The sequence below is a fragment of the Ahaetulla prasina genome, chromosome 2 (genome assembly GCF_028640845.1).
Source record: "Ahaetulla prasina isolate Xishuangbanna chromosome 2, ASM2864084v1, whole genome shotgun sequence".
NCBI classification, from domain to species: Eukaryota; Metazoa; Chordata; class Lepidosauria; order Squamata; family Colubridae; genus Ahaetulla; species Ahaetulla prasina.
Genome location: NC_080540.1, coordinates 278,537,210 through 278,773,181, shown reverse-complemented (window position 1 = coordinate 278,773,181; position 235,972 = coordinate 278,537,210). Strand labels below are relative to the sequence as shown.

The 235,972-nt window shown below is 41.0% G+C and overlaps 1 protein-coding gene across 2 annotated transcripts; it reads left to right on the top strand.

Annotated features, from left to right (window-relative positions):
• The first annotated feature begins 75,133 nt into the window (after nucleotides 1-75,133).
• Nucleotides 75,134-223,996, top strand: EGFLAM (EGF like, fibronectin type III and laminin G domains). Of its 2 annotated transcripts, XM_058170037.1 has the most exons (23): nucleotides 75,134-75,788; nucleotides 126,850-126,959; nucleotides 133,510-133,593; nucleotides 136,942-136,968; nucleotides 146,681-146,798; nucleotides 147,643-147,778; nucleotides 157,264-157,430; nucleotides 162,302-162,417; nucleotides 166,185-166,527; nucleotides 168,204-168,304; nucleotides 172,323-172,423; nucleotides 178,936-179,080; nucleotides 182,678-182,867; nucleotides 189,352-189,477; nucleotides 193,807-194,050; nucleotides 197,250-197,361; nucleotides 200,074-200,190; nucleotides 201,641-201,821; nucleotides 209,647-209,725; nucleotides 210,730-210,873; nucleotides 213,284-213,367; nucleotides 214,881-214,984; nucleotides 222,204-223,996. In XM_058170037.1, the coding sequence occupies exons 1-23, from the start codon at nucleotides 75,674-75,676 to the stop codon at nucleotides 222,356-222,358; spliced, it is 3,099 nt and encodes a 1,032-aa protein (XP_058026020.1). In that variant the 5' UTR covers nucleotides 75,134-75,673; the 3' UTR covers nucleotides 222,359-223,996. The 2 variants fall into 2 exon arrangements, with proteins under 2 accessions (XP_058026020.1, XP_058026018.1); XM_058170035.1 differs by lacking the exons at nucleotides 75,134-75,788; nucleotides 126,850-126,959; nucleotides 133,510-133,593; ... (6 more) ...; nucleotides 168,204-168,304; nucleotides 172,323-172,423 and adding an exon at nucleotides 177,599-177,694.
• Nucleotides 223,997-235,972: the final 11,976 nt, after the last annotated feature.

Here is a 235,972-nt window from a genome sequence, read left to right as displayed (position 1 = left end):
GGTTTCTTTGTTGTTGTTTTTTCTAAGAAATTGCTTTGCTCATCCACTTTGAAATTCCATTGTATGGATGGACCCATTTGCCCTCTTCTCACCTTTCTGACACACTGGTCTCTCCTCTCCCCACTTTCTCTCCCCACCCCCACCCCCACCCCCCAAGAGAGACATGTTTGGGATGCCAGTCCTGCAATGCGATTCATCCTGGGATAATCTAAAGTCAGATGCAAGGGGATATGGTCCCGCCGCTGGGGGCTATGTTATCATGGCCCAGGCCTATAACCCTATCCCTTACACCCATCTCAATTTGATCTGGACATCCGGATTTTGTAACCTCATTTTATATCTGTTCCTCTGTCCCTAATTCCATCCTGTAAAATTCTGAGGACATGTAACAAGAAGCCAGCAAGCTACTTCTCTCTCCTCTCACCAGTCTGAGCCAGTGTCACCTGCTGTTTTGGCATCACTGGGCGGGCAAGCGCTCTTGCATTCCACCCTGGAATGTCAGCTCAATGTTTGAGATTCACACCCACGTTTGGAGGGCAGAGAGAGTTGGCATCTGATGGCAAGACCGGTGTTTGCGAGCACATAAAAGTGCCGGAATCCCCTCGCATTTTGGCAGTACTTCAAGGGCTTTCTCAACAGAGAGGATCTTGACAGCATACTTGTAAACTCCACAGGTCTCAGGGGGTTCAAACGCCATGATATTTATGCTGGGGGGAGGTTGGGATCATCCAAATGCTTGGCCTGTTAGGCAGACATGGGTCTCCTCGTAAGGATCAGCATTTCTGTCACCTGTTAATTGGCATTTAAAAAGTATAAAACCATTTCAGAAGTCAACAAGGGGGACAAAACATCTACTTCCTCTACTCAAACAACAATAAAATAAGTTTCAGTTTTTTTCAAATAATTATGGTATTGAACAGAAACAACAAAGCAGACCTTCCAACATCTTTTTCCCCAGAGGAATAAAATATATTCAGTTGCACTGAATAAGAATTGGATTCGGTTGTATGTCAAGCTCTGTATAATTGAGGCAGAACATTTATTTTCTTAGTGTTGGTCAATAAAAGGCATCAAATATTTTCATCTGAAATGAATGCTTAATAAAGGGCGGGAAGTTTTGTTTTTGAGTCTTTGTTTTCATGAGCATCCTGTGAATGAATCCATTTTTCTTCACGTGGCCAGAATGGAATTAGTCACTGCTAAGTTTATAATCAATTTTTCCAAACGAGGTTTGTAACTGGCTCTTCCAACTAGGATAGGCACTGAGAAAAACCCGCATGGTTATGGATAACCATAAGCTTTGGCTCCAACTCCTCACTTAAAAAAAGAAAACAAGATTAAAAACTTCAAGAACTCTCTTGCTATTTGGAAGAAATACTATATCTTAGTTATATTATGTGTTATGTTATGTTATGTTATGTTATGTTATGTTATGTTATGTTATGTTATGTTATGTTATGTTATGTTATGTTATGTTATGTTATGTTATGTTATGTTACGTTGTTCTGTTTCTGTTTCTGTTTCTGTTTCTGTTAGGTTAGGTTAGGTTAGGTTGTCATGAGATTTATATCCCACTTATACTTTGTTCAACTCAAGGTGGTGTATATAATATTCCTTCTTTTTTCCCTACCACAATCTTGTGAGATGGGTTGGGTGCAGTGGCAGGTTTCAAATTTTTTTACTACTGGTTCTGTGGGTATGGCTTGGTGGGTGTGGCATGACTTGGTGGGCATGGAAGGGGAAGGATACTATAAAATCTCCATTCCCTCCCCACTCCAGGGGAAGGATATTGTAAAATCTCCATTCCCACCCATCTCCAGGGGAAGGTTACTGCAAAAATCCCCATTTTCTCCCGATCACCTCGACTTGGGAGGCAGAGAATAGATGGGGGCGGGGCCAGTCAGAATTTTTACTATTGGTTCTCCGAACTACTCAAAATTTCCGCTACTGGTTCTCCAGAACTGGTCAGAACCTGCTGAAACCCACCTCTGGTTGGGTGAGATTTAATTACCTGTCCAAAGTCACAGAGTCAGCTTCTCTGTCTGAGGGAGGTCTGGAAGTCGTGGTCTTGATTTCCTATTGATGGATCACAGTGATTCAAAAATCCAATAAACCAGCTGCCTCTTGTATCTTAAAATGTCACCAGCATGTTGAAGAGGGTTCATGGCTCACTTGCTGAGATAGTTGCTGATGACCCAGCATGAAAGAGTTTAATTTATATTGGTAACTATCAAGAAGATACCATGCCCTCTAAGCAAACCTTGATAGGATTCCCTCTTCTATAAAGCATTTAAGTCTGCAATGGCCAACAGAAAGAATACATGTTGAGCTGTCCCATGAAAAGGAAAATGTCCTAGAACAGTATTTTAATATAGAATAGAATAGAATAGAATAGAATAGAATAGAATAGAATAGAATAGAATAGAATAGAATAGAATAGAATTTATTGGCCAAGTGTGATTGGACACACAAGGAATTTGTTTTGGTGCATATGCTCTCAGTGTACATAAAAGAAAAAAAATACCTTCATCAAGGTACAACATTTACAACACAAATGATGGTCATAGGGTACAATTTAATCCTTAATGATAGCAACAAAAGGTTACAGTCATACAGTCATAAGTGGAAAGAGATTGGTGATGGAAACGATGAGAAGATTAATAGTAGTGCAGATTTAGTAAATAGTTTAGTAAATAGAATTATTTGTTTAGCAGAGTGATGGCCTTCCGGAAAAAACTGTTCTTGTGTCTAGTTGTTCTGGTGTGCAGTGCTCTATAGCGTCGTTTTGATAGTAGGAGTTGAAACAGTTTATGTCCAGGATGTGAGGGATCTGTATGTATATTGAATGAGGACCAACTCATTCAATCTGTTTGATTGTTGCACACAGACACCCCAAAGATAATAAACCTCTCCTGATTAGATGGGACTGGTTTAAAACAAAAACAAATCTCTTATTTATTGAGACATCTTGATAGTCCAGCATCCTAGATTACAGATATTTATTTATTTAGTGCATGGCATATCATGCATGGACTTGAGTGGTGTATGTGACCCCTGCATGTGCCTCTCTCCATGCACGTGTGCCTCCCTGCATGTGCCCCCATGCGCACACAGCCCCCCCAGCATGCAACCTGCCCGCACGCTTGCACACATGCCCCACCGCATGCTCAGCAGAGACCTGAAGACCAGCTGTCTGGCAGGAGGCACGCGCATATGCACAGCGGAACTAAGCTGGGGCGACGGCTCACGTGCCCACAGAGAGGGTGCTGCATGTCACGTCTGGCATGTGTGCCATAGGATTGCCATTATGGGTCTAGGGCATCTATCCATTGAAGCACAGCATTGCTTATATGAAAAAAATTCAGATACCTGACCAGTGTATGTCCCCAATTTACTGCCAGTCATGATGTAGTCTGCAATTTGTTGTGGGAACTTGCAGTCACACTGAGGGGAGGCTACTATGCCTCCTTTAGACAGCAAGCAGATGCTATTTGAGGAGCGACTCTTATTCAGGATTGTCCATTGCTGTGTGTGTTGTGACCCAGGCCCAAGTAGGTAGTGATAAACTTAGTCCGTGGAAAAAAACAAACTTTATTTGAACAGCTGGGAATTACTTCATTCCCACCATCGTTCAACTCAAAGTAAAACAAATGCCTCCCAACACAAATTCCTCAGTTATCTCAAAAACTTTAGTACAATTAGCCAAACTGCCAAAGGCCCTTCCTGGCAAACATCCAGAAGCCACAAAAACAAAGATGCATACGAAGCAGAGGACGAAGCAGAAGACGCAGCTACAACGTTGTTTTCCGGCAAAGCTGAAACACCGGTGCTGGTCTGTTTTAAGCCTTATGGGAGGGGCCAATCATCTCTTGGCCCTACTCCTGAGTTGTCCTCTCTGCTTGAGATGCTCTTGCCTTCTGGCAGCCCTTCTCATGTGTGCATTAGGAACAGGCTCCTCCTGTTCCTCTGCCTCACTACTATCAGTCTCTGGAGGCTCTGGAGTCCGCACCTCACTTCCCATGGCCCTGGCCTCCCCTCAGCCTCATCGCTGTCCGACTCCGTTGCCAGCTCTGTAGGCTGTTGACGGACCACAACAGTGAGGTAGTTCAAAACCCGGCAACTTTTGTGTGGGATCATTTATATGTCTTCCTTTGTCAGGACATTCAACAATCCATTTGGCTTTCCATTAGCAATCGATGTCAATGTTTTTGAGCAGATGTTGTGCCAGTGCCAGTGGGGGCTTCCTAGATTTGAGCTTTTCGCCAACAAATGAGCATGAACCAGTAGGAGTGAGTTGCTCATAATTTTTCTGCATTCTTTCACCAGCGCATTTTGGTTTAGCCTCCAGATATTCTGTGGCTGTTCAAAACAGAAAGTTAATTTTGTGAAGTTTTAATTATCGTCTACTCCACTCTTCTCCAACCTGATGTTCTCCAGGGATGCTGATGCTGCTCAAGGATTATGGGAGCCACGGTAAAACTCACCAGCAGAGCAACAAGGAGAGCACGTAGGATCTTTCCCACCTCAGCAATGCTATTTGAGATGCTTTTATCCAGATCCAGAAATGCTGGGAATTGAAACTTCAGCATGCAAAACATGTGTTTTGCCATTTTGCTTTGGCTCCTCGTTAAAGTCTTGTGAAATTCCACTAGCAGCAAGAGTGGGCATAAGGCCATCCCCTGAAAAGCTTGCGGAGGGCCGTTTGCTTTGCATCGACTATTTAAAATTAGACTTGACTGAAGAGGGTAATAAAGATACTACGAAGGAGAAAAGATGGATTAGAAAAGCAAGCAAAAACAGCATCTGGGCAACCAGTGAAATTAATCTCCAAATGGCAAACAAGACAACTTGACAAATTAATTAGTGCGTAGGAAAGAATTGTGGGAAATCTTGAACGCAATTCTCCTTTTAATAGGGATTTTCCATTCTGCTGTTTGCAGACTTTGGAAAGCATTATTGCATTGGCTTCACATCAGCTCAAATAGTCTTGTTATTCAAAGGTGTATATACATATACACACACACATACACACATATATGAATTAAAGCAGAGAAGCTTAGAATAAGAATACAGAATCAGGATTCTTCAGCCATATTATGGTTGGTCACATAGCCAGATTTTTAGGCTGGATTTGGTATTTTTATATGTCTACTGAGTCCTTCCCAGGTCCTGGGATAGGCAAAAGTTGCTGTTTCATGGTGTTAAAAATATCTAAGTGCCAAAGCCCACTGTAATTACATTGCCAAAAAGGCATTAAGAGTTGTTAACCTAATCTTGCACAGTTTTTTCCCTGGTAATATTGTATTACTAACTAGAGCATACAAAACATTTGCTAGATCAATTCTCGAATACAGTTCATCTGTCTGGAACCTGCACTGCATATCGGACATTAATACAATTGAAAAAGTCCAGAGATCTTTCACGAGAAGAGTCCTCCACTCCTTTGCTCACAACAGAATACCTTATGCCACCAAACTTGAAATTTTGGGTTTATATAACTTAGAACTACGTCACCTTCGGTCCGACCTAAGTGTAGTACATAAAATTATCTGCTACAATGTCCTATCTGTTAATGACTACTTCAGCTTCAACCACAACAACACACAAGCACACAATAGATACAAACTTAAGGTAAACCGCTCCAAACTCGATTGCAGAAAATACGACTTCAGCAACAGAGTGGTCAAGGCCTGGAATGCACTACCTGACTGTGGTTTCTTCCCAACCTCTCAACTTCATCAGAGCATCATAAGTCCTTCATCATATATACAGGGTGTATACATGGAGTGGGTACACATGGAGGGGATGATTATTATTGTGGTTGGTCAGATAGTGAGATAGATGTTTAGACTGACTTTGGCATTTTTATCCATCTATCAAGTCCTTTCCAGGACCTGGAATAGGCAGATATTGTTTTTTATTCATGTTAAAGATACCAACGTAGGATGTAAGCAATTCCAAGTAAAGCTACCATTCGAAATTGACTGATGGTGATTTTGTCAATGCCAATGTCATTTTCTAAACTCTATTAGGTTAGGTCAACTTTTTTTCCTCATTTAATGATGGTCCCCAATCAACAGGCTCATCTTAGTCTTTATAGCTCTTTGCAATTTGCGACCACCGTATCTGAGGGAATGTTGCTCCCCATTTTTTCTTAGTTGCAGTCTAAAAATATTTTGTGAAGCTTTATTCTAAATGTATTTCTACCCTAAGATGAGGAAAAAGGGTACCCAGAGTGCTGCAATCTGAGCTTTTAAATCATCTGTTACAGCTGAGCAGTTCTCAGCAGATGGCAGGCAGCACCTAACTCACCTTGGCTGATCTCAAAAGCACTTAACTAAGTCATATTTGCAGACTTATGAAGGTGAATATATGTGTCCCAGGGTAATGTTGTAGGATCCAATCTGGGTCAATCACTGGGACCTGAGGTTTAGTCTTTCAAGCTTTCAGACTCATGCTGGAGCCCATCCTCAGGGAACTTCTCTCTTACCAGAATGTTCCAAGAAAGCTTGGAAGGTTCCTGGTGGCTGACCCAGATTGGGATCCTGCAGGATAGGACGTGGACTGAAAAGTACACCAGTCCCCAGAAAACATTGCGGGGAGGGAGCAGATCCCAGAGGAAAAGACAAAGGCAAACCATCTCTAGGTTGTTCCTTAGAAATATACATGGATCTGCCTGTGTACCAGTCATCAGATGCTGAGATGAACTCTAGTGTTCAAGTCATAAAAACTTCAGTGGAATGCCTTGACCAATCCTTGAATACAGCTCATCTGTCTGTCAACCCGCACTGCATATCGGACATAAACACAATCGAGAGAGTCCAGAGATATTTCACAAGAAGAGTCCTCTACTCCACTGCTCGCAATAAAATACCTTATGCCACCAGACTCCAAATTTTGGGCTTAGACAATTTAGAACTACGCAAACTTCAGTCTGACCTAAGTATAGTACATAAAATTATCTACCACAATGTCCTCCCTGTCAATGACTACTTCAGCTTCAACCACAACAATACAAGAGCAAATAATAGATACAAACTCAAGGTAAACCGCTCCAAACTTGATTGCAGAAAATATGACTTCAGCAACAGAATGGTCAATGCCTGGAATGCACTACCTGACTCTGTAGTTTCTTCCCCAAACCCCCAAAACTTTAAGCTTAAACTGTCTACTGTTGACCTCATCCCATTCCTAAGAGGCCTGTAAGGGGCGTGCATAAATGCACCCGTGTGCCTACCGTCCCTGTCTTAATATTCCTCTTTTACTTACTCTTCTCATGTATCCAAATTATGTTTACACTTTTACCTGTTATCTTATATATGATTGACAAAATAAATAAAAATAAAAAATAAAAAATAAAATAAAATTTGATGCTAGTTCAGCTGAACCATTTCGCTGAAACTAAGTGACACCGCTCAAAAGGAAGCAAAGTTGGTAGGTTATTTCACTTCACTTTGCTTTTGAGGCTGGGGTTAGTAGAGTTGCACTCACGAAGTCTGTTCAAGTGATACAAGATGCCAAGCCTAAGTATAGTTGGGCATGAAGCCATCTTCTCAGTTAGCTAATCTTAAAGATGTATTTAAGCTATCTCTTACTATGAAAACCATCTTGTAACTTTGATCACTGAATAACAGCTACGCGGAAATCCATGAGACTCCTGAAAAGCAACTATCATGTTCCATTTTTATTTTATTTTATATTTTATTTATTGATTGTTATTTTATTCCTTTCACTGAGGACATTTCATGAATAAAGTAAGCCCTATTTCTTAAAGTAACCTGAAAAATATTTTTTTTCTTATACACTACCCAGAGTCACTTGCTTTGGAGATGGGCGACTATATCAATTAGATAAGTATGTGAAGTTTCTGAAAGATGCCCTAATTAATTCATGAGCTTGACAAAATAAATAAATAAAGTCTGCTCACAATATTAAGAAGCTTTATCAATATTTTGATTTGATTAGCTTTACTTATAAAAACATTATTCTTGATCAAAGATAGCTGCGGTACTTGATTTTAAACCCAAAAATGAGGGGGAAAAGTTAAACTCATACACCACACAATACAGAAGGAGATTTTCAACATTATGGTTCTTAAGTCATGTCAATTATTTTATTTAAATAAAATATCAGATCCCCACCCAGACTGAAACACAATAATCTTAGGAAAGTATGTAAAAGATTTAAAAGAATCTTAGTGTGGGAAAAATATCCATCTGGTTCAGTTCCAACCTGGGAGAAAGACACTGGAAACATGGAGGCTGATTGGAAAGATGGTTTAATGATGAACAGAATCAGCAGCATTTATGGTTCTGGTGTGCAGCTGATAAAATGGAGGTGGGGAGGGTATTTATACTTTCTTTGAGTTTGGCACTTGAGCTTCCTGTTCCTGTGCAAGAACATGTATTCTACTGACTGTTGTCAGATTCCTATCGGGTCATGTAGGGGTCATAGCTGGCTCTATAGGCAAAAGGAAGGAATGCAAATCCTAGGTGTTTGTTTGAGCTAAGGTTGGTTGAAGTTTGGACTGCTTTGAAAGGTGTTGGGCAGGGGCGGGTTTCAAAACCCATCGTATCGGTTTGGTTGTGGGTGCGCGTTTGCATGCATCATTTCTGCATATGCGCAGAAGTATCTGGGCTGGTGGACAGAGCCTCCTGCCACCGCTACCAGTTCACCCGACTGGGGCAAACCGGTAGCAGCCCAGGCAATTCCTATTGTGGCTTAATGGCTTTTGTCCTCTGTTGGCTCTTGAGTGAGGGTTAATCCTACCATTCTGCCTTTGTTTCAAAATATCTTGTCTTAATGTATTACCAAATCTGCATTTCTGAAAAGGAGGCCTCCTCAGTTTGGTTTCTGAAAAGGCTGGCCCAATCTTTCTTAATGGGCACAAAATATCTGCTGGGGCTATTAAGAAAGTGGGGTTGCTTTCTGCCTCTAAAAAAACATGCTTCTCCATTTCTCCTTTAGGAGAAATATAATATTCTGCCTTTTTCATATTTCCCAAAATATTTAATTCTTCTAAGAGAGAGGTGAGTGCTAACTTTCTACATTAGAAAACAGCTGACTTCATGGGAGGGCTCTGTAGTAACCCCCAGGTTAGGGGAAAGAGGTAGATGAAACGTGGATAGCTGGTTCCTTACTGCCCAGATCTCCAATGTCATGGGATCTATGGGGTCAGAGACTTGGCAGGAAAACCATTGGGGTCCTCATTTTCCTGCCACCTTCTCCAGATCTGGAAATCAGCTACCAATAGCTTATGAATAATTTGATTTTGATTAATGGCTAAGGCTATTGTTCTAACCATGTGCTGAAACTTGCTTCCATTCCCTATCCCCATCTTGGTTAGAATTGTTTATATGTTATCTTGCCAGCTGGTGATATTTGACAAGATAGGAGAAAAACAAAGCCACTCAGAGTACACCCCTCCTAGAAGAATGAAATATTTTAGGAAATATTAAAAAGGCAGGATAAAATATTTCCCCTAAAAGAGAAATACAAATATTAAAGGAAGCAGAAACTCAGCTCCTTGCCCCCAGCAGATATTTTGGTGCACATTAAGAAAGACTGGGACAGCCTATCTACAAGACAAAAGACCTCCAGCTCCAGGGGGATGGGATTAAGACATGACCCCTCAGGACGTAATAGGGTTAGCCCTCTACCCATCTACCAGCAGGGCGAACTGCATTTCAGAATTTCCTAATCACCCAGCAAGGTTCAACCAAACTTTATCTCAGACAACCTCAACCCCCTGCATAGCCCCGTGGGAGTCTGACAGCAGCCAATAGAATACATATTCTTGCACAGGAACAGGAAGCTCAAATTCAAAGCCCAAGCAAGTGTATAAATACCTTTCACTCTCCACTCCAGGACCTCAAATCCATGTGGTTCTGTTCATCAAAAAACCATCTTTCCAATTAGACTCCATGTTTCCAGTATCTTTCTCCCCACTTGGAACTGAACCAGATGGTTATTTTTCCCAACGGTAGAATCCCAATTGACCTTATTCTTCCTTTCCTATTGTCCTTTTGCCTTTATGCTTATTCCCAGGTCTCTTAATCTCTAAAGCAGATTTTGAGGGTGAAACTATGCTGAAACTATAGGGTGTGTATTGCAGGAGATGAAGAAGCAACAATCCAAGAGAGGATTGGATAAAAAGGGGCCAATGATCATAATATTCGGACTAGGCCGAAGGCTTCCATACTACCAATTAACATATTTCATTTTTCTAGGAAGGAGGTTGGTAACTATATAGGCAACTCCATGGCGCTCTTCTTTCTATTGGTCTATGCATACAAAGCACGATAACCTGATGCCCACATAGATGCAACTCTGTTCTCCTTGTTGTTGTTGTTAGTTGCCAAGTCTTGTCCGACCCATGGCGACCCCATGGACAACATTCCTCCACGCCTTCCTATCCTCTACCATCCTCTGGAGTCCATTTAAGCCCACGCCTACTGCTTCAGTGACTCCATCCAGCCACCTCGTTCTCTGTCGTCCCCTTCTTCTTTTGCCCTCAATCTTTCCCAGCATTAGGCTCTTCTCCAGTGAGTTCTTCCTTCTCATTAGGTGGCCAAAATATTTGAGTTTCATCTTCAGGATCTGGCCTTCTAAAGAACAGTCAGGGTTAATCTCCTCTAGGACTGACTTGTTTGTTTGCCTTGCAGTCCAAGGGACTCGCAGTTCAATAATTAATAATAGTTTACATTCAATCAATCACAAGTCTGATATCAGAGGGGCCCAATCCGAGCCCCAGGATGGTGTAAGTCCCCCAAAGATTTGCCTGCAGCACTGGAGACCTATTACTAATGGCCATTTTTAATGCAACCCAATTGTCAGATGTTACATTTTTTTCTATCCTGCTCTACGGAGTAGAGAGTTGGTCTCGGAGATCATTAAAGCTCACGCCTACTGCTTCAGTGACTCCATCCAGCCACCTCATTCTCTGTTGTCCCATTCTTCTTTTGCCCTCAATCTTTCCCAGCATTAGGCTCTTCTCCAGTGAGTCCTTCCCAGTGATGGGATTCAAATAATTTAACAACCGGTTCTCTGCCCTAATGATTTCTTCCAACAACCAGTTCACCAAACTGCTCAGAAAGTTAACAACCGGTTCTTCCGAAGTGGTGCGAACTGGCTGAATCCCACCACTGGTCCTTCCTTCTCATTAGGTGGCCAAAGTATTTCAGTTTCGTCTTCAGGATCTGTTCTCCTTAACAAGCATTAATTCTCAAGATTCATTCAAATGTGGGGGACACATTGGCTTTTTATGTGGCAGTTACTGAATTTATTATGTGTTGGATTCACAGGTCTATTTCATGTGAACCCTGTTACTAAATGACACCAAGAGCAAAGCCCAAAGATATTGTGGATAACTAGCGCCCTCTAGTGTACTTCAGTGGGACAGCAGTGTTAGTTTCAATGATCTCTCTTTTTTGCACACTTCAGATCGCCTTCAGAGTTTTTGTCTCTGGCTAGGATATGGATTGTGTTTTGGCAGTTTGCATATTTATTTTGCCCTTCACTGTCCTCTCCACCAGCTCCTCTTTCTCCAATCCTATTAGGCTTCCTAACCATACCTCTAGTTACTTTTCTGAAAGAGATAAAAATTGCTCAAAAGTCCTCCAAAAGAAATGCAAATTTCAAATTTATTGTTGCTTCGGATCCAATTTCCCATCTAGGTTGGCCTTTTACTTTTGCCTGGAAGGTGTCCTTGTATCATGTTCTCAACATTCGAAGAAGCAAATTTATACAGTCCGATGGCAGGTCTTCTTTGGGTTCGTAGAAAGTTAGCACCCACCCCTCTCCTAGAAGAATGGAATATTTTGAGAAACACCATGTTTCCCCGAAAATAAGACCCTGTCTTATATTTTTTGGAACCCTGAAATAAGCACTTGGCCTTATTACCATGCGCTCAAAAGCCCAGTTGGGCTTATTATCAGGGGATGACTTATTTTGGGGTAAACAGGGTACCGTATTTTTTGGAGTATAGGATGCACCTTAATTTTTGGAGAGGAAAATAAGAAAAAAGTTGATTGGCAGGTGGATTGGCCTCCCGGAATACCCCCAATCAGCTGTTCCCAGAGGTGAATTTTAGCTGCAGGTTCCTTGGCTGTGAGCTCTGTGCCTTGCTTTTTTTGGCTTTTTTTCCCCTGCCTTTGAAACTCCGTTTCAGAAAAAAACTTTTTTCTGCCTCTGAAAGCCTCCAAAACAGAACTTCAGAAAAAAAAGCCTCTGAAGCTCTGTTTGGGATCTTCTTTTCTGAAGCTCTGCTTGGGGGCTTTTTTTCTGAAGCTCCGTTTCTGATGCTTTTTTCAGCCTCTGAAACCTCCATTTGAGAAGCTGGGTGGAGCTACATTCGGAAAATAAGATGCACCCAGATTTTCACCCTCATTTTTTGGGGAAAAAGGTGTGTCTTATACTCCGAAAAATACGTTATTTAAAAAGGCAGGATAAAATATTCCCCCTAAACGAGAAATAAAAATCTTAAGGGAGACAGAAATTCAGAGCCTCAGCTCCCTGTCCCCTCCCTCCCCAAGTTGATACTGAGCTGGGGCAGCTTTTAGAAATGCAGATTTGGTAATCCATTACTGCCTGTAGCAAGGTCTGGCTCTGAACAAAGGTAGGGTTAGCTTTCAGCCACAATAGGAATTGCATCAGCCAAACTTCAACCAAACTTAAGCTCAGACAAACTCCCAGGGTTTGTACATGGCACCATGGGAGTCAGTCAACAGCCAATAGAATACATGTTCTTGCACAGGAACAGAAAGTTCAAGTGCAAAGCCCAAGAAGAGGTATAAATACCCCTCACTCTGAACTCCCTGTGGTCAGCTGCCCAGAACACCCATGTGGTTCTGCTTCATCAATAAATGGACTGTCTTTCCAATCTGCCTCCAGCCTCCATTTTGTCTCCAGTGCCCTTTCTCCCAGCTTGGAACTGGACCTGGATATTTCTCTCTACAGGTTCACCTTTCTAGACATCCACAAGTGGTGGAACGGGGTTACAAATAGCCTAGGTATTATCAAAAATGGCCTTTGGTTCTTATTCTTCTGTTAAACTCATTTGGGAATAACTTTTTTGGGATTCAGTCTTTTTAGTTATTGCCTTCTGGGAATTAACTAAATTCTTCTCACTGAAAAGAAAGCAGAGCAACAATTTTGGCCAACCTAGTTGTCAAACCCTATCATGGTCTGTACCCATATCATTTTGCCTTTTACTGTGCGCTCAGATTGTCCCCTTCCAAATCCCCCCTTCTGCCCTGAATCCTATCTCCCCAGGCTTCTTGGTGTGATTCCTCTCTGTGCATCTATTTTGCATTTTCTTGATCCTCATCCGGTCCAAATTTTCATCTCCGGCTCCTGGTCCAGCTATTCCACTTATGTCTCTGTGAGCCCCTGGCACATGCATGTGCTTCCGCAGGATGACGATGGATGGCAAATTTAATCAGCCCGATTTAGCCTATCATTAAGTTTCTTTGTTGCTTTCCTCTGCTGATCCCTGTTTGAATCATCATACTCGATGCATTCAGTGCCCTATCTACTTTTAAACTTTCTGACTTCAGCTAGCCATCATCAGAGATCAAAAGCTGTAATTCTTAAGCGTGGATGTGCAGACAGCTTCTTCAATAGAGTTCTGACCGGGTATATATAATAGACCTTCTCACATTATTTTTCCCCATCTCCAGAAAACATTCAGCATCTTCCTAGGGTCTTTTATTGTAGGAGAGGAAATTTTAGATTAACAGCCACTTGGAATATGTGTGAAGTAAGTAGCTGTAGAAATGTAGTCAGATAATTTTTGTTTATTGTGCTGTTATGATAAATACGTGCAGTATCACCATAGAATAAAATAACAATTGATTGACACATTGCAGTTAGTTATGCCATAATATAAAACAAGTAGCTTTTAAAGTAAAGATCTGTGACCTGTAATAATATTAACGTCTATATGTTCAAAGTAACAGATAAGAATTATACAGCAGCAATGAATTCCAAATGGATAGAATGTTTACATAGCTATAAAAGAATGACAGTTTTAGATCATATGAAACAAAACTTACAATGGACATTTAGAGCCCATACATGGCTCAAGTAGTAATGAAAATGAACAGATGCTATGACTGATACTCAAATCTGGCCCTAGTCTAGAGGTTTTCTAAAGGAATGCCTTTCCAGCATTTAATCCACAAAACACTTCTCAGAATCATATATTTATTAACTGGAACCTAGGTTTTACAATCAGTACTGAAGAAAATAACACTTCTTTGTATCTGTTGATTAATTTATACTCAAAGGTTTCTCTCTCCTTCGAGTGCCTCAATTAAATCCATTCACTGGCTTCCACACCCACCCTCCAAATGTGCATGCTCTCCATTCAGTTTCACACACACCCTGCTAATAGATGTGTATTAGATTTTTCTTTTCTTCTACCAATTATTTTATTTATCAATCAATCGTATTCATATGGCTGCCCATCTCACAGAAGAATACAGGTTCTGTATTTGCTGTATATTCTATACTGGGTTGTAATGATATTCTGAAAAACAAGCTAGATTCCAGGCACATACAAAGAAACAACCGTAAAGGACATGATCTGTAATTCTAAATGACTGTCCACAAGATCAGAATTAAATGACAGCCTCAAACTGTGTGTTGCCTTATGCTAATACAGTTACAGGAATGTTACAACCCCCCCACCAACAATATTCAGGCAGCAGAAAGGGAGGAAAATTTTCCCCAGACTACCCCTCTCCTTCCAGGACAAGACGGAGCCCTTTGGTAAAAATTAACCATCATGGTCTAGAATGCAGGCAGAGATCATGAAAAATCAAAAGTATTTTGGTAACAGCCTGGCAAGAAATGCACCTGGTCCTTTGTATAACTGAAACAATTTTCAGTCTATAGCAGAAGGCAAAATCAATTATTCAATAATCCACAGTCATTAACCAGTTTGATCTAGTCAGAGATGCATGCCCAATGCTACTTATGGCAAACACACCAGAATATGAACTGGTTAAGGTAGGAGGAAGAGAGGAGGAGGAGGAGGAGGAGGAGGAGGAGGAGGAGGAGGAGGAGGAGGAGGAGGAGGAGGAGGAGGAGGAGGAGAGGAAGAAGAAGAAGAAGAAGAAGAAGAAGAAGAAGAAGAAGAAGAAGAAGAAGAAGAAGAAGAAGAAGAAGAAGAAGAAGAAGAAGAAGAAGAAGAAAATTTCCCTGAGTGTTATTAATGGAAACACAAATTCAAATCAAGTTACATAATTTAATTGTTATGGCTTTTTGGGAAGCTCCAGGGGAAGGGGAGCAAGCATCCGTACATGACAGATCATGAACACCTATATTGCGAGGCCAATGATAATATGCATGGGAACGAATGACAATGGCATTGCTGTAACTCAGGAAGTTCAGGATTATGCCCCGCTGGCATTTCAGGAACCCTGGGCATGCATTCCTGATTCCAGTTGCCGCATACGTGAGATAGTCCCAGCAGCTGGCCCTCATAACTTCATAGGATCGGATTTATCGTTCCTTGCATGGAGTGTAGAATGAAAGTCCGGTCTAGGATTTAACTGTACCTGGTGGGTTTCCAGTCTGCAAACCATAACGCATGTGTGAGGATCAGCCAGTCTTGCCCGAGCTTGTCAGATTTGGTCTTGCTTGCCACTTCCACAAGCTGTACACATGGCAGATTGCTCTGGTCTCAAGTTGCACCCCTTAAATAACATTGATGGTGAGGAGGAGGGGAAGGAGGAGGAGGAAGAGGAGGAGGAGGAGGGAAGCTGAGATCTAGTGGCTACTCTAAATGCTACTTTACGGGAAAGATTATCTTATCAGAATACAATTTCTTTCTTTTTCTCCCTGCATCCTACTTGGGGCCGATTTAAGTGCCTAGACAAATCACTCAACTAGGCCATTAGTTCCTGGTGGGAAGAAGACTGCTATCATGTGCTTAGCTGTCAGTCTAGAGGTGAGGACACTGGACAACTGTGCAAGCACAACATCCTCATCTAAGGACCTTACACTGGAGATCACTTCCTCTGGCAGGAGATCAAAGGGAGATTTTTTTTTTATCCCTCAGCGCATGGCACAGGGTTTATCTTTGGGGCCAAGTCTTTGAATTATTTTAATGCGTCGTTGCAGGCCCTCCAAATGTTTCAGACACATTTAACATGCCGGGATTACAGCGGAGCTGAGATAGAAGTTAGGATTTCGCTGAGATAATTTTTGAAAAGATTCCCAGAATGCTGGAGATTGGAAAGGAAGATGAAGGGGAGGGGAGGGGGGGTATTGGGTGCATCATAATGAGAGGGATACTTCATGCCAATTTGTAAGCGGAAGGAAGTAAGGGATTGAGAAAGACATTAAATAAATACATACAGTATAACTACTTCCACTGGCCATCTCACCTTCACCGGTTTCTTCATCAAAGAACAGTTTTGTACACTGTAAGTTTGTACTGTTCTCATTTAGAAATAATTTGCAGGAACATGTCATTTCATTAGAAGATGGCTTATGATTTTACAAGCTCAACGAGGAGTCAGATGGTCAATTTGCTGTAGTGCCTAAAGCACTAGTCTAGAAACTGGGACACTGTGATGTTCTAGTTGTACTTAGACCAGGGGTCTCCAACCTTGGCAACTTTAAGGCTTTAAGACTTGTGGACTTGAATTCCCAGAATTCTGGAAGTTGAAGTCCACAAGTCTTAAAGTTGCCAAGATTGGAGACCCCCTGGTCTAAGTACAACTAGAACATCACAGTGTCCCATCCTCAACTTAGTCCTTCAGCTTCCAATGTTGCACTCATCGCCATTGTAACTGAATCTATCCAACTTGCTACTTGTCATCCTTTTCATCTTTCCCTCCCTCCCCCTTTCCCAGCATTAGAGCTTTTTCCAGAGAATTGGGTCTTCTCATAATGTATTCAAAATAGGATAATTTGAACCTGATCATTTGTGCCTCAAGTGAGAACTTTGGGATGAGATTTGTTTAATGACCCATTCTTTTCATTTCTTTGGTTGCCCACAGTATTTTCTGCTCTGCAACACCATCAGTTCAAAGGCATCAATATTATTTCTGACATCTTTTTTATATTCTTTGGCTTTCTCAATGATCCTGCATACATCAGCAATGTCTTGCATTCTTCCCTCCCCCACAAAGATAGCCAGAACATTTGGCATCTATTTCTATGTAGGCCTCTAATGTGTTGAATGATCTTAAGGATTATTTTTCTAGCAGGTGAAATCAAAAGTATTGTATGATGACTTGTACATTGTTTTTTATTTGGAACCACCCAGACTTGGTATATACATGTCTTAAATCAATAAATAAAAAGAAATTTTATTAAGTCTCCTTTTTTTTTTAATGTTGGAATTTAGATCGATCACTTCCAGTCAATTGGCTACTGTGTCATTCTCCAGAATTGCTGGAATAGAATAGAATAGAATAGAATAGAATAGAATAGAATAGAATAGAATAGAATAGAATAGAATAGAATTCTTTATTGGCCAAGTGTGATTGGACACACAAGGAATTTGCCTTGGTGCATATGCTCTCAGTGTACATAAAAGAAAAGATATCTTCATCAGGGTACAACACTTACAACACTTATTATTATTATTATTATTATTTAAATTTTTATACCGCCCTTCTCCCGAAGGACTCAGGGCGGTTTACAGCCAGATAAAATAAACATTCCTATTACAAAATAAATACTATTAAAATACCACTAAAAAACTTATTCAATTTGGCCGCAATTAAAATTTAGCAAATAATAAAACCCATTAAAAACCCATTAAAAACCCATCGATAAAACCCAATTAAAAACCCATAAAAAGCTAACCCAGTCCAGCGCAAATAAATAAGTGAGTTTTGAGCTCACGAAAGGTCTGGAGGTCCGGAAGTTGACGAAGTCCTGGGGAGTTCGCTCCAGAGGGCGGAGCCCCCACAGAGAAGGCCCTTCCTGGGTGTCGCCAGACGACACTGTCGCTACCGACGGCACCCTGAGGAGTCCCTCTGTGAGAGCGCACGGGTCGGTGAGAGGTATTCGGTAGCAGCAGGCGGTCCCGTAAGTAACCCGCCCTATGCCATGGAGCGCTTTAAAGACGCTCACCAACACCTTGAAGCGCACCCGAAGGCCACAGGTAGCCAGTGCAGCCTGCGCAGGATAGGTGTCACCGGGAGCCACGAGGCTCCTCTATCACCCGCGCAGCTGCATTCTGACCAACTGCAGCCTCCGGATGCCCTTCAAGGGGAGCCCCATGTAGAGAGCATTGCAGTAGTCCAGACGAGACGTCACAAGGGCGTGAGTGACTGTGCACAAGGCATCCCGGTTCAGAAAGGGCGAACTGGCGCACCAGGCGAACCTGGTGGAAAGCTCTCCTGAGACGGCCAAATGATCTTCAAAAGACAGCCGCATCCAGGAGAACGCCCAAATTGCGCACCCTCCATCGGGGCCAATGACTCGCCCCGACAGTCAGCCGCGGACTCAGCTGACTGTACCGGGATGCCGCATCCACAGCCACTCCGCCTTGGAGGGATTGAGCTTGAGCCTGTTTCTCCCCATCCAGACCCGACGGCTTCCAAACACCGGGACAGCACTGATAGCTTCATTGGGGTGGCCCGTGGAAAAGTACAGCTGGGTGTCATCAGCGACAGCTGGTACTCACACCAAGCCACTGATGATCTCACCCAGCGGTTTCATATAGATGTTGAACAGAAGGGCGAGAGATCGACCCCGCGGCACCCCACAAGTGAGGCGCCGGGTCGACCTCTGCCCCCGTCAACATCGTCTGCATCGTCGGAGAGATAGGAGGAGAACCACCGATAAACGGTGCCTCCCACTCCCAATCCTCCAACCGCGCAGCAGGATACCATGGTCGATGGTATCAAAAGCCGCTGAGAGGTCTAATAGGACCAGGGCAGAGGAATAACCTCATCCCTGGCCCTCCAGAGATCATCCACCAACGCGACCAAAGCCGCCTCAGTGCTGTAACCGGTCGGAAGCCGGACTGAACGGGTCCAGATAGACAGTTTCCTCCAGGTGCAGGGGAAACTGATATGCCACCATATTTCTACAACCTTCGCCGCGAAGGTTGGAGACCGGACGATAATTACCCAAAACAGCCGGGTCCAGGAAGGCTTCTTGAGGAGGGGTCACCACCGCCTCTTTCAAGGCGGCCGGAAAGACTCCTCCAACAAGGAAGCACTCAGAAGCCCCTGAGCCAGCCTCGTGTCACCTCCTGAGTGGCCAGCACCAGCCAGGAGGGGCACGGGTCCAGTAAACACGTGGTGGCATTCAATCTACCCAGCAACCTGTCCATGTCCTCGGAGTCACAGGGTCAAACTCATCCCAAACAACATCACCAAGACCGCCTCAGATACCCCGCCTGAATCGCCACAATTTTGGTCCAGACCGTCCCTAAGCTGAACGATTTTATCGTATAGATAACCGTTAAACTCCTCAGCACGCCCCTGCATCATAATGAGAGGGATACTTCATGCCAATTTGTAAGCGGAAGGAAGTAAGGGATTGAGAAAGACATTAAATAAATACATACAGTATAACTACTTCCACTGGCCATCTCACCTTCACCGGTTTCTTCATCAAAGAACAGTTTTGTACACTGTAAGTTTGTACTGTTCTCATTTAGAAATAATTTGCAGGAACATGTCATTTCATTAGAAGATGGCTTATGATTTTACAAGCTCAATGAGGAGTCAGACAGTCAATTTGCTGTAGTGCCTAAAGCACTAGTCTAGAAACTGGGACACTGTGATGTTCTAGTTGTACTTAGACCAGGGGTCTCCAACCATGGCAACTTTAAGGCTTTAAGACTTGTGGACTTGAATTCCCAGAATTCTGGAAGTTGAAGTCCACATGTCTTAAAGTTGCCAAGATTGGAGACCCCTGCTTTAGACATAAAACCAGTTGTGTTACTTTGGGCCATTCATTCTCTCTCAGCCGTAGGAAGAAGACAAGGGTGAACTACTTTTGAAAACGTTCCCCAGAAAACAGCTTGGACATGTCTAGGCAGTTGCCAAGGATCCCAAACTAACTTGAAGGCACAAACACACTCTGGGAATCAAGGATACTGAACAGACTTTGGAATGAATCGTCTGCATTGAATGGAGAAAGATGCAGAATGTTTTAAGTTTTCCAGGGAAATGCTTATGTTACCTCTTTACTACACAACCAAATCCAGCACAACAACCATCAAGACTTACTTCACTAAGGTGTTATGATCATGAATGATCAACTGATTATGTATCATCAAGTTGTTTTAGATTGGTAGCGACCATATAGATAGTTTTTCTCCATCCTCAACTTAGTCCTTCAGCTTCCAATGTTGCACTCATCGCCATTGTAACTGAATCTATCCAACTTGCTACTTGTCATCCTTTTCATCTTTCCCTCCCTCCCCCTTTCCCAGCATTAGAGCTTTTTCCAGAGAATTGGGTCTTCTCATAATGTATTCAAAATAGGATAATTTGAACCTGATCATTTGTGCCTCAAGTGAGAACTTTGGGATGAGATTTGTTTAATGACCCATCTGTTCATTTCTTTGGTTGCCCACAATATTTTCTGCTCTGCAACACCATCAGTTCAAAGGCATCAATATTATTTCTGACATCTTTTTTATATTCTTTGGCTTTCTCAATGATCCTGCATACATCAGCAATGTCTTGCATTCTTCCCTCCCCCACAAAGATAGCCAGAACATTTGGCATCTATTTCTATGTAGGCCTCTAATGTGTTGAATGATCTTAAGGATTATTTTTCTAGCAGGTGAAATCAAAAGTATTGTATGATGACTTGTACATTGTTTTTTATTTGGAACCACCCAGACTTGGTATATACATGTCTTAAATCAATAAATAAAAAGAAATTAAGTCTCCTTTTTTTTTTAATGTTGGAATTTAGATCGATCACTTCCAGTCAATTGGCTACTGTGTCATTCTCCAGAATTGCTGGAATAGAATAGAATAGAATAGAATAGAATAGAATAGAATAGAATAGAATTCTTTATTGGCCAAGTGTGATTGGACACACAAGGAATTTGCCTTGGTGCATATGCTCTCAGTGTACATAAAAGAAAAGATATCTTCATCAGGGTACAACACTTACAACACTTAATGATAGTCATAGGGTACAAATTTTACACTTAATGCTACAACACTTATAGTCATAGGCTACAATTAAGCATTCAGGAACCAATAGCTTGGTTAAAACCTTTACAGGGCATCCTCAACTTACAACAGTTCATTTAGTGACTGAAGTTACAATGGCACTGGGAAAAGTGACTGATGATCATTTTTCACACTTACAACAGTGTGAAACATTGCTTGCAGCTTCCCCCGGTCCTGTGATCAAAGTTCAGACACTTGGCAACTGACTCAAATTTATGACGATTGCAGAATCCAAGGGTCATGTGATCAGCTTTTGCAACCTTGTGACAAGTAAAGTCAATGGGGAAGCCAGATTCACTTAACAAACTTGCTACTAACTTAATACCTGCAGCGATTTACTTAACAACAGTGGCAAGAAATGTCATAAAATGGGGCAAAATTCACTTAACAAAAGTCTCACTTAGCAACAGAAATTTTGGGCTACATTGTGGTTGTAAATTGAGGACTGTTGAGGAGTATTGATCTTCTTGCCCTGTTCACTAGCAAGTCCTAGAGCTCTTCAACTTGTTAATGATCTAACTTCATCTTCTAGTACTAGAGATTCTTGTAAGTAGGGAATACCTTCCGAAGCATCTTGGATGTTGACATCTCTGTTGTAAAGTATTTCGGTTTACCCCTTCCACCTTCCTTTAATCTTCTTTGAATCGGTTACTATATGTCCTTTAGTATCCTGTAATATATCAAACTGCTCTTTAGAAGGTCAGATCCCGAAGATGCAACTGAAATACTTTGGCCACTTAATGAGAAGGAGGGACTCACTGGAGAAGAACCTAATGCTGGGAAAGACTGAAGGCAAAAGAAGAAGGGGATGACAGAGAACGAGATGGCTGGATGGAGTCACTGAAGCAGAAGGCGTGAGCTTAAATGATCTCCAGGGGATGCTAGAGGACAGGAAGGCCTAGAGGAACATTGTCCATGGGGTCGCAATGGGTCGGAGACAACTTCGCAACTAACAACAACAACAAATACATCAAATCGAGGGTAAAATCTCTTATTGAGTTCAGGGATCTTTTGAAAGACTTTCCTTGTCTTTCTATGTCTGTTTCCATCTTCTATGTCATTACACATATTGTTGTAATAATGCTTCCTCTCTCTTATAACAATTCTATAAAACTTTTTAAAAAATTTTTTATATAGATTACTGTCTTTCTTCACTTTGGCTTCACTGTGGCAACCTTTCTTACCACAATTGTTAGCTGAATCACTGCAGTTGTAAGTTTTTAATAGAGTTGTTAAATGAATCTGGCTTTCCCATGACTTGACTTTGTGTTGTGGTCCACCAGCAGCCTGTGGAGCTAGCAACAGAGTCGGACAGTGATGAGGCTGAGGAGAACCATGGGCCAGTCCTGGAGTCAGGGGAAGGCCTGGACGAGGGATCTGCATCAGAGGCAGAGATGGGACCAGGGCCATCTGGGAGCGATGCACGGACTCTGGAGCCTCCAGAGGCAGCAGCAGAGAGGCAGAGGAACAGGAGGAGCCTGTTCCTACTTCACGCATGCAAAGAGCTGCCAGAAGGCAAGAGCAGCTAAAGCAAAAAGGATGACTCAGGAGTAAGGCCAGGAGATGATTGGCCTTTCCCATAAGGCTTAAAAGAGCAGCAAAAGCTCTTGAGCTCTTTGTAGGAAAGCAACGTTGCTACATCTGTTTCTATTCAGCATCTCTTGTTTCTGAACTTCATGGGGCTTTGCCAAGAAAAGCCTTTGGCAGAAGAAGATAAAGGTTTGTGATAAGGCCGAAGGACTTTTTCTGAAGGACTTGTTTTGGAATTAATTTGGACTAAGCTGGGAATGAAATAATTCCCAGCTGTTATAATAAAATAGGATTGTTTAAGACTAAGTATGTCTTTTATGCCTAAGTGAGCATAGGTCACAATACTTTGCTTGTCAGGAGGTTGCAAAAGGTGAGCACCTGACCATTGGGACACCGCAGCCATTATAAATACAGGCCAGTTGCCAAGCATCCGATTTTTGATCATTTGACTATGGAGAAGCTGCAATGGTCGTAACTGTGAAAAATGCTCATAGGTCACTTTTTCAGTGCCGTTGTAACTTCAAACAGTCACTAACAAATCATTGTAAGTTAAGAACTACCAGTAATCAATTGGTTTTCTATATACACTATCCAATGATATCCAGGTATAGTGGTACTGTTTTGATTGTTTCACTGGGTTAAGGATTTCCGTGTTCCGTGTTCCTGCATCTTACATTCCATGTCCTACTGTAATTCTATCTTGGTAACTTCAGATCTTCTTTTCCTGTACGGCAACATCAGCAACGAGATATTTTGAAGGCTTTAATTTAGCCATATCACAAATACCATTTGTGATATTAAATGTACTCTTTCTAAGTAGCTTGATGGGCTAATGTTAGTGAGACTTCATTCTTCCTAGTTCCTGCTTTCTTCATTCTTTAATTCATCCTTCATTCTTCCTGCTTTCATAGATCTTTTGGGAACAAAAATGTAAGCCTGCTCTCAGCAAGACCCACGGTAAAATTTATTTACCGTATTTTTTGCAGTATAAGACACACCTTAGTTTTTGGGGAGGAAAACAAGAAAAAAGTTGATTGGCAGGTGGATCAGCCTCCCAGAATACCCCCCAATCAGCTGTTCCCAGAGGTGAATTTTAGCAACAGGTTCCTTGGTTGTGACCTCTGGGCCTTGCTTTTATTTTTTTGCTTTTTTTTCTGCCTCTGAAACTTCTGAAACTCTGTTTCAGAAAAACACTTTTTTTCCTGCCTCTGAAAGCCTCCGAAACAGCTTCAGAAAAAAAGCCTCTGAAGCTCTGTTTGGAGGCTTCTTTTCTGAAGCTTCGTTTCTGATTCTTTTTTCAGCCTCTGAAACCTCCGTTTGAGAAGCTGGGCAGGGCTACATTCGGAGTATAAGACACACCCAGATTTTCACCCTCTTTTTTTGGAGAAAAAAGGTGCATCTTATACTTCGAAAAATATGGTACATTCCTTAATCATATCAGATTGTGTTATTACATTTTATATATTCAGATTATGGAGAAAAACGTTGACTTGCCAAATCATATTTTACTTTCTTTTTCTTGAAAAACAATTGCTGGTGAACATTTGACCGAACCCAAATGTTCTATCATGGTTAATTATCAAATCGACAAGAAGAAGAAAATAAATAAATAAAGCCAAATATACTGTGATTCAAAGTTACTCAGTTTCTACTAAAACAAATAATCAACACCACTAACATAGACCCAGTTTTTCCCACCCTGGTCTCTAAATCTTGTTGTTCTGAATTACTACTACTTTCAACAGCTTGATTGCTGGCCAATGATTGGTTTAGTGCCATGTTCTCTCTGTGGGATTGCCCCTGAAGAACATTCAGAAGCTGCAGAGGGTTCAAAAAGAGGCAGCGTGAGCAATTATGGGTGTGCCTTAGTATGCCCATGTTATTTCTTGGTGACACTGGTTCTTAATAGACTTCTGAGTGCAATTCAAGTTGCTTGTTATTGCCTGCATAGCTCTGGATGACGTAGGGCTCAGATATCGAAGGACTGTGTCTCTCCAATTGTGTCTATATGCCTCAAGAGGTCTAGAGAAGGTCCCATGACTCCAGTGGCGGGATTCAGCACCCCTTCGGGAGAACCGGTTGTTCACTTTCTGAGCAGTTTGGCAAAGTGGTTGTTGGAAGAAATCATTAGGGCAGAGAACCAGTTATTAAATTACTTGAATCCCACCACTGCATGACTTCCAGCTATTATAGAATGCCAACGACATCAGGGGCCCCCAACCTGTGGCTTATGGGGTTGGCCTTGATGAACACCATATCTCTGACATCAATACAATTGAACGTGTCCAGAAATATTTTACAAGAAGAGTTCTCCATTCCTCTGTAAACAACAAAATACCTTATCCCACTAGACTTGAAATCCTGGGCTTGGAAAACTTGGAACTCCGTCGCCTTCGACAAGACCTAAGTTTAACTCATAGAATCATCTATTGTAATGTCCTTCCTGTCAAAGACTACTTCAGCTTTAATTGCAATAATACAAGAGCAACCAATAGATTTAAACTTAATGTCAATCGCTTTAATCTAGATTGCAGAAAATATGACTTCTGTAACAGAATCATCAGTGCTTGGAATACTTTACCTGACTCTGTGGTCTCTTCTCATAATCCTAAAAGCTTTAACCAAAAACTGTCTACTATTGACCTCACCCCATTCCTAAGAGGACCATAAGGGGCGTGCATAAGCGCACAAACGTGCCTACCGTTCCTGTCCTATTGTTTTTCTTTTCTTCTATACCTTTATATACTATATAACCTTTCTGTATGGTAGTTACATATATTGTTGTGACAAAATAAATAAATAAATAAAAAATAAACATTCAGAAGCTGCAGAGGGTTCAAAATGAGGCAGTGTGAGCAATTATGGGCTTGCCTTAGCATGCCCATGTTATTCCTTGGTTACACTGGTTCTTAATATACTTCTGAGTGCAATTCAAGGTGCTCATGACATCGGGCTGGGATATTTGAAGGGCTGCCTCTCTCCAACCTGCCCCAAGAAATCTAGAGAAGGTCCCATCTATTACAGAATGTCATCTACATCAGGGGTCCCCAACCTGTGGGCCGCGGCCTACTACTGGGCCATGGCCTCTTGGCCACTGGGCTGCATGAGTGGCTGGCCAGTGTGTGTGCCTGTGCGTGCGCACACCCACCCACCCACCAGAGGTGGTATTCAGCAGGTTTCTGAAAAGTATTGTTAATTTATTATGATGGATTTTTCCTCAGTTGCCATTCTTATTTTACTTTTCTGTTACTGTAATGGTATCTGGGAATGATCTTGAGGGAGAGGCGGTGAGGCGGTTGCAGGGTAGATGCTGCCTAGGGAATAATCCGATAACGGGGGGGGGGGGGTGCATAGACCACAACTGCATAATGGGCAGAGAAAGAAACTCAGAAAGAATAGAATAGAATAGAATTGAATTGAATTGAATTGAATTGAATTTTTATTGGCCAAGTGTGATTGGACACACAAGGAACTTGTCTTGGTGCAGATGCTCTCAGTGTACATAAAAGAAAAGATACCTTCATCAAGGTACATCAAAGTACATCAAGGTACAACATTTACAACACAAATGATTGTCAATGTATCAATATAAATCATAAGGATTACCAGCAACAAAGTTGTTATTATTATTATTATTATTATTATTATTTATTCAATTTTTACAGTTACAGTTACAGTTACAGTAACTGTAACAGTTAGAGTTACAGTTCTCCCTGAATTCTCAGGCTGTTAAAAAGGGGGAATTTTAATGTAAGATATCAAAAATTCCATTAATATAGCTATATAATATGGGTAGTTCTTGACTTACAACAGTTCATTTATAACAGTGCAGAACAGAATAACAGAGTTGGAAGGGACCTCCAACCCCCTGCTTAGGCAGGAAACCCTACCCCACTTCAGACAAAGGCTTATCCAACATCTTCTTAAAAATTTCCATTTAGGGATGATTTGAAGCTATAAGAACACTGAAAAAAAGTGATTTATAACTGCTTTTCACATTTATGACCATTGGCTAACCCTAAAGACTTTAATAGGCTGGAAAGGGGGAAAAATACCTTATGTTCTCAAGGAGGCAGATGATTTACAACATAAAACTACCAATAGCCTTATTTGGGTTCTTACACAATCACAGCCATTAAAGTAACTTGAGAGGATGCAATTGTAGGATGGATCTGATCTGAAGTGATCTCTATTTTTAAAAGTACATTTTAATCCATTATATCCTGAGGTGAATCATTTAGAATTCTGTCCACTAGATGGCAAACAAAGACAGCAACGTCTTATTGGTTTCTAGCTGACTTTAGTTTTTAGATTCCAATTTCTGAATTCCTCCTTTTACCTGCCAATAACCTTGCAGATGGTGGCAGGTTTGTGGGGTAATTTAACATTTGGAATAAAAGAAATTTTGCTTGTACAATCTATTCCTCCTGCTCTTTATATTTTATTTGTTTATTAAATAAATTTTAATAATGATATGATTAAAAATATGATTAAAAATATGATTAAATAAATAAACTTTCCAAGATGGGTAAAATGAGGACCAAGATTGTTGGGGACAATATGCTGACTCTGTAAAGTGCTTAGAGAGGGCTGGAAAGCACTGTGAAGCAGTATATACCATCTGAGTGCTATTGCTATTCTTTCCTTCCCCCAGCCAGCAATGACCATGACTATAGGCTATAGCCCAGGGGTGTCCAAACTTGGCAACTTTAAGACTTGCTAGGACTTCAACTCCTAGCAAGCTGGCTGAGGAATTCTAGGAGTTGAAGTCCACAAGTCTTAAAGTTGCCAAGTTTGGACACCCCTGGGCTATAGTAACAGAATCTCAGAAGCCTGGCTGAATTGGTTCTCTTCAATAAATGAGGGAAGAGGAAATCTGAACTTTTTCTTCATGCTTTCACTGCTGCCTGGACCTAAAATACATTTTTTGTTTTTATAACCATCACGGTCTTCGCCTAGCTTCTCAAAGTCATCTCTGTGGGTTTCTACATTCAGTATCCATTCGTGACTGATGATAGACTAGAATCTGGATATTCCTGGTGTCAATCTAAATAGTTTAACTAGTACTTAATTAGGTTCTGATGATCAACGTTCTAAACTTGTGGAATGTTTGGAATCTCAGATAGTGTCCTAGGTTACTGTTGTTATTTTTGTTGTTATTGTTTTATACTATTACTCTTACCTGAAGATAAACCAGGACCTGCATCGGGGTGAAATCTACTTACCTTCCTTACCAGTTCAGAAGTGCATGCCCCGCGCATGCATCACATGTGTGCGCAGACCCTTTGCGCATGCGCAAAACCTTTCTGCACTTGTGCAGTGAGTACAAAACACATTACCTGGTGGGTAGGTGGAGCCTCGCACCATGATTGCTACCGGTTCTCTGAACCACTTGCCACAATCGCTATCAGATCAGGTGATCTGGTCCGAACCGGGAGCATTTCACCCCTGAACTGCATCCATAAATGAAAACAGTGGCATTAGTTCTTCAGAGCCTAATGTTGAGTACTTTTGGTGAAGACCCTTTCCCTTTAAGACAACAACAGAATAAGTTGGAAGGGACCTTGGCGGTTTTTTAGTCTAACTGCCTGCCCTATATCATGTCCGATAAATGGCTAATGTCTTCTCTCTTAAAAACCTCCAGCAATGGAGCACCCACAACTTCTGAAAACAAGCTGTTCCACCTGATCGATTGTTATATCTTTGTTACTCTTCTCTGCACTGTTTCTAGAATCTCAACATCGTTTTTAAATCATGTCGATCAAAACTGAATACAATATTCCAAGCATGGTCTTCCCAAGGTATTATAAAGCAGTAAGAAGTAAGACTTCATGTCATCTTGATTCTATCCCTCTGTTAATGCAGCCTAGGACTACATTGGCTTTTGGGTGGTACAGCTCACTGCTGGTTCATGTTTAAGTGGTTGTTCACCAGAACCCCCAGCTCTCTCCCAGTTACTGGTATAGGTACCACCTAATCTATATCTGCATTTTTCTTGCCTAAGTATATAAATATAAAGCCTTACTTTTCTCACCACTGAATTACATCTTATCGTTCAAGTCTGCCAAGATCCTTCTGAATCTTAAGTCTAACTTCCAGAGCAGGGGTATCAACCGTCAGGGCCCGTGAGTTGAATCTGGCCTGTGACGTGATCGGATCCTGGAAATTTTAAGAGCATTGCTTTGGCCCTGCCCATGCTACCCCAGCAGGCGTGTATGCCCGCAGGAGGCAGTGGGCACATGCTCACACAGGCCTGGCCCAACCCATCTGGCATGCATTCTTGCACACAGGAGATGGCGGATCAGCGTTGCATCGTGCATCGCTCGCCCCCTCAGCTACCACTGTTGCCTTCTCCTCCACTTCCTCACAAATCAGGGGGACACAGCTGCTGCCACTGCCGTCGGCAGCCCTCTTCCCCCAGCCCCCAAAGGACCATCACAATGCTGATGTGGCCCTCAATGAAATCAAGTTTGACACCCCTGTTCTAGAGCTTTGCCTATTCCTGCCAGCTTGATGCTATCTGCAAATTTGATGAGTTCCCCTTCTAACTCCTTACTTAAATCATTTATTAAAACATTGAAGAGTACTGGACCTAAGACAGAACTTTCAGGTACTGCACTGCATATTTCCCTCCATAAGCTAGTTTGAATATTTTGAGGATGTGTTGGACATGCACCGACATTTTGATGTGAACAAACATGATCAGAGATTGGTATTTGGGCATGCAATACATTCAGTATTGCACACACATTCAGTGTGCCTGCCAAAGCCATGATCCAATTGCGTAGTCAATTGGCTCCTTCCGATCATTTGTTAGACAGCAGTGAAATTAGTCTTAAGCACATTTTCTCCCAGCTCATCGAAAGAAGGTCCATGGCCAAGAATTTGGTCTTGTTTGGCAGACAAAGTCCTTTCCTATAATAGCTGCTTGTGCAGTGGATGGATTTCAAACAATTTCTAATGAAAATTGCCAACACCGAAGCGAGAAAATGAAAAGCAGCTGCTACAATCTCAAATATAATAACATGCATATTAGTGCATTTTATTTGAAATTATTTTGCGTGGATGCACTGTATAGCATTGCTTCATCTGTGATATTGCCAGACTACTTACTATTCAGTCATCAACTAGTAACTGAAAGATGTATATTTTTTATAGAAGAGGCTACGAGCCGCGTGGGACACCAGAGAAACAATGAGAGGAACAAGCTATTCCTGATGCTTCCTGTTTGGGAGTTTTCTAGGGAGCATCTTTTTCATTGCTTGTTAAGATTCTCAACGCCTTGATCTACTACGATACAACAGCAAAATAAAAAAAAATCAACAATTCTGGATTAAAAAATAACCATGCAGAAACATAGGGAAGGAAATCCATGAGTTTCTCCTTTGCCTACAGATAGTCCATGATTTATGAACACAATTGGGATCAGAGTTTCTCTTATTAAGCAAGGCAGAGGTTAAGTGAGTTGTACCCAATTTTACAACCTTTTTTTTTTGTCATGGTTGTTAAGTGCATCACTGCAATTCTTGAGTGAATCATGCAGTGGTCAAGCAAAGCCAGCTTCCCCCATTGATTTTACCTGTCGAAAACTGGCTGGGAAATTCACAAAGGGAAATCATGTGAATCTGGGATGCTACAACCTTTATAAATACATGCCTGTTGCCAAGCAGCTGAATTTTGATCATGTGAAGTGCAAGGACTGATCATAAATCATATTTTTCAGTGCCCTTGTAATTTCGAATGGTCATAAGTCAAGGACTGTCTGTACCATATAGCTACTCCTCCTTGGAATCTTCCAATGGGAACATGTGTTTTGCAGGCAATCAGTGTTGGAGAGGGGAAAGTTAAGCTGGAGACTGATGACGTGCCATGAAGCCACTGTCTCCAGTTGCAAAGCTCCTGCGTGGAGACGTGTTGTTCTATTATGATAATGGAATAGAATAGAATAGAATAGAATAGAATAGAATAGAATAGAATAGAATGTAACAGAGTTGGAAGAGACCTTGGAGGTCCTCTAGTTCAACCCCTGCTTAGGCAGGAAACCCTATACCATTTCAGACAAATGGTTACCCAAGCTCTTCTTAGAAACCTCCAGTGTTGGAGCATTCACAACTTCTGCAGGCAAGTTGTTCCACTGATTAATTGTTCTAACTGTCAGGAAATTTCTCCTTAGTTCTAGGTTGCTTCTCTCCTTGATTAGTTTCCACCCATTGCTTCTTGTTCTGCCCTCAGGTGCTTTGGAGAATAGCTTGACTCCCTCTTCTTTGTGGCAGCCCCTGAGATATCGGAACCCTGCTATCATGTCACCCTAGTCCTTCTTTTCATCAAACTAGACATACCCAGTTCCAGCAACCATTCTCTATATGTTTTAGCCTCCAGTCCCCTGTTGCTGTTCTCTGCACTCTTTCTAGAGTCTCAACATCTTTTTTACATTGTGGAGACCAAAACTGGATGCAGTATATTCCAAGTGTGGCCTTACCAAGGCATTATAAAGTGGTATTAACACTTCACGTGATCTTGATTCTATCCCCCTGTTTATGCAGCCTAGAACTGTGTTGGCTTTTTTGGCATCTGCTACACACTGGTGGCTCATAATTAAATGGTTGTCCACTAGGACTCCAAGATCCCTCTCACAGTTACTACTATTGAGCAAGGTACTACATATACTGTACCTGTGAATTTGGTTTTTCTTGCCTACGTGTAGAACCTTACTTTTTTCACCACTGAATTTTATTTTGTTAGATAGTGCCCACTGTTCAAATCTATCACACATTTGTCTATCATACATTTGTCTGTCCACAAATGTGGATAGTGCAGTCCTCATGATGCTGAGGTCTGCAGAACAGGGGTGGGTGGGGATACCTTTTCTTAGTGTCTTTGGGCTGTAGATATCAGCAGCTGGAGTAAGCACGGGCTTTTCTTCATAAGAGGAAGAAAACTCTTGAACAATGTAGGTCAGTGTTTCTCAACTTGACAATATGAAGATATGTGGACTTTCATTGAAGTCCCCTGACCTTCAAGTTGCCAAAGTTGAGAAACACTGATTTAGATTGTTGCATGTCGCAAGGAAGGGAGCACCTAAGAAACAAAAGAATATCAGCATATTCAGGATCCTTGAAGCCTGAAAAAATACGATCAAAATATACTAAGAAGTTAGTGGAAATATGCAGACACTATCTCCAAAACCCAGTTTTGCTGAACATGCAGTGCTACATTAATTGGGGAAATGCAATGTAAAACCAATAATACTGAAGCAATGGATGTACCTTTTCCCATGAACAGTAGCTGTAAACATCATTTGGGGTGGATGCCAAAAAATGTAAAGTTGGTGGGAACTGCTTCCACTTTTTATTATTATTATTATTACAGGAGCCTCTTGAGCTACATTAAAAAGTTGTTTGGCTGGCTGGAGTCCTGAAATCAAGAGTTCCTGCTTAAATGCTTCTCATCCTTCCTATTCCTATGAGATTCTTCTATATTTCCTATTATCTATCTCCCTTTCCACTTATGACTATAACCTTGTTGCTTGTATCTTTACAATTTATATTGTTTTTATTTAGTTTCCTAGTATGGTTTTGATTGCTTATTTAGTATCTTATGTCTATCTCTAAGTGTTGTATCTTATAATTCACGATGAACGTATTTATGATACGTTTATGATGACTACGATCAAGATTTCTCACTTATATCTTTAATGTACACTGAGAGTTCATGCACCGAAGATAAATTCCATGTGTGTCCAATCACGCTTAGCCAATAAAGAATTCTATTCTAAATAGAATAGAATAGAATAGAATTTTTTATTGGCCAAGTGTGATTGGACACACAAGGAATTTGTCTTGGTGCGTATGCTCTCAGTGTACATAAAAGAAAAGATACGTTCATCAAGGCACAACATTTACAACACAATTGATGGTCAATATATCAATATAAATCATAAGGATTGCTTTGATGGATGATGATGGATGAGCTTAAATCTTTTTATACTGATCCCATTCAAGATCATTAGTTCCCTGTGAGATCTTCCCTGCAAAACCCAGTGCTAAAGATGTACCCTTTGCACATCCTTCAACTTCAGAAATAGCAAAATGTTGTGGGTGAGTAAGGATGAAAGGGCAGGTACATTTACTCTGGATTCTACAAAAACCAACAGCAAGAAATGCATAGATTTTTCATTGTTCTTTTCAGTGCCAAGCGATGGATTTTATTTTATTTTAGAAAACCATTAAAAAATATATGAATATTACTTCTGCTGGTAGTTCTATTGTGACTCTATTTACTGAATAATAGTGACATCACAACTACTACTGTAGTTGTTTTTATTTCTGTTATGCTGTTGTATTTAATACATTTGTACCCTGTCTAGGGACTGGAAGTTCATCAACAATATGGAACACATTGAAAAAAACTTATACAAAAAATATTTTTAAATGTTTATATATATAAAAACAAGAAACCTACAGGAAAGGAATTATTAAACCGTAATGGCTGTATTATCAGTAGAAAGATGTGGAATGTTTAATATATTTTATGTTTATTAATTGTTGGAGGAGACTGCCAACCTATAATAATCAAACCCGTTTTAATACAATCATTTAATATAGGACTGCTAGCCAGTGTTTTTGCTATTTTTTCTTAATTTCTCTTTCCCTTTATTTATCAGTACTTACATTTTTGCCTCTGTATGTTATGCTTCTATGTACTTTGTTCAGTGATCATTGAGATTCAGCTCACGTGAGAAATGCCATAAGAAAAACATGTTTTTTTATCAAGTAAAAAGTGCTGTTTCTAAATGTTAGTCATATTGTTTACTGATTTGATTTTTATTGCTCTGCAAATTCAAAAGCCACTTTCATAGCAAATTCTGATGCCCTAAACACCAAGTAAACAAGAAAGGAATGAATAATATATTTTATTTATGCTGCTTTCCACAAGTTCAGTCTGAGCCCAACAGACACTGATTTCATTTTTATTGCAATGTGTAATGCTAGCAGTTATATAGCCATAATCTCCTACACATTAAACAAGACATTTGTACTGAAAGTGGATTTTTCCTATTGTTCTATCTGTTTAATTGATGCCGAGTTTAACAAGCTCCTTATAATAAATTCAGCACAGTAATATTGACAATTAGCCACTAAAATATGATTTATGTATTTTATGGGAAAGCATTTACACGGGGCTAAGGACTATTGACTGGATCTATAATAATTTGTGGGTATTCAAAAGAGAAAACGCGTAAAAATATTTAAGAAGTGTCTTCCTGGATTTGAACCCTAGCAGCTAATCACATATCATTTATAAATTTATAAATGCACAATGCAAATATTTATTTTTCATAATTTGACTTTGCTATGAGATTATCCTACACTGGTTTATGGACTTGTAAATATATAACCGCACACATACATTTGCAAGAATTTCCTCTAGAGTATATTTCCTATAAGTTTAACTCATAGAATACCTAAGTTTAACTCATAGAATCATCTATTGTAATGTCCTTCCTGTTAAAGACTACTTCAGCTTTAATTACAATAATACAAGAGCAACCAATAGATTTAAACTTAATGTTAACCCCTTTAATCTAGATTGCAGAAAATATGACTTCTGTAACAGAATCATCAGTGCTCGGAATACTTTACCTGACTCTGTGGTCTCTTCCCATAATCCCAAAAGCTTTAACCAAAAACTGTCTACCATTGACCTCACCCCATTCCTAAGAGGACCATAAGGGGCGTGCATAAGAGCACAAACGTGCCTACCGTTCCTGTCCTATTGTTTTTCTTTTCTTCCTCCTATATATATATATATGCTTATACCTCCTAATATTTACTCATATATATGTTTATATACTATATAATCTTTTTGTATGATACTTACATATATTGTTGTGACAAAATAAATAAATAAAATAAAAAATAAAAATATATAGTTTTCCTTCCGTGTTTTCAGGCAGTGATTGGCAGCAATGTGCTTTGGCAATCCCCACAGCCTTGAAGGGCTCTCAAACCCTTCAATGTAAGCCGCCCTGAGTCTTCGGAGAAGGGCGGGATATAAATGTAAATAAATAAATAAAAAAACCCGGACCGTTTGGAGGTTGAAAACGCGACACATGAAGCCCAAAACACAAGCCATTGTCAATGGCAATTTCTGCAGGCATGAAGAGGATGGAGGCCAAAGGGTGGGGGCCAGTGGTGGGCAGGGTTACATTCAGAGTATAAGATGCACCCAAATTTTCAGCCTCTTTTAGGAGAGAAAAAAGTGTGTCTTATAGTCCGAAAAATACAATAATACAGCCATAATTTTTCTCCTTTTTCTGATATTCCACCTATTGTGGTCCCAAGCTGGTGTCCTTCAGAAAGCTGGACCTACACATTCCTCTACTGGAATACTAATTCAACTTGTTCAAAGACCATATTGACTGTATACATTGGGATCTCCCACACTCCTACATGAAGAGTTTTACTTGGGTGTTTAGAATTGCTTTGCATGTGTGTGCTTTAATATACAGAAATAAAGAACAAAAGCACAAATTAAAACAGGAAAATACAGAGGGGGAAAAAGAAGAAGAAAAACATTGAACTATATCCAGAAAATAGTCTGCTTTTAAACGCAGCATTAAACCTTGACTGCAGAAAATAATACTAAGTTGTTTTCTCTTAAGGCAATAGACAATTTATAAGCATACAGCAAACACATGTTACCAGATTGTAAATCCGGAACGCCAATGTTTTCATCATAAAAGAGTGATCTTTTTTGTTAAACCACATGCTGGATAAATCCACAGTTCTTCATACATTCTAAGTTTTGGGTGTATAGTTCAGAATCACATTCATATCTTTATGCGTCACTTTTCCCAAAACCATATTAAAAGACTTAAAGATATTGAATTGCTCAGTGAGTGAGATGGTGATCCCTGAATTAGATGATAGACAGACATACAAGTATGGTAAATTGAATTAGGAAGATAATGAGATAATAGATCTCCCTGTTATATGTATAGATATTCCCCCATACATCAGTTTGTTGTATTTTCAGTCTTGAGTCGAAACTGCTCAATGGAATTAATGCAGGTTGCAGTCAAATAACATCTTCCAAATAGCCTTCATATACATATTTGGTGCAAATACAAAGCATCAGAAATAGAGTTTCAAACATGCTTAGTGCTCTATAGTGAGTTGATATACACAGCATCTAAATTTAATCTAAAGTGTAATTTCAATTGTTCTGATCATATTTTATCAAGTTATTGCTCTCTGGATGATTATGTTGGCTATGACACTGAGGACACTCTCTAGTGTATCTATGTAGAAATAATGGGTGGAAGATCATTAAAGAGACCTAGATTCAAACTTGGAACTAAAGGGAAATTTCCTGACAGTGGGAAGAATTAAGAATTAAGCCAGAGGACTGGCTTGCTAACAGAAGTTGTGGCTGCTCCATCATTGGAGGTTTTCAAGATGACATTGGACTGCTATTTGTCTGGAGCAGGTGGTTGGGCTAGAAGTCTCTTTCAACCCTATTATTCTATGTTCTATGACAGTGACATTTTTGCCATCACATGCCAAAAGTAGGAAGAGCGCAGGGAGTTGCGCCCGCGTGTGCCCTCACCCATAATTTTATGCGCCCCCCCGCTCATGCGCGTGCGAAACTTCCCCCCCCCCGTGCTCCCCTTGCTTTTGGAACATGATGGGACGGTGAGCCCAGTAGGCCCATTTTTCACTCTCCCCAGGCTCCAGAGGCTTTCTAGGAGCCTATGGAGGGCAAAAATGACCTTCCCTATCCCCTCTCCGGAGGCCAGAAATGGCCCGTTTGCCGACTTCCGGTGGGGCCAGAAGTCCCGTTTTTCACTCTCCCCAGGCTCCAGAGGTTTTCTAGTATCCTGGGGAGGGCGAAAACGACCTTCCCCACCCCCTTGGAGGTCTTCCAGAAGTCAGAAACAGCTTGTTTCCTAACTTCTGGTGGGCCCAGAAGGCCTGAAAATAAGCTGGCCACGTGCCCACCATATGACTCCATGTGCCACCTGTGGCACGCGTGCCATAGGTTCACCATCATGGTTCTATGATATCAAAGTGATGAAAGGACAGTCAGCTTTCTTTGAATTTCAGCTGTGGCAGAAGCTGATATAGATGAAACAAGGGAAAAGTCTTCCCTAAACTTTAGGACTTCCTATTCTGGTAGACTAAGCTGGTAACCCCTCTGTTTACGTTAATATACCAACAGTATTTTAATGCCATTCTCTTCATAGGTCATACATATTTTAAAGAAACGGATTCATTCTTATTGTGATTTTATTATTCCTTTTAGCTACTTTTCTGATTTTACAACTTTCTTCTGTTTTTCCTTTAAAAACATAGTTTTCTTTGGATTTTAAAAGTTGTGAATCATTCTGAGTGAGGCTTGGTTGGGAAGGTTGTGGTGCACAAACACATTCCCTCTTTTCAATTCATCATTAAAAGGTAAAGGTTCCCCTCGCACATATGTGCTAGTCGTTCCTGACTCTAGGGGGCAATGCTCACCTCTGTTTCAAAGCCAAAGAGCCAGCACTGTCCAAAAGATGTCTCCGTGCACATGTGGCCGGCATGACTCAATGCCAGAGGTGCACAGAACGCTGTTACCTTCCCACCAAAGGTGGTCCCTATTTTTCTACTTGCATTTTTTACGTGCTTTCAAACTGCTAGGTTGGCAGAAGCTGGGACAAATCACGGGAGCTCATCCCATTACGTGGCACTAGGGATTCGAACCGCTGAACTGCCGACCTTTCGATCGACAAGCTCATAGTCTTAGCCACTAAGCCACCACATAATTCATCATTACTTGAATATAAAATCCCATTATCTTTGTTAATACTTTTATTGCTTGTTAACTTACTGTGTAGTGTAATTAGGCTAACAAATGAGACATTAGAAAGAGATGGAGCTTTGGGCAGCCCCAGATAACATCCATCAGTTATACATTAAATTATTCAAAGAAGCTTTTGTCAAACAATATCCCTTCTCATGGCAAACTTATAGATACATGATGCACAATGTAGGATTGTACTCAGATATGATTGTTCTACGTATCTTACCAGCTAAAGGCAGAAAAGGGGGAGGGAAACATGCTATAGAATTTCTGCAATGAACAAGATATGCTTCTTAGATTATGAAGCAGAACATTATTATTAAAGAAGGAACGGGAAACAAAAACATGTTTCGTACAAAGTCAAAAAGTTACATAAAATGCAACACAACAAGCAGATCAAGATGGGCACCTGCTACCCAAATCCTTAAACTTTTATCTGGACACAGTTTTCTCGAGGCCTCCTGTCCACCATAGTTTCACCATTATTTTCATCTGCTACAGATAAAGCATGCAATCAGAGCAGGGGTGAAATCTACTTATCTTCCCTACACATCACATGCATGTGCGGACCCTCTGAGCATGCACAAACCCTTCTGCACATGCGCAGAGGGTAAAAAACAGGTTACTTCCTGGTTAAAAACAGGAAATAACGATGACTGGGTGAGTGGGTGGAGCCTCACGCTGCCATCGCTACTGGTTCTCTGAACCACCCACCCCCATCGCTACTGGTTCAGCTGAACCGGTCTGAACCGGTAACACTTCACCCCTGAATCAGAGAATATAATCCATAATCCATGTAGCAGAGCAAGGTTTTGGCAGCTGTTATCTCTGCTTCTTCTCCATCAACATTTTCTTGAAAAATTCCATTTTATCCCCCCAATAGCCTGTAAAGTAAAGCCAGTGGTTGGATATACACCCCATGCTCAGCAAAAATGTGGCTTGTTTATTTTTGTCTTAGCAAACGTGGTGAAGATTAGTTATCTCAATGTTCATGAGCATAGAAGTTGTTCCTGTAAAGATACTGTTGAGATGGAGAGCAAATCCAGAAGAGCCAAACTTGTTGCGTCCCCAGGACCAGAGGTTTAGTCTTCTGAATCATGCTGGAGCCCATCCTCAGAAAAACTTCTTTCTCAGAATGTGAGAGAAGTTCCCTGAGGATGGGGTCCAACACGAGTCCAAAAGCTCGGAAGACTAAACCTCTGGTCTTGGTGACCAATCCAAATTGGATCCTTCAACATTTTTCTGAGACACATATATTTGACTTCATTCGTGAAATCCAGAAGAAGTTGATATAGCAAAAGCACAGAGAATTTTAGCTTGGACAGCTGTTAGCTAACAATATTGACATGAATGAACTTTACGAACAGAGGGCAGAGTTGACCCTTCCAGGACCTGGACAGGACAATATATTCTTCTGTTTTCCAATAACAATGACATCTGGTAGAAACCACAATTATGCCATTCACTGTACAAGTAATTCAAAGTATGTAATTGATGTGAGTCACTTAACTCCAATTATTGTACATAACCAGGTCACTTATCTCCTTGCTCAGTAATTTACCATGGTCAGGATCTGAAAGAGGAAGTTAGAAATTACCAGACAATCAAGAGTGATGTGGCTCTAATATATTGCTAGGAAAGCTGACTCAGGCAATATGATTATACACACCAGTATTGCAGCAATTTTCATTTTTCACTGTATTGTGTGATATGACTGCTGTTGAAAACTATAAATACAGGACATGGACTTCCCGGCCTTACCCAGTTGGTATTGCTAAATTTTCATTTCCATTGACTGAGAATATTAGTCCAGTGCATCTGGAAAGCATCACAGTCAGTCTATCCAGAAAATCTGGGTAAGATATTGGTGACACCAAGAGAATCAGCCAAAAATTGAGATGGGATAGAGCTAAGAAGAAATTGAGGCCAATACAAAAGTCAATTTTATTTAAATGTAAACTTAATTCAAATTAGATGACTTAAAGGATTGATAATGTCAAACACCTAGGAAAACAGGAGATTCAGGCAATTCAAGTAAGTATAAAGATTTATTACAAGTTTAATCTCTCTACACGAATCTGGCCAAGTGACCGTTAAGGGAAATGCATGGAAGTTAAGAATAGAAAGGAATTCAAGGTGGGCTGGACTTAGATCTGTTGCAGGTGAGAAGGGACTCATGACTTATGAAGTGTTTGACCCCTTCTTCAGGCTCAGCCTGGTTATTTCCTACAGATAAGCGGGCCAAGCATGTTACTGAAAGGCAAAAAAATAGACAATATTTTGTCTATTTCTGCTTCAAAACACGTTTTCCAGTCTATTCATCTGGGGCACAGAGCTGGAAGAATGATATTGTCCCTTTTATCCATTTCTAGCTTGAACAGATATACTTTCACCATCATAGCTTGGACTGTGCACAAGCCACTCTGCATTATGTTCATAAGGAGGAATTTATAAATGGTGATTATTGCCAAGGTATACGCAAGATGTTGTAAAGAACACTGGTGAAGACTGTAAGATGGCCACAACCGCAAGTCTTTGAGCACATGGTTTTGGCTATCTTAAATTCTACCCTAATAGCCATACTTAGCATTTTAACGTTATACTGGGAATAACATATTCCAAATAGTATTAAATGGGCCAGAACAAAACTTTCATTGAATTAAACTTTGGTATAGCAATAGAACTTAGACTTATATATAAAAGCTTCATAGTGCTTTTACAGCCCTCTCTAAACGGTTTACAGAGTCAGCATCTGCCCCCCAACAATCTGGGTCCTCATTTTACCAGCCTCGGAAGGATGGAAGGCTGAGTCAACCTTGAGCCTGGTGAGACTCGATCTGCTGAACTGCAGCTAGCAGTCAGCTGAAGTACTCTGCAGTGCTGCACTCTAACCACTGCGCCAACTCAGCTCTTTTATATAATGAGTATTTTTCAATATGATGTCTCCTGTAACATAACAAATGACAATTTTGTAACCATGTTTGGAAGGTCTTGGGGACAATGCTGAAGGTTCTTGGAGATGGAATATGATATCTGAGTACAAAATACGACTTTATACCTCTGGCTTGGCTTTGTCTATCACCATGTATCAGCTCTGAATGAGGGAACATCGTAGTTTATAAATGCTTGTTCCTGATTTAGTTGATTTAACTCCTGCATATAGAATAGATTTTTTTTTTATTGGCCAAGTGTGATTGGACACACAAGGAATTTGTCTTGGTGCATATGCTCTCAGTGTACATAAAAGAAAAGATACGTTCATCAAGGTACAACATTTACAACACAATTGAATTAAATCATAAGGATTGCCAGCAACAAAGTTACAGTCATAAGTGGAAAGAGATTGGTGATGGGAACGATGAGAAGATTAATAGTAGTGCAGATTTAGTAACTAGTTTGACACTGTTGAGGGAATTATTTGTTTAGCAGAGTGATCGTGTTCAGGAAGAAACTGTTCTTGTGTCTAGTTGTTCTGGTGTGCAGTGCTCTATAGCGTCGTTTTGAGGGTAGGAGTTGAAACAGTTTATGTCCTGGATGTGAGGGATCTGTAAATATTTTCACAGCCCTCTTCTTGATTCGTGCAGTATACAGGTCCTCAATGGAAGGCAGGTTGGTAGCAATTATAGAATTATGTGATTCCCGTTACCTATAGCTTGTTTTTGGCAGATATTTTGCTTCAAAGTTTAATCACAGTTTAAAGCTTACAGCAATGCTTTACTGGTTATTATATTCTCTCTCTCTCTCTCTCTCCAAGTCCTACAATGGGAAAACTTTAGTTTCAAAAGGCAACGCATAAATCCATACATATTAAATAAATGATTGCTATTACCCGAGAAACCCACCAAATGCAATAAAAGAAAATGAGTAGAGGTTTCTTTGTTTTATATGACAATAATACTTATGGCCCACTCTGGAACATCTGTCCCTTGTATTCCTGAGAGACATTTGTAACATGCATTATAAGCACAAGGGACTTTTACAATATGTGTGTTCAATTCATGCTTTATTGTGCTGGGAAGAGGAAGAAGAAATCGAATTCTAAAGCATTTATGTGACTGGGGTGGATGTAGCACCTAAAGGAGGGGATTTTCTTTGTTTTTTTAAAACACATTCCCCTTTAATATTATTTAAAAACAGGGTTCTGAAGTTAATGTGGGTTCTACTTATCTTTGCTACCGGTTCACAGTGCATTAGCATGCGCAGAAGCTTCCTGATGACATCCAGGTCGGTGGGCGGAGCCTCCCACTGGTTTTACTACCGGTTCTTGCGAACCGGTACAAACCGGGGGCAACCCACCACTGCACCTAATGATACTGTGAGATTTGCTTAATGATGGCACTTGGAAATGCCAGAACTACCATTGCTAAGAGGTGCAGTCATGTGATATTGAGCTTTACTACAATGTCACTTAGTGATAGAAGTTCCAGTCTCAATTGCTGTCCTTAACTGAGGACCTGAAGCAGAGGTGGTATTCAGCAGGTTCTGACCAGTTCTGGAGAACCGGTAGCAGAAATTTTGAGTAGTAGTAAACACCACCTCTGACTGGCCCAACCCCCATCTATTCTCTGCCTCCCGAGTTCCAGCTGATTGGGAAGAAATGGGGATTTTGCAGTAAACTTCCCCTGGAGTGGGGAGGGAATGGAGATTATACAGTATCCTTCCTCTGCCACACCCACCAAGCCACGCCCCCATGCCACACCCACCAAGCCATGCCAACAGAAGCGGTAGTAAAAATTTTTGAATCTCCCTACTGACCTGAAGACTACCTAGAGTTACCATCTTATTCTTTCTCTCTTTTTCCTCTTAATTTGTAATTTCCTTCCTCTAATCTTTAAACATTTTAGCCCCTAAATCCATAAATCATCATTTCAGTCTTTTTTTTCCTTCATCACATTCCCTTCAGCTTTGGGATTTCCACAAGCTCTGTCAATTTTATAATCCAATCTTCCACTGTGGATATGTTCATACTTTCTTTTCTAGGAAACCCCAAGGTTGTAGTCTAAATTGAAAAGTTGAAGAAACAATTCAGAAAATAGCCATGATAAAGTATTTCCATATTGTTGCCACAACCTGAAGATTCTAAGGTGACTTTACTTTGAAGCACTAGATGGCAACATCTATTCAGTCTTCACTGATCTTGCACAGTTAGAATAGAATAGAATAGAATAGAATAGAATAGAATAGAATAGAATAGAATAGAATAGAATAGAATAGAATAGAATAGAATAGAATAGAATAGAATAGAATAACAGAGTTGGAAGGGACCTTGGAGGTCTTCTAGTTCAACTCCCTGCTTAGGCAAGAAACCCTATACCACTTCAGACAAATGGTTGCCCAATCTTTTCTTTAAAACTTCAGTCTTGGAGCATTCACAACTTCTGGAGGAAAGTTGTTCCACTGATCAATTGTTCTAACTGTCAGGAAATTTATCCTTAGTTCTAAGTTGCTTCTCTCTTTAATTAGTTTCCACCCATTGTTTCTTGTCCTGCCCTCAGGTGCTTTGGAGAATAGCTTGACTCCCTCTTCTTTGAAGCCTTTGAGATATTGGAACACTACTATCATGTCTCCCCTACTCCTTTTTTTCATTAAACTAGACATATCCAGTTCCAGCAACCGTTCTCTATATGTTTTAGCCTCCAGTCTCCTAATCATCTTTGTTGCTCTTCTCTGCACTCTTTCTAGAGTCTCAACATCTTTTTTACATTGTGGCGACCAAAACTGGATGCAGTATTCCAAGTGTGGCCTTACCAAGGCATTATAAAGTGGTATTAACACTTCACGTGATCTTGATTGTATCCCTCTGTTTATGCAGCCTAGAACTGTGTTAGCTTTTTTGGCAGCTGCTGCACACTGCTGGCTCATATTTAAGTGATTGTCCACAAGGACTCCAAGATCCCTCTCACAGTTACTACTATTGAGCGAGATACCACATATACACACATTACGACCAGACCTGTTTTGTTCTTGGATAGGAGACAACATGGCAACCATGATTCTCAAGGATGTTGACTGGGAAAGTGGAAGAAAGTTCCTGGGAGAAGGCCATAGAAAATCATTTCAAAAATCATTTACATATTGGAGAAATAGAGTTTGGTAGTTATCAAAAACTGTGAGGAGATTGTTACCACAGCATGTGAATAATCTGGTCTGTAATTCAGGGCTGACTGCTAGCCAAGGGTGAAATGCTCCCAGTTTGGACTGGATCGGCTGATCCAGTAGTGATGGCGGTGGGTGGTTTGGAGAACCGGTAGCAAAAATCCCAGGCTCCTCCACCCTTGCCCACCTAATCGCCCGGTCATCTGCTTGCCCGCTTGCCGCTTCTTTTAAAAAATGCTTTTAAAAGGTTAAAAAAAGGCTCTGACAATCACAGCTCAGCCACACGATCCTCAGAGCCTTTTTGTTTACTTTTAAAAGCATTTTTTACAACCTATTTGGCCGAACAGATTGTAAAAAAATGCTTTTAAAAGTAAAAAAAAAAGATTGCGTGCCACAGCTGATCAGCTCCCCACTGTTCTACTTACCTCATGCCTCCTTTTGGCATTCACTGCGTGCGCGCACCTTGCATTTGGTGGATGGTGCACACTGGGCATGTGCAGACGCAGCGCGCATGTGCAGCCAGCGAACCAGTAGTAAACCGGTCCTGTTTTCACCACTGCTGTTAGCTCCATTCACTAGAAGGGTGGCATCTCATATCAGTCATTATACATCTGATTCTGATTCCATAGAATCAACTGCCTTTGACTTTTTAATCAAACCCTCATTTAATACATTTTAAAGGGAGATTTTAAAAAAGTATGTTACTTATAGCCTTACTCTCATGAAATGACTGTCACTATCCAGTGGAGATGTTATACCATTAAAATGTATTTTTACTATTTTACGGAAGCTAGGAGGTTTGGAAAAGTTTGAAATTGATAGTGTGTATTATGTTGCTTGTTAATTTTTACTAGCATATGTATGATGTGGTATCTCGCTAAGTTTATTGCACCAATTACATTTCAGCTAAGGAACTAGGCATGCCGCTACATTATTGTGTTGAGGAACAATTTCATTGCATCTCTGTTTTATTTTGCGTACGATAGGGGGTAGTTGGTAAAATAACTTTTATTGCTACTACTAACCCTATTTGGACATTCTAATTTTCTCCTTCTTCAAAGAAGAACCTTGTGCTCAAGCACGGAAGCTTAGTTTATCACAAAAAGACATCTTTCTCAAACTTTGGAGAGCACTTGCTTACCTGAAATGAAGAAAAAAAATTAGACAGACAAATAGAGGATAATTGAATGCCATTTGACAATACATTGTTATGGTATGAAGAGGCAGCATTTCATCCTGGATAATGAGCTGCAGGGCTCTGCCCATATTCTTTGAAAATCAAAGTGAAGCAGTTTCATTGCCTTGGCTACCGTTCTTATATCTCAACTGCATCTCCTGATAAGCATCTATTGCCTGGCTCTGAGCACCTGCTGCCTGGAAATGCTAAAACATTTGTCAGGGGAAAACGCTGCTGGTGAAGTCATGCATCTTCAAACAGGAAAGTGGGTGCATGTTTTCATTCCTCCCAATAAAATTAACCATTTCAAGATCACTGCAGGATAGTACGTTCCGCTGTATCTTGTCCACCATGGATTAAACAAAGACATCAGTTAATGTCACCATTGCTTTATGTTTAATCATAGTTGCCTTGAAGTAATCATTAGGTATAATATATCTGCTAAACCCGTGATGGCGAACCTATGGCACAGTGGGCACGTGAGCTCAGCTCCACCAGCTGATTTTTGGGCCTTCTAAGCCCACCGGAAGTAGGGAAACAGGCTATTTCCTGCCTCTGAAGGGCCTGAGGAGTGGATGGGGAAGGCCTGTTTTTTGCTGTCCCCAGGCTCCAGAGCCTTTCTAGGAGCCTGGGCAGGGTGAAAACGGCCTTCCCCACCCCTCCCATGTTTGCCATTTGCTGGGAGAGCAAAAAACGGGCCTACTGTGCCCACCATGCCAAAAAACGGGCCTACTGTGTCCACGGCAAAAGCAGGGGGAGCATGGGGGGTTCACGTGTGCATGCGCGGGGGGCAGGGTGCTTAGAATTATGGGTGTGGGTATGCACGTGTGAAACTCCCCCCGCGCGACCCCCACTTTTGGCACGCAATGGCAAAAAGGTTATCCATCACTGTGCTATACACATATTCCCAATATTTTTTTCATTCTTCCAATGCAAGATTAATTTTCATTTTTTAAAAATAATACTGCATCCAATTTTGGTCATCCTGATATATAAAAGGTATTGAGCTTCTAGGAAGAGTGCAAAGAGGATTAGAGGATTGGAGGCTAAAACATATGATGAACAGTTGCAGGAACTGAGTATGTCTAGAGTAGCCAAAGAAGGATTAGGGGTGACATGATAGCAGTGTTCCAATATTTGAGGAGCTGTCACAAAGAAGAGGAAGGCAACCTATGGCGCAAAGCACCTGAGGACAAGATAAGAAGTAACAGATGGAAACTGACAAACTCACATCTCTTTGATGAGATCCAGTCTACAACTAAGAAGAAATGTGCTGACAGTGAGAACAATTAACAGCAGAATGGCTTGCCTTCAGAAGTTGTGGGTGTTCCATCGCTGAAGGTTTTTAAGCAGAGATTGGGCAGCCATTTGTCCGAAATGGTATAGCATGTCCTGCTGGAGCACTAGATTGGACTAGAAGACCTCTAAAGTCCCTTCCAACTCTGTTAGAATGGTGAGGTGGAGTTACGGTTAGGATAGAGTCAGAGCCAAGGTGGCACAGTGGTGTTGGTTACTTCAGCTGACTGCTAGCTGCAGTTCAGCAGATCGAATCTCACCAGGCTGAAGGTTGACTCAGCCTTCCATCCTTCCGAGGTGAGTAAAATGAAGACTCAGATTGTTGGGGGCAATATGCTAACTCTGTAAACTGGTTAGAGAGGGCTGTAAAAAGCACTATGAAGTGGTATATAAGTCTAAATGCTATTGCTAATATGCTTTTATTTCAAAACAGAAAATGAATACAGTAGAGTTAATTCTGAACACCTCTGGAATTCAATAAAGCCTCCAAGAAGCTTTTGAAATATCATAAGATCAAGAAAGGGATTTTAGGAAAAAAACATCGTTTTTCATTATTTGCCTGGAAAGAGTAATAATGCAAGAAAAAGTTGGCTGCAAGTTCTAATCAATACACCATTAAGTTACAGACAGTTTTCTGAGATAAGATTATATAGGTAAGAAATTATGAAACCACTTACTTTTCCTGTTTTCGGGAAGAAAAAAATATTTTTGGAAACTTTTAGTTGTGTTTATTTTTCAACTTTAGATCTATCACTCAAAGTAATCGAAGTTCTTAAAAGCACCCACCTGAAATCTGCCCATCCTATTTTGCAAAATAACTTGGATTGTTAGAGTCATATAAAGAGATACTGGTTTTTGATGTATAGAAAAAATGTATTTGTTCAGTTGGCTGTTTTGTTTTTTAAAATGGGATTTCTGTGTGTGTTTTTAAAAAATTGTATGAAACTACTCAAAATTGTTTGCAATTGGGCAGTCTAGAAGTTAAATACCCCCCCCCCCGCACATGCATGTGTGACCCTCCCACATATGCGCGCGAGACCCCATCACCACCCACGCATGCGCATGCGTCTCCCGGCAGAGACCCGAAAATCAGCTGGCCCCCGGGAGGTGCACGGGCATGTGCGACGTAGCTGACCTGGGTGTCGGCTTGCATGCCCACAGAGATGGCTCCGCATGCTACCTGTGGCATGTGGGCCGTAGATTCGCCATCACGGTACTATAGCTTGAGATGGAATGATGTCAAGCCCTTTTTAGTATGGTGATTCTTGATATAAATCTTATTACAACTTGTTTTGGGTTAATGGCCCTAGTGGTTTGGAAAGAACCAGAGAACTGGCTTGGTCTAGTGTAGGGATCTCCAAACCTAGCAACTTTAAGACTTGTAGACTTCAACTCCCAGAATTCCTCAGCCAGCCATGTCTTGTCAAGTCTGGATACCCCTGATTTAGTGGTCTAAACTAGAAACCAGGTGACTGTGAATTCTAGTTCTGGCTTAGGCATGAAAGCCAGTTGGGTGCCTTTGGGCTAGTCAGTTTTTCTCAGCCCATGACATCAGGTTTCATTAACAAGCTGGTCAATCAATTCCTGTCACAATTAGTGGATCAATACTCAGGTGGTCTGAAAAAGTGAGCCCTGTATTTGTGGGGGGAAATGTTGGGGAGAAAAAAGAATCTCACTCTATAGTAGGGGGTCTCCAACCTTGGTCCCTTTAAGACTTGTGGACTTCAACTCCCACAGTTTGCTGGCTGAGGGACTCTGGGAGTTGAAGTCCACAAGTCTTAAAGGGACCAAGGTTGGAGACCCCTGCTCTATAGGATTATCATTCATCAAGTCATTGTGCATGGTCCATGTACATATAGTATATAACTAGGGTTTCCCTTGTTTGCATTTTGTAAAGTGGGACACCATAATCATAATGGTTTGTAGCTTTGCAGCTTCAAAGATTTAGAGCAGGTGTTGTAGAAATCTAATGAGAAACAGTGAATTTAACAGTGGATGTTAAGCATGTGATTTTCCTTTTTATTATTATTATTATTATTATTATTATTATTATTATTATTATTATTATTATTAATCATTATTATTATTATTTATTGGATTTCTAGACCGCCCTTCTCCCAAAGGACTCAGGGCGGTGTACAGCCAGGATAAAACATAAACAATGTACAATTAAAAACTAAATTAAGAAACTTATTATACAATTGGCCGAAAAATTAAAATATTTAAAATCTAAAAACCCCAATTTAAAACATAAATAGAATTTAGAATTTAAAAAATTTAAGCAGTTTAAGAAAAACTTAAGCCAGCCCCGCGCGAATAAACAAATGTGTTTTCAATTCGCGGCGAAAGGTCCGAAGGTCAGGCATTTGGCGTAAACCAGGGGGAAGTTCATTCCAGAGAGTAGGAGCCCCCACAGAGAAGGATCTTCCCCTGGGGGCCGCCAGCCGACATTGTTTGGCGGACGGCACCCTGAGAAGTCCCTCTCTGTGTGAGCATACGGGTTGGCTGCTGTTACCTCATGGAGGCGGTCCCGTAAGTACCCAGGCCCCAAGCCAAAACCTTGAAATGCACCCGAAAGGCAACAGGTAGCCAGTGCAGTCTGCGCAGGAGAGGTGTTACATGGGAGCTACGTGGAACTCCCTCTATCACCCGCGCAGCTGCATTCTGGACCAACTGAAGCCTCCGAGTGCACCTCAAGGGGAGCCACATGTAGAGAGCATTGCAATAATCCAGGCGAGAGGTAACGAGAGCATGAGTGACTGTGCATAAGGCATCCCGATCGAGGAAGGGGCGCAACTGGCGAACCAGGCGAACCTGGTGAAAGGCTCTCCTGGAGACGGCCATCAAATGATCTTCAAACGACAGCCGTGCATCCAGGAGAACACCCAAGTTGCGCACCCTTTCCCTTGGGGCCAATAACTCTCCCCCGAAGTCTGGGGGTCTGGGGGTCTCAACCGCCACCCCGGCGAGCACCTCCAACAACTCGGGTAGGGCTGTAGTCACGCAGCAAGGAGCCAGGTACGTGATCAACAAACCCAACTGATTCCTATGGCCCCACTTCACAAAGAGGGATTCACAACCGGCAATCTGAGGTACAGTGGCCTCCCTCAGCTCTAGACTTTCCCTAATAACAACCGCTACCCCCCCACCCCTACCTTGGGCTCTCGGTTGATGAAATGCTCGGAAACCCGGAGGGCACAACTCCACAAGGGGAACCCCCCCCTCTGGGCCCAACCAGGTCTCCGTAATGCCCATTATCTGTGGACTCCCCCTGAATAAGATCACAAATCAGGGGGGCCTTATTTACCACGGACTGAGCATTACATAACATCAACCGAAGACCCTATTTGCAAATAGATGAAATAACATCTATTTGCAAATAGATGGGAAAATTGCAAAATGCTATTAAGTCTCTTCACTGACTTTATTCAAAGGAAATTAACCAGAGGCTGATCTTTATATGCTAGAAATAAACTTTCGACTTCAATCCAGGTACAGACCTGGAAAGGAGAGGTAAAAGTGGAAATGCCTAAACTGCCATTGTCTTAAGAAAATAGGCAAGGAGAAGATAAAATGGCCATAATAAAGCTGATATTTTTCATGAGAAAATATTGAGATTCTCTCACCAGAGTTTTCTTCAATCACCCAAGGAAGGAAGGAACAAGGGAAGATAAATTTTTGCTGGCTTATTACATTCAGTTGGATGAGAAACAGTCTAACAATGGGTAGGGTCTGTTGAATGCTAATTATCACCATAATCATACATTCAAAACAACGTATTGAATGTCTTCCAAGGAATTTCTTGTACAGCACCTGGACATTACCTAGATGTAAGGAGGAAAAAAAGATAACAGCACCAACAATAGAAAACAGCACCAACAGAAAACAAGTTCCTTAGATGTTTTCAAATCCGTGTTGAAAAGAAATAACAGAGAAGCTTTTCTGAGTCTTACATCCCTGAGATGTCACACTGTGCTTTGGATGAAACTAATTTGAAACTTATTGAAACTTTTATTTCCATTGCTGTTGGCACATCTAAGCACAGGCCCTATAGACGCAATATTCTATCTCTTCCGAGGAGTCGTCATTCTTTTTGTGTTATTTCTCCTCATGCAGTTCCCAAAAGTACTGACAGCTCCTCTTTTCTTTTCTTTTTCTTTTAATCCAACCAGTTTTGTACTTTTGTTATAAATGGCAGTTGAATTTTACAGCATCTGAAGACATCTACAAATATTAGGGGTTTCAACTGCATTTTTTATTCTCAGTCCCTCTTCTCACATTCATCTGGTGATTTGGGAATTTCCCCAACACTGATTTTTCCTGTTACATGGCTAATGTGAGGAAGCCAAGAATGCTTAAGATATAAATTTTTGCATTTGGGAATGGGGAAAATAATGTTGATAGCCGTTTTGAGCAAGCGTTTGTCTCCTTAAGAGTACTTTATTCAGTTAAACGATGGAGCATTTAATGTTTTAATATTGAATATACTAATTTTGGAGATGAACCAAGAACTTGTAAGCTGCCCAGAATCATGTACAGGAGATGCGTGGCCACATGAATTTTAATAATTAAAGAAACTCATTTTGATAATTGTAATCCAATTAATTTTGTGCTGGAATCTGTCTTGTAGTTTCTCAGATATTTTCTTTCCTTGCTCTATCTTCTGCTCAGAATGCTTGACAAGTTATTTATAATTGATTTGGGAGGCATCATTGAGCGGATTTTATTTTTTTTTAGGTGGCACGGGACACAGGTGTCACAGGTATTTCTGGTGTTATTGTGTTCTGCTCTGCATATCTGCGTCATTCAGCAACCTCTGGACTGCCCTTACCTGCCTTCCTGAAAAAATCCATAGGAGCAATATCCTCCTGATATTGTCTCTTGAGATTTAATCGATGCAGGAGAAAACCAGGGAGGGTGCAGAGTTTAAGATGGAAGATTCACAAACATTCCTCAGCCAGCTTGTAATTAAGTAAGTACAAGAACATCATATTCTATCTCTGAACATTTTCCCAAAGTTATCTTCTCCTTCAAAAGCTCTTTCTAAAGCCAATTCTACTCATCAGAGGGAGAGAGAAATACATTAGCAGAATACTTCTGCCCAGCATGCATGCCCATACTAACATTATCTTAAATTTGTAAAATTCTCCAGTCTGCTGTTATTTTAATGCTGTTTCATGCTCCATGGGGGTTGACTTTTAAGCAAACAGAATCAAAACAAATGATTTGCAGGAGAATGGATGTGATGTCTGGGAGATCATTCTAACTGCTATCGGCATCACTACCGCCTTTATCTGAATTTGAAGTTTAAAAGGAAATATCTCATTTTACATGCCTATTTTGCAGCAGTGATCCAGATTGTTTAAAACTGAAGATCTGGTGTTAATGAAAAATATATAGAAAAAAATATATATACAGTCCCTTCATAAGTCAAATTTTATTTTAAAGATATTTCAGGGTGCTTACAGAGCTTAGAAGAATTCACATATTGTGCAAGTGTCACAATAGATTCTACAGAAAATAGAATTCTTTATTGGCCAAGTGCGATTGGATACACAAGGACTGGGAACAGAGAAAAGTGGAATCTAGAGCAAAATGATAGTGAAAAATTATTGGTTCGGCCAGGCGTACCCATTTCCAGGATTCTCCATCTTATGTACCCACCTGACTTAGTTTTTCAACCCCTACAGTCATTATTCCATAGCTATGGAGTTCACCCATTCAGTTGTTTTGTTTCCCTTAGATTTCCTGCCTATTAGTATATCTGTGGTATTTTTATTCCAAACATTCATGCTTTGCAAATTTCTAATTTCTCTGTCTTAGATGTGAATGCTGCCATTTTGACCACATTTTGACTAGGCAGCTAAATCATAAGGCCTGGGTCCAAGAAGGGCACATTTATTTGGTTACTGGTTTTGCATTTTTCCTCCAAGGTAATCTCTGTGGCCCTCTATAGATGGGAAGGGCCTGGTCATTCTTCAATGAGCAGAACATTGCTGCTCATCGAAGAATTAACAGCCAGAAACCTTTCTTTGTTCTCTATTGCAGTAAGATGTATAGAGAAAGTGGAGAAAGGCAGCTTGTGGAAGGAATGGTATGTCAAAAATAATCCTTGTCAAAAATAATTCTTGTCCCCAAAGAACTACTGATCTCAAAGGAGATAAATAATCCTTTTTTTTCTTCCTGAGCCAAAGGTGCTTTTTCAAAAGGCAACTGGACTCCCCGCCCAACCCCCGCTTGAAAATGATTAGCTTCTCATCCAAGAAGCTTCTTCGGTTCTGAATGATGGTGGAGTATGGAAGGATTTATATTCCTTGCAGTCATCTGGCCGTCAGCATTCTTTTATTATTCCTTTTATTAAGGTATATAAATCTTTCCATTCTCCACCATCATTCAGAACCGGAGAAGCTTTTCTGGATGAGAAGCAAAAGGTCTTCAAGGAAAAATAAAGTCCAGTTGCCTTTTGAAAAAGCACCTTTGGGACAACCATGACCTGGATGACTGAGAATCTCATAGACATTTTCTTCCTGATGAACAGGGGATTATTATTTACTTACTTACTTACTTATTTACTTATTTATTTAGTGTATTGCATACACCATCAGGGAGGCTACAAAGTTATGCCCGCAGTAGAAGTCCTGGCAGCTGACAGTCGCCAGTTTGTTTGTTGCACCAATACATCACTAGAGGGAGAACTAGCTTCATCTCAGCTGGTCTGTAATGTCCTCAAGAGGAAAGCAGCTCATCCAAGACTTTCCTCTACTGCTCCTCTGCCAATCAAATCTGAACAGATCTGGCGCCGGTTCCAGCTTCCCATGCGGAATGCAGCCAGCCGTTTCCAACCACAGAAATGACGGTACCTCTCTATCTACTCACAAACAATACCTTTGAACTGCTAGGTGGGCAGGAGCTAGGACAAGACACAGGAGCTCACCAGATGGTGTTTTGGGTTGTGCCTGTATTTTGACACACACTCACACTCACACACACACTATTGATGTAAAAAAAAAAACAATGGTAAAAAAAACAGTCTTAGAAAGAGCATCCAGGGTCCATCAAACTCTTTCACACCAAAGATTCTATAAAGCTGTTGAAATTTATATTTCCTGCTGGTAGGAGACGTATGGGAGGAAGATGTAATGGAATGTGTGGCTGACCTTGGGGGACAAAAGAAAAAGATGCCGCCTAGGAAAAGATCAGATAAGAGAGAGGAAGGAGCCTGTAGTCACTTAATGGTCAGAGAAAGAAACTTAGGAAGAACCTGCCCTAATTGATCAGATGGTTAAACATGGCGGCAGGAAGTTTGTATTTCAGACTTGCAAGATTCCATCAATGTAGCCTTACAATAAAGTAGATTTAGTCCACCTAGTTGTGTTACCTGGGAGGCCTGACCAAAGAATGACAGAGAATTCACCAGCTGCTGCATGAAACACTGGAAAGAGAGCAACTCTGCTTGGCTTTGCTCCTGAGACACAGTAGAGCTTAGCTAGCGGGGCAGCACAATTTATATTGACATATTTTTCTGCCCACTCAAGGATGACAGGAAAGTACATTACTGTGGCAGCCTGGATTAACCCATTGTCTTTCTTGGGGCAAGGTTGAATTTGGAGGTCTCTCTGGGTTTGGCTATAATGCTCAGCTTTATACTTCAGAAAAGAAAAAGTATAAGGAACAGGGATCAAAATATATCCACTTTTTTTTTTTTTAAGATGGGGTAAGTACAGACAGGGCATGGTTCTTTGAAGAGCTCCAGTAGTTGCACCAGACTTCTCCAGAGATTGGATGTGACCCACAGGTTACCCACCAATGATAGATTCATTACGAAGCTCAGCAGGCCTGTTCAATGTTTGGGAACCTTATTCTATAATATTACGCCCAATTATTTGCAAAATGTAAAGAATCTATTCTGTATGTCCTGAGGCTAGTAAATCTAAAGACCATTTCTCAGTTTTGCATTTTAGTTCGGTTATGACAACAGAAAATCACTTAGGTTAGTTTCCTTACTCCCCATATTTTATGAATAACATAAAAGGAATTAAATCTTGTCTTTATAGCACTGACTCAAATATCTCTTTCATCAAGTCCATTCTCAAGACAGAGATGTTCCTGTTTTTCCATCCATCATGAAGTAAAAATTCTCTTAAGCCCACAGGACCAATTGCTGTTCCTTTTAAACTACAGGCTGCTTACTTATCCACCCACTTCCTGATACTCATCAGACAAATATCCTGTTGTGTGGGATTAACAGCAAGCCCTTTCCAGAACAAATAGTTTTTGGAATGGTGAGGAATAAGACCAGGTGTACAGAAATTTAAATAAAACAATTAACTGGCAACCAGATTATAACTCAACCATCCCAACTTTATGGAAGGCACTATGTTTATATAGACTGAAGGAGAAATTAGGGGTGCTTGGCACTTCTTGCCTTCTGTTGAAGAACTCAGCTCTGGAAACTTCCACATTTTTGTAAAAGTTTTTTTTTCCCCTCTTATTTTTCAGTGGCACTGTGGAGACTACACTGCATTGATATTGTTGAATGGCGCAATATCTTCTTGCACAATAGTTATTGTGCTCCTAATGCAACTGGATTTACTTCAGAGGGCATGAGGAACCTCTATAAGACATTGATCCTAGAGCAGGAGTGCTTAGAAATCTACCAACATATACTGAATGCTCCTGTGTTTTCTTCCTACTTACTACTACTACTACTACTACTACTACTACTACTACTACTACTACTATAATATTATCTTTATTGATTAAACATGAAACTCAGTCAACTGAACATTCAAAAAGGCATCACAAATACCATTGACTGGTGCTAATGGTTGATACGGGCTGCTGCCAGCATCCTAAGTACCTTCTTAAAATGTATGATGTTCCAAGTAGCGCAGTTTTTTGTAATTCCGTTGGTGTTATTGTAGGAAGCTGCCATTTGTTGATTTATCTTATAAAATTCTTGGACTTGGTACCAAGTGCCCCGATGACTATGGATATCAATCACTGTTACATGTTTCATCCATAGCCGTGTAGTTTCAATGGCCAGGTTGCGATATTTCATGATTTTTTCCAGTTCTTTTTCTTTGACTCTAGCATCCGTGATGACAATACATTGTATTTTTCGGTTTTCAACAACTGCAATATCTGGCATATTGTGTTCCAAATGACGATCAGTCTGTATTCGAAAGTCCCACAAGATCTTCACCTTCTCATTTTCTATAACTTTTTCCACTTTATGTTCCTGTCGTGTCCCACTCCTCCTCTGACGGCTGGGTCGGGGAAGTCCATATCAAGCATGCCTCTGCAGCTCTGCCAAAGTCCTATCAGAGTCCTCAGGGCAGGCAGGAATCCAAGATGTGACTTCAGCAATCCAGATTAGACTTTGCCTGACTCAGAGAATGCCAGAAAGCAGATCCTTTATATAGGCCATGGGGTGTGGCTCCATGACCCAGCACTTATCCAGGCCTGCCCCTCCCTTCCTTTTGGTGACGTCGCCTCTCCATTCTCTGGAAGCTTGGATCTATCCACTGCATCGTTTCGTCTCCAGCTGTTGGTAATCCCAGCTCGTGGCTGGCTTCAGGCGCACATGCTATTGGAGGGAGGTTTGTTTGTTCGGTTTGTCTGGGCATGGTGCCAGGGCTGGGGGCTGGAGGCATGCCAGGACATTCTTCAGCACTATCAGCGTCTGGCAGGAGATAAGAGGGGCCCGGCTGTGGCGGGGGGAGCGAGCGAGGCACAACAGTTCCCATGACTTTTTGGATACAGGTAAGTCGTATTTGTTTACATAATGACCAGTGGATTAATTTATCAACTCGGTCGTGTCTAGCTTTATAATCAGTTTGTGCGATTTTGCTGCATTCACATATTAAATGTGAAACAGTTTCAACTTTTTTGTTGCAGCAGTTTGGATTGTTGGTGGATTTTTGTATCTTCACTTTCATGGCATTAGTTTGTTGTTGTTGTTGTTGTTGTTATATTTATTGATTAGTCCTTGTGCCATATCAAAGTGCAGAGTTCCAGAAATAAATTATTACTAAAAAATAAAAGCAATTTAAAATGGAATTGGATAAAATGTGATTTAAAATGAAATTGGAATAAAATACAGTCTAAAATGAAATTGGAATAAAATGCAATAATTTAAGATGTAGATAAAATATGATAAAAATTTATTTCGGTGTCACCCCTACAATCTACCCCTATCAGTCCCACATATGCAGATCTCAGCCGAACCATTTTGATTAAGTACTGTACTGTGTTAAATGTTATTTTCAGATTCTGGCCACACGTAAGGTAAGTTGTTTTGATATGGGGATCCCAAGTCATTTGGTATATGGACCAAGGTACCTGTCTCTCACCCTCTTATACAGGCAACAGTCAAATAGGATTTGAGCCAGGTCTTCTACCTCTGCCGCTGCGCAAATGCAGAGACATCCATTGTAAGGTATAGAATGGAATCTCCCATATCTGACCTGTTGCGACCAAGGCCCAAGTAGTGATTACTAAATACAATAAAGTCCTCAACAAACTTATTTTATTAAAACAGCTGAGAATTAATTCATTATCAGCTTAGTCCAAAACAAAATTCTTAACCAGTCCCTCGGCCATATCACCAACATTTGAAGTCTTTGGCAACCTGCCAGAGGCTTTTCTTGGCAAACCCCCCACAAAGTTCAAGAGACGCTGACAAGAAGCATGGAAATCAACGTTGCTTTTCTAGAAAGAATCCAACGGCTCGTTGCTGTTCTTTTAAGCCTTATGGGAGGGGCCAATCATCTCCTGGCATTACTCCCGAGTTGTCCTTTTTTCTTCAGCTCGTCTTGCCTTCTGGCAGCTCTTCGCATGCGTGTTCTAGGAACAAGCTCCTCTGCCTCTCTGCTGTCTGCCTCTGGAGGCTCCAGAGTCTGCACATCCCTCCCAGATGGCCCTAACCCCATCTTTGCCTCTGATGCAGAGCCCTCGTCTGGGCCTTCCCTTGACTCCAAGACTGGCCCATTGTCCTCCCCAGCCTCCTCACTGTCCAATTCCACTGCCAGGTCTCAGGCTGCTGGCGGACCACAACATTGTGTCAAGCTGTTTGAATCTCACTCACATAAATATCTCCCTAAGATGTTTTGGCAGTTGTAACTTTAAATAGTAACATTCAATTCGTGAAAGAGACCGTTAGATTTTGGTTTTCAACAACTGCAATATCTGGCATATTGTGTTCCAAATGACGATCAGTCTGTATTCGAAAGTCCCACAAGATCTTCACCTTCTCATTTTCTATAACTTTTTCCACTTTATGTTCCTGTCGTGTCCCACTCCTCCTCTGACGGCTGGGTCAGGGAAGTCCATATCAAGCATGCCTCTGCAGCTCTGCCAAAGTCCTATCAGAGTCCTCAGGGCAGGCAGGAATCCAAGATGTGACTTCAGCAATCCAGATTAGACTTTGCCTGACTCAGAGAATGCCAGAAAGCAGATCCTTTATATAGGCCATGGGGTGTGGCTCCATGACCCAGCACTTATCCAGGCCTGCCCCTCCCTTCCTTTTGGTGACGTCGCCTCTCCATTCTCCGGAAGCTTGGATCTATCCATTGCATCGTTTCGTCTCCAGTTGTTGATAATCCCAGCTCGTGGCTGGCTTCAGGCGCACATGCTATCGGAGGGAGGTTTGTTTGTTCGGTTTGTCTGGGCATGGTGCCAGGGCTGGGGGCTGGAGGCATGCCAGGACATTCTTCAGCACTATCAGCGTCTGGCAGGAGATAAGAGGGGCCCGGCTGTGGCGGGGGGAGCGAGCGAGGCACAACAGTTCCCATGACTTTTTGGATACAGGTAAGTCGTATTTGTTTACATAATGACCAGTGGATTAATTTATCAACTCGGTTGTGTCTAGCTTTATAATCAGTTTGTGCGATTTTGCTGCATTCACATATTAAATGTGAAACAGTTTCAACTTTTTTGTTGCAGCAGTTTGGATTGTTGGTGGATTTTTGTATCTTCACTTTCATGGCATTAGTTTGTTGTTGTTGTTGTTGTTGTTGTTGTTGTTGTTGTTATATTTATTGATTAGTCCTTGTGCCATATCAAAGTGCAGAGTTCCAGAAATAAATTATTACTAAAAAATAATAGCAATTTAAAATGGAATTGGATAAAATGTGATTTAAAATGAAATTGGAATAAAATACAGTCTAAAATGAAATTGGAATAAAATGCAATAATTTAAGATGTAGATAAAATATGATAAAAATTTATTTCGGTGTCACCCCTACAATCTACCCCTATCAGTCCCACATATGCAGATCTCAGCCGAACCATTTTGATTAAGTACTGTACTGTGTTAAATGTTACTTTCAGATTCTGGCCACACGTAAGGTAAGTTGTTTTGATATGGGGATCCCAATGGATCAGTCATTTGGTATATGGACCAAGGTACCTGTCTCTCACCCTCTTATACAGGCAACAGTCAAATAGGATTTGAGCCAGGTCTTCTACCTCTGCCGTTGCGCAAATGCAGAGACGTCCATTGTAAGGTATAGAATGGAATCTCCCATATCTGACCTGTTGCGACCAAGGCCCAAGTAGTGATTACTAAATACAATAAAGTCCTCAACAAACTTATTTTATTAAAACGGCTGAGAATTAATTCATTATCAGCTTAGTCCAAAACAAAATTCTTAACCAGTCCCTCGGCCATATCACCAACATTTGAAGTCTTTGGCAACCTGCCAGAGGCTTTTCTTGGCAAACCCCCCACAAAGTTCAAGAGACGCTGACAAGAAGCATGGAAATCAACGTTGCTTTTCTACAAAGAATCCAACGGCTCGTTGCTGTTCTTTTAAGCCTTATGGGAGGGGCCAATCATCTCCTGGCATTACTCCCGAGTTGTCCTTTTTTCTTCAGCTCGTCTTGCCTTCTGGCAGCTCTTCGCATGCGTGTTCTAGGAACAAGCTCCTCTGCCTCTCTGCTGTCCGCCTCTGGAGGCTCCAGAGTCTGCACATCCCTCCCAGATGGCCCTAACCCCATCTTTGCCTCTGATGCAGAGCCCTCGTCTGGGCCTTCCCTTGACTCCAAGACTGGCCCATTGTCCTCCCCAGCCTCCTCACTGTCCAATTCCACTGCCAGGTCTCAGGCTGCTGGCGGACCACAACATTGTGTCAAGCTGTTTGAATCTCACTCACGTAAATATCTCCCTAAGATGTTTTGGCAGTTGTAACTTTAAATAGTAACATTCAATTCGTGAAAGAGACCGTTAGATTTTGGTTTTCAAAGTGTGGTTTATTTATACTACCCAACTGCCACATCATCAGAACAAGCAGGCAACTATTTTTTGGGAGGGCAGAACTGAATGTCCATCATCCTCTATTAATCCATCCCTCACTATCAAAATGATCTCAGGTGTGCTTTTCTACTCTATATCCAAAATGGTTTTTTGTGTTTTGTTTCCTGAAGGCTATAATTTCAGATAGCGCAATTCAGCATATGGCAAGCTAACCAAAGTTATCGACAGACTTAACCATAGTTTCAGTTGGGAAAATGTGACCATCTTAGACCAAGCCAAGGCCAAAAACCATCAGGGAATTTCTAGAAGCCTGGCACTCTGACAAGTTAGCCATCAATAGACACCTAACAACATCTATAGACTATGCAAAAGAAAGGATCAACCAGCCAAAACAGTATCGAAAACACCCAACCATCTCTCCACCAGCAATCAGTACCCAGATTAGCATAGATTAACTCCAGGATTAACATCAGACAATCAACCATGTAAACAAGAAAGGAACTGCAAAGAGGCCAACAGTAATCAGTCCAAACAAAGAATCTCTAAGACAGGGGTGTCCAAACTTGGCAACTTTAAGACTTGTGGACTTCAACTCCCAGAATTCCTCAGCCAGTTTTGCTTTGCTGGCTGAGGAATTCTGGGAGTTGAAGTCCACAAGTCTTAACGTTGCCAAGGTTGGAGACCCCTGCTCTAAGATCAACCCCACCAACACTGAGAGGGCAAGCCACCAGAATGGGTAATGAAACATCTGCAAGAAAACAAGCAAGCTTAGAGAGCACCAAGCACCCCCCCAACCCTAACCAAAGCTATTTATTGGCTATTTTGCAGAGGAAGAAGCACCTCTTCAATCACTAATACTTAACATGCATTCTAATAGTTTCTCTACTTCTTCCCATTGATGCAGAAATAGCATAGTGATTGTGAACCTTGCATAACATATACAAGACTGTGATTCAAAACCAGGCAGGATTTCTATTTCATTATATTTTTCTTTGCCCGGACTAGCTTTTTTTTCTGCCTGTATTTGTTTGTTTGTTTGTTTGTTTGTTTGCCTGAAATACCCAGGGATGCGCCAACTTATCATTTTTCCATTCACCCTCCGATCTCAATGGAAATCACCCATCCAGCTTCTCGGATCTATATATTTCATAGAAATAAATGTTGAAAGTGAAACGGATGTCCTGTCTCATACAGTTAAGAGCTTGACTGTACCTCCTGCAATATTGGTTAGGCACAATGATTGAATTCAAGCAAGGTAGCTGTGGATGGAGCATATTTGACAGCACCTTCTATCCATGGGAAATTGATGGTGTTTCAAGTGTTGCTGTGCAAAACTTTCAAAATTCCAACCAATATGACCAATGTAACAATCAAAATCTGGTATAGCAATACCACTTAGACCAGTGTTGAAATTCAATTTTTTTTACTACCAGTTCTGTGGGCGTGGCTTGGTGGGTGTGGCAGGGGAAGGATACTGCAAAATCTCCATTCCCACCCCACTTTGGGACCAGCTAGAACTACTCAAAAATTTTCGCTACTGGTTCTCCAGAACTTGTCAGAACCTGCTGGATTTCACCCCTGACTTAGACTTACTGGTATATACCACTTCACAGTGCTTTACAACCCTCTCTAAATGGTTTACAGAGTCAGCATATTCCCCCCAACAATCTGGGTCCTCATTTTACCGACCTCAGAAGGGTGGAAGGCTGAGTCAGCTTTGAGCCTGGTGAGATTCGAGCTGCCAAACTGCTGGCAACCGGTGATCAGCAGAAGTTATGTGTGAGTGTACACACACATATCTATACACATACACTTTCGAATCCCTAGTGCCGCCTAACAGGGTGAGCTCCCGTTATTTGTCCCAGCTTTTGCCAACCTAGCAGTTCAAAAGCATGTAAAAATGCAAGTAGAAAAATAGGGACCACCTTTGGTAGGAAGGTAACAGTGTTCCGTGCGCCATTGGTGTTTTGTCATGCCGGCCACATGACCACGGAGAGACCTACACACACACACAGAGAGAGAGAGAGAGAGAGAGAGAGATCAAGGGGTTGTGGTGAGGGTTGTTGTTACCAGCCAACATAAGATATCTTTAAAGTTTTTCCCTGGTACCATTTGAAGGACACTTCTTGAACAAGAAAATGGAGATCCATTTCCATGTCCTCCATCACAGTTTTACATCTGCCTTTATTAAAGTAAGAAGAGCCTTTAGAATGCTCCCACTGGAAAAATATGGGGCAGAGGAAGCCTCCATTACAACAAAATTCAGCTTTCTGTGCACAATAATTATTACAAAGTTTACATCTGGCCAACAGCTGGCTCTCCTGCTCAGCAATGCTGTGTACATTGATTCTTTAGGCTGTTGCTCTGCAGTTCTCCACAGGAAACAAGGCTTTTCAAGCTCCAGGAGTTTATTCCCATGTTATCTTCGGTGCCGAAATACTCTACTTCTTCTTTGCTGTTTACAAATGGCCATTTCCTTGGAGGATAAAAGAACTGCTGTTATTGTCAGCATGTAGCAAATACCTGCTGAGAAGAAATCTAGTCTATCTTTTTTTTCCTTCTTGTTAAATAAAAATATACAGGAAGCAAACTTAGTTCCTACTTGGTCCATCAGTTCATGCTTGGAAGGATATAAGGCAGAGATTTTTTTCCCCTTTTTGATCATGTCTGATTCTCGGATATGGCCCTGCACTTTTCTTGACAAGGTTTTTCCAGAAGTGGTTTGCCATTGCTTCTTTCCTAGGGCTGAGAGAAAGTGACTGGCTCAAGGTCACCCAGCGGTCTTTTTGCTAAGGTAGGACTAGAAATCACGGCTTTCCAGTTTGCAGCCTGATACCTTAAGCATTATACCAAACTGGCTTTCATGCAGAAGTAGAAGAGGGTCAATTAAAGACTGACAGCTCATTCAACATGCAGGCAGATCATGTGCCGAGCTGGCGCAGTGGTTAGAGTGCAGCACTGCAGGCTACTTCAGTTCAAATCTCACCAGTTCAAGGTTGACTCAGCCTTCTATCCTTCTGAGGTGGGTAAAATGAGGACCCAGATTATTGAGGGCAATATGCTGATTCTGTAAACTGCTTAGAGAGGGCTGTAAAATCACTACGAAGCAGTATATAAGTCTAAGTGTTATTCCTATTGCTATGTGATGGCTGATATTTTATAGCTTACATCTTAATAATATATTTCATTTCAAAAGATCTCTATTTACAGAGCTCCAGTCATAGAATCTTGTCTCCAGCAGAACGGGGACAATTTTGATGCATTTGTTCCTGCCATTATCCTATTCAGAGAACCAGCTTGAACAGTCTGTGACTAGAGTCCATATATGCCAAGTGTGGGTACCACTGTGACCACACTTATAGGTTCCATGCACCATTTGATTTTTTTTTAATAAACACAATTTTAATTAAAACAAAAACTTAATAGAATGATGCCACATTGCACAGCAACATGCCACGTGAGTATTTGACCCAGGAGGCATCCTTAGAAAATAAAAGGATTGGGTGTCGCTTCCTACACCTTTATTTTGAATTATTCCTACTTCTCCAGGAAAAAGGAAAAGGCAATCCCAGATGATAGAGAACATCAGAGAGAGGGCAGGTAGAGGGTGGGAGGGAGAGAGAGGGGAGAGGAAAGGAGGGGGAGGGAGAGAGAGAGGGAGAGGGAGGGAGGGAGGGAGAGGGAGAGGAAGGGAGAGGGAGGGAGGGAGAGGGAGGGCGGAAGGAAGGAAGAGGAAGGAAGAGGAAGGAAGGGAGGGAGAGAGAGGAAGAGGGAGGGAGGGAGAGGAAGAGAGAGAGGGAGGAAGGGAGGGAGAGGGAGAGGGAAGGAGGAAGGGAGAGAGATGGAGTGGTAGAGAACATATTCTATCTCTTCTCTTGGGATCATATGAACAGATACAAACATTCTAGTCAAGTTGTGAGCGTTCACATTAAAATAATATTACTTGAGGATTCATTCATAAGAACCAGTCTACTTATGAATGACTCAGAATTAATACTATTACAACTTATGTTATCTCAGAAAGTATGGTCAACAGTAGGAAATTCTGATTATAACCCTGAAATATTTGTAGGTGTCAAGTTGGGGAAAGTTGGGTAATATTGTAGCCAATGTAACTCCAGTAACTTTTGAATATTGACCTAGGAAGGGAAAGAACACTAGAACATTATCTTACAAATGGATTAAAAAATGTTTTTAAAAACAAATGTTAAATGTTGAAAATATCGATATTAAACCACAAGTTATTAGATTTACAGATTTTGCATCTTGATTTTTTTAAACTGCCAAGGCTAACACATATATTGCAGGTCAACCCATTTAATAACAACAACAACAACAACAACAACAACAACAACAACAACAACAACAACAATTATTATTATTATTATTATTATTATTATTATTATTATTATTATTATTATTATTATTATTATTATTATTATTATTATTATTATTTAATTTTTATACCGCCCTTCTCCTGAAGGACTCAGGGCGGTTCACAGCCAAGTAAAAACCAACAATAAATAAATACAATACAGATAAAACCAATGATTAAAAAACTTATTCAATTTGGCCCCAGTTAAAAATACATAAAACCATAAGACCCCATTAAAATTTAAAAAATCAATAATAAAAATTCTAAAAAATTCTATGCCAGTCCTGCGCGGAAGAATAGATACATCTTCAGCTCGCGGCGAAAGGTCCGAAGGTCAGGAAGTTGTCAAAGTCCTGGGGGAAGTTCGTTCCAGAGGGTAGGAGCCCCCACAGAGAAGGCCCTTCCCCTGGGGGCCGCCAGCCGACATTGTTTGGCTGACGGCACCCTGAGGAGTCCCTCCCCATGAGAGCACACAGGTCGGCGGGAGGCAAACGGTAGCAGTAGGCAGTCCTGTAAGTAACCCGGTCCTAAGCCATGGAGCGCTTCAAAGGTGGTAACCAACACCTTGAAGTACACCCGGAAGACCACAGGCAGCCAGTGCAGCTTGCGCAGGAGAGGTGTTATATGGGAGCCATGGGCGGCTCCCTCTATCACCCGCGCAGCCACATTCTGAACCAACTGGAACCTCCGGGTGCTCTTCAAGGGGAGCCCCATGTAGAGAGCATTGCAGTAGTCCAGGCGAGAGGTAACAAGAGCATGAGTGACTGTGCATAAGGAATCCCGGTCAAGAAAGGGGCGCAACTGGCGGATCAGGCGTACCTGATAAAAAGCTCTCCTGGAGACGGTCGTCAAATGTTCTTCAAAAGACAACCGCCCATCCAGGAGAACGCCTAAGTTGCACACCCTCTCCATTGGGGCCAATAACTCGCCCCAACAGTCAGCCGCGGTTGCAGCTAACTGTACCGGGATGCCGGCATCCACAGCCATTCCGTCTTGGAGGGGTTGAGCTTGAGCCTGTTTCTCCCCATCCAGACCTGCACGGCTTCCAGACACCGGGACAGCACTTCAACAGCTTCATTGGGATGGTTTGGGGTGGAAATGTATAGCTGCTTATCATCAGTATACAGTTGGTAACTCACCCCAAAACCACTGATGATCTCACCCAGCGGCTTCATATAGATGTTGAACAGGAGAGGCGAGAGAACCGACCCCTGTGGCACCCCACACATGAGGCGCCTTTGTGCTTAAAAGGTAAAGGTAAAGGTTCCCTTCGCACATATGTGCTAGTCGTTCCTGACTCTAGGGGGCAGTGCTCATCTCCATTTCAAAACCGAAGAGCCAGCGCTATCCGAAGACGTCTGCATGGTCATGTGGCCGGCATGACTAAATGCAAAGGCACATGGAAGACTGTTACCTTCCCACCAAAGGTGGCCCCTATTTTTCTACTTGCAATTTTTACCTGCTTTAGAACTGCTAGGTTGGCAGAAGCTGGGTGTTGTGACCCAGGTTCCTGGACCTGGACTCCTGGACTCGGATGATTCAGAAAGTGAGGGAGAAGACCTGGCCAGCCCTGCTTCTCTTGAGCCCTTTCCCTCCCTGGCACCCACTCAAAGGGAGGAGGAGGGGCCGGCAAAGCCTGATTCCCTGGAGCCTCCTTCTGATTTGGCAACGCCCCAAGAACAGTTTTGGAGTGATGCAAGGTTACGCAGATGTGACCGGCGTGTGCAGTAGCGGAAGAGTTGGGACAAAGCCAAGTCATAATTGTCATGCAGTGACATCTGCAGAGACTATAAATAGGAGGCGGGACTTCCTGGTTTTTTGTCTTGGACAAAGCAATGAATTGGCGCGATCTAACTGTCTCAATGGAGGGAAGAATATATTCGTGAGTAATTCTGGCCTTATCTATAATTTCCTCGTTATCTCCAGAAACTTGGCAGGCCCGTGGGTAGACGTGGCCAGGACATGTATCTATGTAAATAAAAGGAGAAAGAAGGCCTCTGACTGACTCTTTGCTGGGAGTATTGGGGGGAGGGAAACAGAACACTGGGACAAGTAGCGGGAGCTCACCCCATTACGCAGCACTAGGGATTCGAATCACTTCAGCATCCCATACCACGTCCCATTCATTTGTGCTTATTAGTTGTTTAAGATACAGAGGGAAGAGCTGTGACTAGACTAAAAAAAAATAAATTCTGTTCCTCACTGAAAATAAGGCAGTTTGCTTGGGTCTACTTGGAGTTGCACTTGTTCTACTGTTCTTCTTTCAGAGCTCGGCAACCAATAGATAAACCATCTTCTCATAAGGAAAGCTGTTTTCAAGTTACAGGATAAGCATTTGTTTTACTCTGCTTATCTTAATACCTTTCAACAGCACACCTAAATCATGCCGAACTGAACATTTATTTGAGCAATATAGAACTTCATTATCCAGGTACCTTTTATCATTCAAGGAAAAATTTCAGGCTTAAAAAAGTCTCCCTGGAGCCAAATTTTGTTTTCAGAGACATCTTGCTCTGAAATTGTTTAAGCATTTCAACTCCTCCAGGTAATGTGTAATGAAATGTTTCTCTGCTTTATCCACTTAAAACAGAGAATTTCTATATCAGCATCAAGTTATAACGAGTTATTTAATATTGTGTTAGTGATGTTGGGATAAGCTCCCATGCTTGCTTGCTTGGATTCCAGCCTGCTCTTTTAATCCATTGACTTTTTCCCCCAAAGCGAACAAGAAGTGTATGAAATTCAGTGATTAAAGAATGGAAATTTCTTGAAAACAATTAAGAATTGAAAAAAAAAATGCTGGAAAATTTAGGTTCCCTTCTGGACTGTGCTGAATCCCCTTCAGATAAGGTCAGTCTAGTGATGTCACCTAGAACAGCAGTCACCAACTGATGGTCCATGGACCACTGGTGGTCCCCAGAAAAATGATTTGCATTTTTTATATTGCACTAAATCAGGGGTCCTGAAACTACGGCCCCTGGGACAGACACATGCAATGAATGTTTGTGTTGCTGCAGAGAGTCTCCCCCTTCGGTGTCTTCTTGTGTGGGTTGGAGGGGGGCAGAAATTCTGACTTGGGGTCTGCTTCAGCTTCCTGGTGTGGGGCTTTGGACGACGGCTGTGGGGAAAGAGCTGCTGGTGGCGAAGAGCCAGAGGGCCTCGTTCCAGTGGGACTGCATCATGGACTGGAATTGGCTGACCATCTCAGCCCACTGAGCCTCCAGGCGCTGGTACCTGGCCTTGCACTCCTGCAGGTCTTCCCTCTGCTTGGAAAGCCTATGCTCATAGTCCTGAGTGAGGTGTTTCTGCTGAGCCTCCTTCTCAGTCAGATCCAATTTGAACTGAGCTGTTTTGCCAACTCTTTCTCATGGTGGCTGCTTAGCTCCAGCAACTGCTTCCCGTTGAGGCCCTAAAGAGCCCGGGCGGGCAGGCGAAGAGTAGCGAGTAGAGGCTGGCAAGGTGCCCCTTGACCTGAGTGACATGGAGTTGGTCACACCCACCCAGTCACATGACCACCTTGCCACGCCCACCCAGCCAGTCATTAGGCAGATCATATTAGTGGTCCACAAGGTTTGAAAGGTTGGTGACCCCTGATCTAGAAAGTATCCTAAATCGGAAACATTTTGAGATGTCCTTGAATTGTCAGATTTTGCACCTAGCTAGAATGATCAAGATTCGTTCATTCGGCATTTATCAACAAGAAAATTTACTGACAATTCCCAGTTCCACAAGATTTTTTCCCCCAATTTTCTTCACTGTATCATTCAGTTGTGGCTTGATAGGTCTTGAATCACAAGACCTGTGATCACATAGATCACATAGATCACAAGAAAGGGATGCTAATACACAAGGTATTGTATGGAGATGTTTACAGTGCTGCTGTATCTATCCAGCTTCATACCTAGGCTTGGCAGTAAATTACTAATATCCAGACACTTAATCCTTGGTTCAACTTCTCATCTTGATTTGATATAAGATTTAGGCACAACTCTGCTAGATTAGAATCTTTGTTGTAGACAGGGAGACATCCTCATACACAACAAGGGGTTGTAGTGCGGCTTTGAGAGTAGAGATATAATTACAATAACTGCCAAAGCTACCCTGGGACCTATTTCTTCCTGGCCTGCCACTCTCAACCTAGGGTCTGACAACTTGTCGCAGCCAGCTTGCCATGATCAACCTAATAGGGCCAACTAGCCATGGCCAACTCACTGCAGGACAACTCACCACGACCATCTCGCCACAGGACAAGTGGCTGCAGGACAAGAGTTACACTAATATCAAAGTTATGGTGGAATGGAATAATTAAAGAATGGATGGAAAAGGAAGGACAAAATGAAATGTGAATTGCAAAAATTAAAATGTTTATTTATTTTAAATAATGAAATAGAATTGTTTAAATTGTCCTGCAATGAGTTGTCTTGTGGCAAGTTGGCCATAGTGAGTTTGCCGCAACAAGCTGGCTGTGGCAAGTTGTCCCATTCCCCTCAACCTGTACCGTATACTGAAAGTTTTATAGATTAAATTTTAATTTCAGTAAACTCTTAAACTGAGTGAAGTTGCAGTAATCCAGCTACTACTGCATGACAGCAGAGTGACAGGTTTCTCTTAGGTCTTTGCTGACATCTAGTGATGGTCCAACTGTGATCTACTTGCCATTATGTCATTCTCATGTTAAAGGGCGATCTTCCTTTTTTCATCTTTCAAAGTGGCAGACTGCTCCAAAGGAGGCAGGAGGGAAGTTTGTGATTGAATTCTCTTGTTGGAAGAAATTCAGTTCAGTTACAAGTAGGGAGAAAGCCACTGGAAACATGGAAGCTGTTTGGAAAGATGGTTTAACGGAGCAAAACCATTAAGCACATGGTCCTGGTACAGCTGAACACATGGAGTAGAGAGTGTTATTTATACCCTCTCTTGGGCTTTGAACTTGAGTTTCCTGTTCCTGTGGCAAGGGCGTATATCCTATTGGCTTCTGTAGGGGTCAATCCTAGGAGTTTGTCTGAGATAAACTTGGTTGAATTGTGCTGGGTGATGTAATGAAGAGGCTTGAGTTCTGAAAGGCTGTTGGGCAATTCCTATTATGGCTTAATGGCTTTGTTTTCATTTGGATCTTGAGTGAGGGCTAATCCTATCACCCTGAAGCTGAAGGCCTTTTATTTTGTAGATAGGATGGCCCAGTCTTTCTGGGCTATTAACAAGGTGGACTCTGCTTTCCAAGAGCATGTTTCTCCTTTTCTCATCCAGGGAGGTATAATATTTTGCCTTTTTAATATTTCTGAGAATATTTCATTCTTCTAAGAGAGGGGAGGGTGCTAACTTTCTACAATCTCTATGTACAAAAGTCATGGCATGTAAAAAAATTAAATGTCAGGGGGAAAAAACAGTTCTTTTGGGGTGATAATTTCTGTTGATTTTCCCTCCACCCCCTTTTGGTTTATATCCATGGATGTGAGTATTCTATATGTATATGTCTCTACCTTGTTTTTATTCTGTATTAGTGTAGCAGTCCAGTTAATCCATTTCTACAAAATCAGCTGTGTTACCCCTGTTTTTGTTTGCAACTTTCTATCAGAAAGCTTTTGTTGCCAACTTTGTTATTTTATCAAATTTAATGAAAATTCTCTGATGAACCTTTTGTTCTATATCAAAATTTGCCTAATAGCATTCTTTTCCTGATAGATTTTCCTGATTGCAAGGTATTTTCCAAATAGCTTTTCCAAAAACACATGTTCTTTTTAAACACCTCCCTCACAAAGACATAAAAGGCATTTTTTAAAGAAACTTTATTTAATGCTATTGTTTGTTATAACTGACTCTATTTTGGAGAAAGCTATAAATCTGGTCCTAATTAATCTGATTCATTTTACGTTCATATCTATAAGATAACTGCATTCTGTATATCTGGTCAATGGTGCAATAGGAATGGCAAACAAATTAGCTTAATGTTAATTAAAGCATTATTTTTATTTATTAAAATTATAATATCAACTATTTAGATTTCTTAGGGATTTTTAATAAATGTATGATAGGAAAGTGAATGCAAATATGAACCATTTTACATTTTTGAATCAATATACGAGCCGAAACATATTCAAAATTCATTTCTCTAAAATTACAATTCATCTATATTTACATAAATTCATTAACATTTACTTTAAATAAAATTCAGTTTAAATTGTGAAAATATATAAAATGAATTGCATTTGATAAATTCTTTCTTGTTTCCCCTTTTATTTAAAGGTACTATTAATCAATAATACAGGGGAATATGGAAGAAAAATGCATAGAACTTTCATCGAATTATTTAGGAATCTGAAATTCTGTAGTAGGCAATCATTATGCCTTTTTTAAAAAAAATGTATAATTAAATTCTTTGCAAAAGCTGGGCAGAATCACACCCACAAAACCCCCCTGCATTGAGAAATGTGCACCCAAATGCATATAAATCTTAATGCAAACTCTACAAAATCAAAGTCAAGCTTGAGAAATTGAATGTGAGAGCCTGAAATGGACTTTACTCATGTGTTTACTCCATATGAGCTCATAGAGTTAACACATTGACTCATTATTCTCCTTTATGAATTCACTCTTGATGTTCCCCTCCTTTTTTTTCAATGGTATTGCCTACACTCATGTGTAAGAGAAGCACTCTCTGTTGTGACCCAAGTAGGTAGTAGGAAACTCAGTCAGTGAAAAAACAAACTTTATTCGAACAGCTGAGAATTACTTCATTCTCAGCGTAGTTCAACTAAATTAAAGCAAATTCCTCCCAATACAAATTCCTCAGCCCTATCACAAACCTTGGTCCAATTAGGCAAACTGCCAAAGGCCTTTCTTGGCAAACGTTCAGAAGACATCAATATAAAAATAAATGCAAGAAGACGAAACTACCAACATTTTCTGGCAAAGCCCAAATGCTGTTGCTGGTCTTTTTTAAGCCTTATGAGGGGGGCCAATCATCTCTTGGCCCTTCTCCCGACCTCTCCTCTTTGCTTGAGCTGCTCTTGCCTTCTGGCAGCACTTCTCATGTGTGCATTAGGAACAGGCTCCTCCTGTTCCTCTGCCCCACCACTGTCAGTCTCTGGAGGCTCTGGAGTCCGCACCTCACTCCCCGATGGCCCTGGCCCCACCTCAGCCTCCGATGCAGAGCCCTCATCCGTGCCTTCCCCAGCCTCCAGGACTGGCCACGCTCTTCCTCAGCCTCATCGCTGTCCGACTCTGTTGCCAGCTCCGCAAGCTGCTGGTGGACCACAACACCCTCTTCTTCCTTCTCAATGGATGGCTATTCCCTTCCCCCATTCTCCAGCTCATCCTGTCCTCTTCACCACTAATCCTTCGAAAGGTTACTATAAAGGTCAACCATCTGGGAAGATTAAACCACATTTATCTGCTTAACTTAGTATCCTCTAGGACACTTACGTTCAGTTCTGTAACCATATTTACGTGGACATAAAGACACATACACAACACATCCATTTTCAACAAGACTTATATTTCGGGAGCATGTGCATCCCGAAATATAAGTGGCATCTGTGGTTTTTGTCTGCTCCTGGTCTTTCTCAGAAAGAGACTGCTAGATTAGTTACCAGAACTTCCAAACCATAATGAATCTGGATGGATAAATGTGTTGCTATTTTTTCTCCCCTTCAATTATTTTTGTTCAGACTTCTTGTATATTTTACTAGGGTGGGAAGAAGCTGTTCAGTCCAATCAAAAGAACACTATCCCATTATAGGATCTTAAAGACAGAATATCTGTTAATCCATTTCAAGCTTTCTTACTCTTGTCTTCAATCCTAAAAGTATTGATTTAGGAAAATCAATATGTGCAGAAGGTTTCTTTTTTGTGGATGGGCCTGCGATTTGTGTAACAGTATTTTGTGCGTTTAATTTATATACCAGTTCTTTTGTAAAAAATTGTACATGCTTGCCAAAATACAGGAAGTCAAAAATTCAAAATGAAAACAAAAACATTGGAAAGACAAATACTCCTACACAAAAAGAGACTATTTTAAAGTGTGCCTAAAACACACCAACACTGTGATCTGGGTTGTCACCCATTGGCAAAGCACATGCTTCTGTCTTCTAGTCTAAAAAATATTTTATACAGAAAAGAAACATAATGGAGTCATTGGCTTCATCGATTAGAAGCCTTTGCATTCCAAACATAGCTGTTTGTTTGAATTTATTTTACAGCTAGGGAGAAATGGCTTTTCAAAAGAATATACACTTGCAAATTTATTTATCTAACTATCGTCTATCAAATTTGGGGGCAGAGAAATAAGCTGGATGATTTCTTCAAATTTCTTGAGAAGACAAAAGGTAGGTACTTTTCCTCCATCATATGGTCAATACTTCAAAGCCATATAGGGGAAAGGTACAACACTGTACACTAACTCCCTCTATTGCAAGGAGACATTATAAGTGAATCTTGCAAGCCTGAAGTATCTACCTCTCTTCCCCCTTTTCTCTCTGGAAAACTAGGGAGGGTCCCTTCTAAAATGCTTGCTGTGCCCCATCTCCTTCTGTGGGCTGAGAAACCTATTCTCCAAAGCATCTGAAGGCAGAACAAGAAGGAATGGATGGAAACTAACCAAGGAAAGAAGCAACCTAGAACTAAAGAGAAACTACCTGACAGTTAGAATAATTAATCAGTGGAACAACTTGCCTCCAGAAAGTGTGGGTGCTCCATCACTGGAGGTTTTTAGGAAGATTGGCCAACCGTTGGTTTGAAATGGTATAAGGCAGGGGTGTCCAAACTTGGCAACTTTTAAGACTTCTGAACTTCAACACCCAGAATTCCTCGGCCAGCTTGGGTGCGGTTCCCTCCGAGCTTTGTTTTCACTGGCAGAGGGCCGCAGGAGGCCGTCGTGGCTGAAAATGGGGCCCAGGAGCCCATTTTCACAGGCAGAGCGCTCAGGCTACCACAGGCGCTTCCCGACATGGCCATGCCCACCCCCGCCATGCCCATCCCGGCTACCCAAGGTCAAGCACAACACTGAATGCAGCCCTCAATGAAATCGAGTTTGACACCCGTCATAGATGATACCATCACTGAGTAGAGAAGTAGATGGTGCAAACAGGATGTTTGTGCAACATTTGCAGTCAACTGGGACTTAAATTAGTGCAAGACTACAAAACAGCATGTGAGAATTTCTCCAAAATTTTCCTCTAGAAAAAGAAAAATCTAAAGCACATTTTTCTTTAACCCAATTAAATAAGAAGCTGGTAGCTGGCCGGTCTGCTGTTTGCTGACTGGTTTTTGTTTCTTAATCTTTTATTTCTTTTGTGATCTGCTCATGAAGTCCAAGGTGGATCCGGCTCTTTATCCTTTGGACTAAGGGTGGTCCATCCAATACTACCAGTGAGTCTGTACAGATATAAGAGGAAGTTGTTTACAGGATGATAGAGAGCTACTTAGTGGCCAGCAACAGAATGAATGAATTTACTGGTAAAGAAGACAAAGCAGCTTAAAAAAAAACCAAAATCAGAATCTATAAAAATACTAGAGTAGAGCTTTTGTGACATATAAGTCTGTGAGAAGTTTCCTTTCCAAGGAAAAATGATAAACCAAGTACAATACAGTCAGTCCTCAACTTACGACCACAATGGAGTCCAAAATTTATGCTGATAAGTGAGACAGCCGTTACGTGAATTTTGCCTCATTTTATAACCTTGCCACAGTTGTTAAGTGAATCACTGCAGCTGTTAAGACAGTAACACAGTTGTTAAGTGAATCTGGCTTCCTCACTGACTGTCAGAAGGTCGCAAAAGGGGATCACATCATCCTGGGGCACTGCAACCGTCATAAATATGAACCAGTTGCCAAGCATCCGAATTTTGGTCAGATGACCACGGTTGTAAGTGTAAAAAGCAGTCACAAGTCACTTTTTTTCAGTGACGCAACTCCAAACGGTCACTAAATGAACTGTTGTAAGTCGAGGACTACCAGTAGTCATTTATTACAGTCTGGAATAACACTTTTCATTTATTGTTATTTCCTGACTAAGCTTTATTTCCTTCAGTACTAGAATACAAGTCCTTATTAGCTGCTTAGGAGTTGTTTTCAAGGAAGAACGATTTAGCATCAAACTAATAAATGTTCCTTGGCTGGCTGGGAATTAAAGTCACGCACTAATTCTAGGATATAAACTTGGGCCTCGGCTATTCATTCAGCAAAAAGATGGGCTGGAATCATGTCATTTCATGAGCTACAACTTTTAAAGATCTTCTCCTAGAGAAGAATAGAAATCCTTTCTATTAGGGAGAAAAGATTTTGCCTGGTTTGCATTTTTGCCATGTTAAGGTATCTATCTGCAGATCCTTTTCAGAAAAGTAAAATGTGCTTAGGTCTCATGGGGGACATGGAGAAATCTCTCCCCTTGTAGACCTTTCTGCTGCTTACATAGACCAGGCCTCAAATTAAGCCCAGGGGAGATGGGGGGACTGATGGTGCATTTTTTGTTGGAAATATGTTATATCAGATCTTCTGTAAAGATATAAACAAAGTTGCAAACTTATGTCTCTAATAGTGTCCTCTGGGAAGTGAACTGGTTTTGTCACACAAGTTTGGAAGTTCTTGACAAAAATTATACGATTTCCTTTCCATACACAGAAGGATAGCTACAGTACTTTCAGGCAAGGTTGTTTGGCACCACTTACTTTAAATAAACTATTTAGTTGGAAAATAGGTCTTCTCCATAAAGCATCTATATTATGCAGCCTGATTCATTGGTAAACTAAAATTAAGGATTTTTTTCACTGGGGAAAAAAAAAAGATTGGTCTTTGGAATTTCTGAATGCATAAATCCTTATCTGAGCTACTGTTTTACTTTGTTTCTGCTTTTTACATAAATAATGCACATAATAAGCACATTTTTGGAAAAAGTATGTGAAAAAACTATTATTTTCGTCGGGGAAACAAAAAAGAACGTGATGACAATCAATACAGGATACTGATAAAAAAAATCTATTTGGCACCGGTTCCAGGTTGAGAGTTATTCCTTCCTAAGGTAAACCTCACCAGGTCCCTTATAGAAGAACGAAAAAAAGTTGGCCAAAAAAAAAAAAAAAAGGATTTAGGAAAGACTAGCGTGAAAAAGGCATCTTTGAATTGCAATCCGTCACCGGGAAAGTTTCAAGTGAAACATCCAAAGGGGCGATTGCACGTCCTAGAGATAAAAATCGGGTAATCTGCGATTTACGCGAAAGGAGAGAAAACCGGACGAAGGGGCCGAGAACCGGGTGGAAGGAGCAGAAGAAAACAAAACAAACAAACCCGCGGGATCGGAGAGCGGGTTTCCCTTTCAAAGGATTCCTTCGTCCACCTTGGGAGTTCCCGCGCTCAGCCCGCCCCGCGCCTTTGCGCTTTTGCGCTCCGGAGCGCGGATCCTGCTGGCTTTGCCACGACGCGCAGCCCCAGCTTTTCCACAGGGGGGCGTCCGTCGATCGCACCGCAGGGAAGACGGGGCGTCCTACCGGGTCTTTTTCCCTTCTCGGTTTAAAAGAAGGCGCGCCGGTTTTTCTCCTTAATCGCCGTGCGCGCCATTTCATTACGGGGAGCTTCGCCTACAATCCCATCCGAAGGCAGTCTCCGCCCCGTTGCGTGTGTTGGAAACCTTCTTGCTTAGCCCGTGTCAGCAGCTCTTCTTAGCGCCGTCTGGCTTCTGCACGCTCACCAGGACTTGCGCGGCGGGACTCGCTTCTCCCTTCTCTCCCCCCCTTTTTTTTCCTCACTTAGAAGCTCCTCCCAGATCATCCCAACATTTTTAATTTTTTTTAAAAAAAAAATATTTAGTGGCGTCGTTGCCTCGGATTGCAAATCCAACCTTTACCGCGCTCCAAATCAACTTGCCCAAAGTTTTGATTCAAAACAGTATCTGGAGGGGAGGGAGGGCTCGACGAGGCTGAGCCGAGAGAAAGAACATGGGTTTCAACGACCGAGGTGGTCGCAGCAGCTGCCCCCGCCTGGCGCTCCTCGTCTTGCTTTGTTGCGTCGGATCTCTCGCTGCCAACCGGAGAAATATCCCGCGGCGACAAGGTAAGAACCGGAGGATCGGGGTGGTTTAATCAATCCCGGCCGTGCGTATCCTCCAGCCAGCAAAATTGCCAAATCCCCCAAAAGTGCCCGGTGCGAGACCAGGGGGATGGCGGAAGGGCAAAGGAGCCGCCAAAAAAAGGGAAGGGCAAAATAAAAGCTTCCCTCCAAGCAGGGAGGGGTATGTGTGTGTATGTACACGCGCAAATACACACGCGCTCGCGCGCGCGTGGAAGAGCGCCCTGGCGTTTACCCGAGGCTCGCTCTTCAATCCGTAATCCTTGCACACCTCCAGCTCAGTTGCTCCGCTACTATCTCTCACTCCTGCTGGGGAAAATCTCAGCGGCTACTGAAATCCGCTGGAGCTAGATTCCATGTGATCTCAATTACTGGACGCTAGAAAAAGAAAAGGGGGAAAAAAAAGAAAAAAACGGGGGCGGAGTTGGGGGGGGAAGAGAAGGAGAGACTGCTTAAAAAGGAGAGAGAAGCCGGGGGGGGGGGGTGTTTTGCAAAAAACAAAACCAAACCAAAAACAACCAAGATTTATTTAATCCATATTGACAGAATGACTGCTAGTTTCCTGTTGTGTCCAGGAGTTTTTGTTTTGCTTTCTTCTCCCAGACCAGCCGCGGTTCATTATGTACCAAGCCAATTAAAGCGTCCAGACACATTGCTTGGAGAGATGACACTTTTAAGGAGGACTTCTGACATTTGCCTCCAGACTACATCTAGGTGTTTTGTTTTGTTTTTTTTAAAAAAACTCTAATGACTTTTTTTTAAACAACAACAACAACCCAAAAGGCATCAGTGTGAACATATGTGTTTTATGGTATTTTAGGATTGAACTAAAGCAGGGGTCTCCAACCTTGGCAACTTTAAGCCTGGTGGACTTTAACTCCCAGAATTCCCCAGCCAGCAAAGCTATTCTGGGTTATTCTGGGAGTTGAAGTCCTCCAGGCTTAAAGTTGCCAAGGTTGGGGACCCCTGATCTAAAGAACTGGGGAAAAACGTCCCTCGGTTCTTTGAAAGTAAAGAGGGGGGATCAGGCTGCCTCCAAAGTAGTTTGACTATTTTTTTTAGGAGGTGGGGTGTAAAAGACAGGTGTCTCTCTCTCCCTGGGCTTTGAAAGCAGAAATTCAACAAGTGTTAATATACCCCGTCACTGTTCAGAAAGGCCAGTCTTTCTGAATTACCACAAAATACCTATTTGTAGAAGTCTAGATTGGAAAAGACGGTTTCCACAGGGAAGTTATTGCAATGTGAAATCTAAAATAGTAGGCTAGAATCGCTCACCTCTGTAACCCCATTAATTCTGGTGGAAGACTTTCTTGACAGAAGCTGATCTTTGCGTTCAAGCAGTGTGCGGTGTGCAGTGTGAGCAAAATTATTAGGCAATGCTTTTTAGCAAAAAAATAAAATTAAATTAAAAGGAAGCAAATAACTTGCTATATAGTCTTTGAAACATATCTTGTAGCTTCTAAATAGGCTCTTAATATAGCTGAAACAAACTTTTCTTCCTGTTCTCTCATTAGAAGCTGGTTTAATTATACGACTTTATCATTTGTGCTAGGGTTCAGTGTAACAAACTGCTGGGAGAGACGTCCCATATTCTCATCATCTACTTAAAGTTCATGGGATAACAGAATTTGCATGCAGATCCTTGACCCTTTTACTGCAAAAAAAGGGAGCATGGTACTTGGCTAAGGCCTTCTGGCTTTATTTATTTTGTTTAATTGGTATATTTTTATCCAATTATTTTATAAATAACTCAAGATGGCATACACAGTACTCCTTCCTCCTCCTTTTTTTCTCCCACAACTACAACTCTGGGAGGTGGACTGCAACTGGCCCAAAGTTACCCAATGAAGCTTTCCTGCCTAAGGTGGAACAAATGCAGTCTCTAGACCAGTAGCTTAACTACCACATAAAATTGGCTACAGAAATTGGCCAATGTAGGTGTCCTCCTGGAGATTCTAATCTCTGTTTTTTTTAAATGAGATGATAAGGCAAGTGTAAATATAAAAGTAAGGTACTGTAGAAATATGGAACTGTTCATTTGGAAGGATGTTAGTTAACTCAATTTTTGAGTAATGTTTCCTCTTTAGATGATATTATATGCTGAAAGATAGACCAAAGATGGTGTATGCAGAAGACCTACATTTCAAAATCAGTATCTACAGATCAAGTGGGAAAGATAACTTCCCAAAATCTTGGAGAGCTGTGCTAAGGTGCCTTATTGACTCAGCCCAATTTAATTGAAGACTTGTAGAATGGTTCTAGACAACCTGCATATATTTAAAGAAATGTGCAAAATCCCTCAATGTGCATCTAGCATGAGTGAGAAAGGGACCTTTTTGTGTGCTGTTCCAGTGCCCCTAAATAAATTTGGGAAAATCCTGATTTCCCCTGCACTAAATCTGGTGGCCAGACAGGTCGATGCTGGAGAATCAGGTCATCTAGCTCAAATCTGCATTTCCTCATATTCATTCCATGCAAAGCAAGAGTTGGGAACCAGTGCATATCAGCCACCATGATCATTAGTGAAGAGTTATGAGAGTTGTGTCCAGTGATATTTGGAAGGCTACAAGTTCTGCATCCCTGTTTTGGAATTAGCTTCATTCAGAGTGGATCATCTTGACCATATTTTTTTAACCATACTCTATGGATACATCTAGCATCAGGTTCTTCTATCTATAATAGCTTATTAATACTTAGGAATGGCTTTGTAATATAAACAGGAATTGTGCTTGGTTATCATGGGAGCCAGTTTGGTATAGTAGTTAAGGCATCAGGCTAGAAAACGAGACTGAGCATAATCCTGCTTTAGACATAAAGCCAGTGGGTCACCTTGGATCAGTCACTTTTTCTCAGCCCTAGAAAGGACACAGTGGCAAACCACTTCAGAAAAATCTTGCCAATTGCTACCAATCTGCCTTTCCATTCAGGACCTGTATACTGCTCGAGTCAAAAAGAGGGCTATGAAAATATTTAGAGACCCCTTGCATCCTGGACATAAACTGTTTATTTATTTATTTATTTTTATTTTATTAAATTTTTATACCGCCCTTCTCCCGAAGGACTCAGGGCGGTCGGTGTACAGCCGGAATAAAATACAGAATATATACAATTAAAAGAAATTAAAATAAACTATTACTAAACGGCCGGTAATTTAAAAGATTTAAAAATTTAAAATATTACTAAAACCCCAATTTAAAATCAACTATTTATGCCAGTCCTGCTTGAATGAATAAATATGTTTTTAGCTCACGACGAAAGGTCCGAAGATCAGGCACTTGACGTAAGCCAGGGGGGAGTTCGTTCCAGAGCGTCGGTGCTCCCACAGAGAAGGCCCTACTTCTGGGGGCCGCCAGCCGACATTGTTTGGCGGACGGCACCCTGAGAAGGCCCTCTCTGTGAGAGCGTACGGGTTGATGGGAGGCATAAGGTAACAGCAGGCGGTCTTGTAAGCACCCGGGTCCTAAGCCATGGAGCGCTTTAAAGGTGGTAACCAAGATCTTGAAGCGCACCCGAAAGACTACAGGAAGCCAGTGCAGACTACGGAGCAGTGGTGTTACGTGGGAGCCACGAGCGGCTCCCATTACCACTCGCGCAGCTGCATTCTGGACTAACTGCAGCCTCTGGGTGCTCCTCAAGGGCAGCCCCATGTAGAGAGCATTGCAATAATCCAGCCGAGACGTAACCAGAGCGTGAGTGACTGTGCATAAGGCCTCCCGGTCAAGGAAGGGACGCAACTGGCGAACCAAGCGAACTTGGTAAAAGGCCCTCCTGGTGACGGCCGCCAGATGTTCATCAAAGGACAGCTGACCATCCAGGAGGACGCCCAAGTTGCGAACCACCTCCTTTGGGGCCACTAACTCGCCCCCAACAGTCAGCTGCGGGAGCAGCTGACTGTACCGGGGTGCCGGCATCCACAGCCACTCCGTCTTGGAGGGATTAAGCTTGAGTCTGTTTCTCCCCATCCAGACCCGTACGGCTTCCAGGCACCGGGACAGCACTTCGACCGCTTTGTTGGGGTAGGCGAGAGAATCGACCCCTGAGGTACCCCACAAGTGAGGCCCCTCGAGGACGACCTCTGCCCCCCTGTCAACACCGTCTGCGACCGGTCGGAGAGATAGGAGAACCACCGATAAACGGTGCCTCCCACTCCCAATCCCTCCAACCGGCGCAGCAGGATACCATGGTCGATGGTATCAAAAGCCGCTGAGAGATCTAATAGGACCAAGGCAGAGGAACAACCCCTGTCCCTGGCCCTCCAGAGGTCATCCACCAACGCGACCAAAGCCGTCTCCGTGCTGTAACTGGGTCGGAAGCCGGACTGGAACGGGTCTAGATAGACAGCTTCCTCCAGGTGCCGGGGAAGCTGCCATGCAACCACACTCTCTACAACCTTCGCTAAGAAGCGAAGGTTGGAGACTGGATGATAATTTCCCAAAATAGCTGGGTCCAGGGAAGGCTTCTTCAGGAGAGGTCTCACCACCGCCTCCTTCAAGGCGGCGGGGAAAACCCCTTCAACCAAAGAAGCATTTATAATCCCCTGGAGCCAGCCTCGTGTCACTTCCTGAGCAGCCAGTACTAACCAGGAAGGACACGGGTCCAGTAAACACGTAGTTGCATGCAACCTCCCCAGCAACCTGTCCACGTCCTCGAGAGCCACAGAATCAAACTCATCCCAAATAACCTCAACAAGACGAGTCTCTGCCACCTCGGCTGAATCATCGCAATCATGGTCCAAGCCATCACGAAGCTGAACGATTTTATCGTATTGATAACCGTTAAACTCCTCGGCTGGTCCCTGCAAGGGGTCATCCCGTCCCTCCTGTTGAAGGAGAGAACGGGTCACCCGAAACAGAGCGGCCGGGTGGTTATCTGCCGATGCAATGAGGGTGGAAATGTAGGAACGCTTCGCCTCCCTCATTGCCACTAGGTAGGTCCTAGTAAAGGACCTCACTAGTGTCCGATCAGCCTCGGAACGGCTGGACCTCCAAACACTCTCTAGGCGTCTTCTCCGGCGTTTCATCTCTCTCAGTTCCCCGGAGAACCAGGGAGCCAATTGAGATCTACGCCGGGTTAGAGGCCGCAAAGGCACGACACGGTCTAAAGCCCCAGCCGCGGCCCGTTCCCAAGCTGCAACCAGTTCTTCAGTCGTGCCGTGGGTAAGATCCTCAGGAAACGGCCCAAGCTCCGTCAGGAACCTCTCCGGGTCCATCAGGCGCCTGGGACTGAACCAACGCATCGGCTCCGTCTCCCTGCGGTGGTGAGCAGCGGTTCGAAAGTCTAGGCGAAGGAGAAAATGATCCGAAGGAGTTTCAACTCCTACCCTCAAAACGACGCTATAGAGCACGGCAGTTTTTCCCCGAACGCCATCATTCTGTAAAACAAATAATTCCCTCAACACTGTCAAAATATTTACTAAATCTGCACTACTATTAATCTTCTCATCGTTCCCATCACCCTTCTCCTTCCACTTATGGTTGTATGGCTGTAACTTTGTTGCTTGTATCCTTACGATTATATTGATACTGTTTCCTGATTGCTTATTTGTACCCTATGACTATCATTAAGTACCTTATGATTCTTGATGAACATATTTTTCTTTTATGTACACTGAGAGACAAATTCCTTGTGTGTCCAATCAGATTTGGCCAATAAAAAATTCTATTCTATTCTATTCTATTCTATTCTATTCTATTCTATTCTATTCTATTCTATTCTATTCTTAAAACTGCAGGGATTTGTCCAGGCAGTTGACAGGAGTCAACACAAACTGGAAACCAGCCCCTACCTTGTGTGAGTCTTTTGCCTTTTGCCTTTCATTGAGCCAAGGTGGTGCAGTGGTTTGAGTGCAGTAGTGCAGGCTACTTCTGCTGCCTGCTGCCTACAATTTGGCAGTTCGAATCTTACCAGGCTCAAGGTTGACTCAGCCTTCTATCCTTCCGAGGTCGGTAAAATGAGGACCTAGCTAATTGGGAGCAACATGCTGACTCTATGTAAACTGCTTAGAGAGGGGCTGTAAAGCACTGTGAAGTAGTATATAAGTCTAAGTGCTATTGCTATTCACTTTTTCCCTTTTATTTAGGTCAGTCTGACATATGAAAAATACTTTACATACCGATAAGCAATTCTTAAGGGAGGGATATGTGAAAGCTAATGAAGGTCTTCCAAAAGGAAGGAAGCCAGGAAGGCCAGACAGCAGACTGTTCCTTCAAGAAAGCCATTAATAAAACTGGATACATCTTTGTAAGAGCTGCTTACCCTTCTTCAGTATGGTCTCGCTTTCTATGTTCTAGATTTTTAAAATATTGAATAATACTTTCCATCAATTCCCCCAAAATAGGTATCATCTAATTGCCCAAATCACAATACATTTTTTTAAAACTTACATTCTACTTTCTAGAAACTGCTAAAATCATCAAAATCTTTTCCCCATAATTTAATTGTACTATTCCTAGTGAAATGCAAACTAAGTCATGTTTGGAAATGCTAAAAACCACTGACCAATAATTTTCTTTTATGTTTAAACCCTGCAGTAGCATTCAAGCTTTTTGGAAATACTTGGAGGTTAATTGATGTTTGATATGCTCCAGCACCGAATATACATTTGATTTTGTCTTCTAGTGGTGTTCAGTATGGCAAGCTTTCATTTGTTTTTTCGCAAAGTGAAGTGGATTTGTTGTTTGACATGGAAATAGGTATGAGAGGAGAGGGGAGAAGTAATATTTGTGAAATCCAAGAGAGTAGCTACGTTTTCTTAAAAGTAGTTGCAAGCAATGATATTCTCCTTTGTAGTTCCTAAAAGGAAGGTTCATATGATTTGAGTATGATTTGAGATCTAAGTCTGGTTATGACCATGCTGTAAATGTGGAAGACCTATTTTTTCCACTACTTTAGAGTTTTGGAGTCTTGATGCTTCTATCAAACAAATGACTGGCAAGGGTGTGTATGTGTTGAATTTCAGGATATACATCAGTTAAATGCAATCCTATTTTACTCTTCACTCATTGATTCAACCTCCTGAAATCCCACAAAGGGAGGGAGTCTTTAAGAACTGTACAGTAAAACTGAGATTACAGGCTCAGATTGAGAAAACAGAAGGGAGTTTTAAATGAACCTTGTGCTGAAAGAAGATACTTACAATAGGGACGCTGGAGGACACTGTCAACTATGGGCCAATTCTAGGGGTTGCCCACAGAATTGGTACTACATATAACACCCAGAATTTGTTGGAAAGATCTCTCTGTTCATCTATGGACATTATTATGCAGAAAAATTCTGCAATCATTTATTTCAAAAAAATCATTTTGCATTCCAGTCCACCAAACACACAAGGCTTCATAGCTCCCCTTGTGTGGTCACTCTCTCTAAATCAGGAGTGTCAAACTCAATTTCATTGAGGACCGCATCAGGGTTGTGTTTGGCCTCCAGGGGCCGGGATGGACGTGGCCAGCTTGACATCATTCATGTTGGGGATGCCTGTGGTGGCCCAAGCAGGGCTGGGGTGGGGGATCCATTGTCTCAAGCAGAGGAAGGTGAGACTAGGGAGACTGCCAAACCCTGGTACTCCAGAGAAGCCTTGCTCTCCCTCTCAGAGGCACCAGGGGCGGTCCTTTGCTGTTTCCAAGGTGGCCCCATGGGCCAGATCTAAGCGCCCGTGGGCCAGTTTGACACCCCTGCCCTATATGGAAGCAATTGGGTGGAATGTTGCTTTATACATACATTGAGCGTCAACTCAGAAAGCTCAAACTGCCCAAGAAGCTGCTGATCCAGTTCTGCAGAGCAATTATTAGGTCTGTCATCTGCACCTCTATAAACTGTCTGGTTTGGTTCTGAAACCCAGCAAGACAGACACAGACTTCAGAGGATTATTAGACCTGCAGAAAAAACAATTGCTACTAACGTGCCTTCCATTGAGGATCTGTATACTGCACAAGTCAAAAAGAGGACTGTGAAAATATTTATAGACCTCCTTGCATCCTGGACATAAACTGTTTCAACTCCTACCCTCAAAACAATGCTATAGAGCACTGCACACCAGAACAACTAGACACAAGAACAGTTTCTTCCCGAAGGCCATCACAGTGCTAAACAAATAATTCCCTCAACACTGTCAAACTATTTACTAAATCTGTACTACTATTAATCTTCTCATCGTTCCCATCACCCATCTCCTTCCACTTATGATTGTAACTTTGTTGCTTGTATCCTTACAATTTATACTGATATTGATTGTTTCCTGATTGCTTAATTGTAGCCTATGACTATCATTAAGTGTTGTAAGTGTTGTACCTTGATAAAGGTATCTTTTCTTTTATGTACACTGAGAGCGTATGCACCAAGACAAATTCCTTGTGTGTCCAATCACTCTTGACCAATAAAAAATCTATTCTATTCTATTCTATTCTATTCTATTCTATTCAGTTCTATGCTTAATTATCTGATCACAACAAGAAATCTCATGCATCCTAATTCCCACAGGAAAATCAGTCTGGGGTTTGTTATAGTGGTAAAAGACCTGGGAATAGAACCCAGGAGATTATGAGTTCTAGTCCTGCCTTAAACACAGAAACAGCTTGGTGACTTTGGGCCAGCTATTCCATTTCAGTCCTAGAAGATAATGGCAGATCTGTTTTGAAAAAGATTGCCAAGTAAATTTTGTGGACTGTTTCTGTGTAGTGGCCAAGAATCAAGACACGATGGAAGGAATCAATAAATAATATACGCAGCTTGTAGACGGATGGGGACTCCATTTGGACTGATGATTGCAATCCGTTGTATAGGTTTAATATGTTTGTTTTGTCTGCTTATTTTTAAGGACTGCTGTTTTGCTTGACTCAGAAGCTTGGGTCTTAATCTGGGTTGAGTCTAGTTTATGTAGTTAAGGAAGCAAGTAAGCAAGCATTCTTATTCAGAAACATAGCTTCTCATGTTATTTCACAGGCATCTTCCTGTGGCTGAGGCAGTGTGAGTCAGATTAAATTCATCTTTTAGAATTTTGAATTGGAAAAGGCTTTATAACCTTTTTTTTTTTAAAAAAGGTAATATGTGTCCCAGAATTCTCTTAAAGCTAATAGCAATAGCACTTAGACTTATAGACTGCTTCACAGTGCTTTACAGCCCTCTCTAAGCGGTTTACAGAGTCAGCCTATTGCCCCTAACAACCTGGGTCCTCATTTTACCCACCTCGGAAGGATGGAAGGCTGAGTCACCCTTGAACCTAATACTCAAGATACTTTTCCACCCTGGAAAAATAGAACCGTTATGAAATGTTAGCATAAATTATGAACACTGATATTAATATTAAAACAAATTAACAATTGAAAGCACAGTGAAAGGAATGTACCTTCGTTTTTCTTTTTCTTTTTTAAATCCTGAGAGATGGGAGACTAAACACTGAATTCCTCTCTAACTGAGAAAAGGACCCTAACATCCATGCCAGAAAAATAGCTCTGAGCATCTTCTCAAAGAATTCTTCTGTGCATCACAATAGCTGTACAAGGGTGGTGTCTTTAGATAGGCAGGTCTTAAGCAGTTTTTTAAGCCTCAGAACTTGTATCTATTTCCACAAGCCCTTCCTCGTAGTGGTAGCTACTCCTGGGAGAGATGACTGAAAAATGTTGAGAGTGTACTGTATTCCAAAAGTATTTATCCCCAAGGTGTGGCAGTCATCCCAAATGCCCAGGTAAAGAAAGCAGGCACCTATATTGGAAAACAAATATAGGAAGATGCAGTGGCAGATAGATGACTTTAGTGATAGAATAGAATAGAATAGAATAGAATAGAATAGAATAGAATAGAATAGAATAGAATTTTTTATTGGCCAAGTGTGATTGGACACACAAGGAATTTGTCTTGGTGCATATGCTCTCAGTGTACATAAAAGAAAAGATACGTTCATCAAGGTACAACATTTACAACACAATTGATGATCAATATATCAATATAAATCATAAGGATTGCCAGCAACAAGTTATAGTCATACAGTCATAAGTGGAAAGAGATTGGTGATGGGAACTATGAAACGATTAATAATAGTGCAGATTCAGTAAATAGTCTGACAGTGTTGAGGGAATTATTTGTTTAGCAGAGTGATGGCCTTCGGGAAAAAACTGTTCTTGTGTCTAGTTGTTCTGGTGTGCAGTGCTCTATAGCGTCGTTTTGAGGGTAGGAGTTGAAACAGTTTATGTCCAGGATGCGAGGGATCTGCAAATATTTTCACGGCCCTCTTCTTGATTCGTGCAGTATACAGGTCCTCAATGGAAGGCAGGTTGGTAGCAATTATTTTTTCTGCAGTTCTAATTATCCTCTGAAGTCTGTGTTTTTCTTGTTGGGTTGCAGAACCGAACCAGACAGTTATAGAGGTGCAAATGACAGACTCAATAATTCCTCTGTAGAATTGGATCAGCAGCTCCTTGGGCAGTTTGAGCTTACTGAGTTGGCAGAAAGAACATTCTTTGTTGTCCTTTTTTAATGATGTTTTTGATGTTAGCTGTCCATTTGAGATCTTGCGATATGATAGAACCCAGAAATTTGAAGGTTTCTACTGTTGATACTGTGTTGTCAAGTATTGTGAGAGGTGGAAGTATGGAAGGGTTTTTCCTAAAGTCTACCACCATTTCTATGGTTTTGAGTGTGTTCAGTTCCAGATTGTTTTGGTTGCACCACAAGGCTAGTCGTTCGACCTCTCGTCTATATGCGGATTCGTCATTGTCTCGAATGAGACCAATCACTGTTGTGTCATCTGCGAACTTCAGTAGCTTAACAGATGGATCATTGGAGATGCAGTCATTGGTATACAGAGAGAAGAGAAGTGGAGAGAGCACACAGCCTTGGGGGGGCCCTGTGCTAATTATACAGGTATTTGATGTGATCTTGCTTAGCTTCACCTGCTGCTTCCTGTTTGTTAGGAAGCTTGTGATCCACTTATAAGTCTGTTCCGGTACCTGTAGCTGGTTTAGCTTTGTTAGAAGAATGTCTGGAATGATGGTATTGAATGCTGAACTAAAGTCTACAAAAAGGACCCTTGCATAGGTCTTTGGAGACTCAAGATGTTGTAGGATGTAGTGCAGAGCCATATTAACAGCATCATCTGTTGATCTATTTGCTCGGTATGCAAATTGCAAGGGGTCTAACAGCGGATCTGTGATGGTTTTCAGGTAGGAAAGCACTAGCCTTTCAAAGGTTTTCATGACTACAGATGTTAAAGCAACTGGTCTGTAGTCATTCAGTTCCTTGATGGTGGGCTTCTTCGGCACTGGGATGATGGTAGAGCGTTTGAAGCAAGAAGGAACATAACACATCTCTAGTGATTTATTGAAAATATGGGTGAAGATAGTGGCAAAGGCATCCGTTCATACTACTCAGAAGAAAGCAATGGTAAACCACTTCTATATATTTATCAAGAAAATCACATGTATAGAAATGCTCAGATGATGGACGATGTAGTACCAAATATGGGCCCCAGGCTGGAGGCCATTCAACACACTACTGGGGAAGAGCTACAGATCTTTTGGAGTACTAATGGTGTTTGGGATGTACCTAGATTAAAGCAGGAGTGTTAAACTCGATTTCATTGAGGGCCGCATCAAGGTTGTGTTTGACCTCAGGGGGTCAGGGGGGCGTGGCCAGCTCATCACTCAGTGAGGCTCCATTTTTGGCTGCGACGGCCTCCTGTAGCTCTGTTTTTGCTGGCAGAGGGCTGGAGGCTGTTGCAACCAAAAACGGAGCCTTCGAGGCCCGCATGTGGCCCTCCCAAGCTCCATTTTCACTGGTAGAGGAATCGCAGGCCGGTCCTTCACTGTTTCTAGGATGGCCCCACGGGCCAGATCTAACCACCCTGCGGGCCAGATCCAACCTGCGGGCCTTGAGTTTGACACCCCTGGATTAAAGCCTTCAGGATGTCTATTTGCTGATGTTGACATATAGGAAAACAACAGAAGCTGCAAAGATGGAATTAGTAGGAACATGGAATGTAAGACACATGAACACAAGAAAGCTGAACACAATTTTATTTTTCACGGACAAAAATCTATCCATGTGGTCACTAAGGAGTCGAAAGTGACTTGATGGCGCATCATCAATCAATCGCTTGTATATAAGCCAGCGTTATCATTATGAACCTTCCGTTTGGAAGGCATGCAGACACTTTGGTCTAAGTGCCCAGTGGCACATGTTTTGACGACTGCAGGATTGGGAGCAGCTGGGATTTTAAACAATGGAGATTTTCATGCTCATGAATGGTAGCAGACGGAAGGAGTCAGGCAGCAATTCTATTGAAAAGTAATGATAGTCCTTTCATGAAGTGGCGGTTTTGTGAAGGCCATGGGTTCTGAAAGAGGGCACTTAAAAGTGCATAAAAGCCCCTCAGAGTCTTTTGCTATGGTTGATCTGAAGCGGAATTCCCCCTGATGTCACTGAGGTTTTTGCATAAGTATCAAGGGCAAGTATTAAGAGCCTTGATGTTGAAATGTTTGAGGAACCAATTAAAACGATCTTTGTAGTCCGTATAGTTTTCCCCCTCTCCCAACCCCCCTCCCCGCCCCCAGCTGCTTTTCCAGAATAAATCTGTGTAGAGAGAAAATGAGGAGTCCAAAATGGCAGTGGGACCACTTACTGTTTTAAGTCATAATGCAAGGGGCAAAATTACTGGCAAACTTTTGCAAGCTTAAAATGTATGGGGGCTGCCTAAAATGTTCCTTAAAATGCATATTAATTATATTCCAACTGAGAAGTCATCAAAATCTCTTTTTGTATCTGTTCTAAAACTTATAAGCATCTCTACCAGCAGGGAGTACATTTAAAGTTTCTGAATGCATTTCATTCAGCCATTGTGGTTTGCAATGAACAAGGCATGAACAAGACAACTGTGGCATGTTCGACAAGCTATAGTAAAATGTACAAACCCAGTGACTGTGCAGACACAACAGTGGTCCTCATTAATGTGTCATGTTAATGAAGAAGAATGAATCATTCTCTAAATTGGGTGAATGGTATTTTTTTAGATATAAGGTACATTGTTCCCTCTTCACTGGCTACATAAGGAATGGTGGTAGGCAAGATGAAATGTAAGGGTAATGCATAGACATGCACCTTTTAAAAACTCCTGGTTGCCCAATTATTGCCCAATCCTAATTTATGCATTATGCATACATATAAACAAAATTCATATCTGCAAATAGAATTTTCTGTTGGCAGGCAGCAGTACTGGTTGAAATTTTGTCGTAGCAAACCCTTATCCTAAGAACTCAGCTGAAATATCCCTATTGAGAAAAGAAATCAGAATGAATGTTGGTCTCACACATTCTCCCTTGTCTTCTTAGCTTTTATAACGTATTAAGAACAGTTACAGGAACTGGGTATGTCTAGTGAAAAGAAGGACTAGAGTAGACATGATAGCAATGGACGGAAACTAATCAAGGAGAGAAGTAATCTAGAACTAATGAGAAATTTCCTAATGATCATAATCAACCAGTGGCATGGCTTGCCTTCAGAAGTTGTGGGTGCCCCATCGCTATAGGCTTTTAAGAAGAGAATGGACAGCCATTTGTCTGAAATGGTATAGGGTCTCCTGCTTGAGCTGGGGGTTGGACTAGAAGACCTCCAAGGTCCCTTTCAACTGTTATTCTATGTATTATTCTATGTTAAGTATCCAATTACCGTTAGTTCACTGTACTGTGTGAGCATATTCATAATATCTGAAGTCAGGAAACTGGTTCCAGTGAAAGGCTATGGAATTATTCCAGAGGAAATATTTTACAGAGGAATAAGTTTAGATCTTCTGTTCATTGGGAGTATTTATTAATTGAACTCATCATAATTTAGATGACCTAGTATATCAAAACTTGTCCCTAATGTAGTAAATTCTGCTTATAGCCTTGCAAATGTCAGATTAGTTCATTTGGTCAGAATGCACTTTTCAGAGTAACACCTGGATTTTATTTTTGATAATGTTTACTGTCGCTACAGACTGCACAGTTGGGGATATAATGCTTAAGAATGGGCAGAGCTTAAAGCTTTTATTAGACAGATGGCTAATTTTGTTGGCCTGACCTCAAGGATCTATCTAAGTGATCCCTGTTTAGCTCAGTAGCTGCCAATAAATTCTAAGATAATTGTGATGGACAAGTGTATTTGAATTAAATGACCACCAGCTGTTTCAAGTCAGGAAGGCAAATAAATAAATGACAAAGTGTGCCTTTTATCAGCTGTGGCTGATTCTGTGGGTCAGTTTCTGTCTTGAGAGACATATCTTACCATAACTGGCCATCTGACAGCAAAAAGTTAAGTGTTTCCTTCTGCCATCTAATGGTCATTCTGATTTTTGCAGCAGGGTCCGGTGGCCGTAGTTATAGATTGGAAGATACTGTGTAAGGTTACATTTGAAATTGATTTGGAATTTTCCACTGGGCTGGAATTGCCTTATTACTTGTATGTACAGAGAAATTAGAACATGGACTACTGATTCTGTATCATCAGCAATGGCTGCCTTGTGCTTCTGAAGCTAATTCAAAAGGTTGTGTGAAGCAGGGGTGGGCTGCTGGGGGTTCGCAGGGGTTCGGGAGAACCTCTAGCTAAGATTCTGTTAGCCCCAAATCCCACTCCTGGCTGGCCTCGCCCAACCCACCCCTCCCAGGAGTCCCCACGTAGCCCGTTTTGGATGCAGGTAAATGCAGGGCGTGCATGGAGGCTTGGGGAGGGTGAAAAACAAGCCTACTGAAAATTCAAGAAGGCCAGAAATGGGCCCATTTCTGGCCTCCAGAGAGCCTCCAGAGTCTGGGGAAGCCATTTTCGCCCTTCCGGTGACTCAAGGAAAGCCTCCAGAGTCTACGGAGGGCAAAAATGCCACCCCCCGCCGTGGTGCAGGAGGCCGACTAGGCCATGCCCACCCAGCAACCGGGCAGAGAACCCCTTGCTAAAATTTTTGAAGCCCCACACCTGGTGTGAAGAACAAGAAGTTTAGAGACCACCTTATGATCATCTACGTCTGTGTTCCTGATAGGTTCTCAAGACAGGTCTCTGAGAGTCTCAAGAGTGTCTCTTAGTAAGGTTTATTGAACTGGCAATTGTAAGAAGCAGGGCTGCTTACAGGTTTCCCCCACTCTTTAAAATTTTATCTCATAGGAAATCTAAATAGAAATAGAAATAGAAATAGAAATAGAATAGAATAGAATAGAATAGAATAGAATAGAATAGAATAACAGAGTTGGAAGGGACCTTGGAGATCTTCTAATCCAACCCCCTGCTTAGGCAGGAGACCCTACACCACTAATACTTAGTGTTAGCTTTCTTATTGTTAAATTTAAAATGGATTCTCCAGGCCTCCACACTTATCACCTGTTTTCCTCTTTAAGTGGAAGGAGATCGAGATCTTCAAGTACTTTTTATTCCAAATATATTATAAAAATAGTAGCTGTGAACATGACATGTTTTTTATTCATGGATTGGTTGCTTTAACATGCAATTAATATGTCAATCTTACAGAATTTTACACGGTTCTGAAAGATAGTGTACAACTTTTAAAAATAAGTAACATGCATATTTTTATGGATCATTAATGTATCCTACTAAACAGTTTAGGAACAAATGTGCATACTAGAAACTTACAGATGGCCCCTGGCCATCTACCATTTTCATTTTATGGCCAGATAGATCAGTTGAGCTTTACTGCAGAATCATAGAGCTGAAAGGGGCCATTTACATTAGTAGGGCTGTGTACAATTCAAAACTGATTTGCAAAAGGAAAAAAAAAAAGGACCTTGCATGAACTCAACGCCAGTTTGCTATTCATTAAGGTATCCCAGCATTTTTCAGGCTTCTAGGTGTTCTTTAAGTAAGCCACTCATTAAAATGAACGTGCTATGCAACACTGTGGATGTGAAAGGAAAAGGGTATTTCAGAGTGCATATGGGTGTCAGCAACTCATTAAACAAACACCTATTTTCTGGCATTGTGACACAACCGCAGAGGGCAACTGCACAATGCTGCCCAAAAAATATCAGCTCTTTTAAAGAGCTGCTGCTGAGTATGCATTATAAGAACGCTGCTGAATATTCCTACACATCTTTTCCCCTTTGAAATCAAAGGGCTACATAGCCCTGCTAGTTAATAGACTTAGTGTTATGGCCTGTCGGCCGCTGGACCCTCCAACAGCTGAATCAGAGGAGGCGTCGTCGTGGGAGTCAGGGTCAGCATCAGGGCAACCTGGGTGGGGAGAGGGAATGGCGCTGTCAGAAAGAGAGAGAGAGACAGAGGCGCAGCCTGAGCCATCCATCAGCCCTCAGATGGAGAGTTAACAGCCCTGAGGTCTGGAGGTGGTTGATGAAGAGGAGGAACAGCTGGGTCCAGTGCCTGATGGGCGGATGCGCAGAAGGCAGAGAAGAGGAGAGCAGTGGAAATCCGTGGGTCGATCCTGGGGAAGGAAGAGCCACCGCTGCTATCGAGGCCCCACCCTAGCTCTGGGAATAAAAGGGGGCGGAGATGAATACGTGTGGCAGGCAACTATTCATCTTCTGGCTGGATGGATTTGTTAGCTTGCAAAACTTTTTGCCATGGCTGCCGGCATTCCTAATAAAGGAATCTTTTGAGCTCACAGGTTTGTTGTGTTTGGGGAGCTGAGTCAGGACACTTAGTTTCAATTTCTCTGATCATCCTTGTTGACCTTCAATACACTTGTTTCTGTTGATCTGAATCTTCAAAATGTGTTACCTGCAAGTAGATAACCAAGCCCAAGGTAAGGTTTGGCCAATGCAGAATAACGAGGAATCTCTATTTCCTATGATTTAGAAATTAACTCTTCTCTTGATGTAGCCTAAAATTACATTTACCTTTTTTGTGTGCAGAGATGGCTGAAAGACAATCTGCAATCAACTGCTATTCACAAGTATTATTGCCAAGCCAAATATCCCTCATTCTATACCTGCATCTTTAATTTCTGTTTTCCAAGTCAAGAACTTTCCATTTGCCTCTATTAAATGTTCATTTCTGACATTTTTCAGAGCGTGTCACTGAATCATTCATATCATTTTGATGTTATTGTATCTTCTAGGGTAGTCGCTCTTCCACTCAACGTTGTGTCTTCTGTCAGTTTGATGAACTCTGAGAAGTATTCCCTTTATTTCCTCCTCCATCTCCTGGTAATAAAACAATTGAAGAATACAAAATCCAGGACTCAACCTTGTGGCACCCCAATTCAGGGTCAATCTTATGAAGAACTAATGATGATCTCTCTTTAAATACGAGTTTGGTGGTAGCTCTATGTTGATTTTATTGTCACGCCATCCAGCAGATACTTAACTAGCTTGCTAATCAGAATGTTATGGATACTTTTAAAAATGCTTTGCTGAAAATTGAGATATGTCTACATCTGCAGCATTTGCATAATCTAAGGAAGTAATCTGATTTTAGAGATTATGGACAAAACTATTTTTTTATAATTTCATGGTAACTTCTGGCAATTAGTTTTCTGGCACTCAAGATAAATCTTTTTCTGCTCTGCTGAAGAATCTGTCAATCCTGCCTTCACTCTTTGAAGGCGGAACTTCAAATACTCCAGTCTTCTAAAACTATCCATTTTATACGGTAATGCATAGACGTTCTTGGAATTCCTTCCATAGCCAAGGTTACAATTTTTCTAGCACTAGAACTTTAGAGAAACTTAATTCAGAGGAATGGATTTTCTCTGACTAAGTTTCTATCAGTCTTCGGGTTCACAATTCCCTGGTAGAGCCTTTATTTCATGTTGGAGAATACTGAAGCAAAATTGCTTTGCATACTTACGACATCTTTATTAATTGTCATCTTCTGGTTCATTTGAATTAATCTGAAAAAGACCTTTCTACTATTGGTACCATTACTGGTCAATCTCAGCTCATCCTGAACATGTGTAATTCTGGGCAAATGGTATACAAGGTCCTTATATCGACTGGGCCAACTTACCATATATGATTCCATCAGCATTATTTAATCATTTGTGGATAGAGTCCTTGCCTTTAATTTGATTAAAACAGCACAGTATTTCCCAATTCTGGTCCTCTATAAATCTCAGAAAGCATATATTTTTTGCATAATATCTCCATATAAAGAATAGGCCATATTCCATTTCCTGATAACATGGATGGATAAACATGGAATTTTGCAAATAAAAGCTGACCTCTTTCTTAGTAACTAAGTTTTACCCATCACATAAACTAAGGTTTCTTTCAGCTGTGGTTCTTCTAAGGAACAAACCATGGTTTACAACCTTAATAGCTGGGTTTATTTTTATTTTATTTTTATTTATTTATTTATTTTGTCATAACAGTATATATAAGCATTAACATGAAATAACTATATAATATATAAGCATATATATGAGCATAAGTATGTAATATCTATATTAATTGGATATAATTTTTTTTTAATTTACATTTATATCCCGCCCTTCTCCGAAGACTCAGGGCAGCTTACATTGTGTAAGGCAATAGTCTCATTCTATTTGTATATTTATATACAAAGTCAACTTATTGCCCCCCCCAACAATCTGGGTCCTCATTTTACCTACCTTATAAAGGATGGAAGGCTGAGTCAACCTTGGGCCTGGAGGGACTCGAGCCTGCAGTAATTGCAAGCAGCTGTGTTTAATAACAGGGTATCTTACAGCCTGAGCCACCACGGCCCTTGAACAATGAATGAAGAGGAACAATAGGACAGGGAACGGTATGCACATTTGTGCTTTTATGCACGCCCCTTATAGACCTCTTAGGAATGGGATGAGGGCAATAGTAGATAGTTTTTGGTTAAAGATTTGGGATTTTGAGAAGAGACCACAGAGTCAGGTAATGTGTTCCAAGCATTAATAACTCTGTTACAGAAGTCATATTTTCTGCAATCAAGATTGAAGCGGTTAACATTAAGTTTAAATCTATTGTTTGCTCTTGTATTGTTGTGATTGAAGCTGAAGAAGTTTTCAATAGGAAGAACATTGCAATAGATGATTCTATGAGTTAAACACAGGTCCTGTCGAAGGCGGCGGAGTTCTAAATTTTCTAAACCCAGGATTTCAAGTCTGGTGGCATAAGGTATTTTGTTGTATTCGGAGGAGTGGAGAATTCTTCTTTTAATATATTTCTGGACACGTTCAATTGTGTTGATATCAGAAATGTGGTATGGGTTCCAAACAGGTGAGCTGTATTCAAGAATTGGTCTAGCAAATGTTTTATATGCTCTGGTTAGTAGTTTAGTGTTTTTGGAAAAGAAGCTGCATAAGATTAGGTTACAAGTCTTAGAGCCTTTTTTGTGATATAGTTGCAGTGGGCTTTGGCACTTAGATCATTCGATATTAAAACTCCAAGGTCTTTAACAGGGTGGGGGTCATCTGTAAGGTAATGTCCATCAAGCTTGTATTTAGTGTTTTGGTTCTTTTTTCCAATATGTAAGACTGAACATTTGCTGGTTGAGATTTGGAGTTGCCAAGTTTTAGAACATTTGGATACAAAGTCAAGGTCTTTTTGAAGGGTAGTTTTGTTGTTGGTGTTAAATAGTTTGACATCTTCAGCAAAGAGAACACAATTACTTGTGATATGATCGCAGAGATCGTTGATGTATAATATGACGAGCATTGGTCCAAGAACACTGCCTTGGGGAACGCCACTTTTGACAGGAACAGGATTTGATAGAGCATTGCCATTATCCTAAGATAAAAACATGGTATAGTCATGAGGGACCACCTGTTTCCCATAGTATCTCCTCTAGTGATCCAATCTGCTAGGGTTGGCATGCTCTGACTTCCTTCAATTAAACAATGACATCTATTTGGACCAGGCTCTGCAGATACCTCTGCAAGGAGTTAAGCCTGAGATAAGGAAGTCCTTTCTCTTTAAACAGGCAGCAGTTAATCTGACCTTTTTATTCATGTTGTAATTATAATATAGTTGAATTCATAGAGAAGAATAGTTTCTATAGGATCTGCAGCTGGGGAAAAACCTCAAAATTCTGCAGTAATCTCCCCACTAGCTTTTGGGATGAACTACAGAAATATTGTTGACCTCCTAAGCAAATTGTTTGTCTCCAGCTTGTGCCCAGTTCTGTTCCTGACAATAAACATCCAAAAGAGATAACTAGGCACATTTCAGGTGCTGGAATCCCAAACCCATGATGGCACTGAAGTGTGCTGAATCAAATTTCAAATTTCAAAATAGGAAGAATATGTGATTTTCTGCCGGAGGTATTTTCTTTTATACTATGCATTTAACTTTGAAGCGCTCCACGTATTGATTAATGTTTATAGCACATGGGTTTTTCCAAAATCAGCATTTGATAGACTTGCTCTTTTGCAACTGGGCTGTATCTTGGCTGAAGCCCATTCAAGAGACAGCCAGTAGAAAGGAAACAGCTCCCAGTTGCAGCAAAATTTAGAGAAGGCAAATATGGGCCGCGAGTCAGTTTGCAATTTAAACCTCCAGTACCCTGTGCAATCTAGGGATGCGGTGGCTTCAGGGGCTAGGACGTTGAGCTTGTCGATCGAAAGGTCGGCAGCTTGGCGGTGCAAATCCCTAGTGCTGCCGTGTAACGGGGTGAGCTCCCGTTACTTGTCCCAGCTTCTGCCAACCTAGCAGTTTCAAAAGCACGTTAAAATGCAAGTAGAAAAAATAGGGACCACCTTTGGTGGGAAGGTAACAGCGTTCCGTGCGCCTTTGGCGTTGAGTCATGCCGGCCAAATGACCATGGAGACGTCTTCGGACAGTGCTGGCTCTTCGGCTTTGAAACGGAGATGAGCACTACCCCCTAGAGTCGGCAACGACTTGCACGTATGTGCGAGGGGAACCTTTACCTTTTTACCCTGTGCCAAAGGCCATTGCAATTGTAGTGTTGTAGGGAAGACTTTTTGCTGAAAAACGTACTATGAAATATTTTTTTTAAAAAAAAGATGCTGTAGACTGGCATTGTTCTAGGTAGAATATATCTCTGTTTTGGTCCTGCTGTTCATTAGAGCTTGAACAGTTAAAGATTAAAGACCAGTGTGATCTTCTGCAACAAAAGAACAGGAAAGGCAAAGCTTGAAAGCTGAAAATGAGTGAAGAAACACTTTCTCACAGGCCCTGTAAATAAACACTGCATTTGAAAAGGGGAAAAATTAGGCACTTATCTTTTTTTAAAAAAATCTTTACTCTTAAACCTATTGAAAACAGGGGTGGGCTGCTGGGGGTTGGCAGAGGTTCCAGAGAACCTCTAGCTAAGATTCTGTGCAATTCGGAGAACCTCCAAATCCCACTCCTGGCTGGCCCTGCCCACCCCACCCTGCCCCTCCCAGGAGTCCCCATGTGGCCCATTTTGGATGCAGGTAAGTGCAGGGCACGCATGGAAGCTCAGGGCGGGCGAAAAATGGGTGTACCGGAAGTTCGGGGAGGCCAGAAACGGGAAGGCCAGAGAGGGCCTCTGGTGCCTGAGGAGGCCATTTTCGCCCTCCCAGAGACTCTAGGAAAGCTTCCAGAGCCCGGGGAGGGCAAAAACGCCCCAGCCACGGTGCAGGAGGCCAACTAGGCCATACCCACCATGGTCACGCCCACCCAGCAAGAGAGAACTCCTTGCTAAAATTTTTGAAGCCCACCCCTGATTGAGAACCACTTTGGTCTAGTTCAGGGTTGGGGAACCATGGCTCTTTGATGAATTGTGGACTTCAACTCCCAGAGCCTCCCAATTCTGGGAGTCTACAAGTCATAAAAGAACCATGGTTCCCCACTTCTGGTCTAGTGGTTAAGGTACCAGGCTAGAAACCAGGAGACTGAGAGTTCTAGTTCCACCTTAGTCATGAAAGCTGGCTAGGTTACTTTGTGCTGGTCATTCTATCTCAGTCCAACTTGCCTCACAAGTTTGTTGTTGTGGGGAAAATAGGTGGAGGAAGGTGTGCTGGATATGTTCACCACCTTCAGTTATTTGTAAAAATATTTCTCCTTCTCCTCCTCCTCCTCCTCCTCTTCTCTTCCCCTCCCTCCTCCCTCCTCCTCCATGATCAAATTAGATCAAACTTTTTTTTTAAAAAATCATTTTTATTAACAATTTTTTCATAACAATTGTACATATTCAATAGAGCCGTGACATTATTGTATATTTCGGATCTACCTTCCATATAATTTCTATATACATTATATACATCTAATCATCAATAGCCTTATATATATTTTGTTTTCTATTTCTATTGATTGTCCATGTGTATTAATTTTCCCAGACCGCATAGTATTCTGAATCTTCTTTTTCTTGTAATTTTATGGTAAGCCTATCCATTTCTGCGCAATCATATATACTTTTTGGATAATCAGACTCTCTGGTGGTATGTTACTGAGTTTCCAATATTGCATGAACGCAATCCTTGCCGCTGTTAGAATGTGCAAAATCAAATATCTTGTTTTTTTTATCAAGTTTTATCTTAAATATTCCCAAGAGAAATGTTTCTGGATCCAGTTCAATTTGGCATTTTGTTATATCCTGTAACCATCCCTGTATCTTAACCCAGTACTTTTTCGCTTCAGGGCACATCCACCAGGCATGAAAGAAGGTTACCTTGATGTTGCTTACATTTCCAGCACTTTGGACTCAATTAGATCAAACTTTAAACTGCCAGAATGAACCCACCTTCTTGGCTTTTTCATTGGCCAAAAATAAGTCATTATCGGTACATGTTTCTGGTAGTAGCTGATATACCAGTAGATGGGTAGGGTTCTATGTCTCCCCATATTCACATAGTGTGTTGTTATCCACCTAGCACCTCCACTTGAGCATATTGGTTTTACATTTAGGTCCTCCAACTCTCAATCTTAAAAAAAAATTTCCAGTGTTGGAGCATTCACAACTTCTGCAGGCAAGTTGTTCCACTTATTAATTGTTCTAACTGTCAGGAAATTTCTCCTTAGTTCTAAGTTGCTTCTTTCTTTGATCAGTTTCCACCCATTGCTTCTTGTTCTACCCTCAGGTGCTTTGGAGAACAGCCCGACTCCCTCTTCTTTGTGGTAACCCCTGAGATATTGGAACACTGCTATCAAGTCTCCCCTAGTCCTTCTTTTTATTAAACTAGACATACCCAATTCCTGCAACCGTTCTTCATATGTTTTAGCCTCCAGTCCCCTAATCATCTTTGTTGCTCTTCTCTGCACTCTTTCTAGAATCTCAACTCTAGAAATCTATTCAAATCTATTCAGGATTCTCCATGAACGAGCTCAGATCCTTCAGTCATATCCTCGATTAATGTTACTCCTTTCTCAATGGCCTCCTTTAATTCGATTTCATTCTTGTGTACTGTAAGAATAATAAAGGTGGGATATGAAATAAATAAAAATAAAACAAATATTGTGAATAGTTTTTGGACAGAAGCTGTTGCTTTTTTAGCCCCTCCCCTCCTTTTTATCATTTTTTCAGGCATTGAAAAGAGAGCTGTAGAGAACACAAGAACACAATAAACGGGGTTTCTCCCTCCCTCTTTTAATACCAATAGTGAGCATAATGCAAGAATTGGAGCTGGTCATCATGAGAGTCCATCTTACCTTTTTTCCATGATGAAAAGGATCTGGAAGGGATCAAGAATGAAATGATGGCCAAACTCACCTTATTTTTCTTGCTCTCAAATCTATTTCTTTTGCTGAGAATCTTCCCAGCCTAAACAGATCAATTTTGCTTCTATGAAAGATGTAACTGAGGGAGAAATCTATTTCTGAAGCTGGGCTGGTGGTGGAATCAACTGTAAAATGAAATGCCACAAATGCAGTTTGCTATAATTAAACACCATGATCAAAGCCCCTTGTGGGTCCGATTTGAAACCTCTTGATGACCGTCGGACTCATTTAGAACATTTATTTATAGTCGCCTTTGAAATGCATTATGGATGAGAAAAAGGAAAGTCAAGCCCAATTTTGAAAAGGGCAGAATTAAACGGTAGCTGTCAAGAATCTGGCTATATCAATAAATGGTTCCTTAGAGACTTGACTATTTCTATCTTATTTCTGCCATTTCTTTCTATAATTGCTGGGAGGATTCGTTGCTTTAACTTTCATGCTGCTTCTTCGCTCTGGCTTTGTACCACAGTGAAAGTTATTTCCTTCCAAGGCAGGTTGAATTGGTTGCTGAAATGGCTTAGCAACACAGCATTCACCATGTACAAAATAATCATAATAATCATAATATTGAGGCTAATTGTGCCATAATGGCAAGCAGGCAGCCGAGAGAGTAGAGTTCCTTTTGGATGACTTTACCTGAATGCTAGCTTTACCTTGCAGCTCATTGACACTTCTTCCCTACTAGACATAGACATAGACATAGAATTTTTATTGGCCAAGTGTGATTGGACACACAAGGAATTTTTCTTGGTGCATATGCTCTCAGTGTACATAAAAGAAAAGATACGTTCATCAAGGTACAACATTTACAACACAATTGATGATCAATATATCAATATAAATCATAAGGATTGCCAGCAACAAGTTATAGTCATACAGTCATAAGTGGAAAGAGATTGGTGATGGGAATTATGAAACGATTAATAATAGTGCAGATTCAGTAAATAGTCTGACAGTGTTGATGGAATTATTTGTTTAGCAGAGTGATGGCCTTCGGGAAAAAACTGTTCTTGTGTCTAGTTGTTCTGATGTGCAGTGCTCTATAGCGTCGTTTTGAGGGTAGGAGTTGAAACAGTTTATGTCCAGGATGCGAGGGATCTGCAAATATTTTCACGGCCCTCTTCTTGATTCGTGCAGTATACAGGTCCTCAATGGAAGGCAGGTTGGTAGCAATTATTTTTTCTGCAGTTCTAATTATCCTCTGAAGTCTGTGTTTTTCTTGTTGGGTTGCAGAACCGAACCAGACAGTTATAGAGGTGCAAATGACAGACTCAATAATTCCTCTGTAGAATTGGATCAGCAGCTCCTTGGGCAGTTTGAGCTTACTGAGTTGGCGCAGAAAGAACATTCTTTGTTGTCCTTTTTAATGATGTTTTGATGTTAGCTGTCCATTTGAGATCTTGCGATATGATAGAACCCAGAAATTTGAAGGTTTCTACTGTTGATACTGTGTTGTCAAGTATTGTGAGAGGTGGAAGTATGGAAGGGTTTTCCTAAAGTCTACCACCATTTCTACGGTTTTGAGTGTGTTCAGTTCCAGATTGTTTTGGTTGCACCACAAGGCTAGTCGTTCGACCTCTCGTCTATATGCGGATTCGTCATTGTCTCGAATGAGACCAATCACTGTTGTGTCATCTGCGAACTTCAGTAGCTTAACAGATGGATCATTGGAGATGCAGTCATTGGTATACAGAGAGAAGAGAAGTGGGGAGAGCACACAGCCTTGGGAGGCCCCTGTGCTAATTGTACAGGTATTTGATGTGATCTTGCTTAGCTTCACCTGCTGCTTCCTGTTTGTTAGGAAGCTTGTGATCCACTTACAAGTCTGTTCCGGTACCTGTAGCTGGTTTAGCTTAGTTAGAAGAATGTCTGGAATGATGGTATTGAATGCTGAACTAAAGTCTACAAAAAGGACCCTTGCATAGGTCTTTGGAGACTCAAGATGTTGTAGGATGTAGTGCAGAGCCATATTAACAGCATCATCTGTTGATCTATTTGCTCGGTATGCAAATTGCAAGGGGTCTAACAGAGGATCCGTGATGGTTTTCAGGTAGGAAAGCACTAGCCTTTCAAAGGTTTTCATGACTACAGATGTTAAAGCAACTGGTCTGTAGTCATTCAGTTCCTTGATGGTGGGCTTCTTCGGCACTGGGATGATGGTAGAGCATTTGAAGCAAGAAGGAACATAACACATCTCTAGTGATTTATTGAAAATATGGGTGAAGATGGGGGCCAATTGGTCAGCACAGACTTTTAAGCAAGAAGGAGTTATCTTGTCTGGGCCTGGAGCTTTTCCTGGCTTTTGTCTGTGAAATAGGTCCTGCACTTCCTTTTCTGTGATCACTAGGGGTTGTGAACCCAATGAAATGGGGTCAGTTGTAGGAGGCTTGGCTGTTGTTGGTGTGTCTGAGATGGGGGTTATGGAGATAGGAGATAAATAAAATGCTGTATTTTAAAAAACATATCAGGATAGAATAAAATCTATCTTAAGTATGTTAGAAATAAGAGGACAGACATCTCTGGAATGGGGTCTTCCAATAACTACTGAAAGAAAGAACTGTAAAATTCAAAAGGCCCACAATCTGGCTTTGTCCAAATTGTACCTGCAAAATGGAGGAAGGGTTTCCTTGTTGTTCTGGTGCTTTATTTATTTTTATATGTAGGACCATTCAAAATCACAGACAAAAGTGATAGTCTTTTTTTCTAGTAGATTCTTTCCAGTCTTGAATTTTTTGCTGTGCAGCTCTAAGCGTCCCCATTAAGGCAGTGAGTTAAAAGTTAGAGAACACACATTCTCTAACATTGTTCATGCCTCCCGATTTCCTTGACCTTGAATTGTTTTGCTTCATTAAGATTTCTAACTACGTAGTTGCTACTCAGATCAGTTTAATTATTCTGTGGTTTATTTGGAGAATTTAATATGTATATTATTTGGCAGGCCCCAAGGATTACTTAGACTATGATGCTGATATATTACTACTGCTAATTATGGTGGAAACTGCACCAAAGGTATCTCTTAACAATAGCATAAATGGGAATTATTGGGGATTATTGGAGTTGAGGAAGAATGCTATTAAACTTTTTGATTCACAAGGAAATTTCTTTCTCTCTCTTTTCTGAATGTTTTCCCCTAACTTTCTTTATCCCTCAGTGCAATCTAATGTCATTTTTGTTCCTCATAGGAACTGAGATGGATGTTTGTAGTCTACCATATACTCCACCTAGGCTTGTGACATGGTAGCCCCCCTCACCCATTGTTCCATATATTAAATTTCTTACCAGGAAACTCAAAGGTTTGCACATTGATTTCTGAAACTGTCATTATCCCAGTTTTTCCCAATGTAGGAAATTTCTTGTGGATTTAATCTTCTAGAATTACCCAGCCAGCATGGCCACTGTTGAGGATTATGACTGTTGAAGTCTACATATTGAAAAGTAGACCTGGATTCAAAACTGCTTTAATCCAATTTTGTCCAAATGTGCTCCTCCATGGATAATTTGAATTTTTTTTTTTGCTCCTTAGCAAAGCTTGGGCATGTTGCTTCTTAGTTTTCATCCTGCCCTTATTGTCTCTGTTGGTATGGGGAGAGGCACTGAATGTATGACTGGAGTGATTATTTAATTCATCCATTTAGATTAATTAATACTTTAGAGCAGATGCTTCTCATGTTTTCAACTGGTATTGTGATTGATACTGCATTCCAGCATCCATGGATATTGAGCAGATGGAAAAGGAAGCCACTGAGATACCTTTGTGGAAGTTGCAATAATGGATGGCATTTCGTGTAGCCTGCATGCAGGAAAGTACAGTGAAAAATTCTACTTATTGATAACATTGAAGTTCAGCTGCAAATTTAGTTGACCTATTGCTGGAATAGATGATCCAGGAAGCCAATGGGGGGTTGCCTGGTTCTATTGTTTATTGCTCCAAGTTTTGTTTCTCTCAGCAACTCAGCAGTATCTACAGCTAACCATGATTATGTCAAAATGACGTAATTACATACTTGTGTTCCTTGTTCTACTTGCAGATTCCCATGGATTACCTAACTCCATGGCTTCCCCATCTTTATTTTCCCTTGACCTATTTGCCTGCTTAATTTCACCATATACTCTTTCCAACCTTTGGGCTGTAACCTGTATCAAACCCTAGCCTGGCAGTGATTATGCTGTGATTAAGTATGGAAAACCACACTAAAGTAGACCACAAAACCACCTCTGCATGCTACAGAGTCTATCTTTCAGATTATAGCAACCTAAATTCATAGTTCCCATGGTCAGTAGTCAGGTCTTATGGGAGCTATAATTCAGAGGATACAAGGCTGTCTATTCCTGCTCTAGAAGAGTCTGAAGGAGGAAAAAATCCCTAAAAAGTAGATAATGGCAGTGGATTCAGTCCTGAATTAGATGCAATGACTCACCCAGAAGCTTCCCCAAATGCTTCTCTGTATGTCAGTTCAGAGGAAGATGAATGAGTATCAGGTACATCAGGAGAAGAGTTGGTCAATGGCTCCAAGGCAGGGGCTGCAAGTGCAAGTGAGTGGGAGTGGTTGATGGGAGAGAAAGTGGGTGAGCAACTGGCTGAGAGTAATTTGGCTAAAGCACATCTGTAGCAGTTCCTTTCAGGTGGGAAAGCACACAGCTGCAGCCTGTCAGTGATGAAGAGGAACACCCTTCTGCACCTCATCCTTGAACAAGTGGGGCAGAGAAAAGGCCAGCCCAACTACTCATGAGGAGGCAGCCTTCATCCCTCTTGATGGCTATTTAGCACAGCAGTCAGATGGAGCCAATGCTGGGAAGAACGTGTTCATTTCCCAGATGTATGTTTCTTGGTCATTGTGACTTCTGCCTTGCTTTGGATTGTGCCTCATAAACCCCTCTTGGGTTGTGGATTTAATTTTGCCTGGTGGATTTATCTTCTTTGGGAAACGTTCAAGTGCATTTCAAGTTTCATTGGCCATTGTTCTGTGGACATAACATTGTTCTGATTTTGGCTGGACTTAATTGGGACAGTTTGGGGGAGGTTTGGTGAAAGGAATTGCTGGAGAATATTAATAAACCCACTGAACCATTATGTGTGTGTGTGTGTGTGTGTGTGTATGTGTGTATGGGACAGCACACCAGGAGACCCAGCGTCTAAATTATCAAGAGCTGTCCTGAGCTTTAGATGACATATTGGAAATCATAAGGATGCTTGACTTTCCCAATGCATTCTCTCCAGAAAAGATTTGTAATAAATTCTCCACCTCTGGCAAAGAGGGCTTTGCTGTGGTGGAACCAAAGCCTTTTATACAAAACCCAGAGAAAGAGATGTTGCATTCATAATGTAGGCTCTCCATGTTTCTCAACAGTTTAGAAGGTAGTTTTCTTTTCCCTACAGTAATTCCACAGGCAACATTCTTTTATGATGACTTAATTAGAGTTGTCAGGCTGCTGGGGTTAGGTAAAATTGCTTTGTAGGCTGGGGTTTGAACAGTTTTACTGTAAAGAAAGGAAGAAAAGAAGGAAAACATGTCCCAAGTCTTTAATTTTATCCAATTCATTATCTGACACTTTAGTTACGTTTTTATTAAGGCAACATTTTTCTACCCATTTCCTTAATACTATTGTATACCCTGTTCCATCCCTATTTTTTCCATTTTCTCAACTGTGTTATTTCTATCAAAACCACCCTGCATTTTCCTGATTCCTTTATGTCTTTTATTACATACATTGCTGGGCTTTTTTACATATTACTTCTTACATGTCTTCATCTTATCTTCCTTTTTTGCAGCAATCATGTTTTATGTTATGATAAATATCTTTAGGATTAAACCATAATATTTGTAAGTTTTTTTTTCTAAGATATACTCAACAAGCAACTATTCACGTTTATTCTTGGATCTCCAAATACCCAATAATTTTTTCTGTACTTTCTCCTTTCCTTCCCACTCACTTATTCATTACATAATTTTCTCCAAAACTCATTCCTGGTTTCTCTGTTACATCCATTCACTAAAAAAAAGTATGTAATGATCACCAATCTATGACTTACTACTTTCATCCACAACTTTTAGGATCTCTCGGCTAGAATCTACTTGTTAGCCAACATATTGCACACCAATTAGTGCAAGCGTACTAACACAGTCAAAATACTTGGTTAAAAAAAAATCAGAAATAGAAATTATCTGAAATGGATAGAGTATCCATAGGCCAATATCATACAAACTAGAACATAGTAAATGTTTGACAGAATTGTTTAATAATAAGTAAAGCAAGGAAAACATCTAAACATTGCTAAAAAATGTCTATATGCACCATGGGAAGACATTTTGTAAAATGAAGTTCAAGTTATAAAAAAAAACATTTTTAAAACTTGAAAATCCTAGTGGCTGTTTGAAAAATCTCCTGCTATATGTTGTGTTTCAGGAACACTAAGAATTCTTACGGATTAAATTTATTGCCTCAACACACAATGGATGTTCAGGGTCTTGTTTTCATATTCAATACAAACAATGATAGACCAAAGATATGTAGCCAAGACTCTAATAGTAAAACATTCAGTTATCTTTTTTACCCAAAACTTACCAGCAATATTGTTGGATAAATATGCATTTATAAACACAAAATACTGATGGGGAAAACTCTAGGAATTTAGTAATGCAACAGACAATACAGCAATGGCAAATCATAGAATTCAGATCTTTGAGTAAATACTCTGATTTGTATGTTTGATTGTGTTCAGGTTCTCAAGAGACTTACATAGAGATACTTCCTGGGTTTAAAATGGAAGCTGGATTGTTCTCCCAAACTTTATGAAATTTGAAGACTTCTGCTATAGAACCTTTTCAAGGATAGCAATATAATTAAAGGACTTCAAGTTGTATGAAAGGTTAAAGCATTTGCTGCTTATTTCGTGTTGCACACTTTCTAGCTGCACACAAAATAAAACCATCCAATCATCTTTTCAAGTTAACAATTTCACCCTGGCTGGTCACCATCATCTTTAAAATAGCTGGCTCTGAGACACTTGGCAGGGAGAAGGAGATTGCCTTACTGGGTTGAGACAGCATAGACTTCACAAATAAGAGGAAAATGCTATCTTTCCCGCTCATTTTGGCCTCTTTTTCTTTTTTGAATCCCACTTGTGATCTTTGTCTCACCTGGCTGTTCCTTTCAACCAGCTCTCTCTGAGACTATCACATGAGCATTTGGGGTTAGAAATATGAAAAGCATTTCAGAGCCTAGAGCAGAGGTGTCAAACTCACATTGTCATGGCACCGTCATGTGACATATCGGGACTTTCCCCCCTTCGCTAAACCGGGCGTGGCCAGCGCGTGATGCATCCGGCCCGAGGCTGTGAGTTTGACAGCCCTGGCCTAGAGGAGTCAGTGGCTGGGTCCACGTATGATATTAAGCACAATCATGGTTTAATAAATCATGGTAGGCTACATTCAGAAAGCATACTACACTATAAGCCACTGTTTCTCAACCTTTACGACTTTAAAATGTGTGGTCTTCAACTCCCAGAATTCCCCAGCTGGTATTTTGGCCAGATGAATTCTGGAAGTTGACGTCCACACATCTTAAAAGTTGTCAGGGTTGAGAAACACATCTATAAATCATGGTTTGTGAACTACAATGCATACTTGCAACAATGTTTTGTTGTTGTTGTTTACAAGTGTTGCGTAAGCCAAGCAGTCTGCCTGCATGCTTTCCTTCTCTCTTCCATATTTCCAAAGGCTTTCCCATGAATTAATGGATTTTTCTTCAGTTTTAAGAATGAAAACTATCTTTTTTCTTTTACTTTTAAGGAATGCATTTGAAACATAGGTATAATGATCTGACTTGCTTGAATTTTAGGCTCTAAAATGTGGCATTTTTTTAAAAAGTAAATCATGTAGATTGAGTCCTCCTATTTCTTCATTGAATAATTAGGAAATTTGTCATTGATAAAGATTGCAATTTTATAACTATTTCTGGGAATAGAATCCTTTGATCTTCCAATTAGGCAGTTACACTTTTAGGTATTGAGCAATCAAAGTTTTCAAGATAGCTCTAAGAAAGGTAAAGGTTCTCCTGCACAGTCGTTCCCGACTCTCGGAGGCAATGCTCATCTCCGTTTCAAAGCCAAAGAGCCAGCACTGTACGAAAATGTCTCTGTGGTCATGTGGCTGGCATGACTAAATGCCAAAGGCGCCCAAAACGCTGTAACCTTCCCACCAAAGGTGGTCCCTATTTTTCTACTTGCATTTTTACGTGCTTTCGAACTGCTAGGTTGGCAGAAGCTGGGACAAGTAATGGGAGCTCATTCCGTTATGTGGCACTAGGGGATTCGAACTGCTGAACTGCCGACCTTTCAATCGACAAGCTGAGCATCATAGCCACAGTTATTAAGTGAATCACCGCAGTTGTTAAGTGAATTGTGTCTTCGTTAAGCCACTCTGGCTTTCCCCATTGACTTTGCTTATTGGAAGTTGACTGGGAAGGTTACAAATGGTGATGACATGAGCCTGGGACAGTGCGACTTCGTGCTGGTTGCCAAATTTTGATGACGTGACCATGGGGATGCTGCAATGGTCATAAGTGTGAAAAGTAGCTTTTTCACACTTTTTATAAACTAGCTTTTTCAGTGCTGTGGTAACTTTGAACGTCACTAAATGAATGGTTGCAAATTAAGGTCTACCTGTACCTCCTTTCAGCTATCAGATTCTATGGTTCATTTATTCTTCTCCAAAACATCTGGAGAGACCCTCACTGAAGTAGGCTGCTCTAGAGTTACGTGTCAACTCGCGAAGCATTCCTGACCTGCTCTCGAGTTGCCATAAGCAGGGGGAAGCGAAATCGAACATTGTATCTGCATTGAGGAACTTGCACTTAAGTCAAATCAAAGTACATTCCAGCCAGCTACGTCAAGGTCATATCCATGCAGACCCACAGTGGCCAGGGGGAGGTATCTCTACAACCCACGAAATTGCTTCATTGGAGAATGATGACATACCTCGGAGGGAGAGGGAAACAGGGTCAGAGCTGGGATGTGAATTAAGTGAGGTCAGAGTTGGCGTCACTTGGTCCGTGCCGACATGAAGCTCCTAATAAATAAACTGGATTTCTTTTGAATCCCACTTGTGATCTTTGTCTCACCTGGCTGTTCCTTTCAACCAGCTCTCTCTGAGACTATCACATGAGCATTTGGGGTTAGAAATATGAAAAGCATTTCAGAGCCTAGAGCAGAGGTGTCAAACTCACATTGTCATGGCACCGTCATGTGACATATCGGGACTTTCCCCCCTTCGCTAAACCGGGCGTGGCCAGCGCGTGATGCATCCGGCCCGAGGCTGTGAGTTTGACAGCCCTGGCCTAGAGGAGTCAGTGGCTGGGTCCACGTATGATATTAAGCACAATCATGGTTTAATAAATCATGGTAGGCTACATTCAGAAAGCATACTACACTATAAGCCACTGTTTCTCAATCTTTACGACTTTAAAATGTGTGGTCTTCAACTCCCAGAATTCCCCAGCTGGTATTTTGGCCAGATGAATTCTGGAAGTTGACGTCCGCACATCTTAAAAGTTGTCAGGGTTGAGAAGCTGGGACAAGTAATGGGAGCTCATTCCGTTATGTGGCACTAGATTCGAACTGCTAGGTTGGCAGAAGCTGGGACAAGTAATGGGAGCTCATTCCGTTATGTGGCACTAGATTCGAACTGCTAGGTTGGCAGAAGCTGGGACAAGTAATGGGAGCTCATTCCGTTATGTGGCACTAGATTCGAACTGCTAGGTTGGCAGAAGCTGGGACAAGTAATGGGAGCTCATTCCGTTATGTGGCACTAGATTCGAACTGCTAGGTTGGCAGAAGCTGGGACAAGTAATGGGAGCTCATTCCGTTATGTGGCACTAGATTCGAACTGCTAGGTTGGCAGAAGCTGGGACAAGTAATGGGAGCTCATTCCGTTATGTGGCACTAGATTCGAACTGCTAGGTTGGCAGAAGCTGGGACAAGTAATGGGAGCTCATTCCGTTATGTGGCACTAGATTCGAACTGCTAGGTTGGCAGAAGCTGGGACAAGTAATGGGAGCTCATTCCGTTATGTGGCACTAGATTCGAACTGCTAGGTTGGCAGAAGCTGGGACAAGTAATGGGAGCTCATTCCGTTATGTGGCACTAGATTCGAACTGCTAGGTTGGCAGAAGCTGGGACAAGTAATGGGAGCTCATTCCGTTATGTGGCACTAGATTCGAACTGCTAGGTTGGCAGAAGCTGGGACAAGTAATGGGAGCTCATTCCGTTATGTGGCACTAGATTCGAACTGCTAGGTTGGCAGAAGCTGGGACAAGTAATGGGAGCTCATTCCGTTATGTGGCACTAGATTCGAACTGCTAGGTTGGCAGAAGCTGGGACAAGTAATGGGAGCTCATTCCGTTATGTGGCACTAGATTCGAACTGCTAGGTTGGCAGAAGCTGGGACAAGTAATGGGAGCTCATTCCGTTATGTGGCACTAGATTCGAACTGCTAGGTTGGCAGAAGCTGGGACAAGTAATGGGAGCTCATTCCGTTATGTGGCACTAGATTCGAACTGCTAGGTTGGCAGAAGCTGGGACAAGTAATGGGAGCTCATTCCGTTATGTGGCACTAGATTCGAACTGCTAGGTTGGCAGAAGCTGGGACAAGTAATGGGAGCTCATTCCGTTATGTGGCACTAGATTCGAACTGCTAGGTTGGCAGAAGCTGGGACAAGTAATGGGAGCTCATTCCGTTATGTGGCACTAGATTCGAACTGCTAGGTTGGCAGAAGCTGGGACAAGTAATGGGAGCTCATTCCGTTATGTGGCACTAGATTCGAACTGCTAGGTTGGCAGAAGCTGGGACAAGTAATGGGAGCTCATTCCGTTATGTGGCACTAGATTCGAACTGCTAGGTTGGCAGAAGCTGGGACAAGTAATGGGAGCTCATTCCGTTATGTGGCACTAGATTCGAACTGCTAGGTTGGCAGAAGCTGGGACAAGTAATGGGAGCTCATTCCGTTATGTGGCACTAGATTCGAACTGCTAGGTTGGCAGAAGCTGGGACAAGTAATGGGAGCTCATTCCGTTATGTGGCACTAGATTCGAACTGCTAGGTTGGCAGAAGCTGGGACAAGTAATGGGAGCTCATTCCGTTATGTGGCACTAGATTCGAACTGCTAGGTTGGCAGAAGCTGGGACAAGTAATGGGAGCTCATTCCGTTATGTGGCACTAGATTCGAACTGCTAGGTTGGCAGAAGCTGGGACAAGTAATGGGAGCTCATTCCGTTATGTGGCACTAGATTCGAACTGCTAGGTTGGCAGAAGCTGGGACAAGTAATGGGAGCTCATTCCGTTATGTGGCACTAGATTCGAACTGCTAGGTTGGCAGAAGCTGGGACAAGTAATGGGAGCTCATTCCGTTATGTGGCACTAGATTCGAACTGCTAGGTTGGCAGAAGCTGGGACAAGTAATGGGAGCTCATTCCGTTATGTGGCACTAGATTCGAACTGCTAGGTTGGCAGAAGCTGGGACAAGTAATGGGAGCTCATTCCGTTATGTGGCACTAGATTCGAACTGCTAGGTTGGCAGAAGCTGGGACAAGTAATGGGAGCTCATTCCGTTATGTGGCACTAGATTCGAACTGCTAGGTTGGCAGAAGCTGGGACAAGTAATGGGAGCTCATTCCGTTATGTGGCACTAGATTCGAACTGCTAGGTTGGCAGAAGCTGGGACAAGTAATGGGAGCTCATTCCGTTATGTGGCACTAGATTCGAACTGCTAGGTTGGCAGAAGCTGGGACAAGTAATGGGAGCTCATTCCGTTATGTGGCACTAGATTCGAACTGCTAGGTTGGCAGAAGCTGGGACAAGTAATGGGAGCTCATTCCGTTATGTGGCACTAGATTCGAACTGCTAGGTTGGCAGAAGCTGGGACAAGTAATGGGAGCTCATTCCGTTATGTGGCACTAGATTCGAACTGCTAGGTTGGCAGAAGCTGGGACAAGTAATGGGAGCTCATTCCGTTATGTGGCACTAGATTCGAACTGCTAGGTTGGCAGAAGCTGGGACAAGTAATGGGAGCTCATTCCGTTATGTGGCACTAGATTCGAACTGCTAGGTTGGCAGAAGCTGGGACAAGTAATGGGAGCTCATTCCGTTATGTGGCACTAGATTCGAACTGCTAGGTTGGCAGAAGCTGGGACAAGTAATGGGAGCTCATTCCGTTATGTGGCACTAGATTCGAACTGCTAGGTTGGCAGAAGCTGGGACAAGTAATGGGAGCTCATTCCGTTATGTGGCACTAGATTCGAACTGCTAGGTTGGCAGAAGCTGGGACAAGTAATGGGAGCTCATTCCGTTATGTGGCACTAGATTCGAACTGCTAGGTTGGCAGAAGCTGGGACAAGTAATGGGAGCTCATTCCGTTATGTGGCACTAGATTCGAACTGCTAGGTTGGCAGAAGCTGGGACAAGTAATGGGAGCTCATTCCGTTATGTGGCACTAGATTCGAACTGCTAGGTTGGCAGAAGCTGGGACAAGTAATGGGAGCTCATTCCGTTATGTGGCACTAGATTCGAACTGCTAGGTTGGCAGAAGCTGGGACAAGTAATGGGAGCTCATTCCGTTATGTGGCACTAGATTCGAACTGCTAGGTTGGCAGAAGCTGGGACAAGTAATGGGAGCTCATTCCGTTATGTGGCACTAGATTCGAACTGCTGAACTGCCGACCTTTCAATCGACAAGCTGAGCATCATAGCCACAGTTATTAAGTGAATCACCGCAGTTGTTAAGTGAATTGTGTCTTCGTTAAGCCACCTGGCTTTCCCATGAATTAATGGATTTTTCTTCAGTTTTAAGAATGAAAACTATCTTTTTTCTTTTACTTTTAAGGAATGCATTTGAAACATAGGTATAATGATCTGACTTGCTTGAATTTTAGGCTCTAAAATGTGGCATTTTTTAAAAAAGTAAATCATGTAGATTGAGTCCTCCTATTTCTTCATTGAATAATTAGGAAATTTGTCATTGATAAAGATTGCAATTTTATAACTATTTCTGGGAATAGAATCCTTTGATCTTCCAATTAGGCAGTTACACTTTTAGGTATTGAGCAATCAAAGTTTTCAAGATAGCTCTAAGAAAGGTAAAGGTTCTCCTGCACAGTCGTTCCCGACTCTCGGAGGCAGTGCTCATCTCCGTTTCAAAGCCAAAGAGCCAGCACTGTCCGAAAATGTCTCTGTGGTCATGTGGCTGGCATGACTAAATGCCAAAGGCGCCCAAAACGCTGTTACCTTCCCACCAAAGGTGGTCCCTATTTTTCTACTTGCATTTTTACGTGCTTTCGAACTGCTAGGTTGGCAGAAGCTGGGACAAGTAATGGGAGCTCATTCCGTTATGTGGCACTAGGGGATTCGAACTGCTGAACTGCCGACCTTTCAATCGACAAGCTGAGCATCATAGCCACAGTTATTAAGTGAATCACCGCAGTTGTTAAGTGAATTGTGTCTTCGTTAAGCCACTCTGGCTTTCCCCATTGACTTTGCTTATTGGAAGTTGACTGGGAAGGTTACAAATGGTGATGACATGAGCCTGGGACAGTGCGACTTCGTGCTGGTTGCCAAATTTTGATGACGTGACCATGGGGATGCTGCAATGGTCATAAGTGTGAAAAGTAGCTTTTTCACACTTTTTATAAACTAGCTTTTTCAGTGCTGTGGTAACTTTGAACGTCACTAAATGAATGGTTGCAAATTAAGGTCTACCTGTACCTCCTTTCAGCTATCAGATTCTATGGTTCATTTATTCTTCTCCAAAACATCTGGAGAGACCCTCACTGAAGTAGGCTGCTCTAGAGTTACGTGTCAACTCGCGAAGCATTCCTGACCTGCTCTCGAGTTGCCATAAGCAGGGGGAAGCGAAATCGAACATTGCATCTGCATTGAGGAACTTGCACTTAAGTCAAATCAAAGTACATTCCAGCCAGCTACGTCAAGGTCATATCCATGCAGACCCACAGTGGCCAGGGGGAGGTACCTCTACAACCCATGAAATTGCTTCATTGGAGAATGATGACATACCTCGGAGGGAGAGGGAAACAGGGTCAGAGCTGGGATGTGAATTAAGTGAGGTCAGAGTTAGCGTCACTTGGTCCGTGCCGACATGAAGCTCCTAATAAATAAACTGGATTTCTTTTGAAGCTTGGCTTAATGCTCATGATTTAATTAGGACATCAGTTGGAAGAATTAATAGGCAGATTAATAGAGAACAGAATAACATGCAGTGGTTAGAATGCAATAATGGAGGCTACTTCTGACTGCCGTTGCCTGCAGTTTGGCAGTTCAAATCTCACCAGCCCGAGATCTGGAACATGATGCAGATTGTTGGGGGCAATATGCTGACTCTCTAAACTGCTTAGAGAGGGCTGTAAATCACTGTGAAGCAGTATATAAGTCTAAGTGCTGCTGCTGCTATTACTATTGTCTGGAAAAGCAAGATGCATAGTTGTCCTCTTTAGCAGGAATGTATAAATCTTTCTATATGAAGGACCTTTTCTGGGTTTTGTATAGAGGTGCAGTTCAGTTGTTTTGGCTCTCAGGGCTGTAGCTCCGTCATGCCAGATGAGTGCTGGGGACTGGGATATATGCATTTATGTATATTTTATTACGCATGAACCATTCATATATCCTTATTCATGACAGGCTTATTTGAACAGGGAGACTCTCATTTTCTCCATAGCAGCCGTCCTGCTTCAAATCACCACTTTTTCACGGGGCTGCTGTGCTTCATTCCTCAGTATTGAAAGCAGTGATGGCAGTTTGTTATTCAGATGATTGGCAGATTGCAGGGGTGTGTGCGTGTGTGAGTACATTGGGTTGCGGTTCGCACAATGGATTGTACAGAAGGCCATTATGGCTTGTGGGGCTGCCCACACTGCTTTAGATGGATGCTTCCCCCCACCCTCATTGTGAATTGATTTGGTAACATTTGCATAAAATTTTGTGAAGTTTGAATCCAACCAAGCAATTGCATTTTCTTTGTCCTTCTCCCAATTTTTCCATCGAGAGAAAACAGTCAAATGAATTGTTTGGAAATCCTGAATGACATTTCCCTGTTTGCTTTTTTTCTAACCTCCTAACATCTTGTTCCTGATCAATACTGGCAAGTATTTTATGCTGTTAAGTTTTGTACTTCGCTGCAGATCAAATGTTTGTGGAAATGACAAGAGCAAACTTGATGGAAGCTTGTCTCACATTTTCTGAAATGACCTTTAAGATAACTTCCTCTCACCTGGCATTTTTGTCAGAATTGGTTGAAAAGCCCTTTTTTACAGCTTTCCACCTCCATCACAACAACTAAGGTCAGCAATATCATTTGCTTGCACAACATAAAAGTCAGTGTGCATATATATCAACATCAATGCATGCACAAATCTGTTTATTTGGCAAATTGTTGTCACACTATGATTACATATTATATATCTTTGGTTTAAACTCTTTTAGAGAAAATATACATCTTTCACTTCTTTTTTTATCTAGGAAGAAATGATACAAAGTCTTCCAATTTAATAGAATTCTTTATTGTCCAAGTATGATTGGACACACAAGGAATTTGTCTTTGATGCATATGCTCTCAGTGTACATAAAAAGAAAAGATACATTCGTTAAGAATCATAAGGTACAACACTTAATGATAGTCATAGGGTACAAATAAGCAATTGAATCATACTAGGAAACAAAATAAATTGTAAGGATACAGCAATAAGTTACAGTCATACAGTCATAAGTGGGAGGAGATGGGCAATAGAAACAATGAGAAGATTAATAGTAAGTTCTGCTCTTGATTCTTTAATTACAGGATATACCAAGGAACAAGAAAGTCCTGCAATAGCTAATAAAAGTTTTAGAGATAGTCCCAAAGGTCAAATTTTGTAATAAGATTTTCTACAGAAATCTTTATGCTAAATTTGGAGGAGAACTGGACCCTTTATACTGGAAAACACACTTAGAGAGAAGATGTTTGTTTCTTAATTTGAAGAGAGAAATAAGTTCGTACGCACAGTCTCTGCTTGAATAGGCTACCTAAATAGCCTACCTATCCAAGCAAAATTCAGTCCATGTAGGCCAATACTGTGCAGTGGATATCTCTGGTAAATCAACCCCATAATTTTGTAGTAAGCATATTAGATTTAGAGTTGAGACAAAGCTCTCTGGGTGACTGAGCCCATGGCAATCTCTCTACTCAGTCTACCATACAGGATTTTAGGGATAAAGTTAAGGAAATACTGTATCATCTTAATTTCAGCAGGAAATGCAACTACGCTTCCAAAAGACCTTGACTATGTGTCAGATTGGTCTAACATGTGGCAACTTCAAATCTCAACCAACAAATTCTCTGTCTTGCACATTGGCAAAAAACATACATCAAAACATAAAACACAAATTAGATGGACATGACCTTGCAGATGACCCTCACTCTCTCAAGGACCTTGGAGTACTCATTTCTAAAGATCTAAGTGCCAGAGCCCACAGTAACAACATTGCCAAAAAGGCGTTAAGAGTTGTTAACCTAATCTTGCGTAGCTTCTTCTCTGGTAATATTGAACTACTAACTAGAGCATACAAAATTTGCTAGACCAATTCTTGAATACAGCTTATCTGTCTGGAACCTGCACTGCATATCGGACATAAATTCAATCGAGAGTCCAGAGATATTTTACGAGAAGAGTCCTCCATTCCTCTACACGCAATAAAATACCTTATGCCACCAGACTCCAAATTTTGGGCTTAGACATCTTAGAACTATGCTGACTTCAGTCTGACCTAAGCATAGTACATAAAATTATCTGCCACAATGTCCTACCTGTCAATGACTACTTCAGCTTCAAGCACAACAATTCACGAGCAAACAATAGGTGCAAACTCAAGGTAAACCACTCCAAACTCGATTGCAGAAAATATGACTTCAGTAACAGAGTGGACAATGCCTGGAATATACTACCTGACTCTGTAGCTTCTTCCCCAAACCAGGGGTGAAATGCTCCTGGTTCGCACCGGCTCGCCCGATTAGGTAGTGATGGCAGCGATTAGGTAGCGATGGCAGAGGACTGGTAGCAAAAATCCCTGGCCCCACCCCACCTGCCTCTGCTGAGCCGCACCATCAGCAGAGGTTTTTTTTTTTTACTTTTAAAAGTTTTTCTTCAGCCGAAACATGCCTTTAAAAGTAAAAAAAAAAACCCTCTGATGATCGCGGGGCTGAGCAGAGATCATCAAAACCCTTTAAAAGTTTTTTTACAAAAACCTTCTTCAGCCGAAGGGGAAAAAAAGCAAGAAAAAAAACGAGGTTTTAAAAGCCTCCTGTGGCGATCCCAGAGGAGTTTCCTGATCCTCACAGGCTTTTAAACTCACTTTTTAACAGCCCCCACTTACAAGAGCCCCCACCCATGCCCAGCCAATTCCCTCTCCTCACTTACCTATAATTACTGCTCTTTCGGCTGGCAACGGCATGCTTTTCTTCAGCTACTGAAGAAAAAAAAAAGCTTGCTTTGACTTCCTGCTTTGCTGGCTGCGGAACTCTGGGATTTGAAGTCCACAATAAAATAAAATAAAATAATAAAATAAAATATTTGTGCAGCTTTCTGAGATTTGGTGTGTTTCTGTAGTGTTTCACTCTAACTACACAAACACACAAAACCTCAGAAAGCTGTATGCGGCATTTTGTGTGTGTGTGTGTGTGTGTGTGTGTGTGTGTATGTGTGTGAGGTGTGTGTGTGTAAAGTGTGAAAGTTGGTTTTTGATACCTCTTATTGTTTTTTATACTTTGTTTATTATTTTTATTATTTATTGTTATTGGCCACGCCCACCCAGTCATCTGACCACCAAGCCATGCCCACCAATTAAGCCACGCCCACAGAACCAGTAGGGAAAATTTGTAGATTTCACCTTTGCCCCAAACCCCCAAAACTTTAACCTTAGACTGTGTACTGTTGATCTCACTCCATTCCTAAAAGGTCTGTAAGGGGTTTAGTTTGTACCCTTCTGTTCACTATGATGATAACAGAAAACAAGCATTTCTCTCATTCTGCATGATTGGTGGATCTGCTGAGGGATGTCACTGAATCTCTATGTTTATGAATATCTCCATTCATATATATGAATCTCAGATATCACTGAGACTCTAGAAAGAATACAGAGAATAGTCATCTTTGTTGCTTTTTTCTGTATTCTTTCTAGAGTCTCAATGAAGAGACTGGAGGCTAAACTGTGAGATGAACAATTGGGGGAACTGGAAATGTCTAGTCTAATGAAGAGAAGGACTAGACGTGACATGATAAAAAGTAAAGGTAAAGGTTTCCTTCACACATATGTGCTAGTCATTCCCGACTCTAGGGGGTGGTGCTCATCTCCGTTTCAAAGCTGAAGAGCCAGTGCTGTCCGAAGACGTCTCCATGTCATGTGGCCGGCATGACTAAACGCCAAAGGCTCATGGAACGCTGTTACCTTCCCACCAAAGATGGTCCCTATTTTTCTACTTGCATTTTTATGTGCTTTCGAACTGCTAGGTTGGCAGAAGCTGGGACAAGTAACGGGAGCTCACCCCGTTACGTGGCACTAGGGATTCGAACCGCTGAACTGCCGACCTTTCGATCAACAAGCTCAGAGTCTTAGCCAACTGAGCCACCACACCCCAGGGGTGACATGATAGTAGTCCAATAATTGAGGAGCTGTCATAGAGAGGGAGTCAACTTATTCTCCAAAGCACCTGAAGGCAAGATAAGAAGTAATGAATGGAAGCTTAACAAAGATCCAACCTAGAATGAAGAACAATTTTTTTTTATTTGCATTTATATCCCGCCCTTCTCTGAAGACTCAGGGCGGCTTACACTATGTTAGCAATAGTCTTCATCCTATTTGTATATTTATATACAAAGTCAACTTATTGCCCTCAACAATCTGGGTCCTCATTTTATCTACCTTATAAAGGATGGAAGGCTGAGTCAACCTTGGGCCTGGTGAGACTAGAACCTGCAGTAATTGCAAGCAGCTGTGTTAATAACAGACTATCTTAGCAGTCTGAGCCACAGACGCCCCTTAATTAATCTGTGGAATGACTTGCCTCAAGAAGTTGTGAGTGCTCCATCAATGGAGGTTTTCTAGGAAGAGATTAAAAAGCCATTTGTGCTGGTGGGGTTTTTTTGTTTTTGTTTTGCATGGAGTAAGTCAGTAGACATTGGGGGCATTTAAAAAAAAATCAGTCACTGACAGTTATTGAAGAAGCTGACCTGTCTAGCCACAAATTCTTGGAAGCCCTGTGGAATCGATAACATTTCAGGGAAATGGCCTGGAACAATTATGTTGTCTCATAAGACATGTTGAGAAGGCTTAAACAAGGATGGCGGGATAGTCCTTATCATACTGATGTTTTGGGGCATGGCAAGCAATGAAGAACCCATTTCATTTCTGTGCACATACAGAGGCAGATGAATGATAAAGTAGAATAGAATAGAATAGAATTCTTCATTGGCCAAGTGTAATTGGACACACAAGGAATTTGTCTTTGGTGCGTATGCTTCCAGTGTACCTAAAAAGAAAAGATACATTCGTCAAGAATCATAAGGTACAACATTTAATGATAGTCATAGGTTACAAATAAGCAATCGAATCATACTAGGAAACAATCAGTATAAATCATAAGGATGAAAGCAGTAAAGTTACATATAGTCATAAGTGGGAGGAGATGGGTGATAGGAACAATGAGAAGATTAATAGTGATAGTAATGCAGACTTAGTAAATAGTTTGACAATGTTGAAGGAATTATTTGCTTAGCAGAGTGATGGCATTTGGGAAAAAACTGTTCTTGTGTCTAGTTGTTCTGGTGTGCAGTGCTCTATAGCATCATTTTGAGGGTAGGAGTCGAAACAATTTATGTCCAGGATGTGAGGGGATATAGAATAGAACAGAATAGAACAGAACAGAACAGAGTTGGAAGGGACCTTGGAGATCTTCTAGTCCAACCCCCTGCTTAGGCAGGAAACCCTATACCACTTCAGACAAATGGTTATCCAATCTCTTCTTAAAAACTTCTAGTGTTGGAGAATTCAAACTTATATTTTATTTTTTTATTTATTTGATTTGTCACAACAGTATATACAATCAACATAAACAATAACTCATCATGAGAGAAAAATTATATATAAGTAAAAGTATGCAACAACTATGTTAATTTGATATAATGAAGGGAACAATAGGACAGGAACGGTAGGCACTTTTGTGCTCTTATGCACGCCCCTTATAGTCCTCTTAGGAATGGGGTGAGGTCAATAGTAGACAGTTTTTGGTTGAAGATTTTGGGGTTTTGAGTAGAGACTATAGAGTCAGGTAGTGAGTTCCAAGCGTTAACAACTCTGTTACAGAAGTCGTATTTTCTGCAATCAAGTTTGAAGCGGTTGACATTAAGTTTGAATCTATTGTTTGCTCTTGTATTATTGCGATTGAAGCTGAAGTAGTCTTTTACAGGAAGGATATTACAATAGATGATTCTGTGTGTTAAACACAGATCATGTCGGAGTCGGCGGAGTTCTAAGTTTTCTAATCCCAGGATTTCAAGCCTGGTGGCATAAGGTATTTTGTTGTTTTCGGAGGAGCGAAGAACTCTTCTAGTAAAATATTTCTGGACGTGTTCGATAGTATTAATGTCAGAGATGTGGTATGGGTTCCAGACAGATGAGCTGTATTCAAGAATAGATCTGGCAAATGTTTTGTATGCTCTGGTTAGTAGTGTAGAGTTTTTGGAAAAGAAGCAACGTAAAATTAGGTTTACAACTCTTAGAGCTTTTTTTGCTATGTAGTTGCAGTGGGCTTTGGCATTTAGATCATTTGATATGAAAACTCCAAGGTCTTTGACAGGGTGGGGGTCGTCAGTAAGGAAATGTCCATCAAGCTTGTACTTATTGTTAGGGTTCTTTTTACCAATATATAAGACTGAGCATTTGCTGGTTGAGAATTGGAGTTGCCAAGTTTTAGACCAATCGGAAACAAAGTCAAGGTCTTTTTGAAGGGTAGTTTTGTTGTTGGTGTTAAATAGTTTGACATCTTCAGCAAAGAGAACACAATTACTTGAGATAAGGTCACAGAGATCATTTATGTATAGTATGAAGAGCGTTGGTCCAAGTACGCTACCTTGGGGAACGCCACTTTTGACAGGAACAGGATTTGATAAAGCATTGCCAATTTTGACCACTTGTTGTCTGTTTGATAGGAAGGCATTTATCCAATTGTGAAGAGGTCCTGAAATGCCGTTGGATTTTAGTTTTAAGAGAAGTTTATCATGTACTACTGAGTCAAAAGCTTTGCAGAAGTCTATGTAGATTGCATCTATTGTTTTCCCTTGATCAAGGTTGGTAGTCCATATGTTTTTGCAGTGGAGAAGTTGTAAGTTACAAGACAATTTTTTTCTGAAACCAAATTGTTTATTAGAGAGTAGGTTATTAGTTTCAAGGTGGAGTGTAATGGTTTGGTTTATGATAGAGTCCATTACTTTGCATGAGACGCAACATAGAGAGATAGGTCTGTAATTTTCAACTAGGCTGGGATCTCCTTTTTTGAAGATAGGGATGACTGTGGCTAAAGACCAGAATTTTGGAAGGGAACTAGTCGTGAAAGCTTTATTAAAGATTATGCTTAGGGGTTCTGCTATATTTATTGAAAGTTTTTTTAAGAAGTATGCGCATAGCCCATCAGGACCAATAGATAATGATGGTTTCAGGTTGCGAAGAGCTTTTTCAACATTATCTTCTGTGAAGTCTATATGAGTTAAGTCGATGTTATCATTTTTGGTACGATTGAGGAATGTCGGATATGAGCCATCGCTGTTAACAAAGACTGAGCCGAAGAATGTGTTAAAGAGGTTTGCTTTAACTGTTTCGTCAGTGCATTCTTTGCCGTTAGGTTCCTTTAGTGGTGGGATGGATCTTGTTTCTTTAAGTTTATTGTTCACAAAATTATAGAAAGCACGATTGGAATTTGTGCGTAGAAGGTCTTCTTCTTGCTTGGTGTGGTAAATGTTACATTCAGTTTTAATTTGGTTGCAAATATTTCTGTAGCGGTTTCTGTAACTTTCTGTAATAATAATAATAATAATAATAATAATAATAATAATAATAATATTTTAATTTGTATATCGCCCTTCTCCTGAAGGACTCAGGGCGGTTTACAGCCAAAATAAAATACAGCAACAACACATACAATACTAAAAACAAACATTAAAAAACTTATTCAATTTGGCCCAATATTAAAATACAATCAACCCTATAAAATTAATAAAATTACAAACCCATAAAATAAGCTAAAAATTTAAAAAATTCAAGCCAGTCCAGCAAGACTGTAACTTCTGTAACTTCTTTCTGTAACTTTCTGTAAACTTTCTGTAAACTTTCTGTAACTTCTAGAGGCAAGTTGTTCCACGGATTCATTGTTTTACGGATTCATTGTTCTAACTGTGAGGAAATTTCTCCTTAGTTCTAAGTTGCTTCTCTCCTTGATTAGTTTCCACCCATTGCTTCTTGTCCTGCCCTCAGGTGCTTTGGAGAATAGCTTGACTCCCTCTTCTTTGTGGCAACCCTGAGATATCGGAACACTGCTATCATGTCACCCCTAGTCCTTCTTTTCATGAAACTAGACATACCCAGTTCCAGAAACCATTCTTTATACATTTTAGCCTCCAGTCCCCTAACCATTTTTGTTGATTTGTTGAACATGTGTTGGAATATGTGGTTGTACTCATTCCTGACCCATCTGCCCACTTCCCCATTTATGTATAAAGATAAAGCAGATGTATAGATTGAGGAACTTTAAAAGCCAGTCCAGAGAGTGTATTAGAATAGAATAGAATAGAATAGAATAGAATAGAAAAGAATAGAATTTTTTATTGGCCAAGTGTGATTGGACACACAAGGAATTTGTCTTGGTGCATATGCTCTCAGTGTACATAAAAGAAAAGATACATTCATCAAGGTACAACATTTACAACACGAATGATGGTCAATATATCAATATAAATCATAAGGATTACCAGCAACAAAGTTACAGTCATACAGTCATAAGTGGAAAGAGATTGGTGGTGGGAACGATGAGAAGATTAATAGTAGTGCAGATTTAGTAAATAGTTTGACAGTGTTGAGGGAATTATTTGTTTAGCATATACCAATTCACTTGGAAAGCTTTCGATATGGTGCTCAAAGAGGTCCATTTCTCCTAGGGATCCTGACCTATCTCACATCATTGGTTTCCTACAAGAGGGCCTGACGTCAGGTCTCTCTCCTAACACCCTTCGACGCCAAGTCGCAGCTCTTTCCTCGGTGCTTACCTTCAACTCATCAGAGTCCCTGGCAAAGGATCCAGTCATCAGATTGTTTTTGAGGGGAGCCTCTAACCTGCATCCTCCTACTATTCACAGGTACCCATCCTGGAACCTTAATAAAGTTCTTAATACATTAATGAGAGCGCCATTTGAACCACTCCGAGAGGCTTCTTTACGACTCTTGACTTTCAAGGTGACTTTCCTTATTGCCATAACTTCAGCTCGCCGCATTTCAGAATTGGCAGCGCTCTCAACACGCAAAGACCTTTGCATTTTTCACCTCGATAGGGTAGTTCTGCGTCTCGACCCAACCTTTGTTCCAAAAGTTAATTCACTATTTCATCGTTCTCAGGAACTGATTCTCCCAAATTTCTGTCCCGCACCCAGACATCAAAGGGAACATGAATGGCATACGTTGGATGTCCGAAGAGCCTTAAAGATATACTTACATCGTACTTCTCCATTTCGTAAAACGGAAGCTCTCCTTGTTTCCTTCCAACCTTCTTCGTTAGGCTCCAAAGTTTCAGGACCTACCATTGGCAGATGGATACGGGCCACCATAGCCATGACATACGATTTGCAATCTCTTCCTCGGCCAAAGAACATCACAGCACACTCCACGAGGAGTGCCTCCACTTCGGCAGCTTGGGCGACCCAGGCGCCCTTAGAGGAAGTATGCAGGGCGGCAACTTGGTCATCACCGTCGCCTTTCATCAGACACTATAAACTCGATACCTATGCATCGGCAGAAGCCTCCTTCGGTAGACGAGTTTTGCAAAGTGTACACGACAACCCATGACTCATCGGCCTATCTTCACCCTCCCGGACAATCACCTAGCTTTGGTATGTCCCATGCCTGACTGCCGTTTTCCCACCTGTCTGGAGAATGGACGTTGGTCTTACCTGAGACGCCCTTTCTCAGCAAGGAGGAAAACGGCAGTCAGCCCCACCCCTGGGGCGATGTTTATCCATGGGGCGACATTAATTGTTTGTCATTTCAGGAAGACACGTAGAGTCTGAGCAGCTTCCTCGCCAAAAACTGGAGAGACAACAGGATAAGGCGGGGCTTGAAACAGATTAAAGACTCGGTCCTACAAGCTTGACACAAGAGTTAACCCATGCCTGACTGCCGTTTTCCTCCTTGCTGAGAAAGGACGTCTCAGGTAAGACCAACGTCCATTTTCTTGTTGGGTTGCAGAACCGAACCAGGCAGTTATAGAGGTGCAAATGACAGACTCAATAATTCCTCTGTAGAACTGAATCAGCAGCTCCTTGGGCAGTTTGAGCTTACTGAGTTGGCGCAGAAAGAACATTCTTCGTTGTCCTTTTTAATGATGTTTTTGATGTTAGCTGTCCATTTTAGATCTTGCGATATGATAGAACCTAGAAATTTAAAGGTTTCTACTGTTGATACTGTGTTGTCTAGTATTGTGAGAGGTGGAAGTATGGAAGGGTTTCTCCTAAAGTCTACCACCATTTCTACGGTTTTGAGTGTGTTCAGTTCCAGATTGTTTTGGTTGCACCACAAGGCTAGTCGTTCGACCTCTCGTCTATATGCGGATTCGTCATTGTCTCGAATGAGACCAATCACTGTTGTGTCATCTGCAAACTTCAGTAGCTTGACAGATGGATCATTGGAGATGCAGTCATTGGTATACAGAGAGAAGAGAAGTGGGGAGAGCACCCAGCCCTGGGGGGCCCCTGTGCTAATTGTACAGGTATTTGATGTGATCTTGCTTAGCTTCACCTGCTGCTTCCTCTTTGTTAGGAAGCTTGTGATCCACTTACAAGTCTGTTCCGGTACCCGTAGCTGGTTTTGCTTAGTTAGAAGAATGTCTGGAATGATGGTATTGAATACTGAACTAAAGTCTACAAAGAGGACCCTTGCTTTGGAGACTCAAGATGTTGTAGGATGTAGTGCAGAGCCATATTAACAGCATCATCTGTTGATCTATTTGCTCGGTATGCAAATTGCAAGGGGTCTAACAGCGGATCCGTGATGGTTTTCAAGTAGAAAAGCACTAGCCTTTCAAAGGTTTTCATGACTTATTAACAATAGCACTTAAACTTATATACTGCTTCACAGTGCTTAACAGCCCCTCTCTAAGCAGTTTAAATAGAGTCAACATATTGCCCCCAATAATCTAGGTCCTCATTTTACCAACCTCGGAAGGATGGAAGACTGAGTCAAACTTGAAACTCCAAACTGCAGTCAGCCAGCAGTCAGCATTCTACCACAGCTCTTCTGTATTAACAGAATGAACAAGATTTCCCACAGTTCTTAGCTTTGCACAGTGGTCTTACACTGTAGCATTCGTAGAGAGGGAAGACTAGTTTTAGTATAAATCCCAACCAAAAGTTTGCTTCTTAGAAAGCAGAACATTTTGCGTTTCCACCGGGTCCCATTGATTTTCTCAACAGGGAGTATGGTTTCAATTAAGAGTCAAGTAAGTTTATTACATACATGATCAGATCTATTTTCCAGTCATTGCAAATATGGTCATTACATTTCTGGGCCCAATTCAAAGCGCTGGTTTGACATTACATAACTCGAGCCTAGGATTACTTTAGGTATTGTCTTCTCCTGGGGGAATCTTTCTGGTCTGTTCAGAGAGACATGGAAGGGATACTTTTCTCTTCAAGAATTCAGGGGACATGAGCTCACAGGTGATAGCTCCATTCTTTATAAGACCAAGCCCCCAGAGGATTGTTTGGTACCCTCCCTCCTATCTTTCTGTCTTGTCTGAACAGACATCTGGGATTTTGTTGTTGTTAGTTGCGAAATTGTGTCCGACCCATCACAACCCCATGGACAACTCTCCTCCAGGCCTTCCTGTCATCTACCATCCTCTGGAGTCTATTTAAGCTCACTCTGACTGCTTCAGTGACTCCATCCAGCCACCTCATTCTCTGCTGTACCATTCTTCTTTTGCCCTCAATCATTCCTAGCATTAGGCTCTTCCCTAATGAGTCCTTCCTCATCAGGTGGCCAAAGTATTTGAGTTTCAGCTTCAGGATCTGGCCTTCTAAAGAGCAGTCAGGATTGATCTCCTCTAGGACTGACTGGTTTGATCACCTTGCAGTCCAAGGGATTCACAGGAGTCTTCTCCAGCACCATAGTTGAAAGGCCTCAATTCTTCGATGCTCAGCCTGTCCAACTTTCACAGCCATACATTGCAACTGGGAACACCATAGCCTTGGCTATATGCACTTTTGTTGGCAGGGTGATGTATTTGCTTTTTAGTATGCTGTCTAACTTTGCCATAGCTTTCCTCCCCAGGAACAACTGTCTTTTAATTTCTTGGCTGTAGTCCCCATGTGCAGTGATCTTGGAGCCCAGGAAAATAAAATCTGTCACCAGGTTGCCCAATTTTTATTCTGCATCTCTTGTGCTTTTTGTTGTTGTTTGAACAATTGAACTGGGTGATATAAAAATACAATAAATAAAGTATATTTCAATTTTTTATTGCTTTTTGCTGAAGAAAAGAATGGCAATTCTGCGCTCCAACACTGGAAAATTTTAAGAAAATGTTGGATAACCATTTGTCTGAAATGGTGTAGAGTTTCCTGCCTGGGCAGGGAGTTGGACTAGAAGGCCTCCAAGGTCCCTTCCAACTCTGTTGTTGTTGTTGTTGTTGTTGTTGTTATTAATTCTAATTGGGTTAATACAACAATCAACGAAAAACAAAGATTTAATATTTCTTTCTCTGGTCATGAACTTTTTCAAAATCATAACTTCTTTGCCATGACTCCTAAACCGCATACTGTCATCTATAGCCAACACCCATCCCACTTCTCACTGGTTCTCACAACCTTTTCCCTGTTTTATAGGTTGCAATTAGCTATTTTTTTGGGTAAGGAGGACATGGGGAGGAGCAATTCAGCTTCCTTCCCCTATATACTGCAGTCCCAATCCAGGTGGGATATGCCTTTATTTTTAAATAAAAGAGAGAAGAAAATAGAACAGCACAGTGTGGTTTTAATACCCTAAAAAGCTTGACTGTTTGAAGTCATTCATAGAAAAAAAAAAGCCATGCATGCATCTGTAGTCACTTTATATTACTGAAGATGTTTTTGTTTCTTGCAACTTCTTAATGCTTTGTCTTTTATTTATTTATTTTGGAAACAGATAGGTTGGGCCCTCCTGTGGACATAACACTGGATTCTTTGAACTGCACCGCACTTAGTATTCAATGGAGAATGCCTCAGCAGCATGCGAATACCATCACAGGGTACACTGTAAGTATGTGTTGATTTTATTTTTCTGCTAGACAGATGCAGGTAATTAAATGCACCTTTAATCAGGTGGGCAAAATAAGGAGCATCCACTGGGAGGAGTGGGAGTGTTTCAAAAGCTCAAGATGGCACTTTGACCATGCAATTGAAACCCCAATGGTCCGTGTCACTTTCTTCATCTTTTTGACCATCGCTGGTAGATACTAAAGTAGTAACTGTGAGAGGGATTTTGGAGTCCTAGTGGACAACCATTTAAATATGAGCCAGCAGTGTGCAGCAGCTGCCAAAAAAAAAAAGTAAATGTAAATGTTCAAACACTGGAAGTTTTTAAGAAGATGTTGGATAACCATTTGTCTGAAGTGGTATAGGGTTTCCTGCCTAAGCAGGGGGTTGGACTAGAAGACCTCCAAGGTCCCTTCCAATTCTTTTATTCTATTGTCTAAAGTGCATGTCTTAGATTGCTTTAGATCAGACATATAAAGTTCTAAATTGAATTTTGCTCAAGAGAGGTGAACAACTTTTCCTCTTTCCAGGAGAAGCTGGTTGTGCTTCCCTTGTGAAGAAGATGAATACTTTCCTCTGGATTTTGTTATAAATTATGAAACCAATTTCTGCTTCCTAGTCTACCTGTCCACAGGGCTGATTGGTTTACTCATATGGGAAACAAAGCAATGTATTCCCTCTTTAAGAATAGATCTCTTTATAAAACCAGTTAACAAGATACTTTCCAGGGCTGTCACCTGAGATTTATTATTTATTTATTTTATTTGTCAAGCAAGTATTTTATGACAGATGCAAGTGTAAACATAATTATAAACACATGTAAAGGATATGAATAAAAGAAAACATTAGGACAGGGACGGTAGGCGCACTGGTGGGTTTATGCACGCCACTTACAGACCTCTTAGGAATGGGGTGAGGTCCACAGTAGACAGTCTAAGGTTAAAGTTTTGGAGATTTGGGGAAGAAATCACACAATCAGTCATTCATCCTAGTTATTTTAAATAATAGAATAAATGTTTAAATAAACATTATAGAAGCAAGGCATATGAGAAAGGTACCAATATCAGAGTTGCTGTATTGGTAGCACTGTTCCCTCTAAGCTGCGCGCGTGCGCAAATGCGCACTGCTGACACGGTCTCCGCGCACAGAAAATCTGTGCTGCGCAGCTAATCAACGCCTGTCAAATTACGTTGATTAGCTGCGCTAGCACTGATTACTAAAACTTTAGCTAGCCGAATCTGTGCTGCGCAGCTAATCAACGTAATTTGACAGGCGTTGATTAGCTGCTGATTCGCTAGCTAAAACTTTAGCTAGCCGATTCTATAAAGTTTTAGCTAGCCGAATCTGTGCTGCGCAGCTAATCAACGCCTGTCAAATTACGTTGATTACCGGCCCAGCACAGATGCGGCTGGCTAAACCTTTTAGGTAGCTGAATCTAGCTAAAAGTTTTAGCTAGCCGAATCTGTTTGATTCTTTTAATAAATCATGTGACTTGAATGGATGGATTTAATAAATGAATAATAAATAATAATAATAATAAATAAATAAAATAAAATAAAATAAAATAATAATAATAAATAAATAAAATAAATGAATGGATTTAATAAATCATGTGACTTGAATGGATGCAATGCTGGCATGACCCGCACGTCTGATGTTGCTCACAGTGGTCCAAGGGACCGCTCAGGGAGTTAGTGTGCTTGCTCAGACTCGTGAAAAATTAGAGGGAACATTGATTGGTAGTAAAGAAGGAAATATACTCAGTTTTGGGAATTGTTGCCAACCCCTGGATAACCTTGCCTGGACTTTGAAATTAAATGGATTCAGGCCTAGTTAGTATTTGGATGGGAGATCATTTAAAAATACCAAAGCCATAAGGATGATAGGAAGTTGAAAAAATTTCCGGAAAGATAGCAGCAACAACCCATATCTGTACTGTTGCCAAGACAACAATATGCAGGTCCACGGGAGCTTCAGGTGTTGAAGTTGACCTGAAGGAAGCTTTATTTTTCATTTGTTATAGCTTTAGCAGGTCTCCAAAAAAAAAAAGGTATAATTTAGTGTAAAATACCTTCAGTAAAGCTATTGCTGTTGGAGAAGACTCTTGAGAATCCCTTGGACTGCAAGGAGATCAAATCAGTTAGTCCTGAAGGAAATAAATCCTGACGGTCCTTTGGAAGGTCAGATACTGAAGCTGAAGTTCAAATACTTTGGCCATTGAACGAGAAAGAGGACTCATTGGGAAAGACCCTGCTGTTGGGGAGGATTAAAGGAGAAACGGATGGCAAGGATGACATGATTATAGAGTGTCATCTATGCAATTAACATGAATTTGGGCAAACCACAGGACACAGTGGAAGACAGAGGGTCCTGGCATGCTATGGTCTATAGCAGGGGTGTCAAACTTGATTTCATTGAAGGCCACGTCAGGGTTGTGTTGACTTTGGGAGCTGGAGGTGGAATGGCCAAGGGGCATGGCCAGAGGCACCGCGGGCCGGTTCTTGGCTGTTTCCAGGGTGGCCCCATGGACCACATCTAAACACCCCGTGGGCTGGATTTGACCCATGGGACTTGAGTTTGACACCTCTGGTCTATAAGATTTGGACGCGACTTAGTAACTGAACAACAACAGAGACATTGCTAAATACATGCTCCACTAAACCTTCTCTATCGTATAAAAGAGAAGAAGATATATACTGCAATGGGTGGCTTTCAATGGATGTATGCAACTGCTCAGACTGGATAAGACCAACTGGTGCCCTAAGCAGTAATCCAACAATGGTGCCCCTGAATGACAATGAAACTCTCATGCCATGAGACCGAAATCAATGTGGTATCTGATGATACCTTCAAACCAAACTTTTAAACTTTAGTCATTCACCTTGACAAAGAGAACGTTTTTTTTTAAACAATGGAAATTAAAATCAAACACAGCAGATGAGGACAATTGCAAAAAAAAAAAAAATCAACTAAAGACCAATGTGACAATGAAAGAATTATGGGTGTGATAGCTGGGGGGGGGGGGAAACAATCCAATGCCTCCCTTCCCTTGGGCCATAATAATAACATACTTACTTTGCTGAATGATTAATCCAGGGCTGCAACCTCTACAAATGTGGCAGTAAAAGTCCACAAAGTATTTTATATGTAATATCAAGGAGACATATTTGCACCTGAAAGCACGATGCAGTGGCATGTGCAGCTTTGGATGCCTCATGGTTCACCTGAGTAACACCACTGCTGTGTCAGCTGTATTGACTTCCACTTGTTTTCTGGGTACAATTCAAGGTATCACCTTTAAAGGCCCTATATGTCACAGGTTACTTGCAGGACCACCTTTCCCTGAGAGTACCTGCCTAGATAAAGTTGCTACTTGAGGAGATCCCAGATGCATGTCTTCTCAATAGCTGCCCCAGCACCTTGGGACAACTGAAACCAGTGGTATCCCTACATTTTTAGCCCTCTACAGCTGAAAGGGAAAGAGTGGCAGAACCTGGGGGTGGAGATAAAAGAGGGTTGAGCTTAGAATTTCAACATAGCCACAAGTGAATCAAATCCAAGTCATCTTGTTTACTCCTAGTAGTTGCTAACCATCAGTTGTGAATATTCCTGTGCATAGGTGTGACTAGCAATAAATCAGTTTAATTGGACTTTCACCTATGGACCTGGTCTTTTCCGTCTGACAGGAGGGCTGTGAAGACCTGGCTCTTTCCAGTAGTGGGATTTGACCCTGGGCGAACTGGTTGTTAAATTACCCCCCCCCCCACCACTATCAAAGTGGATCCTGGGTGCTGCGCTGCAATGGAGAAACGGGAAACAGGATGGCTGGCACGAGGGAAGGAGGTGAAGCAGGGAGAACGGTGGCTGCTCTGTTGCCCGTTTCTCCATTGCAGCGCAGCACAGCGCTCGGATCCACTTTGATAGTGGGGGGCTGGAATTTAACGACTAGTTCGCCCAGTGTGAACCATTTGAATCCCATCACTGGCTCTTTCCCCAAGCACTGGCATGGGTAGGCTGGGATTGACTGGGAAGAGGTTTAGTCTGTTGCTGGGAGAAAGGGTACTTTTGCTTTTAGACATGTTTTTCTGGATTGTTGTAAACCATATAAAATCAAATCCTGAAATAGACCATGAATTATTGGTATCAAATTTATGAGTTAGAATTGTAAAATTAAAAAGACTACCTGTGTCATCAAAATTTGACTTGAAGCATCTAAAAAAATTTATGAAAGGAATTTGCTTACCTTGCATGGAAAAAGTTCACAGGGACAATGAGGCAATATATTGGATAGTATAAATCTAAAGCAGGAAAAAAAAATATTCCCAGAATTTCAAAGACAAATTTATTTATCTAGTTGATAGAGAAGCACCAGGTGTTGATTATTTAAAATTGTAGATAAAGTGCCATCAGTTCTTGATCAACAAATATGGAACAAGATGGTCTAGACCAGGGGTTGGCAACCTTAAACACTCAAAGAGCCACAAAGGTCCTAATCAGAAGCCCCCATTCAATTCTGGAGCTAACCGGAAGTTCGGTTCCCCCATCATAGTCTCCTCCTAGCGTGGCGTCATTTTTCCTCTGCTGACCGGAAGTCGGTTCCCCCACCAAAGAGTCTCCCCCTAGCGCTGCATCCTTTTTCCTGTACCTATCCTAACTGAAAACCCTATCAATTGTGGAGCCGACTAGCAACAGGGAGCCGCAGCAGAGGGATGAAAGAGCCACATGTGGCTCCAGAGCCCCGAGTTGCTGACCCCTGGTCTAGACCTCAGTTATATCTACAAATATCTGAAACTGAAGAAGGAAAGTGTGAAAAAAATTTTCTTACAAGTTTTTAAGATTGTTAAAAAGAAAAAAAAACTCCGATACATGGGAAAAGAAATGGTAAATTAACCATTTCTTTTGTAGGATTCACAAAAGGCAGAAGGCCACAGGATCTGATAGCTGTCACATAAAGAATAATGGAGAGAGCAAGAGAATATAAGAAGGAGATATACCTTTTTCTTTATTAACCACAACTAGGCCTTTGATTGTAGATCATGCCAGAGTGTGGAATACATTAAGGGTAATTGGCATGCCAGAACATCAGATTATTCTTCAGAGGGACTTTACAATGAGCTGCTGTAAGAAATGAAATTTGGAAAAAAATGAAGTGGTTCAGAATAAGAAAGGGAGTGAGATAAGAATGCATATAGTCCCCATATGTTTAATTTATATAGTGAATATATTATAAGAATGGTAGGAGTAGATGAAAATGACAGCTGGACTCAAATTTAGAGGCTGAAATGCTAATCCTTTGAGATATGCCGATGATATCCCTTTATTAGCCAAAAATAAAGGAGATTTAGCAAATTATTAAAGTAAAACTAGAAAAAAAATCCTATCAGTTGATCTCGTAACAAATAGAAACTCCCTTGAATAAAGATCAACAAATAGAAACTTAGATATTTTGGGCACGAGCAGTTGATGGACTAGGAAAAATTGACTCTGCATGACAAGTTTGAGGGGAGTAGAAGGATGAGATAACTATGGATAAGGCAGGTGGATACTAGTATCAAAGTGTGATATAGGGCTATTCTTGAGAGACCATAAGATGTTATTGGTGACAGGATGGGAGGAGGACTATTTTTCCATGCAGTAACTTGGAATCAAACATGATTTGATAGCATCTACATGATTTGATAGCATCTACAGTGAGTAGAGCCTTTGGGGTAGATCTCAAAGAAAGAAACAACTATTTGCTTGTTTGAGGGTAGAAACTTAACTATACTTCTTGCGTTTGAAGGATAATTATTCACAACTTAGTAAAGGATTACTAAACTTCATTGTTATGTTATATTTTAATTTTTATTAATTTTGTAGCTTCATCATCTAGCCATTTTGATAGAGTCAAACACAGAACGTATCACTATGGGTTTTGGTTGCCATTCTAAGTGATGTGATAAATTTAATATTGGCTTTAACTTTATACAACTTATTGACTTCATGAAAATATTTCAGTAATTTGAGGTTTGGTAACTGATTATGTGCTATCAAGTTGGGGTTGATAGATACATAAAAAGGTAAAGGTTCTCCTCGCACATATGTGCTAGTCATTTCTGACTCTAGGGGGCGGTGCTCATCTCTGTTTCAAAGCCGAAGAGCCATCACTGTCTGAAGACATCTCTGTGGTCATGTGGCCAGCATGACTAAACGCCAAAGGCGCACGGAACGCTGTTACCTTCCCACCAAAGGTGGTCCCTATTTTTCTACTTGCATTTTTTACATGCTTTCAAACTACTAGGTTGGCAGAAGCTGGGACAAGTAATGGGAGCTCACCCCATTACGCAGCAGTAGGGATTTGAACCGCTGAACTGCCAACCTTTTGATCGACAATCTCAGTGTTTTAGCCACTGAGCCACCTTATACACTCACCATAATATCCCCTGACCACAGTGAGACAACATAGCATGACTTGAGTTTTTTTGGTTGGGTATTAGTACTATTAGCAAATATAATATACCCTTGTTGTATTGATTTATTTGCATTTTTATTTCTTTGACATCGACTTAAGGTGTTCTACACTGAGGTCAAGACTGATCAACCATCTAGGCAAAAGTCTCATGATGTACCTCTCAGTTTGGATATGCTTGGCATGGTGAGTGAATATATTAAATATATAGCAATATATTTAATCTCTGGGTTTCTCTAAATCTGGGGTCCCCAAATTTGGTAGCTTTAAGACTTGTGGACTTCGACCCCCAGCATAGCTGGCTGGAGAATTCTGGGAGTTGAAGTCCACTAGTCTTAAAGCTGCCAAGTTTGAAGACCTCTGCTCTAAATCTTTCCTATCCCATTGCCAGCAGATGCAAGATGGAGTTGCTATTTTTTCTCTCTTGGCAGTTTACTTATATATTACTTCTGCCTAGGGAGAAATTCAGCAGGTGTAATATTTCCTATCACGGCCTTCCTTTCTGTATTGGGAAAAGCCGCACCTGTTGCAATTCTAGGTACCATCCAGCTGTTAACCGAACCTCTCAGAACAAAAGGGGATGCACAGCAGAAATTTTGTCTTCCTTTTTGGATTTGAGAAATGGAAATTCAGGGTATATTGCCTGCCTGCCTGCCTAAAAACACATGTGTCTGTTTTCATACTGCCTGTAAGCATGGTGTTTCAATTAAGGAGAAGTTTGGATGTAGGAGGAAGAACGTCTAACAGTGACAGCTTTCATTGAGCTGTGACATGTGGAACCAATCTGAGCCATTCCATGTGCAAGATCTTATTTAAACTGCAGACATGCTATTTTTTTATACAAGAGAACAGCTCTGTGTGCTTAAAAAGCAGGCACCAAATTTCCTTTTGCAATAGAATAATTTGTGTTGGTATGTTTTTAAATCTCAAGAAAGGACTAAAAGTGAATTTGCAGCTAGGCTTGGATTAGGAGTTGCAATTCTTTTCCCCCTCTTTTGGTCCTCTTTTGATCTGTTTTTCTACTTTGTGTGGGTGTTCTGTTCCGTTCTCCTCAAACCAAAAGGAGGAGGTATTTGCTTTATTCTCAAACTCAATGTCCTCCTGCTCAGATTTAGATTTGAAGGAGGGGAAAAGGAAAAAGAAAAAAAAGATGGAGGAAGATGGAATAATACCATCTTTAATGTGAAAACAGAAAAGGGTTAGTAATGGGTAGTCCTCACTTAAGGACCAGTCACTTAGCCACCATTTAAGTTACAATGGACCTTCTCAAGAGTTACAGACAACCTGGTTTTGAAGTTACAATGGCAATGGTTGCTATCCATGGTCAAGTGATTGCATTCTGGGTGATTGGGAACCATTTATGGCTGTTTGCAGTGTCCTGCAGTCATGTGACTACAATTTTCCATGGGCTTTTTTGCTATTTCCAGGGTTTACTTCCGATTTCCAGCAAAAAAATTGCCCATTGGGGAAAATGAACCCATTTAACAACTGAAGCTGTTTGCTTAACAACTGTGGCATTGGCTTAACAACCACCACAAAAAAAGGTCGTAAAGTCAGGTGGAGTCATGTGACAATCTGCACAACACCATGACTTACAGTTACCGTTCCAGTCTCAATTACAATCATAAGTCGAGGACTACCTGTATTTCAAATTATTGCATAGTTCTGTATTTCAGATGCAAATTCTTCCTCAGTGGTTCCAAAATCTCATACATGGAATACACATGGAAGCAGGATCAATAGAAGATCTATTGTGAAACTGTTTCAAAAATCAATGTAAAATCCAATACCAGTACTAATAGCAAAATGCAGTTGTGCAAATAATGCAGTAACAAACTGCATGCACTCCATATACCAGGGGTGTCAAACTCAAGGCCCATGTGGGGGTGCTTAGATCTGACCTGTGGGCCTACCCTGGAAACAGCAAAGGACCAGCTGTGGTGCCTCTACCACTGAAAACGGAGCGTCCCCAAGCTCCGTTTTCACTGGCAGAGGGCTGCAGGAGGCCGTCATGGCTGAAAACAGCCCGAGTAGACTGTGTGTGACCTCCTGAGTTCCATTTTCGCTGGCAGAGGACTGCAGGAGGCCGTCGTGGCCAAAACAGAGCCTTGATGAGTGACATCAAGCTGGCTATCCCCCCAGGCCCCTCTGGAGGTCAAACACATGATGCGGCCTTTAATGAAATTGGAGTTTGACACGCCTACCATATACCAATAAAATCAAACGACTTCAAAAATATATTGAATAAAACAATCTTTTTATATTAGATATATCTCTTATTTTATATGTCATGTGAGATTATATGTTTCTTTTATGATTTTTTTAAAAATGTAATTTCAAACTTCTGAGGTTTTGAAAGAGGAAGAATTTGGAGCAAAGTATTGTACATGTGGTTATATTAAAATGACTTGTTAATGATTCTTTTTTAGTTGACAGCTGTATGGGGGCATCAAAAAAAAGTTTGCCATGTAGAAATCTGCATGTGAAATTTTAATAGGATGGAATTAAATGTAAAATTTGTTATGGTGTAAGCTGAAGAAAAGTTTATTTTTTTCATGTACTCTGTATCTTGACAGAGAAATCATGTTGAGTGCCTGCTAATAAATTTAACAGCTATGATTAGATAAACAGGAAAGGTTTGAATCTGTTGTGACCCAGACCCAAGTAGTTAGTAGGAAGCTCAGTGAAAAAACAAACTTTATTCGAACAGCTGAGAATTACTTCATTCCCAGCGTCGTTCAACTCAAATTAAAACAAATTCCTCTCAATACAAATTCCTCAGTCTTATCACAAACCTTGGACCAATTAGGCAAACTGCCAAAGGCCTTTCTTGGCAAACGTTCAGAAGTCACAAAAATAAATGCAAGACGTAGACGAAGCAGAAGATGAAGCTACCAATGTTGTTTTCCAGCAAAGCCCAAATACCGTTGCTGGTCTGTTTTAAGCCTTATGGGAGGGGCCAATCATCTCTTGGCCCTGCTCCCGAGTTGTCCTTTTTGCTTGAGCTGCTCTTGCCTTCTGGCAGCTCTTCTCATGCGTGCATTAGGAACAGGCTCCTCCTGTTCCTCTGCCTCACTATTATCAGTTTCTGGAGGCTCCGCACCTCACTCCCCGATGGCCCTGGCCTCACCTCAGCCTCATCACTGTCTGATTCCTTTGCCAGCTCTGGAGGCTGCTGGCAGGCCACAACAGAATCTTAAACTGCCTCATCTTCACATAATCATTCTGTATGGATTTTATAGGGGGGCTTAAAATAGCATAAGTGAGCATGTATGTTTTCTTTTGAAAGGATATATTTATGAGTAAAGAAAATTAATGGTGTATATTCTAGTGTAAAATCTATTGGATGCTTAAGTCATCTACCTAATGTATTTTGGTTTTATTCATTTGAGTGGGAATGTTGGTTTATATTTTGAATAAATATAAAAAGATGGTTTCTATTTTGAATAAATAAATAAAGTAGTTCTTACTTTATTACTAAATCAGCATGTTTTTAATAACCCTGTTTCTTAAGAATCTTTTTTTCCCTGCTAGGGTCAGATGGATGGGCAAGCAATTTTTGTAAGTACTACAGTTCACGTATGTATTGTTTGTTTAAATGTTAAACAAGGTTTGTTTAAATCTAAATTCATTATTGTGAGAATTTGCCAATTACAAAACTTTACATGGGTAACAAGGAATGGATGTGCTTGATTTTAATTGCAAAGCTAGATGATGATGAAGAACTGAAAAGTAACTTAACTCAAGACAAAATCCCAACAAAATAAAAAAAAGATTTCTGTGGAATACTGATTGAGAGATCATAGAGAAACACAACTTAAACATTCATGTTCAGTATTTTCATTCAAAGTGAAATTTGTATGACACAGATCTGTATGAAAATATTAGAGATAAAGTCAATAACTGATGATCAAATTGTACTGAATTTGTTCATTGCAGAGATTTTTAATCTTTTATTACTATGTTTGGCTTCAGTTGTGACACATCCAGTCATAGTCCTGTGCATTTAAAGAGTTGTGATCTTCCCAGTTTTTTTATTTTTACAAAACAGGTTATCAAATCATAGACATCCAGATTCCAATATACATTTTTTAACAGATCTGGAAGAAGGTTTACATATATGCATTGGAGGCTTCAGATTCAACAGCTGGTACCTCTAAACATTTTCTAATTTTTGTTCCTGCCTTTATGGTTGGAAGTTTAGAAAAGATATTTACCCAAAACTGCAAAAAATTGTTAGTTGGAAGAGATCATTTACAGGATATATCCCCAAGCTGACACACCAAAATTTTGCAGCAAACAACAATTTTCAGCCATTTAGAGATAAAGCAACAGCAAGAAGGAATAGCATGTTTCCTTACTAACAACATTTTTAAAACACACCAGCTTTTGTGAGCTACAACTTCATCAGATGCAGAAAGTAACTGCAATTTATAGTAAGTTGATGAGGGAAAAGGTTTGTTCTCCGAGCTTGTGGGTTGGTTTCCAAGCATTTCATTACCAGGTAACTTCAGTAGAGTTTAGGGCAGGGGTTTGCAACCTTAAACACTCAAAGAGCCACAAAGTTCCTAACCGGAAGCTCCCGTTCAATTCTGGAGCCGACCGGAAGTCCAGTTCCCCCATCATAGTTTCCTCCTAGCATGGCATCCTTTTTCCTCTGCTGACCGGAAGTCCGGTTCCCTCACCAGAGAGTCTCCTGCTAGCATGGCATCCTTTTTCCTCTACCTGTCCTAACCGAAAGCCCTAGCAGCTGTGGAGCCGATCAGCAACAGGGAGCCACAGCTCATTCACTTTATTGGTGAATGATGTTAAATTCATGTCTTAAAAAACATGACTTTCTTGATAAATTAAGGAAAACCCCTGTTAAACCTGCTTATCTGTACCTGGAGATAAAATAATTTCAAATCAAATTTTAAAATTTTAATAAATTGTATTAATGTTCGGGTGCCTGCTAGCTTAGTTTTGAAGTAAATTGAGTATTTTATAAATGTTTGGTTATTGTTTTAATGTTTATCTGTGAGTGGGTTTTTATGAACAGTATTCATAAGATGTTTATTAAAATCAATAAAACTGTTCTGAACTTCGGATTTATTTTGGTCATAATATTAGCATAAAGTGGCCTTTCCCAAGCTGGTACTCATCAAATGTGTTGGCGCTAGTCAGGGTGACTGGGATTTCTGGTACAGGTAGTCCTTGACTTACAGAAGTTTGTTTAGTGACCATTTGAAACTACAACGGCACTGAAAAAATGGCTTATGACCATTTTTCACACTTAGGACTGTTGCAAGATCCCAAATGTCATGTGATCAAAATTCAGACACTTGGCAACTGGTTCATATTTATGATGGTTGCAATGTCCCATAGTCATATGTTGGCTAGCTCAGTCGTTCAGCAGCAAGACACTGCTGAAGCTTGCACAGCAGCACCCACATTTTCTGCATCACAAGAGAAAAGTACATCTTCCTTCCACCGTCCTTACCACTTTCTATAGAGGGACGATCGAGAGCATCCTGTCATATTGCATTACTGTCAGCTTTGGAAGCATTACTGTTTCAGACAGGAAGGTGGTGCAGAGAGTGGTGAGGATGGCAGAAAAAATTATTGGTAGTTCACTCCTTTCTATACAGGACATAGCATATAAGTGAATACTTGACCAGGGTCTGCAGCAGAGGTGGGTTTCAGCAGATTCTGACCAGTTCTGGAGAACCGGTAGAGGAAATTTTGAGGAGTTCAGAGAACCAGTAGCAGAAATTTTGAGGAGTTTGGAGAACCAGTAAATACCACCTCTGACTGGCCCCGCTCCCATCTATTCTCTGCCACCCGAGTCCCAGCTGATCAGGAGAAAATGTGGATTTTGCAGTAACCTTCCCCTGGAGTGGGGAGGAATTGGAGATTTTACAGTATCTTTCCCCTGGAGTGGGTGGGAATGGAGATTTTACAGTATCCTTCCCCTGCCATGCCGACCAAGCCACACCCACCAAGCCCAACCACACCCACAAAACCAAGAGTAAAAAAAATTGAAACCTACCACTGGTCCGTAGGATTGTCAGGGAAACTACACATCCTGTTTTCCTTGTTACCTTCTGGGAGGAGGCTTCGTGGTATCTGAAGAACATCTAGTTTCAGTCACAGTTTTGTTCCGTATAGCAGGGGTCTCCAACCTTGGCAACTTTAAGCCTGGCGGACATCCACTCCCAGAATTCCCCAGCCAGCAGCTGGCTGGGGAATTCTGGAAGTGGATGTCCGCCAGGCTTAAAGTTGCCAAGGTTGGAGACCCCTGCTGTATAGCATCAACCTTGTTGAACTCTCAAGCTTCCTATTTCTGCTATGTATTCAAAATAGACAATGATTAATATTTATATGCATATATATGTATGGGGTGTGTGTATGTATGTATCTATGTATGTATGTATTTAGCATATGCATATGTGTGATAGGTATGTATATGGGTACATATCAGGGGTGAAATGCTCTTGGTTTGGATCGGATCAACCGATCCGGTAGCAATGGCGGCAGGTGGTTCGGAGAACCGGTAGCAAAAATCCCTGCCCCCCCCCCCATGCCCAGCTGAGCCATATGATCATCAGAGGTTGTTTTTTTTTTTTTACTTTTAAAAGCATTTTTTTCTTTGGCTGAAAAAATGCTTTTAAAAGTAAAACAAAAAAGTTGGCCACGCCCACCCAGTCACATTAACCCCCCTCACCAAGCCACGCCCACAGAACCGGTAGTAACAAATGTTACATTTCACCCCTGGTACATATATACTTTTTTGGGGAGTAGGCCACAGAATTTCATTTTTAATGTGGACCAGTGTGCTCACAGTAAAAAATGACAATAAAGCGTACCTTACCTTAACTTACGTGATCCCCGTTTAAGACTTTATCACTACCACAGTCAATGGGGAAGCCAGATTCACTTAACAACCATGTCACTAACAACTGCTGTGATTCATTTAACAAATCTGGCAAGAAAAGTCGTAAAATGGAGCAAAACTCACTTAGCAATTGTCTCACTTAGCAACAGAAATTTTGGGCTAAGTTGTAGTCATAAGCTGAGGACTACCTGTACTTATAGCTCCAGTGTGAGGGGACATTCTGTTGAGTAAATCTGAGAGATAATTTAGAAATAAATGGCACCCTTATAATACAATGCATATTAGTGCTTTATGCATTTGGATTTACTCTCTCTCATTAAATGTAAGTGGAGTTTCAGTCTAAAGTAGATTAAGTTTTCCTACATGTTGGGCAGTTTAATCACATCTGTCTCCACCAATCATAATAATATATGCAGTTTAATATTTTTTTTTAAGACTAGCCTATAAAACTGTGCAAAAAAATAAATCTGAAAACAGTCTAAATAAAAATGCATAAGCAAAATTATGGGGGAAAACATATCAGTGATTCTTTATTCAGTAAGGAAAAGTATATTTTATGACTGATTGAACCTTCAGAGTTAGTCATGGCTTTCATACACAGCTTTCCCAGTTTCCTTGTAAACATTTAATTTTTGAACCAAAGAACCTGTGAAGAGAAATGATTAGACTTCCCCCTAAACCATTTATGTCATATGAGCCTTTAATATGAAATGCACTGTTGCTGAGAAAAACTAATCAACTCTAACCAAGATATTAATACTGCATTGGTTATTTAATAACACCTAGCAAAGATGTTTGGTTTCTGACCCTACAGGGAAAGTGACAGTGGTAGATTATTTTATTTTATTGCACTCAGGATCCACTAAGAAACATTCTTTTCCAGTTTTGTCTCTGTGGGGTTATATGGCCAAAAAAATAAAAATAAAAAAGTTTTAGTTTAACTTATTGCAAGGCCTTAGAATCTGGCAGGGTATAATTCATATAAAAATCTATGCACAAGGGAGTGAAGCCCATTTGTGAAAATGTGGAAACTTTCCCCGCATTCTTCATCCCTTCTAATCCTATGCACAACATTTACGCCTCACAGCTATCTCTATCTCTAGTGAATGCCTAGCAGGACAAAATGTTTGTTGTTTTCCTGTTTTCCCCCTCATGAGAGATCATTTTATCTTAAAGTACTTCAGCAATAGCATGTGGAATAGCAGACTTGAACTTGGGAGTGCAAATCCTGGCCTTAGTGAAGAATGACAAGTGTCTTTTATTTTTTCCTATTATTTGTCTTGGAAGCATAAATAAAAAAGCAGCGGTTAGGGCTAGGGCTGTATTCGTAAGATTTTGTCAAGGGAGTTAAAGGGAGGGGGGGAAAACACCAGCATAGTGAGATTTGGCAGACAACTCACCAACTTTCTGCACCTGGAGATTCTATTTCAAGTTGTTCTAAATTTTGTATAATTTTCCATGTACTATGACTAAGATTATAAATATCTGTAAATGGGAAGGGAAGGGAAGAAGATTTAGGGGGGAAAAGGGTTTGTAGAAGGAGCTGTCGTAACTGAAATTTCCACACATATTATTTTTAAGATGGGCTAGTTAGTACTCTAGAAGAGAGAGACAAAATTCAAAATAATCTTGATAGATTAATGAAATGACATGTCCTCGTTAAAGTAGAGGAAGAATGGATTGCCACAATTTTCAGTCTTTGACCTGGCATTCTTCAACATTTTTATTATTACTTGGAAGAGGACATGGAGGAAGAGAATGCTTATTTTTCTTTATGAGATTGGCAGAGACACAAAATTTGATAGGAGAGTTAATAACCTAGAAGGCAGAAATAAAATTTAAAAAATGATATTTTAGTTGGAGAAGTGGACTGAGAACACAATTGAATAAAGATAAAGTTTTGAACTTAGGACATAGAAATATAATGCCTAGATATAGGACAGTGAATCCATGGTATTTGTGAAAAAGAAATCATGGAATGGTAATTGATTGTTAGCAAAAAGATACAGGAGTTAACATGGTTCCTAAAAAGACAAATTTTGAGTTGCATCAGGGGAAGGGACAGCATAATCTGTCAGGCCTGGAAGCCATCCTTTTCATTGGATCTTCAGACCTGCCACATTGGGAAATTGGGAGGGGGGATTGTACAGAGCATGGGTGATATATAGTCATAATAACATTCCTTTCTAAGAAAGTCAAGGACATTTTGCTCTGTACCTGGATGGATGACACTGGGAGGCATCTCCAGTTGAAACGGTGCTTTGATTGGACCAAGTGATGGACATGTGGGTGCTGGGCAGGGACTTGAACTTCCGTTTGGGTGGGGAAAACCTGAACGCTTTCAGATTCAGGTTTTCTCAGATGTGCCAATATGACATCTCTAATAAAATGGAACTTTGAGGAAATTTAAGTCTTGGCATTTCTTGCGTTGGGGTTGTTACTTGAAACCCTGACATAGTCTGCATCTGCATAGTGGGCATTGCATGAGGCTCAGAAGAAACCCTGCCTAGCTTCTTGAACTGTAAAGGAGACGGCAGGAGAATTGTACATTCAAAGTTGCAAGTTTTTGTATCAGCCTTTCCAGGTAAACCAGACAGGAAATATGACCAGATAAGATAATTCTACTTTATTAGAGAAATACATCGATAAAATATTGAAAGTCTGAAATGTCAATCCTACCTCCAGCTCCTTTACAGCTTGAGAAACTAGGAAAAATCCATTCTGAGCAGATTGCCCCACTCACTGTTCAGCTGTGGGTTAGGCTATCTCTTATCTGCTGATACCCTAGGCCAGGGGTGTCACACTCAAGGCCTGGGGGCCAGATCTGGCCCACAGGGTGCTTAGATCTGGCCCACGGCCACCCTGAAAACAGTGAAGAACAGCCCGCGGTGCCTCCGCCAGTGAAAATGGAGCTTGCAAGGGCTCTGTTTTCGCTGGCAGAGGGTTACAGGAGGCCGTCGCAGCTGAAATCAGCTTGAGAGGACTGCGGACGGCCCTTCTGAGCTCTGTTTTGGCTGGCAGAGAGTTGTAGGAGGCTGTTGTGACCGAGGCCCAAGTAGTAATTACCAAACACAATTAGTCCTGAACAAACTTATTTTATTAAAACAGCTGAAAATTAATTCATTCTCAGCTTAATCCAAGACAAATTCTTCATAAACAGTCCTACGGCCTTAACACCAACCTTTGTTGTCTTTGGCAACCTGCCAAAGGCTTTTCTTGGCAAAACCCACATAAAGTTCAAGAGAGCTGACAAGAAGCACTGGAATCAATGTTGCTTTTCTACAAAGAACCCAATGGCTCATTGCTGCTCTTTTAAGCCTTATGGGAATGGCCAATCATCTTCTAGCCTTACTCCCGAATTGTCCTTTTTTCTTCAGCTGTTCTTGCCTTCTGGCAGTTCTTCCCATGCATGCACTAGGAACAGACTCCTCTTGTTCCTCTGCCTCTCTGCTGTCTGCCTCTGGAGGCTCCGGAGTCCATGCATCACTCCCAGATGGCCTTGGCCCCATCTCTGCCTCCAACGCAGAGTCCTCATCTGGGCCTTCCCCTGACTCCAGGATTGACCCATTGTCCTCCCTCACTGTCCGATTCCGCTGCCAGGTCCGCAGGCTGCTGGCGGACCACAACAGAGGCTGTCACAGGCAAAAACGGAGCTCAGGAGTCCATTTTCACTGGCATAGCACTCGGGCCACCACAGGCACCCCTGACATGAATGATGTTGAGCTGGCCATACCTACCCTGGCCATGCCCACCCCCGCCCCCCGAGGTCAAACACAACACTGATGCAGCCATCAATGAAATCAAGTTTGACACCCCTGTCCTAGGCTGAAAAACTAACTTTACAACTGGTCCTTGCACTTAATGATTGTCACATGACTGAGTTGGTGGTTCTGAACTAATGAGTATTTATATCCAGCAGTCACATAATTGCCCTGCAGTCATATGATTGCCATTTGTGCGCATCAAAACCAGCTAGTGACAAGTAGAGTCAATAGAGAAGCCAACAGTAAAATAGCACGTTGCAGCCATGCGATACCTTGCTTAATGCTTGTGAATGGTTTGCTTAACAACCATGGTGAAATTGAAGTCATAAGTCCATCATAGTCATGTGATGCTGTCTTGCTTAATGACCACATCACTTAGTGATGGAGTTGCCAGTCCCAACTGTGGCCATTAAATGAGCCCTGCCTGCAAGTGTAAATTAATAACATTACATTTTTAAAAACACTTTTGGGGCAACATGGAACTGTCTGTGTTTTGTACAAAAGTCCCAGAGAATTGGAAAACCGCTGTTGTTTATATCTTCTTTTCTCTGAAATATCCTTGTCTTTTTCATTTTCTCTTCATACGACTTGTTTATTTTTTCCTCCATTCTGTGGAAGTTTTTTTTTTTTTAAAAATGCAGAGGCCAGAACTAGAAAGAATGTTTTAGATGCATTCTAATGCAGAGCAGAGCAACATAGGTACTTCTAATAAGCTTAAAACAATATTTCTTCTTCTCTATTTTCTTCTGTTTGCAAGTTTGAGAAACATAATAAATCCACACAAGATATCCCTCTCATGCTAGTTAAAAGTAATTTCAGACATATATTCAAGTCTTGTCATAAATTATTCATATGTAAGTTTACAGTATTTACTTAACAATAATGATGAAATGGGAACTCAGAGTACAGAAGTACAGTATATCCACCCCAGACTTCTCAGTTGTTCTTCCAGCTGTGACATTCAATGATAAAATATTTTTCATATATCGAAAAAGTGACGCTCCTCAGACCATTGCATTGTTGCTTTGTTTGCTCTAGTTGTTTGTTTGTTAGGCTCTTGGCAACCAATTCATTGAAAGTAATTCTCCCGAGCAAGATTCTCAGAATCTTCTTCAGCAGAATAGAATTGAGATGAAAGGATGGAATTACAAGAATTTCAGCAATGGAATTGTTTCTAGTTTAGAACCTATTTATCCCTCAATAATTAGATTAGGGATTTTTTCCCCCAATATCTAATCAATTTCTAAAGAGTGTTTTTTTTCCTCATAAAGGAGAACTTTGCAGATGGTTGATTACAAAACCCTTATTAGAATATGAGCCAAGCATTACAGTCACTCATTCCATTGGCCTCCAGTTAATTTTCAAAACATTAGTATGTAATTCAAAAGAACATGATCAACTACAAATTCTGTAAACTTTTCTAGAACAAAATTAATATATAAAACAACTTCTTTTCAGAAGGGAGAATAGTATATCATACTTCTAGATCATATGAACCAGAATTGAACTTTGGACATTTCCTATTCAGCAGTTTATTTGAACTTTGTAATTTTCTCCTTATAAGGTGTTTCAACAAATACGCAATAATATTTTGGTCAACTAGTTGCAATTTTAGATTTACAGAAATATATTTTACTTATTTATATAATTATATTGATAATCGGGAGTGTGATGGTTCAGTGGTTAAAGGCACAGAGTTTATTAGCTGGAAAGCTGGCAGCCGGGGCTCGAGATTCGAATGCTACACAACTGAGCTCTCATTACTTGCCCCAGCAAGTAACCTAGCATTCAAAATCATGCAAATGTGAGTAGATAAATAGGTACCACTTCAGTGAGAAGGTAACAGTATTTCATGTGCCTCAATGTATAGTCATGCTGGCCACATGACCAAAGAAATATCTTCAGACAATGCTGGCTCCCTACAGTATAAGTACTACCCTCTAGAGTCGGATATAACTGGACAGGGGAAACTTTTACCTTTATATTGATGATCATATTTTAATCTCCAAATTGCTCCAATCCTGACTAACTCTCTGTGTGGAGGCAACAAGACAAGACATACAATATAAAGAAAGATAAATCTTAATTTTTAAGACTTAGCCCACCCATATCAGAGTACCAAACGCAATTAAGGGATGAAGTCATGTTTGAATAAATTAAACTGGATTGCAAAGAATAGGCAAGATTGTGGCCCTCTATACCTTTAAGTGAGAAGATCCCTCCATCCATCCCTCCCTCCATCCATCAATCCATCTCACTCTTACAGTATTCTCAGCTATTACTGTGAAGGTTTGTTGCCTGACTCGTAGACCTTGTGAGGAAAAGATATTCTCAACAGGCACTTTTCTAGATATCCAGACTAGATGGCCAGATTCGATTCTGGAAAGGTATTGCCTAATACACTCTAATGTTGCACCATTTTGTAGTAACTAAAATGGAATTCCATTGACAGTTGTATGGTAGATACTACAATTACTTATTCCATTCCTTGTGAACATCTAATTTAGTGTATTGGACATCTTAGTGTGCTCTAACATATGTTACAAATTGTTATGATTAGCTAAAATATAATTTTAGCTTTTCATTTAAAAAAAAAAAAGCTCTTCGTTCCTTTCTATATTTTTATGCCAAACAGGAAGTTGTTATTGGAGATCTGAAGCCAGGGACCCTCCATAGGGTCAGCATAGGAGCTTATGGCTGGGCAGGAAGAGGCAAAGCCAGCATGCCTAGAAATGTGACAACTCTATCACAAGGTAAATATCATTTTAATAGCTTTCTATTAAGTATGCTGGTTGAGACAGAATTAACTGTAGACACTGTAAGGGTATTTCAGAAAGCTACAGGAAAACTTCAGTACAGTGTACAGTGTACAGTACAGTACAGTGCAGAAATAGAAATAGCACTTAGACTATATACCACTTCATAGTGCTTTTATAGCCCTCTCTAAGCGGTTTACAGAGTCAGCCTCTTGCCCCCAACAATCTGGGTCCTCATTTTACCCACCTTGGAAGGATGGAAGGCTGAGTCAGCCTTGAGCCAGTGAGATTTGAACTGCCGAACTGCAGCTAGCAGTCAGCTGAAGTAGCCTGTGGTGCTATACTCTAACCACTGCGCCACCTCCACTCTATAGGAAGGAGTTATGGGAATTTCAAAGGAGTCTCTGGTCAGGAGACAGGATGCGGTTACAATTGCAGAAAGAATGGTGAAGATTATTAAGGAGTCAAAGGAATAAATTTATTATGATATAATTTAGAATGCTTTATTGGTGCTTGTATGGATCTTTTCAAAACTCTTCACAAGGTCATTTGGAAATTAATTTATTTTAAAACATGGCTTCTTCTGGGCCATAACTATATCAATTTATTCAGAGCAACACTTTCATCTTTTAAGTGTTTCCCCCTATAAAAGGGAAAAAGATGGTGGGATTTTCTATATCGAATAACAGCAATTCTCCTGAGATTGAAACAAGGATGGGTACAAAGTCCAGTTTTTGATTATCTTTAGCATTACAATTTTACCAAAGGTTTTGCTCCTGCAAGCAGTTCTGAGTTTCCCAAAGTGTCCAATAATGTATATATTTTCTTTCTTTTCTCTTAGATAAATGTATGCCGCCAGCTCCACCTAGTCAGCCTCAAGTCATTGTTGTTTCAGATTCAGAAGTTGCTTTATCATGGAAACCAGGACCAAGGGAAGGAAGTTCTCCAATTGAGTACTACACAGTGGAATTTATCAGGTGAGCTTGACTATGGTATTTGTATGTAAGCAGTTTTTCCATATATGTGGGTTCACATTTGTTTCAATCTGATGTCATTAATGTAATGAAACTGGTTCTTATTTATTTATTAGTTTAAATGACTTTGATTCAGTACAGCTTCAGAGGTTTATTTATTTTATTTATTTTATTTTGTCATAACAATATACACAAGCATCACACAAAAAGATTATATAATATGTAAACATATATATGATGAGAAACAAGGAAGTATAAGCATATATATATATGTGTGTGCTCTTATGCACGCCCCTTAAAGTCCTCTTAGGAATGGGATGAGGTCAACAGTGGATAGATTTTGGTTAAAGCTTTTGGGGTTATGAGAAGAGACCACGGAGTCGGGTAATGCTTTCCAAGCACAGACAATTCTGTTACAGAAATCATATTTTCTGCAATCGAAATTGGAGCAGTTGACATTAAGTTTAAATCTATTGGTAGCTCTTGTATTATTGCAGTTGAAACTGAAGTAGTCATTAACAGGAAGGACATTACAGTGATGATTCTATGAGCTAAACCCAGGTCCTGTAGAAGGCAACAGAGTTCCAAGTTTTCTAAACCCAGGATTTCAAGTCTGGTGGGATAAGGTATTTTGTTGGTTACAGAGGAGTGGAGAACTCTTCTCGTAAAATACCTCTGGACACGTTCAACTGTACTGATGTCTGGTTCGTTTGGGTTTTGGACTAACTCAGTCTTGCTTCTTCTTTGCAGTTTATGAAACACACATATGATACACACTGGACCTCCACAGTAGCTCCAAAACTCCACCCTTACTATTACAATGCAATATGGAAAGTGGGCTTCTATTTAATCCAAACTCATTTCTGAACCATCTCTTGACTGTTACTGTACTATAGAATTTACACCCCCGCTTCTACTTTATTTATTTGTTTAAATTTGTTGACAGCCCAACTCTAATGAGCTCTAAATCCACCCACTTAAGGATGGATCAGTTGGGTATTTAGAAAATTTTCATGTAAACTCATATTTGTATTTTATGTTAAATTGGCTTGTTCCACTGATGGGATGTTCTCTGAAACACTGGTGGATGAGATCTTTTGTCTTGAGCAAATTTCAGCTTTCTGATCATTGTAAGAATGCCTGTTTTAATACCAGTGTCAGCCATTCAGTCCCATTCCTTCTTTAAAATGTAAAGGTAAAGGTTCCCCTCGCATATATGTGCTAGTTGTTCCCAACTCTAGGGAGTGGTGCTCATCTCCGTTTCAAAGCCGAAGAACCAGCGCTGTCTGAAGACGTCTCTGTGGTCATGTGGCCAGCATGACTAAATGCCAAAAGCACATGGAACACTGCTACCTTCCCACCAAAGGTGGTCCCTGTTTTTCTACTTGCATTTTTTACGTGCTTTCGAACTGCTAGGTTGGCAGAAGCTGGGACAAGTAACTGGAGCTCACCCTATTACGCGCCACTAAGGTTTCGAACCACTGAACTGCCGACCTTTCGATCAACAAGTTCAGCGTCTTTGCCACTGCGCCACTGCGTCCCTTTTTCATTTTTCATTTCATTTTATTATTTTATTATATTATTTTTTAAAAAATATATAAAATATTTTTAATTTATATTTTATTCCTTCTTTAGTGGCAATTAAAATATTTTTATAGTATAAAAAGTAGGCAGATTTTTAAAATTTTAATTAAGAATGCCTGGTTTCCTCCAATTGTTTTAATTAAATGTGTTTATGTATAGATTTGTTAAACAAAAATATTAGTGACATAAGTTACTTCATTATGTTTGTTAGGGAAAGTTGGTGTGGTTTATGGTCTTCTTCAGTTCTGTGCTCTTCAGATGGCTATATATTCTGCAGCTGAATTTAGCAGAGTGGTTTTCAGATTTGTTTGTTTTTTGTTCGTGTAGTTCCATTCTGAAACTTGCCTTTTCATATAACACATGAAGGTAGTATGATTTGGTTCTGAGTTTTCTGTAGACCGCAATCATTATGCACTGTGATTATTAGGCAAATCCGTGGTTCACTTTGGGCATGGTTTTGCTGAAAACCCAAAGTGCCAGTTTTTAGCAAACCCATCGTAAAACATGGTCATGCGACTGTAGGGTGTTGCAAAAGGCCATAAATGTGGCCATGTTGTCAAGCTCCTGAAGCTCGAGAGCCTACCATTGGAACTTCAAATCCCCATGTTGTAAGTAGCCCCAAGGTAGGTCTGTCATAGCTTCAAAGAGTCACTCAGTGACCCAATTGTACATCAAGGGATACTTTGTATTGCTATCCTTTGCATATCACTCAAAGTCCGGTGTGGCCATTGGACTGGAGAAAGTTGGGCGATCCTGCCCAAGAGCATACTGGAACTTTCAATATTTCCATGGGAGGTCTTCCTTATATCTCGGTAAGGATCAACTATGAGGAGGGAGAATACAGAATTCTTGCCTACTGTATGTTATCCTTCTCTTTTTCATGTTTTGCTGTAGCAGGGAAATTCAAATGAATGCCAAAGTATTGTAACTGAGCTGTATTGTGCAATTGCCATTGTAGGTTCCTTTTGCCAGAAAGGAATTTTTGTAGCTTGTGTGGTGTCATGTCTAAACTGGAATCCTCTAGGATTGTTGCAGTGGTGGAATTCAATTTTTTTTTACTACCGGTTCTGTGGGCGTGGCTTGGTGGGCGTGGTGTGGCTTGGTGGGTGTAGCTTGGTGGGTGTGGCAGGGGAAGAATACTGCAAAATGTCCATTCCCACACCACTCTGGGGCCAGCCAGAGGTGGTATTTGCCGGTTCTCCAACCTGCTCAAAATTTCTGCTACCAGTTCTCCATAACCTGTTATAACCTGCTGAATAGCAACCCTGGATTGTTGGTTCCTTGGGAGTCAAGCAAGGATTCAGAATTGAAAGCCTATCTATGTTTGCTTATTCTTCCCCAGCTCGGCAGGGTTCTTCACATGCTCAATATCACTTTAAGAAGTAGAGGTTTTCAGTAACGAGAGGAAATAAATCACAGTCATCTATAAAATGAAGAGGACTATTAAAGAAAGGGGAACAGACATTCTTAATTACGAGAAACAGAGGAGTCCATTGGGGTTTAGAGCCACATGAAAAGCCGAGTAGTCAAATAGTTAAGTGGCCCTTAGTGGATCAAAGGGATTTGTTAGGAGAAATTTCTTTAAGAAAAAGAAGACAATACTTTACAGTTGAGTCACTTTTGTAAGTCTGTTTTACAGAGATTTAGGGATATATATATATATATATATATAACTTTTTGTTGACTCCTGTAGCTGGAGAAATTGGTTTCTCAAGTTCACAGAACTGGACAAAGCTGAAACAAACAGTTTCAAACTGCTCTCTTTTTTATTTCCAAGTACGCCCTTCTTGCTCAATAGAAATGACCTTCAGATGATTAAATCATTTTTATATTGACTGATTAGAAAAAGCCAGATGAGTCTATTTTGACAGCATCTCTGGGCTACAGATAATACAAACAAACCCAGAACCCCACACAAAATATCTCTCTTGTGCTGCAGTTTTTATTAGAACTCTTCCAAAAATGTTTGCAGCTGGTTTCTCATGTAAACAATAGTACATTTAAAACTTGAAAAGTTATTTCCTGCAGTAAATATTTCAAGGATGCCAGACTAAATGGGACAGCAATTTAGTCTTATGTGTCAAAAGTCTTTCAGTCTCTGTTATGTTCAGCCATTTCCATCGGAATGACTTTAGCAAAGTTCAAGGGAGTAAAAATTGCAGTTTTGTCATTTATATTGAGCAGTGTAGGAATGATCCCATGGGAAAAAGGGTAACCTCTTCTCTCTATTTATCCCTGAAAAGCTGAGTGCTCAGCACTGTTAGGATGTTCATATGTCAGTAATTTTGTTTTTCCTTTGCAAGCATGCAGCAAGTTTGACTCCTATATCCTTTGGGTCAGTGAAATCCATTTTTTTTTACTTCCAGTTTTGTGGGTGTGGCTTGGTGGGCATGACTTGGTGGATATGGCAGGGGAAGGATACTGCAAAATCTCTATTCCCACCCACACCCTGGGAATAATACTGCAAAATCTCCATTCCCACCCCACTCTGGGGCCAGCCAGAGGTGGTATTTGCCAGTTCTCCGAACTACTCAAATTTTCCGCTACCGGTTCTCCAGAACCTGTCAGAACCTGCTGGATTTCACCCCTGCTTTGGGTCTGCTTTTGATTTAGCCTTTTTTTCTGGACACCAGAAATTTAAAATGTAGGGTTGAGCAAATGAAGGAAAGCTGTAGCAGAACTTCTTGTTGGAGTGAGAATATAGCCAGAGAACTAAAGATACCCTGATATAAAAGTCACTGGAGAAGAGATGGCCACTTATTCATCACTGGAGGACAGAAATGTTCCCCCCCCCAAAAAAAAAACTAATTAAAAAAATACTCATATGAAAATGACCATGATAATGCAGTTTTAGGGTTTTTATTCTCTTCCATGTCACTGTAATTATACATTGTTGCCTGCATTGAAGCAGAGCTATTTTAAAATGATAACTTGAAAAATAATAGCTATAACTTAAATAAACAAAATATTCCCTTGAATGGCTTAAGTTTCCTAACTGGATCTTGCCAATCATCTTGTCCATCAAATCAAGATTTGGGTTTGGCTAATCTAGAGAAAAGAAGGACTGGGGGAGGGGGCATGATAGTAGTATTCCAGTATTTGAGAGGCTGCCACAAAGAGGAGGGGGTCAATTTATTTTTCAAAGCACCAGATGGCAGGACAAGAAACAATGGATGGAAACTAATCAAGGAGAGAAGCAACCTGGAATTAAGGAGAAACATTCTAACAGTGAGGACAATTAAGTGGAACAGCTTGCTTTCAGACATTGTGGGTGCTTCATTACTGGAAGTTTTTAATAAGAGATTAGATAGTCACTTGTTTTTTGTTTTTTTTAATTTGAATTTATATCCCGCCCTTCTCCGAAGACTCAGGGCGGCTTACATTGTGTAAGGCAATAGTCTCATCCATTTGCATATTATATACAAAGTTAACTTATTGCCCCCCCCAACAATCTGGGTCCTCATTTTACCTACCTTATAAAGAATGGAAGGCTGAGTCAGCCTTGGGCCTGGTGGGACTCGAACCTGCAGTAATTGTAATTGCAGGCAGCTGTGTTAATAACAGACTGCATTAGCCTGTTGAGCCACAAGAGACTTGTCTAAAATGGTATAGGATCTCCTGCTTGAGCAGTGTTGTGGTCCGCCAGCAGCCTGTGGAGCTGGCAACGGAGTCAGACAGCGATGAGGCTGAGGTGAGGGCAGGGCCATCAGGGAGTGAGGTGCGGACTCCAGAGCCTCCAGAGATTGATAGTAGTGAGGCAGAGGAACAGGAGGAACCTGTTCCTAATGCACGCATGAGAAGAGCTGCCATAAGGCAAGAGCAGCTCAAGCAAAAAGGACAACTCGGGAATAGGGCCAAGAGATGATTGGCCCCTCTCATAAGGCTTAAAACAGACCAGTAACCATGTTTGGGCTTTGCCAGAAAACGTTTATTTTATTTTATTATTAATCACATTTATATACCGCCCTATCTCCCGAGGGACTCAGGGCGGTTCACAGGCAAGTAAAAGACATATAAATACACACTAAAACCACATTTAAAAAACTTATTCTACAAAGCCGAATTAAAAAGCAATATAAATAATAAAAACCCATTTAAAACCAATATAAATTTAAAAACTAATCCAGTCCTGCGCAAATGAATAAGTGTGTTTTAAGCTCGCGACGGAAGGTTCGGAGGTCCGGAAGTTGACGGAGTCCTGGGGGAAGTTCGTTCCAGAGGGTGGGGGGCCCACAGAAGGCCCTTCCCCTGGGTGTCGCCAGACAGCACTGCCTAGCTGACGGCACCCTGAGGAGTCCCTCTCTGTGAGAGCGCACGGGTCGGTGAGAGGTATTCGGTAGCAGTAGGCGGTCCCGTAAATAGCCCGGCCCTATGCCATGGAGCGCTTTAAAGATGGTCACCAAAACCTTGAAGCGCACCCAGAAGGCCACAGGTAGCCAGTGCAGTCTGCGCAGGATAGGTGTCACACGGGAGCCACGAGGGGCTCCCTCTATCACCCGCGCAGCCGCATTCTGGACTAACTGAAGCCTCTGGATGCCCCACAAGGGGAGCCCCATGTAGAGTCCATTGCAGTAATCCAGACGAGACGTCACGAGGGCGTGAGTGACCGTGCATAAGGCATCCCGGTCTAGAAAGGGGCGCAACTGGCGCACCAGGCGAACCTGGTGGAAAGCTCTCCTGGAGATGGCCGCCAAATGATCTTCAAAAGACAGCCGTTCATCCAGGAGGACGCCTAAGTTGCGCACCTCTCCATCGGGGCCAATGACTCACCCCAACAGTCAGCCGTGGACTCAGCTGACTGTACCGGGATGTCGGCATCCACAGCCACTCTGTCTTGGAGGATTGAGCTTGAGCCTGTTTCTCCCCATCCAGACCCGTACGGCTTCCAAACACCGGGACAGCACTTGATAGCCGTTGGGGTGGCCCGGTGTGAAAAGTACAGCTGGGTGTCATCAGCGTACAGCTGGTACCTCACACCGAAGCCACTGATGATCTCACCCAGCGGCTTCATATAGATGTTGAACAGAAGGGGCGAGAGAATCGACCCCTGCAGCACCCCACAAGTGAGGCGCCTCGGGGCCGACCTCTGCCCCCCTGTCAACACCGTCTGCGACCGGTCGGAGAGATAGGAGGAGAACCACCGATAAACGGTGCCTCCCACTCCCAATCCCTCCAACCAGTGCAGCAGGATACCATGGTCGATGGTATCAAAAGCCACTGAGAGGTCTAATAGGACCAGGGCAGAGGAACATCCCCTATCCCTGGCCCTCCAGAGATCATCCACCAACGTGACCAAAGCGGTCTCAGTGCTGTAACCGGGCCGGAAACCGGACTGGAACGGGTCTAGATAGACAGTTTCATCCAGGTGTAAGGGAAACTGATATGCCACCATACTCTCTACAACCTTCACCGCGAAGCGAAGGTTGGAGACCGGACGATAATTACCTAAAACAGCCGGGTCCAGGGAAGGCTTCTTGAGGAGGGGCCTCACCACCGCCTCTTTCAAGGCGGCCGGAAAGACTCCCTCCAACAAGGAAGCGCTCATAATCGCCTGGAGCCAGCCTCGTGTCACCTCCTGAGTGGCCAGCACCAACCAGGAGGGGCACGGGTCCAGTAAACACGTGGTGGCATTCAACCTACCCAACAACCTGTCCATGTCCTCGGGAGTCACAGGGTCAAACTCATCCCAGACAATATCACCAAGACCACCCTCAGACGCCCCATCTGAATCGCCGCAATTTTGGTCCAGACCGTCCCGAAGCTGAACGATTTTATCGTATAGATAACCATTAAACTCCTCAGCACGTCCCTGCAACGAGTCATCCCGCTCCCCCTGGTGAAGGAGGGAACGGGTCACCCGAAACAGGGCAGCTGGGCGGTTATCTGCCAACGCAATGAGGGAGGAGACGTAGCAACGCCTCGCTTCCCTCAGTGCCACTAGGTAGGTCCTAGTATAGGACCTAACTAGTGTCCGATCAGCTTCTGAACGGCTAGACCTCCAAGAACTCTCTAGGCGTCTTCTCCGGCGTTTCATCCCCCTCAGCTCCTCGGAGAACCAAGGAGCCGGTTGGGATCTACGCCGGGTCAGAGGCCGCAGAGGCACGACACGGTCTAAAGCCCCAGCCGCAGCCCGGTCCCAGGCTGCGGCTAGTTCCTCTGCCGTGCCGTGAGCCAGACCCTCAGGAAATGGCCCAAGCTCCGTCCGGAACCTCTCCGGGTCCATCAGGCGCCTGGGACGGAACCAACGTAGCGGTTCCGTCTCCCTGCGGTGTTGGGTAGCGGTCAGAAAGTTGGTAGCTTCGTCTTCTGCTTCATCTACGTCTTGCATTTATTTTTGTGACTTCTGAACGTTTGCCAAGAAAGGCCTTTTGCAGTTTGCCTAATTGGACTAAGGTTTGCGATAGGACTGAGGAATTTGTGATGGGAGGAATTTGTTTTAATTTGAGTTGAACGACTTCCCAACTGTTCAAATAAAGTTTGTTTGTTTTTTCATGGACTGAGTTTCCTACTATCTACTTGGGCCTGGGACACAACAAGCAGGGGACTGAACTAGAAGACCTCCAAGGTCCTTCCCAGCTCAATTCTGATTCTGATTCTGATCTAGTTTACAGTATATGACATGTGATTAGCTAGTGGGTCTCAAACTGTATTGATTTGCTTTGATCTCAAACTTTCCAAGGAATGTTAATCAGTATTTGACTTTGTTGGCATATACAGGTCTATGATAGCTGTCATATTTGGTAGCTCATTGGATCTTTCTCTCATTAGCTAGCAATCATTCTGTTAGTTTGCACAAAAGAAGTTGAAAAACAATACCATTCCATCAGCTTGAGGAAGGCAAGGCAGAGCCCTTCCTTTTCTTGATATGTTTCCATTCCAGCTGACCAACATAACAGGAATGCTGACTTGGCCTTTGAGTGGCACTTTGCTCCCAACAGTACGCGAGACCAGCAAAAAGAAGTTAATGACTGGGGACATTTAAAAAAAAATGTAATTGACTTTCAAATGTAATTTAATTCAAATTAATTCAATAGAGTTAAATTAATAGAATGATTTTGTCCCATTACTTTTTGTTTTCTTCTGTTACATAAAAATGGTGCTTTGAGATGATTTATTTAAGGGTTTTTGGAAATGCATTAAAAAAAAACCTTGGGACTGATGTCTGTATTACGACAACTATTATAAGTACTGATGCCCAGAGCAGGGGTGCTATTGAGCAGGTTCTGACCGGTTCTGGAGAACCGGTAGTGAAAATTTTGAGTAGTTCAAGAACCGGCAAATACCACCTCTGTCTAGCCCCAGAGTGGGGTGGGAATGGAGATTTTGCAATATCCTTCTCCCAGGAGTGGGGAGGGAATGGGGATTTTGCAGTATCCTTCCTCTGACACACCCACCAAGCCATGCCCACCACACCCACCAAGCCACGCCCACAGCACTAGTAGTAAAAAAATTTAAATTCCATCAGTGGCCCAGAGTCTCCTCTTTTCTTCTTCCTATTCCTTTTCCTTTTTCTGTTGGCTCATTTTAGTTTTAGGCCTGTGGGCAGGAACTGCCTTACTGTACTGATTGCATGCAAATTGCTCTGAGAACCTTTTCAAATGGTGAATGGGTTATCAATGTTTTAAATAAATAACTCTTCTCTGGTGGTGGTGGTGGTGGTTGCTGTTGTTGTTTTGCACGAAGTAGGAACGGGAGGTTTAATTTTTTATGATTACCAAAATCAAAACAATCAAAGAGACAGCAACAAGCGTCAAATCCTCAAATCATGTAATTAAAGTTCACATTCACTATTCATGTTAGAATAGCAAATTTAGCAAATGTTCGATATTGTCAAATGTTTGGCTCTTGCTTATTTGCTAAGCTCGCTTTAATGACATTTTGGGCTCTTTGTTCATCCCAATCAGACCCGATTTGGATACCAATTGGACAGCAATTAGAGAGCAGATCCAGATGGACTCTATGATCCTGAAAGGGTTAACTCCAAACAACAAGTATCAGTTTGCCATCCGAGCTACAAATTCATACGGGTCGAGTCCGCCAAGCATTGCCAGTGATATAATCAGAATGTTCTGTGAGTAGATAACCTTACTTATATTGCTGAGCGCTGAAATTGTTGTGGCTGGTAAAAGAACTTTCCCTGGCTACTTGACTATTTAAAAAAATCACTTTCCCTGCTCCCTTCATTGACTCAACATCTGAGTTCCGGAAAAGCCAAATATACGTATACTTCAAGAAAACCCAAACCCTCCGCCTTCTTCTTTCACTACATAACTATATTTCATAGTTAACCATGGCACATGTGGGGAACAATAACTGTTTGCTGGAACATATTAAATATTGCATAGGATCCATCAGAGTAATGATTCTTTAGAAATGAAAGATAAAATAACAGCAAGTTCCGAAATAATTAGAGCTGTAGCATTAAGAATCTGTTCTCTTTTGTGTCTTGTCATTTATACTAGTTTTTTTAAAAATCCAAACCTTCTTTTCATTCATTTCTTTTATCTTTTTCCTTTTTTATTTCCTTTGCTTTTTATTCTGGTATCATTAGACTAGGTCGCATAACATCACAAATTGTTTTGATTATTTTGTTTTCTTGTGCTTAAATTTAACTTTCAAAGATAATGTTTATGGAAACCTCCTAAAGATATAATAGTCATTTATAGTTTTGGCCAGGAGGTCATAAATCCTTGTTACTGGGTGCACATTTTTTTTCCTGACATCCTGTTTATCTGTGGATGAAAATATTTTCAGAACTTTCACAACTAAGGGTGAGACAGTTGATGTACTACAGTTGTTAGGCTATTTTCTAAAGCAAGGAAACAATGGTTGATGGTTCCCACAGTATTGATTTGTTACTGAAAAATCAAATGTAACCTTCCTCACCCTTTCCCTGAACCAATCCACTTGAGGGATCAGAGAAGCAGATTTGATTCACAGTGACGGGTGTTACGCAAAATAATGGGCAACTAAGAAGTTTAACCTGCCCTAGTGACATTTCTACTGCGATCCTTCTTAAAGAGATTATTAATTCCCATTTATGCCTATGGCGAATAGTAACAATCACCTCTGGAAAAACATGGCTAACAAAGAAGAAGAAACTGTCATTCACCAGTTAATTCTGTTTTATTCAGTCTTTAGCATAGAATGTGAGTGCATAACAATATCTATATTCAATAAAAATGCGCTTAATATTTACAATATGAGCATTCAGCCTTGCTGTAACATTCCATCATAATAAATGGCATTTTGCCAATAATAAAGAATAGGGCAAAGAATAGAATTTTTATTGGCCAAGTGTGATTGGACACACAAGGAATTTGTCTTGGTGCATATGCTCTCAGTGTACATAAAAGAAGAGATACGTTCATCAAGGTACAACATTTACAACACAATTGATGGTCAATATATCAATATAAATCATAAGGATTGCCAGCAACAAGTTATAGTCATACAGTCATAAGTGGAAAGAGATTGGTGATGGGAACTATGAGACGATTAATAGTAGTGCAGATTCAGTACATAGTTTGACAGTGTTGAGGGAATTATTTGTTTAGCAGAGTGATGGCCTTCGGGGAAAAACTGTTCTTGTGTCTAGTTGTTCTGGTGTGCAGTGCTCTATAGCGTCGTTTTGAGGGTAGGAGTTGAAACAGTTTATGTCCTGGATGTAAGGGATCTATAAATATTTTCACGGCCCTCTTCTTGATTCGTGCAGTATACAGGTCCTCAATGGAAGGCAGGTTGGTAGCAATTATTTTTTCTGCAGTTCTAATTATCCTCTGAAGTCTGTGTTTTTCTTGTTGGGTTGCAGAACCGAACCAGACAGTTATAGAGGTGCAAATGACAGACTCAATAATTCCTCTGTAGAACTGAATCAGCAGCTCCTTGGGCAGTTTGAGCTTACTGAGTTGGCGCAGAAAGAACATTCTTTGTTGTCCTTTTTTAATGATGTTTTTGATGTTAGCTGTCCATTTTAGATCTTGCGATATGATAGAACCTAGAAATTTGAAAGTTTCTACTGTTGATACTGTGTTGTCTAGTATTGTGAGAGGTGGAAGTATGGAAGGGTTTCTCCTAAAGTCTACCACCATTTCTATGGTTTTGAGTGTGTTCAGTTCCAGATTGTTTTGGTTGCACCACAAGGCTAGTCGTTCGACCTCTCGTCTATATGCGGATTCGTCATTGTCTCGAATGAGACCAATCACTGTTGTGTCATCTGCGAACTTCAGTAGCTTAACAGATGGATCATTGGAGATGCAGTCATTGGTATACTAGCAATAGCACTTACACTTATATACTGGTTCACAACTCTCTCTAAGCGGTTTACAGCATATTGCTCCCAACAATCTGGGTCCTCATTTTACCCACTTTGGAAGGATGGAAGGCTGAGTTTGAGCTTCCTGAGTTGGCGCAGAAAGAACATTCTTTGTTGTCCTTTTCTAATGATGTTTTTGATGTTAGCTGTCCATTTTAGATCTTGCGATTTGATAGAACCTAGAATCTAACCACTGTGCCACCATGGCTCTTAATAGCAATGAAAGTAAAATACTTTGGGGAGCACACTTTCTAGTATATGGGATAAACTTTATTTGGTGACAGATGCTACAGGACACAAGCATAGCAGGGCTGTTACACATATCTAGTGGTTTAGTAAAACTAATTAGTAACACTAATGTTTCCACTCCCAAGGCCAACAAGTTAGTCACTGGATGCTGAGACACTTATTTTCATTTTGTTACAGCCATTAGACAGAATCTCCTTGTGTAGACCAAGAATTCAGCTACTTTTCAAATATGACTAATTTCTGATATTAACTCTTCCATAAGGTAGCTTCAGAACTTTTTGAAGTTCCTGAACTGAGTTACCACTTAAATTAGCAACAGCAAAAGGCTTAACCGGGTTCTTACTTGTTAGAACTGGATTAATTAACAGAACCCTTAATAGTTGTTAGAATGGAATGTGTGGGGTTTTTTTTCTCAATACCTTCTGTAGAGTCCGTCCCCTCCCCATCCTTAATTATGGCTATAGGACTACACAGATGGAGGTGTGCCTTAAAAGTGCTAATCTTCATTGCACAGTGAAGATCTGTACAAAAATAAGTTCGAGTGAGCCAAGGGATGTCCTTCATGGCCCTTTTAAAACATTTGATAATTCTAGAATGAAATACACTTTCCTAGGAGAGCTCTGTTAGGCTCATAAAGTATTTGTAATATTGGGAATGCAATATTATCTATATCCATTTTAAAGAATCAGCTTTAAAGAAAACCACAAAACAACAGAACTGAACAAGGAGAGGAAAATACAAAAAGCCATTTTAAATAATAATAATATAAAGCAGGGGTCTCCAACCTTGGCAACTTTAAGACTTGTGGATTTCAACTCCCAGAGTTGGGAGTTGAAGTCCACAAGTCTTAAAGTTGCCAAGGTTGGAGACCCCTGATATAAAGGATGCAAAAAGATAAAAACTTGTATTTCAATAACGCCCAAAAATAACACAATCTTTATCTTTATTCACAAACTGGATAAGGACAAAGTGCCACATTTTTACAAAAAATCACTGCATAAATGCTAAGCCAATATTTTTGATATCAGGGACCAGTTTTGTGGAATACAATTTTCATGATTCATAAATTATATTCATATTTGACAAAAATATATATCTGAATTCTAATGTACAACTTTTCATCCAAAAGAATATATTGAATTGACTTTCATTTCCACTATGTAAATCTCTTATTTGTTATAGACTAGAATAATTATTGTTTTCTGGAATCGTATGTGGAACTTCTTTGTTCCCACAATTAAATTAAAGTTAATTTTGCCAATGTTTGGTATTATGAAGTAAGAATTATGCACTATTTAGTGAAGCATACAAATCGGTGTCTGCATTTCCTGCATCGGATGAGAAGAGCACATCTTTCTCCTTCTGTCCTGGCTACTTTTTACAGAGGCACAATTCAGAGTGTTTTAACAAACTGCATCACCGTTTGGTTTGGTGGTTGCAGTGCCTCAGAGAGAAAGTCCATACAGAGAGTGGTGAGGACAGCTGAGAAGATTATAGGACGCTCGCTTCCCGATATTCAGGATATTGCTTATAAGCGCTGTGTGTTTAGAGCTTGAAGTATTGTTAGAGACCCCACACACCCATTTCACATACCCACTTCACAGCCTCTTTCTTTTGCTCCCCTCTGGGAGAAGGTTTCAAAGTACTTACAGCAGGATTACTAGATTCTGTATCAGCTTTGTTGCTTATGCCATCCATCTTGTAAATTTGCAGGATTCTTTTTCTTTTTTTTGCCCTGTATACATCCGAACTAGACTGTGATGTTTTTCTGTGTCATATATGTGTGTGTATGTGGGTATGTGCATAATGATTATTTTTTGAGAGCTGAATGCAACAAATTTCATTTTAATGTATGCTGATTAGTGTACATTTAAAGTGACGATAAAGTTCTATATTCTATTCTGTTCTACTCTACTCTATTCACCATGATGGCACAGTGGTTAGAATTCAGTACTGCAGGCTACCTCTGCTGACTGCAGGCTGCCAGCAGTTTGGCAGTTCGAATCTCACCAGCTCAAGGTTGAATCAGCCTTCCATCCTGCTGAGGACCTAGATTGTTGGGGGCAATATGCTGACTCCGTAAACCACTTAGAGAGGCCTGTAAGCACTATGAAGCAGTATATAAGTCTAAGTGATATTGCTATTGCTATTGCTATTGCTATTGCTATTGCTATTGCTATTGCTATTGCTATTGCTATTGCTATTCTATTCTATTCTATTCTATTCTATTCTATTCTATTCTATTCTATTCTATTCTATTCTATTCATTTGCCAAAGACATTTCTCAAAAAATGCCAGTTTTACTGCATTTACCTTATATGAAAATGACGCTATATCAAAAACACACATTTGTGACTATGCCAGTTTTATCTTCTCAGACCCAGAAGTGTTAGGGAGCGGAAGCTACGGACATCCATACATGACTGAGTCTGGAAATGGTGATGATGATGGAATTGACATTGATGATTCAGACTATGACATTTATATCGATGAGGTACATCCCTATGTCTCACCCTGGCATTTTGGATGCTTAACATTTTCAGTGCAGTGTTTAAACAAGAATACCTAAATAGAGATCAAATATGAGTCTATTGACAAATATATGCTCTGAGGCTACAGTATATTAAGTATTTGTTTGCATTTGACTCAGTCTGAACATTTTCTTCCTTCTCTGATCCTCTGAAGCCTTTGATTTTTTCCCCCCTCAAACATATTTGTTTTCACTGAAACAAAATGAATGAGGGGGAAGAGAATAATTGCTTCAAAGGGAAGCTGAGCAGAGTTTTCCTTTACGCAACTGAACCTTGCCTTTTGCATAACTTCTGTTTCATTTATACCAGGGATGTCAAACTCAATTTCATTGAGGCCTGCATCAGGGCTGTGGTTGACCTCGGGGGCTGGCTGGGTGGGCATTGCCAGCTTAACACCGCTCATGGGGTGTGGCCGACTGGGTGAGTGTGGCCAGCTTGACATCACTCTCCACACTCCTGGCATATTTCCTCTTTGCACTCAGTAGACCAGACTGAAGCAGCACGGGTAAATCGAGCTGAAGTGGCATGGGCTGGCCCCTTACATTTTCCAGGATGGCCCTGTGGGCTGCATCTGACCACATCGCAAGGCCGGTTCTGGTCCACAGGCCTCGATTTTGACATCCCCGATTTATACTGACTTTATTTCAATCAAAAGTACCTCAAAATTGTCCTCCCCTTTCTAGGTGCTGAAGAAACTCACTGTTAGTAGAGGAAGAAATAAATTATTCTTTTTTCCCCCATATTTTTAAAATTGCAGTAGTGCAGTAGGTGGCAGCTATACAGGCCACCTCTGTCATTAGACAGAATGAGGCAGTAAACTGAGGTGAAGGATGCTAATGGGGCAGGAACAATATCAAGACTCCAGAGGCAAGAACAGCCTGATTTGGGACACCTTAAGGTAGTGTGTTACCTTCAGGTGTAGTAGAGGACACTTTTCCATTGGCACTGTTGAGTTGTTGGCTTGGTTGCTAACCTACTTGGACTTTATAGGTTTTGTTATTTGCATCAAAGACCTTCTTTCATTAGATGGTTGGCCATCATTTAAATATAGGTAGTCCTTGACGTACAACAGTTCATTTAGTGACTATTCAAAGTTACACTACCACTGAAAAAAGTGACTTATGACCGTTTTTCACACTTACAGCCGTCGTAGCATCCCATGGTCCCATGATCAAAATTCAGATGTTCAGCAACTGGCTCACATTTATTATGGTTACAGTGTCCCAGAGTCATGTGATCCCCTTTTGTGACCCTTCTGACAAGCAAAGTCAAAGGGAAAGCCAGATTGACTTAAGAAACGTGTGACTAACTTAACAAATGCAGTGATTCATTTAACACCGGTGGCAAGAAAAGTCATAAAATGGGGCAAAATTCTCTTAACGAATGTCTTACTTAGCAATAGAAACGTTGGGCTCAATTGAGGTGTACCTGTATAAAGAAAAATATGTAAAGAAAAGTGTACCAAGTGCCGTTTTTGGGGGATGGGGTTTGTAAGAAAAAGAAAACTATCAGGAAAAATAAAAGTATTTTGAAAAAATTCAGGTTAGCTTTGTATTCCAAAACATTTTCACTCCAAAGTTAGAGACTGCAGATAGCATCCCGATTTCCGCTCTCCCTATTCATTCAGAGAAAATATGAATAGACTGTTACCTTATCGTAATATTCCTGAAGGACAGGCCAAACTTCACAACCATGGGAGGTGATTTACGATAGGATAAGGGAGATGTGAGAAACTGCTTTACACTGAGTGGAAAAAAAAACAGTGTTCTGTTGGCACTGTCATTTCAAAATCTTGGACAAAAATATTTCCCATGCTTGCTGTATGAGATGCTTTGAATAGAGATATTATGGCAGGAGCATATGGCTTTTTACAGGCGCGTGTTTTCCTGAGCTATATCTCTTCAGTCAGATCAAGAGATGATTCAAAGTTATTGTGTTTTGTAAGAAAGGATACTCCTTCCCTTACTGCTGTTGCTTATGTTTCTTGGGAATAAAAAAAAAACCCTGCAATAATTTCAGCTTTTTAAAATCACACTCAGTAGACCACACTGAAGTATTATATCCATCACTTCTTTAACCGACAGAAATATGTAGCCCAAGTTGCTGAGTCCTATTCTGTCACAATAATTAGACTGGTAAAGTGATACTGTCCTTAAACTTTAAAGCAGTAAAGGATTAAAGGATTTAACAATTAAGGAGAACAGATCTCACGGGTGTATGAAAACAAGTGACATAATGGAAAACATACTCACTGGGGACAAAACCAGCAATGTATACCTGATCTCTTTCTCATGTCTAACACAGACCTAATGCTCTCTCAAAAGCCCCATGTTTTTAAAAAGAACATTAAAATGTTATTTCAAAAAAATTTGCTAAACTGGTGTATATGAAGTGTGTCTTCTTCAAAAGCTTTTGAGAAAACACTGATCAGGCATTACGTAGTCAGATATGTGTCAGAGTTCCAAATAATACACCCATAGCAAACAGAACTCTGAGGCAAGCAGGTTCCTCAAAGAACAGATTTATTGGACATATCATACTGGCACAGACTGGTGAAAACCGACTCTAAAGATTCCCGTGGTTTACACCTAATTAAAAGTTAAGTTTTTTCCCCCCTTTCCCAAACAGTCACATGTTCCAATCAAGGTGCTGTCCTGTTGTTTGGAAACTTCACTCCTCCTCTTTTCAGCCACCCATGGGAATGTCCTTGGTTCTCAGGAGAAACACCATATTTTTTGGAGTATAAAACGTAACATTTCCCCCCCAAAAAGAGAGTGAAAATCTGAGTGCGTCTTATACTGTAGCCCTGCCCAGGCTCTCAAATGGAGGTTTCAGAGGCTGAAAAAAGCCTCTGAAAGGAAACTTCAGAAAAAAAGCCTCCAAACAGTGCTTCAGAAAAAAAGCCTCTGAAACTTTGCTGTTTTTCTGAACCTCTGTTTCAGAGGCTTTCAGAGGCAGGAAAAAAAGTTTTTTTCAGAAACTGAGTTTCAGAAGTTTCAGAGGCAGAAAAAAAAGCCTCTGACACAGAGGTTTCAGAGGCTGAAAAAAAAAGCAAGGCACAGAGCTCACGACCAACAAACTTGATGCTAAAATTCACCTCTGGGAACAGCTGATTGGGGGTATTCTGGGAGGTGATCCACCCGCCAATCTGCTTTTTTCTTATTTTCCTCCCCAAAAACTAAGGTGCGTCTTATACTCCGGTGCATCTCATACTCCAAAAAATACAGTATTTTGTTTTGCTACAAAACCCCAGCTATCTTTAGTCTCCTCTCCCTGACTGAGGCCATCTTGGAGGCTTCAGTGTGGCCAATATGTCTATGAAAGCCAAGTGTTTCTCTCTTCTGCAGTCCCGGCCAAGACAGCTATGAAATCCAGTGCCCCAGTGATTGGAGGAGAAGGTGTTTAAACCGTGGAATAAAGGCAATGTCATGAGCCATGTCATATAAAAATAATTACCAGAACGTATTTCAATTATGGTTAGGAGGATGTGAAGATTAACACTTAGTCAGTATTCTGGCTCAAAGTAATTAAAGCTTTCTTCTCCTTAAGAGATGACACAGTAGGAGGCTCCTATCCTAGACGTTTGGCAGCAAATCATTCTACTGCTATCATATCAGTTTGAATAATTATTGCATATCATTATCCTACTCATGATTAACATTTCGCTGAAAGAACTGCAGTATCGAGCTTTGGCCTTACTGAACATGTTTTTTAATGAATTTTTCATTAGCTCAAACCACTTCCTACCAGCAAAGGAGACAATACAAATTTTTTGCTTGAAACCAACCTAATACAAGGATCTAATGCAGAACTCCTTTCCGGGCTGCTTTCACCTACTACATATCCTGTCACTTCTATGGCAACAACTACATTCCTACCACGCGCTACAATCCCTTCCAGCATTACCGCTAAGGCCATCAGGAGGAACAGCGGGACTTCAGTTGTACGACAATCTGATCAGTCCTGTGATGAAACCATCTGCTCCACCAACAGCTTTTGCATCAATGATTATGAGCGGAGCGGCTCTCGTTGCCACTGCAACCTTGGCAAAGGAGGGGAGAGTTGTTCAGAAGGTTGGTTTGCTTGGAAAGCTTTGGTAACTCTCTGTACATTCTGAAGATTTCTTTGTTCAGGACAGATTTCCAGAGCAGCATTTCATATATTTGATTTGACACTTTAGTGCATTTACAAGCATAGAAGAACCATAACTGGAAAAGACACAGCTGGCTTTTGGGCAGATGGTGGGTTTCACAAAAACCTAGAGGGAACTTAATTCATATCTACTATCTAGGTTGAGTAAACAGCATACCTTTTGAGAGGCAATATAACTTTAATGACCAGCTGCTTAGGTCAAAAAGCAAGAAATGGCTTTTTTTAATTGTATTCTTATTGTGAGTTTTCTAAGGGCCTCTATTTTATGAATGTTCAAAGTCAGCGTCACAGTTTTGGGGTGTCGCAGACTTGGCTTTGTTTCTGAATTCTCATAACTTTTGCCAGTACCTTTCCATATATTATGATTTTGCCATGCACTTTTTTCCTTAAAGTAAACTATTGCATTGAAGCAGGGGTGAAATCTACTTACCTTCCTTACTGGTTCGGAAGTACACGTGCCACGTGCAGTTCCGAACTTTTGCACATGCACAAAAACTTCTGCACGTGCGCAAAAGATAAAAAACACATTACTTCCTGGTTAATGACACCTGGGCAGGCAAGCGGAGCTTTGCTCTGCCATTGCTACCGGATCGCCGAACCACCGGCCATGATCGCTACCGGATTGCGCGATCCGGTCCAAAAGGGAGCATTTCACACCTGCATTGAAGGTTTGACATTTGAATGAGGAACGGACTGAAGCTGTTGTTCTTAAAATTACACTTAGAACAAAAAGATGGGGAAAATATGTGATTCTTCAAACTTTTGGCATGAAGGGACCAGTTAGGAAAATTTAAGCAGTTGGCTGTGACTGTTAAAATTTAATGCTAAATGTACCAAGATTGTATTGTGATCTAATGTTTAAAATTGATTCTGTTATTTGATGTCCCAAAGGTGCTTTTTCAGGAGGCAACTGGACTTTCTTGTTTTTTCTTTGAAGACATTTAGCTTCTCATCCAAGAAGCTCCTTCAGCTCTGACAGGACAGTGAAGTCTTCTTCTCCAATATAAATATTGGAGAATAATATTGATAATAAATATTTTCAGAATTTGTTGCAGAAATCACATCCAGGAACCACACACAGATGACTGATGTAGCAGGATTCATTAAATAAGAAACTTCTTTATATACATAAATATACATGAGACATATATACAATACCAAGAGCAGTTCTCAGAATCAAAAGCATAATCAAAGAAGCACAGTTAACAGAAGGAAGGACAATAATAGGAGCACACAACTTATATTTATACATATTAGTTAACCTAAGCCATGCGCAAGCTCCAAGCTGTTTCAGCTACCAAACAGCTGACTTAGTTGCTCTGCCTATACATTGGCTGACCTTGTTACCATGTCCTATTCCAGCCAGTCCCCAATGGCTGACCTGTTGCCATGTCTATCCCAGTCATGAACTCTCATACACATATATATTGATATTGACAGAAGAAGCTTCTTGGATAAGAAGCGAAATGTCTTCAAAGAAAAAACAAGGAAGTCCAGTTGCCTCCTGAAAAAGCACCTTTGGGACAACCATGACCTGGACTACAGTCTGTTATTCGATGATTAACTGCTAAGCAATATTTTTGTTATTGACTTTCAGATATTAATATTCAGTATCCTCAATTCTTTGGATATTCCTATGTCTCCTTTGAGCCTCTTAAGAATTCCTATCAGACATTCCAAATTACTGTTGAATTTATGGTAAGTGTATGCAGTCTTCAACTAAAAAAGGCTTTGTTAAAACCTATGCAACATTTGAACCAACAGATAAATGAGTCAAAGAAAATCTGTTAATACATTTAGAAAGAAAAGAAAACGTGAGCAACTTGCAGAACATCTCTGTGCCGTTCAGTTTGAGAGCAACATAAAATAGTGTATTTGATATGCAGAATGTGCCAAAATTTTAACAGAATCAACAAAAGTTAGTTAAATCAGAACATGGTTTTACAGTCAAATTGAAAAGCTCATTTGAGTTTCCCATTTCGCACTATATATTACTGGCCCTTTTAACACTGGAATGGTAATTGGTCAAAAACTATTAGATATAATAATAAAAAAAATAAAGATAGCAGTCAAGATGATATGACTGAAACTTCATCTGTTTTTGTATTACACTTTAAAAATGGGCAGAGCTTCAACTATGTCATTGTGACCTCCTTTTTTTATAGTGTCCTGTGAACACCCCTGGCCAAATTTTTAACCCAATATCCCATGAATTTTTTTTTTCAAATGAATGTAATCATGCTAATATGGATCTACATGGAAGAAAGTTTCATTGATTTGATCCTGTAAATATGTTAATTTGGTGGCATTTGCTAGACTGAAATCACTATGAAGAATCACTAATCTTTTTCATGTTCCCCAGTGACTAACCATGTTGATCGGAAATGTTGGAAGTGACAGATTAGACATCTTTCCATAATGATATGGGAATGTAATATATTAAAAAGGAATGTTGCAACCCTACCCATATTTACAAATTAACAGAGTTGGAAGGGACCTTGTAGGTCATCTATTCCAACCCCCAGCCCAAGCAGACCATACACTATTTTTGACAGATGGCAGTCCAGTCTCTTCTTGAAAGCTTCCAGTGATGAAGCTCCCACAACTTCCAAAGGCACTTTTGTTCCATTGGTTGATTACTCTCACTGTCAGAAAATTTCTCCTTATTTCCAGGTTGAATCTCTCCATAGATTATGTGCTTTTGGGAAACTATAGAAACAGGTGCACTATAGTAAATAGAATATTTGATTTAATATGTAGAAATCTGGGATTTAATTTTTTTTTTAGAGACTACTGTTTGGTGACTTGCGCTTAGTTGCAAATGCAAAATGATATAACCTAATATTCTGTTTGTTTCATAATGAAATGAAACAAAATGTATACAATAGATAATTATTTAGGTTTTAATTTTAATTGGGGATGACAAACATGTAGGTTACGGGGCTTTTTTTAATCAGAGAAAGATAGGACATGAAACTTTAGATAAATAAATCATTGGTAATATCAGAAATGTCCATGTCTGATGAATCAGAAAGTAGTGAAATGTACTACAGTATAATAATGTTTTCATTAGAAGATGATTTGGTGTAGTGGTTAAGGCATTAGGCTAGAAATCTGGTGTCAGCCCTGGAACCATTTTGGAAGTCTTCAGGACTGCCACAGCAAGCCCGGTTGCTGCTGTGGCAATGTAAGTGGGGGAGATAGAGATAACTGGGGGAATTGTAGCCAAAATAACATTCTTCCTGTGGGAGCCAAGGGTGTCCCTACCGGTGTTTGGAGGGCGTGGGCCAAAGGCAGCTGAAGGAGAACCGTGACCTGATTGGACCATGTGATGGACATGTGACCTGGGAGCAAGAACTTTGGGTTTTGATTTGGGTGGGGTCCTTCAGAGACAGGTTTTCACCAGCTGTGCCAGTATGGCATTCCTAATTAATTCTTACTTTGAGGAAATTCCGGGTCTCAGAGTTTTGATTTCATTGGGTCTGTTACTTGGAACCCTGACACCTGGAGCCCCTGAGTTCTAGTCTCACCTTGGGTACAAAGCCAGACGGGTGATTTTGGGCCTGTCACTCTCAGCCCTAGGAAGAAGGCAGTGGAAAATTATCTCCCATAATCTTTCCAAGAAAACTGCAGTGACTATTTCAGGATGTCTGCGAGGATCACAAAGTGACTTGAAGGCAGACAAATGCAACTGCATTTGTGACGATTGGTAGGCTTCACTTAGAACAGTATCAAATGAAGAACATTTAAGTAGTCCTCATTTAGTGACCACAATTGGGACCAGCAACTTGGTCATTAAATAAAGTGCTTCCTAAGTGAAACTGGGACTGTGCTTATTCTGATCCTCCCTCAGTCATAGGAAGCAGGCAGTGGCAGAGATTACTCCAGGAGTCAAAATCTGACTCAAAGGTATACACACAAAAACTGCCACCTTTGATCTTTGGGTATTTACAGCAGTCAAGACTGACAATCTAGTCCATGAGTTCGTCTGGTTCTCTTTTAAAAACCAATCTATACCAGTGACCATCACTCCATCTGATAACATTTAATTCCACGTTTTGTGCAGGAACTTCTGCCCCACTTCTTTTTATGGTTTTAAATCACTACATTTAATTTGAGTCCATGACCCTAAATTCTAAATGATAAAAGTAGAAGAACATTACTTTGTCTACATATTTCACTTGATGCATAACTTTAGTCATATTATTTTATTTGCTCAGAAATAAAGACCCCCCCATACACACCATGGTACAGTCCATTTAATGGAGAACAGTCCGCTTTTTCAGATGCCTCTATCTATACCTTTTCCAGCTTTATACTACACAGTGGTACTTCGGTACTTGTTAATTGATTGCAGGATGCATGATGAGTACCAAAAATGCCAAGTACCAAACAAATTTTTCCCATTGGGAATAATGTATTAGTCACAAGGTGACCGACACTGCCAAGTTCTAGTGTTGTGACTCCGGTCCCCGAACATGTCCTCATGGAGAAGAGTGACTTGGAGAGTGAGGGAGCGGAGCCAGCAAGGCCTCCCTCGCCACGACCCTCCTCACTGGCACCGCCCCAAGTTCCAGCTGCAGGCCAGGAGGAGGAGCTGACAAGGCCTCCCTCTCCCACACCCTCCTCTTCCCTGGCAACCCCTCAAGTCCCAGTTGATGATGATCAATCCTGGATTGATCCAAGGCAGTGACGAAAAGATAAGCGTACGCAGCAGAGGAAAAGGTGTGGCAGGCTCAGAGATTGCTGAGTCACTAAGCCACACCCCACAGAGTATAAAAGTGGGTGGAGCTGCCATGTGGGCCTTGTGATGAACAAAAAAGCTACCAAGGGTGCTGTTGTGTCTCGCTCGCTTCCCCTGCCGCAGCCAGGCCCCTCTTATCTCCTGCCAGACGCTGATAGTTCGGAAGAATGTCCTGGCATGCCTCCAGCCCCCAGCCCTGGCACCATGCCTGGACAGGCCAAACAAACAAACCTCCCTCCGATAGCATGTGCGCCTGAAGCCAGCCACGAGCTGAGATTACCAACAGCTGGAGACGAAACGATGCAATGGATAGACCCACGCTTCCAGAGAATGGAGAGGCAACGTCACCAAAAGGAAGGGAGGGGCAGGCCTGGATAAGTGCTGAGTCATGGAGCCACACCCCATGGCCTATATAAAGGATCTGCTTTCTGGCATTCTCTGAGTCAGGCAAAGTCTAACTTGGATTGCTGAAGTCACTTCCTGGTCTCCTGCCTGCCTTGAGAACTCTGATAGGACTTTGGCAGAGCTGCAGAGGCACGCTTGATATGGACTTCCCCGACCCGGCCGTCAGCGGAGGAGTGGGACACGACAGGTGCACTGCAGCTCGGTTGTTGGAGAGTTAAAGGACTTTGTCAGTGAGTTTTGGCAACGGATCTTGGACACAAGATAATGGACTCAGAACTTGGCAGGCTTTTGCACGGTCACTGCCAAGTATTTTTTCAACTGAAGACAATCAGGTCTGTAGCAAATAAAAGACTGGGAGACACGTGTCTTTGCGTTTTCTCTGTGAAGTGGGGAGGGGGACATAACATCTAGCTTGTGTGTTCAGTACCAAACAAGTGATGAGTACCAAGACAAAATGTTCACGTCAAAATGCATTGAGTACCAAATTTGCCGAGTTTCAAAGCAGTCCAGTACCAAGGTACCACTGTACTTCTAAATGACTTTTAGATTTTCTTTTTGCATTCCTAGGCAGAAGGAGAGGATGGTTTGCTTCTGTATTGTGGAGAGAATGAGCATGGTCGGGGTGATTTCATGTCACTGGCAATCATCAGGCAAAATGTTCAATTCAGGTAAGCAATAAAGAAAAATAGCTACAGGATCTTTTTACTCTTTCCAGATTGTTCACTTAAAAATAAGTGGAGATAAGCACAAGGTCAGGAGACAAATAACTTACAGTCTTCTGCCTTGTCAATCAACTCAGTGGCAGCTTAATTTCATATATGGAATTATTACCATAGTGTTAGCTCTTATCAGGGAGTTGGGAGTATTCCCTTGCTGTATTGGGACATCAAGGCAGACTCTGTGAATCTTCAAATCATTTCAGGAAGTTGATGGCTTCTTATTTATTTAACTGACATTCTCTTTTTCATGTCTACAATTAGAGGATTCAAAACCCTTGAAGTCCTTTTGTCAAAAAAAAGAATCAAGAAAGACCTTTTCTTATGCCGACAGTAAAAGAAACATAAAAGGACAGATTAAAATAACGATTGCTAGGACATTTTTTAAGTGCTAGATTCTGTAGAAGTACTAAGGCTATGAAAATATGGGATTGTTAACACTTAAGAGATAAGACTAAGGGACATGGTGGTCATTAGCTAAGACGTTGAGCTTGTTGATCAAAAGGTTGGCAGTTCAGCAGTTTGAATCCCTAGTGCCACATAACGGGGTGAAGCTCCCGTTACTTGTCCCAGCTTCTGCCAACCTAGCAGTTCGAAAGCACGTAAAAAATGCAAGTAGTAAAATATGGACCACCTTTGGTGGGAAGGTAACAGCATTCCGTGCGCCTTTGGTGTTTACTCATGCCGGCCACATGACCACGGAGACGTCTTCGGACAGCGCTGCCTCTTCGGCTTTGAAACGGAGATGAGCACTGCCCCTAGAGTCGGCAATGACTAATAATAATAATAATAATAATAATAATATTTTAATTTGTATACCGCCCTTCTCCCGAAGGACTCAGGGCAGTGAACAGGCAGATAAAATATACATACATACAATAATTAAAAACATCCCTTAAAAAACTAATTTAAATGCCCAAAATATTAAAAAACGTACTTCCCCATAAAATCACAGAATTTTAAAAACCCATCCAATAAATATAAGAATCAGGCTAGTCCAGCCATACGGAATAAATAAGTTTTAAGTTCGCGGCGAAAGGTCCTAAGGTCAGGTAATTGTCGAAGTCCGAGGGGAAGTTCGTTCCACAGGGTCGGAGCCCCCACAGAGAAGGCCCTCCCCCTGGGGGCCGCCAGTCGACACTGTTTGGCTGACGGCACCCTGAGGAGTCCCTCTCTGTGGGAACGTACCGGACGATGGGAGATAGAAGCCGGCAGTAGACGGTCCCGTAGATAGCCCGGTCCTAAGCCATGGAGCGCTTTAAAGGTGGTAACCAATACCTTGAAGCGCACCCGGAAAACAACAGGTAGCCAGTGCAGTCTGCGCAGGATAGGTGTTATGTGGGAGCCCCGAGACGCCCCCCCAATACCCCGCGCAGCCGCGTCCTGAACTAGCTGAAGTCCCCGGGTGCCCTCCAAGGGGAGCCCCATGTAGAGAGCATTGCAGTAGTCCAGGCGAGAGGTAACGAGAGCATGAGTGACTGTGCATAAGGCATCCCGGTCCAGGAAGGGACGCAACTGGCGGATCAGGCGAACCTGGTAAAATGCTCTCCTGGAGACGGTCGCCAAATGGTCTTCAAAGGACAACCGACCATCCAGGAGCACGCCCAAGTTGCGTACCTTCTCCATCGGGCCAATGATTCACCCCGACAGACAGCCGCATCTGCAGCTGACTGTACCGAGGTGCCGCATCCACAGCCACTCCGCCTTGGAGGGATTAAGTTTGAGCCTGTTCCTCCCCATCCAGACCCGCACGGCCTCCAGACACCGGGACAGCACTTCGACAGCTTCACTGGGGTGGCCCGGGTGGAAAAGTACAGCTGAGTATCATCAGCGACAGTTGGTATCTCACCCCAAAGCCACTGATGATCTCACCCAGCGGCTTCATATAGATGTTGAACAGGAGGGTGAGAGAATCGACCCCGCGGCACCCCACACATGAGGCACCTTGAGTCGATCTCTGCCCCTGTCAACACCGTCTGCGTCCGATCAGAGAGGTAGGAGGAGAACCACCGATAAACGGTGCCTCCCACTCCCAACCCCTCCAACCGGCGCAGCAGGATACCATGGTCGATGGTATCAAAAGCCGCTGAGAGATCTAATAGGACCAGGGCAGAGGAATAACCCCTATCCCTGGCCCTCCAGAGATCATCCACCAGTGCGACCAAAGCTGTCTCCGTACTGTATCCGGGCCGGAAGCCGGACTGGAACGGGTCTAGATAGACAGCTTCATCCAGGTACTGGGGTAGCTGACATGCCACCACACTCTCAACAACCTTCGCCGTGAAGCGAAGATTGGAGACTGGCCGGTAGTTCCCTAAAACAGCTGGGTCCAGGGAAGGCTTCTTGAGGAGGGGTCTCACCACTGCCTCTTTCAAGGCCGCGGGAAAGACCCCCTCCCGCAAAGAAGCATTTGTAATCCCCTGGAGCCAGCCTCGCGTCACCTCCTGAGTAGCCAGTACTAACCAGGAGGGACACGGATCCAGTAAACATGTGGTGCTCAGCCTACCCAGCAACCTGTCCATGTCCTCGGAAGTCACAGGAGCAAAGTCATCCCAAACCACCTCAACAAGACGGGCCTCAGAACCCTCGCCTGGATCTACCCAATTTTGATCCAATCCGTCCTGAAGCTGAACGATTTTGTCGTATAGATAACCGTTAAACTCCTCGGCACGCCTTAGGGGTCCTCCCGCCTCCTGTTGAAGGAGAGAGCGGGTCACCAAACAGGGCGGCCGGGCGGTTATCTGCCGACGCAATGAGGGAGGAACGAGAACGCCGAACCCTCATTGCCACTAGGTAGGTCCTACTATAGGACCTAACTAGTGTCCGTCAGCCTCAGAGCGGCTGGATCTCCAGGCACTCTCTAGGCGCCTTCTCCGCGCTTCATCTCCCTCAGCTCCTCGGAGAACCAAGGAGCTGGTTGAGACCGACGCCGGGTCAGAGGCCGCAAAGGCACGACACGGTCCAAAGCTCCAGCCGCGCCCGCTCCCAGGCCGCAACTAGCTCTTCAGTCGAGTCGTGGGCCAGGTGCTCGGGAACGCCCAAGCTCCGCCAGGAACCTCTCCGGTCCATCAGGCGCCTGGGACGGAACCAGCGCATTGGTTCCGTCTCCCGCGGTGGTGGGTAGCGGTCAGAAAGTCTAGACGAAGGAGAAAATGATCTGACCATGACAAAGGTTCAACAACTAAATCATTTAAAACCAGATCATTAGACCACTGGCCAGAGATAAAAATCAGATCTAGGGTACCTCCCCCGACGTGGGTAGGGCCGTCAATTAACTGAATCAGGTCCATGGCCGTCATGGAAGCCATGAACTCCTGAGCTGCCGAAGATGCTACGCCGGCTGATGGCAAATTGAAATCCCCCATGACCAACAGTCTGGGGGTTTCAACTGCCAACCCGGCCAGCAACTCCAACAGCTCAGGCAGGGCTGTAGTCACGCAGCAAGGAGCCAGGTACGTGATCAACAAGCCCACCTGAGTTCTACGACCCCACTTCACGAAGAGGGATTCACACCCAGCTATCTGAGGCACAGTGGTTTCCCTCGGCTCGAGACTCTCCTTAATAATAACCGCCACCCCTCCACCCCTACCCTGGGCCCTCGGCTGATGGAATGCTCGGAAGCCTGGTGGGCACATCACCACTAGGGGACCCCCTCGGTGCCCAACCAGGTCTCCGTAATGCCCATAACGTCCGTGGTCCCTTCCTGAATAAGATCTGCAATCAGGGGCTTTATTAACCATGGACCTGGCATTACATAACATCAGCCGGAGGCCCAGGTCCCGATTACTCTGGCCACTGGTCACGGGAAATTTCTGGGGCCGGAGCACAATCGTCAGAACAGCGAGGGCGAGCCCCGAGACCTGATGTGGCCCCCTTCCGTCATATCTGCCTCTCCCACTTACCGTAGTAATAACTCGACCCTGACAAACTGGAACGACACCCTCGCCATAACCCCAGGACCTATTAAGTTACCGCCAACACATGGTGGACCTAGCCCTCCCTGACGGGTTTTCCCCACCCATCCACCCCCGCATTAAAATTCCCATTAAAATTCCCATTAAAACTCCCTTAAAAACGATTAAAACAATTAATTAAAATCCCTAAGTCTCCTATTTTGGCATGCCACCTCGGGTTCCAAAACCCGTCCTCAAGATGGGCCCTCGATAGTGTAGGGGCCAAACCCGAGAGAGGGAATCTCGAGGGCAAGAAGGTCGGCCGCTGTAAAAGTCCGCATACTAAGAGTCCGCAAACAAGCCCATCCTGGACCAGTCAAGATGATAATTGATAATTCCGCAATTCCGGGTAGGCACAGTTGAGGCATAGTTCTTGGGCGGTAGATGAATAACACCGCCATAATTCAGTCGTTTTCACCAACCCCTCATTCTACAGTCCCGAGGGGTGGTTAAGGAAGGAAGGGGGAAGCTGTTACACTGTTAGGCCAGGGACATCCACCAGGCAAGGCCGCCAGCCGCTAAGCCTTGTCTCCCCAAAAATCCGAGGGGGGGGGAGCAGGGTCTTAAAAAGGTCCCCCCCCCAGCAGGCGGTCCATAGACGTCCTTTAGGTGGTAAAAATAATAGAGAGGACGACCACTAGGCCCGAGGACATCCTCCAGATGGTACCAGCAAGGCGTCCATCGGGCCCACCTGCACTCTCCAAATAGGCCGCCCAGCCGGCCTGGCCGCTGGAATAGGCCGCTGGAATAGGGCACTGTCGCTGGGCCCGCTGGGCCCGCTGGGCCACACCACCGCTCCGCCCCCCAGGCCGGTCCGCGGGGCCCAGGGCCCCCCCGGCGGGCCAGGCCACCCCCAGACCGGCCAGGCCAGGCCAGGCCAGGCCGCCGCTACCGCCATTGCCGCCACTGAAGATCATACCGCTGGGAGGAAGAGAGCTCCAGGCTCCTCCCAAGGGATCGCCGAGCCGGCCGCCACCGCCGTCGCCACCACTGGCGGGGGACATAACATCTAGCTTGTGTGTTCAGTACCAAACAAGTGATGAGTACCAAGACAAAATGTTCACGTCAAAATGCATTGAGTACCAAATTTGCCGAGTTTCAAAGCAGTCCAGTACCAAGGTACCACTGTACTTCTAAATGACTTTTAGATTTTCTTTTTGCATTCCTAGGCAGAAGGAGAGGATGGTTTGCTTCTGTATTGTGGAGAGAATGAGCATGGTCGGGGTGATTTCATGTCACTGGCAATCATCAGGCAAAATGTTCAATTCAGGTAAGCAATAAAGAAAAATAGCTACAGGATCTTTTTACTCTTTCCAGATTGTTCACTTAAAAATAAGTGGAGATAAGCACAAGGTCAGGAGACAAATAACTTACAGTCTTCTGCCTTGTCAATCAACTCAGTGGCAGCTTAATTTCATATATGGAATTATTACCATAGTGTTAGCTCTTATCAGGGAGTTGGGAGTATTCCCTTGCTGCATTGGGACATCAAGGCAGACTCTGTGAATCTTCAAATCATTTCAGGAAGTTGATGGCTTCTTATTTATTTAACTGACATTCTCTTTTTCATGTCTACAATTAGAGGATTCAAAACCCTTGAAGTCCTTTTGTCAAAAAAAAGAATCAAGAAAGACCTTTTCTTATGCCGACAGTAAAAGAAACATAAAAGGACAGATTAAAATAACGATTGCTAGGACATTTTTTAAGTGCTAGATTCTGTAGAAGTACTAAGGCTATGAAAATATGGGATTGTTAACACTTAAGAGATAAGACTAAGGGACATGGTGGTCATTAGCTAAGACGTTGAGCTTGTTGATCAAAAGGTTGGCAGTTCAGCAGTTTGAATCCCTAGTGCCACATAACGGGGTGAAGCTCCCGTTACTTGTCCCAGCTTCTGCCAACCTAGCAGTTCGAAAGCACGTAAAAAATGCAAGTAGTAAAATATGGACCACCTTTGGTGGGAAGGTAACAGCATTCCGTGCGCCTTTGGTGTTTACTCATGCCGGCCACATGACCACGGAGACATCTTCGGACAGTGCTGCCTCTTCGGCTTTGAAACGGAGATGAGCACTGCCCCTAGAGTCGGCAATGACTAGCACATATGTGCGAGTGGAACCTTTACCTTTACCTTTAAGAGATAAGACTAGTTAATATTTTGGTAATATAGTACATGGTTAAAAATTAAAAATGCTCAAAATCTGCCGAGGGTTTTCAGATTATTATTTTTTTTGAGTTTTGGGTGTAAGGTCATGAAATCTCAAAATTTAGCAATCTTTTTTCCCCTCTTTTAAGTATGTGGTAGGTATGGTATGGTAAGTACTGCATTGCTGATTTCTTCAAATGATTATATTTAAAGATTTCCTTTTTAATAGAAAAATATCAGTAGATGTCAAATGACTAATCAATCTTTGATGATAGAGAAAGCCATTGTGATGGTCTGCGAACAAATAAACAAACTGAAATTTAGGCATTTAAGTTTGATTATCTCACATTATCCTGTATTGGTCTCAGATTCAACTGTGGAACTGGAATTGCAATAGTGACAAGCAAGGACAAAATTAAACTGGGCAGTTGGCACACTGTGACTATATTTAGAGATGGAGTAGATGGATGGCTTAGTTTGGATAACAGTCCACCAGTTCCTGGAAAATCTCAGGTGAGTCACTGGTGATAAAAGGCAATAATATAGTAATGGCACTTACACTTGTATACTGCTTCACAGTGCTTTACAGCCCTCTCTAAGCATCTTCAGAGTCAACAAATTGCCCCCAACAATCTGGGTCTTCATTTTACTGACCTAGGAAGGATGGAAGGCTGAGTCAACCTTGAGCTAGCAGTCAGCAGAATCAGCCTGCAATACTGCATTTTAACCTACTGCATTCTATATTTAGCATTCTCTATATAGTTTGTTTTGAAGTAAAAAACCAGAATTCTCAAAATCGAGGACTATGAACTACTGGACGCAGTAAAAGTTTCCTTAACTTCAGTTTGGAGATGCTTTAACCATTCTTTAAGGACATATCTACATGTCACAGTCTTTCTCTGCTCTGCTAATGTTGGCTTTCGTGTGTGTCATGTAGAAATGGTATTTTCCATCTTGTCTAGTTTACATTCACACATTGTTGTACTTCAACAATGACCATGCTGGATGACTTCTTCTTTCAGTGGTTTCTCTAAGGGTATTGGTGCTTCAATCCTTGGAGCTCCTGGACCATGATTTCAGTATTTAGAGAGATCCTGTTCTCTATCACATAGTGAAAGTCTAATTTACTATTTACACATATCTTGACCTTCTGTTCTGTTAAGTAGTAACAAGATATTTCTGAAGCAAACTAAAGATTTTGACAGGTAGCTTACACCTGATACTCTAGCTATCTGCTACAACTCACATCCCCCCTCCAGCACCAACCAACATTTATTTATTTATTGATTGATTGATTGATTTCGTCAAATACACATTAGATAATATATATAAGCATAAATTGAAAACATAAAATGAATACATCTAAAGGGAACATAAGGACAGGAACGGTAGGCATGCTGGTGCTCTTATGCACGCCCCTTACAGACCTCTTAGGAATGGGATAAGGTCAAAAGTAGACAGTTTTGAGTTAAAGATTTGGGGATTTGGGGATGAGACCACAGAGTCAGGTAGTCAGGCATTCCAGGCATTAACAACTCTGAAGTCATATTTTCTACAGTCGAGATTGGAGCGGTTCACTTTAAGTTTGAATCTATTGTGTGCTTGTGTATTGTTGTAGTTGAAGCTGAAGTAGTCATTGACAGGAAGGACATTGTGGCAGATGATTTTATGAGCTAAGCTCAGATCATACCAGAAGGCGGCGTAGTTCTAAATTTTCTAAACCCAGAATTTCAAGTCTCATGGCATAAGGTATTTTGTTGCAATCAGAGGAATGGAGGACTCTTCTTGTGAAATATTTCTGGACACGCTCAATTGTATTAATGTCCGATATGCAGTGTGGGTTCCAGACAGATGAGCTATAATCAAGAATTGGTTTAGCAAATGTTTTGTATTAACACTAACGAGAAGATGGTAATTGATGGGTGTTTCCACAGTGGCTAGGAATCTTTATACCTTCATTTGCCATGCTGTAAACCAGGGGTGTCAAATTCAAGGCCGGGGTGCTTAGATCTGGCCCACAGGGTGCTTAGATCTGGCCCATGGGGCCACCCTGGAAACAGTGAAGGACCGGCCTGCAGTGCCTCTGCCAATGAAAATGGAGCTCGGGAGGGCCATGCGCAGCTCTCTCAGACTCCGTTTTCAGATGTGACAGCCTCCGGTAGCCTTCTACCAGTGAAAACTGGCAGAGGGCTATAGACTGTTGTGACTGAAAATGGAGCTCAGGAGTCCGTTTTTGCTGACAGAACACTCAGTCCACCACAGGTGCTCCCCCCCAACACAAGTGATGTCAAGCTGGCCACACTCAACCTGGCCCTCTGAGGTTAAACACAATCCTGATGCAGCCCTCAATAAAATGGAGTTTCACACCCCTGCTGTAAACTATTAGGATAGCTGTTCTTGCTGGCCTCACGAACAAAGCAAAGTAGAAACTTGCTATGTAGACAGAGCAAATGCCTGGAGCAAACCACATTAAACCATCTGTCTGAATATATCCTACTTCCTCAGAGGGCCAACTATATATTTTTGGAGCCAGAACTTAATTTAAACTGTCACTGGCTTATATTATCCCTAATATCATTTATATAGTCTCTCCCTTTCCTTTCCTTGGCTTTCCAGATGTCACTAGGCAAAAACTCTAGACTAGTGCTTTTGCTGTTGCTTTTTCACTCAGGAATAAAAATATATCTTAAAATATCTCTGAATCAATAGCCACTGCTCCCCACTCAGGTAAGAAGGAGTGCTTCTGTTACTGTAAGTATTTTGAGTAAGGAAAAAATTTACTATCAGTACCAGCTTCCAATGTTTAACCAGCTGCCCATGCATTTAGGAGGATAAAGGTGATGACGAAAGTACAAAATAACGTTAGATAGAGTGACATTATATCAGAATTAATCAGTTTTCTTTTTTGGTGTATCAATATATCCAATGTAGTATTGCAATGAAGGAAAGGAATAGTGAAGGGACATGATATCTTAAACGGCTATATAAGCCAGTTTACAGGAAATGCACAATAACTGAATCAGAGATAAAAGGTCTTTCGCTCTGTTTTTCCTGGACATCCAGATTTAAGCTGTGTGGATTTCTACTCCCAGAATTGCTGACTGGGGAATTCTGGGAGTTGAAGCTCACACTTCTTAAACCCGCTGAGGTGGAGAAACATGAATCTAGAAAAATGCAGCTTCTTTGGAAAGAAGCAGCTAATCAAAAAAGGGTAAATCGCTTCAAACTCAATTGCAGAAAATACAACGTCAGCAACAGAGTGGTCAACGCCTGGAATGCTCTACTCGACTCCATTGCTACAGCCTCAAACCCTCACAGCTTCAGCCTTAATCTGTTTACCGTGGACCTCACTCCATTCTTAAGAGGTCCGTAAAAGGAGCGTGCATAAGCACATCAGCGTGCCAACCATCCCCATTTATTTGTATTTACTTCCTTTGTTTATGTTTATGTTCATATCTACACTTGTTATCTTGTACATGTTTGACAAATAAATAAGAGTTTCAGATAAAAAAAAATATTTGCAAAACCTGTAGAACGGAGGAATCTCCCTTCTAATTTCTATTGAATCTAACCCTACTATAGTTATTTCCTCATTTCAAAAGTATTTCTACCAGAGAATCTGAAATATCTCCTGATTGACTATTGATGCCATTGATGGAACTTCTTTTGTCCTTCTTTTGCCTTTTAGAAACAAAAACTAGAGAACAGTATTACTGGCCAGAGGAGGAGTTCTGCACAAAAATGTGCAGTTGTGAACAGTAATCCAACAGCGATGAAAAACTGTAAAATAGATTTACTTTTTTAAAAAACCAATTAAGAAGAATCTTGGATTCCTATGGCTGGAGTAAGACTTAATTCAGAGCAATTTCATCATAGAGTATTATCTACATTTAACTAGTTATGGAGTTGCCTGAGACATAGTCTGAATCCCCATTTTGGTTAAGTTAAATTGTTCGGTGAGGAACTGACTAGGAACACTATGTGCTCCATTAACATCTGTGGAGAAAAAGCAGGACAGAAATGTAATAATTGGAATAAAGTGGCCTCTGTATTTACTCTTTTGCCTAATTTCTCATCGTTGTTTCCTCTCTGCCTACCTTCTGCTTCTAGGGTCAATATAGCAAAATTACTTTTCGGACTCCCTTCTACCTTGGTGGTGCTCCTACAGCTTATTGGCTTGTGAAGTCAGTAGGAATCAACCATGGCTTCCAAGGGTGTGTTCAGTCACTCACTATTAATGGAAAGCCCATTGACATGAGACCCTGGCCTCTGGGAAAAAGCCTTAGTGGGGCAGATGTTGGTAAGTTCAGTGTAGTTACCATTAACTCATTTATCTCATACATAAGTCCCAACTTACCCAGTCTAATAATGATATTGCATTGACCTTGTTCTATGTTATAAGTTTGCTTTAATTTATTTATTTGTTAGATTTTGGTTCCACCATTCCTCCAGCAGTAATAAATACGATAGTATGTATATATATGCATATATACCTATATACCAGGGGTGGGTTCCACTTACTAACAGTTTGTAATGAGAGCGCATGCGTGTGCTTCTGTGCATGTGCAAATCATCCATGATGATGTCCGGGTGGGTGGGTGGAACCTTCCGGCCGCTTTTACTACCGGTTCGCAAGAACCGGACTGAACCGGAAGCAACCTACCACTGATATATACATACACACACACACACACACACACACATTCTTTCACTTTCCCACAACAATCCTGTGAGGTAGACTGGCCCAAGCAGGTGGAGGCGAGGAAGTGAAATGGACTCCCCGGATAAATTAAGACTTGCTCTATCCTATCTAAAATTCTGGAACCTAGTAAGTTTTCTACAAAGTTGCTTGAAGACTTTATTGTTGTTCTTAATTTATTTTGCTTTGAATTACTTAGAGTGATTTAATTGTTAGTATTATTTTATTTGGACTTTTAATTATTCCATTACTTTATGAATATCATAAAATTATAATATAATTTTTATTTTAATTATTTCTCCATTACTTTATGAATACTATAATCACATTTTTGTAACATTGGTTGGTTACTGATAGTTTTAATTTAATTTCCTTATATTTACCATAGTTAATTTAGTGATTATTTTGTAAACAACCCTGAGCCTATACTGATTCACTAGAAAGTAGAATGAATAAATAGGTCAATCGATATAATGTATTGAGCTTCTATAGTTATAGATGGACTAAATTGGATATCCCAGTACTTATTCAACACTTTAACTACTATGCTACAACTTTTTAAAGTTACATCCCAACATAATAACATTTAGGGTAGTTTAATAGGACAGGTTAGTGAATCTACTCTAAATGTGACTGAATCTAGATCCAGCCCAGAATAATGATTTTGCAGTAATGAGTTTTCTTAGAAATATAATTATGTGTTTATTTGTTTGGATACAAATAGTCCTAATAGAATGACCATTCATTCAGCAACTGTTCAGCATCACGGCTGCAATGAATGAATAGTAGTTATGGTCCTTGAAATTAAGGGTGATGCAACATCCTTGCTGTTCTGTCCCCACTAATGGTAGTCTGTGTGCAGCTCGACATGCAGCTAAACCAACCTATCCTCCAATAAAATAGACGATGAGCATAGATCTGACTGCTTTATTGAAAGAACAGGATATGGTGAAACTGGGGAAAATAGGGATACATACAATGAGAACCAAATACAAGATAGACAGTATTGAGTTACTGCTGAACATAACAGTTAATAAATACAAGCAATTTAAATCTCACCAGCGATGCTCTGTGTGTGGGATGTGGGTTTATCCTTGGATGACCATGTGCCACAGATTAAGAAGGTGCTTCTGCCTTTTCCAAATGCTAAAGGAAATGGACTCTGGCTCCCCAGTGTGCACTTGTTTTGAGAGTGCAGGTTGATGGGTAATGGGTGGGGTCAGCTTCAAAAATATATTGGTATTTGTCCGTCTGGGCACTAGATGGGGCTAGAGAGCAACAACAGTATATAAAGATCGCATGTTGGTACATATTTGTCCCTCCAGCCACTAGATGGGGATAGGGAGCAACAACACTATATAAATAGCAATAGCACTTAGACTTATATACCACTTAAGAGAGCTTTTACAGCCCTCTGTAAACGGTTTACAGAGTCAGCATATTTCTCCCAATGATTTGGGTCCTCATTTTACCCTCAGAAGAATGGAAGGCTGAGTCAACCTTGAGCCTGATGAGATTTGAACTGACAAATTGCAGGCAGCAGAAGTAGCCTGCAGTGCTGCACTATAACCAGTGGTGGGATTCGAATAATTTAACAACCAGTTCTCTGCCCTAATGATTTCTTCCAACAACCAGTTCACCAAACTGCTCAGAAAGTTAACAACCGGTTCTCCCGAAGTGGTGCGAACTGGCTGAATCCCAACACTGACTATAACCACTGCGCCACCATGGCTCAGTCATGCCCCAGCATATAAAAGTTACTGTATATGCTGGAGCATGACCCTTGCAGTCACATGATCAAAATCTAGGCACTTGGCAGCCTGCCCATGTTTAAGATTGCAGGGTGCTCTTGAAATCTCCCAATTGCCTGCAATATCTTTCTCCCATCTCTGCCCTTTTTGGCTTTCCTGCCCACTGATGGCCTTGCCACCTCGCCCTTTACCAACCTACCAGTCCTGTTGCTCTACGGGTGCATGGCCTTCACAAAGCATCCCCAGGCTGGACATGCCTCACAAGCAGTGAGGGAAGCGGGAAGAAGAAGACAGCACTGTCCACTCATTCAGCAACTATTTGTAGTTATAGCACTGAAGGAGAGGGACTTATGACAAGTCCTCATAGTTGCAGCTGCTCTAGTATCCCCATGTGATTGTGATTCAGGTCCTTGGCAACCGGCTCACAGTTATAAAATTGCAGCATCCTGCAGTCACATGATTACCATTTGCTAAGTACCCTGCTGGTTTCTGAAAGCGAAGTCAATGGGGAGGCTGGCAGGAGATCACAAATTGTGAAAACATGACCACGCAATGCTGGGACCATAAAGATTTCGCCTTAACAATAGCAACTGGAATTGCCGTCGTAAGTTTATGTGGTCATAAGACATTGTGCCTTACAACTGCATCACTCAGTAATGGAATTCTTAGTTCCAATTACTGTTAGCTAGGACTGTCTGTATAAAGTCATATGCTGGCCAGGTTCCTTTGTTCACTCCCATCCTGCCTTCCTTCCATGGATCATCATCATCATTTTAGCCATTGTCTATCCGCTGCAGGATGAAGGCCTCTTCCGTTTGTTTCCAACCTATATGGTCCTGAACTTTCTTTTGCCAATTGGGCCCGCAATACTTGCTGATGTTGTCAATCCATCTTGTTTTAGGTCTCTTTTGTGGATGCTTTTTATCAAGTGGGATCCATTGTATGACTGCCTCGGTCCACCTGCCATCAGTACTTCTTGCTATGTGACCAGCACGTTTCCATTGCAATTCTTTTACTCTCTTGATGATATTGTCTATTTTCGCATGTTCTCTAATCCATGTGCAGGTCTTTCTATCTTGCCTTGTAATGCAAGCATGTATTTTTCCATGGCTCTTTGTGCCACTTTATATCAATTGTAAAGTTAGTGTCCATGTTTCACCAGCATATGTTAGAGCTGAGATCCTTCCATGGACTATGTCTTGTAATTGTTCTTTTGAAAGCTGGTAGGGAAGGAGCAAACCAGATTTCCATGGGGAGGGAGTGAAAAAATTGTGAGGTCCTGTCAAATGACGATGCCTTATATATGGGATCTAGTTAAAAGTTAAGTCTATTAAATCAGCTCAGACAGGCCGATGAATATGAGAAAAGCTGGGCCCTCAGAAAACCTGGTCCAAAGCCACCAACTGTCCTACAAGTAACAAGCAACCTTGAAATACAGTTACTTGCAAATCTATTTGAACCACTGAATTCAGGTAGAAAATATAAATGACATCATAGGAGCAATCTGTAGGATTGTGCAGGTAGAAGTAGACACAAAGTCAGTTTTCAGGTCTAGTGTAACTTAGATAAGAGGTTATCCTTTTGTTCGTTTTATAACATATATCAAAAGAGGGCAGTAACTGCGATCGACCACATTCGGGGTTGTTGAACTCTCCCCTGGATAGAAATACCAGGTTATCTGTGGGATATTTAAAAAGCTAATAAACTGGCCTAGAAGGCAGACATTGAAGAAAATAAAGTCTTGGGGAAACCTACTGTGCAATTTCACGATAGAGTGAGAAGCAATAGAATACTACAGGACTTGAAACTTAACAAAAAAAATTTTCTCTGATCGGCATTGCTTGTTGGCTGCCTTTATCACATAGCATATCAAAACCCACCATGTTAAAATCCTAGTAGTATCTTCATGTAAAATGCAACATTTAAAATAGAAGATGTTTGTTTGTTTGGGGCAATTTGTTGAATTGAGTGTTAAGAATCAAACTGTAACCATAACAAGCGCAACCCAAATTTTGGAAACTTGACATTTTCAAATCTGTGGTTTTTCTCCCCAGAGGTGAAAATACTTCCCACTTCATAGGAAACAGCAATAGCAATAGAACTTAGACTTATATACCGCTTCACAGTGCTCTACAGCCCTCTCTAAATGGTTTACAGAGTCAGCATATTGCCCCCAACAATCTGGGTCCTCATTTTGCTGTTTCCAGGGCAGCCCCGCAGACCAGATCTAAGCACCCCATGGTCCGGATCTGGACCACAGGCCTTGAATTTGACACCTCTGTTCTAAAGCATATGGCTAACCCCAGTTTATTATTTGTGTGCTTACACCAACAACTCTTAAGCAGGAACTGCACAGTGAAGTGTTTGGTATGTGTACTCCCAGAGAGTCCAAGGCAATTTTCAACACAGATCTATATATCTTTCAAAGGAGGGTCCTGCTGAATGTTTTGCATGGCATTGGAAATCTAATAATTCAGCAATGGATGTAAACTGAACCTGAAATGTCTGCATGAATTTTTCCACAATTGATTTCTTCAGCTTCTTCCTCCAAGTATTGTAAAAGATTAGGCTTTCTATGCTAGACACAGTCTCTTGAGTGTAGACATTAAGCCACATTATCCTGTATTACACTAACTCTTTAATGACTAAAGTGGTGACATTTAAATGCTCTTCAGAACTATCTAGGAGAGAGACAAATCTGCCAGCTTCGACAATTGCTGCTATCTCAGCCACTTTCCCTTTAGATAGCAAGATAATGACAATGCTGATTATAGAGGATGTTCTATGCTTTTACTTAATTTACTCAATTTGTAAAGCTGACCACCTGCGGGCAACACTCGGGTGACTACTAGCAGGAAAACAACCACAGAAATAGAAATAATAACAAAAGAAAGTGACACAAAAGAACACATATAAGTACCTACATTGCAGGAATCAAAACATACTTCACCTAGATCAACACATATTGATGTTTATGCAGTACCCTGGTCCATTGCTAGTGGGAAAGGCTAGATCTTCAGGGATTTCTAAAGGCCATCAGAATCAGTGTCATGCAGGAAGTGTTCCACAGGTAGATGCCCTGTTTATAATAGAACTATGTGACTTGCAGGAACATCTTTCTCTAGTGTTTCTGCTTGTCCCACTAGATCTGAGAGACTGGGGGTGTTTTGGGTCCCCAGAATGAACCAGTGTCATCTAATGCAGGGGTCTCCAACCTTGGCAACTTTAAGATTTGTGGACTTCAACTCCCAGAGTTCCAAAGCTGGCTGAGGAACTCTGGGAGTTGAAGTCCACAAGTCTTAAAGTTGCCAGGGTTGGAGACCCCTGATCTAATGGGTCTGAGGAAATATTTTCTCTCTCTCTCATTTTCTCTTTCATTATGGAACAACCCATTTCAGAGATATGGATGGATGTGATGGTGTTAGCCTTCAAGGAAAGCCATGAAAATCTGGCTTCCACTCTGTCCCCAGGCACTGGAACCAGGATGTTAATAGAGCATTGGCATGAGCATGGGCAATATATTGGTACAGATATTTTTATAGGGAACTTGACACAATTCTTCCTTTTATTTGGATAATAATATTTTTTTTAAAAAAAAAATCTTAGTTCATCATCCAGAATACTATAAGATGGACGGCCTCATGAATTTGATCAATAAGTAAGACAAAACCGTGCTCATCCTATCTGATCTTTTGAAGTGCACAGGGATAATCGGAGATAGGAGGTCGGAGTTTTGTAGATTACAACAACACCTTGAAGTGTACCGATAATGATACTATGCTTGGGCAACATGGATTATCTGCCATGCAGATGGAATATTTAACAAGTTGCATTGTAGCTAATAAGTTGAGATCCTGCTGCTTGGCACCTCTTAGTATAGGTCCTATCAAACATAGAAAAAATAAGAGAACTGAAGTTATATGGACTTAATCTAGTGATTGGAGTAGGCTGTCCAAAAGAACAAGAAAGAAGCTAATGAAGAGTATGAAATCTGGCAAGCGGTCATTTATAAAAAAAATGTTGCAATTATTGCTTCATTGCTATCATTTTGTAGCAAAGCAAACCTCTTGTAAATGAAATTCAGTCTTTTAATTGGTTTATGTGTTACCTAGACGGCGACATATTTATTTGTCTCCTCTGATGTTTGTGTTGGAAACAAGAAATTATAATTACATTGTCATTATATTGAATTTTTGGATTGACACGTGGCTTGAATGGCACTTGACTTGAATGCCACTTGTCCATTCAGTCAACATGAAGTGGCACCTATGAAATCTAACCTAACTTAACTTGAATGATAAGTCACTGTTTTATATATTTTTCCCCTGCTTTAGGTGAATGTAGCAGTGGGATATGTGATGAAGCGTCTTGCATTAATGGTGGTACCTGCACGGCCAGCAAAGCCGATCGATACATTTGCCTTTGCCCACTTGGATTTAAAGGCCGCCACTGTGAAGAAGGTGAGCAGATGTCTAGGTCAGCTTGAAATAGAGTGGTACTCCAGAATTTCTGCAGGGCACCTGATTCAGGAAAACACCGATTTTAATTCATACTTACAGGATATCTGTTGCATATCAGTGATCCTGTGGCTTCCACAAATAATATCCTATTGCTGAATTGGATACTGGTTCAAAGGATCCTTAGGACCTTATGATTCTATATGAAAGTGAAGAAAATACTCTTTTCCCTCTCCTTTTCCATAGCTAGGAGAAAAAATGTTGATGTTCATGTTCACTGCCTGAACTCAGTGACTTGAACCAAGGATCTTGGTTTGAGGAACATGTTGTTAAACATGTACTACCGGTTCAGTAGTGTGTTTAAAATTAGGGTCTTTGTTTTAAATCTTAAATGGTACAAGTTATTGTTTATGTTGATGATTGTATATACTGTTGTGACGAAATGAAATTTAAAAAAAATATTTAGAAGTCCAAACTATTTCTGCCAAAATCTTCTTTTGGCCCTGAAGAAGCAATAGATGGGTGTGGGGAAGAATGGAAGGCCAAATTCTGTTCTGGTTTATTTCAGATTTGTCAGAAAGACCAATACTATGTTTTAACAACATGTGTGAAATTCTCTAGTGGTTTCTTTGTTCCATTTCAATTATTGTAAATTTCATTCCATGAATGAAAGTAAGAAAGTATATAAAATATCTTAAAAATATCTTAAAAATATCTTTAAAATATCACCGGCTATGGCAAACCTCCTTCCCAGGCTGAAGGTAATCAACAACTGGCAGATGACCTGAATGAGTTTTACTGCAGGTTTGAAAGGAAACTACAGCCACCTATCTCCACAACCCCCATCTCAGACACACCAACAACAGCCAAGCCTCCTACAACTGACCCCATTTCATTGGGTTCACAACCCCTAGTGATCACAGAAAAGGAAGTGCAGGACCTATTTCACAGACAAAAGCCAGGAAAAGCTCCAGGCCCAGACAAGATAACTCCTTCTTGCTTAAAAATCTGTGCTGACCAATTGGCCCCCATCTTCACCCATATTTTCAATAAATCACTAGAGATGTGCTATGTTCCTTCTTGCTTCAAACGCTCTACCATCATCTCAGTGCCGAAGAAGCCCACCATCAAGGAACTGAATGACTACAGACCAGTTGCTCTAACATCTGTAGTCATGAAAACCTTTGAAAGGCTAGTGCTTTCCTACCTGAAAACCATCACGAATCCGCTCTTAGACCCTTTGCAATTTGCATACCGAGCAAATAGATCAACAGATGATGCTGTTAATATGGCTCTGCACTACATCCTACAACATCTTGAGTCTCCAAAGACCTATGCAAGGGTCCTTTTTGTAGACTTTAGTTCAGCATTCAATACCATCATTCCAGACATTCTTCTAACTAAGCTAAACCAGCTACAGGTACCGGAACAGACTTGTAAGTGGATCACAAGCTTCCTAACAAACAGGAAGCAGCAGGTGAAGCTAAGCAAGATCACATCAAATACCTGTACAATTAGCACAGGGCCCCAAGGCTGTGTGCTCTCCCACTTCTCTTCTCTCTGTATACCAATGACTGCATCTCCAATGATCCATTTGTTAAGCTACTGAAGTTCGCAGATGACACAACAGTGATTGGTCTCATTCGAGACAATGACGAATCCGCATATAGACGAGAGGTCGAACGACTAGCCTTGTGGTGCAACCAAAACAATCTGGAACTGAACACACTCAAAACCGTAGAAATGGTGGTAGACTTTAGGAAAACCCTTCCATACTTCCACCTCTCACAATACTTGACAACACAGTATCAACAGTAGAAACCTTCAAATTTCTGGGTTCTATCATATCGCAAGATCTCAAATGGACAGCTAACATCAAAACATCATTAAAAAGGACAACAAAGAATGTTCTTTCTGCGCCAACTCAGTAAGCTCAAACTGCCCAAGGAGCTGCTGATCCAATTCTACAGAGGAATTATTGAGTCTGTCATTTGCACCTCTATAACTGTCTGGTTCGGTTCTGCAACCCAACAAGAAAAACACAGACTTCAGAGGAGAATTAGAACTGCAGAAAAAATAATTGCTACCAACCTGCCTTCCATTGAGGACCTGTATACTGCACGAATCAAGAAGAGGGCCGTGAAAATATTTGCAGATCCCTCGCATCCTGGACATAAACTGTTTCAACTCCTACCCTCAAAACGACGCTATAGAGCACTGCACACCAGAACAACTAGACACAAGAACAGTTTTTTCCCGAAGGCCATCACTCTGCTAAACAAATAATTCCCTCAACACTGTCAGACTATTTACTGAATCTGCACTACTATTAATCGTTTCATAGTTCCCATCGCCAATCTCTTTCGACTTATGACTGTATGACTATAACTTGTTGCTGGCAATCCTTATGATTTATATTGATATATTGATCATCAATTGTGTTGTAAATGTTGTACCTTGATGAACGTATCTTTTCTTTTATGTACACTGAGAGCATATGCACCAAGACAAATTCCTTGTGTGTCCAATCACACTTGGCCAATAAAAAATTCTATTCTATTCTATTCTATTCTATTCTATTCTAAAAGTATGGTTCTACATTTAAGCAAGAAAAACAAATGCACAGGTACAGTATATGTGTTACCTTGCTCGATAGTAATAACTGTGATAGGGATCTTGGAGTCCTAGTGGACAACCATTTAGATATGAGCCAGCAGTGTGCAGCAGCTGCCAAAAAAGCCAACACAGTTCTAGGCTGCATAAACAGAGGGATAGAATCAAGATCACGTGAAGTGTTAGTACCACTTTATAATGCCTTGGTAAGGCCACACTTGGAATACTGAATTCAGTTTTGGTCGCCACAATCAAAAAAAGATAAAATAAAAAAGATATTGAGACTCTAGAAAGAATGCAGAGAAGAGCAGCAAAGATGATTAGCGGACTGGAGGCTAAAACATATGAAGAATGGTTGCAGGAACTTGGTATGTCTAGTTTAATGAAAAGAAGGATTAGGGGAGACATGATACCAATGTTCCAATATCTCAGGGGCTGCCACAAAGAAAAGGGAGTCAAGCTATTCTCCAAAGCACCTGAGGGCAGGACAAGAAGCAATGGATGGAAACTAATCAAGGGGACTAGAACTAAGGAGAAATTTCCTGACAGGACAATTAATCAGTGAAACAACTTGCCTGCAGAAGTTGTGAATGGTCCAACACTGGAAATTTTTAAGAACATATTGGATAACCATTTGTCTGAAGTGGTCCCTTCCAACTCTGTTATTCTATTCTATACATGTCCCAGAATAATGTTGCAGGATCCAATCTGGATTGATCACCAGTGGTTTAGTCTTCTGAGCTTTTGGACTTGTTCTGGAACCCATCCTCTTTTATCACATTCTGGTGAGAGAAGTTCCCTGTGGATGGGCTCCAGCATGAGTCTGAAAGGTCCAACTTTGGTCCTGGTGACCGACCCAGATTGATTCCTGCAGCTTCATTCCATCTTGTTTCTGTTAACTCCCAGTTCTTCCTATTGTGGTTAAATTGTGACAAAAGCCATATCAATTATAGTAGGGAAGTCCTTACGTGATTTATAACCATGAACCAGCACTGTACACACTGTCTTCTTCATTGTACATTACTTTATGGTAAAGGCAATGGATACTTTACATAAAATAATCTTCTGAAAGATTTGACTAGCTTGAGCATGGATTTACCCAACAGCTTTTTCCTATAAAAATGCCACAGATTAAACATTTTATCACTGTAGCATAGATGTTTGCAGTAAACCAACATCAAAATGATAACCTGTGCAGTGATAACATACAGCAAATCTTGTTCATATATATTTGCATCCCAAACTCTTAGCCACATAGCTAGCATTTCTTCACTTCTCTCCCACCACAGCAAGTGCCCGTGTCCTGACAATTGATTAGTAATTTTCTGTGAATAAATCAAGCTACAAATGGTTCTTGTTTAGTAATCACATTTTGGACGGGCAACTAGGGCGGTAAATGAAGAAGTTGCTAAGTGAAACTACCACCTTGCTTAGGATCTTACTTCAGCTTTCCTTTGCTTTACCTACCTGGGAAGGGCATAAATGTGAGGATTAATTGTAAAGCTACTGCACAAAAGTCTTCACTGTGATCGGTTGCTAAACAAGGCAGTCCCTAAGTTTGTTGTTTGTTGTTAAACATCCATAATGTATTTTATATGATACATTCTCTACTACTAATTCCTGCATTGAAATGTTGTTGTTTTTTCATAAATAAAGAAATGGAAGTTATAGGTGGCCATTTTAAGGATTAATGTGCTTTTCTTTGCTTGGGTCTTTCAGTTTTCACCCTCACTATACCTCAGTTCAATGAGACATTGAAATCTTTTGCTGTTACCCCCTGGCCATTAGAGCCAGTCAGCTATCTTTCTTTCATGGAATTTGAGATCACATTTCGTCCAGATGCAGCGAATGGTGTCCTGTTGTATAGTTACGATACAGGCAGCAAAGACTTCCTGTCCATTTGCATTGTGGACAGCTATGTGGAATTCAGGTTTGACTGCGGCTCAGGAACTGCTATTATCAGGTAAACATTTTTTTTTAAAAAAAAGTATTTGTCCATGGCATTCCTTATTTCAATTCTTTCCCATAAGGATCATCCAAAACAGTAGGTACTTAAAGTGAACAATTTGTAATTTGAGGAAATCCAAAACCAAATCTTAGTAAGGTAGAGATATTATGCATCAGGTTTTCATAATTAGTTTTGTGGCACCCTTAAAGGCTTATGGACTGATCCGCAATCTAAATAATTTTTTGTGATCATAGAATTAAACATAGCTAGTCAGAAAAGAAAAAGAATCACACTGATTTCAATGGGATTCACACACAGGAAAATGGCACTGAATGGTAACCTAATTAATGAAAGCAGAAAGCATTCAGCAATTAGGGCTTGCACTTTAAGCAGGATTTAATGTGCATATTTGTTTTCTTATTACTCAAGGTCTTTATGACATATTGATCCAGTGTGATGATTACCCTAATATCTATTGATTTACCCAGGATAATTAAACCTTAATTGTTCTTACAAACATGAGGGAAAGGGCATGAGTAGGTAATCTGGAAAAAGAGGCAGCAAAGAAATGATTTGGTTTATTGTCTTCCCAGCATTTTAAAAAGGTATTTATACTTGGAGAAATGTTAAGAGCTCATCAGTGATAAAAAGGAAAGCCTGACAGGTATTTAAAATTTAAATTTATGTATTGTTCGAATTTGACATGACATTTCTGCCTCTTCTATAAAAATTTACTAAATTTAACATGTCTGGAGGGATTCAATTTACATCTATCTATTATATATTAGCTGTTTTTTTCCTTTCACAGATTAGTGACAGTTTATAAGGATTACCTTCATACTTTTCACATTCCTCCTGTGGGAAGCCTCACACATCAATTGTGAATAACACTCCTTTCTCAATGACTCTTTTCATAATTAGAATTGTGCAGTGATTGGATATCCTTAGAGAATACGGCATGGGCAACAAGCACTGATACTGATTTAAACAATACAAGTTATTTAAAATATCTGTCACAATCCACCCATTTTAAGAGATCCTTCATAGCAGAGCTATTTTACTCTTTCTACCTTTTTTGCTTTAGTTTTTAACATGCTTAATTTAGTTCAGGATGGACAAATATATTTTACTTTCATCAAATTAGTATTTTTTTTTCCAGGCGCAAGTTTATTTCACTTTGTTTCCTGGAGTCCACATAGGCAAACTTTCATCTGTGTAAATCAAGGATGGGGAATGATGGTCCTTTTATGACTTGCAGACTTCAATTCCTGTGGGCTGGGGCTTCAATTTCAACATGGCTGGCTCAGGAATTCTGGGAGTTGAAGTCTACAAGTCATAAAAGGGCCAACATTCCCCACCCCTGGTGTAAATAAAAAAGCATTCTATTTTGCCTGCAGTTTTCTTAATGCATTTTTTGCAATCACTTTCTCCAATACATATCTTTTACAATTAATTTTTCCAACCTAAGCAATAATCTTTGCAATATCCCCTTACGCATTCATAATTAGATAATGCATTTTAAGTTTTAAAAAAGAAAAATATTCAGTAGATATTTGCGTTCTGATGTATACATTCACTTGGGAACTTCAGGTTTGATCAGGTTTCATATTAAAATTTGAATGAAATCAATTTCATTCCTATGTCTCATGGTATATGTTTATTTCATGATTCAGATGAAGTTCTCCAGCTACTCTATTTCCTCTGGAACTTTGACTGATCTCTGGGAGATTGATAGTTGGTTTATTATTCTTCTTTTATTAAAATAATTTACTTTATTATTTTACCTGATTATTTCAAATGATTGAGAATTGCAGAGCCTCTTAAACTCTAGAAGTTGTGCCTAGAAACTAATTATAATAGTATAATATCTGAGCATCTGAAATTTCTATTTTAAAATAAGCAGTTCTCTAGCTCCTAAAACTAATATGAAGCAGGGATGGTTAAGTAATAGCTCTTCTGCTGTACTCTACAAGGAAGCAATTCCAGCTTCTCATTGTTGGAACTTCCAAGCTGCAATCTAACTCTAGCACACAATTGACCCGTAATTTCAGAAGTTTTTTTAACCGCAAGCAAAACAATTTTTTTTAATTTATTCATTTGCATTTCGAAAACTGCCCATCTTACAAAATTTAGGTGGCATACAATACAAAAATGACTATAAAATAAACATTCTAAAATTAAAAACATCCATTTTTAATATTAACATCTCTGTTTTGCATTTGAAGCCTTGGCGTCACCTAGTTGTGGCACTGTGGACATTGTAATTATGAAATTGACAAATGATATAAAGTCATTGGATAGTGATGCATATTTCTGGTCTCCATTATATTGACCAAGTCCTAATCATGTGCTTGTTGGTGCTTGTAACATCACTTTTGTGAAGCACAGGTAGTAGGACATTCAGAATGAATTCTAGAAAGGTCTTTTCTTGATCTGAATAGTTGGGCTTGGACAGACTGCATGTTGAGAGCACCAGGAATCAAAAAAGAAAGTTTCGCATTATTATCGAGTATTATTCACCATTGGATTAGACTTGTCATATTATGCTTCATCCCTCATTAGAACAATCTTTATGGCATTTTGCATAAGACGTGCATATGCCTCCTTTTAAGTCAAGGCTGACTATTACAGGAGTGGTGCAGTGGCCTAGAGGTGGAGCTCTCCCCTCACAATCAGGAAGCTGTGAGTTCGATCCTAAGTAGCGGCAGGTGTTTCTCTCTCTGGGCACAATGAGAATATATCTGCTGAACAAATCTCCACATTGGCGTCAGGAAGGGCATCCGGCCAGTAAACAATCTGTTAGCTCCATTCAGTTGCCCAGACTCTACCCCACAAGGGATTATGGGGTTGTTAAACGAAGATGATTAAACTGACTATTACAGTATGTATCGTTTAGGCTTCTCTTATGGTGGAATTCAACTGACATTCTTTATGTCCTAGCTTGAGCCTAATAGATTTTACTCCCCTAGAACTGAAAGATATTAGTTTGGGGAATTTTTTTCCTTCTTAATGATCACAGGATTCCCAGTTCTCAATAGCAGTCATTTTTACTGTATGAAATTCTTAAAACTCGAGATACCCAGACTTAAATATGTTATCAACTTATGCAAGTATTGTCTTCTACGGGATTAAGCTTAGAAAACTGATATCTCACTTGCACTCTGATTCCACTCATTGGATCAAACATGGCTGTTTCATTTTGTCTTTGAAATAGGAGCGAAGACCCCATCACTTTGAACCAGTGGCATGAGCTCAAAGTGTCACGCACAGCCAAAAATGGCATTTTGCAGGTTGATAAGCAAACTCCAGTAGAAGGAATGGCAGAGGTAAGAAAAGATCTTATCTATGTATTCAGAAGTACAGAGATGCATTTAATTTTGAAGTTTGGATCTTTTTTGGATTTAAACTGTTTGCTCTTTATGTTTTCTAAATTGATACAAAAAATTAAAGAAGCCCTTCAATAGATTTTATTGAAATACTCTGCTGCGGCTAAATAAGGCCAAAAAATAGCTTTTTTATTTTTTAATACTAATTTTATTACAGTTTAAAATTACAGCAATAAAAGCTAATACAACTGAAGAAAATATAAGAATAAAAAGAATGAATGGAAGGCACAGAAAAGCAAAAAGGGAAAAATAGAGAAATAGAAAACAAAATAAAAGAAAAATAAAGAAAAAAATAAATATACAAAGAAATGACTTCCCACCTTAACCCAACAAGCATAAATAATCTTAGCAATTTATCACCTATTAAAATAGAACAAATGATCTCTTTTTCCCATATCCCATCTCTTATTTATAAAGAAATCCATAAAGAATTGTCATTTCAGTCCTGAAATCAGCAAAAGTTTATTAAAGAATACCAGCGATACCACATGTCTCTTTTGACCTTGATCAAATAAATCAACTTTATATTCCTTCCTTTTACTTAGAAGCCAACTATCTAATCCAGTGATGGCTAACCTTTTTCGGGCTGAATGCTCAAAACGTGCATGTGTCAATGTACGCATGCACACCTGAACCCCCAAGATGCAATGCACACACAGCCCTGCACATGCCCCCATCCCCCATGCACGAGTGTGCGGCCCCCTGCATGCGCCCCACCCCCGTGCATGCACAGCAGAGACCCAAGGACTAGCTGGCCTGCGGGAGGCACGTGCACATGTGCAGTGGAGCTGAATTGGGGCAATGGCTCGTGTGCCATCAGAAAGGGCTCTACATGCCACCTCTGGCACATGTGCCATAGGTTCTCCATCACAGATCTAATCTTTAGTCCATTCAAACAGTGTTGTGGAACTTGATTTCTTTTCATCTTTTCTTTGCCCATTTTCACAAAATTTTCCAAAACTTTAACAAGCCTGTTTTGTAAATCCAGTATAGAAAAATCATCCAAATCATTTCCATGTTTGTTATTTGTATATCCCTTTTAATTATTAAGACATGAACCAGTTTCTTTTGTATGTCCAGTCTAGCATCTTTTTTCATGTCATTCCGGTAAAAATTCATTTTCAAGTCAGTTCTTATCTTGTCAGGTAGAACTCGCTCCTCTACCATAACATCATTTCAACACACTCTATAGAGGCAAACAATCTTAAAATTAACTGCTGGGTTCATTATTCAAAAAATTCCTTCAACATATCCAATGTTAAAATATTTTACTTCATTTTGTAATTGTAAATCAAACTTAAATATTCTTCTCCTTTAATTGTAACATTTATTTCCTTCTGGCTCCCTTTGATTTTTTTAATCTTATTTTACCTTTAAAAAAATAATTAAAAAAGCAAGCATTTTCCTATGGGAAGGATTCATTATAATTAATACCTTTTTTCAAATTTCTCTGGGTGCTTACCAGTAGTCCTTTTGTAACTTTCTAAAATCAAAGTTTTAATCACCTTTTTGCTGTTTATAAAAAGAGAAATTTCTTCAATTGTAGTCTTTTGCTAAAAAGTGAATTCATCTGGAGATAAAAAAAACCTGTCAGTTCAAAGCTTCCTAACAATTAAAAAGCAGTTAACGAGCAATTTCCAAAGTGACTAGAAAAGGAAATATGCAAATGTAATGTTCTTTGAAAGCGCTCATCATGGTTTGAGCAGTTGGTTATATCCTCATCTCCCAGAGTTTTACATCAACCAGAGACAGCTATATTGTAGCCTCCTTATGAACGGTAGTTGTCTGGAGCAGGGGTCTCCAACCTTGGTCCCTTTAAGACTTGTGGACTTCAACTCCCAGAGTTCCTCAGCCAGCTTTGCTCGAAGCTGGCTGAGGAACTCTGGGAGTTGAAGTCCACAAGTCTTAAAGGGACCAAGATTGGAGACCCCTGATCTGGAGCACTTCTGGGCAATCTCAAATCCAGTCCTTGTCCAGAGGAATTATCAAAGAGTGGTCTACTTGCTGACTCTTCGTTCTGTTATTGTCATCGGATCTGCTTTGCATGGAGCCATCTTCAGTCTAAAATGTATTATTTTGTGTGAAGGAAAGCCAGACATGTCTTCAGTGTCCCATTTTTCTTTTCTTTTTTTCAAGTTTTTTATTTTTTTTACAAACATATCAATGCATGGACAGTATGGAACCTGGGTATCATGCATCTAATACAAGTAAAGCTAGTAAAATTAATCATAGTTATTACATTCAATCAACATATAGATTTCTAATAATAATAAGTTACAGTCTATCAATATTCAGTGATTCCATATTTTCTCGTTATTGCTTTTATTTTGTTATATAAAAGTGTATACACTAATATTCCCCCTCTCTTACTTCTATCTCTTATTCTAACTTTTAATCATATCACCCTTTATTAAAAAACATTCTCTTTCTATCCTACCTAACTTCTAGATGTCACCTAAAAAAAGAAAAGAAAGAGAGAGAAAAAGAAAAGCAAATCAGAACAACAAAAAAGAGAAATTAACTATCTATTCAGTGTCCCATTTTCCTTTTGCATTACTTCAGTATCCTGGAAGCAACCACTCTCACTCTACAGCTAGAGATATATTTTATTTCTCTTGCATTTATTTTCATTTTTTTGTTATTTATTGGCAGGGAGCTTTCACACAGATTAAATGTAACCCTGAGATCTTCATAGGTGGAGTACCAAATTATGACGATGTGAAAAAGAACTCAGGTGTTCTGAAACCATTCTCTGGAAGTATTCAGAAGGTATCTGCTTTTCAAAACAATGTATTTGCTATTGGCTATTTACATGTTTAGGGTTAACATTAGATCCGAGTCTGTTTGATTCTGTTTCTTTTTATAGGTCTCTTAAGAGGTCCAAATCTCATAATGAGTAAGCAGAAATCAGGCTGTACTTTGTACATAGAATTACGTAGAATTCAAAACTGGGCGTGTACATATTTTCAGCGTGAAGAGAATGAAGGCATCTGGCCATGATTTGAGCATCTTCCAGTTTTAATTCATTTTCAATATTGCTCAATCAGCAGCCAGAACCTCTGATAAATCCAAAATCTACTACAAATATACAGCTGAGAAGATATGAAGGAGGACCATAGCTTTTTTAAAATTATTCCTCAGCCTCTGAAAACCAAATGAAATCATTTGGTTTTATTTTACCCAGTCTTTCTGAAGCCAGAGGAAGGGAATTTTTTGGTACCTGCTCCAGGGTTAGCACAGATTATCAATTGCAGGGGTGGGAGTCTGCAGAGGCTGTGGTAATACGTTCTTGATGGCAGAAAAGTACCACCATAGAAGCTTATTTGCTGGAAGACCTTTTAGAGACATATTATTGCAGCCTAAAATGTCTTAATCCACCATTTCAGAGTACCCAAAGCCAATCTATTGAACAATAGTTTGTTCAGTATAAATTAAGCAAACGGTGTACATGGCTGGAAATGATGAGCTTTTGGATCAGGAAGATTCTGTTTTGAAATTTCTGTTGAGAAGGTTCTTTTACATCTCCGGTTTGGCTTGCAAAGAACTCTTGTAAACTTCTGTCTTGGTCAAACTCTTCTACAGTTTAGGGATCAAATATCTAAATATCTAAGACTGATTCAATGTTTTTATTTTTTTTAACAAAAAAACTGGAATTAAGTCAAGGCTTTTTGATTACTTAGCCCCAAAGTGCTCATTCATGTTACATTCCTGTTTCCAAACCATTAAGGATAAACAGTGGAATCCTTTGGAAGATTGTTTTTGGGCAGCTTATTAATGAAGGTAAACAGATGTTAGACTGACCTCTCCAAATACTCTTTTCCAGGGGTGAAATGCTCCCGGTTCGGACCGGATCGCCTGAACCGGTAGCAATCTTGGTCGGTGGTTCAGAGAACCAGTAGCAATCGCAGTGCGAGGCTCCGTCCACCGGCCCGGCTATCATTACTTCCTGGTTTTAACCAGAAAGTGATGTGTTTTGTACCCTCTGCGCATGCGCAGAAAAGTTTTGCCCATGCGCAGAGGGTGTGCGCGTGCATGTGACGTGCACGGCACATGCACTTCCGAACCGGTAAGAAAGGTAAGTAGATTTCACCCCTGCTCTTCTCCTCTTCTAGTTTCGATTGAATAAAAAGGCTTAACATAAGATATTAACTTGATGGATAATAGAGTAGAAACTTCAAGTAGACAATTTTAAAGCTTCTTTCTTATCTCTTAAACAAAGATAGTTTTGAATGACCGGACGATAGACACGAAGCAGGATTTCACAGCTGGAGTCAACTTAGGGAACACGGTCCATCCCTGTGTGAATGCCCCCTGTGACAACGGGGGCTCCTGCGTGCCCAAGAAAGATGGGTATGAATGTGATTGCCCTTTGGGTTTTGAAGGGCAAAACTGCCAGAAAGGTAATATAGTGCTATAATCATAGCAATTCCATGTTCTGAGAATGATTTTGCTTCTCAACTCTTACAGGAAAATGTCAGGCATGCTATTTTCTGCTGTTTAATCATATACAATATGCTTTGTGTTATGAAAAACAGAGGGCCACAGAAGAGGCACAGAAGGGTTAATAACCACTGATAGACAAGAGGGTCACAAATACATTCCTGTTAAAGCTGCCACATTATGTTAGAAGTTTGTTCATTTTTTAATAATAACATTTATTGTCACTGCACAACATATGTGCAATGAGATTGGTGGAGCTCCCTCAGTGCACACACACCTCAATACAATACAACTCACAGTGAAGACAGAAAACCCCTAACCCAATAAATCGTATTAACAAACACCCAGTCCTATTGCACCTGTGTGAACATGTTACACATTGCTCCGGCCCTGCGAGTCCATCGTACTACGTAGTTATGATGTTATTTCACATTCAGGAGTCTGACAGCCCACGGATTAAAAACTGTCTTTCAGCCTGTTTGTGCGGCTGGCTGTGCTTCTATATCTCCTTCCCGATGGTAGGAGGGTAAAGAAGTGCTGACCATGGTGTGAGTCCTCCCTGAAGATTTTCCTCAATGATTACAGACCTAATTTTAATGTACTTATTTATTTTTCAAATTTATATAGTTACCCATCTCATAAAACAAGTGATTCCGGACAGCGTACAACAAAGCTGAAAACAATAATTCACAAATAGCAACAATTATTATCATTAAAAACATTAAAAATGATAAAACACAGATAAAAAAGAAATAATAGGCAATGTTAATAATAAAGGAGCCATTTCACTAGTTCATATTTCCCTGGAGTCTCCAGGCCTTGTGGCTCAACCAGGTCTTGAAGGTGCCAGACTACCTCACAGAATGAGGATATTCCACAAGGCAGGCGCCATGGCCAAGAAGACCCACCGTCTAAGCCTCACATCAAATGTAGCTCCCTAGATCAGGGGTCTCCAACCTTGGCAATTTTAAGACATGTGGACTTCAAATCCCAGAATTTCTCAGCCAGCAAAGCTGGCTGAGAAATTCTGGGAGTTGAAGTCCACAAGTCTTAAAGTTGCCAAGGTTGGAGACCCTGCCCTAGATGATGGAACACGGAGCATGTCCTCTTTGATGGATCTAATGGGACAGGCTGATACAACTGGGGAGAGGTGGTTCCTCAAATAAGCCAATTCCATTCCATTAAGGGATTTAGAGGATCAAAGCCAGCAGTTAATAAAGTTAATAAATCAATGCAATCTGTTGCGTCTGTATCTAACCTAAATCATCTTCTGGATTAATTTATGGGTTGACCAAGAGCATTTATGCATTTAAAAAGGGGAAATATTTCTTGACTACCGGTATCTACCAGGGTTCACTTGAGAAACTTTATATTTCAAATAAATCTCATTGTTGTGGTTTGTACCAAGCTGAAGGCCTTCTCTGCCATCTTTCGCAGTGACAGACAGAACTGTAAAAAAAAATCAAATAATTTTCTATATCTATATTTGATTTTGCAGACAAGTTTTGATTCATTAGTTTAGGAAATTGCAGTTGATAGTATTTAAAAAAATAATAATTCAGAAACCCAAAAATCCGTGGGGGTTTTTTTGAAAGTTTTTTTTATTTTTTTAGACAAACATTAAAACATCTTCAAGACAAATACAATGTGTTGGTTGGTTGATTGTTTTTTGTTGTTGCTGACTTTGTTTTGTACATCCCCAAATTTATCATTTTATAAGTGGAATGCTGCCCAGAATATTGTTTCTTTTCTGAATTTTGCACACACACACACACCAGTTGTAACTGTGGCGTGCCATTCCCCCATTTGTTTAACTTTCAGATAAGCCAAATTTATCTCATTACAAATTCCCATGGTTATATATTGTTAGTTTCCTAAACTAATACCACCTCTGAAATGCTGACGAATTTCAGAGCTCAGGTTACTTTGAAGCTTCCTGAGCGAGAATTAAAAAGTTCAGTGCTGCCAGTACATGAGAAGGAGAAACTTCCTCTTGTCTTATTCAGCAGGATTCAGCTCATGCCCTTAAACAAGGGGATTTACAGCCTTGTAACTTTATCCTCCTTTGTGCTAACTGCCTCGGCTGCAAATGCGGCTTCTAATCCTTTGCTGCTCTTTGGATCTCTTGTAATTTGACAGCTAGAACAAATCCTTTCTTAGTCACACCTCAGAGACCACCAAAGAATTATTTACAAAAGTAAAGGGGAAAAGGAAGTCTGTCCCTTTGGACTCGGGTGAACTGATAGACTTCTTTTTCAAACTGGAGGCCTTGTTAAGTGAGTTCAGTTTTTCCAACAACTAAACTGCAATGTGGACACACTCCAGTAGGTGACAGTATATTTCTTCATACTGTAATTATTTGTTCAATTCTGGAGAAGTTTTTTAAGTGGCTGTTTTGTCTTTCCCATTCTTCTCAATGGGACTGTCAGAATGAATGCCCTCAACTATATATTTCAGGTCTTCTGGGGAAATACTGTAGTTTCTAAACAAATATTCTCAGAAACGTTTTATGCAAGACATATTCCTGTATTGCAGGAATAGGCAAATGTTCATGGACACCAGCTTTTCTTGCAGCTAAGTGTGCAGTGGGTTTTCCAACCTCAACTTTTAAGATGTATGGATTTCAACTCCCAGAATTTCCCCAGCCAGCCGCGGGAGTTGAAGTCCACACATCTTAAAGTTGTGGAGGTTGAGAAACACTTTCTCTAGATGTTTGCTAGTTTCTCAAACTTTTAATGTTTCCCTGGTTTTTAAATGTGCTTCTAATTTTGTAAAGGAAAAGTGGCAAAGATGAAGAAAACAGAGTCCCAGCCTGCAAGATCATGTTTATGTGTAATCATAACTCTGAGCCTACCTAGACTTTTCTATACTCCAGAATCATATAGAATCAGATTTTTTTTATTTCCCTACCAATCAACCAACCAACCAACCAATCAATCAATAAAATGATTGGCTGATTGTTGTATGGTGTTCTATTTGGAGGCAAATCCTCCTATCCAGAAAAAAATAGAGGGAGGAAGGGAAAGAAGGAAAGAGAAAGAGAATAAATATGCTGATGGATGTAATTCCAAGGAAGTAGAAGGAGTTGCAGGAAGAAACCTTTAATTTGCCTTCTGAGTAAATTCTTGGCCATACTTATTTTGAGTAGAGAAAATGATGTGTCTTGACTAACGGGAGTGCAAAACCCATTATCCATGTGAAGCCAAAGCCAGATTGAAGATGAATTAAATCACAGTGGAAGCTTTTAATCCAACGAACGATTGAGTGTTAGCTAGAGCAGGGGTCTCCAACCTTGGTTCCTTTAAGACTTGTGGACTTCAACACCCAGAGTCCCTCAGCCAGCAAAGCTGGCTGAGGAACTCTGGGAGTTGAAGTCCACAAGTCTTAAAGGGACCAAGGTTGGAGACCCCTGAGCTAGAAACCACTGGCCTGATTTAGAGAAAGAATATTCAGGGATCTTGACTGGTTTCTGGTATGACATCATTCAAAGGAATGCAGGGGCACCATTCAAATCCGATCATGCCAATTGCAGCGAAAGCCATCAGGGTCAGGTTTTACCTTCTTATTGACGACATCTGTGTACGTGTAGAAAGCCACAACTTGCAGTAACATTCAGGAGAAGTGTAATATTTATCTGAGCTAGACTGCCTTTTTTTCCCCCCTTGCAAAATTCTGGGTTCGAATGTCACTCACAGTCCGTAAATGTGTGAGCCAACCTTCATTAACGGTTGCATGCATAAAACTGCAATAGAATATAGAAGGTTTTTTTTTTTTACTTCTGAAAAATAAAATCTGTATGTTTTTCTGCTTTATGCTGTTCCACTGAAGAATGTGGAAATTACTGCTTGAACAGTAAGTAAAATCTCTATGAAATAACTGTGCATAGATGTTCACTTTTAGCTATGATGGCTCCAAAAGCTTGACTTAGATGCCACAATGTTTTGCCACGTTGTATCTTTTGTGTTTTTCATCACACAGTTTCCCTTGTCCCCTGGGCCTGCCTATGATTATATGTTCGATTGTGTGTCTATGTGCCTCTTTTGCGAACTTTGTCATAAGATTCAAACTGCTTTTTATACCATCTGTGGATAGTATGATTCATAATCATTTCCTGGATTATGGGTGTAATGCCCAGTATCATTATTATTATGAGTTGGCTCATATCCGGCTACTTGTTCTCTTATTTATGACCAGTAGAAGTGTCCCACATATTAACTAAATAACTATATGTAGACAAATGACTTAATAATACAGGGTAAGAGGTAATGCCATTTGTGAGTTGGCTTGCACAGCTGATTTAAAACACTAGAAAAAATTAAAAAACAAAATTTTATAAATCAGCAAATAACTAGATTTCAATTAGAGCATTTGGTGCCTTCTAAAAATTTTGCTCTTCAGCTCTCATCTGCTGTATTTTATTTATTTTTATTTATTTTATTTGTCACAACAATATATATAAGCATCACATAAAAAGATTATATAGTATATAAACATATATATGAGGAAATATTAGGAGGTATAAGTGTATATATATATATATATAAGAAGAAGAAAAAGAAAAACAATAGGACAGGAACGGTAGGCACGTTTGTGCTCTTATGCACGCCCCTTATGGTCCTCTTAGGAATGGGGTGAGGTCAATAGTAGAAAGTTTTTGGTTAAAGCTTTTGGGATTATGGGAAGAGACCACAGAGTCAGGTAAAGTGTTCCAAGCACTGATGATTCTGTTACAGAAGTCATATTTTCTGCAATCTAGATTAAAGCAGTTAACATTAAGTTTAAATCTATTGGTTGCTCTTGTATTATTGCAATTAAAGCTGAAGTAGTCTTTAACAGGAAGGACATTACAATAGATGTTTCTATGAGTTAAACTTAGGTCTTGTCGAAGGCGACGGAGGTTTGAAGAACTGTTGTCCAGAATATTTTGAGAGGTCCAGAATATTTAGAGAGGGCCAAATGGCACAAGATTAAATGGCCAAACCCTGGCGTGGTTGTGTGAACTGTTAGTGATGGTAAACGCAGTGTAGAATCTTATGGAAATAGCCAATCAAGCTTGTATTGAGAACTTGCATAATTGCAATGAAAGTCCCAAAGGCGCTTTTTCAAGAGGCAACTGGACTTTTGGGGTTTTCTTTGAAGACGTTTCACTTCTCGTCCAAGAAGCTTCTTTAGCTCTAACTGGATGGTGGGGAATGGAAGGATTTATACTCCTTGAAGACAGCTGGCCATTTGCATTCTTTTAGAGAGTCGTTGAGGCCACTTGGAGGTTTATTTGTGTCCTCAGGGTAACCTGTGTAGTGCAAATGGGTGTGGAGCCTTCTTGGCTGCAGGATGTTTTTTGCACTGTGTCCCTTCACTGTTGAAGACAGGCACGGGCTGTTGGGGCTGAGTATGAGTTGCCTGCATCTCAAACTGAAGTGCAAATGGTTCCCGTAGTCTGCTATTTTTCTGGAAGTTTGTTCACACTCCCACACCATTTGAAGGGTGTTCATCCCAAAGTGCGTCACTCAATATCTATGGAGTTTCTCGGTCATCCAGGTCATTGCAATGAAAGATTTTGAAATTATATAGTTTCCACCTTTCAGGCTTCGTCTAGATCCTCCCAACTCTCATGTTTATTCTTGCAAAAGTATTCAGAATCCAAATCTTGGAATCATACGGATTCCCTGGAAGTAAAGAGGAAGAGAACGCTGTCAGGGGTATGGATATAAAAAAAAGATAATTTCATTAATCTTGATAGTGAGCAGAGTCCAACAAATCCTGGCCAATTCCCAGCTCAGCATCAGAAAATGTCCATCTCATTCAGGTGATTGTTTAAGAGGGGAGGGGCTTGTTTAATTTTTGCCGTTACTGTGTACTTTCCAACCTGGCTTGGTTCTACCAACTAAAGATCACCCACCACAATCCTGAAATTAATATCAGAGGATCAACTGCACGCGATGAAGATGACCTAGGAATGACTGGTCTGGTGCTATCTTGAAATGTTCTACGCAATGTTTAAATACTTTATTTTTCGGAGTATAAGACACACCAGAGTATAAGATGCACCTTAGTTTTTGGGGAGGAAAATAGGAAAAAAGCTGATTGACAGGTGGATTGGCCTCCCAGAATACCCCCAATCAACTGTTCCCAGAGGTGAATTTTAGCAACAGGTTCCTTGGTTGTGAGCTCTGTGCCTTTTTTTTTTTCCTTGTTTTTTCTGCCTCTGAAAGCCTCCAAAACAGAACTTCAGAAAAAAAGCCTCTGAAGCTCTGTTTGGGAGCTTCTTTTCTGCAGCTCTATTTGGGGGCTTTTTTTCTGAAACTCTGTTTGGGAGCTTCTTTTCCGAAGCTCTATTTGGAGGCTTTTTTTTCTGAAGCTCCGTTTGAGAAGCTGGGCAGGGTTACATTCGGAGTATTGGCCTCTGGTGGCTCAACAGGCTAATGCAGCCTGTTATTAACAGCAACTGCTTGCAATATTGCAGGTTCAAGTCCCACCAGGCCCAAGGTTGACTCAGCCTTCCATCCTTTATAAGGTAGGTAAAATGAGGACCCAGATTGTTGGGGGGCAATAAGTTGACTTTGTATATAGTATACAAAATGGATGAAGACTATTGCCTGACATAGTGTAAGCCGCCCTGAGTCTTTGGAGAAGGGCGGGATATAAATGCAAATAAAATAAATAAATAAATAAAAAGTATAAGACGCACCCAGATTTTCACCCTCTTTTTTGGGGGAAAAAGGTGTGTCTTATACTCCAAAAAATATGGTATGTGCTCTAAGCAATGTTGCTCCTTGGCAAAACTGCAGCTGTGCCCAGAAGTTTGAAGGAAAGGTTTTGAAGAGCTGAAGTGTGAAGGGCAAGAGGGAGCTCTCACTGCTACTGGGATATACAAAGTTGAGGATGGCTGGGGAAAGAAAAACAAAACAAAACCAGGCATGGCTTTGCCCTGGCCTGGCAAAAAATGAAGCACTTCTACATAGTCCTTTGTCTGAAATAGGCAAATGGGAGAACTGAGCATTTAAGTCACGGATGTCAAACTTGCAACATCACGTTGCCATCACATGATGTTTCTTGATGTTTTTCCCATTCGCAGAGTGGAGGTGGGTGTGGCCTGTGTGTGACGCATCTGTCCCACAGGCCGCCAGTTTGACACACACTCACCCTTGAATTTTACATGGATGAAATGTTATTTTCTGTAGAATATTAGAGAAGAATTATTTAGAATGATAGAGGATGAGATCTGGCATTACAAGAGCAATATACATGGCATCAGAATTACTCTTGCTTCCTTCTCCAAGGAGCTTCCACTTCCACTTTTCTTAGACACAGTAGTCCATAGCATAATGGTGTATCTGGGGTAAAAACACAACAATGCAACTATCAAAAATAAATCTGAAGCAGATGCAGATCCTCCTTCCTTCCTTCCTTCCTTCCCGATTATAGCCTTCCTTCAGCTGAAAATCTGACAATTCTGTCAGATAATGACAATTCTGTCAAGTGATAATGTCTTATTTTCCATATAATGGTGTGATGGACAGCAAAGAAACAAATAATTCATATTTTATCACTTACTGTTGTTGAAATAAGAAGACCATAAGAGCCTTCTCTAGATTTGACCTGTAGGATTAAGAAGTTTATCATGTCACTGTGAAGGTGGAACTCTGAGTCACTCTTAACCAAAAATTATTGACTGAGAATCTTCTGAAAAATGCATGTTTTTTAATGTTTCCTTATAGTTTGTTGATACAAAACCATTGAATGTGTAACTTGAATTTTGATATCAAGTTTCCCTTAACATTTTAGCTGTGATGGAAGCCATTGAAATTCCACAGTTCATCGGTCGCAGTTATCTTACATACGACAATCCAGACATTCTTAAAAGGTAAATTCATGTAGTCAACGCCCGAGTTTTGCTTGTAGTTCTGTCATCCAGAAATCTTGGATGTGTGAGTGGTTATGGTTTTACGCAGGTACATGGCAAATATTAAAAGCCTAAGAACTGTCTTTCCAGATTTAGATTAAAACAGTCAACAGATATCATATAGCGTTATGCATTGCCTTCTGTGACTGCCATAGGCCATGCTGGCAAGAAAAGGTGAGAGTTGAAGTCCAAATTATATAAAGGACCAGAATCTTATCCCTGCTAAGTAGGAAAACATGATAGAAAGGGAGACATAGAAAGCTTCAGTGAGAGCCAAAATCTAACTTAGATTTCTTTAAGCTGATGCCCTCTGCTTGTGTTCTTACCATGTCTATGAAAGGATTGTTTTGATATGGATATGAACCACATCACAGAGGGTTTACTCCAGTGGTGGGATGCTTCCGCTTTAACAATCGGTTTGGTGAGCACACGCTTTGCATGCGCATGTGCACTTTGCGCATGTGCGCACCTAAGGCGCTTGCACACAACACTGAAAATGGAGCATTTAGAAGCTCAGCTGCTTACCTTCCAAGTCAGCAACGGTAAGTAGAACAGCAAGGGGCAGCTGTGCTGCGTGATTGAGATGAGCTACAAAGCAGGAAATAAAGGACAGGATAGAGCAGGGACAGGTGGGTGGGGCCAACTGTTGTTGGAGCTACCGGTTCGCCTAAACCGGTCCGAACCGGCTGAATACCATCTTTGGTTTATTCATATGTACAAAGTAAACAAAATGCAGTGCTTTTTTTTTAAAACCAGGTGTATTTTTAAAAAATGTTATTTGATACTTTACAAATCAACTAGTTGTTTGTTATTCCCCAAAGCCTCTTTGAGAGTATACTTATCATGATCTTTAGGAGAAACATCTTATCAAATTAATGTTATGTTACCAGAGAGGGGAAGTTATTGCAATCAAGATTATGTTATTTCCCCCACGCTACTGAAATTTTATTTCATACACCACACAGAGTGTCGGGATCAAGAACAAATGTGTTTATGAGGTTTAAGACTACATTGATGGATGGTCTATTGTTATGGAGAGGTGATAGCCCAATGCGATCCAACAGTGACTTCATCTCCCTTGGTCTTCAGGATGGTTGCTTGGTCTTCAGGTAGGCAATCCTTTCACTTGGAACCGGGTGTGTGGATGTGGTATTTATATAATTCCTGCCCTGAGTTGTGAATGAATGTATTATTTCTGTGTAATTGCTTTTCCCATTTCTTGAAATGAATTGCAAGACTCCTAAATTTCTTAATGCTCATTTTTTGTTTAAAAAAAACGTTAGTCTCACAGAATCAGACAGGATCCAGCATTCAGATGGGATGGTGGTTCATTTCTCAATCTGATGAAAGAAGAAGTACTAACTATAATAAGTCCTAGATATCTGTTCCCAGTCCTTTCCTGAAAGGTATAATCCTTTGGAGAGGAAAATAATATGTGCATAGATGCATGCAGAGCTCTGGGTAATAGACATAAATGAAAAAAAAAATCCTGTTCATGCAAATCTCATATAGCAGAAAATATGAAAAGGACAAAAAAGATTGATGAAGATGAGATGCCTCTGGTTAATTTTATGTTATTTAATTCATTTCATGTCTCAAGTCATGCACCAAAATATTATTATAAGTTAATATGACCATCTAATTATAGAGTAATATTTCTCAACATTGATCTCTTTAAGTTGTGTGGATTTTAACTCACAGAATTGCCCAGCCAGCTGACAGGGAAATTCTGGGAATTGAAGCAGTGGTGAAATCCAAATTTTTTTACTACCGGTTCTGTGGGTATGGCTTGGTGGGTGTGATGTGGCTTGGTGGGCGTGGCTTGGTGGGCGTGGCAGAGGAAGAATATTGCAAAATCTCCATTCCCACCCTACTCCAGGCAAATGATACTGCAAAATCTCCTTTCCCTTCCCACTCCTGGGGGAAGGATATTGCAAAATCTCTATTCCTACTCCACTCCGGGGCCAGCCAGAGGTGGTATTTGCCGGTTCCTCAAACTAGTCAAAATTTCCGCTACCGGTTCTCCAGAACCTGTCAGAACCTGCTGAATTTCACCCCTGAATTGAAGTCCACACAGCTTAGAGCAGACAAGGTTGAATAAAACTATTGTAGAGAGAATCATATTGCAAAGCACCCTTTGTTAGGAATAGAATCATTATTATTTTGAAAATAATCATGTTGCTTCCTATCCAAGTGTAGCCTCTTTGGTGGCTCCTCTGCCTTGGCTCAAGCTGCCCAATTAGTTCAAACAGATGTTTAGAAGTCACGGCCATAGTATTACAATATGTTGTCTCCCTAACACAGGGGTGTCAAACTCGCGGCCCATGGGCCGGATGCATCATGTACTGGCCACTCTCACCCCTATTCTAGCAAAGGGGAAAAAAGTTGCGATACATCACATGCCAACAATGTGTCATTGCGAGTTTGAAACCCCTGCCCTAACATGTCTCCTCCAACTTGATTTGGGGAGTTCTGTTGTATGGTTAATATTGCTGCCAAAGGAACTATAATTAAGTAGAAGTGTTTCAGTCATGAAAAGGAGGGAGGCGTCAGTGAGTTACAAGATCTTTTCCTGCCAATCTTTTTCTGCACTATCCTATGAATATGTGTTAGGAAATGCCATGGGATTTATGTAATAGTGGAGCCTCAATCTCAAAAGCATGCTTATCCTGGATAAGCATGTCAGTTATGGGGACGCGTTGGCTCAGCGGGTAAGACGCTGAGCTTGTCGGTTGAAAGGTTGGCAGTTCAATGGTTCGAATCCCTAGTGCCGCGTAACGGGGTGAGCTCCTGTTATTTGTCCCAGCTTCTGCCAACCTAGCAGTTCGAAAGCACATAAAAAATGCAAATAGAACAATAAGGACCACCTTTGGTGGGAAGGTAACAGCGTTCCGTGTGCTTTTGGCGTTGAGTCATGCTGGCCACATGACCACGGAGACGTCTTCTGACTAGCATGTGTGTGCGAGGGGAACCTTTACCTTTACCTTATGTCAGTTATAATTCAAATTTTGTCATTTTTCTTTCATTCCTTTTCTTTGTTATTTATTTCTCTGCTTTTGTCTTTATAATTGTTATAGTTTTACCCAGAGGTGGGCTTCATATATTGTTACCACCGGTTTTCTCCGCACATGCATGCTCGCTTCGCACGTGCACCTTCCTTCCTCCACATGTGTCTGGCCTTCCACCCATGTGCTTTGCTCATGCGCGCCTCCTGCGCATGCGCCCAGCCTCAAAAATGTGCTTAAATAGGATGGCATAGCGCAGGGGCAAGTGGGTGGGCCCACCCGCGATCTCCGCTACCGGTTCGCCTGAACCAGTCCGAACCAGCTGAATACCATCTCTGGTTTTACCATTCTTAACACTTGTAATATCCTTTTAATCTCCCTGAAGATTCACAGCTATGAGAACAGAATAAAGAAAAAAAAGTGTTGTCCAATGATTGTTGGATAGTGAAAAGGACTGAACTTAGATATAATAGTATGTTCTCTAGAATCTGTTAAATCTTTCCTTTGTTTTCAGTTACAATCTGGGTAGTGGCATTGCTTATATAACAGTGAATGGCTCTTTCAGTGATGGCCGATGGCATAAAGTTAAGGCAGTTCGGTAAGTGGTGATTCTTGATTCTTGAATAGTTCTGTCCATCATTAAACATCAATGTGTAAACCCACTTTCAACATTCTTTTTAAAAAAATAAAAATGCAAGCCGTATTTCCAGCATGGTGTCCACCAGTGGTGAAATGTAAAATTTGTTACTACTGGTTCTGTGGGCATGGTTTGGGGAGGGGTAATGTGACTGGGTGGACGTAGCCAACTTTTTTTTTTTTTTTTTACTTTTAAAAGCTTTTTTTCTACAACCTTTTCGGCCGAAGAACTTATAAAAAAATGCTTTTAAAAGGTTCTGATGATCAGGGAACTCAGCTGGGATCCTCAGAGCCTTTTAAAAGCATCTTTTGCAACCTCTTTGGCTGAAGAGGTTGTAGAAAAATGCTTTTAAAAGGCTCTGATGATCCCAGCTGAGCCGCATGATCATCAGAGGCTTTTTTTTTACTTTTAAAAGCATTTTTTTCAGCTGAAGAAAAAATGCTTTTAAAAGTTAAAAAAACACCCTCTGATGATCGCGCGGCTCAGCTGGGCATTGGCTGGTATTTTTGCTACCACCCGCTGCCATCGCTACCGGATTGGGCGATCCAGTCCGAACCGGGAGCATTTCACCCCTGGTGTCCACCATATTTTACATGGTGGTCTGAAGACTAGCTGTCTAAATTTTTTGCATAGATATCATAATGCTATATCATGATGAGGCATCTTCGATTTGCTTCATCATAACATTTGGAATCTGAGATCTCCAGTGTGTGATTGGCAGCATGTGGGGCAACACAACAACTTTGTTGCAAAAACATAGGTACTGCTTTGTAAGCAGGTGGACTCTCCCTTACTCAAAGGGCTTTCTTTCCCTTTTCATACTGGGCTATTATCCTGCAGTTGGCCCATCAGCAGAAGGCATCTGAAACATGTACAACCACTTCTACACATTAGAATAGAATAGAATAGAATAGAATAGAATAGAATAGAATAGAATAGAATAGAATAGAATAGAATAGAATAGAATAGAATAACAGAGTTGGAAGGGACCTTGGAGGTCTTCTAGTCCAACCCCCTGCTTAGGTAGAAACACTACACAAATTCAGACAGATGGTTATCCAACATCTTAAAAACTTCCAGTGTTGGAGCATTCACAACTTCTGAAGGCAAGTTGTTCCACTAGTTAATTGTTCTGTCAGGAAATTTCTCCTTAGTTCTAAGTTGCTTCTCTCCTTGATTAGTTTCCACCCATTGCTTCTTGTCCTGCCCTCAGGTGCTTTGGAGAATAGCTTGACTCCCTCTTCTTTGTGGCAACCCCTGAGATATTGGAAGACTGCTATCAAGTCTCCCCTAGTCCTTCTTTTCATTAAACGACATACCCAGTTCCTGCAACAGTTCTTCATATGTTTTAGCCTTCAGTTCCCTAATCATCTTCATTGCTCTTCTCTGCACTCTTTCTAGAGTCATACATAATGTAAGATACATTATGAAAACTTTTGAATGTGGGAACATACTTTTTTTTTATCAATTTAAGGGATGGACAATCTGGGAAGATCACGGTCGATGATTATGGTGCAAGAACTGGCAAATCACCAGGAATGATGAGACAGTTGAATATTAATGGGGATTTATTTGTTGGTAAGTCCTGCTAAATTCTTTTTTTTTTTTTTAAAAATTAAGAATTGTGGAAAAATTTATTTAATATTGCATGATTTTTATATTTTTAATATTTTACTTATATATTTAATATGACTTATAATTTTTTAATATTTTATAATCCTAACCCTCACTGATAATCAAGGATTGCATTGCAGTGAAACAGTACAATCCGAAGACTGAAATTTTTCTTCCTTGGCTTAACATCCATCCTGAAAAAGAAATGCCTGAAAAGCTTAGACAGGATTGCCTTACTATAGGGCAGTGGTTCTCAACCTTTATAGTGCTGCGACCCCTTTAATACAATTCCCCACGATGTGGCAACCCCAACCGTAAAATTATTTTCGTTTTGAATTTATCGTGCCTGAAGCTGTATTGGCTAGCGATCTGAACTGCCTTCTCGATTGCCTTGAGAACGGAGGCATTAAAGCGGAGACTCCTCCCCTATTAAGTTTATCGTGCCTGAAGCCAGATTAGGCTAGTGATTGGGAGTGATTGCAGCTGGCTTGAGAGGGAGACATCAGAGCAAAGATTTCTCTCTTTTTTAACTCATCGCGCCTGAAGCCGAATTCAGCTAGTGATTTGAAGAGCCTGCAGCTGGCTTGTGGAGTCAACCATTGGAGCACGATTCTTCGACTCACAAGTATACTTCCCATATTTCCGATGGTCTTAGGCGACCCCTGGCAAATCATCATTCGACCCCCAACGGGATCGCGACCCACAGGTTGAGAACCGCTGCTATAGGGATATGTACTTTCCTTATTGTCAGGTACACAGTACTTTTTAAAGTACCTGAATAAGTGCCCTGTGATATATTACTAGAATGGAAAAGCCAGTTTGGCCCCACTTAAAAATAGAGGGTCGGGGGGGGTCTCACCCTATTTTTTAAAATTATTATTTTCCAGAGTGTCCTAGGTACCATTTTTTTCTGATTATCCTTGCAGCCCCACAACAACAATTCTAACCATTAGTCCATTCTCTTTGGAGTCCAAAACTCGTATTCCGGCTGCAGGTCATCCTCATGTTTGTTCCCATGTTGTGTTGGCTTGAGGGTTGAGACAAGAATGGAAACCGCATTCAATGTTCAGTACAGCTGTGAATATGGGGTGGAATCCAAGAACAACTCCCCACAATCTCCTTTCTGTTTTCCATATTTTCCCTAGAGCAGGAGTTTGCAAACTTCGCTCTTTTAAGACTTGTGGACTTCAACTTCCAGAGTTCCTCAGCCAGCAAAGCTGGCTGAGGAACTCTGGGAATTGAAGTCCACAAGTCTTAAAAGAGCCAAGTTTGCAGACCCCTGCCCTAGAGGATTGAGGTTTTTCTGGAAAAGGATTTGGATAGATGTTGGCACTGAAAGAGAGTCAGTTAGGTGGAGTAGTTAAAGGCACTGGACTAAAGCAGAAGAGAAGAGTTCTAGTCCTACCTTAGGTACAGAACTAACGGATGACTTTGGGCCAATTAGTGTCTCCCAGCCCTAGGAAGACGCCAGCAAGGAGAAACCATGTCTCAAAACGGTGCCAAATTTCATTCTCAGTTGTATTTTTGCCACATTGTCTTTTTCCTTCCCTGTGTATCTGTTTGAAACAATGCCTGATAAAACCAAATACGAGGAAAACACTTTTCTTGGAGCAAGGACAAGATGTTATGATGATATTTTTTGTATAACATTCAAAGCAAAATACTCCTATATTGGCTACCTTCTATTAGGGTAGGGGTCTCCAACCTTGGTTCCTTTAAGACTTGTGGACTTCAACTCCTCTGTGAGTTGAAGTCCACAAGTCTTAAAGGGACCAAGGTTGGAGACCCCTGTATTACGGGAAAGATTTATGATCTCCCCTTTCATTCCCCCCACCCACAACCCACTGAAAAAAATGGAAGCTTGTTTATCCAGAAGGAACTTCTGATCCTTTTCAGAGTTTCCCATCTAACTGGGAGACACTGATGGGATGAAAAGGTTGGCAGAGACCATTCCTGTTCCCCCTGATCTCCATCCTCACTTTTTTTTTTTTTTATATATAAAAAGTTTTATTTTTACAATCATATCAAATAATTCATCCAATGTACAGTTATATACAATTAGTCGGGCTTGCCCAGTCACCACCACCCTTTTTAACACTCTTCCCTCTTCTACCTTCTTTTACTTTCCAAACCTTCCTCTCCTTCTCTTATCTACATCCACTCCTCCCTCCACCCTACACCTTCCTTCTCCCTCTACTATCCCTCTTCCTTCCTCTTCTCCTCTTTCCTACCTCCTACTCTCTCTTTTCTCCCTCCCCACCGTTCTAAAATGGTAACTATGCAGACCCGACCCTACATTAATTATATTTCTTCAATAATCCCTGTACATTAACCATCACTCCATCTCTACCAAAGCCCCCAATTCCCTCCCCTTACCCCCACCCCACCCCGACTTCCCAGAACAAAATGCAGGGTATCAAAACTAACAATCATAATCCAAAATAATTCCTAAATTATAATCTTTAGTCACACCACACTTAGTCACACTCTCAATTCCCCTCTCCTTCAAAAATATATCTAATACAAAATATTTCCTAAATTTACTCATATGCTATTCGATATTTTTTTATCTGATACTTATTTTAAATATAATCAATCCACATTTTCCATTCTAAAATATATTTTTCTAGTATATAGTCTTTCAAGTAAGCGGAGATTTTGTCATCTCTGCCAGATTTGATACTTTGAGTGTCCATTTGTTGTTTTGTTTTGTCCATTCTTGATTGTAGGTAATTCTTCTTTCTTCCAATACTGAGCAATCAAAAGTCTTGCGACTGTTATTAAGTTCAAAATCAATTTAGTCTCTATAGCTGTATAGTCCATAATTATTCCTAGTAGAAAGAACTGCGGAGTAAACTTAATCTTCTTTTTCAAAATATTCTGCATGATCCACCAGCCTTTAATCCAAAATACTTTAACTTTTTTACAAGTCCACCATATATGGTAATAAGTAGCATCTTCACAATCGCATCTCCAACATTTAGCAAGATCTAATATGTGTTTCTTGTAAACAGGTAATGTCATTTTTAAATTGTTTCAAATAATGAAATACTTTCCTTCTCTTCTGCGGTGAATTCAGGCCATTAACATTCCAAGATAATAGTTTAATTGCCATTATCGGCCAAAGGAAACTTTTGGAACACCAGCCGCAGATCACATTTTACTTTAGGCCTTGCTCCTCCCACTGTTTCCATTGTAGTAGTTGCCAGTTGTTGTTGTGCCTTCATCTCTTGTTCCTTGCGTTTAGCAGCAGCTCTAGTCAGCCTTTGTTCTTTTGAATCTAAACCCGTCGTAGGTATTTCCAACACTTGTAATAAATCTTCTTCCATCACAATCTGTTCTTGTACCTGCTTCACTTCTCTTCCTTCACTTCAGCCTCCTTCTTCTAGCTTCCAATGGGGAAGACTTCCAACTTTAATACCTCAACATAAAATTCTCTTGCTTTTCCAACCGTATTGAAACGAAGTACTTTCCCTGCATAATATACTATTATACCAGTTGGAATATCCCATCTATATTCAATCTGATGTTTTTTAAGTTCATTCACCAGGAAGGCAAATTCCTTCCTAGCCCTTAACATTTTGGTGGAATTTCCTTTAATATCAAAATATCTTGACCAGCAATCTGATTCTTCTCCCCCTTATATGAAGCTTGCAAAATCTGATTTCTCACTATTCTGTTTGTAAAATAAATAACAACATCCCTTGGCAACTTTTTTGCCTTGCTATCCAAGAATTCACACGATATATTTTATCAATTTGATAAGCCACATCTGCTGGACGAGCTGCTAATATCTCAGCAAATACTTCAGAAAAATTTCCTTAAATTCTCTTCCTTATTTTCTTTCAAACCTCGAATTCTAAGAGCAAATTCCATATTTCTATATTGTATCAAAACTATTTCATCCTCTGTTTTTCCATTTTACTTTGAAATTCATCCATTTTATTTTCTAATTTTAAATTATTTCAAATAATGAAATACTTTCCTTCTCTTCTGCGGTGAATTCAGGCCATTAACATTCCAAGATAATAGTTTAATTGCCATTATCGGCCAAAGGAAACTTTTGGAACACCAGCCGCAGATCACATTTTACTTTAGGCCTTGCTCCTCCCACTGTTTCCATTGTAGTAGTTGCCAGTTGTTGTTGTGCCTTCATCTCTTGTTCCTTGCGTTTAGCAGCAGCTCTAGTCAGCCTTTGTTCTTTTGAATCTAAACCCGTCGTAGGTATTTCCAACACTTGTAATAAATCTTCTTCCATCACAATCTGTTCTTGTACCTGCTTCACTTCTCTTCCTTCACTTCAGCCTCCTTCTTCTAGCTTCCAATGGGGAAGACTTCCAACTTTAATACCTCAACATAAAATTCCCTTGCTTTTCCAACCGTATTGAAACGATGTACTTTCCCTGCATAATATACTATTATACCAGTTGGAATATCCCATCTATATTCAATCTGATGTTTTTTAAGTTCATTCACCAGGAAGGCAAATTCCTTCCTAGCCATTAACATTTTGGTGGAATTTCCTTTAATATCAAGATATCTTGACCAGCAATCTGAATCTTCTCCCCTTATATGAAGCTTGCAAAATCTGATTTCTCACTATTCTGTTTGTAAAATAAATAACAACATCCCTTGGCAACTTTTTTGCCTTGCTATCCAAGAATTCACACGATATATTTTTCAATTTGATAAGCCACATCTGCTGGACGAGCTGCTAATATCTCAGCAAATACTTCAGAAAAATTTCCTTAAATTCTCTTCCTTATTTTCTTTCAAACCTCGAATTCTAAGAGCAAATTCCATATTTCTATATTGTATCAAAACTATTTCATCCTCTGTTTTTCCATTTTACTTTGAAATTCATCCATTTTATTTTCTAATTTTAAATTATGTTGCTTAATTTCTTCAACCTCCTCTTCCAATAAAATCACATTCGTTGCCAAACTTTGTACTGCCATTACAAATCCTTCTTTAACTTCTTTATTTCCCACTTGAATTTCTGATATCTGCTCTTTCATTTCAGACATCTCATCAGTTATTACTTTAAATTTTTCTTCTATAAAGCCTTTTAAGTTCTCTTGTAACGCCTCTAAATTCAATGTTCTAGTCTCTGCTGTATGAGCTGGAGAGGCACCAGCTGATAAAGTTCCAGAGCTCTTTGTTACAGTAGACTTTAATTGTTTGGCTGCCATCTTCTATAAAATTATTTATTTATTTATTTCCAACTTAATATTCACTTTAAATCTTCTTAACTTCTGAGAAACACAGTCTTTTAAAGCAGTATTTAAAAATCTCCTAGATTCTATCAGCAGGCAGCAAAGAGTTAAAGCAGCAAGTAACATGCAAATTACCAACTGCAGAGGCACACGCTGAAAGTATCACTTTCGCTTTCCACTCGTTAACTTGTTAACAATTCGCCTCCATTTTCTTGCTGTTTTCAAGCTTGTTACAAAGTATCGGGGAATCGGCTTGGCTACTTGCTTAAAGTTCTCCCACTTTCGTTCTGTCCGGTATAATCCTTTATTGTCCAAAATAAATCTCGGCGTTTGGTCGTGGTGATTGGTTCCGCCAAAGCAGAAGAATCCTCGGATCTGGAGCACTTCGGGTTACTGGAGGGAACTTAACCCTTCAAACCCCTTTTTTCTCAGGGGCTTTAGGGAAATTCAACCTCTGCCCTCAGCTCACCCCTTCTCCTTCTCCCGAAGAGGGGGTTTTCCGAACCGCTGGGCAGCAGATTTAAGCTGTCCTAGCGATTCCACATAATCCAGAGGTTGGTGATCGTAAAGATCACCGCCATCACCTACGGTGCCAAACCGGAAGTCCTCCATCCTCACTTTTAAGCACCTAGTGGGGGAAAATTGGCAGGAAATGTACCTCAGAAAAGAGTCACTCTCAAGGTTTCTCTGTAACAGAATGCATTGCGCTTCATTTGGCTTTCGGCCAGGGGTGAAATGTAAAATTTGTCACTACCAGTTCTGTGGATGTGGCTTGGTGGTGGTGGGGGAATGTGACTGGATGGGCGTGGCCAACTTTTTTTAAAAAAAATTTTAAAAGCATTTTTCTACAACCTTATCGGCCGAAGAGGTTGTAGAAAAAAGTCTTTTAAAAGGCTCCTCAGTTGTTCCCAGCTGAGTTGCCTGATCGTCACAGGTTTTTCTTTTAAAAGCATTTTTTTTGCCTTTAAAAGAAAAAAAAAGCCTCTGATGATCAGCTGGAATCATCAGAGGAGCCTTATTAAAATAATTTTTTCTACAACCTCTTTGGCCGAAGAGGTTTTAAAAGCCTCTGACGATCCCAGCTGAGCCACGCAATCATCAGAGGCTTTTTTTTTAAAGCATTTTTTTCAGCCGAAAGAAAAATGCTTTTAAAAGTAAAAAAAAAAATCTGATGATTGCGCGGCTCAGCTGGGCATGGGCGGGGGGGCAGGGATTTTTGCTACCAGTTCTCCGAGCCACCCGCCACCATCGCTACTGGATCGGGCAATCCGGTCCGAACCGGGAGCATTTCACCCCTGCTGTTGTGTCTTGCCCGCCCTCAGAGCAGCCGGGGCCTTCTTACCTGCTCCCCAACACTGAGGAATGTATGCCTTCCGGCCCAAGTCCTGGCTCCATGCCCCCACAAACTGCAGAAGAAGGAGCATCTCCCTGCCCCAGCCCTGACTCCATGCCCAGGCAAACGGAGCAGCTAGACCCCTCCCCCTCCTCCACAGCAGGTGAGCCTGAGGAGGGTTTACTCCCAAGAACAGCTGATTGGAGTGACCCTCGCATCAGAAGATTGGAGGCGGAGGCAACAGAGGAAGGAGGGCAGGCCTTAATGAGTGCTGAGTCATGGAGCCACACCCCATGGCCTATATAAAGGAGCTACTTTCTGGCAGTCTCTGAGTCAGGCAAAAGTCAAACTTATCTTGCTGAAGTCACTTACTGGTCTCCTGCCTGCTCTGAGGACTTTGCTAGGACTTTGGGCAGAGCTGCAGAGGCAAGCCTGATTCGGATTTCCCTGACCCAGCTGTCAGCGAAGGAGTGGGACACGACACCTGCTTTCGGCCTTATCATATTAAATAGAACTTGCCACCATTTAACGAAATCTGCTTTGGGAGAACTCTCTGCAGGGGTTTTTAGGGCTAGAAATAGCCATACAGAACTTTATTTTAAAAGAGGTGTTGTTGTTTTTTTCTCTCTTGCAGGGGGAATGAAAGAAATAGCACTGCATACAAACAGACAGTACATGAAAGGTCTGGTAGGTTGTATCTCGCACTTCACGCTTTCTACAGATTTTCATATTTCACTAGTTGAAGATGCAGCTGATGGGAAGAACATTAACACTTGTGGGAGAAAGTAATAGACAGACACCCGTCACCACACGGGAAGATGACGTTGTGTAGCAGCGACGGCAAAATGACTGCTCTTGCACAGTGAGGACTTCTCCCACGAAACACCTGGAAGAGGAAATCAGAAGTGAAGCGAAAGCAAAACGAAAGGGACCATTTGCCATTTCTCTTTTCTTTTGGATGTTGCGCTCTTTCAGTCATACCAAATGCTTTATATAGGGACTATCCCAATTTTTGCTACTTCAACTACAGGGCAAATCTCACCAAATCCTAGCACCGCTGCAAAAGGCTGGTGTTTTTCTTGACATAAAACCTACAGCTTTGGCAAATCTTATCTATCAGGCATGTCTGGTTCATAGGTGAGTTGCATTTACCAGGGCCAGTTTACCCCATGACTAAGAAATGGCTCAGATGTGCAGGAGTTTGCAGTATTTATTTTGTTTATTTGATAGTTTTCTATTTTGCCTTCCCTCAAGAGCTCAAGAAGGCACAGCACAGGCCTCCTTCCAATTTCCTCTACTCTTATCAGTATCTACTCTATCAGTATCAGTATCTATTCTATCAGGAACTTGGTGGCTGAGTGGCTAAGACGCTGAGCTTGTTGATCGAAAGGTCGGTAGTTCAGTGGTTCGAATCCCTAGTGCCGCATAAGGGTGAGCTCCTGTTACTTGTCCCAGCTTCTGCCAACCTAGAAATTCGAAAGCACGTAAAAAATGCAAGTAAAAAAATGGGGACCACCTTTGGTGGGAAGGTAACAGTGTTCCGTGCGCCTTTGGCGTTTAGTCATGCCAGTCACATGACCACAGAGATGTCTTCAGACAGCGCTGGCTCTTCGGCTTTGAAACAGAGATGAGTACCGCCCCCTAGAGTCGGGAACAACTGGCACATATGTGTGAGGGGAACCTTTACCTTTACCTATCAGATAGGTTGGGTTTAATAAGAGTGACAAGCCCAAGGCACCAGTGGGTCTCCGGCCATGGAGAGGCATGAACGTCTCTGGTCTTAGCCCAATATTTTCAGCATTACACTGTACTGGCCTTAGTTATGGCGCCCAGGGCTTCTGAGTGTGGGAGCAACTCCTACCTCATCTTACTGTAAGGTCTCTGTTTATATTTCCCACAGCTGTGCATTTTTTGCTCCTGCTCCTCAGTTCTTCTCCTTTAGAAATAGCATGTGGATTGGCCCATCCATATTAGAGGGTAGAGCAATGGTCATTAAAGTTCAATACTATCAACAACCATAGTTGTATGGTAGCATGGACTCAAAGAGCTGCTCCCCAAATATAGCCCGACTTCTTTGAGTGCGGTGCTAAAGCCAGAATCACCAGCTGAATTGTCACCTACGAAGGGGTGGCGGTGAAGTCTACCAGCAGAGAACATGGAGGTTATGTTCAACAGCAAGACCGTTGGGACTGTGCGTGAACAGAAAAATGTTCTTTGGGTCTATGTGTTCTATTGGCCACAAGGAACCGTGGGAAGTTGCTTTCTCCCTTATTATGTAGCCCAGGCCCACAAGTTAGATGGGATTGTGCTCCATAGTAGGTGCTATTTGCCATGCAACATTCAGAAAATTTAGATGAGTTGGTTTTTAATAACAATTTTGAAAATATTAAAATTTGTTTGGATTTAGAATCGGTTTTCAGAAAAGTTTTCCTGAATTATTTGATTTATTTTTGAAGAAAAATTATCTCCTTCTCCTCCTCCTCCTCCCCCTCCTCCTCCCCCTCCCCCTCCTCTGTTTTGTTAAACTTGACTTGTTTAACAAAATCAAACACATAGACTCATCTTTTCACCCCCTCTCTGTTGCACTCGTACCATAAGCCCACCAAAAGGAAATCTGTTGCTTTTTGATACTGCTTTTATTTGCAAATGAGGAGGCTGCTGCTACTTCCTAGTTGCATGAATAAAATTAACATTGCAACAAAAGAAACAGAACTTTCAGAGAGTAAGCCTCCAGAATCTTTGCAATGTTAAATGCACTCTTAAATTATAAACAGGACAGAAGATTAGGCACAGAGGGCACATCCACACAAAACCTTAGTAGAACAGCCACAATAATGTTATGCCATCAGTTTATGTTTACTAATGGCATAACATGGCAGCTTGTGTGTGAACCACACATGCTGTTGCATTATCAGCTTGCAAAATAAAGCACAATTTTTCATGTGCGCAACATTGCCTGCCTACCCACATGAAAGACTCCATAGCCATTCTTAGAAAAAATATGTTGTAGCTTACCAGGCAGCCTGTGACATACATAACTTTTGGAGATCTTCTGTCTGGCCATGAGCTTCTTTGCTTTTTTTTTTTTTCTTACTCTCATTTCCGCAATCCTGCAATCCTCCTAAATTTATAACAGCAGGAACCCGACTAGTCTCTGCTGTTTCTGTACTGGCTAGTCTGGAGAGAAAAAAAATTGGAAAAATTGTGTGCTACAAGGAACACACAGCCCTTTCACAGGGCTCAGATCAAAGCTGCTTGAAAAATAGAAAATTCTGTTTCACACTCTGAACGACATTAATTCAACCTACATTGAAACAAAATAATTAGAACCGGTCAGTGGGTTTCAAGGTTGACCATTTTTTAAAAAATCCTGATAAAAATCCCTTCTCCTGTATTTATTAATTAAACTTTTATTAATTAAACTTTTATACCGCCCTTCTCCCGAAGGACTGTTTCTGTTGCTTAGGCAGATTGTAAGGAATGCTTCTGTTTTGTTCAGACTCAGAATATTCTAAACACCTTTTTTTGTGTTTGAAGGTCAAAATATTTGATATGCACTTAGACCAAAGTTATGAGGTCTTTAAAGAAAAAGATGATCAAAAGGATTATAGTATTTTCCTTTTAATTTTTTTAATTAAGTTTCATTGTAAAAAAAATGCAAGGGGAAAAAATTAGAAAACTAATGGAAAGGAAAAGGGCAGAGAGAGAGAAAAAAGTGATGAATTCCTTTTTTTAATTCATTTAAATACAAAAAAAAAATCACAACCTCAACCTTTTGCCTTCAGTTTGAAAACATTTCAAGCCATTTCTATAATAACAAAAAGAAATGCTAAAATCAAATTTTCGTTTTCTTTCAGTTTCAAGCAAAAAATAATAATCCAGAATTGTTTTCCAAATAGAAATAAAGCTAGATAAATCCTTCTCTTGAATTAAGAGGACTGAAGCATTTTTATGTGGAGTTTAGATGTGGCTAAGATACTGAGCTTGTCGATCAAAAGGTCTGCAGTTTAGCGGTTCAAATCCCTAGTGCTGCGTAACGGGGTGAGCTCCCATTACTTGTCCCAGCTTCTGCCAACCTAGCAGTTTGAAAGCATGTAAAAAAATGCAAGTAGAAAAATAAGGACCACCTTTGGTGGGAAGGTAACAGTGTTCCGTGCGCCTTTGGCGTTTAGTCATGCCGGCCACATGACCACGGAGACGTCTTTGGACAGCGCTGGCTCTTCGGCTTTGAAACAGAGATGACCACCGCCACCTAGAGTCGGGAACGACTAGCACGTAGGTGCGACGGGAACCTTTACCTTTACTGCTCACTCATTCAATGTCTCTCCTTTCCCAATTAGGGGACTGGAGGCTAAAACATATATAGAACGGCTGCTGGAATTGGGTATATCTAGTTTGATGAAAAGAAGGACTAGGGATGAAAAGAAAGCTTTTCCTTAGCTCTTTAACCTAACATTCAAAACATCAACTTGCTAGAGGACAGAAGGAAAACCAACAGAGGTAGGGAGCTTGTGTCAAAAAATAATCAAGAGGTGGGAATGAAACTCTGCCGTTTTACACATGACACAAGTCAAAAGGGTGTGGGGTTTCAATCAAATGTTGTCGCCACCATACTGATTTTTTTGACACCCTATACAGGAGGAAAGTATATTCTGCAAACATGAGCTTCTTCCAGTCAGATCTTTTGATGAACGTTGATAACACCATCATGATAACTTCATGAATCAGAGTTGATCTCACCTTCTTGCTTTAGGCGTAAACTTTCACAATTTCATCTCCCCCCCCCACTCTGAATGGGTGAGCCAAAAATCATAGGAAATATATTATTCTCCATAACTCTGAAAGTTTCATATTTGCTCCTGTAGGCTTTGAAGGGAAGCTTTGATGCTTATTGACTTTTCTCATTCACTTCCTGAGCACATTAGTTTTAAGGAGGCATGTGGACGCTTCATATAGTGGTGAGGTGGAGCTCTCACCTCACAATCGGGAGACCGCGAGTTCGATCCTAGGTAGAGTCAGATATTTCTCTCTCTGGGCACACTGAGAATATATCTGCCGAACAAAACTCCGCATTGGCGACAGGGAAGGGCATCCGGCCATTAAAACACTCGGCTAGCGCCATTCAGTTGCCCAGACTCCACCCCGCAAGGAATTATGGGGTCATTAGAAGACTATGATGATGATGATGTGGATGCTTCATATGCTGTTCCCATATTGTCTCCTAGTAGTAGATAGAGTAGTTGGGTCTGGTTAAAGTCCAGCTGCTTTCCAACTTGATGGACTTGGCAAAGGTCCTCCCTAGAAGGGAACTTTTTCAGCAACCCAATAGCCATCCTCTTCCCAACATCTTCCAACAGACAAACTGAAACTTGGAATAATTACATTTAAAATAATGGAGGTGTTCAAGTAAAGTCTTTTAAAAGGCTGCTTTCTTCTACAAAAATGCCCATCCTACAATACAACTTAAAGTGCTTTCCTCCGTGTATAAAAAGTTATATTCCTTTGAGAAGCTCCATGTTACTTCGAAATTCCTCCACAAAAGTTTGGATAAAAGTTTCATTTTCGATACAGTTAACTATCAGGCCTTTGCTTTTAGTAGGGTTTTGTTTTTTTTTGTCCTTCAGGGGAAGGCTGAGTTTAGTTAACCTTCCTTCAGTTTGCAGTTTCAGATTAAATCTGAATCTAAATTGAGTATTAATTGCATTTGTGGTTTGTCTGTTGAGCTTTTGGTTACATCTAATTTAAGACTGCTCATAGCTAAGGTATTTTCTTGGTTGCCAAATTTATTTCAGAACTTGTTTCATCTGAGACCAAATTAGGTATTTTCCATAAAGATCAGGTCATGCTTCAACCTGATGTAACCTTTATTGCAAAGATTAGCTCCCTTTTTCACTGGAAATGTCATTATCCTCATTTTGTTTTAATCACCCTCATCATAAGGAGAATTGCCATAAAGTCAGTTGGATGATTTTAGGGCATGCTGTTTTAGCTTTAATAGGTTTGCAAAAAAAAAAAAAATGTTGGCAATCTGAAGGCTTATTCAGATTCAGAGCAGAAAAAAGTATTAGGAGCATATAATGGAGACCTTTGGAGACTTGGAGGAGGGGAAAAGGATCATCAGCGAACGGCACATTCAGCTAGAGAGATTTGACTTGAGCAGTTTTCCAGTGGAGGAGATTTGCAAAATTCTCACTTGAGCATCACTGTGCACACATGATGAATATGCATTGGCAGCTTCCTGTTGATGGCTTTTCCAAAAAATGCTACTCTTGATACTGCTTTATCATATTTTGATAGAAAGTGAGGGATAGACAGTGCCCTCTGGGGCCTCAGAAGAAAATGAATGTTTATTTCTATTCTCTTAAGTCATTCAGAAGACATTTAACCAGCCTCTCTGATTCCTTAAACTCAATTCTCTCTCACACACACACACTCTCCCTCTCTCTCTCTCTCTCTCTCTCTTTCCCCCCACCTCTACTTGCAATCAGTCTGGTATAATAATAATAATAATAATAATAATAATAATAATAATAATAATAATAATAATAATAATAATAATAATAATAATAATAATAATAATAATAATATCAGAGTTGGAAGAGACCTTGGAGGTCTTCTAGTCCAACCCCCTGCCCAGGCAGGAAACCCTCCACCATTTCAGACAAATGGCTATCCAACATTTTCTTAAAAATTTCCAGTGTTGGAGCATTTACAACTTCTGCAGGCAAGTTATTCCACTGATTAATTGTTCTAACTGTCAGGAAATTTCTCCTTAGTTCTAAATTGCATCTCTCCTTGATTAGTTTCCACCCATTGCTTCTTGTCCTGCCTTCAGGTGCTTTGGAGAATAGTTTGACTCCCTCTTCTTTGTGGCAACCCCTGAGATATTGGAACACTGCTATCATGTCTCCCCAGTCCTTCTTTTCATTAAACTAGGCATACCCAGTTCTTGCAGCTGTTCTTCATATGTTTTAGCCTCCAGTCCCCTAATCATCTTTGTTGCTCTTCTCTGCACTCTTTCTAGAGTCTCAACATCTTTTTTACATTGTGGCGACCAAAACTATTCTAACAACTGGTGCTGTCTTTTCTAGTTCATAAACTTTTCTTGCCTACGTGGGACACAAAAAGCAGATCCACGCACAACAGTTTCTTCCCATACACATTTTCAGTACATATGTGTCTTTGTTTGCCTGAAATTATGAAAAGATCTTCAGAGATCAAGTTGCAAGATCTGCCAAGCTACTTTTCCTGTGCTGCATTTAACAGCCTCTGAGCAGTAATGAGATAGGGAATAGCACCTCAAGCAGCCACATTTCTTAAAGGCATCCAATTATGCTGCTCTAGTAGTTCATTTGTTCAGTCATTCATTCAGTCATTTATTCAGTTTATACAGCCACGTATCTCAAAATCATGACTGGGCAGCTAATACACAATTGTGCTTAAAAAGCACAATTAAAAATAATGCAGCATTCAGCAGTTGAGGTACAAAAAATCCCCTACAACAAGAAATCAGAATAACCATTGCACAAGATTTGCTATCCATCCAAATCCCCAAGCTAAAAGGGTATAAAAGATATATTTGCTGGTCTTCTGGAAGAAAACTGCAGGAAAAAGACCCAGAAATTTCCAGTGACTGACTTAGAGATTTGGAGAGAATAAGTCTGAACCCTGGAGATTAGTCATGCTAAAAATCAGATCTGACATAATTTAATTTAATATTTAATGCAGGAAAAAATTGTTATAGTATTATTCTTACAGCTAATTCATTTGAATGAAAACAGTATTATATATAACACATTAACACTGACTGGTGTGTCTAATTTCAGTATCGTAATATTTTAGCAACCTCTCACTTCTTGGTTTGAAGTGAGGCACAGAGGAAAATACCTTATAAATGTTAGGATGCTGATCTTCTCCAGAGATTTCTTTGAATACAGGGACCGATATGAGGCCAAAGCTACAGCTAATGGTAGATAGACCAGTCACATGCTCTGCAGAATGTCAGAACTACGGGGGAAATAAAGTCACTTTTTTATTTCAAATTGTAGCAGCTCCAGCAGGAGATGGGCAAGAAACCACTTCGCTCTTAAAGCATAGATCCAAGACTATGGAGGTAGCTTAAGGAGATTTTCATTTTTTTCCATACAGAAAAAAAATGTATCTAAAAATGTAGGCAGGACCTGTGAATGAGTGAGCGAGTGAATATTCCAAGAATATCACTTATTCTGAAGGGGTGGTGTAGTGGCCTAGAGGTGCAGCTCTTGCTTCACAATCAGGAGGCTGTGAGTTCAATCCTAGGTAGCGGCAGATGTTGCTCTCTCTGGACACAATGAGTAATTATCTGCTGCGAACTCTGCATTGGTGACAGGAAGGGCATCCGGCCAGTAAACACTCAGCTCCGTTCAGCTGCCCCTTACATCGGTAAGGGATTACAGGGTCATTAAAAAACCAAAAACACATCACTTATTCTAAGGAGCGTGCAGAAATGCAGGTAGCAATTGCCACTCATTTCTCTCTAGGATCATTCCCTGACTATTCATCTGCCTTAGCTGACACCTTCCTGCCATAGAAACAGATGCTTTGCAAAAACAGCTATGTTTAGGTATACTGGAGGACTTGTCAAAGGGCCTTTAGAAATTTTGGAATTTTAGTTTTTCAAAAACAATGCACATCAAGTATGAAATGCAAGTGTGTATGCATCCCACGGCTAAGGCATTCCAAGAAGTATTAGAAGAAAGGAGATATTGAGATGGAAAGCGGGGTAGATACGATCGTATTGCACCAAGAAAAACTCACTAATGTAAATGGCTTAGCATTGAGTTTCTGTCTGTCTCTTTCTGTATCTCTTGTCATCTATCAAATGAATCATAGGAATTAATTGTGTGGGCATTATATAGCAATTCTACTAACAACCAAAAAGGTAAAATGATCTAGAAAAAAAGTATGTGTGTGTGGGGGTGGCAATAGCAAAACTTGTTTACAGAACACAATGTCAAAACCTAAAGCACTGGGCATTCCATGCTATTAGGACAGGTCCACAGCATGTACCGTATTTTTTGGAGTATAAGACATTACGGATTATAAGACACGCCTACCATTTTTGGTGAGGAAAACAAGAAAAAGAAATCTGCCTCTGCCTCCCAGCAATTTTGCCTCCTTGCAGCAGACAACAAACAGCCTGCTTTACTTTCATTTTCATTTTCAGCATGGCTTGATTAGCACAAGAAAAAAAAAAATCTGCTCCCAGCCGTTTACCTCCTTGCAACAAGCAGCAGAGGCCCGCGCAGCAATAGGCCATGGCAATCCCTGCAGCCTGAAACAGCTGAGAGTCGGGAGGCCGATTCAATAGACAATCAACTTGTGCTAAGTAGGCTGTGCTGAAGCTGAAATGGGCTGTTTCTTCTTGCTGCTTGCTGCAAGGAGGTAAACTGCTGGGAGGCAGAGGCCAGAGGGTGAGGGCCAGTGGGTGGGCGGGGCTACATTTGGGGTATAAGATGCACCTAAATTTTCACCTCCCTTTAGGGGGGAAAAGGTGCGTCTTATACTTTGAAAAATACGGTAGTTGAAAAAGAAATCAAAATAATGGTGCAATCGATGGCACATAAAAAGCAGGCAGAGCTTCAAATTGCACCCTTGCGGCCCTATCTTGACTTTTTGTACCGCTATCCTGTGGACATTCCTGATAGTATTCCAAGAAATGATATTTACAAAGAAACTTTATTTTGGGCATCCCTTACCTTCCAATGTAAATATTCACAACGTACCTTTTTTCCCTAATTGTACTCTTTGCCGAAGAGGACAATCTTCCTACTCTTTGAAAGAAAATCCTTTTTTTTTTTTTTTTTTAGGACAAGCAATGAAAAACCACCCATCACATTTTATAGCACTACTTTTGTACTTGTATATTTTTATATAGCAAGAGTTGTGGCATTGATCAGCTGGATAATTTTGCAGACCGGTGTAAGACACAATGCAGCATGTTTTACCTGTTCACCAAAAGAGTGGGGAGGAGAGGATGCTATTGGGGGGGGGGGAAGTAAAGATTTTGTAATTTCTGTAATTTCAGAAAGTGGGAAATGTAACTTGTCTTACAATTTATTTTGAAGACTTTAGGGTATACATAAAGAGCTGGAAATATACATTAAATGATATTTTCTTGGCTTGGAAAGTATTTAAATACCTTAAACTGTATTTTATTGGTGTTACCTCCATTCTCTTTGTAAGCCTAAGTACATTGAAAAAGATCTCCTGGATCACCCTGCAGGTTCAAGTGCTCTACCATTTCTTCTTCCACAATGGCATTTGGGAAGCTCAGAAATCTGAGCTGAAGGTGAAGACCACTGTCCACTGTGTCTTCTTTGCAATATTTCAATTATGATTCAAGAAGCAGTAAACAGCCATCAATATTAGCAGCCATTGAGTGCCCGATCATCTAGGAACCTGTCTGCGCTGCTGGTCCTCCCCAAATCTCCCTGCACTTACTTTTCATGGATACCCTGTGCTAACTGCTTGATATGTGTTAGAGCAGGGGTGTCAAACTCAAGGCCTGTGGGCCAAATCTGGCCCGCGGGGTGCTTAGATGTGGCCCATGGGGCTGCCCTGGAAATAGCAAAAGACCAGCCCATGATGTCTCTGCCAGCGAAAATGGAACTTGCGAGGGTCAGGGGCAGCCTTCCCGAGCTCTGTTTTTGCTGGCAGAGAGTTGCAGGAGGCCATTACAGCTGAAAACAGAGCTCGGGAGCCTGTTTCACTGGCAGAGCACTCGGGCCACACAGGCACCCCCAACACGAGTGATGTTGAGTTGGCTACACCCCCTCCTGGTCACACCCACCCTAGCCCACCAAGGTCAAACACAATCCTGATGCGGCCCTCAATAAAATTGAGTTTGAGACCCCTGTGTTAGAGGATGGGATGGGGTGGAATTTGCATCTACAGTATACCACACACAATTTGTATATTTCTGAGACATTTTCCTTCCTCGTTCCCAGCTAAAGCACCCCAATTATATCTGCCTTCTGCATGGCATGTTGCTGCAGCTCTCCCCTAATCATTTTGGTCCCTCCTGGATTTATTTATTTTTTTTGTTGTTGGCCTATTTTCTTCTGTAAGTAGAAAATGTCTTTTTAAGAAGGTGCAATCAGAACTACATGCAATAGCATGGTCTCAGCGAAGATTTATAGAACACTATTATTATTTTCCCATTCTGTTTTCAATTTCATTCCAACTGCAAACATGTAATTTTTTTTGTCCTTTATAGCAGCTGCATTCTGGATTGATATTTTCATCTGGCTGTCTACAGTATAGATTTAAAGTCATTGTCCACTCGGATCCCATTAATATACAGGTATCAGTCTGGGGAGGCTATCCAGACAAGAAGCATACCAGAGGTGGGTTTCAGTAGGTTCTTACCAGTTTTGGAGAACCTGTAGAGGAAATTTTGAGTAGTTTGGAGAACCGGTAGTAAAAATTCTGACTGGCCCCGCCCCCATCTATTCTCTGCCTCCCAAGTTCCAGCTGATTGGGAGGAAATGGGGATTTTGCAGTAACCTTCCCCTGGAGTGGGGTGAGAATGGTTATTTTACAGTATCCTTCCCCTGCCATGCTCACCAAGCCACGCCCACCAAGCCATACCCACAGAACCGGTAGTAAAAAAGTTTGAAACCCACCACTGAAGCGTACCCATAAATACTAGCTCTACTTTATGTAAGGTTACGTTAACAAACACTAGCAGATCTAAAAGTACATCACTCCCCTTTGCCCTTTTCAGGTCCAAGAAAATAGGGAATGTCCCTTCTAGTTGTGGAATTCTGGGAGTTGAAGTCCACAAATCTTAAAAGTTGCTGAGATTGAGAAATCCAGACTAATTTACTCCTATGTTCGTTTTAAAAATTTAAGCATGAAATCTGTTAGGTTAGTCTTATTTACACGGTTGACCCTCAAAGAAAAATCTGAAAGGTTAAAGAGGCGCAGTATTTTTATTAAAGCTTTTGATTGGAAATTTATTTTAAAATTGAAATTAAACTTTCAAAAGGGTCAGATGCACGCATGCAGAAATATCCCACCAAAGTCCTATGAGGCTGTCCGCAGTTTACATAAATAAGCAGCTGTTAAAACATGCTTTTTTATTAACCTAGAAAAATAATAAAAATTGGAGCAGGATGCCTCAAACACCATCTGGAAGAGCCATTTTTCAGTAGCTTCTGGAAAAAAGGTTAAAGAAGGAACTCGCCTTTTGTTGAAAAATAAAGCATTCTGATTAGTCAGTTTGATTTTGAAATAAATTATTGGCACTATTAAGCTTAAATTCAATGGTCTCCGATTAGCTGTTCCAGGACTCTAATAATTTAGGATACCTAGAAACAGTTTGAACTTTTGAAGGTAGTTACGTAGGCAGTTTTGTTTTTGCGCCAAAGAGGGGTTTTTTTGGTCTGAGGCTTCCTTATTATGGGTAATTTATTTTTCCTGGGTTTTGGGGTTATTAGTGATACGTATAGTTTCATGATTCTTTGGACTTCTTGCAAAAAAATGTTATAATGGTCTTTGGCAGTGATGCAGCCTGTGAATAGAGTTTGCCAATCAAGAGATGAAAGGTCTCATGAGATCATAGTTGGTTTTTCTAAAGTTATTTATTCTCTGAACAGAGCTAGCCCTTTTGAAACACGATCCCATACTAATAATCTAACCCCCTCCTCTTAGCACCATTGTCTCAATTCACGGATTAATACTACTCAGTTCTACCTAATTGGTATGCTACTGGCATTTCTATGAGAAAGCTACCTGGTGTGACCTTCTCCTACAGTGCGATTTAATCCTCCTTGAATGCTAAGGTATTATGGCTGGAGTAGATGCAGTTGTTTCATTCTTGGAGGCCTCTTTTCTAACCTCTTTTACTTTCTCAGCTTCTCCAATTCCGCCTCGAATGAACTTGCTTCTTGAAAACCATGAACTCAATGAACCAAATAATCGATCCATGACTTCTATCTTGCAGAGAGATAAATATATATAGAATGTTTGGTGCAATAGATTGAATAACCCCTAAAAGTCTCCAACTGTATATCTAGTTTACTAGGTTTTTTTATTTAGACAATTGGAATTTTGTAAATTACTGGGGGACTAAAGTTCAGATGTCCTGGCTTTTCTGCCCTGCTGCCAATCTTGCTAGGGTGCTTAAATCACAGGTCTATTTCATTGCAATTTTTAAAGAGTCTTAAAGAAATAACAAACACCAAAGAAATATTGTTTCTGCTTCGCTGGTTTGAACTATACATTTAGCCAGTTCTTCGAAATGATTAAAAAAAATTCATGACTGGATTTTCAGTCCCCTGGATCAATAGTAGGATAGAAGCCATGGGAATCAACTTGCCCAATGATCCATCTTTTCCGAAGAAAAAAATAGATATTTTGATGAATACAAAGTGGTTGGTGATTCTTGTCTTCTTTGCCCCACCTCACAACTGAGGTGAAATCCAGCCGGTTCTGACAGGTTCTGGAGAACCAGTAGCGGAAATTTTGAGCAGTTCAGAGAACCAGCAAATACTACCTCTGGCTGGCCCCAGAGTGGGGAGGGAATGGAGATTTTGTAATATCCTTCCCCCAGGAATAGAGTGTGAATGGGGATTTTGCAGTAACCTTCCCTTGGAGTAGGGTTGGAATGGAGATTTTGCAATATCCTTCCCCCAGGAGTGGGGTGGGAATGGGGACTTTGCAGTAAGCTTACCCTGGAGTGGGGTGGGAATGGGGATTTTACAGTATCCTTCCCCCAGGAGTGGGGAGGGAATGGAGATTTTGCAATATCCTTTCCCCAGAAGTGGGGTGGGAATGGGGATTTTGCAGTATCCTTCCCCTGGAATGGAGTGCAAATGGGGATTTTGTAATAACCTTCCCCTGGAGTGGGGTGGGAATGGAGATTTTGCAGTATCTTTGCCCTGGAGAGGGGTGGAAATGGGGATTTTGCAATATCCTTCCCCCAGGAGTGGAGTGCGAATGGGGATTTTGCAGTATCTTTCCCCTGCCAAGCTACACCCACAGAACTGATAGTAAAAAAAAATGAATTTCATCACTGCCTCACACCCCATGGAAAAAGCTGTGTACACTTCACTACAGTGAAGATGTGGAAATCTTCACTGAGACTACTGTTCCCTTATAGTCTTTCTTGAAATAGTGATTTGACAATGCAGCCTTTACATGGTCCTTTTACAAGTGTAGGGAGCATTCAGGAGATTTTTGCTCTTTAAAAATAAAAACCCAGAGATGAACTCAAACATTTTCAGAACTACTCTCCCCTCAAATCAGAATGTTGTGAAGGTCCATTGATGATGTTACTAGTTTGTGGGGTGGGTGGGGAACTCCCAACTAGGCAGGAAGGAGGATCCAAAGAGGGAACTAGCCTTGAGTCCTTGCACA

Coding starts and splice junctions, on each gene's coding strand:
- EGFLAM (XM_058170037.1), top strand. CDS start 75,674: ATGGGTTTCAACGACCGAGGTGGTCGCAGCAGCTGCCCCCGCCTGGCG. Junction 136,969..146,680: donor TGGATGGGCAAGCAATTTTT/GTAAGTACTACA, acceptor TATGCCAAACAG/GAAGTTGTTATTGGAGATCT. Junction 197,362..200,073: donor CAGTAGAAGGAATGGCAGAG/GTAAGAAAAGAT, acceptor ATTTATTGGCAG/GGAGCTTTCACACAGATTAA.